We start from the raw sequence: 288,358 nt of genomic DNA, 5'->3' as shown, positions 1-288,358 counted from the left end.
TAAAAGCTAGTTTACACTAGCATTGCCTTCTGCGATCCAACGTATGGCATTTCCTCACCACCTGTTGAATTGGTTGCAGTTGCATGGGTCGCATTCCGCAGTGGTACTGCCCAACAAATGCAACCCAGGGTTTAATTCTTGCTGATGCATATTTACACCCTTCTCCCGCAGCTTAAGGGGGAGCAGTTTGGGGTGGGGGTAGTGGAAACGCAGTATATATGCGACTTAACAGCACGTGTAAACAAACTGTCATAAATCCCAACCTTTCCATAAAAAAAAGGACTTACTTTCTCTCATCTGATCCAAAGAGAAGAATCTGTTACCAGACAAAATACTTCCAGCTTTTCTCAACTATACAACCCATAGCACTCATTTATAATGTAGATTTTATCAGAAAGCCTACATTTAAAGCAGAGTGCACACTAAAATCAATGTGTTTTAGTTGATGCTGGAGAGGTAATTCAATTAAAATATTCCCATCGAGAATAAATACTATTTGGGTAGACTGTAGCACCTAGTCTTGTTTGCTTTATTATCTACATCAGAGATCCCCCCCCCCCCCCCAAAAAAAAAGGATCCTCCCTAATCTCCCAGCCACCCATGCAAAACCGGGTGTCAAACTCCCTCTGCTGGATTTTCCTGTAAGGTAAAATAAATAAATACCATGTGTGATTGTATGCTGTTAGAGATCCATATCAGTGTTTTCAACTGATTCCTGTAACCAGCCCTGCCTAAGGAAGATGTCCATGGTTACTAATTTCCATGTAACATAAGTATATACACAGGTCTCAGGTATGCAAATATACATATGGAAGATGCAATGTCTCTAGTCGCTCCTTTTTTTGTACATGTTTTTATGGAATCAATTTTAACCAATTTAGGTTGTTAATAAACTTTAGAATTTTTTATGAATTTATGAATTCCTTATTTCTTTGAATTTGGGGTTATTATGACTGGCAACCAGTGAAGTTCGATTCTTTATTTTTCCGTTTTTAAGATTGTATGCTGTTTAGTATATCTTTTTTCTATCTTTAAAAAAAGAATTTATTAAAAAAAAAAATATATATATATATATACTACAAAATTCAAAATCAAGAATGCAGAGCCCTTGCAAACTCAGAGGTGGGAATGTGGGATGGCGCTGGAATCTATAAAGAGAATATCTTGGAACAAAAGTGAAGAAGCCATCAGGTGAAGTTACTAATATCTATCCAACACGAGGGTATCAGTTTTGAGTAGGTCTGTACCTAAAGAATATCTGAACCCAACACAAAAATCTGAATGTTTTGCAGCTTACCAGTCTTTAGATGTGGTGACTGCATTAGGTTTCTTTTTTCTGCTATTCCACTTCAACAAGGACCAGCCAAATTTCAATCCATGTATGGGCACCCTGGTTGTAGACAAGTCAATCGATCGACTTCCATACAACCACCCAGTATGGTTTCTTCAGGACAATAAGTGCCACCGGCTACAGCTGGCAACACTGATCATTGTGTTCTGATGGAGGGGAAGGCTCCCCGCTGTCAGAACTCAATAGCATAGCGAGTGATTTTTTTTTTCTTTGTTCAACATGGCACTTTTGTGTTTAACCTATTGCTTGAACGAAAAAAAAAAAAAAAATAATAATAACAATGTATAAGTGTATGGCCGGCCTAAGAGAAATTTGTTGTTAAAGAGTTTACATACACTTTAACCACTTAAGCCCCGGAAGATTTTACCCCCTTCCTGACCAGGGCCTATTTTACGATTCGGCACTGCATGACTTTAACGGACAATTGCGCGGTCGTGCGACGCTGACCCTAAACAAAATTGATGTTCTTTTATTTCCCCACAAACAGAGCTTTCTTTTGGTGGTATTTGATCACCTGTGCGATTTTTTGATCATGCGATATAAACAAAAAAAAGAGCGTCAATTTTTCAAAAATAACAATATTTTTCACATTTTTTTATATGAAATTCCCAAAAAAATTTAAAAATCTAAATTTTTTAACATTTTGGGCCAATTTGTTTTCTGCTACATATGTTTGGTAAAAAAAAAAAATCGCAAAAAGCGTATTTTGATTGGTTTGCGCAAAAGTTATCGCGTTTACTAACAAAGGGAAAGATTTTTGTCATTTTTGGTGTTTTTTTTTTAACGAGTAATGGCGGTGATCTGCGATTTTTTTTTTTGCGGGACTGCAACATTGCGGCGGACAGATCGGACCCTTGACTGACATTTTTGGGGTTACCAGTGACATTACTACAGTAATCAGTGCTATACATATGCACTGTTACTGTAAAAATGACACTGGCAGGGAAGGGGTTAAATGTATTGGAGAGGGAGGGGTTAAGTGTGTCCTAGGGGCGTGTTTCTAACTGTGATTGGACATGGCTACTAGTGTAAAAACAGAGATCAACGGTCCTACATAGTAGAACTGTCTGATCTCCATTTTTACACAGGGGAGAATGACAGGCGGCTTGTTTACATTAGCCGCCTGCCTTTCTCCCTTCCCGGCGAACGATCGCGAGTGACCGGCGGACATCGGGTCCGCCGGTCACACGCACTGACTTGTTAGGGAACGAGCCGGGGCGGGCGCGCGCTCGCCCGCTATTGGCTCACGAGCCAGTGACAGGCTAGTGACGTACAGGTACGTCACTTTGCCTGGCCGGGGCTGACCGCCGCAGTATATGTAGCAAGTAGCAAGTCGGCAAGTGGTTAACCTATTGCTTGAACGAAAAAAAAAAATAATAATAATAATAATGTATAAGTGTATGGTCTGCCTAAGAGAAATTTGTTGTTAAAGAGTTTACATACACTTTAAAACACATCTAAACCTGAGAACAAATATGTAATATATCAGCTTGCTAACTGCCCCACATATGAGTATGGCGGGAGAGCAGCTCTCCTGTGCAGGATCACATACCTACTACATGATCTGCCAATTCCAAGTAGGGTGGCGCGTGCCGCGGCTGTGCTTAGACACAGCACAAGCCAATCAGCGTGTTCTGGCCAATGGATGTCCACCACCACCCACTGATCAGAGAAGACGTAAACAGGGTAGAGCTCTGTTGTGTCAGCAGCCATGTGGTGGATTTTGCTTCTCTGAAAAGCAAGGAATAAAATCCACCACATCCCTTAGTAAAAACAGCACACATAGTACAAACTAACACTGGTTAGGCACAGTTTATACCCTTAACACCCCAGATGTTTAACCTCTTCCCAGCCAGTGTCATTAGTACAATGACAGTGCATATTCTTAGCACTGATCACTGTATTAGTGTCACTGGTTCCCACAAAGTGTCACTTCGTGTCAAACTGTCCGCCGCAATATCACAATACCGCTCTAAAGGGTCGCTGATCGCTGCCATTACTAGTATGTAAAACATTTTCAGTATAAATATCATAGTTTGTAGAAGCTTTAACTTTTGCACAAACCAATCAATATACGCTTATTAGGAATTTTTTTTAACCAAAAATATATATCAGAATACAGATTGGCCTAAATTTCTGAAGAATTTCGATTTTTTAAATTGTTTTTTTTTTTTATTCAAATGTGTTTTATAGCAGAAAGTAAAAAATGTTTTTTTTTTTTTCAAAATTGTTCTTTATAGCGCAAAAAATAAAAGTACCCAGTGGTGATCAAATACCATTAAACTAAAGCTCTACTTTGAGGAAAAAAGTTACACTTTTTTTTTTTTTTTTTTTATGTATAGCATTGCAGGATCGTGCAATTGTCAGTTAAAGTAACACCGTGCTAAAAAGCATAAAATGGCCTGGTCATGAAGGGGGGTAAATCTTCCAGAGGGCAAGTGGATATTGCAGCTTGCCAATTCTTAGATGAGGTGGCTTCTCTTTTCAGACTTCTCCCCAGCTTATTTCATCCTGGTGATCCTGCCAATAACACACACCCCCCTGTTCCTAGGGTAACAATGCTCATTGTACTACATCTATAAATGGGAGTAGCGTTGTCACCCTAGGCTGCTCACAAATGATTTGGACTACAGAACACCTCCTGAAGGAATGTGGGGTTATGCAATCTACAAAGAGAACTAGGCATGGCTGACCCCACTGCTCGATAGCTCAGTGTGGCAGTGCATAGGGGTTTTCTGGCAGGTCAACAGATATTTTGCTGTATTTGGGAATTTAAAGAGCTAACACATGGGGGAGACGTAAACATTTTAGAGAAGCATTCTGCCTTTTTTTTAATGGCATACACTTTAAAACAGATTGTATTATAATGATATATATGGCACCATCATGTCTCGTGGCAACTCATAAAGTAAGATATACACTCATAGGTAACCCATTCACATAATAAATTAAGAGTTTCCAATATCATAACTATATGTACACCCTCACCTTGTAAAACAACCCATTCAGTTTAAAATAGAAATGAAAGACAAAACATGTGTACTGTAAGTTATTTATAGACATTAGATTTCCTTTTTTTCTACTTTTTTTTTTTAAAAGTGATCACATAACCTCTATTCTCAGCTGCATAAGGATTTTAGCAAGGTGGGGGAGGAGAAACAGCAGTACCCTAACCTTCCCAGAAAATACCTATGCGGCATAAGTCTAATCATTGGAGAAGAGCAGGCTGAGTTCTCAAAAAACTGGCCACAGTTGGTTCTCCTGCTTAGTGTGGTCAGTTTTTAATAGGAAAGCAGGACTGGCAGGAACACCAGGGATTTCACACAAAGGAAGCAATACAAAGAAGAACAGGATACATTTTCATACAAGTACATGCTACAACAACCCATATCAGGAATTTGAAATGTTGGATTTACATATTCTTTAAATAGCAATTATACAGAAGAAACATGACTCCACATGACAGAGCAATAACCGTGCTAGCTTACAATCTAGAGAAGAAAGGATGGAAACACAAGCCAGCCATACATATATCAGAATTTGGATGGATCTGCAGGGACTGGGTGGTTTTACAGATATTGATCAGCTGATCAACTTCTGTACAACTGCTCGATCGGATTTCTGCCGCTTGATCAGTGCTGCACAGGAGGATTCCCCTATCCACATCGAATGTCTGGATGGGGGTAAAATCAAGTCTTTTTTTTTGTTTTGTTCAACCCCCTGGTTAAACAAAAGAAAAGAAAAAAAACGAATTTATGAGTTGCATTAGTAAAGGAATGAGTAAGTTGTATAGAAGGTGAAAATATGAGCTTTGTCTGTCACTGAAGGAAGATGCGCTAACTAGGGATCGACAGATTATTAGCAAAGCCAATATATCGAGGGCCAATATGCACTTTTCCCAATATATCGGAATCGGCCCCTGAAGGTTACCGATATTTCCGGAAAGTGCTGTACCGGAGTGATGCCTGCAGCTAGAGGCATCACCCCGACGGGCGGCTGTCTTGTAATGACAACTGATGCGGCCGAGAAGCTGCTCGGCTGTCATTACAAGGAGCGGGAGGGGACGTCCCCCACCTCCCGCCGCCTTCTGCGGCTCGCCCGGGTCTCCCGTCCCACCGCATTCGGGTCGAATTGGGTCTCCATGCAAAACCTGGAAGTGATGGCATGACATCACTTCCTGGTACTGTCTACTATCTACATCTACAGTACCTGGTACTGATTTAAAAAAATGACAGCATTCAAAACAGCCAAACTTGGCGTTTTGAATGCTTTTAAGTGCAGAGGAGGGGTTTGGGGTCTTTTAAAAGGGGTACCTGTAAAAAAAAAAAATAAAACATTTTAAATGTAAAAAAATATCGGCCAATATGCTTTGGCCAAAATATCGGTATCGGCAACGAAAAACCGATATCGGTCGATTACTAGCGCTAACTATAGAGCATAAAGTAGCTTAAGTTAGAATATTTGCTTGCAGAGGCAAGTTGTAACTTGAGAGAGAGAGGAGTCTGGCTGTACTGGAGACTACAGGGTGGTTTAGCAGAGGGAAGGACTTAGAAGTAAAGAAAGAAAAAGAGATGCCCAGACTGCTGAGTGTCCCTTTACGTGGAACCCAGGGCATGTGCCATAGCTACCATACCCTGGATACGCCACTTGCAAAATGTCACAGATTCAGATATGTGAACAATACTTGGATCAAAATCAAAATATACTAATTTACAAGTCTTCACCAAAATCATCAACCTAACAGACGTAAAAGATTCAAAGCTCAAGCAAGGGTACTGCAATGTAATATATGCAGACCAAGGAAATAAAAAAGTGCACTGGCCTATGGATTATGGAGATAAAACCGCTAATTAAAGAGGGCCTTACGCCCCCCCCCCCCTCTTTTTTCTTTTTTTCACTGACATCCTTCTGACAACAGACACCGCTGGGTCCCATGCTGCAATGTTACTTGTGACGTCACTGCAAACCCCATTGACTCCTCTGGGTTAAGCCAGTGGGGTCACGAGATGACATGCCGCGCTAGGCCTGCCCCCCGCTTCCTAGTTCTGAACGAATGACTAAAGGATTCCTGGTGTGCAGTGCATTTCCCAGGAGGCCTAGCAAGCACTATGCACAACATTCTAGGCCAGTAAGGCAAACCTTGGCACCCCAGATGTTTTTGAACTACATTTCCCATGATGCTCATGCACTCTGCAGTGTAGTTGAGCATCATGGGAAATGTAGTTCCAAAACATCTGGGTTACCAAGGTTGGCCATCACTGATCTAGGCGAATGAAGTGTGTTAACGGGCGGGGCCAGGCTGTTTCCTTAAAAAACAAAAAAAAAAAACAAAACAAATGAGTCCAGCCAGATTCTTGTAGAAGGGGGAGGGTAAAACTGTAGCCACCTGTTTCTCTTACCCCCTGACCTCCTATCTGAAAGAGATTCATTCTCGATCGGAATGGATGCAGGTGCTGTTCAGCTGACAGTTTTCTGCTTGGCTCCTTCCATTTTCCAATCAAGGGACGTCTGGCGGGAGGCAGTTGACATGGCCGCTCACTGTGTGAATTTCGCCCAGTTTATCAGGATGCAGGAAATTCCCTCCATGTAGCTTTACAATTCTACCCTGACACCCTTATCCCAGTAGTTTCACAAATCCACTCATGTGGCTCCAGTAAAAACCTCAACAGGGTGCAAACAAAACACGCAATTCTACTAGATGTACACAGAAACAAGGCTTTTAAAACTGTTTACATAAAACTGCTGACAATTACATACACCGTAAATCTAGAAACAATAAAGTCCACACTTGTCTGTTTGTCCAGTAGAATGCATGTTACTACAGCAGCCATAAGATAGTGACAAAAAGTGGAGGACATAGGGATAGAGGAAGCGGAATGTAAAATGTCTGCATTTTTGCACACATCACACCAGCATTGTGGTGTAACCATATAACTATTGTTTTCTATGTGCCCTTACAGAAGAATGCCCCCACAGTGTGAATGTCTCTTAGTGGCAATGTGAAACCATGACAAGGGGTGCACTTGTGTATCCACATACAAGTAGCTTGGGGGGGAGTTGTACAATGTTGGTTTTTTCATTTTTTCTAAAAGGGCGAACTAACCCTTGAAATTTTTACACAAGTCTAAAAATGTACTGATATCCCTGGGTTTTTAGTGGCATAAGTCCCATAACACAAAAACCTAAATATCATGTGAAGCAGGGTTCGACAAATCCCAGGCACTGGGTCGCCATGGTAACTAGAAATTGCGTCCTGAAGCCTAGGCTTTTGTTTTTTTGCATAAGCTCTCTATCCAATAGCAGCCTGAGCCTCCCTGGCTGTCCAAGCTCGGTGATGGGCGCCCTGTGATTGGCCGAACTGGTCACATGCGGCAGCGAACATACCAGGATGATCCTGGTCAGCACAGACAGCCGCTTTGCTCTCGCCTCGCTGTCTGGGCATTCGCTCTGGATCTCCTCGCCCATCACAGCAGAGTATTGGAGGCAAAAAGAGCCCTACCAGGGGAGTGGTGCTGGGGTATATGGCTGCAATCCCTCCCCTCCTCTGCCCACTTGGCTGCATCCCCCCCTCCTCTGTGCATCTGGATCTGTCCTCCCCTCCACCTGGCTACAGCCCCCCTCTCCCTTGTGCATCCAGCTCCGTCTTCCCCTCCACCTGGCTGCATCTTCACCTCTTCTCTGTCCACCTGGATCTGTCCTCCTCTCCACCAGGCTGCATCCCTCCTTTCCTTTGCATAATGCTGCCCCCCCCACCCCACTGTATACTGCTCATTGCCCCGTTATGCACAGCTGGAGCCTGCAGCCTTTCAATGGTTGAATTGGAGATAGCTGCCTTCCGTAGTAAAAGAGCTTTCACTCAGACTCAACCAATAATAAGAGGCTGCGGGCAGCCAATAAGAGACTAAAGCCTCGTACACACGCACCGATTGTTGGCCGTGAATTTCCGGCAATGTCCGATCGGCCGATTTTCGGCTGGTTAGTATGATGCCTCCGACAACCGACTGCGACTTTTCGGCCGAACAAAATCTGGTGTGCAGGCTATAAAATTTTTGTTGGCCGTCACCAGAACGGCCGATTGTTCTTCAGTCAGTACAGATTTCGGCAGACAAAAATGTGATGAGCAAGACTGGGCATGCTCAGAGAAGAAAAAACACACGGAAAGTAAACCAGCACATGACATCACTTCTGCAGTTGGTTTTTGTTGGCCGACAAAATTCGTGTGCAGTCTAGAGCACATTTCAACCAACACAACAACACTGGACAAAAGACGGCCGATCGGTCGGCCAACAATCGGTGCGTGTGTACGAGACTTAAGGCTGTGAAAAACCAGGAGCCCATATTAATCTGTTGCAGCACAACTAGTGGAAAGGACTCATGGAGTGCTAAAAGTCCACGGGTTAGGGGGCGTAAATTACTTGCCTTGCCCTGGGTGCTGACAACCCACACTATGCCACTGCAGGTTTAAACAATTCCTACTGCCCAACACCCCAGACATGCAGTTCCAGGTGCCCGGCTCCTAACATTTTTTGCTGGCTCCTAGATACAAAGTAAATTTGTCAAGCCCTGATGGAAATCATATATGCTCACCTGATACACTGACAACAAGTTGGCATACTTTCAATTATCACACCCTCTGTGGGTTCCTCTAAATATGGGCACTCTAGTAAGCAAATTTTCATGTTGGCTTCTGTCCTGCCTATTGGTTGCTTTTTGGTTTATCAATAGAGGTAATGGCTTCATTAACCAGCATAGAGCCAAAGAGAGAGACAAAAATATAAGAGAACATTGAGTTTGAGGGCTCCCAGGGTGCCCAAGAAGACATAGTTTTGTTTTGGATAGAGTGGGGAAAAGTTGAAACTTCATTCAGTGAAGCTTGTATTACTATCTGTATACCCAGAGGAAAGATAACCCTAAAGGCTGCTATAGACTGCTCACATTTTGGTTGATTCCCTTTAATTTTCCAAACAACTTTTGCCAAAAGAGTCAAGTGGAAAATGGTTGGCATAACAGTGACTGCATTCAATCAGATGTAGTCACTGTTCAGGTATACTGACAGCCATGGGTGCTGGCTATCAGAATACAATAATGGACAGAGGGGGTTCCTTCATCCACACTGCTTAGCATGGATGGAGGAATCTATACATGTATAGTTTTACTTCCTGACCTGGTGGCAGTCAACAGGCAATAAAACAAGACCATCCCCATCAGATATGGTTTAAGTTTGTAGCAAGGGAAAACACATATTTAAGATGACCAGGAAGAACACACTGCATGAATTAGAGGGAGTGGTCACGTCACCCTCATCTGCCTTTCACGTGTCTTGAAAGCCGGAATGTACAACTTACTGGATTGAATGGTCCCATTCAACAAGCATAGAATAATGCAGCCCTAATTAATGCACTTAAACTCAATAGTTGGAAAATACGAAATACTGCTGCACAAAACATGGACAAACATACTGACAATCCTCAATACCCTTTACTGCACAAAGCACAGATTACAAACCAAATGTGTCTTAAAGCTAAACTGCAGGAAATGTAAAAGGAGCTCATTTATGGCTAGGGGGACTGGGTAATGAAGTTTTATGTACCGAATCCTCCCCCAGCAGGCTTACTAATGCCGCTAGACTGATCCCTGCAGCCACTTATCTCCTGCAATCCAGAATTCTAAGGGTCTCTGATGTCATCAAGACTAATGCAGGGTCCATAGCCCTACAATGGATGTGAGCATGCTGAGGGACAGTCTACTGTCGGAGCATGAGGGAGTGCCATTTTACAGGGGAGCAAAAAAGTACTTTTTCTAAACACGTTCCAAAATGCACTGCCTTTGTGATCTACTGGGTGTCAAAACATTGTTAAACAGCACCCCAAACACAGAGCATTTACGGTTACCAGACCGAACGGTAACGAAGAGTCATGTGATTTGGTGCAGCGCGTTTTTCAAAAGTAGTGCATTTGTGCCTTCCAGCATGTGTCAATAGACACACAGAGCCAATTAGGGAGCGAGCAAACACAAGTGCCCCCATAGCAAGGGGCTTGCTATTGAGGGCAGCATGGGGGGGAGCCAGGAGTGCTGGCGGTGGACCCCTGAGGATCGGGTTGCTCTGTGAAACCCTAAGGGTCCATTCACACTAGCGTGACTTGTCGCCTGACAAGTCGCCGTGGGTCGCCTGCCATAGATTAGCACAGGACCCGTTCTAATAGGAGTGACACAAGTCGCTCCGACTTAGAAAAAGGGTCCTGTACTACTTTGGGGCGTCCTGGACGCGACTTGCATTGACTTCAATTATATGAAGTCCCTGCAAGTCGTGCCGAGGTCACAGGTCGCCCCAGCAAGTCGGGTCGCGCCAGTCTGAATGGGCGCTAAGTATAACACTTTTTTAATTTAAAAAATAAACCGTGAAGCTTTTCAATCACTTTAATGGCAAACCTGCATGCCTGCTAAAGTGCAACACGTTTCTCTGCAGGTCAGAAACATGCAGGGTTTCACACGTCTGCAGAGATGTGAGCCTAGGCTAAGACAGTTGTCACCAGAACATGTGTCCCCTTTAAGAAATTTTCACTCACCTGCTGTTCCGATGGCAACTGTAAGGATTTTGCATTTGCCATCACTTTCTATTATTGGTCATCAGGACACAGAGAGGGAGAATCCCCAGAAGGGACACAGATGGCCATAAAACCTGGCAGATCTTCTAACCCTTCCTCACTCGATCCAAAACTAAAAATAATAAAGCTTTGTATATACATGCATTTTAAACCTCTAATAGCAAGCAAACAACCACAACTGCCCATGTGGGTTAGACCTCATGCCTCTAGCAATGCTGGAACAATAGATGTATAATTGGCCTCTAAGGGATGGTTGACATTTTTCACCAACGTGTTAGTAGGGGAAAAAAAAAAAAATCATGTAAATTTAGGTTGTAAATGGTGTTTACTATCAGATTATTTTTATAAGTCATCAGTATATCTATTGGCTATCTTTACCTATGAATATTGATCCCAGGTAGAGTTCAGCTGTGTTTAGTCTCACTGCCGGTGACAACATAAACTGAAAGGTGTTTTATAAACAGTGGAAACCAACATTTAGCACAACTCTTCTAATAACAGTTACAGTATGTTAGATTTCCTTTCACATAAAATGCTTTTCCTGGGCAGACAGCCTGCTACCTTCTTGTATGATGTCATCACTGTGCAGACACAATGCACCCAACAACTTTCAGATTGCAGATTATATACCACTGATGACCAGATCAAGAGAAGAAACAATCTATGGTACTCCTGGATTTCATCAATTTCTAATTCTCTGCAGATTGAACAAATCTGTTTACGTTCATTCAAAATGATTTAAAAGAAAAAGCGTGCAAGGCATTAAGGGAAAGAGGGTTATAACCCCTGTCTGTTTTTTTTTGCCATCTTTGTCTTATTGGGAAAAATGTTCCTTTTCTTCCCATCACAAAGCCAAAACTGGAAGCGAGAGAAAATCCCTCCAGATTTGAGGAATCTCTGGTTGACGCCAAAACTGGTTTCTTCATTGGAAGATGTCCCCTCTATTCCTGTTCTGGTGACAATCCAAAAATATGAATTTTCTTTTACTTTTGGTGATAACAGTAAACAGGACTAATAGAGAGGGTAAATTTCCATACCAGGGGCACAGACAGTAAACACTGACAGCTGTTCTAATCCCTCCCCACTCTATCCAAATGTAAAAAAAAAAAAAAGGTTTTGCCTTTCGTCATATCTTAACCACTTACCGCCCGCCCGCCGTCATATGACGGCGGGACGGTGCGGCTATTATCCTGGGCGGACGTCATATGACGTGACCCAGGAAATGCACGGCAGGCGCGCGATCGCGGGCGCGCCGCCGTGCACTGCCGGTGTCGGGGTGTCCTCGGGACACCCCCCGTCACCGGCAGGGGGGAAACAGCCACTGGGCGTGGCTGTTTCCCACGTGATCGGCTGTGTTCCAATGACACAGCCGATCACAATGGAGGCGGCCGGGAGATGACCGCGCATGCGCGATCGGGAGCGCGCAGCGCGGTCATGTCGGTGGCACTGTGTTCCGTAGGAACACAGCTGTCACCGGCGGTAGTAAACAGTCACTGACAGTGACTGTTTACTATGTGATTGGCTGTGAATCCATTCACAGCCGATCAGAAAATGTAAACAAAGAGCAGTAACTCACTGTTACTAGCTCTTCTCTCCTCATACAGCTTCCAGTATGAGGGGAGCAGAGCTAGAAACATTGAGTTACTGCTCTGTACACATGTAAAAGTAAAATCACACTAATAAAGGTCCCCCCACACAGTCCTCAGCCCCCCCCAATGTCACCTGTCACCCAACAGTCACCTCATCAGTGCCCAGAAATTGACACCCATAACGTTCACATGTGAGCGCAGCGATCGCAGGCAGAATCACCGTGATTCTACCCGCGATCCGGAAATCATTGCAAATTGCGGGACGCCTGTGCGTTGCCCGTTTTTTGCAATAGCACCCCAAACGCTGTGCGATGTTGCCACCATTTCCGCCTGCCGAATCGCGGTAACATCGCGCAAACAACGCATGACGCCCAAAAAAGGTACAAGAGCTTCTTTGGGGCGTCATGCGTTGTTTGCGTGATGTTACCTCAATTCGGCAGGCGGAAATCGCAGCAACATCGCACAGCGTTTGGGGTGCTATTGCAAATCACGGGCAACGCACAGGCGTCCCGCAATTTGCAATGATTTCTGGATCGCGGGCAGAATCGCAGTGATTCTGCCCGCGATCGCTATGCTCACATGTGAACGTAACCTAAAATTCACCGGTCACCAGAGACTGCCATCAGTACCGCCGTGCACCATCGCCCGTCACCTGTCACCCATCAGTGACCATCGCCCGTCACCTGTCACCCCATCAATCACCGTCACCTGTCACCCCATCAGTCATCGTCACCTGTCACCCCATCAGTCACCGTCATCTGTCACCCTATCAATCATCGTCACTTGACACCCCATCAGTGATCCTCACTTGTCACCCCATCAATCATCGTCACATGTCACCCCGTCAGTGATTGTCATCTGTCACCCCATCAATCATCGTCACTTGTCACCTCATCAATCATCGTCACCTGTCACCTCATCAGTCATCGTCACCTGTCACCCCATCAGTCATCGTCACCTGTCACCCCATCAGTCATTGTCACCTGTCACCCCATCAGTCATTGTCACCTGTCACCCCATCAGTCATCGTCACCTGTCACCCCATCAGTCATCGTCACCTGTTTGCCATATGCATGCAATCACTTACTGACCGCCTAACGACTATATGCGTCGGCCATTAAAAGCTAAATACTGGGGTTATGGCAGCAGATAGCCCCCATAACCCCGGTATTTTTTGAAACGGCGGGCGGTCGGCTTTCAGATAAGGGTGGTCCCAGTGGCGGATTCGCCGCGGAATTACCCTTACGGTGCAGGGGAAGAGGTGCCCCCCCCCCCTCCTGCCGCGTCCCAGACGTTTTCCCAGCTTACCGGACCAGCCGGCAGCGGGGAAAACTATCCGGTCCCGGATCCTCAGAGACAGGAAGTCGAGTGAGGGCAAGATGGCCCTCACTCAACTCTATGGTCTTGGAGGACCGGAGCTACGTCAAAAGACGTTGCCTAGCAACCGGTTTAAAGGGCCGCTTTTTTTTTTTCTTTTTTTTTTTTTCCTCTTTCAACAATTTTTTTTTTTCTTTTCTTTTTTAGTGTAGTTGTGAGGTGTGAGGTCTTTTTGACCCCAGATCTCACAATAAAGAGGACCTGTCATGCCTATTTCTATTACAAGGGATGTTTACATTCCTTGTAATAGGAATAAAAATGATCAAAACATTTTTTTTTTTTAAACTGTGTAAAAATAAAAAAATAATAAATAAAATAAATAGGAAAAAAAAAAAAAAAAAAAAATTAAAGCGCCCTGTCCCCGTTAGCTCGCGCGCAGAAGCAAACTCATACGCAATTCCCGCCCACATATGTAAACGATGTTCAAACCATACATGTGAGGTATCGCCGCGATCGTTAGAGCGAGAGCAATAATTTGAGCCCTAGACCTCCTCTGTAACTCTAAGCTAGTAACCTGCAGAAATTTTTAAAATGTTGCCTATGGGGATTTTTAAGTACCAATGTTTGGCGCCATTCTGTGAGCATGCGCAATTTTGAAGCATGACATGTTGGGTATCTAATTACTCGGCGTAATATTATCTTTCACATTATGGAAAAAAATTGTGCTAAATTTACTGTTTTCTTATTTTTTAGTTCAAAAAAGTGAATTTTTTTCAAAAAAATCGCATCTGGAAGACTGCTGCGCAAATATGGTGTGATAAAAAATATTGCAACGATCTCCATTTTATTCTCTAGGGTCTCTGCTAAAAAAAAATATATAATGTTTGGGGGTTCCAAGTAATTTTCTAGCAAAAAAAATGATTTTATCTTGTAAACACCAAGTGTCAAAAATAGGCCCAGTCTTAAAGTGGATAAATGGACAACTTTGTGTAAAGCGCTACTTGGATGTTAGGCCTATGTGTGTGGCCAGGCTGTGAAAAAGTGTTACACATGTGGTATCGCCATACTCAGGAGGAATAGCAGAATGTATTTTGGGGTGCAATTTTTGCTATGTACATGCGATGTGTTAGAAATATTGCATAAATGGACAGTTTTTTTTAAAAAAAAAATGTGTTTTCATTTTCTTTCCACATTTTCCAAAAACTTGTGGAAAAAAATGACATATTCAAAAGACTCATTATGCCTCAAAAATTATACGTTGGGCTGTTTGCTTTCCAAAATGGGGTCATTTTATGGGGGTTTCCATTGTCCTGGTGCTCCAGGGCCTTCAAAAGTGCGATAGGTTGTCAGGAAATTATATGTGTAATTTGTGCTCCTAGAATGCCGGACGGGGCTACTTGAATGTTAGGCCTCTGTATGTGGCCAGGCTGTGAAAAAGTCTCACACATGTGGTATCGCCATACTCAGGAGGAGTAGTAGAATGTGTTTTGGGGTGTAGTTGCAAGTATACATGTGCTGTGTGAGAGAAATAACCTGTTAATATGGCAATTTGTAAAAAAAAAAAAAAATAAAAAAAAAAATCTTCATTTTGCAAAGAGTTGTGGGAAAAAATGACAACTTCAAAAAACTCTCCATGCCCCTTATTAAATACCTTGGAATGTCTACTTTCCAAAAAGGGGTCATTTGGGGGGTATTTGTACTTTCCTGACTTTTTAGTGTCTCAAGAAATGAGATAGGCCTTCAGTACATCAGGTGTGAGCAAGTGTGATCAATTTTCAATGATTCGCACCATAGCTTGTGGACTCTATAACTTTCACAAAGACCAAATAATATACACTTACTTGGGTTATTTTTACCAAAGATAAGTAGCAGTATACATTTTTGCCAAAATTTGTGAAGAAAAATGACTAATTTGCAAAATTTTATGACAGAAACAAAGAAAAATTCGTTTTTTCACGATATTTTCAGTCTTTTTTTATTTATAGCACAAAAAATAAAAAACCCAGTATTGATCAAATACCATCAAAAGAAAGCTCTATTTGTGTGAAAAAAAGGACACAATTTTTGTATGGGTACAGTGTTGCATGACTGAGTAATTCTCAGTCAAAGTGTGAGAGCGCTGAAAGCTGAAAATCGGTCTGGGCAGGAAGGGGGTGAAAGTGCACTGTAGGCAAGTGGTTAAAGTGGAAGAAAAGCCTAACACAAACTATTTTCACTTCCAGGACTTCCCCAGAGCCTCTCCCATCCTCTGGAACTCCATGCCCCAGTATGTCCAGTCAGATCCTGTCCACCTTTAGATGATCCTTGAAAACTCACGTATTCAAGGAAGCCTACCCGACCTTCACCAGATCATTCCCAGCAGCTATTACCTTTTGTACCACCTCCCCCCTCCCTTTAGACTGTAAGCTCCATGAGCAGGGCCCTCCTATTCCTTCTGTATTGAAATAATACTGTCCCCTTTATATTGTAAAGCACTGTGTAAACTGTTGGCGCTGTATAAATCCTGTATAGTAATATTCTTACAAATGCCCCCCACCCTTTGTAAAAAAAGATCTGTATACTTACCTTTTTCAGTTCAGTCACATGATCCTGCAGATCCAGATCCCCTGTCATGGAGAGCGTGGCAAGGCCTAGGAATCCTGGAAGCCATGGTGACATCCCCATAGGCTCCCATTGCCCCTCTGTTGTCGGCACTCCCTCCTCTCCCCTGTAGCCAGTACTGACTGACACAATGGAGTGGGAGCTGCAAGATAACGTGATCAGACCAAAAAAAAAAGTACACACTTTTGGGTAGGTAAAATGGGGAGGGAACATGTTCGTTTAGGAATAGTTAGTGTTAAGCTAGGTACACACAGGCCGAAAATGGTCAGTTCAGCAGGAACCGGCTAACTTTTGGCCTGTGTGTACAGCTCCTCATCTGACAGAAGCGGATCTTACGACTTACGACGGCTTCTGTCGAACAAGCAATCTGGAAAACCAGCAACCGTTCAGCTGATCACTGTGTTCTGGTGGGGGGCAGTTCCTCTGTCAGAACACAATAGCTTAGTTGGGGGAGATCGCCACACTTACATCAGATGTGTTGGTACGGCGAAGAAGAAAACCTACCGTGTGTACCCAGCATTTGGCTTCATTTACACTGTAGGTGTCCAATCACACCTCTGCTTTCAAAGGATTCCTCCTAAAAGTCACTATATCATAATGGAAGAAACGTCTCTTAGAATGATAGTGCAGCTAAAGCCCAAGTCAGGTAGCACCGATGTCACATATGGCTAAGATTGGGAACCACAAAGGTTATAGAATAAAAAAAAACTAACAAGTGCTTGATACCACGTCTCCCCTTACTTCTGCCTATAGTGAGCATACTGTATACATAAGAGGAAAAGTTCCAAGGCCCACTTGCTGATGGAAGGTTAAACCATGTGTTGGCCAACTAATCTCATCTACACCAACAAGTCATGATGCTGCTGAGAGGACTGTAAACACAAAGGCCTGCCTAATTGAATACAAGTAAAAGTGTTGTTTAGCTTAGACCTCATATTATGTGGTTTGTGGATCTAACAGAAAATTGTACAACAAAAATTAAACATGTATGGCCAGCCTAGTCTCTAAAGATGGCCATATACCATAATATCTCTCGTTCAGCCCAGCAAGAGAAATCCCTGTACCCCCACCTATTCGAAACAGTGTGGATGGAGGAAATTGCACTGCCGACCATTGTATTCAGCAGTCAGCTGGACCTGGCAGGAGCAGGAAAGATGTTGGGCGGGAGGGTGCTGACAGCACCCAAGGAGCGAATTTCATCTGGTTCACGAGTAAATGCGTCATCTCAAGACCCAGAAGCAACTTGGAGGGAGTCTTTACTGCTGTGAGTACTGTGCGAGAAAGCAGGAGGAAAAGAGCAACAGAATGGGTACTATACTGTATGTCTTCAGAGTCCTGAGGGTTGGGTTAAGTAAGCTGGAGGGCTGTAAATCAAATGTTACAATATAACAACAGGTGGCAAAGGGGACGTGCAACATTGAATCTTGTATGTGGCAAAGGGGACTTGCAACATTGGATCTTGTATGCTGACATATCTCTTTAAGGTCCTTTACACAGTTCAGTTTTTTCTGGAGGACCTGATCAGAAGGTTCATGAAGCCCTATGGACAGGCAGATGTAAACAGACTTGTGTCCGTTTACACCCGCATTTATTTGGTTCTGATCAGGTTCGCTAAAAAACTGGCAAGGGCCTGTGTCCTTTTCCATTTTGGCAGATCGGATCAGAGGTAAGGAAGTTATCACTTCTTTCCTGCAGGTTAAATGCCCTTAATGCCCACCACAATGCAAGGAATTAGGTCTATAGCATGTGTGCAGCCCTGAGTGGCTTCATTGTTTGGGCAGGCAGTTGGATGTGGAAAAATTGCAGCTTAGCCACCTGATTCTACTGACACCCCACCGCCACGGCTATAACCAGCAAAACTGATGATTGTATTCTTCCAGTGGGGAAGGATGCCCACAGCAGAATGCATTAGCTCAGTGGGAATGATTCCCCAATCTACCTTAAATGTGTGGATGGGGGAAATCAGTTTATTGTTTTTCATTCAGCCCACTAGGAGGTGTGTTACTGGCTAGATCACCAGGGGAGAAGAGGGAAAAGCCCAAAAAAGGAAAAGGGATGCAGCCACCACATTGAACAGTTTGTGAGCTGCAATATATTACATTTTTGGTTTTGTGTTCTATACCGCCTAAAGTATTAAGGGAAAAGTGAACCGTTGATTGACACACTGGTTAAAACACAAAAAACACAGTATCTCCATCATCCAAGTATGGGCAGTGCAGTGGTTTAGTGATCAGCACTTTTGTCTTACAGCAATGGGGTCCAGTTTGTATCCCAGTCAGGGCACTATCTGCGTAGAGTTTGCATGTTCTCCCTATGCTTGTATGGGTTTGCCCTGGGTACGCTGGTTTCATCCCACACTCCAGACATACAGGTAGGTTACTTAGCTCCTTTCCAAATTGGACCAAGTGAGACTATGTATGGATACGAGTTCAGCAATCCTGCCTGCGTTATATCAAACCATGCAGGCTCATCCATACAGTTCTATTTCTTACACATAAGCCTTTATCTAATCTTTGTGTCAAAAACTTAAAAAAAAAAAAAAAAACCACTAACCCAATAAATTGGTGCCCTATTAAGGAGCCTAGGTGCCCTCACACTCCTGTAAAAGACATTCAACACAGGGAGAGGATTGACAATGCTACCCTGTCCATGTTATAGGAGCCGAGCAGTTGAGGGCCACATCTCTAACGCCTACATCTCCTATTGTACCGTTTCCTTTTTTTGGTTCTCATTTACTGGCAATCTGAAACCACAATACAAAATAGGACACATTGAATACAAGCTTGATGTTCCTACATGGCTGCAGCATGTGTGCGATTCCTAGGAGCCCCTCCAGTATTCACACTCACAAGCTAAGAAACTGAAATCTAGCCACTAATGAAAACTGGATTGAAATACTAGCTAAGGAAATGTCAGAGGGAAAATAACAAGCAATACTGGATCTGCATTTATCTACACAACATGGAAGTAGGATGGAATTTAAAAGGACCTAATTTCTCCTATGGGGAATGTCCAGCACTCACACCACCCATACAGAATGTCCAGCATCCTCATTTTCTATGGGGAATGTCCAGCATTCCCATCTCCTGTGGGGAATGTCCAGCACTGGTTTCTCCTATGGGGAATGTCCAGCCCCTGCTTCTCCTATGGGGAAAGTCCAGCACTGGCATCTCCTACAGGGAATGTCAAGCACTAATAGCACCTATACAGAATGTCCAGCATCCCCTATAGGAAATGTCCAGCACTGGTGTCTCCTATAGGAAATGTCCAGCATCCCATAAAGGGAATGTCCAGCACCGGCGTCTCCTACAGGGAATGTCCATAACTGGAGTCACCTATGGAGAATGTCCAGCACCAGCATCTGCTACGAGGAATGTCCAGCACCAGCATCTTCTATGGGGAATGTCCAGCACTGGCGTCTGCTATAGACAATGTCCAGCACTCATACCATTTATACAGAATGTTCAGCATCCCCTATAGGGAATGTCCAGCACTGGCGTCACCTATAGGGAATATCCAGCGTCTCCTATAGAGAATGTCCAGCACCAGTGTCTCCTACAGGGAATGTCCAGCACTGGCATCTCATATGGAGAATGTCCAGCACCGGTGTCTCCCATAGGGAACGTCCAGCACCGGTGTCTCCCATAGGGAACGTCCAGCACCGGAGTCTCACATAAGGAATGTCCAGCATCGGTGTCTCCCATAGGGAACGTCCAGCACCGGTGTCTCCCATAAGGAATGTCCAGCACTGGTGTCTCCCATAGGGAATGTCCAGCACCAGTGTCTTCCATAGGGAATGCCCAGCACTGATGTCTCCTATAGAGAATGTCCAGCACCGGCATCTCCTATACAGAATGTCCAGCACTGAGGTCTTCTATAAGGGGATGTCAAGCACCAGCATCTCCTATACAGAATGTCGAGCATTCCCTATAGGGAATATCCAGCACTGGGGTGTGCTATAAGGAATGTCCAGAACCAGTAGCTCCTATGGAGAATGTCCAGCAATCACACCACCTATACGGAACATCTAGCATCCCCTATAGGGAATGTCCAGCACTGGCGTCCCCCATAGGGAATGTCCAGCACCAGTATCTCGTCTACAGAATGTCCAACATCCCTTATAAGGAATTCCAGCACTGACATCTCCTCTACAGAATGCCCAGCATCTTCCATAGGGAATGTCCAGCACTGGCATCTCCTATACAGAATTTCCAACATCCTTTATAGGGAATGTCCAGCACTGACATCTCCTTCTACAGAATGTCCAGCATTCCCTATAGTGATTGCCCAGCACTGACATCTCCTACACAGAATTTCCAGAATCCCCTATAGGGAATGTCTAGCACTCACACCACCTATACAGAATGTTCAGCATCTCCTATAGGGAATGTCTAGCACTCACATCACCTATACAGAATGTTCAGCATCTCCTATAGGGAATATCTAGCACTCACATCACATATACAGAATGTTCAGCATCTCCTAAAGGGAATGTCTAGCAATGGCATCTCCTATACAGAATGCCCAGTATCTCCTAAAGGGAATGTCCAGAATCTCCTATAGGGAATGCCCAGCACTGGTGTCTCTTATAGAGAAAATCCAGCATCTCCTATACAGACTGTCCAGCATCTCCTATAGAGAATGTCCAGCATCACCTATATGTAATGTCCAGCACTGATGTCTCCTATACAGACTGTCCAGCATCTCCTATAGGGAATGTCCAGCACTGGCATCTCCTATACAGAATGTCCAGCATTACCTATATGGAATGTCCAGCGTTTCCTTAGGGGAATGTCCAGCACTGGAATCTCCCATACAGAATGTCCAGCGTCTCCGCAGGGGTGTCCAAACTTTTTCCAACGAGGGCCAGATTTGATGAAGTGAACATGAGTGAGGGCCGACCATTTTACCTGACATTCTTTGGACCATTCAAATTAAATAAAAACTAACTATTTTATGCAAAGTTTATTGTAAATGGCATACTTTTGCTTTCATCACATGGATGACAAATCTAAACGAATGTTAAATCACTCTGCCTTTCATATCTGAAGGCCAGATGAAAAAAAAATCCAGGAAGCAGAAATATATGTCAGGAACATTGTAAAGTACATTACATATTATTGGTAATAAAGGTTGTCTGTCAACTTTTAAGTAAAAAAAAATATGAACAGGAACATAACACATATAAGTACACATATAAGAATACATGTTGTGTTCAAATATATTGATAACTGATTTAGACCAACTGACGTTAACTGAGATTTTACAATGTATTCATCTCAATCCGGAGCATGCGTGCTCCCTAATCAGTCACACAAGGGTTAACCACATATAAGCGCTATATGAACCCACCGATGATGATTAATGATGGCAGCAAAAAGTCAGGAATGATGCCAATGTATTTTTCCAAATGACCTGTGGGGTCGTATTAAAGCAGCCCGGGGGCCGCATTTGGCCCGCGGGCCGGACTTTGGACATGCCTGCCTTAGGGGAATGTCCAGCACTGGCATCTCCCATACAGAATGTACAGCATCTCCTATAGGGAATGTCCAGCACTTCTTATGGGGAATGTCCAGCATCTCCTATGGGGAATGTCCAGCACTGACATCTCCTATACAGAATGTTCAGCACCTCCTATTGGGAATGTCCGGCACTGACATCTCCTATAGGGAATGTCCAGCACTTCCTATGGGGAATGTCCAGCATCATCTCCCATGGGGAATGTCCAGCATCATCTCCCATGGGGAATGTCCAGCATCATCTCCCATGGGGAATGTCCAGCATCATCTCCCAAGGGGAATGTCCAGCATCATCTCCCATGGGGAATGTCCAGCATCATCTCCCATGGGGAATGTCCAGCATCATCTCCCATGGGGAATGTCCAGCATCATCTCCCTGGGGAATGTCCAGCATCATCTCCTATGGGGAATGTCCAGCATCATCTCCTATAGGGAATGTCCAGCATCGTCTCCTATGGGGAATGTCCAGCATCGTCTCCTATGGGGAATGTCCAGCATCGTCTCCTATAGGGAATGTCCAGCATCATCTCCTATAGGGAATGTCCAGCATCATCTCCTATAGGGAATGTCCAGCATCATCTCCTATAGGGAATGTCCAGCATCATCTCCCATAGGGAATGTCCAGCATCATCTCCTATGGGGAATGTCCAGCATCATCTCCTATGGGGAATGTCCAGCATCATCTCCTATGGGGAATGTCCAGCATCATCTCCTATGGGGAATGTCCAGCATCATCTCCTATAGGGAATGTCCAGCATCATCTCCTATGGGGAATGTCTAGCATCATCTCCTATATGGAATGTCCAGGATCATCTCCTATAGGGAATGTCCAGCATCATCTCCTATAGGGAATGTCTAGCATCATCTCCTATATGGAATGTCCAGGATCATTTCCTATGGGGAATGTCCAGCATCATCTCCCATAGGGAATGTCCAGGATCATCTCCCATGGGGAATGTCCAGCATCATCTCCTATGGGGAATGTCCAGCATCATCTCCTATAGGGAATGTCCAGCATCATCTCCTATGGGGAATGTCCAGCATCATCTCCTATAGGGAATGTCCAGCATCATCTCCTATAGGGAATGTCCAGCATCATCTCCCATGGGGAATGTCCAGCATCATCTCCTCAGACACACATTCCTGTGAAGCAGCTCCTGCTCGGTGACAAGGATGGTGTGGGATGGAGAGGTGTCATGGATGAGAGGTGACAGTGATGTAGGTCCAGTGACATGGGTGCTGCACGGTGTAAACACAGATGATGATCCGGTGTTTACATATCAGAGGATGATGATGATGTAGAGGAGGGGGGGGGAGGGGTGCACTAGGTATAACCAGCAGTCAGTCAGTCAGTCTACGTGCCTTGTATATGAACAGTGAGGGATGCACCTACCTCTGTGGATGAATGGCCGGCCCCCGTGTCTCTCTCTCTCCGGGCCTAGACGGTAGAGATGTGTGAGCGGACACACGGCATGCAGAGCCCCGGGAGATCCCACATCCCCATCCCGCGGAGGCTGATTAGACGGAGCCGGCCTGGAGCAGCGCACACTCCTTCCTGCTGCCGGGGACTGGCATTGCAGAGCCTCGGCAGCGATCGGGCGAGCTGTCCCCGGGCACGGTATATCGGGTACGGTGAGGGAGAGGGGGGGGGACTGGTTTGACAGCTTCGGTATGAATAGGAAGCCTGGCCCACAGCGCTGACACCGAGTCTGCATCACATTCCCTCACTCAGCCCGGGGAGGGGTGCCCGCACATGGCTCACGGCGGGGGGACGCCGCCATCTGCTGGATGCACTCTGTTACTGCAAGGTGTAGGTGGCGCTGTCACCTCCCTGTCTCCTGGAGGCTGATCCAGCCTTACCTGAATGAGGTCATCTCCAGGATCTGTGCGATGAGGCGCATCTGTGACATACAAGTCACTAGAGCAGCTGTGCATGGCGACCAATCAGCTTCTAGCTTTCATTTTGGAAAGCCCAACTGAACATGCCAGAGCTAGAAGCTGATTGCTTACTATCCACAGCTGCGTTTGCTTGGGCACTGCAGCCCATTCATTTGAATGGGGTGCTGTGCCCACGTTTCTCACAGGAAAAGGTGCATGCACTATTTTAAAAAAACGTGGCCACAGGGAAACCGCAGCTTTTTGAATATGTGATTTCTCTGTGGGCTGAGATGCATGGGGGTGCCATTCAAAATGAATGTCAGCTCTGTGCGTCTCATAAGAGCAGTGCGATTTGGCTGCGGGTAGAAAGAGGTGCAGTTTCTGCACCAGCCTTCATACTGCGGGCAAGTGTGAATGAAGCCTTAGGCCCCTTTTACACAGGCTGTCTGATCAGGTCTGCCTGTCAGTTCTTCAGGTGGACCGGATCGGACTTTCCATTCATTCCAATAGAGCGGCGGATGTAAGCGGTGACATCTCTGCTATCCGATCAGATACTGTCTGCCAAATTCAGATGAATGGCGGTCCTATTTTCCAGCCCTCTGACAGATCGGATATGATTGGGTGAAAACAGACAGGCGGTCTGATTTCCCCATAGGGGAGAGCAGCACTGTGTCCATCTATGCTCTGCAAACTGAGCAAAAGACGGACCTGTCATCCACCTGCTCAGCAGAGAGATCCCCCCACTGAACAAGCAGAGTCCACCAAGCAGAGGCGCCCGTGTAAAAGGGGACTTAGGCTGCATTTGCACAAGCATTTAGCCACAGTGCAGCAAATGGCAGAGGCAGGAATCTGTTGAGTGGCTAGCTGCGCCCACCAAGCCCATACACTTCAATGACACGTTGTAGGAGGATGCAGTTATTCGTGGCTGTCCACACAGTCCGCAAGTACCTGCAGTGATCAATGGCTGTGCAGACAATATGCATCCAGCAGCAATCATTGTAGGTGATCGCTGGCTGTGCCTGCAACTGAAGTGTACAGACTCAGCGGCCACAGCTAGCCGCTCACCGCTGTCAAAAACAGCAACAAGAACCAGCAGATTCCTGCCGCTGCAATTTGCACCGTTGATAAACAGTCGTGTGAATACAAACTTAAGCCTGGTACCAACAGTTTTTTTTTTTTTCAAAAAAACGTTAGTCCTGGTCGCCAGCACAGCGATCTCCCCTGCTGAGCTGTTGTCTTCTGACAGGGAAACACCCCCCCCCCCCCCAAAAAAAAAAAAACAACCAGTTCCCAGTTAGACCATTCCCCCGCATCCAAGGCTTGTCGACTGAGGTAATCCGCCTGCCAATTTTCCACTCCTGGAATGTTAACAGCGGAGGGGGCTGGAACAAAGCGTTCCACGCAACAAAGGATGCCCGCCACTTCCAAGGCCGCAAGGGCACTTTTTGTGCCCCCTTGGTGATTGACATAAGCCATGGCCATGGCATTGTCCGAATTCGCACTGGACAACCCTGCAGGTACTCGGTCCAGTGGACTAGGCAAAGCCAGATCGCTCTCAGCTCCAGAACATTGATCGGTAACCTGGATTCTTCCAGACTCATTGATCAGACAACCAGCTGAGAACTCCCGCCCATCCGGACAGACTTGCATCCGTGGTGACAATTGTCCAATATATAGGGAGGAAGTATTTCCCTTGCTTGAGCATCAGGGACCGAAGCCACCAGATCATGGACTCTTTGTCAGTCTGGCTCAGCTGGATCTGAATGTCCAGGGAATTTGGTTTCTTGTTCCAATTGAGAAGGATTTCCTTCTGGAGGATCCTCGTGTGAAATTGAGCGAAGGGGACTGCCTGGAAGGATGACACCATCAGTCCCAGAACTCTCATGTAGGTCTGAAGGGACGACCATTTGCTGGTCAGCAACAGCTAAACCGCAGTCTGGAGTTCTTGGAGTTTTACCTGAGCAAGAAGCACCCTGGCTGAGGATGAGTCCAAAGTCAGGCCCAGGTAATCCAGTCTCATGGAAAGGACCAAAGATGACTTCTGAAGGTTCAGGTGGATTCCTGACTCCTTCAGAGTTCTCATGGTGATTACCAAATTTGCTTCCAGCACCGTAGGAGACTCTGCACGGAGAAGGAGATCATCCAGGTAACCCAGGACCGAAATCCCCCGATTCCGCAACAGCGCCAGGATCGGGGCCAACTACTTGTGAAGACCCAAGGAACAGAGGCGAGACCAAAGGGCAACACCAGAAACTGATAGTGATCCTCTCCCACGGCAAAACGGAGTAACCGTTGGTGTCCTGCACAGATTGGGATGTGAAGGTAGGCATCTTTGAAGTCTATGGAGGCTTTCAGGTCCAGGATTGGACACACCTTGTCTTCCTTCCTGGGAACCGTGAACAGGTTTGAATAAAAGCCCTGAAAACGTTTCACACATAACCGGAACTATTACCCCCTGTTGCACCAGGTCCTGAACTGCCCTAGAGAGCCCCAGCAAGCGATCTGGGGATAGTCGCACATCGGAAGGGTAAAACCTTACCAGAGGGACTGATCGAAACTCGATCTTGTAACAGGACCGTATGACCTCTTGAACCCATTTGTCTGGTATCCGGGATAGCCACAGGGCCGGGAACCGGCAAAGACGTCCCCCCATACCAGATACGGGTGAGGGCAGAACCTCAGGCCGAGGCGGTGTTGTCTGCAGGTCTGGAGAAAGTTTGACTTTTGATAGCCAGACCAGGGTTGCTTGGACCCGCCCGAGGGAGTCTTGAAGGGCTTCGCCTTATGGACTGACCCTGAGGAACTAAAAAAAACGTTGTGTGCGGAAAGGGGGGGGGGGCCCGTTTGTGACGTGGGTCCTTACCCTTGTTAGCCTGTGGAAGAAGGTTACTCTTCCCCCTGTGAGACTCTGATGATGTCATCCAGGGTAGCTCCAAACAGGCGATCTCCTTGAAAAGGTAGATCAGTCAAGGCCTTCTTTGAAGTCTGATCTGCAGACCAGCACTTCAGCCAAAGTATACACTGAAGGACCACTGCCGAAACTGACAGTCGGCCCAATATGGGAGCAGTGTCCGGCGCAGCATTGCAAACATATTGTAGTCCCTGCACCAGCTGGTCCAACAGCTCCTCAAAGTCAGAGGGAACCTGTTTCCCCTCCAGGTAACGGTGTAGTAACTTAGCCCATTCAATCAACGTTTGCGTGACAAGGGCAACCGTAAACAACGGTCTCAGTGCAGACCCCAAGGAGTACATATTGCGGGCCACAGCCTCCGCCTTCCTATCCACCGGATCCTTAAAGGACAGGGAATCCTCCACTGGGATAACGGTAGCCTTATTCAGTCTTGAGACCGGAGGGTCCACCATAGGTAGCACAGTCCACTTCTTTATAAAGGGACTCCTCAAAAGGATAGCATCTAGCAATCCGCTTAGGCATCCCAGGGGAACGCTTTGGGCAGTTCCATTCTTTTTTGAGCATGTTAAAATATGCATGAAAGGAAAAAACCTTTGCCGCTCTGGATGACTTGTAAGTGCCAAACTTAACCTGCGTCCTCCATTTTCAGGGTCTCACGCACAGAAAAAACCAGTGCGTCCACCAGCGCCTAATCTTGCGCGGCAGCGGAGGTAGAAACGTCATATTGATTTTTTTATTTTTTCAAATGTATTTATTTTTTGTTTAAACCACAAAAAAAAATAAAAAGGTGATCACGCAGAGGTGATCAAATACCACCAAAAGAAAGCTCTATTTGTGGGGGAAAAAATACATCAATTTTATTTGGGTACAGCGTTCCACGACCGCACAATTGTCATTTAAAGTAACGCAGTGCCGTATCGCAAAAAATGGCCTGGTCAGGAAGGGAGTAACACCCGGAGCTGAAGTGATCAATTATCTCCAGTTTCCTTGTCTATGAACTGGAGGTATTTAATTTTGAATTTGTAACAGTAATACCACCAAACTGACGATGTTAAGAACTACCTGAATCTGCTGCGTATGTCAGTAAAGCTACTGAAACAGACAGCAGACCATTTTAAAGGGCTGTACCACCAGAAAAGTGTCACTAAGACTTTTTTGAATTCTCTTATCTTTATAGTGAAGAATTACAACACATGCATTTTAGCGCATCGGAATGTACGTGTTAAAAAACAACAGTGTAAATGAGCCCTTAAGAATGCACTGAAAAATTTCAAACCTGTATGGGCAGCCAGTTGGAAAAAAAAACCTCAAACAAGTTTATTATCTCCAAGAAGACGGTTCTCACAAGACAAGGCTTCCTCCAATAGGTACACAACTCAAACCACAGAAATACAGAAAGTCTATGGTCAGAGAGGTTTATTTTTTGGACAGATTCTGTAGTGGTCCTCTGTATCTAAACAAGTTAAAGGATTGACATTTAAGGGTTACTCCACTTTCGTGGGAAAAAATAAATAAATAGGCATATACAATTGCGACGCAAGTCATATTGTAATTGAATGTTATTAAAAAATACCTTTCCTTTTGAAATTAGCAGCTCTGTAAATTTTCTGTAAAGTGCAATGCAATATGGTTACCCGGAGGTGCTCTGTACACAGAATGTGTACAGGACGCCCCGCCAGAAACATCATTTCCTGCTTGTGTGATTGGCTCACTGATTTTCCTAGAAGTCTACACTAAGATACAAGTCAGATACCAGGCATTCCCTGCAACAAAAATGTATTTTGGTGGGATACGCCCAATAGGAAATCACTCATTCAATTCCTCATTAGAGCCCTGCAGGTGCAGCAGCTGACTGATAATTATGAAACCACTGCCATTAGATTTACAGTGGATATAAAAAGTCTACGCACCCCTGTTAAAATTTCAGGTTTCTGTGATCTAAACAAACGAGATAAAGATAAATAATTTTAGAACTTGTATCTAGTTCTGAACTTTCTTAATGTGACCTATAAACTGTATAACTCAATTGAAAAACAAACTGACATCTTTTAAAAAGCTAAAATAATGTGGTTGCATAAGTGTGCACACCCTCTTATAGCTGGGGATGTTCCTGTGTTCAGAATTAAGCATTCACATTCAAACTCATGTTAAGTATCATGTCAGTACACCCCTGCCTTCATTTAAACTGCTTCTAATTAACCCCAAATAAAGTTCAGCTGTTCTAGTAGGTCTTTCCTGACATTTTCTTTTTTTAAATCAGAAAACATCTTTATTGAGAGAAAATCACAGCACCACATGAAAACTGCAATACACTGTACAGGCATAGCAACATGAAATCACCATCACCTCAGAAAGAATAGTGTGCATAACAAGTACATCACAACCCCCCCTGAAGCAGACAACCCCCAACAACAGCGCCTGAAACAATATCATCATCACAGCCCTCCATTCCACCCCCAACGTAACTAGCAATCATCCACCGGCAACCCCAACCCATATTTACACATTTAAGACAGTAAACGGTCCAGGATGAGGTCCGTAGGGGCCATTCCCGGACAATTCAACCAAGCACCCCATATTTTAGAGAATTTTTGTGAAGATCCCCTATGTTGGTAAATAACCTTTTCCATTCTAAGGGTGCTCCCAATTTGCTCTAGCCACATCCGAAAGGTCGGAGGCTCAGGTGCAGTCCATAGTCGCAATATAAGTAAGCGAGCCTGAAACAGGGCACGAGAGGCCGCCTCCCTCAGATGTCTGTCCTCCACTTGTTGGTCCAGAATACCCAGAATGCAGTGTTTAGGGTCCCCAGGCACATCTATCCCCAGGGCACTATTAATAGCAGAGCGCACCTCAGTCCAGTACCTGTGCAGCTTTGGACAACGCCACAACAGGTGAATTAAGTCACCCACCTCCCTTTGGCAACGGCCGCATATATCGTCGTCACGGACACCCATAGAGTACAGTTTCAGAGGAGTGTGGTGGACCCTAAGTAATATGTATAATTGAGACACCTGGTGCGAAACATTCAAAGAACACGTGCGGACTGATTCTAAGGCCTCCTCCCACTGCTCTCCCGGGATCTCCCCCACATCAGTGCTCCAGTGATCACAGGCCTTGCTAGGGTATTTTTCTAAGTATGCGCTCAGCAGGGCGGAATAGCAGCTAGATATGAACCCTTTGGTGTCAGTAAACTGTTGCATAAGATAGAATATAGGAGTAGGGGACAGGTGGAGCTGTCCCGTGGCAGCCTGAGCCCGCAGCGCATGTTGTAACTGGAAATAGTAGAATGTCATGTGGTCGGGTAAGGAAAAGCGCTCCTGCAATTGCGCAAATGGTAGCAGGACCCCTCCGCTGAGGATGTGCCGCAAATGAGTCACCCCAAAAGCCCGCCATCTGTCTGCCTGATCTAATTTGCACAGCTCTGGGTACACGCGGTTACCCCAGATCGGACTAAATTTGGTATACCCCGTCACTTGTTGCATTTGTTTCGTCTTATCCCATACCTTCTGTAAGAGGCGATACGTCGGGTATCGCCGGTTGGGTTTGGTAAACAGCTGTGCCTCCAGTCCCTCCGGTACCCCAGATGTCTCTGTAAATGCCTGCATAACTGCCAATGCCGCACCACCCGGAGCCCCTGACAGCACGCCCACCAGGTGCTGCAGCTGTGACGCCAGATAGTACAGCCAGGGGTTGGGCAGGGCAAGGCCCCCCCCATCCCTGGGCTTCTGCAGCTGTTCCAAGCGGATTCTAGCCGCCTTTCCCTTCCACAGCAAGGAGCGGAAGAGGGTATTTACAATACGAAAAGTTTTCAGGGTAATAACAATCGGGGAATTGTGCAGGAAGTATAGCAGTTGAGGCATCAGTATCATTTTGATAAGGTTTACTCGTCCCGCCAGGGAGAGCCAGAGCTTAGTCCAGATCCTAATTTTATCCCGGAAGCGCGTAAGAAGAGGGCTAATGTTGAGCACATTATATTGATTTGGGTCCGCCGACACCACCACCCCCAGATACTTAAACTTATCAACCACCGGGACCGGGCAGTGAGAGCCCACCGGCTGAGCAGCTTCCGCATCCAGGTGCAGCAACGCTGATTTGGACCAATTTATGGTGAGACCCGAAAACCTCCCGAACTCTGTGATCTCAGACATAACCGCCCGTAGGGATCCACCCGTGTCCCCCAAAGTCAGTAGCATGTCGTCCGCATATAAAAGTATTTTGTCCTGGAGAGGACCGTACTTAAAACCCACTATGGAGTCCCTGTGTCTGATACGCGTCGCAAGGGGCTCAATTGCAAGTGCAAATAACAAAGGGGAAAGCGGGCAGCCCTGCCTCGTTCCCCTACCGAGGCTGAAGCCCTCAGATGTCCTACCTCCCTCTCGTATCGATGCCCGGGGTTGATGGTATAGCAGTCGCACCCATGATAGAAACACTGGGCCAAACCCAAACGCCTCCATCACCGCCCACAGATATCCCCATTCCACGCTGTCAAACGCCTTGTTGGCGTCCAAAGACAACAGCGCTCTTTCTCCCATATTATCCGCCGGTGTTTGGATCGCAACGAACAGTCGTCTAAGATTAAGGGCCGTGGACCTATTGGGCATGAAGCCCGCCTGATCCTCATGAATAATATGAGTGATCACTGAATTCACCCGCCTTGCTAAAACCTTGGCCAACAATTTGATGTCTGCCTGGAGCAATGAAATGGGTCTGTATGATCCCGGGTCCGTGGGCGACTTCCCAGGCTTAAGCAGAAGCACAATGCTCGTTCTAGACATGGACTCCGGAAGCGCCCCAGCCTCTCTAGCCGTCTGGAACACCTCCAACAACTTCGGCATCAGCAGCCCCGAGAAGGCTTGATAAACCTCCACGGGGAGGCCATCATCCCCAGGCGCCTTGGCTCCCGGGAAGAGGGCCAATGCCTCCACCAACTCCTCCTCCGTAATGGGTGCCTCTAGCCCCTCCCGTTGTTCTGCAGCGAGTCTCGGAAGTGGCGTGGTGCCTAAGTACTCCCGCAACTCCTCCGAACTGTACGTTGCCCTTGTAGAATAAATGTCAGTGTAGAATCTAGTAAGTTCCGCCATAATTTCCCCCTGCCTATTCACCAGTCGTCCTGTTGGCAACCTAAGTGCTCCTATGGGGGGAACCGAGGGGCGCGCTCCCACCAAACGAGACAGCAAGCGGCCCGTCCGCTCCCCCTCTTCGTAAAACGTGGTCTTGGTGAAAAAACGCTTCTTATCAACCTTAGATCGGACTTCCCCCAACCATACCGATTGAGCCGAGAGCCAGGCTGCTCTCTTCTCCTCAGTAGGGTCAACAATATAATCGGCCTCCAACCTCTGCGTGGTACCAGCTAACTGTTCCTCAAAGAGCTTAGACCCTGTCTGAACCTTCCGGATATGGGTAATCAACACCCCTCGGAGGAAGCATTTGAAGGCATCCCATCTCGCCAGCACATCCCCGTGCTGACCATGGATCTCAAAAAACTCACCGATGGCAGCAGCAATGCCGTTATCCTGTGGGAACAGCTTCAGCCAAAACGCGTTGAACCTCCAGGGGGCCCTAGTTAAAGCCACCCGGGGGCGCACCGCCAGCCGAACCACCAGCGGAGAGTGATCGGAGATACCCCTAAGGGCATATTCCGCTTCCTCCACAACAGGGAGGGCGGTCCTATTACACACGCAAAGATCAATCCTAGACAGGGAGGAGTGCGTTTTAGAAAAACACGAAAATTGAACTACGCCAGGATGCTTCAAACGCCAGGCCTCCGACCATTCCACCTCCTCCAGGAAGCGCGAAAGGGCAGTGCCCCTGTCAACCACCGGAGAGGGGGATGGCGGATGCCTATCCCGGACGGGATCCAAGATACCGTTAAAATCCCCCACAACAATCAGCGGGGTGCCCATTTTGTCTAGCGTGAAGTTAAGCAATTCCCTAAGAACTAAAGATGAGAACGGGGGCGGAATGTAAACCACCGCCAACACACACGTAAACTGAAACAGCACACAATGCAAAAAAACAAACCTTCCCTCAGGGTCCACCTGCACTCCCAGTTCCCTGAAAGCCAGCGCCCTGTGAACCAGAACACTGACTCCCCTGGAATATGAGGAGTGGGTGGAGTGATACCCCCACCCCACCCAAGAATATCGCAAACAGTTCACAGTGTCCCCCTGCAGATGTGTCTCTTGGAGGCCTATGATGGCAGGGTGGTGTTTCTTCAACTGTGTAGCAATCCTAGCCCGTTTTACTGGGCACCCAAGGCCACGGACATTCCATGAGATCACAGGTACTCCAGCCATGGCAAAAGAGAAAGATGGGGTGGGGCCTCTGCCCCCCTGTACCTCCGTCGTGCAACAAAGTAGGGTGCGACATCCAGGGACAAAAGTAAAAGAGGCAAGGTGTGCAGAAACAGAGTCCAAAAAGTCCGGTATGGGTGAAGTTCTCTCAAAAACAAAAATGGAAAGCAAAATGAAAAGTCTCAGTCCAGCAAGGCACAACGGTGCCTCGTCATAAAACTGAAAACGGGCGGGTAGCCCATAAGCGGTGCACCCGACAGCGGACGGACAGTCCAGTGGAATCCACCCGCCCAAAAACGCACAACCGTGCGAAAAAATCACAACATGCCACACCAGCAGTGTGGGTAGATACAACAAAATCCAGATATTCATACCTTGCGTAGAGCTTCATCATCCAAACAGGTAACTGTAAACGTCCCCGGCCGGGTCAATTTGTAATCCAAACATGTAGTCACTTGTAGAGGGGAGCAACCCCCAGAACACATCAGGAACCCATCACGCCACCCCTTCAACTCAGTCTCCCGGATCTTCAGGGCGTCGACGGCGGAGAGCGGGCTCGTGCACGTCCAGCCAATTCACCGCGTCCGCGGCCGTATCAAAAAAATGTGCCCTTCCCTCAGCCGTGACACGGAGGCGAGCAGGGTACAGCATGGCATACACTAGGCCCAGGCGGCGAAGTCGCTGCTTCACTTCAATAAATTTTGCTCTCTGTTTCTGCACCTCGGCAGAAAAATCAGGATAGAATGACACTCTGACCCCATTGAAGCGTATTTCCGCCTTCTCCCTGGCCAGCCGTAGGATCTTCTCTCTGTCCCGGTAATGAAGTATTTTCGCAAGCATTGGCCTAGGGGCATTGCCAGGCAGGGCCCTAGTGGGGACCCGGTGCGCCCTCTCCACTGCGAACAGGGGAGAGAAGGAAGCCCGGTCAAAAGTATCGCACAGCCAGGTCTCAACAAAGTCAGTGGGGTCCCGTCCCTCCACCTTCTCCGGGAGCCCCACTATGCGGACATTATTCCTGCGCAGGCGGTTTTCAATATCGTCCGTCTTATTCCTATTAGCCTGAGCCAGCCTAGCCGTCTCCCTGGTGTCCGAGAGTAATGTGGGCATCTGATCCTCTAGGTCACAGACGCGACTTTCAACAGCAGTGGTGCGTTCCCGCATTTTTTGTAGATCTTGACGCAGAAGGGCCACCTCCTCCGTGAGACCCCCCAGCCTGTCCTTGACAACATTCACGGACGCCGTGCATTTCTGTACAGCCATCAAGATTTGACCCAGGGTGGGCTGAGTCCCCTCCAGCACATCTCCCTCTAGCTCAGTCCCAAAGTCAAGCTGCTCAGGTGGGTCCAGAGCCCCCGGTTCCTGATGCGCGTCCCCCAGTGCCTGTGCGCCCGGCAGGGGTGCAGCCTCCACAGCGCTGGTTCCCGGGAGGTCGCAAAGCTTCTTTGCGTACAGAAGAATATCGCCAGCACTGTCCTTTCCCCCCGGGCGCCCCGCCTTGGGCTTAGTGCCAGTGTCTCTTAGTTTGTCAGGGCCTTTTCCTGACATTTTCTTAATTGGCATCCTACAGCAAAAGCCATGGTCTGCAGAGAGCTTCCAAAGCATCAGAGGGATCTCATTGTTAAAAGGTAACAGTCAGGAGAAGGGTACAAGGGTGCATTAGATATACATGAAAAGAAAGATTTGGCCCAAGGGACTTTGAAGAGAGAAACCCAAATACAAAAGAAAAACAGGAAAAATATGTATATATTAAAATACAAAATTTTTTTTTGTATTTAATACACACATATTACAGCTAACAACATCAATATTGTTCTGCCAAGTCATGTATAACACAGAATTAAAATGGCATACAAAACAAGAAAGAAAGAGCATAACCATCTAACAAAGATATGCTGTGCTTGAGAGTCCTGTATGCGTTTCATGAGATCCCAGCTCGCTTCTTCAGGAGGTGCACAGAGGAAAATCTGTAAATAATCGGTACATTAGACAGATATACCATAGAACACAGTGAAGACAGTCATCATCAAGTGGAGAAAATATGGCACAATAGTGACATTACCAAGAACTGGACGTCACTCCAAAAATGATGAAAAGATGAGAAGAAAAAACTGGTCAGGGAGGTTGCAAAGAGGCCTACAGCTACATTAAAGGAGCTGCAGGAATATCTGGCAAGTACTGGCTGTGTGGTACATTTGACAGCAGTCATCCTTATTCTTTATATGTCTGGGCTATGGGGTAGAGTGGCAAGATGGAAGACTTTTCTCAAAGAAAAACATCTAAGCCCGGCTAAATTTTGCAAAAACACATCCGAATCTCCCAAAAGCATGTGGGAAAATGTGTTCTGGTCTGATGAAACCAAGGTTGATTTTTTTGGCCATAATTCCAAAAAACAACACTGCACATCACCAAAAGGGCACCATACCGACAGTGAAGCATGGTGGTGGCAGCATCATGCTTTGGGTCTGTTTTTCTTCAGCTGGAACAGGGCCGTACTCAAGGTAGAGGGAATTTTGAACAGTTCCAAATACCAGTCAATATTGGCACAAAACCTTCAGGCTTCTGCTAGAAAGCTGAACATGAAGACAACGACCCAAAGCATACATCCAAATCAACAAAGGAATGGCTTCACCAGAAGAAGATTAACGTTTTGGAATTGCCCAGCCAGAGCCCAGACCTGAATTTGATTGACAATCTGTGGGGTGATCGAGGGCTGTGCACAGGAGATGCCCTCGCAATCTGACAGATTTGTAGTGTTTATGCAAAGAAGAGTGGGCAAATATTGTCAAGTCAAGATGTGCCATGCTGATAGACTCATATCCAAAAAGATTGAGTGCTGTAATAAAACCAAAAGGTGCTTCAACAAAGTATTAGTTTAAGGGTGTGCACACTTATGCAACCATATTATTTTAGTCTTTGTTTACTTCCCTCCACCTAAAAGATTTTAGTTTGCTCTTCAACTTAATTGTACAGTTTATAGGTCACAATAAAGGTGGGAAAAGTTCTGAAATGATTTATCTTTGTCTCATTTTTTACATCACAGAAACCTGACATTTTATCAAGGCGTGTAGACCTTTTTATATCCACTGTACTTACCATATTTTCCGGCGTATAAGACGACTGGGCGTATAAGACGACCCCCCTAATTTTCAAGTTAAAACATAGGTTTTGGGCTATACTCGCTGTATAAGACTTACCCCCCTTCCGAAGTAAGGCAACCATCAGATTTCTCAGATCTCTCGTATATATCTCCAAGGTACTGTAAGAAAGTAAGATAACCAAACAGTACAATAGATGCTGCTTGGCTCTGTCACAGTGTGCCACATGGCTTTTGGGTACTGACTTTGTTATGGCTAAACTGTGTAAGGGCTCTTTCACACGGCCGCTCCGCTTGTCCGCAAATCATCCTATTTTTTTGCGGATGATTTGCGGACATAATGTAAGTCTATGGCATTGCGGATGTCAGCGGAATACCATCCGCTGACATCCGATTTTCCTTTCAGTTCTGTTCCGTTTTTTGGAACGGAACAGAACCCTATTTTTCCTCCGTTCAAAAAACGGAAAGGAAGGAAAATCGGATGTCAGCGGTGTCATCCGCTGACATCCGCAATGCCATAGACTTACATTATGTCCGCATATCATCCGCAAATGGATGGGATGATATGCGGACTTACTGAGCGGATGACACAAATGTCATCCGCTCCGTGAAAAAAAAAAAAAAAGTCCCGCAGCGGAGCTTTCACACGGAGCGGCCGTGTGAAAGAGCCCTTATAGTCTATTATTCAGTACAGCCATAAATTAACAAAGTTAGCACCCAAAAGCCATGTCGCACACTATGACAGAGTCATGCAGCAGCTAGTGTGCTGTGTGAATGAAAATCCTAATGCTAAACACCATAAGGCACTTTGAGGATTCTACGGTACTTAAGACATTACAATATGCAATTCTAGTCCCTACTCACTGTGTGCTGCCAGTGCCATGCTACCCGCCGCCATCGGGATTCATTTTAAATCTCCCGCTCTCTGCCAGTCACCTCACCTAGTCCCGTCGCCTGATTAATAGAGTGCATGACAGTCACTCAGATCACTCCGCCACCAGAGAGCAGCTACCCAGAACTTCCTGAACATGCGACGCGGCGCTGATAATGTACATGCGCCAGAAATAGAAGAAAAAGTCCCTGCATTGCTCCCAGCTCCTGGGCATCTCTCTTGAAGGTACCTTGAAGATATTATACTCAGCGTATAAGACGACCCCCCCCCCCCATTTTTGGGGGATTTTTTTGAGGTTCAAAAGTCATCTTATATGCCAGAAAATACGGTACATTGAAGCAGACAAACACACAGGGATTTCTTTAGAACAACAAGAGGAAGGAATCTGTAAGAACATTTGTTAAAATCCCTGGAATGTACATAAATCGCCCAGAGGGTAATGCTTTTTTCTCAACAAAAGTGGGAGGTACTCTTTAAGTACTATACAAAACAGACTATAATCACCATTGCTATTAAAGGTGGGAGCAAAGTAATCTGCTGTGTTCCCTCTTTAATCCCTAGTTTACCCTCCCCTGAATTTGTGACCCTTTTACAAGTTAATGGGGTTGATTTAAACCTGAAAACTGGAGTGCGCAAAATCTGGTGCAGCTGTGTATGGTAGCCAATCAGATTCTAACTTCAGCTTGTTCAATTAAACTTTGACAACAAAAACCTGGAAGCTGATTGGTTTCTTTGCAGAGCTATACCAGATTTTGCACTCTCCAGTTTTAGTAAATGCCCCCTCTGTGTCTGTATCTTGATTTTAGCTGGTGCTCCTGCATACTTTGTATGTCTATAAAGGTTTCAAATGCATACAATAAAAAATGAAATGATTAAAAAAAAAAAAAAAGAAATATGGAAATGAGCATCAGACCAAAAGAGAGATGAAAAATACAGTGTAAATATAATTGTTGAAAATAGGGCATATATAAACAGCTGGCACATTTTGGGGGCCAAACCACTCCATCAGGGCTCAGTACCGGATAAAACTTGAATGGACTATAATAGAAGAAGCTCCTCTATTGCTACTCAGCAACTATTATGATATTAACTGGAGATTTTATTTCCGATCCTGTTTTAGATTTGTGTGGTCCATTTCTTTTGACTGGGGGAGTCATTTGGACCCCAAAATGCGTTGACTGTTTACCTAAAACCTAACAATTACAATAACCATGAACATCCTTTTTTCTCTGGTGCTTCTTTCTATATTTGTAAGCTATTTATTGATGTTTAGGTCCCCACACTGCAGAGACTTTTGATTAATTCCTGCAAATTCCTATCTTTTGTTATTCTGAAGAAATTATTGTTTGTTCCTCTGTGCTGAGTGGGTCAATGGGAGTGGTTTTATAATCATCTGTCAGCTGTGGCAGCTGCAGGGCTCTAATGAGGAAATCTGCTGGGAGTATCTCACCAAAAATGACATTTTTGCTGCTGGGGATGCCAGAAATCAGACTTGTATCTTAGATAGACTTCTGGGAAAATTGGTGAGCCAATCACACAAGCAGGAAATGATGTTTCTGGGGTGTGGTCAGTACACATTCTGTGTATAGAACAGCTCCAGGTGGTCATATTGCATTTTCAGAAAATCACAACAGCTGCAGATTGAAAAGGAAAGGTCATTTTTAATAGCATTCAATTACAATATGATTTGTGTCACAATTGTATACGCTAGATTGTTTTTTCTTTATTTGCTATTTTTTTCCTCCACGAAAGTGGAGTTACCCTTTAATGACAACTGTCGTGAGGAAAGAAAATGAGGGGAAGTCTCCACAAAAAGGACACAGGAAAACACAATTACCCCTCCAAGCACTAAAAAAAATGTGTTTGTATCCCTAGGTCCCTGTTTGAGAGGATACCCCTCACCCACAAGTGAGAGGAAAAAGACAAAGACAAGATTTTAACAGTTTCACATTATTTAGAAATTGAAAACTAAAGTTCACACGGGGGGCAAAGATGTGGTTCAGGCAGGCACCGGCGACAGTCACTGTATTCTCAGCGGCAGTAGCAAATGTTGCCTGCATGTGCTGTATGTGACCAGCAGAAGCTGTCAGCAGTGGCTGTCAAGATCTGTACTCTGTACAAATAAATAGCCAGTGCCATTGATGTTTGCATGCAAACATTTATCTGAGTGGTTACATTCATAAAAAACCTCTGATTGACCCTGGACACAGCTAATGTGCATCCAGGGTCGGTGTTTCTGCAGAGTTTTGGCTGCACTCAAACTGGTCATAGATAATCTGCCAGTTTGTATGTGGTCAAAGCAGTGTGTTCCACAGAACAAATAGAATAATCTCAGCCACTGCACACCATACAAGCCCAGCGTGTAATAAGTGATCGCAGTCTCAGCCTAACTCATTTTTAACTAACATTTTTTGCCCCACCCACCTCCTTGACTAAGCCCCAAGGGTTGGGCAAAACGTCAGGGGGGCGTGGCCTGGATGGAGTTTGGCTGAGGCTACTATCACTTATTACATGCTGGGCTTGTATGGTGTGTGGTGGCTGAGATTTTTCTCTATTTTGTTCTGTGGATTACATGGAGTCAGGGCAGACTCCTATCCTGACCTGCACCCTCCATGGAACACACCAAATGGGGGACATAGATGCTGGAGCGGAGACCCTAAATTTGGTTTAGGTTCATAACAGTGTGTTGCTGTATTTAGCCGTCTCTAAATACAGCAAGAAATCCGCCCCTGGCCAACTGTGTGAAAATAGCTTAAAAGTGTTACTAAAGCCACAACAGTAAAATCAGCGTGTATATGCAGTAAAGCGTGCTTGTTATACTCACTGTGGAACCTAAGGGGTTAATCCTCTGCATTGTGTAAAAAAGGCTCTTTGATCCTGTCTTCTCTGATCCTCCCCTCCTTCCACTGACCCCTGAAAATTTCCTGATAACACAGTCTATGGAGTCAGGCTGCACATGCCCAGTTTGATGTGTATTGCTAAAGTTTTTTTTTTTTTTTCCTTTCTAGGAAGAGTGCATGTGATCAGCACAGGGCCAATCAGCACTGTCCAGACAGAGTCAGGAGTCTTGCAGTCTCATGGGACAGTCAGAAAACTCCTCCTACAAGCTTTACCAGTGCTCGGCTGGACACTGATTGAAGTCACAAGACTGCTCTAACTGCTGATGATAAAAGGTATTTAGCAGTTTATATTTACTAAAATAATAGCATTTCTATGTTCTGTGAACTGTGGGAGACCGGATATAGAAAATGCAGGGTCCTGGTTTAGTAATACTTTTTAAGGCTGTACACACAGGCCAAATAAAGAGCGGCATCGGCTGGTTCAAAAGAAAGTGGCCGAATATCTGTCTGTGTGTATGGCAGCAAAGTTGTCCCCCTGTCGGGACACAATAGGTCAGTGGGGGAGATCACTGTACTAATATCGGATAGTTTGTACAGCGGCTCCTCCTAAACTCTTATGTTTTTTTTGTTCAGCCCATTGAATGGAAAAAAAAAAAAAAAGTGTGTACCAGGCTTTAGAATCACTGCTTTTTTATGGACTGATTAGAGAGATTTCCCCTCAAATCCTGTTTTGTTGGCAATGGGTTAGAGAGCAGTGGTCTCCAAACTGTGACCCAGGGGACAGATGCGGCCCTTGGACACAAACAATGGGCACCATTTTTTCCACTGACGCCAAATATAGAGCACTATTTCTTCTCCTGATAAACGATTGGCATTATTCCACCTCCAAATACATTGGACCATTCTTCCCACTAACACCAATGATAGGGCACTATTTTTCCTTTGATACCAACAATCGGCACTATTCCTTCCACTAATACTGATGATGAAGCATTGAGTACTCCCATTGATGCTAAGGCATTTTTTACTCACAATGGCCACATTCTGGCCCCCAAAAGTCTGAAGGACAGGAAACTGGCCAGTTGTTTAAAAGTTTGGAGACCCCTGGGTTAGAGCATAAGGGAGTGATAGGAATACTAGATTTTTGCTAAATTATCAATGTTCATGGACTGATTAAATTTTAGAGGCAGCTGCACGTATATGAGGCTTAAGTAGTATTGGTGCAGGACTATTTGTGCAGAACAAGCTGTCAGCAGTTGCTGCTGGAACATTTTACAGTAAGAGCAATTAAACAAGTTGAAAGAAATGCAAACTTAGCTTTAAAGAGAAAGTATAGTTTATTTTTAGTAAGCAAATTTTTTTCACCTTATATTTATTTTTACATGACCTGTTGCCTGGATGTGACCCTCTGCAGCTTCAATACTGTAAGTTACCAACCCAGAACAAGTATTCATACTTATCTGCTTTGCATACTTGTTCCAGGTCAGTAAGTCAAAGTACAGAGGGTCAAAACAACAGCCAGGCAAGTAACATTTTTAAAAGTGTTCAGAAATGTGACAGTTTTTTTTTAAAAAAGCAAATGTATATCATTTTATTTATGGATATATTCACTCAGCAGTTTACCAGTGTCCAGGGGCAGTTGCCAGAAACAAATTAGTAGATTTTTATCGGCAGTTGTAAACACTGCCTGCACACATTGTATGTCAACAGCTGCTATCAGATTTGTACTCTGTACAAATAAATGGCTGGTGCTGCTGCTGTTCGTATACAACTGATCATCTGAGTGGTTACTGGCAAATCTAGCCCACAGTTGACCCTGGAAGCAGATAGTGCGCATCCAGGGTCAGTGTTTCTGCTGAGTTTAGGCCACACACAAACTGGCCGCAGCGAATTAGTCAGTTTGAATGCAGCCCTAGCACTGAGTGTTGCTGCATTCAGAGGTAATCATTAGCTGCCTACGAATGCAGCAAACTATCTATTGATAAACTGCTGTATAATTGTAGTTTTAAAGTCCAACTCTGGGTAACTTTTTTCCCCCATGCAGTGGGGCTGTGCCCACACTGCATGGGTTAACTGCCCTTTTTCTCTAGGGGTGAACACAGCGCCTATACTCACCCGATCCTTCAAAAAAACTACACTTCCCCACGACTAGCGAACTGTTCCTGATGTCTTCACGTCCAGTGCTGGTCTATGGGTGTGATGACGTCAGGGACAGTCCACTGCACAGTAACGCAGGGCAGGAGCCAAAGGGCTCGGTCTTGTACTGGGAAGATCGTAGGATTAGGCAAATATATCATAACTCTCCAAACCCCTAGACCAAAACGAGCAGTTAACCCATGCTGTGTGGGCACATCCCTACTGCATGGTAATATTAAACAAATCTAAAATTGCCCAGAGTTCAGCTTTAAGTTAAACTCCAGATAGAGCTTGCAGGAAAATACATATATGTTTACTGTTTTACCTGCTAAAGGATTTGCAATTTTTTACAGCCAGTCTTGTGGTTTACACACATTTTCCATTCTACGCAACCAGACAAATGACAAGCACAGATTCCAATTGAGCGATTTGTTTTCCTGCTCAAGATAAATATGAACCATAAGGAATATCTTTGTTTAGAACCCCTGACAATAAGAGCTTTATACGCTGATGCAAAAATGGGACTGCTCAGCCTTTTTTTGTGGTGTTATGTACTGTTCCTATGTTCCCACTCGTTCACATGAGGTGGGAAATTCCAATTTATTTATTTTTTTTACTGAAAGCAATAGACTCATAGCTTCATTTAAATGACCTTGCAGTAAAAACGTTAGGTCCACTTAATTTATCAGGGCCTCTCCCCATCAAAAATAGCGGTTTCAAGTTTTTTTTTTTTCTTAAACTGTAGGGAGAAAAGTAAATAAATATACTTTACTTCCCTTCAATCTGGCTTCCACTTACTGCACCAATGAAATTGTGACATTACACTCCTCCTGGCAAGATCCTGGGGGATGCTGAGTAACCCAGACTTTGTCCAAACACACTGTTGCACAGGTTCTCAGCATTACCCTGGATCTCGCCAGAGGGATGGTGACGTCACCCGCAGGAAGTAGAGGGAAGATATATGTAGTAACTTTTTTATTATTTATTTAGAGGAGCTAAAGGGGAGTGATCCTGATATATTAGGCGGATCAAGCATATTAATGCATGGTCCGTTTCAAGTGCACTGAGAAGGCCATGTAGACTAAACAGTATTTTTTTTTTTAAAAAAACCTTATTTCTTAGGCAAATGTTCACATTCAATGTGCACGTTTGAAATATGCCAAAAATGTCATTTTTAATATGGCATATGTCCACATTTAATATGAAAAACCTCAACATGTGCAATACATATCAAATGGAGAAACAATACACAGAAATTAACACTTCTAAATTATTTATTGCTGTACTGTGCTTTTAAGTAAGTGTCACATTACTGGATTTATATATATATATATATATATATATATATATATATATATATATATATATATATAAAAAATATATATATACACTTCATTTTACAAAGCACTTATCAAACTGAACAAAGGTTGCGCCTGCAATGCATTGCCCAGCAAAGCGTTGAAGGTCTTTACAACACAGACCAAACTGATACACATGGTACCTAAACACTTCATATGTAAAAACATGTTTCAAAAGCTGGCTGTTTAATGGAACTGTCCTCTGGAAGCCCTGTGACATTTTACACTTATGATAAAATCAGCCAGACAGTAAACTGGAATAATGCCAGGACAAAACAGGTTGTCCAATACATGTAAGCTTACACGGCAGCAAAATGCTGCTAAAATTTTGGCCTGATATTAAAATATAAAATATACAGCTCACGCTTCATCCAATGTAACAAAAATATGTATTTGAGGTAAAAAGTGCCAAGTATGATGTAAAAAAAAGTCAATAAAGCAGTTCCTCAGAAATTCCCATACTGATCTTCATGCACACGTATATCCTTTGTCATCACATCACTGAAGCACAGGTAGGTGAATCTACTTGGTTGCTTCCGTGACTATTCCCTTCAGTGAGGAAATAAAATAGCGTGCACTGCTGGGGTGTCCTTAGGACATGTTTTGGAACCTCTGCAATGTAGGATTTGGGAGGCTGAAGCCTTTATGCTTACAAGCTATACGTTTTAAAGCAAAACTCCACTTTTTAGTGTCCACATAGTTCCAACAATAGAGAGCAAATAGGAAGTTCTATTTTCTGCAGTGCAGCTACCCGATAATCAAAGTCACCACACTGGTGTTAGGTAAGCAATATAAAATCATTTGATCTATGTTAATCAGTTTGGAACACTGGACTTGACAAATGGGATCCTGAAGATGAAGGGAGTCATCTTCTGATATCCAAGCAAAGGTAGGTAAACAAATATGTGTTAAAGCTGTTATAGGTGTATTTATAGCAAAATTATATTGCTGTACAGTGACCAACCAATGCATGATTTCTTATTAGTTTCTATCCTGACCTAAAATTTGGGTGTCACGAGAATATGTAGTAAAGCAATATCTGTGTAAGGGTGACACAGGAGGCAATAAAAAAAATCTATTCACAATTAAAAAACGGCAGGAGTTGAGGTGTAAATTTAGTAAATGCTTAAAGATTGTTTGCAGGCTCCTGTGCAAAAAAAATAAATAAAATAAATATTAATAGATACACACTTTTTTTTTTTTATCTGCAAAGTATTACATCCGTGATCAGTGGATTGCGGGTGCAGTATCAGTCTCTCTCCAGCTTTCTGCCCAAATGGGCTTTCAGTTACAAAGACAGAGTAAGAATCAATGGACTACAAGTGCACTGTTCAGCGCACTTAGTCCATTGAGAACTGCAAGCCATCTCCTGTAGTGACAGATTTACCTTGTAGTTTATCCATTCACAGATCCCGGTGAATGAATGACAAAGATGTGCAGGTGAAATTAATCCTTAAAAAATTGCTAGCAGTAAGAGCTTCTTTGGTAAAGTATCTTCTCTGTCCAACCACTGCTTTTATTATCTGTTTTTTTTTTTTGTACACTACCTGGGGCACAAGCACATTGTACTGTACATTTTGTAGGATGCCGATAATGGAGCTGGGTGCGGGGACGATGTAACTTTAGCACACATGCGCTAGAGCTACACCATCATTGGTCCTTAATAGGCATAGAAAGAGGAGGCTGGATGTAGAAGGATAGGGCATAGGTGGCGGCAGCTGGGAACACAGTGACCGGGGCGGGCAAGGACCTCGCTACAGTGGAGGAGTGCACACAAGGAAGTATGTGTGCCATAACATGCAAGTATGCCATGCATGCTTTCAAACGATAAAAAATGCAGATGTCGTTTCGCTTTAGGGCTGGTTCACACCTTTGCGTTTTAAATGTGGTGCAATGTATGCATGCATTTCATTGTACAATATAATATGCTGGAAAACCTGAACAGCAAAAATGCAATCAGATAAAGATCTGGGAAAGCAGAAGCATTACTATAAGTGGAATGAAATATAATCTTTACCACTTCTGAACTGGAAGGTTTTACCCCCTTAATGACCAGGCCATTTTTTGTGATATGGCACTGCGTTACTGACAATTGCGCGGTTTTGCAACACTGTACCAAAATAACATTGATGTCCTTTTTTCCCCACAAATAGAGCTTTCTTTTGGTGGGATTTGCTCATCTCTGTGTTTTTTCTTTTTTGCGCTATAAACAAAAAAAGCAATTAAAAAAAAAAAAAAAAAACAATATTTTTTACTTTCTGCTATAAAACAGCCAATAAAAAAATTTAAAAATCTAATTTTCTCACCAATTTAGGGCAATATGTATTCTGTAGGGGATAAGATGGAACACAAGATCTCCATCTTATCCCCTTGGAGGATGGCGATCTGCCTTGGTCGCATAGGAAGATCGCCGTTCTGCCTCTCCCGGGGATGATCGCAGGTGGCTGACAGACATCGGGTCTGCTAGACCCGTAGAGTGACATCCCTGCTAGCCAATCTAGGCGTGATCGCGCTTCCGGCAGCGTGATGGTGGCATCTAGTGGCTATTGAACGAAACGACGTACAGGTACGTCATTTCGCACTATAGCGCCACTTTGCCACAGTATATATACGGTGGCCGGTTGGCAAGTGGTCAAGTAGTTTTTTAAAGCATTTCAATTGTACAAAAAAGCCAACGTTTCTATATTTAGGGCTCACCTAAGTAACAACTTTAAATTAGATTATAAAATGATTCTGCCCAAATACTCAGCCTCACAATACTCAAATGTGTTCAAAGACTAATTATTTTTGCTAAACTAATTTGAATCATGTTATCTAGGTTTTTACCATACTAGTAGTTACTTAGCTAGGCCTCAGTATAGAAACATTTTAGTTTTTTTGTAAAACAAATATTTTTAAATTACTTTTATTAAAAGTTTACATTTTTATTCTACTGATATTAATGCTTCTGTGTCCTCAGATAATAGAAGCATTGCATGCATTTTACTTTCAGTACCACTGGTAACAAATGTTTTGGTGAAACTGCACCAAAGATGCTACAAGCAAGATTTTTTAAATTTTTTAACTGCACCATACTTAAATCACACTTGTATGGCGGTCAGAATATTCAAACCAGCACTAACGAACAATAAGAATGCAGTTATCATTGAAAAAAAAACTTGAAATCAGTTTGGTCACTGTCCAGCAATAACGGGAAAAGAGAACCCTATTGGGGCATGTGCATACACGACACACAAACATTGTATGATGCCCGCTAGGTGGAGGGAAACCATACGTGACAAAATAATAGCTATATTTGCAGAAGCAAGCCTTGCAGATATAACCCTCCTATTAAAAGTAGAATTATGCTTGAAGTCAGTGCATAAGTTCACAGTAGTGCAAAAAAGACAGCCAGTTCACAGGATATACAAGTTTACTAAATATTTGCAGACGTTGGTAAAATATGGTATTTTTTCAGCGTCATTCGGATTGACCCCAGATCACGGTTAATTTTTTCCAGGCGATCTTCCAAGTTTTCCTGAAAAAGAAAACAAGAATATCAAATGTTCTCACTTAAAAAAAAATGTCCCTTCTCCATTCCTATACCCATCTCATGAGTGGAAGTCCATCCTACACCTATTGATGTGAACACATACAGCATGACAAAACAACATGTTATGAAACAAAACACCTATGTAAAAAAGCATTACCTGACTTCTCTTGTTCTACCATAAAAACCTCCGGATACTATCATATTTTCATTTATTTTTCTACTGTTCATGGAAAAAATGCAATGACCAAAAAGAAAAAAGCCACCTGTCTGTCTATGCACTCCAAAACACAAACCTATTAAAGTAAGGTTAAAGGTGGAATATATGATACAAATCATGTTTAATCAAGTGGACCTCTTGGTTGGAGGGTCTGAAAAAAATGCTAGTGGACTGGATATGCAAATGTAGATGTTTTACTAGGTCTTTGTAGCCATGCAAAACATACTTTTAGCTTATTTCTACTAGCGTAGTTCATTAAACATACAAACATTCGCTAGAAGGCTAGATTAAATGGCAGATGTGTTACTATTCCTTTTCCTTGGTTAGAAGTTCAATTTTTAGTTGGTTTTGGGGAACAAAATTGGGTACTGGTACCCATATGTACAGACCTTTGCAGTTTAACTTTATTTTTTGTATTATTTAGAAGGTTGCATTTCATTTGAATAAAAAAAAAATGCAAGAAAAAAACAAGATAAAATGCTACCTTCAGGACTCTCGTTTGCAGGTTCATTCTTCGACCAACACTTGGCATTCGGCTCAGAGCACCTTCTATCTGTGGATACAAACAGTGTGCAGTTTAGCGAAGAGATGGAATACATACTACAAAAGTAAATCAAGGACAAAGAACCAATATTTAAAATGATCAGAAATATTTTTGCTGGCTTTGCTGCTTCTGTTAAATGCTTTATCAGTCTTGAATGAGATAAATTTTAATGAAGTAGCAAAGGTTTTACCATTGTTACATTTAACCCGAGGAGCAGAGGTGAGACCAAAGGGTAACGGCATAAACTGATAATGCTCCGGCAAAGCGGAGAAATCGCTGGAGACCGACACGTATTGGAATGTGAACGTACGCGTCCTTGATGTCGAAGGGGAGCCACCACCGTGCGAATGGACTCCATTCTGAACTTCTGCACCCGCACAAAGCAGGTCAGGGGGAATCATACTGGGGGACAGATTGACCTGGGGGGCCGGAAATATATTGAGGAACAGATCGACGATGGGTGGGGGGGTATTATACTGGGGGACTGACATTATACACTGACACTGGTTATATTGAGCAAAGATTGATCTGAGGGGGAATTATGCTAGGGGACAGATCTGGGGGATATTATACTGGGGAACCAATTGACCTGAGGGAAACAGCTTAGCTTGATTAAAGCAACTTGTCCCTTTTTAATATTATTCAGGAACAAAATGGGACTTTGTAGGTGTCAAAAAAAAAAAACATTAAAATAGTATTAAACCTTCAGTGTTTTACTGTAGCTTAACACATTGGGCACAATTAAAACAAACATTTTCCAGTAAACTATTTGTTAAAATTCTTACCCCAGCACTTGCAATTTACAACAACGTTCAATACTGTTGGCTCCTGCTTTCTCAGTAGTGCTGTTTCCCTGAACTTTTGGTCTTCAAAGTAAAGCATTAACAGTGGACAGTGCAGTCTCCAGTCAGTTTATTACCTTTGGGAAGGGAAAGGGAAGAGAGGCAGGGCAGTGCCTTGGCATCCTAGGCTATGGGGCTGAGTGTTGATGCACACAGTGTAGGGAGACACAACTCTGTATGCAAGGGGTGGCTCTATAGGATGCCACAAGAGAGAGGAGCCACCCTGAAATGGGAAACCTGGTACAGTGGTCATGGCACCAGCTTAAACTGTAACAAAGGTAAGGATTAAAAATAAAGAAGCTGCATACTAAGTAAGAAGTAAAAACAGCTGCTGAAAATGCTTAACAACTGAGGGTTTAGTATTTTTCTTGCCACCCAAAAAGTCCTATTTAATGGACTATTCCTGAGCTATCAGTAAAAAAAAAAAAATGACATTTGTGAGATGGCATGACAGCTAACCAAGTAGCTTTTCAAAAGAAAAACATTAGCAGTCCACATATTTTTCTTCAACAGATTTCCTTAAAATGGGCAAGGAGTTGAGAGATAAAAGTAGCCTTACTGTATGTGCCTGCTCCTGGTGTGGCTCACATCATCCCACTCTAGTGCACCTTCTTTGGGACTGTTGCATAATCTACATAGTTGGAGTCACAACAGTGCAGTGCATGTTACTAAGGATCCCATGCTTTGCTTGTTTGGATATGCTGGACAGACTTATTCAGTTTCTACAATTCGTATCAAAAAAATTCTTCATTGGCTTCTACTCTGCCTATTAACAGCTAACAGAGCAATCCTCTAATCGTGGACTTCGCCCTCTGCCTGATCTGTGACGGCAGTACAAAAAAAAAAAAAAGAGAGAAAAGAGCTAAAATCTAAGTACAGTAAAACCTTGGATTGTGAGCATAATTTATAGAAAAACGATACACCATAGTGCAGAATTATTGACCTACGAAACTTTTTTTTTTTTTTTGCCAGATGGAAACTTTTTATGGAATATACATTATGTGACTTGGAAAAAACACTTTTCATGACACCATTCCAATCCACAGAATTTTACACAAAATCCAATCTTACCAACTCCTTGGGTAGGCTAAAGCCTGTATCCCTAGGTTTTATGTGAACTAGCTTTCTGAGAGCTAGTATTGGCACTGGATGGATAACCTGCCAATTTTGTATGTAAACTATGTTAACCACTTGCCGACTGCCGTCAGTAGATTTACTGCGGCAGTCAGCCCCTCACAGGCAAAGTGATGTATATTTACGTCACTAGCCTGTGAGGCTCTGGGGAGCGAGCACGCGCCGCGGACCCCCCCCGCGCGTGTGACCGGCGGACCCGATGTCCGCCGCTCACTCTGCGATCGTCGGGGGAGAGGGAGAAAGACAGGCAGCTTGTGCAAACAAGCTGCCTGTCATTCTCGCCTGTGTAGAAACCCTGATCATACGGTTCTACTATGTAGGACCGTTGATCAGTGTAACTACAGCTCAAGCCACAGCCAATCACAGTTAGAATCACACCCCTAGGGACACACACAGCCCCTCCCTCTCAAATAAAGTTAACCCCTTCACTGCCAGTGTATTTTTACAGTAACAGTGCATATATATAGCACTGATTACTGTAGAAATGTCACTGGTAACCCCAAAAGTGTCAAAAATGTCAGTCAAGGGTCCAAACTGTCCGCCCCAATGTCGCAGTACCGCAAAAAAAAAAATTGCAGATCGCCGCCATTACACGTTAAAAAAAAAAAACAACAAAAATGACAAAAATCTTTCCCTTTGTTAGTAAACGCAATAACTTTTGCGCAAACCAATCAAAATACACTTTTTGCGATTTTTTTTTAGCAAACATATGTAGCATAAAACAAATTGGCCGAAAATGTTAAAAAATTTTGATTTTTACTTTTTTTTGGGGGGAATTTCATATAAAAAAAATGTGAAAAATATTGTTATTTTTGCAAAATTGACGCTCTTTTTTTGTTTATAGTGCGTGATCAAAAAAATCGCACAGGTGATCAAATACCACCAAAAGAAAGCTCTGTTTGTGGGGAAAAAAAGGACGTCAAATTCGTTTAGGTACAGCGTCGCATGACCGCGCAATTGTCCGTTAAAGTCACGCAGTGCCGAATCGCAAAATACCCCCTGGTCTTTTAGCAGCCAAATCCTCCGGGGCTTAAGCGGTTAATTTAAAATAAAATAGGCACTTCCTGAACATGTCGGAAAAACTTCAGGATAAGGAAATAATTGCTGCTTTTAGAAATATGTACAGATTTTAAGTTTCCATTATTACTCTGTAGCCAAGGCAGGCACCTTATCTGTCTAATTCTTGATACAGTTCCTAAACAGTGTTCAAACAAAATGAGCAGGCTTAAAGTTGAGTATTGTACCTGTTTTTTCTCCTCTGTTAGCTCATCAAACAGCCTCTCTGTGTCAGCTATGGTTTTCATCCTCTCGTTATATGTGATTTCAGTCTCATATGGTGGTATAACTAGAGGGGGCTGTGATTGGGTGTTGCTCTCTGGATTAATGACAGTCTTTTGCATCTCTGAAAAAGCAGAAACAATGTTACATTTAAACTGGCACTTTAATACTGGCAGATTATCCAGTTTCTGGAAATCACTTTGGAACCATTTTCCTAAAAAAGGCCAGAAAAAAAAAAAAACTAGAAACATCTTCAAAAGATAAATGGTAGGAAAGATCTACTATGGTTGAAGTGTATGTTTGAGCAAAATAATAATTAAAAAAACAAAAAAAAAAAACACTTACAATACAGAAAAATACCCGTTGATACTCTGGGGAGGCTGCAATGCTGTTTCTGCTACACCAAAATCCCCGGGGAAATTAGGAGTTCACTGGGGTTTTGGCCAGATTAAAAAGGTAAAGACAAAACTTGGGGACATGTATGTATTTAGAGAAGTAATATATATTTTCTTCCCCCAGGAATAAACTTAGAATTTCACAGGCACCCAATAATATTAAAATGATTACATCAGATAATGCATATTACATGCTCTTCTAATAGCTGGCAAATGTAATAATAATTCAGAAAATGCAGTACTTTGCAACTAGCAAGCAATGGTATATACATTTCAGGACACACGTTTTTCTTTCTACAAGGGAAAAGGTACGATATTGGGAACAGGACTATGCAGAATGTAGAGACTGTGCAAGTATATACAGCACACAGAACATCCTGTATTGAAATCAGGGCTGCAGTAGGTTTTGATCAGGCAACAACCATACCACATGGGTGGTAACGGGGACATACATTGAAAAACATGCAACACTGAAAAGATAAATAAAATTGCATGCACCCTAAAAAAAAAAAAAAAAAAAGTCACAGCTAAATTGCAATTAGAGATAAACTTGGACTAAAAATGACCTCCCAGTTTAAGTAAATCGTTCGTGTCGTTACACTTAATTTCCTAACCTGCCCACCCAGATTTATACTCACTTGTCCCAATTTGGCTGTGATTTTGGCCATGTAGCCTTCAGTACACTGCACAGCCTGCTGTCAGAATTTTCTCCATCCTACATGCACGTTATCAGCAGTCTTTGTTGCTACCTCTGGAGAGGTTGTACTCTTGTTGATCATGCAATGTGACCTTTTCAAATGACTGTATGGAATCTGCAGCACACATGTGCCAGCCTGACAGAGAAGATTCTTACAGAAGGTTGTGTAGCACTGAGGAGGTTGTAAATCAGAAAGCTCAGCAGAACTGGGACAAGTTAGTATAATGTCCGCGGAGGGCGGGGGGAGGGCATTGGAGTAAGGCGCAAAATGTACAAAAATGTAAACAAAAATCTTTACTTTTTTCGATTTTAGATTTTTTGACTGCAACTGCATTTCACAATTACACTATTAAATAGGTGGCACTGCAGATAAACACTGTAAATACGTAAAGTGGGGACCTTACAATGAAGTTGGGTACTTTGCGTTCCACAGTCTGCACTAAAAGAAAAATTCAGCTATCCTTTACCTCCTGAATCTTCCAAAGACATAAACTGAAGCCTCTTTCTGGGACTTGGATCTTTATGTTTTGATGACTCTGCCCAAGCAACATCAAACCTACAAGCACAGGAAGCAATCAGTATATAAAAAGCAAATGTCTCTCCACTAATAGGTTTGAAAAATGAAAGAAATGTTAACCTAAAGAAAACCTAAACAATATCCAGACTTGTCCCTAATATGTTAATAGATAAAATGAACTGCTGTAATAAACCAATACCTTGTGATTGTGTTTTCTTCATCGCATAACAACCGACTCAACCCTGGAGAAAGATTCTCACTTGGAGAACGCTTTGGGCTGTACTTCACTTGTAAAGGAGTTAACATCAATTCACGCTTTGCTGCAATACAAAGTTAATAGAGAAGAGTCTGCATTATGCTGAAACACTTAAACCAAGCAATGGTCAGCTATAAAATATTCCCAATCAAAATATATAACATTAAAAGGTTTTTTTTTTCTGCGCAGATAGTATGTACCCAATGTTTTAGACCCCTTGGTGCAAAAATTCCAGAGTAGTACAAAGTTCAGCCACACAGGGCCTTACTGAAAAAACACATATGAAAAAAAACAACACCCTATCCCCCACCCCATTTTCTATCCCCCTGGCATCCTCAGGGTCAGTGAAATCACAAGGCACAGTCAGACACAAAAGAAGGAAATATCAGAGGTCAGGGTGGGTAATCCAGTGTTAATTTCGTCGACTAAAACGACTAAAATGTTTTCGTCGACTAAATTAACACAATTTTAGTCGACTAAAATATGACTAAAACTAAAACAATTCAGATGACTAAAATACGACTAAAACTAAAATGGCATTTTAGTCATGAGACTAAAATACGACTAAAACTAAAATGGCATTTTAGTCATAAGAATATAACTAAAACTAAATTGAAAATTGACATCATCAAAATTAACACTCCTCTGCTGGCCATTTCTAAATCGGCAACACAATTCCATCCAGAGCCTGTAAAATTAGCACATTAAATACCATAATAATAACATATTCGATTTTTCACTCCAGGACCAGCAGCAGTATATAATGAGTTTGTAAATTGTAGAGAAATGCTTAAATAATGCATTACAAATTACAATTGAACTACACCTATTCGATTATAGATGACTAAAATGTAGGACGTTTTAGTCGACTAAAATGTAGGACGTTTTAGTCGACTAAAATGTAGGACGTTTTAGTCGACTAAAATGTAGGACGTTTTAGTCGACTAAAATGTAGGACGTTTTAGTCGACTAAAATGTAGGACGTTTTAGTCGACTAAAATGTAGGACGTTTTAGTCGACTAAAATGTAGGACGTTTTAGTCGACTAAATACGACTAAAACTAAAATACTTGCAGAAGACTAAAATGGGACTAAAACTAAAATGCCATTTTAGTCCTAAGACTAAAACGAAATTGAAATGTGCTGCCAAAATTAACACTGGGGTAATCATACAGGATAAAAGCAGATTATATTATCAGTACCCAGCTTTCCCAAACTTTACCAAATTTTTTTGGACATCCTGTGTTCATATAAGTGGCACCATAGAGTTGACCAGTTCTGTCCAAAAGGCCGTATAGGTAGTGCAGTTGTTTATTTTGAATGTAAAATGATTGCCTTATGGGCATAAAAATATAGAACACTAAGCAGCATCATATGAGCTGTAGTAGAGGCAACCCCTTCCACCAGTCCAAACATGAATATAGCAATCATTTGCGGGATTGGGGGTCAGTAGGGTATTAACATAAAACATTTGATTACATCCAAATAAAACTTCTGAATTACTGGATAATGCCAGAAAATGTGGCTGAACGTTGTTGGGGAGTGAACACAATGCCAACATACAGCTGAGTAAAAAGGATATATACCAATCAGTCTCACAGTTGTCAATTAAATTCTATACAGAAATTTAAAATGTATAAGACAGTCCCCGGTAGAGATCAAGAGTTTAAACTGATAGTCCCACACATCATCCCAATCATCTCCCTGTAACTCTGGCACATCCTCCATCCAATGTACAATTCCCAAACTTTACTGTATTGTTTAAAAGTATCAAGTAATCATGTCATGAGGTTCTCCATCATTTTAACATCACTAATTCTAGCATGTAGCGCTGAAAGGCATAAAGGTTTTTTTTTTTTTTTTCCAGTTGAGTGCCACCAGACATCTAGCTGCAGTAAATATATGCAATAATAGTTTCATGGAATTTTTGGAGAAGGCCAGTGGATATAAACCCAAAAGGAAAGTTTTAAAAGTAAAGGGAATGCTTGAATTGAAGATGCGGTAAATAAGAATGTGGACCAATTCCCAGTAAGTAAACACTGCTAAAATATGTGGTCAAAAGACAGCTTTGTCTTTTACATCTCCAACAGTGGTTACTGATGGATGGAGTGAAGCTCTGGAGTTTGATATCAGTGGAAGAGTATCTTATATAGGTTTACTTTGTAGAGAGTGCAAATCAAACTCTTTACCATCTGGGAGCAAATAATTTCCCATGTCTCCAGAGACATCTCCTCCCCTAGAATTTACTCCAGTTAACATATTTAGGAATGTTTCTTTGCAATTTGAAAAGAGAGTGTGTAACGGAACGGGGCACCCCGGACTGGGTACCTCCGTTGACAGATGCTCCTAGTGCTTCCCAAGGGCTCCAAGCACTCCACCAGACACCGTAACCACTTCAGACCCCACGAACCGCCGCAGCTTGGTTAGGGTCTCCTACCCACCCTGGACCTACGACAAGGCTCCGGGTTCCTGTGGGTGAACCTCTCTTTCCCCAGAGAGTGCAGCAGAATAAGCTCTTACACAAGCTCTTACAAGAGCTCAGTGATTCTCTAAGGGAGTATGGAAGACCATAGCAATCCCTTGCAGCAGATTCCCCCAATAAGAGACAAGACTCTAGATTGAAGGTGAACTAACTGAAGAACAACTTTATTGAACAGACTTCTATACAGACTTCACCCACAAGGTACCACCCAGATGGACCTTGTTGAAGACTGTACTCAACATTCACCATCCAATCGGAACAGAGTTTTACACTCTCATACAGTGTACACAAAAATATACAATGTGGGACAATCCCCCCTCCCCCTTAGCATCCAATCCACATATCTTTATACATCCCATAATACGTTTCTCTTAAGGCAGACAGAAAGAACAATGGGAGGTCATTAGCACTTAACAATGAGACAGGGCAATCCACATTCCCTCCCAATACACAAACAAAAGGAAAACCTTTCTGACATTGAAAGATATGTAATATACACAGCATTTAGGAATTACAGATTTCATGGCAAATGGGAATAAATCTTTATATTCCTATATGGAGATTTTGCTGGCAAATATGACCGTCCCATCTGAAGCAATTTAAACCATTAATTATCTGTTTTTACTCATAGTGACGGTTAGTACCGTCACAGAGTGTATTCAAAATTTTGGAGATTTTGGATATAAATCCCTTTTGCAAAAGGCCAAAGGGGATGGTTCTTTCAGAAAATGATAGTTTGCAGAATTGCAAGAAGGGCATAATGAATTAGGTGATTTAAGAATACCTCTGAAATCAGAGAATATTGGCGACTTGTGGGTTTGCAGAGGCCTTGGAGGAAAGAGATAGTATGTGCGTGAGCCTATACGATTCTGCAGCAGCATCTGTATTCCACAGTAGGAACGTATGGACATAATCCAGAGTTTTTCTACTTCAATTTGTTACCCTTAGGGTCTTATTCTGAGATTTATGATACCTCAGACAATATTCGGGTTTAATGAGAGTTCTTTGACCATGAGTAAAAGCTTCAAAACAGCAGTATTAATTTATCGGTAAATAGCCTGGAAGCCTAAATTAATTTACAACAATCTATCTATAGTACATACAAAAATGGAAAATATTCATAGTTTAACTGAACAAATATAGAGTATGATACTCATAACACAATGATACAAACAGAGCAATACAGACAACAAATAGGACAAGCATCTATACATTTAAGTGCAGGAGATACATTCCATAGTTACCATTCTCACGAGAGTTTAATTCTAGTCTGCTGAAATAAAGACATTTTTCTCCTTCCCGGCCGCCTTAACTAATATGGACCTATCTCTCACAACCTTGCATTGGGCAATTCTGATTGGTGTAGCTGTCTTACCCTCTCCTCCCTTTGGGCGTATCTCATTCAGGATTGGACAATTTCCCCATCCCCTATATTTAGCATAACCCAGCCTCTCGATAGCCCTCCTCTCTGGGGAGGGGGGATTAATCATGCCAGGTCATCTCCTGAACAAATTGTCCATGAACAGATAGCCACCTTCATTGCATATCTAAAGAGAAAGTCTTTGAAGTGGGAACAGAGATGACAAGGGAAGTGACACGGCCTATTATCAATTATTACCTAGTAGGGCTGCAACTAACGATTAATTTGTCTGTCGACTAATCTATCGATTATTTTTACGATTAGTCGACTAATCTAACGATTATTTAAATTTTTTGTTTTTTTGCTTAATCTAGTGTTCTTTTGCTTAATCTAGTGTTCTTTCTTTGATTAGTTAAATAATCCTTTGAATAACTTTAAAAAAAATGACACGTACAACTTCTAATATAATATTTCAACTTTTATTAAAGTTTTTCCAAAAAATACTTCAATGTGGTTGAAGTTTCAGTGGCAAAAATAAAATGTAAACAATAATTTAACATCAGGCAGGAATAATGCCATTAATTCAAAACCAAAAGCATTCAAAATGCCATATAAATTATAAAGCACTGCAGTCAGTGCTCAACAACACTAACTTGTGCAACTGTGCAAAAATACAAGAGACACATAAAGTGCCAAACACTTTAGGGCATCAGGCATGAAAAATGCCATATCTGCCCAACAGTACTTTAACTTCTTTAAACTACAAGTCAGCTCTCTGCCTTCAGGTAATCTTTTGCTGTATTGGCCATAATTTTTGGCCATTACTTTTGCACAGTGTTGAGCAGTGCTTTTGTTGGACTAGTTGGCTCCTTTAAAACTTGGTTACTTTTTAGGTATGTTTTCCATATACAGTGTTTGACCAGTATTTTTTTGGTGTGTGTGTTACTTGTAAATGTAAAACATACCTAAAAACTAACATAGTTTTAAAGGAGCCAAGTCCAACAAAAAGAAAGCATCGCTCAACACTGTGCAAATTATAATGGCCAATACTGAGGAAAGATTACCTGAAGGCAGCCAACAGCCATCTTGTAGTTTAAAGAAGTCCAACAATACAACCCAAGAGAGTGCAACAGGTACAGGTTGGGGGCCTGTACCTATAATATAGCATTGCAATGGAGGAAGGTTAGCATATCGACATGCTCTGCAGTTAGGCTTGCTCTTTTTTTAGTCACAATGTTGCCAGCAACTGAGAAAAGCCTTTCACATAGGGTTGATGTTGCAGGCACACACAAGTAACTCTTTGCCAGCATGGCCAAGATGGGAAACCTCCCTTCATTTTCCTTCCACCATTTCAGTGGATTGTCTTCCTTTGGAATGGCCTGCTCACTAAAGTACATGTGTATCTCATTCCTCACAACTTCACTGTGAATTTCTGGAACTTGGATGTGAGTGTCATCCTCACCATTACTGTGGTGTTCATCTGAATCTGAACCGAGCAAAGAGTCCAACATAGACACTTGTCTCTTTTCTGAAAGTTTCATGTCTGGACTCATTGCACTGGCTGACTGAACCTGTTCCTCACATTGACGTTTATGCGTTTGCTCTTCCTCATATCTTCTTTTCTCTTCAAGAGCAAGAGCTTGGACCTTGAGGTGAACTTTTAAACTATCCTCTGCTGCCAGGAATTTTAGCTTGCGGAATCTGGGGTCCAGGGCTGCTGCAATAAGACATATATTTTCTCCTCCGTCATCTCTGAATTTAGTTTCCCTCTCCCATCTTGTGGTCATCTCCTGTGCAGCAACATTTTGGAAAGCCTTGACTGCCGCTATCTCGCAAATTGTGCTCTGTATGGATTTCTGGAGGCCTTTTACCAAAGGAGGTAGAGCGGAACCAGTCACATAGGACTCTCCACTCAAAAAAACAATAGCACACTCAAAAGGCTTCAAGACTTGTTCCACTTCCTCAAGTAAGCTCCACTGATCATGTTTTAAATCCAGGAAGCGCTTCCCTCGTGGTGTGACATCAGGATCGGAAAGTGTGGCAGTCACAGGCCACCTCTGGTCAAGCAGGCGACTGATCATGTGTAAAGTACTGTTCCATCTTACAGATACATAATTTATTAGTGCATGATCAGGGGTACCCATTTGTTGTTGCTTTGCTTTAAGCTTTGTAGTGGCCAGCTCACTTTTTTTAAAATGTTCCACAAGGCACTTCGCAGCCCTCAGTGTCTTGCTGATCTGGGGATCCCTCAGGGCATGGTTGACAACTAGCTGCAATGTATGACCAGCACACCTGAGAGAAGAGATGCCAGGATGCTTTTCTTCCAAAATACGCAGAGCAGCGACATTTGAAGCATTATCATGAACAACTGCAATTACATTGGCCATGGATATCTCAAACTTCTCAGCTGCTTTTTCCACCCAGTTAGCAATGTTTTCAGCTGTGTGGCGATCTTCAAGTGGCATAGTGGTCAGATTGTAGGATGTAAGCTTCCAGTCTTCATTAATGAAGTGGCATGTGACACCCAAGTATGCCTCTGTGGCAATACTGGTCCATGCGTCTGTGGTGAGAGCCATTTTGGATTTGACATCTTTGATTGACGCTTTCAATCTTTCAAAATTCTCCTCATATTTCCTCTCCATCAGCTTCCTGAAATGGGACCTGGAGGGAAGTGTGTATCCTGGGTAAAATGTGCTGATCATCTCACGAAATCCTTGACCGTCTACAATAGAAAGAGGTCTCATATCTTTTACAATCATGTTGAGTATGCTATTGGTAAGTGTAATGGCTACTTGGGGTGTGCAAGCAGTGACATCCTTTTTATGAAAGTAGAAATCTTGTACACAGCTTTGCCTCTTCCTGAGGAAAAACAACAATAATAATAATTAATAATAATAATAATTAATAACATTACCAATTTACACACATCTATGAATGCTCAGCCTCAACGCTAACAATATTAATTGTATTTTTTCTAGTAGAATTTTGAGATATCCATGGCCAATGTTGTAATTAATAATGCTGCAGACAGAGTGCAGTGATAGTCAAAATAGCTCTCAGGTGTGCTGGTGGTCAGATCATTGCACTCACTGCACTCACTTGTTGTCAATCATGACCTGAGGGATCCACAAGACAGACACTGAGGGCTGCAAATGCAAAATGCCTTGTATGTAGTCCACTCCATTTAAGAAAAGTGAGCTGGCCCGGCCTAAGCAATCATCAGCTAGCAATACAATGCATTCATTAATATTGTTGAAATTAGTAGTACTAGTACTTACAAAGATGGCTCGTCCTTTGTGGTCAGTGCGCCAGGATGTTTTCTTCTGAGGTGCTCATGCATAGCAGTTGTGCTGCCGTGGTATGCCATTTCACTTTTGCAAAGGGAACAGAGGACCATTTTATTTGGCCTCTGCTGAAAGTATTCCCATACCCTTGATGACCGTGATCGGGCTCTCGCTGTCTTTTGTACTGGTGGTGTGCTGCTGGAACTGCTGCTGGAAGCCTTTTGTACTCTGCTGCTGGACGTGGAACCGCTGCTGCTGCTGGCTTTTTCTCTCCCAGGATCAGATGTCACCATTACCGCTGCTGTTCCGCTATTTTAATGCAACTCGCGCGAGATGCGTGTGACGTCACGTGCTGACGCGTCGACGCTTTTTCCGCACGTCGGCGATTTTTTGTAGTCGACGTAGTCGACTACGTCGACGCAGCCCTATTACCTAGGTCCTGTAATGTCTATGAAAAGTATCCCAACCTAACCACATTCTTGCATTTCAAAAGGACTTGCTAGTCAAATTACTATTGCCTGCAGACTGGTTTTACACAACTTAACTTCATACAATTTATATCAACTATTAGTTGAAATCAAAATTCAATATCTCATCCATATATTGAAACACATCTATTTACAGTTACTAATGCAGATTACACATAAACTCCTCACAAGGCAACAAATTATAGGCATACAGGGTAGACCATAAACCTGTGGCTCAGAAGTGGGTTGCTTGGTAATCTTTTATAAAATTACACCAAGTCACCTGCATTCCATGAGGCAAACAGAACTGACTTAGAGACTTTATGTCTTTTGTAGTCCCAGTTGAAGTTCAGCAAGTCTGCTTGTAATCTCTTAAAATGTATAATGGGGATAGGGATTGGTAGAGTCCCTAAAAGGAGTTTTACGAGGATAAATGGATTTTTGTAAAATCTTACCGTAAAATCCTTTTCTCTTAGCTCATTGACAGACGTAGTCCTCGGTGATACACCACCTTCGGGTTATGTTGCCTCCACAGGAGCAGGACTAGACAGGAAATTAAAAAGCTCTGGCCACACCCTAGGGGCAGTCCCAGAGGGTATATCCTCTCTCTCTCTGCCTCAGCAAATCAGTTATGTGAAAAAGCAGTCTTTAGAGATTTTAACCCAACTCAAAAAAACAGAGGGGTGGGGACTACGTCTGTCAATGAGCTAAGAGAAAAGGATTTTACGGTAAGATTTTACAAAAATCCATTTTTCTCTAGCGCTCATTGACAGACGTAGTCCTCGGTGATACACCACCTTCGGGACGTCCCAGAGCAGTATCACAACTGAGGGGTGGGAAAATGAAATCAAATCCCAATCTAGAAGGCCCAACCGGTGCCAACTAGAAGTTTACAAAGCTCATCCTTAATGATGAGACTCAACAAAAGAGAAATATTTTTTTTTTTTTTTTTTTTTTTCCAAACAGAAAAAAACCCTCGAGGTAGACCACCGGTCTCCTCAAATTGCGGCCTGCAAAACCTTGCGGCCAAATGAGGCATCCGCCGATGCCGTCACATCAATTTTATAGAATTTTGTAAAAGGTATGTACCGACGACCAGGTGGCCGCCTTACATACCTGGACCACTGACGCCTGATGGCGAAAGGCCCAGGAAGTACTGAGCGCTCGAGTGGAGTGCGCCCTAACAGGGAACGGAGGACTCTGACCCTTAATAGAATAAGCCTGTACCACCGTTTGTCTAATCCATTTGGCAATGGTCGCGGCAGATGCAGGCAAACCCTTTCTGGGGCCATCCGTGATCACAAAAAGTGAATCCGTCTTACGGAATGATTCCGTAGCTTTCAGGTATACCCTGATTGCCCGAACCACATCTAAGGAATGCAACGCATGTTCCCGATGATGCTTGGGCTGAGGACACAAGGAAGGTAGTACAATATCTTCATTCAGATGAAAATCTGAAACCACCTTAGGAAGAAAAGATGGCTTAGGATGAAGTACTACCTTATCCCTATGAATCACTAGGTATGGGGACTGGCATGATAATGCAGCCAGTTCTGACACCCTGCGAGCAGAAGTAATAGCCACCAAGAAGGCCACCTTCTGGGATAAAGTGAGCAAGGGAATCTCCCTGATGTTTTCAAAGGGAGGTTTCTGTAGAACCGACAAAACCAAATTAAGATCCCAGGGCGGTAAGGGCGCGCGGACTGGAGGAGCCAGGTGCCGCACCCCCTGGATGAAATTCCGCACCAAGGATTTGGTAGCTAAAGGCTTCTGAAAGAAGATTGCTAATGCTGAAACTTGACCCTTGATGGTGCTCAAGGCTAGCTTCTGCTCAACCCCTTGTTGCAAAAAGGCCAATATTCGAGACACCGAATAGGTACGTGGAGGAAATCCTAAAGATTCGCACCACGCAATATAAGTCTTCCATGTGTGATAATAGACTTTGCTGGAAGTCGCTTTCCTTGCTTTAATAAGGGTAGGAATGACTGAAGTAGACAAACCTCTGTCCTTCAGTACTTGGGTCTCAATGGCCAGGCCATTAAAACCAGCGACTGTAAAGCACGAAGGTAAATTGGTCCTTGAGACCACAGACACTCCCTGAGACGAAGTTCCCACGGAACGTCTGCGACTAACATGTCCAAGTCGGCCAGGCCGGCTTGAGGAGGCCAGCCTAGAATTTCTAGGAGCACTGGCGCTGATTGGATCTGAACCAGGCGTCCCTAGAGGTATCTGGCCCCGACCATCCGAGAAAGTCTGGTCGTTTTCTGTTCCCACACATTTATCAGATACCTGATTGTTATCAGGAAAGGTGATCTTTTCTGGTTGAACCTCAGGGACCGAAGTCACCCGACTAGAGGCTACTTGGCCTATCTGGTCAACCAGATCCGATTCCTGTGAGGTATCGGGACTAATCTTAGGAAAAGGTAAAGGAAAAGATCTATTCAGGGAACGGTAACTACCGCTTCCTGTGGTACTTAAATGTTGGAAGGGAAGAATCGCACCGGTAGTAGTGGTTGATGCTCGATCTAATATCCTGAATACCGGTGAAAACGTCCCCCCACCCTGAAACCGGGTGGGGGCGCACCTTCAGGCTGTGTACTCCTTTACTTTGGGTTTGGCTGGGTTGGTCCTCTGCTTGTCCGACCAGCCCTTCTTGAACCCTCCTGGAGGAGTCTTGCCTTTCCCGCTAGTACCAGCCGGGCGCCCTTTATGGGCGGTAAAGAAAGGTCCTCGCTTGTTGCGAGGTCCCTTAGCTTTTGCGGCCTGTGGCAAAAAAGTGCTCTTGCCCCCAGTGGCATCCTTAATGATTTCATCTAGGTTGGCCCCAAATAGACGATTCCCCTGAAAAGGGAGATTGGTCAAGGTCTTTTTGGAACCTAGGTCAGCTGACCAGCATTTTAACCACAGCACACGTCTGAGGATCACTGCTAACTTAGATGCATGCCCTAATAAGGGAGTAGTGTCCAAGGCTGCGTCACAGATAAACCGTAGCCCTTGTATGATCTGTTCCATCAAATCAGATGTCTCCTGGGGAATATCTTTTCCCCTAGATCTTGGCGTACCATTCTCGCCCATTCCGTAAGTGTCTGGGAAACTAGACCAATAACAATTACTGGTCTAAATGCTGACCCTATCAGAGAGAAGATAGTGTGGGACTCTGCTTCTATCTTTCGATCCACCGGATCCTTAAAGGACGAAGTGTCCTCCACTGGAATAACCGTGGCTCTATTCAGCCTGGAAATAGGCGGATCCACGACTGGTGGTACCGTCCATTTCTTAATGATGGATTCCTCAAACGGATAGCGTCTAGCAATACGCTTGGAATTAGTAAAGGTACGTTTAGAATGCTCCCATTCTCCTTTAATCTGATTACCAAAACATTTAGGTACAGAAAAAGCCTTCGCCGTCTTGATGGGCTTATTAGTACCAAAAGGCATCTCTGTTTCAATTGCCTCTGCCGGTAAAGCCTCAAGTTTTAAGGTTTCCTGCACTGCCACAACTAGTGCGTCCACCAATGCTTCTTCCTGAAATATAGCAAGAGAAGAAGCGTCCTCCTCACTGTCTGAGGGGGTTTTACCTGGGATAACAGCCCTTGCAGAGGAACCTGCAACTGCCGTGACCATCTCTGAATCTGAGTCAGAGGTGTCAGATAGTATAGGGGTAGGCGGGGGTCGCTTCCTTGACCCCCGTCCCTGACAGGCCGCCTCCACCCGAGCCACCATAGACTCCAAAATTGCTGTAAATGACTCTATACTCTGTGCACCGGCGGGTCCCGAGGCCCCCTCGAGGGAAACAGGTGGGGGAATCTGTAAACTGCAACAGGTTACAGCGCTGTCTTGACAAACAGGAAGTCTTTTGGCTGGCTGCCCAGGAAGAAAGGAGGCGGCTCCGCCCCTCTGCACGCCTTCCGGCGCCTCCCCCAAGCTCCACGAGGTGTAGGATCACCTCAAACATGGCCGCCCCCATGCTGGAGACACGAGGCTACGCCAAAATGGCGGCTCGTGCGATCCAGCAAAAAAAATGGCGGCGGCCTGTACTGAATAGCGGTGTGCTGCAGGGCACACAACACTCTCTCTGCATGGGGATATGGCGTGGTTGGCGGTACCGGCCCTGGCGGACCGCATGGCCGTTCGGGAGGCCTGCTAATAGCTGGAGATCTGATTTGGAAGGCAGTCTACATGTCCGTGGCTTCTGACTGGTAGGTAGCTTATACTTAACCCATAAGATTCCCAGAATGCCACAGATTACATCTTTTAAACATGTATACAATAGATTGTTAGCTCCCAAACCAAGCCTCCTGGCTTTTGCACACATAAAATCACACTCAAAGTAGGAGGATCTGTGACATGTTATAGGATAGAAAGGACTCTTTCTTACCATACAGAGAGGGGCCCGCGTTCACCACAAAACCCGTCAGGGAAAAAGGGGGAACATACTACTCACCATACCGGAACCAGGCGGGCACCAACTCCTGACAGTACCCCTCTCCACCGGGGCGGGAGGGCTGTCGACCGATACGGACGCCGTGACTCATGGTCTTTGGCGTTTCAGCGAGACGTTTAACTCGCGGGTTCAGTCCTTTTAATGGGACTTTGTCGCGGCCGACCCAGCGCGGAGCTATGGCCTGCACGCGCTCGTAGGCTGAACTGGGGTGACCACCGGATCTCAACATCCAGCCCGTCGCCCAGTTCAGCTTTCTTGCTTGAAGATCTCACAGGAACACTGGAGAAAAAAAGCTGTCTAAAAAAATCCTTTAAGAAAAAATTCTTGCCAGGACCTAAGATCCCAGCAAGGTGTCTAGGTCCTTACTCCTAACTAGACAGAAAATAACTGATTTGCTGAGGCAGAGAGAGAGAGGATATACCCTCTGGGACTGCCCCTAGGGTGTGGCCAGAGCTTTTTAATTTCCTGTCTAGTCCTGCTCCTGTGGAGGCAACATAACCCGAAGGTGGTGTATCACCGAGGACTACGTCTGTCAATGAGCGCTAGAGAAATTCATTTTAATAGAAGTTATACAACAAAAAAGGGGAATTTAGTGCTTCTCCCACTGCGTTAGAGATGTTTGAATATCTTGAAAAAGAGGAATAAAGTTCCCCTTAAATCAAGTATTGTAAATGCTAATTTGTAGCATTTTTCATGATTGATTTTTTAGTTGCCTAAAACGTGCCTTTAAACTTGAAAAAAAAAATTTGACTACTCCAAGAGGAGTCAATACCCCATCACAGCCCCCTCCCACCTTACACATCATATTCCTCTCCTCTTCTGGGAGTGTCTGATTACTCTGTGCTGGTCTAGCTCCTTCACCCCCCCCCCTCCCATCCTACATAACCTTTAGCATAGCTTTCGGGGGGAGGAGCACAAGGGATTACTATAAAAGCGTCTCATACCTTTTGGGTGTCTATAGGTATAGAACGTATAAAATATGTTAAATAATGCACACATATTGAGAAGACTTGTTGAAATGAATGGTCTGGCAACAAGGTCACCTTAAAATACTTGATTTTTTTCTTTTGTTTTTGTAAGTACCTGTTATTTTTTAAGTTGGTGATAGGATCTGTTTGAGAAATAGAACCACCATTTTAAGGATCAAGGCATACACTTTTCACCAAGACTGAGTCACATAGGTGTTGATTGTTTTTTTTAATTCTAGTGGCTGTCCTTAAGGTATTATCCTTTAAAATGACCTCCTATTCACGCCAAAACCTTAAGATACCTTACCTGTGCTTGTGTTTACCAGATGCATTTTTTTTTTTTTTTTTTCCAGAAGACAAACAATTTGCGATTGTCCTGAACTCATTCTATTAGATTTTTGAAGACATCATGTTCTTGTCTAAGGACTTATTAACACACATTTGATATTCATCTATTTATACTAGAGTAAAGAACAAAAGATTCATACAACATTCTGCTTTCTACTGATTTAAATTAAAGACCCTTACTTGGGGTGGTAACCGTGGATGTCTTCCTGATTGAAGGTGGGAGTGAAGAGGATCGTGGACCAGCTGGGGAATTAAGGCGTTTTTGTCTATCTCTACTTTTATCTGGAGAAGCACGGGGAGTACAGCTGTCACTGAATCCCACAGTATGTTTAGAGGACAGTCCTGAAAGATTAATTACAGTGAACTTCTTGACCAAATACACAAACAGCTGTACACTTACTGACGGATCAAGCCTCTAAAAGCGCAATTCCAGGCATTAGGTAAAACCAGTCAGAAAACTACTGAAGCATTCCAGTACACTGCGGCTGTCCTACATTTAAAGGAGTAGTCTGAAGCAAAGTGTTTCTGGGGGAAATAGAGCATCACACAAAGTTATAACACATTCAAATATACTCACATTTTCCTTATGGTCTTCTTCCCGGTCTTCTCGTTTTTCTCTCCGGCCGGAAGCTGGGTCTTTTGATGACGCTCGACTTCTTTCTTCTTCATCCGCCGCCATCTTCGCCCGGTGACTCATCAATCCCAGGAGTCACTGCGGGCTGCGCCGGCCTCCACGCCCGGAGGAGAATACTCCCCCTGACCTAATTTATGCATATATGCACTGAGCTGAGCTGTCATTGGCTCAGCTCAAACGCCGATTGGAGCGATGTCCTCCAATCAGCGGTTACGTACCGCGCATGCGCACGTCCGACCGGAGCTCGGCAAGCCAATAGAAGAGGACGTATTTTACGAGGCGGGGATAGGGAAATAGGTGCGAGAGGAGGGGGCGTGTAATATTATAATTTAGGGAGGGGGCCGAGCGGAGGAGTCACAGGGGGAGGGCAGGAGATTACCGGAAGAGATGAGCGGGCATGCTGGGAGAGGTAGTTTTATCATGGCGGCCATAGAAGAAAACCCGGAAGTGCTGAAAACTTCGGGAGGGAATAAAAGAATAACCGCTGGGCCGATTTTCTTGAAAGTGGCGACATTCAAAAGGTATTTCAATTGGCTAAATTCTGGCATTTTGTGGAATGGGGCTTCAGACTACTCCTTTAAAGGTTTACTCGGTTTCTGTCTGGCCTCATGCACACTGGGCATTTAGCCACTGTGCTTGAGATTCCAGCGTTTTCGTCTGGTCAGAAGACACAGGCATAAAACAAAATAAGTGCGCAACCTGAAAAAGTTAAATGTATAAATGCTGAATGTTAACTAATTGAATATATATATATATATATATATATATATATATATATATATATATATATATATACACATATACACACACACACATACATACATACATATATATATATATATATTATATATACACACACACACACACACACACACACACACACACACACACACACACACACACACACAGATCCCAGTGAAAAAAGGAAGTCCAATTAAAGTGCTCTTATAAAAGTGAAGCGTGATTCACAACACTGGTGCTTCATATGGTGCTTTCTCCAACATAGACAACTGCATGCCTCTTACCAGAAAGGCTGGATCCCAAGTTATAAGGGTCTAATTTGCTTGTATCAATGTAAGCCAGCTGGAGTATTCCACTCCCAAAGCTCCATGAGAAACAATTCTTCCTGTTAAGGGGGCAGATTCACTCAAGTGAGTTGCATTTTCTCAAATATCCCCGTCTCCATGGATCATCCTGCCAGCCTCCGTTCCCCGTCGATGCCTCTTATGGGGAAACGTGTCGGGTGGAGTCCGAATTCTGTGACGTCACCATGTACCAGCCTGCAGACAAGTTCCGTGGCTGTATCTTTGCCTTCGTTTACCTTTGTGTAAGCGCAATAATCATTTTTAATAATTGGTAACTTTACAAACTGCACTATGAAGTTCCATCCATTCTAAACCCTGTATGCTGGAGAATATCTATGGCAGGATGATCAATGGATCCAGGGATATTTGAGACATACAACCCACTTGAGTGAAGCTGACCCCTTACCAGCAAGGATTGTTTCTCACAGAGCTTTGGGAGTGGATGGTCACCAAGCTGTGGGTTTTTAACCCCTTATTTTGGCTTCACCATTGCAGATCCAACGGTGGTCATTGTACAAGGTATACTGGAATTGATTTTGAATAAAACTTTTCAATGTTCTATTTACTACATTGGCATCATTCATAACTATTATTGCTGCCATTAATAATCATCATCGGTGGGTTCATATAGCGCTTATGTGGTTAACCCTTGTGTGACTGATTAGGGAGCACGTATGCTCTGAATTAAGATGAATACATTGTAAAATCTCAGTTAATGTCAGTTGGTCTAAATCAGTTATAAATATATTTGGACACAACATATATACTTGGTGTTATGTGCCTCTTCATATTTTTTTAACTTAAAAGTTGACAAACTTTATTACCAATAATATGTAATGTACTTTACAATGTTCCTGACATATATTTCTGCTTCATGGATTTTTTTTTTTCATCTGCCCTTCAGATATGAAAGGCAGAGTGATTTAACACCTGTTTAGATTTGTCATCCATGTGACGAAATGAAAAGATGCCGTTTGCAATAAACTTTGCATAAAATAGTTAATTTGCATTTAATTTTAATGGTCCAAAGAATGTCAGGCAAAATGGTCGGCCCTTACACATGTTCACTTCATCAAATCTGCCCCTCTTTAAAAAAAAGATTGGACACACCTGCCCTAGAGGCATCTTTTTGTTCTCTAAAAGATTTATTTCTAATTGGTCAGTGACTAACTTCTTGGGGAAATGTTTAACCTGGTTCAGGGTCTTTTTGCTTCCTACCAGAACCATTTCGCTCATTTATTTCTAGATAGTGTTACTTCATTAGAGGTCACTGAAAGCAAACAGAGGCTTAAAAGCAGGAAATATATAACTAAACTAACAATTTGTAGTTTTGTTATTTCCCTCACAAATGCATAGTTCTGATTTAATATACACTTAGGAAACAACACAAAAGCTTCAGACAAATATATAAAGGGCAGCATTGTCCAGTTTTCAGCCTGTGACAGAGTTATAAATGACCTCTGTTGTCTTCCATTAAAAGCACCGTATTGTTTATACACTGCTTAATGACTAGAAGTGTTGGAGCAGCACACAAGGAATGTGTTGGCATGATTAATGTGGATGATGTGCCAACTTACTATGAAATGAGCTTTCCTTATTCCATCCTTTTAGTTCCTTCTCTTCTTCAAAGTCTCTTAAGGCTTTTAGAATTGGACTCTCCTGAGTACTACTGTCTTCTGTCTTGGGTTTAACTGCCATGTAATCATGTAAAGCATCCTTTTCTGGTGGGGAATGGTACCTTAACAAGATTAATGACATTTTATTATTATTGGGTTAAGTATTATTCATAATAATCACTACATTATCAAAATAATGAAGCAGACTTATAGCGTAAATATTAAGATTAATAGGTACATATAATCCAAAAGATAAAGCAGCACTCATGGAGCTTGAAAGGCAATGAAGTTTTATTTTGAAGTTTCAATGAAGCACAAGCTCATCTTGCTCAGGACAACAGTAAAGTGAAGCAACACAACATATATACCCCTAAACCCCCCCTCCCAAATCATAGCCACCCACATGTAATAACATTATCTATCACATGCAGATGAAAGTTCCAGCTAAAAAATGGCAGGCAATTGTCCAAATCTAGTCACTAAAGGTTAAGTGTCAGAGACAAGAAAACTGCATGACAGAACATCTTTGCTGCCTAGGCAAGATGGCTGTCGGGCTGAAATAGGAGAAAATGGTGGAAAATTATGTGTACAGGTAAAAGTACTAAGGAGGCATGGCAAATACAATTGAACCCAATCACTTGCCTGCTTGGCGGCTTAATGGAAGAGTTCTATCCCCCTTCTACATGGCCATCAGGTTTGCACAAAGGCTGTTTTATTTAGCCAGAAAAATGACAGTACGATACTAGCTTTCTTCCCAAAGCCCCACATCTCACCAATGGGTACAACAATTTAATAACATACTTATCCAAGAAAAAAAATGCATATCAACACAGAAATGTGTCCAACAAATTTACCGAATTCCGTCAGGAGTGGCTAGAGTCCCCTGGGGTGGCCCCACCACAACTGGTTTTACCAGATTGATTCAAATGTAAAAGAAAAAGCAGCTGGAATTCATCTTAATAATTTTGAGGGTCTGAGTGGGAAGTAGGCTCTTAGTGTTAGCAGGATACTACATTGTCAAAGGCATCTCTACAACACGATAGAGGTGTCTGTTTGAAGAATAGCACACACTGCATAAGTTGGTTCTTTGTCTTTTCTCGTGTTTGTTTTATTAGCATATGTTATGCTGATTACTATACTAAATAAGTAAAATGTACATGATGTGCAATGTACAAACCCTAAAGACAGGTATATTTTTTGAGATGTAAATTCAATACTTATTTTTATTGGTTTTATATATCCGGAGTCTGTACTTTTTGATATTTTGCATAATAAAGCTTTTTCTGATTAAAAAAAAAAAAAGAAGAGGCACGGCAGAGTAATCTGCAGCACCAGAGATACAGTTCAAGAGACAAGCCCAAAAACAGACCAAAATCACCAATAAATATGCTAAAAGTAAAAATGAACAGAACTGTGATAGATTAAAAAGAACTGTGATCCATTAGGCCTTGTTTACAATCGTGTGACTTCATCTGAAATTGCATGATTTCAAAGCCGCATATCAATGTGACTTCCGGCGCGACTTTGAAGAAATCTGTGCGGCTTAATGCACAGATGTATATGCAAGTTGCACCCTAAAGCGGCAAAAGTAGTGCAGGAACTACTTTTTCAAATCAATGCGGCACCACAAAGTCAGCGTCCCACCGATTTGAACTTTGCGACTTTTCATGCAATTTAATCTGTCAAAACGCATGACAAGTCTCTCTAAAGGGAACAAGGGCTAAAAGCAGAAGAAAGTTTGAGCTTAGAACAGGGAGAGCACAGAAATTGGCAACATCCATAGCAGAGTAGTCCTACAGGTACAGTGAGGTGAGGGAAAAAAGTATTTGATCCCCTGCTGATTTTGCATGTTTGCCCACTTAGAAAGAAATGATCAGCCTATAATTTTAATGGTAGGTTTATTTCAACAGTCAGAGACAGAATAACTATAAAAAATATCCAGAAAAACGCATTGATTTGCATTTAAATGAGTGAAATAAACATTTGATCCCCTATCAATCAGCAAGATTTCTGGCTCCCAGGTGTCTAACATACAGGTAAGGAGCCGAGATTAGGAGCACTCCTAATCTCAGCTTGTTAGCTGTATAAAAGGCACCTGTCAAGCAATCAATCAGATTCCAATCTCTCCACCAAGACCAAAGAGCTGTCCAAGGATGTCAGGGGCAAGATTGTAGACCTACACAAGACTGGAATGGGCTACAAGACCATCGCCCAGCAGCTTAGTGAGAGTGTGACAACAGTTGATGCGTTTATTTGCAAATGGAAGAAGCACAAAAAAAAAACTGTCAATCTCCCTCGGTGTGGGGCTCAATGCAAGATCTCACCTCAATGATCATGAGAACGGTGAGGAATCAGCCCAGAACTACATGGGAGAATCTTGTCAATGACCCTAAGGCAGCTGGGACCATAGTCACCAAGAAAACAATTAGTAACACACTGAAGTCTGCTAATGAACATTTGAATGATTCAGTGGAGAACTGGGTGAAAGTGCTGTGGGCAGATGAGACCAAAATCTAGCCCTTTGGCATCACCTCAACTCACTGTGTTTGGAAGAAGAGGAATGCTGCCTATGACCCCAAGAACACCATCCCCACGGTCAAACATGGAGGTGGAAACATTATACTTTGGGGGTGTTATTCTGCTAAGGGGACAGGACAACTTCATTGCATCAAAAGAAAATGGACAGAGCCATGTACTGTCAAATCTTGGGTGAGAACCTCCTTCCCTCTGCCAGGGCATTGATAATGGGTCGTGGATGTGTATTCCAGCATAAAAATTACTCAAAACACACGGCCAAGGCAACAAAAGAGTGGCTCAAGAAGAAGCACATTAAGGTCCTGTAGTGGCCTAGCCAGTCTCCAGACCTTAATCCCATAGAAAATATGTGGTGGGAGCTGAAGGTTCTAGTTACCAAATGTAAGCCTCGAAACCCTAATGACTTGGAGAGGATCTGCAAAGAGGAGTAGGACAAAATCCCTCCTGAGATGTGTGCAAACCTGGTGGCCAACTACAAGAAACATCTGACCTCAGTGATTGCCAACAAGAGTTTTGCCACAAAGTACTAAGTCATGTTTTGCGAAGGGGTAAAATACTTCACTTAATAAAATGTAAATCAATTTATAACTTTTTTGAAATGCGTTTTTTCTGTCTCTCACTGGTAAAATAAAGCTACCATTAAAATTATAGACTGATCATTTAATTGTCAGTGGGCAAACATACAAAACATTTTTATCAGCAGCTTTTCAGCTGGCATGCAAACTTTGGTTCTGCAGCTAAACAGTCATCAGCATATTAAACTATCTAACAGGACTTTAAATGAAAGAAAATCCAAAATAATGATTTGTCACCTGAAAAGGAATAAGGGAGAAATCTTCCAATGTGGATACTTATCCTGGTAACAATATTATAAACATTGCTATCTCAATATACATTTTTTGTGTTCTATGACTTAAAGGATAAATAAATAAATAAATGCACATGCGCATTTGCACCCTCAAATTGTGGGCGCAATCTCAGGCTCCTGCAGACATGTCAGTGTAGCGGTCTGCCCGTACCTTGTACAGACAGGCAGTTACTAAAGGACATGAAGCATTAATAAACTACCAAGAGCACTCATCAACACACTGGTGGTTCACTGAGGACTACAAGCCGTCAGCCGCAATGGATGACGGTAGTTGTAGTTCTCTCATTCACAGAACTCTGTAAAGGAGTGATGCTCCTGGGTGGGTGGAGTCCCGCATGGCTGATTTGGTTTTAAAATTGTGACAGCGGTGCTAGAAGATCAGGGATTTCTCAGTTAGTAACATGTTACACCCTAAATATGGGTGTAATATCTAACATGTTACTAAAGGTGAACTTATCCTTTAAACACTCAGCTAGCACACCAGGGTGCCCCTGATGTACTTTTGTTTTCCTAAAAGTCACTACCAGGCATGTGTGAGGTATTCGTGCCATTTTTAGATGTCTCAAAGCTTTCAGATCTCATGCACTCTGAGATAAAAAAAATGCAGCCGCTTATTTTTTTTTAAGCCTGTAAAAGCACCCCTATGTTTGCCATGCACAATTTGAAGGGGAGTGTTTACAGGCAGAAAAAAATGCACCAAAAATGCATATGCATTCTGAGGAGCTTTTGAAAAATCATGTGTACATACATATATATGCATATGTTCATATTTATGTATTACAATTGCCAAAACAAATTAGTAACCTTTTACACTCAATGTCCTACACACGCATACATATTGTAACATAAGATGCGTTTTTCCTGCCAAATTCTGTCAGAAAAAAAATGCTACTTATTTTCATAAGCCCGTGTCCATGAGGTCTTACCGTGCATGTATGGCATTGATGCATTTTTCTATCACAATTCATTAATTGTTTCAAAGCCTGCCCTTTGAGTACATACAATTGTGGCCCCATACAGGCACCATTTTTTCTCCAAAAATCCTCTAAAAGGACCACGGTTACTACAGAAACCTTCAAAAGGTGCGTGCTCAATGACAGCACCATCATCTAGTAATCCAAATTTTACATGTACAGTAAACCCCCCTCCATTGCGGGGGTTACGTTCCGGACCCAGCCACGAAAAGTGAAATTCCGCGAAATAGAAAAACCCTATTAAAATGCATTGTAGGCATGTTTATTTTACTGTCACTGTACATGTAGAAGCATTTTAAGGTCTTTAACCACTTAAGCCCCGGAGGATTTGGCTGCTAAACGACCAGGGGGTATTTTGCGATTCGGCACTGTGTGACTTTAACGGACAATTGCGCGGTCGTGCGACGCTGTACCTAAACGAATTTGACGTCCTTTTTTCCCCACAAACAGAGCTTTTCTTTTGGTGGTATTTGATCACCTGTGCGCTTTTTACTTTTTGCGCTATAAACAAAAAAAGAGCGTAAATTTTGCAAAAATAACAATATTTTTCACATTTTTTCACATATGAAATTCCCCCCCAAAAAAATGTAAAAATCAAAATTTTTTAACATTTTCGGCCAATTTGTTTTATCCTACCTATGTTTGGTAAAATAAAAAAAAAAAAAAAAAATCGCAAAAAGCGTATTTTTATTGGTTTGCGCAAAAGTTATCGCGTTTACTAACAAAGGGAAAGATTTTTGTCATTTTTGTTGGTTTTTTTTTAACGCGTAATGGCGGCGATCTGCGATTTTTTTTGCGGTACTGCGACATTGCGGCGGACAGATCGGACACTTGACTGACATTTTTGGGGTTACCAGTGACATTTCTACAGTAATCAGTGCTATACATATGCACTGTTACTGTAAAAATACACTGGTAGTGAAGGGGTTAACTTTATTTGGGAGGGAGGGGCTGTGTGTGTCCCTAGGGGCGTGCTTTATACTGTGATTGGCTGTGGCTTGAGCTGTAAGGACACTGATCAACGGTTCTACATAGTAGATCTGTCTGATCAGTGTTTTTACACCGAGGAGAATGACAGGTGGCTTGTTTACACAAGCCGCCTGACTTTCTCCCTCTCCCCCGACGATCGCCGAGTGACCGGCGGACATCGGGTCCGCCAGTCACACGCGTGGGGGGGGGGGGGTCCGTGACCCTCCCAGGCTAGTGACGTTAATTAACGTCACTCTGCCTGGCCGGGGCTGACCGCCGCAGTAAATCTACTTGCGGCGGTCGGCAAGCGGTTAAACACACTTTTAAAACAATAGAAACTCATTTAAACACATAAAATTGGATTTTTGACTTACCGTAAAATCCTTTTCTCTTAAGCTCATTGACAGACGCAGTCCTCTTTGATTAATATCAGTAGGGTTATACTGCCCCCTACAGGAGGAGGACACTAGGCAGGAAAAACGTTCTGGCCACACCTTAGGGGCAGTCCCAGAGGGTATATCCTCTCTCTCCCTGCTACAGGATGTCAGTTATGTAACAAAGCAGTGTCAGAGAATTTAACCCAACCCAACTCAAAAATAGAGGGGCGGGTACTGCGTCTGTCAATGAGCTTAAGAGAAAAGGATTTTACTATAAGTCAAAAATCCAATTTTCTCTGTCGCTCAGTGACAGACGCAGTCCTCTTTGATTAATATCAGTAGGGACGTCCCAAAGCAGTGCCACAAATGAGGGGTGGGATAACGGAAATCAAAATCCAATCCAGAAGGCCCAACCGGAGCCAACCAGAAGTCTTAAAGGCTCATCGGAAAAAAGGATGAGACTCAACTGAAAATCCAACAAAAACCCCTCGAGGTAGACCAACGGTCCCCTCAAACAGCGGCCTGCAGAACCTTGCGGCCAAAAGAGGCATCCGCCGATGCCAGCGCATCAACTTTATAAAATTTTGTCAAGGTATGAACCGACGACCAGATAGCCGCCTTGCAAACCTGAACCACTGACGCCTGATGGCGAAAGGCCCAGGAAGCACTAAGCGCCCGAGTGGAGTGCGCCTTAACAGGGAACAGAGGAACCCGACCCTTAATAGAATAAGCCTGTACCACCGTCTGTCTGATCCATCTAGAGATAGTCGCGGCAGACGCAGGCAACCCCTTTCTAGGGCCATCCGTGATCACAAAAAGTGAATCCGTCTTACGGAAAGATTCCGTAGTAGTCAAGTACACCCTGATCGCCCGAACCACATCCAAGGAGTGTAACGCAAACTCCCGAGGATGACTGGGCTTAGGACACAGGGAAGGTAGCACAATATCCTCATTTACCTCATTTAGATGAAAATCTGAAACCACCTTAGGAAGGAAGGATGGATTCGGACGAAGAACCACCTTATCCCTATGAACCACCAGATATGGGGAACGACAGGACAATGTGGCCAGTTCTGACACCCTGCGTGCAGAAGTGATAGCCACCAAAAAGGCCACCTTCTGGGATAAAGTAAGCAAGGGAATCTCCCTAATATTTTCAAAGGGAGGTTTCTGAAGAACCGACAACACCAAATTAAGATCCCAGGGCGGCAAGGGCGCGCGCACCGGCGGAGCCAGGTGCCGCACCCCCTGGATCAAATTCCGCACCAAGGAATGAGAAGCCAGAGGCTTCTGAAAGAAGATTGCTAACGCTGAAACCTGACCCTTGATAGTGCTCAAGGCCAGTTTCTGCTCAACCCCCTGTTGCAGAAAAGCCAATATTCGGGCCACCGAGTAAGAACGTGGAGGAAACCCAAGGGATTCACACCACGCGATATAAGACTTCCATGTGCGATGATAGACTTTTCTGGAAGTCGCTTTCCTCGCTTTAATTAGAGTAGGAATAACTGAAGCTGACAACCCCTTGTCCTTCAGCACCTGGGTCTCAACAGCCAGGCCGTTAAAGCCAGCGATCATAAAGCAGGATGGAAGATCGGTCCCCGAGTCAGCAGATCCTCCCTGAGAGGAAGTCGCCAAGGAGCGTCCGCGACCAGCCTGACCAAGTCGGCGTACCAAGCCCGACGAGGCCAGTCCGGAGCCACAAGGATAACTGGAATTCCCTCCACCTCTATCCTGCGAAGAAGTTTCTGCAGCAACTTGAGAGGAGGAAAGGCATACAGTAGCTGATACTGCCCCCACGGGGCGACCAGAGCGTCTGCGGCGTCCGCTAGAGGATCGCGGGAGCGGGCTACAAACCTCCGCACCTTCCTGTTGAGCCGAGATGCCAACAGATCCACATCCGGGGTGCCCCAAGGAAGGCACACTTGGTGAAATACCTCTGGATGAAGAGACCATTCCCCTTGATCCAGAATCTGACGGCTGAGAAAATCTGCCTGCCAATTTTCCACCCCCGGAATGAATACCGCAGAGAGAGCTGGAACAAATCGTTCCGCCCAACGAAGGATGCCAGCCACTTCTACGGCCGCCGGGACACTCTTGGTGCCCCCCTGGTGATTGACGTAAGCCACTGCCGTGGCATTGTCCGACTGGATCCGCACCGGGCTGCCCCGGAGCTGTTCGGTCCAGTGAATCAGACAAAGTCTGATCGCTCTCAGTTCCAATACATCTATCGGAAACCTGGATTCTTCCAGGGACCAGAGCCCCTGAGCAGATCGTCTGCCGAGAACCCCACCCCACCCGGATAGACTGGCATCCGTGGTGACAATCGTCCAATAGATTGGAAGAAATGACTTCCCCTGACTGAGCATTGGTGACCGAAGCCACCAAACCAGAGATTCCCTGGTCCGTTCGCTCAGCCGGATCCGATTGTCCAGGGAATCGGGATTCCGGTTCCATTTGAGAAGAATCTCCTTTTGAAGAATCCGGGTATGAGACTGGGCAAACGGTACTGCCTCGAAGGAGGCCACCATCAGTCCCAGAACCCTCATGCAAGTCCGCAGGGAAGGCCAGTTGACGGTCAATAATAACTGAGTCGTCGACTGAATCTTCCGGAGTTTCTCCGCCGAGAGAAACACGTTTGCCAAGGATGTATCCAAAGTTAGGCCCAGATAGTTCAGTCTCCTGGTGGGGACCAGGGATGATTTCTGCCGGTTCACCAGCCACCCGAACTCTTCGAAAGAGATCATAGTGATCTCCAAGTTTAGCAACAGAGCCTGCGGAGACTCCGCACGGAGTAGAAGGTCGTCTAGGTAGCCTAGAACCGAAATGCCCCGCTGTCGCAACAGTGCCAAAACTGGGGCCAAGACCTTTGTGAAGACCCGGGGAGCAGAGGCGAGACCAAAGGGTAACGCCGCAAACTAATAATGGTTCTCTCCCACGGAAAAGCGAAGGAAACGCTGATGTCCTGCGTAAATGGGAATGTGAAGATAGGCATCCTTGATGTCTATGGACGCCAGAAAATCCCCCTGATGCAGGGAGGCCACTACTGTGCGAATGGACTCCATCTTGAATTTTTGCACCTGGACAAAATGATTGAGTGCTCTCAAGTCCAGAATTGGACGCACCTTGCCTTTTTTTCTGGGTATTGTGAATAGGTTCGAATAGAACCCCTGAAAACGTTCTGTCCAAGGAACGTGGACCACCACTCCTTGTTGCATCAAATCTGTCACTGCCCCCCACAAAGCTTCTAAGCGATCCGGGGATAGTCGGATATTGGAAGGGAAGAACCGCACCGGTGGAAGTGATCGAAACTCGATCTTGTATGCCGACCGTATGACCTCTTGAACCCATTTGTCTGGAATCCTGGAGAGCCATGGGTCCGGAAACCGGTGAAGACGTCCCCCCACCCCAGATATGGGTGGGGGCGCACCTTCAGGCTGTAGTGGTCTTATCTTCAGGTCTGGCAGAGCCGGACCTTTGTTTACCCGACCAGCGCCCTTTGAAACCCCCTGGGGGGGCTTTGGAGGACTTCGCCTTATCGCCCGCCCCAGAGGAGCGAAAAAACTTTTTATGAGCGGAAAAGGAACGTCCCCATCTGCGACGAGGTCCTTTCCCCTTAGTAGCCTGTGTAAAAAGGTGCTCTTGCCACCAGTGAGACCCTTGATGATCTCATCCAAGGTGGCACCAAACAGGCGATCCCCTTGAAAGGGGAGATTAGCCAAAGCTTTTTTGGAAGCTTGATCCACGACCAGCCTTTTAACCACAGCATACGCCGAAGGACCACCGCCGAGATAGATACGCGCCCCATTAATGGAGCGGCGTCCAGGGCGGCATCACAGACAAACTGTAGCGCTTGTACCATCTGCTCCAGCAAGTCCGATACTGCCGGGGGGAGACTTCTCCCCTCCAGATCTCGGCGTAACAACTTGGTCCACTCTGTCAATGTTTGTGCAACCAGAGCAATGGTGAACACTGGCCTAAAGGCTGACCCTATCAGGGAAAATATAGAGCGGGATATAGATTCCGCTTTACGGTCCCCCGGATCCTGAAAAGACGGAGCGTCCTCCACCGGGATAACAGTAGCTTTATTTAGTCTGGAAATCGGTGAATCCACCGACGGTGGTACCGTCCATTTATTAAGGAAGGATTCTTCAAACGGATAGTGTCTAGCAATCCGTTTGGAAATAACAGGGGCTCGTTTTGGACAGACCCATTCTTCCTTAATTATATCTTGAAAACATTTGGGCAAAGGAAACACCTTTGCCATCTTGGTAGGCTTGCGAGTTCCAAAAGCAATTTCAGTATCAACTGCTTCCGTAGGTATAACCTCAAGTCTTAAAGTTTCCCGCACAGACACAATCAGTGCATCTACCAGCGCTTCATCTTGTACTATAGCGGAGGCAGAAATGTCTTCCTCGCTATCCGAGTAGATGGGATACGAGACACTAGCCCCAGAAGAGGGACCTGCAGCTGCCGCGACAGGCTCAGAATCTGTATCTGAAGTGTCAGACGAAATAGGGGTAGGCAGGGGTCGCTTTCTCGCCCCCCGTCCCTGACAGGCCACCTCCACCCGGGATACAAAAGACTCCAAAACTGCTGACAATGCATCAATAGTAAGTGGAGAACTGGAGGGTCCTGCGGCCACCTCGAGGGGATCAGGTGGGGATACATGTGTGGCAGGGTCCATGATAAATCCAGGAACACCTGTCAGCAAACAAGGATTGCAAAAGAAAAAACTTTCCTTTTTTTTTTTTGTATGTAATCCCCCAGCGCAACAGCGCCCCTCAGTGCCACCTGCTTCGGAACCCCCACAGAGAGAGAGAGAGAGAGACCCCAAGGGCTCACCACCTGATGCACAGAAGCTTCTACCGAACTGCTCTCAGCGCTGTCCTTACAGAACAGGAAGTCTTATGGATCGATTTACCCGGGTAAAGGAGGCGGCTCCGCCCCTTTACACGTCTTCCGCCACCCCCTTACCGCTGCTCCTCGAGGCAGGCTGGGTGTATCCAAGATGGCCGCCGCCATACAGGAGACATTAGGCTACGCCAAAATGGCAGCCCCGCACGGCCCGCGGAAGGATGGCGGCTCCGTGCGGCTGCATCGCTAATAGAGGACTCCCGTGCAATAATATCACCCCTCTGCACGATTGTTTACACAGTAACGCTAGCGGCGCCCTGTCTCCATCCTTGACCAACATCAGTCATGGATTCCTCAGTCATTTTACAATGCAGGCTTTCCTTGCAGCGACAGACTCCTACAGATTGTCAGCTCCCAAACCAAGCCTCCTGGAGTGGTATACCTTACTCACCAACTCATACTAGTGAGGGGGGAGATATGTGGAGTGTGTCACAGGATAGAGGGGAACCCGGGATCATGAGGGTCCGACCATCCCACGGAGGGGCCTGGGTCTACTCCCAAAACCCGACAGGGGGAGAGGGGGAACATTCTATTCGTCATACCGGAACAGGCGGGCACCCACTCCTGACAGAACCCCTCTCCACCGAGGTGGGGGGGGGCTGTCGGCCAATACGAACGCCGCGACTCAGATTCCGACTGGTTGTAGGCGACCTGGCGAGACGTTTAACTCGCGGGGCCAGTCCCTGTCAGTGGGACTATGTCGCGGCCGACCCAGCGCGAAGCTAGGGCCTGCACGCGCTCGTAGGCCGGCTGGGGTGACCACTGGATCTCAACATCCAGCCCGTCGCGCAGATCCAGCATAATTGCTTGAAGATCTCACAGGAACAAAAAACTGGAGAGAAAAAGCTAACTAAAAAAAGATTTATCTAAAAAAGCTTGCCAGGACCAGAGATCCCAGCAAGGAACTTAGGTCCTTACTCCTGACTAGGCAGAAATAAACTGACATCCTGTAGCAGGGAGAGAGAGGATATGCCCTCTGGGACTGCCCCTAAGGTGTGGCCAGAACATTTTTCCTGCCTAGTGTCCTACTCCTGTAGGGGGCAGTATAACCCTACTGATATTAATCAAAGAGGACTGCGTCTGTCAATGAGCGACAGAGAAAAGATACTTAGAGACATAGCAAGAGCTATGGAAAACACAAAAATATTTCATTTTTAATGATTTATATAGTAAAATAACATTACAAAAAAAAACGCGAATTACCGGGACCGCAAAAACTGAACCGCGATGGAGCGGGGGATTACTGTATTCTTTACTTTATTTCAAGGTAAACCTTTTACTTCAAATGATCAATCACAAATGTATTGCTACCCACCTAAACTATTAAACCCTCTTTATTATTTAAACCCATTTTACTTTTCGCCACCGCATTCTCACGATCCCGGAAGGACGGGTGTTTAGCTGTAGCCGGCCGGCTATTTTACACACTCTTGATAGATTACCCATGTAAGTGCAATATTGTGTGGCGTTTTCTTAATAAATGATGGTTTTACACTATAGTGCTTTTCCCATTGTGTTTTATGGGTAACTTACAGTATCTCACAAAAGTGAGTACACCCCTCACATTTTGTAAATATTTTATTATATCTTTTCATGTGACAACAATGAAGATATGACATTTTGCTACAATGTAAAGTAGTGAGTGTACAGCTTGTATAGTGTAAATTTGCTGTCCCTTCAAAATAACTCAACACACAGTCATTAATGTCTAAACCGCTGGCAACAAAAGTGAGTACGTCCCTGTGAAAAGTGAAAATGGCCAAATTGGGCCTAGCTAGCAATTTTCCCTCCCTGGTGTCATGTGACTCATTAGTGTTACAAGGTCTCAGGTGTGAATGGGCAGCAGGTGTGTTAAATTTGGTGTTATCGCTCTCACTCTCTCAAACTGGTCACTGAAAGTTCAACATGGCACCTCATGGCAAAGAATTCTGAGGATCTGAAAAAAAGAATTTTTGCTCTACATAAAGATGGCCTAGGCTATAAGGAGATTGCCAAGATCCTGAAACCGAGCTGCAGCATGGTGGCCAAGACCATACAGCGGTTTAACAGGACAGATTCCACTCAGAACAGGCCTCGCCATGGTCAACCAAAGAAGTTGTGTGCACATGCTCAGCATCATATCCAGCGCTTTTCTTTGAGAAATAGACATATGGGTTCTGCCAGCATTGCTGCAGAGGTTGAAGGGGTGGGGGGTCAGCCTGTCAGTGACCAGACCATATGTTGCACACTGCATCAAATTGGTCTTCATGGCTGTCGCAAGAAGGAAGCCTCTTTTAAAGATGATGCACAAGAAAGACCACAAAAAGTTTGCTGAAGCCTAGCAGACTAAGGACATGGATTACTGGAACCAGGTCCTGTGGTCTGATGAGACCAAGATAAACTTATTTGGTTCAAATGGTGTCAAGCGTGTGTGGTGGCAATCAGGTGAGAAGTACAAAGACAAGTGTGTCTTGCCTACAGTCAAGCATGGTGGTAGGGGTGTCATGATCTGGGGCTGTATGAGTGCTGCCGACACTGGGGAGCTACAGTTTATTGAGGGAACCATGAATTGCCACATGCACTGTGACATACTGAACCAGAGCATGATCACCTCCCTTCCGAGACAAGGCCACAGAGCAGTATTTCAACATGATAACGACCCCAAACACACTTCCAAGACGACCACTGCCTTGCTAAAGAAGCAGAGAGTAAAGGTGATGAACTGGCTAAGCATGTCTCCAGACCTAAACCCTATTGCACATCTGTGGGGCATCCTCAAACGGAAGGTCGAGGAGCGCAAGGTCTCTAACATCCACCAGCTCTGTGATGCCTTCATGGAGGAGTGGAAGAGGACACCAGTGGCAACCTGTGAAGCTCTGGTGAACTCCATGCCCAAGAGGGTTAAGGCAGTGCTGGAAAAAAAAATGGTGGCCACACATAATATTAACACCTTGGGCCCAATTTGGACATTTTCACTTAGGGGTTTACTCACTTTTGTTGCCAGGGGTTTAGACATTAATGGCGGTGTGTTTAGTTATTTTGAGGGGACAGCAAATTTACTCTGTTATACAAGCTGTACACTCAATACTTTACATTGTAGCAAAGTGTCATTTCTTCAGTGTTGTCACATGAAAAGATTTCATAAAATATTTACAAAAATAAAAAGGGGTGTACTTAATTTTGTGAGATACTGTATGTCCTGTTGCTATGCGAGCTCTGATGGACGTTTTTGGATGAGTGCCCTGTGATCCCCTACCTGGAGTTGGTTGTCTGGTGGAGTGTTACAACGCCATCGACCCTTGAGGCCAGGTCGCTCTGGTAAGCAGACTAACCTACTGGTGGAGGATATTTTCATTTGGTGGTGGATTTATATACATTTACAGTTACCATATCTTGTTTACCTTAAAGATTCACACTTTAATTTATGTTGGACTATCACGAGTGTTTCTCACCGATTTTTTTTATTTCACTGCATTTTTTTGTTTTTTGCGATTGTCAATTGCACACAAATTTTTCTTTTTTAGCACAACTATTTTTGTTATTTCTGTTTGGCTGGATGGTATCTCACTGTATAGTTGCATTTTATATATATAATTTCCTTTAATATTGTTTAGCGCAGTTATTTTTTCCTTTTTTACAATTGTAGCCCCATACTGGCACCATTTTTTGCGCTATTCTGGTGCACCGTCATATGACGGTGTCCCAGGATAATAGCTACAACGCTCCGCCGTCATTTGATGTCGGGCGGGTAGTAAGTGGTTAAGGTAAACGTTTTACTTCAAATAATCCACCACAAATGTTTCTTCTACCCACCTAAACTATTAAACCCTCTTTATTATTATTAAAACCCATTTTAATAGATTTGAGGGAGTTATATAGTGTAGTGGTGGGTCTGTGTGACTGTGTATATGTGAAGAAAGTCCCGCGCTATGGAAAAAAGGAAAGAAAGGGCTGCAGCCTCCCTAAAATATAGCTAAGGGCTATATTAAAGGTATAGATCAAAATAGTGGTAGGGAAAATGGCGCTGACCGAAATAGGATAAAAAATTGATGGGCGAAGTGGTAAAACTAGCGTATCGAAGTGAACTGTACCCTAATAAGTAAATCACCATAGTGTTGTAATATTGCCTTGGTGTATAAACAATAAATAATATCAAAAGGTAAAGATGGTAAATATGTACACCGATGCAGTAAATAATATCAGATAAATAGTAAAAAAATATTAAAAATTATAAATATGTGCATCAAAAAATCACCAGTCTATGCATAAATATTTAAATCAACTGTAATAATGACATAAGCATAAATATAAAAAGTGCTTAGTGACATGACCTGGGCGAATTAGAAATCAACCCAGTAAAGTGACAAAGTGCAAAAATTGGGTGGTGCCAAATTGGCTTGAGGGAGGTGTATTACAATACTGGTTTATAAATTAGGTGTGTACTAAGATGTGCAAAAAACAAACAGGAGCGGAGAAAGACTATATATATATATATATATATATATATATATATATATATATATATCTATCCATCCTGTAATGGATAATAAAGTGACTAGTGCAACGGTGTGGTACCAATAATTGATGTATCATACAATACGTAGGGGGATAAGTGCAAAGATGAGAAGTATAGAGAAAAATGGCATGTGCTTAAAAACAGATGGCTAATAAATAACTCATAGAAGTGTGGGTAATTAAATGCACGGTGAAATATATCCCATGGATAGTGCATAAATCATGGGAATAAAGTCCATAAATGGGGTGTTTAATCTTCATGCGGCAATCCCAACAATCTTCGTGATATAAAGAAGGGTGCTCAGGTGGTTTAATTTAGCTTCAGCTACACTTTGTTCCGGAACGCAATGATGTGCTCCGCCTGCTCCGTAGTATATATATATATATATGTATATGTATAGTGTCTTTGCCGCTAGGCCACACCCCTGACGACGTCAGCGTATGACGAAACGCTTTATGAGGAGCCTGCGGCACGACACACGACTACAGACGGGGGACGTGGCGGCCATCTTTGTGGTTAGAAACCAAAGCACACGCTAGTGAATGGGACGAAACATGATTCGCTCTGTACTTTTTGGCTCAATGTAAGTTGCCATTCATTACTTTATATTGCAATAAACCGTGTATGATTGTGCTGCACCATGAGGAGTGTTTGATTATTTTCCACATATTCTGATGATCTGTGAGAGGGACGCCAGATATATGGATCGAGTGGAACGCTGAGAGGTCTGCCCTTGATGTCCACATTAGTCTGATTCCTGCTGTCTGATCCCTGTAATAAGGATCACAGGCTTCTGGTAAGAGGTTTTTTAACCCCTCATGGTGGTGGCTTTTCTCTGCACTGCTTTCAATACGAAGGAGATATTTGGTTTTTTGTTTGTGGACTGAGCACCATCCTTTTGGGATTTTTTCCTTTGGAGTGATCATTATTTTTCCCTTTGGTGTGATGTGGACTTTACAAATACTCCATAAGATATTAGCGCTACACAATTATTTCTATGTGCTTGAATTGATCTGTTTCTTTATTCAGGATCATGTGTTGGCTGCTTTTTTCATTTAGTATTATTCTATGTTATGATATCAATACCAATTAAGCGTCACAAACCCCTTACCACTACTTTTTGTGCATTTCCCTGCAATTTTTCAAAACTGGACCAAATGGTCATGCGTGTTCCAGTGTGAACAGGCCCTAAAAGTGTTTTTGAATTTTTTTTAAATCTCGCAATACAATATTGCTAAAAGGAAAGCCTTGCTTGTCTTGAAACCTTATACACGTATTACATATCTGTCATAAGAATTGACAACATAACTGCTGATTAAGCAGTCTCATAGCTAAAAATGTAAAAAAGAGGTACACAGGTGCAGGAAGTGGTTAAATATCCCAATACCATATCTTCCATGACCTACAAATTTAAGATTATACTACCCAACAATAAATAGTGCACACAAAGAAATTGAGTGGAAGGCACAATCAGAATGTAATGTATTTGGCGCATTTTATTGTGATGTTGCCTACACCTGGATTCTAGAGGCCCAGCATCCTTGCTCTATGTACACTCTTTTCCCAAGTAATACCTTTTTCTTTTCTTTACCTACCTGTTTGGAACATATGAAGTGTCATTTTTATTCTCCATCACTATGGCTTTGTTGTCAACTGATTTACCAGTACACAGTGTTTCAGATTTCACCGGCTTCCAGTGTGCAGTATCCACAGTATGCAAGCTACCAGCAGTGTGTGACGAATGCTTGCTAAAATGAAAACATAAAAACAAAAATGGTCAATGTATAGCTCTGTAATATATGCAATATTTATTAAATATTCTTTATATTTGAAACCCATTCTGCAGAGCCTGTCTAGCCAGACTCCTAGCTACTCGAGTCATGCAGTTTGTTTTTCTGTACAAAATACAGAATCAACCTGATGAGAAAAAACAAAACAAGGGCTGTAAAGACAATGCAGTTTAACCCCACCCTCTCCCAGCTTGCCTCAGATTTGTAGCAAAGCAATAGTAGGAGAGGAGGAAATTACATTGGAAAGAAATGAGGCATTAGTCTTCAAAACAACCTTATCCCTGTGTAACACAAGGAAGGGTTCTTTACAGAATAAGGTCACCAGCTCAGGGAAACTCACCTCACACAGGATATGGCATCTAGGAAGGCAACATAGTAAGAGTAGGCAGGAGAATATCTCTAAATTCATGCATTTCCAGACAAACATTGAGATCAGGGCTCTGTGAGGGCCAATCCATCACTTCCAGGACTCTTTGCTCTTCTTTATGCTGAAGATAGTTCTTAACCACTTGCCTCCCAGGCACTTTTACCCCTTCCTGACCAGGCCAATTTAAAGCTCAGTGCGGTCGCAATTTGAATGACAATTGGACGATCATGCAACACTGTACCCAAACAAAATTTTTATAATTTTTTTTCACACAAAAAGAGCTTTATTTTGGTGGTATTTATTCACCACTGGGGTTTTGTTTTTTGCTAAACAAATAAAGACAGAAAACGTAAGTAAAAAAAAAAAAAAAAACACACATTCTCCATAGCTTGGTATAAAACTTTGTAAACCGGTAATTTTTCTTCTTCACTGATGTTCACTGATGAGGCAGCACTGGTGGGCACTGATGAGGCAGCACTTATACTGTAGGTGGCAGTGGTGGGTGCTGGTAGGCAGCACTGATGGGCACTGGTAGGTGGCACTGATGGGTGACACTGATGAGAAGGCACTGATTCGCAGCACTGGTTGGCACACATTGGCAGCATTGTGGGCACTGTTTGGACTGTACTGATAATCCAAACACTGATAATCAGTGCCCTGATTATAAGTGTATGTGTCCCTTTTAGAGAAGCTGGTTATCGGTTCTCTTCTCTGATCCTCATGCTGTCAGCATGAGGAAAGGAGTGCCTACTATTTACATCCGTGATCAGCTGTGACTGTGATCACAGAGCGCGCCAGCCACGCCCCGCAGCGAGCGAGATCACGTGAGGCCATGATAGGACGGCCTCCCAGACCTAGCCATCTGTGCTGTAGCGGTCATTCAGTTATAACGCGGTCGGCAACTGGTTAATGACATTGGCTGTATGTTTGGAGTCGTCCTGTTGTAGAAAAGATTTGGGGACAAAAACAAACGTCTTTAATGGTACAGTATGGTGGGTAAATATCTGCCTGTATTCCTGAGCATTAAGAACATCATTAATCCTGAACAAATATCCAACGCCATTTGCAGAAATGCAGCCCCAAACTTGCAAGGAACCTCCACCATTCTTCGCTGTTGGCTGCAGAAACTCATTATTGTACCGCTCTCCAGCTCTTTGGAAAACAAACTGCCTCCTGCTACAGCCAATATTTCACATTCTGACTCATCAGCCTCATGCACCTGCTGCTATTTTTCTGCACCCAATTCCTATGTTTTCGTGCATAATTGAGTAGTTTAGCCTTGTTCCCATCTCCGAGGTATGGCTTTTTGGCCATAATTCTTCCACGAAGATCATTTCTGGACATTTCTCTGGACAGTAGATGGGTGTATCTGGGTCCCACTGGTTTCTGCCAGTTCTGTGCTGATGGCACTGCTGGACACTTCCAATGTTGAAGCGCTAAAAGCATGATGTGTCTTTCATCTGCTACATTAATATTCCTTGGCCAACCACTATCAACGGTCCTCAAGGTGGCCTGTTTTTTTATGCTTCTTTTATGCTTGAACAGCACATCTTGGAACCCCAGTCTACTTTTAAATCTTTGCCTGGGAAAGACCTTGCTAAGGCAGTATATCTACCTTGTGTCTTGTTGCTGTGCTCAGTCTTGCCATGGTGAATGACCTGTGACATCAAACGGTCTTCCACAAGCTCACCTTAGAAGCAGAGTTTGGCTGTTACTCACCCATTTTTACACCTCCTACACTGCTGTTTCCGTTTCAGTTAATGGCTGTGTTTAAACCTACATATGAAACTGATGATCATTAGCCCTTACTTGGTAGAATTGGTAAATCATACACCTGACTCAAATCCCTGATTCTGCGCAAGTCTACAAAGTGTGGAACTGTAAGAATTGATGCTGGTTTGAAGCCAAAGGGTAGTCACACCAACTATTGATTTGATTTAGATTTTTCTTCTGTTCGCACACTTTGCATTTTGTAAATTAATAAAAAAATAAATATAATTAAAATAATTATGGAAAGCCTTCTTACTTTACAGCATTTCTTCACTCTTGCCTAAAACTTTTGCTGACGGACTGGATTTTTTCTGGGGGGGGGGGGACAAAAACCTTGAACAGGACCGTATCCTGTTGGTACGGTGGACATTGGCTGACTAGAATCAAGCTGATTGTTCTCTCAGAGAGCAGAGCAGAAGAACGAGGAATAGCAGCTTGGTTAAAACCTGAGGTGCTGTGGAACAGGCCGAAGGAAAGGACAATAGATTGGTAATATTGCATGCCCACAGCAAAATGCAGGTAGCATTGATGCACCGGAAGGATGGGGGACATGCAAGTCCTTTATGTCCACAGATGCCAGAAAGTCCCCAGGACAGAGGGAAGCAGTGACTGACCTGGAAAATTCCTTACAAAACTTCTGTACCTGAAGGAATGTTATGTGAACTTTAAGATTCAGGATGCAGCTGATGCCCCATTGCTCTGGGGACAGTGAACAGGTTTGAATAAAAACTTTGGAACCTCTCTTTCTGGGACAACTGACCTTGTGAGAAGAGATGACCCAGAGCACTTAAGAGGTCCGCTAATCCTTGCTGAGATGTTGACAAGCAAGATACCATGAAGCAGGGTGGAGGCAGAGACAGAAATTCTAGTTTGTAGCTCCTGGATACAACATTCCAGATCCAAGTGTCTGAAATGTCAGACCAGACAAGCTGCGAAGTCAAGCAGAAGTCCCCCTACTCTGACAAGTGGAAGGAGAACTTGGTGGATTTTGGGGTTCCAGACTTACGACAGAACAGAGATCCAGGCTTGGCCTTGGACCTGAGGGAAATGAGAGGAACTTTTTCTTGTATCAGTGGAAAATTAGGAACATCCCCCCGCACGTACGCCTTCCTTGGCGGCGATTGCAGGCGGATGGCTAAAAGCAGAGGCAGACACATCACCTGGGGCAAGAGAACATTGGTGTCTTTTTCTACCTCTGGCTGAAGGTGCTGGGAAAGTGGTGCACTGAACCCCCTGTTGTGACCATGTGAATCCCCTCTAGTGGCAGGGAACTTCACTGATGAGAATGGTACCCTGACAACTGCCAGAGCAACGCAGTAACAGTGAGACTCTTCCCTTCTGCCCCAATGCTAACTTTTTATATGTGCTCAGTAGGCAGTATAGCACCATGATCCTGGCAGGATTGGTAAAGCCATAGTGGAAAAAATTTCACCCATCTTATGACACCAATTTTTGTAGTGTTTGTATGTGCTACTGCTGGTGCCAGGAGCCCAACCAGCCCATGTACCGGTGGGCTACTTCGCACACAATTGTGTGCCACCTAGCACATATCCCCCCAGGGACCTAGCATAAAAACAATAGGCTACCCAACACACATGAATAGCCCACCCATTACAGAATTGTGGCAAATCCAGCAAACACTTGTAGGGTACCCAGCCAACAGCCATGGGCATCCCAGTACACATGCAGGCAGTCAGGTTCACATAGGAAACCACCCAGTACACCTTTAGGCCACCAAGCACATAACTGTGGGCCACCCGGCACACACCCAAAGACCACCCATCACACATTATGGGAAATTTAGCACACACATGCAGGGTACCCACTACACATTTCAGGCAATCCAGTTCATTCTGAAATTACAAGTTAAAGAGGTTGTAAACTAGTTTAAATTTTTTTTTTTTTTTACAACCTGCAAGAGAAACACATAATGAGCTAGTATGCATCGCATACTAGCTCATTATGAAATACTTACCTTAGAACGAGCCCCTGCCGTGCCGCTCACTCACCTGTATGACGAGCGACATGTTCAGTCGCCCGTCTTCCGGGATCGCGGCATCCGGCCATCTGATTGGCCGGAGCCACGGTGACGTCACTCCCGCGCACGCGCGCGGGAGCCGACGGTCACGGCACGGGGCTCTGAAGGAACGGCACGATCAGCCGTTCCTTCAGAGCGCATGCGCCAGTGACGTCACTGGCTGCATTAAAGGTAAATATCTCCTAAACGGTACATGTTTAGGAGATATTTACAGTACCTATAGGTAAGCCTTATCATAGGCTTACCTATAAGTACAACTTCCCGAGGAGGGTTTACTTCCTCTTTAAAAATAGTAAATATATGCACACTTGCAAAATTGTGTGTCTTCTGGCTTACTCCAGAAGGTTTCCCAGCTGTGCAGGACCTGGATTTTCTACAATCTCATGTCTTTATTACTGTTATTATACTGGATTTATATAGCACCAACAGTTTGCGCAGCACTTTACAATATGAGGGAAGACAATACAGTTACAATACAATTAAATACAGGAAGAATTAGAGGGCCCTGCTCGTTAGAGCTTACAATATAGAAGGGAGGGTCATGTGAAACAAAAAGGCAATAACTATGGGGGGGTGAGCTGATGGAGAAAATGGAAGTACAGTTGTTAGGTGCGGGTAGGATAAGCTTCTCTGAAGAGGAGGGTTTTCGGGGATCCTCTAAAAGCTAATAGAGTAGGAGATAATCAGACAGATTGCGGTAAGGAGTTCCATAGGATTGGAGAGGCTCTGGAAAAGTCCTGGAGACAAGCATGGGAGGAGGTAACGAGGGAGCTAGAGAGCAGGAAGTTTTAAGAGGAACGAAGAGAGGGATTAGGTTGGTAGTTTTAGACTAGGCTAGTGATGTAGCTGGGGGTTAAGCTGAGTTATCTGAGAGGTGGATAAACAGATTTGGGTATCGTCAGCATAGAGATCGTATTGGAAGCGATAGGGAGGCTATCAGCTGACCCAGAGAGGGGGTGTAGATTAAACTTCGAGAGGCCCAAGAACAGAGCCCTTGGGGACCCCAACAGAGAAAGGAAGAGGAGAGGAGGATGTAGAATTGTAAGTAACCTTAAAGGTGCGGTTGGATAAGTAGGAAGAGAACCGGTGAAGAGTACATTCACGGAGACCAAAGGCGTGGAGTTTTTTGAGGGGGGGTGGGGGGGGGGTGGTCAACCGCATCAAAGGCAGCAGAAAGGTCGAGGAGTAGGAGTACAGAATAGTGTCCATTGGTTTTGGCCGTTAGTAGATCGTTGGTTAGTTTTAGGAGAGCAGTTCTGTGGGGTGTTGAGGCCGAAATCCAGACTGAAGGGGATCAAGAAGGCTATTCTCGGCAAGGTGGTCGCTCAGTCGGTTGTAGACCAGACGTTCAAGGAGTTTGGATAAAAAATAGAGCAAGGAAATAGGGCATAGGTTGTTAAGATCGGTTGAGTTCAGTGAGGGCTTTTTAAGTATGGCGCTGACTAATGCATGTTTTAGCGAGTTGGGGAAGATGCTAGAAGAGAGGGAAAGATTGAAGATGTGGGTTCGAGAATGAAGAATAGAACCAGAGGGTGTACGTAGGTTTGATAAAGCACGCTTGATCGTGTGAAACGCATCATCCTTTGATCCTCTGCATCATGCCTGTACATCTAGTGCTTTTATAATACATCAATAAACTACAATTGCATCTGATGGGTTGTGCTACCATTCCTTGACTTTTTTTCAATGCTGGATTCTGCAGCAGTGCCAGGGTGTGCACCTCAGCAGGAATTTGTTGATTTTAGCCTATGCGAATCAGCTGGAGCAGCGTCTTTCTGTCTTAGCATGTTTTAGAGAGTTGAGGAAGAGGACAGAAGAGAGGGAGAGATTGATGATGTGGGTTCGAGAATGAAGAAAAGAGCCAGAGGGTGAACGTAGCATTTGCGAGGGAACAGGATCCAGAGGGCAGGTGGTTAGCTGGACATTAGAAAGTAGTTTAGCAACCTCGTCTATAGTGGTGGGGTTGAATGAGGGATGTAGTGATTGTACCTGTAGACATTAAGTGCAAAGCATGGAAAGTATATGAACAGCAGAGATCTCCTCACGAATTGTATCAATGTCTTCAGCTCTGCCAATTGAACAGGTGCAATGGCATGGGTTTGCCACACCTCCCTCTTAATATGTTATTATTATGCCACTATATTCACTAACTGGGCAGACACCATCAATGCAGACATCAGAATGGCTCCTCGGAGACCCGTTCTCTCTTCTCTGACTGCTTGAATTTTTTAATGAAAACCATGGGCAGTAAATCATGATGCTTCTCGATGCATCGCGGAAAAGAATCTAATCGTGAGACCAGTGAAGATATGCACCTCTAACTACCATATGCACATTAGGTTGTTTGAATTCTTACTCCTGTGGCCACCCCAATTCCTCACCAAGTCCCGGGACAAATAGGTCATCATAAGGAAATACTGTAAAAATCAACTCATGATGTAATAATAGTTTCCCATATTCTGCTCTATGGAAAATATATACAGTTTGTCTATTCATATGTCTTTAACACGATGTTGTTGAACAGTATGAGCTTTAGGATTGCTGAAAAAAATAAATGTCATCATATAGAAAAACATAACTAACATATCTGCCCTGATACCCAGGGCCTCCCATATTTTCTCTTGGAAAGCTACATCAGCCAAAAAAATTTCAACATCTGATACATCAGCTTGTGTTGGCTGATCCTTTCCCTGCTGTAGTGCTGTGGTTCCGCCCAAAGGCTCAGCTATTTATGGACACAGTAAAGTAATGCCTGGCGAGTGGAAACACACAGCTGTAGCAAGGAGCCCAGGCATCCAAAGCACGTGGAAGTGTCAGATGCTAAAGATTTTTTGGTCAGTGTAGCTCTGCAAAAGTGTGAAAATCAGGGGCATGGGTGGCAGGACAGGTAATTATTATTACTGTTCTTTTAAAGGATGTGTTTTTTTAATGACATTGTCACTTTATAACAATATGCAGTTTTTTTCATTAGGCACAAGTTCTTTGAGCGATGTGCAGTTGCATACTGTGACAGAACCCACTGTCACTGTGCGTTTTGGAGGGGACTGTGCGCAAGCCTCCTACCGACAGACTATGGGCCAGAAGATACTGGAGTTTGGCGCTGCAGCCTTTTGACTTTATCATCCACTACTGCCCTGGGAAGCAAAACGGCAAAGCCGACGAATTATCCAGGCAAACAGACATTGACAAATGATCCGTGAGTACTCCCCGGACATCCCCAAGCCGATCCGTTAGGATCAGACTGTGTATGCCGGCTTGGTTCTGGGGGAGCAATGTGGCAAACACAGCCACTGTATATTGTCCTTCATGTATGCATTACGTTTATTACATGTGTATGCAGTTTAGAACCAAGTGTTTTGTAATGTAATGCTACAGCCCTTCCCCCCCCCCCCTCCTGTTTCTGTGTCTAAGGGTGTGGATTCATGACAGACAATGGTCGGGCTGGAGACATCTCTCCGCAGGGGGTGTGTATTAAGACTGCCTTTTTCATTGTACAAATGTTCAGTTCTCCTTGGTTGGTCCTTGTCTCATCCCCCCCCCCCCCCCCTTCCAAGGCTAAAGGGAGTTTCCCTAACTGTGTGTAAAACTGTGTTTTGGAATGTAATAAACAGTTTAAGCTTTGCATGGTTGGTTAACACTCAACACCTGTGTGGATTGTCTCGTGATTGAGGGGTTACGGGCTGGGTATGGCTTCTCCGCAGGCTGTGGGTGCGTTTGGAGGACAGGAGACACAGATCCGGCGGATGTGCCCACCTGGGGTACAAAGATCTGTTACATTGGTTGGCAGCGGGGGGATGTCTCCTGCAGTCCAGGACATCCAAACCACCACCAGGATTCAAGATCTGGGCAGCTGCCGAGGAGTGATACGGGGACCAGCCAGCATGAGAGCGGAGTTCGGGAGGAGGCTGCAAGGCATGCGGAAGCGCCATCGGGGACCAGCGACAGAGCACACCAGGCTCGGCTGGGAGGATGTGATCCGCCGGCAACTCTGGCATGAGGCGCTAAGCCACGAGCGGCACCATCAGGGGAAGATCCTTCCCTCCTCCACAGAGATGTACCGGAAGCAGTACCGTGCGCGAGAGGTGTTCCTGAGGGAACGACCGCGAGATGAGGGGAAGACGGAGCTCGGAAGATTGGTCCAGGAGGAAATGAGGCTGGATGCCAGCTACAGAGCCCTCCAGTGGTTCGCGACTCAACTGTGGCCAGGTACAGCAGATGGCAGCCCGACAGAAGGCGTTGGCTATGGCGGCGTGGGGCTGCTCCATCAAAAAATGTACGGAGACCCAGACTTTGGGAGCGATGAGGAGTGGCGGCTGGAACACATTCTGGATTTCCGAGATGAGGTGCTGGACCTCCCCGACGAGGCGTGTGACCTGGAGGAATTGGAGTTCCTGGTTGAGCAGGAATGGGAGCTCGAGATTGCCTACAAGCGGCTGTTTGACGGTGATCAGCAGCCTGGCATGGCTCCCATTGCCTGGGACTGTCCGAGAGAAATAGCAGACAGTCACGAAGATGAGAAGCAAATGGGGCCAGGGGTGACCCTGCGTTTTCCCGTACTAACTGCAATGGAAGAAGCAGCAATGATACAGAGGGCACTGCGAGCGCTAGAATGCCGGAACGCACCGGAGGTCCCCCAGGCAGCGAGACAAGCTGATAGCATGAAGGTCTCAGAAGGGGGAGTTGAGTCAGGCGCTGGAAGGCTGGGAAATGGTGATCAGCAGCAAGTCCAGAGTATCTCATCTGTTGCCCCAGCAGAAGCACTGGCTACAGGGCAGAGTGCCCCTGGCATCTGCCCAGCAGCAGGAAAAGTTTTGGATCCGGAGAGTCTGAGAGAGGATCTGCGTGAGCTGTTTTCCCAACAGCAGATATCCCCACCGGGAGTAGAGGAAGCAATTCTCCCTCCCCAACACCTGGACACTACCCCAGTGTTTATCCCCCCAGCAGAAGCGCTGGCTACGGGGCAGAGTGCCGCTGGCCTCTGCCCTCTGCCCACCCTCAGAGGTAGATCCAGGGAGTCCGAGGGATGACCTCAGTGAGCCGTTTCCCCAGCACTTGGACACTACCCCAATGTTTATTCCCCAGCAGAAGCGCTGGCTACGGGGCAGAGTGCCGCTGGCCTCTGCCCTCTGCCCACCCTCAGAGGTAGATCCAGGGAGTCCGAGGGATGACCTCAGTGACCCGTTTCCCCAGCACTTGGACACTACCCCAGTGTTTATCCCCCCGGCAGAAGCGCTGGCTACAGGAGAGAGCGCTGATGGTCTCTGCCCAGCATCAGAACCAGAGATGAAGAATCCGGGAGACAGTCCCTGCAAGATACCTTCTCAACGGCTGGTAACTACACCAGGAGAAAAGCAAGTATATTTTTCTCCCCAAATGCATAGCCCTACCAGCCTACATTCCCTACCAGCGGAAGCGCTGGCATCAGGGCAGAGGATTATTCAGCTCCCCCCAATATCTGCAACCCAGCCCCGGATCAGAGGAGTGCAGACAGCTGTTCCCACTCTGCAGCGGCTGTTTTTATTCATGGGAGACCCTATGTGCTGTTTTGCTCCCCAGCGCCAGAGTCCTACTTTTACTTTTCCTGGTTGCCTGGGGTGGAAGTTTGTGACTAACGCAGGTCCAGACCAGTTGAGGGTCAGGAACCTCGTTAGTCTGTTTTTAAAAGGGGAGAAATGTGACAGAACCCACTGTCACTGTGCGTTTTGGAGGGGACTGTGCGCAAGCCTCCTACCGACAGACTATGGGCCAGAAGATACTGGAGTTTGGCGCTGCAGCCTTTTGACTTTATCATCCACTACTGCCCTGGGAAGCAAAACGGCAAAGCCGACGAATTATCCAGGCAAACAGACATTGACAAATGATCCGTGAGTACTCCCCGGACATCCCCAAGCCGATCCGTTAGGATCAGACTGTGTATGCCGGCTTGGTTCTGGGGGAGCAATGTGGCAAACACAGCCACTGTATATTGTCCTTCATGTATGCATTACGTTTATTACATGTGTATGCAGTTTAGAACCAAGTGTTTTGTAATGTAATGCTACAGCCCTTCTCCCCCCCCCCCCCCCTCCTGTTTCTGTGTCTAAGGGTGTGGATTCATGACAGACAATGGTCGGGCTGGAGACATCTCTCCGCAGGGGGTGTGTATTAAGACTGCCTTTTTCATTGTACAAATGTTCAGTTCTCCTTGGTTGGTCCTTGTCTCATCCCCCCCCCCCCTGCAAGGCTAAAGGGAGTTTCCCTAACTGTGTGTAAAACTGTGTCTTGGAATGTAATAAACAGTTTAAGCTCTGCATGGTTAACACTCAACACCTGTGTGGATTGTCTCGTGATTGAGGGGTTACGGGCTGGGTATGGCTTCTCCGCAGGCTGTGGGTGCGTTTGGAGGACAGGAGACACAGATCCGGCGGATGTGCCCACCTGGGGTACAAAGATCCGTTACACATACAATTTTGTCAGTGTGGTTTGTTATCTTCTACCCACAACAAATTATTCCTTTGAACTCCTCCCCCCTTTAGTCACATCCTAAAAATATCCAAGAATGACAACTCTGGACAAGACACTGATGCAGAGAAGACAATATGCAACAACCAAATCAACCTACTTTGAACTGGATGACCATGACTGGCCTTCAGCAATGTGTCGAAGTTTCACCATGTTTTCATGCTCCAGTTGCTTAATCTGTGTTTCCAGCTTTAAAACTGTCCTGTTATAAACAGAATATACATATGTAGTCCATTCTGGTCATAACATTTTAATTTCAGAAAAAAACAGTATTGCAACTGACAAAAATCATGTACTCCCCATCGGTATTACCTGATTATCTAGGTTCTAGCTAAAGCTAAACATAATGCTAATTGTTTCAGGTTCACAAGATCCTGAAGCCTGAACAGATTATGTTAGGAATCCAACTGCAAGGGAGGAACCACAATAAGAACTCCTACTAAAACAAGTTTAGTTAAATACTGATAAACCCTTTTTTTACCAAAACACTTAGGGCTGGTTCACACCACAATTTCAACATTCTGGGTGTGTTTTTGCATGCACATTTAGATGTGTTTGGATGCATTTTCTGTGTGTTTTTCCTCTTCTTTTTATTTTGACCCTTGAAAATTTGTTTATGTGCTTTCCAATGCATTTACATGTACACTTTCTGGATGAAAAAAAAAATGCAGATTGTAATTTTGTCAAACGCACTGGAACTGACTGCACTGGCATGAACTAGGGCCATTGGAATACATGGCAATTACTGTACATGCATTCCGGACGCATTTTAAAAAACACACTGGAAGGCATTCCAGCCAATAAACGACTCTAAAGTAAACCTTTCACAAACTTCAAAATTCAATCTTATGAAAAAGAACACACAAGCACAATATACTTTCAGTAAAAAAACAGCATATCAAAATGGTGATTAGAATCAGAGATAAACTATAGTTGAAGTAATATATGCACAGTATCAAAATAGTGTTGCTCCGGGGGCGTGGCCGGGATGTGAGCCTGAGCGGACGTGTGGCTGCAGAGCTCCGTGGTTATCCGTGCTAATCCTCTCGTTTTAGGGCTATTTTACCCTCCTTACCTGGCTTGCCGGCTTGTCCTGTTCCCCTGGATTGCCCCGGTCCTGCCGTCATGTCAAACAAGCCGAAGGGTAAGCTACCCAAGGATCCGAAGCCTCAGCGCCCGGGAAAGTGCCGGGTCACGTGTCCTCCCGGCGCCATCTTGCCGGTCTCCACCAGCCCCCAGGCAAGCCGCTGCTCCGGGGCCTCGGCGGGGATGTCTTCCTCCCCTGGCCCGCAGCCGTCGGGCTCACAGACGCCGGAGCGGAGCTCTCCTGCGCCCGCGGAAGTGGCGGTGGAGGCGGCGGCGATCACTGCACCCATCCTCGCGGCCATTGAAGGCTGCAAAGCTTCCCTCATGCTCCGCATAGACAGCGTGGCCTCCGAATGTACCCTGATACGCCACGATCTGGACAAGATCAGGGGCAGGATGACGGAAGCTGAAGACCGGATTGGTGAGGTGGAGGACCGGCAGGGATCCCATTCGGCCCAGCTAGCGGACTTACAGGCGTTGGTCGCCGCCCTCACAAACAAGGTGGATGATGCTTAGAACAGGCAGTGCCGGAATAACGTCCGTGTGGTGGGCTTGCCGGAGGGTGATCGCCCTGAAGCCTTTGCTGAGGACTTCTTCAAATCCCTGCTGCACCTGCATAACCTTCCTGCTACGTATGTGGTCGAGCGGGCTCACCGGGTGCCCACGGGCAAGAGGCCCTCGGGGGCCCCCCCCAGACCGTTCCTGGTTCGGATGCTGAACTACCGGGATATGATCCTTGCTGCGGCTCGGAAGCGAGAGGAGTTGCCCTATGAGAACACCAGGGTGATGTTATTCCCGGACTTCTCGGCTGAGGTACAGAGACGCCGCAGATCCTTTAATGATGTGAGACGACGCCTGAGGGAGAGGAATATCAAATACAGTATGCTGTATCCCAGTCGGCTGCGAGTGGCCCATCAGGGCACGGTGCGATTCTTCGAGACCCCTCCAGATGCCAGTGATTGGATTGACACCTTGGGTGCTGCAGTCTGATTGTTGCTGACCCCCTGTGTTCCCCTCGGCTGTGTGATGTCCTGGATTTCGTGAGTGGTTTCCTGCAATGACTCCTGCCCTGTTTGCCCCCCTTTTATTCCCACTCCTGCTCTCCTTTAGGCCCCTACTCTGCCTCCCTTGGATGTGTTTCTCAGGACTCCTGGACCCTTGCACCTCCTTCCTTACGGCAGATGCTTGCCCTGCATCCTCCTTTGGCCCTTATGTCCCTTTTGTTCACCACGGAGCTCGGGTGAACTGCACTTTTTTTTTTCCCCTTTTTTTTCTCTCCCGCTGTTTGACTTTTGCCTCTTTTTGGTTTTTTGGAAGGCTCCCTGTACTGTGCTACCCGCTGGCCCTGTTGGCGGTGGGCGGACTACTTTTTGGACAGACTGTGGCGGTAGGCCCAGGCGGTCTGCTGGCCGGTGCCTAACCGTTCTTTTTTTTCTTCTCAGTTTTGGGTTTAAACTGTCCCTGGGCTCTCCCCCTTGTTTTTTGGGGGTAACGGGGTACAGTAGGGTAAACGCTATGTGTTTGGGGTGTTGTGCTCTCCCTCCAGGAGGGCTTATTTTGTCTGTTTGTGTTTTTGTTAGGTGCATGGGTTTACTCGGTCTTGCTGCTCCCTAGGAGGAAGTACCTATGGGAGACACTTCTGGGGTGTTCATTTTTATAACCTTCCAGGATGGCATCACGTAAACCATCTACCTTCTCTGTGCTATCCTGGAACGTACGGGGTCTTAATTCCAAGTTTAAGCGGGCATTGCTCTTTCAGTATGTGCAGCGTTACAACCCCTCCATACTGATTCTGCAAGAAACCCACCTGGTGGGCAGCAAGCTCCTCTCTCTAAAAAAACCATGGGTACAGAGGTCATTCCATGCCTCCTACTCTACGTATGCCAGGGGTGTTTCTGTACTGATTCACAAGTCTTTGCCCTGTGTGGTGGAGGCGGTGCACACCGACCCCTCAGGTAGATATGTGGTGCTGGTGCTCACTATGTGGCAACAGAGGTATGTGGTGGCGGGCATTTATGTGCCCCCGCCGTTTAAGGCCGAGGTCCTGTATACCGTTCTGGAGAGGATCTCCAGCTATTGTCCTGCCAAACTGCTTCTCCTGGGGGACTTCAACGCCATCCTCTCCCCGGACCTTGATAGGCCCTTGCCTTCCAGGGCCTTTTCCGGGGACCTTCTCCATTGGTCCTCGGCCGCCGGGTTACAGGAGGTTTGGCGCTGGAAAAACCCCCAGGAGAAGGTTTACTCCTGCTTTTCTGCTACTCACAAAACGTCCTCCAGGACTATGGCTTCGCCAACCCGCTCATGTTGTCTGATGTGGAGGAGGTCTCCTATCTCCCCAGTGGCTTGTCGGACCATAGTCCCTTGCAGGTCGTTATTCGCTCGGGCTGTGATCGCAGTAGTGCCATGTGGCGCCTAGGTGCCCAGTGGGTGGACCAGCCTGAGATTGTGGCTCAGACCCCGTCTATGATTAGGGACTATTGGAACACTAATGCAGGTACGTCCTCTCCCGGACTGGTATGGGACGCCTTTAAGGCGGTCACTAGGGGCCACTATATTTCGGCAATCAAAGCCGTTCGAGTTCAGCAGCTGGCTACGGTGTCCGACTTGGAGGAGGCAGCCGAGGCGGCTTCTGGCCGCTATGTCCGGGACCCCTCGGCCGCTAACTTTGAGGAGCTGCAGGCTAGTAAGAGAGACTTACATCTACACCTGACTGAGGTCACCCGGTTGTCTATGTATCAATCTAAACAGAGTTTTTTTGAACACGGAGATCGGAACGGGAAACTGTTGGCAGTTATGTCTCATCATGATGCCCCCCTCACCCTGGTTCCGGAGCTCACTTCTCCTGCTGGGGAGGCGATCACCTCGCCGGAGGGAATCTTGGAGCTCTTTGGGAACTTCTACTCCCGATTATACGCTACTACCTTGCCCGCTGACCTCCGGCCGGAGGATCTGCAGCAGCTCCTGGATCCGGTTGCCCTGGGTTGGTTGTCGGACGCTGAGCGCTCCGACTTGGTTCGGCCGGTCACGGCGGAGGAGGTGGAGATTGTGATACGCTCTATCCCTGGAGGCAAGGCCCCTGGCCCCGATGGGCTGCCTATTGAATTCTACAAAACCCATGCCGGAGTGCTGGCCCCCCTTCTGGCGGCACTTTATAATGACTGCCTGGAGATGGGCTCCTTGCCGCCCTCTATGGCAGAGGCCCACATTATCCTGATCCCTAAGCCCCCGAAGGACCCGAAACTGTGTGCCTCCTACTGCCCAATTGCCCTCCTTAATAATGACCTCAAGGTTCTTACCAAAATCCTTGCCTCCAGACTTCGCCCCATCCTCCCCTCCGTGATCGACCAGGATCAAACGGGGTTTATGGCCAACAGATCCACGGATGTCAATTTGCGTAGGCTTTATACTAATTTGCAAACTCAACATTTGAACTCCGGTGCAAGGGTGGTCGCCTCCTTAGATATAGAGAAGGCCTTTGATTCGGTGGAATGGCTGTTCCTGTGGGAAGTCCTCAGGAGAATGGGATTCCCCCTGTTGTTTATACGGTGGTTGCAAACAATCTACAAATCTCCAAGGGCGGCCATTCGGTTGGGGGGCAGGCTGTCCCCTTCGTTCCTGTTGTCCAGGGGTACGCGGCAGGGCTGTCCTCTTTCTCTGGCCCTTTTCGCCATTGCCATGGAGCCCTTGGCCGAGGCGCTCCGGACCTCGCTGGAGGTTCGGGGGCTTCGGGTGGCGTGGCTGGAGGAGAGGGTGGCGCTGTACGCAGACGACCTCCTGTTGTTTTTACAAGATGCGGGTCCCTCCCTTCGGGGGGCTCTGGACATCCTGGACGTCTTCTCCAGGGTGACGGGCCTGAAGGTGAATTGGTCGAAGTCCCAGTTGCTTGCGATCGACGGGGCGGCCAGGAGCGCTGCCCCGTCGGATCTCTCGCTACAGTGGGTTGACAGCTTCATGTATTTGGGGGTGAGGGTGTCTCGGGACCCCACGGAATTTATTTCCCTTAATCTAGACCCGGTGATGGCAGATGTTTGGGCCAGGCTGAAGGCATGGGAGAACCTTCCCCTCTCCTTGTTGGGCAGGGTGAATCTGATAAAAATGAAGATCCTTCCTAAATTGACCTACCTCTTTCGCCACTCGCCCCAATGGATCCCCAAAACCTTCTTCACCAATTTGAATAGGCTCTTCTCCTCCTTTTTGTGGGGCTCCCGCCCCCCTCGTTACAAGTTTTCAACATTGATGAGACCTCAGTCCCAGGGGGGTCTAGCCCTCCCGGACTGTCATAAATATTTTTTGGCCTCCCAGTTGGTTTCCGCGGTATGGTGGCTGTCTCCTGATGCCTCCAACTCCGCAGTGGTGCTGGAGGCGGCGGTGCTGGGGTCAATGGAGGCGCTGTCGCATCTGTTGTTCCTGGGCCCTAAGGCTCCGTATCCTTTGACTTCGTCCATGCACACGACGCTCAGGGCCTGGCGTCAAGGCCTGGCGCTGGAGGCTTACCCGAGCACCGCGGTCTCCCCCAAAGCGCCACTGTGGATCAACCCTACTCTGCCCCACTTGTACTCCCTCCCCGACCCGGCGGCCTGGACCAAATTTGGCATAAAGGTGATTTCAGATCTGTCCTCGGACCTCTCCCTCCCTTCGTTTGCTCAACTTTGTGACTCCCACGGGGTGCCCCCGTCCCACCTTTTCCGTTATCTCCAGTTGTCCCATGCCTTCAGGGCTCAGTTCCCACAGGGGGGGGTGGGGGTGGTGCGGTCGGACCTGGAGCGGGTTCTTCGGTTTGATTGCTCCGCCCGCGCCGCCTCGGTCTTGCACGCCCATCTCCTTCGTGTGTTCTCTCCGGAGCTCTCGGGTCTCCGAGATCGGTGGACTCGGGATGTCCCGGACATGGACGTGGAGGACTGGCGGCAGGTGTGGGACTCCCCCTTTAAGATCCTGGTCTCTCTAAGGGACCGCATGGTGCAGTATAAGATCGCCCACCGGGCGTACTTCACTCCTCATCGCTTACACAGAATGCATGAGTCCCACTCCCCGGAGTGTTGGCGGTGCGGCCACACGCCCGGGGACTTTATCCATATTTTTTGGACCTGCCCGGATCTGTCTGATTACTGGTCCCGGGTCTACGCGGCTGCAAACGGAGTGTTGCAGGTTTCGGTAGACCCCTCCCCAAAAACGGCCCTGTTGGGCCTCCTAGATGATCTGTTCCCTAGGGTGGCGGATCGCACCCTCATGGGTCTCCTCCTGTTTTTCGCCAGAAAGAACATAGTGCTTCATTGGAGGCAACGGTCCCCTCCCCCGCTCCGGCGGTGGAGGGCACTGGTGGACTCGGTGATACCGCTGTACAAGGACACGTATTCTCATAGGGGCTGCCCCAAAAAGCATGACAGGGTTTGGGCCAAGTGGTTGGCGGACTCCTCCGTGCCGCTGCTTGCCGCCTGTCTGGGCGGGGGTGGCTCGGGGGTTCCTTAGACCGCTTTCTGGGGACCGGCCGCGAGGCGGCCCGAACTGTGCTACTTGTCTTATGATGTACACTGCTTGATGCTGTATTTCTTGCTACCAGGATAATTGTGCCCCTGCGTGGGCTCACTTTTCCCCCTTTTTATATGTGCTTGCCTTGATGATGACCATGCGCTGCAAGACTGCTATGTGAACCTTTTTGCACCTATTGTTTGTGTGTTGTTATGTTTCTCTGTTTGAAACAATAAAAAGATTTTCAAAAAAAAAAATAGTGTTGCTCCAGGTTATATGAATAGCTAAATGGGTTTCTTTGGGTGTCAATAGTATATTGCATCCAATCACATCCACATCCCAATAGACATAGAGAAAGGATAAAATTACATGCGTAAATTGGTGCAGGTGAGTGATCCCAATTACGCCTAGTAAAACAAATGGACTTTAAAGGATGTGATGATGCAATATTTGTAACAAGGTAGTCAACACAAAATATGCATAAAAAATATAATATTTTATTAAATTGTTCAAATATTAAAACATTCTCTGATCAAATGATCAGGCCATACGGACATACATACAGACATTTTTATTACAAAATGAGAGAAACCTCTGTAAGTAGAGTCGATTAAGTTCAGTCGTATTGAAACAGGCTGACGCGTTTCGCTTGAACAGTTAAGTTCAGGGATTTGCTTCCTCAGAGACCCTTGTTTCAGAACTAGACGACTAAATGACACGAATGGATTGGCCCACTCACGCCAGTCAAACCAGCAGCTGCCCCACTGAAGCGCTGTAGACGGTCGATCGCCGATCCTTGAAGGGAGACGCTGTAACTTTGGCTTATCAGTGAAGTACGGGTGAAGATTCCATCGAGTAACCCCTTGACCACTATATATTATAGTGGCTTTAAATCAATTCCTTCCACATATCCTAGCTGTATGTGTTGACACAGTGGCTCTTAACCTATATTGAGGGGACTCAGCACTCCCCATGTGTGAGGTACCCTGGACTCCTGGGAATCCTCTACATTTGGTTGCTTGTGACTGTCTACAGCGCTCAGTCTCAGTGGGGCAGCTGCTGGTTTGACTGGCTTGAGTGGGCCAATCCATTTGTGTCATTTAGTCGTCTAGTTCTGAAACAAGGGTCTCTGAGGAAGCAAATCCCTGAACTTAACTGTTCAAGCGAAACGCGTCAGCCTGTTTCAATACGACTGAACTTAATCGACTCTACTTACAGAGGTTTCTCTCATTTTGTAATAAAAATGTCTGTATGTATGTCCGTATGGCCTGATCATTTGATCAGAGAATGTTTTAATATTTGAACAATTTAATAAAATATTATATTTTTTATGCATATTTTGTGTTGACTAACTTGTTACAAATATTGCATCATCACATCCTTTAAAGTCCATTCGTTTTACTAGGCGTAATTGGGATCACTCACCTGCACCAATTTACGCATGTAATTTTATCCTTTCTGTTGCTCCAGGTTAGTCCACATTTGTCTATCATTGTTCACTTCGTGCCTGTCCAGTTTTTCTCTGATAAATATCCGTAAGCAATATAAACCTTCAGTTTATTTACAAACTCAACATGGGGAAAAAAAAAAAAAAAAAGAAATACAGACTCATATAACACGTTTCGTGATAAAGAGCCAAAAAGAGTGCTAAAAGCTATTTGTGCTAGTTTATGGTCTAAAGAATCTATAGTTCTATATGCCAAGCTTGTGAAAAAATAAGGAAACAAAAAGGCAAATCATGTTTGCCGTCATTGTATTTAGTTTGTAAGTATTCATTAGTGAAGTTATTTATATTTTTCTTGTATCTTAACCACTTCTCAAGTCTTCATATTGTTCACCGAGACTACTCATTGGAAAGGTGAAAGAAAATAATTTTTTACTTACCGTAAAATCCTTTTCTCTGAAGTTCATTGACAGACGCAGCTCCATATTCTTCTTGACCACTGGGTTATGCTGCCCCCTACAGGAGTAGGACAATAGGCAGGAAAAAAAAAACGTTACCACGCCTATAGGGCAGTCCCTACAGGCATACACACACACTCTACTATAGCCTTCAGTTTTGTTGCAAGCAGGGTTTAGAAGCCAACACATCTACCTTGTAGAATTTTGTGTACATGTGCACCAACGACCAAGTTGCTGCCTTGCAAACTTGCATTACTGACGCCTGATGGCGAAAAGCCCAAGAGGCACTCCGCGCCCTAGTAGAATGCACCTTCACAGGGATTGGTGAACCTGACCCTTCAGTGAATAAGCCTGTACCACCGTCTGCCTAATCCATCTGGATATGGTCACAGCAGACGCAGCTAATCCCTTTTGCGTTCCTTCGGTGAGGACAAAGTCTGATTTCCTGAAGGATTCAGTAGCCGCCAGGTAAACTCTAATTGCCTGAACCACATCCCATGCTTGGGCTTAGGACAGAGTGAAGGCAGCACAATGTCTTCATTCAGATGGAAATCACCTTAGGGAGAAACGACTGATTAGGTCAAAGTACCACTTTTTTTCTGTGGACCACTAGATAAAGGTGAACGGCAGGACAGCGCCGCCAATTCAGATACTCTGCGAGCAGAATTAATAGCCACCAAAAAGGCAACCTTCTGAGACAGTGTAAGCAGAGGAATTTCCCTAATATTATCAAAAGGAGTTTTTTTTTTCGAAAGAACAGACAATACCAAATTAAGATCCCACGGAGGTAGCAGGGATCGTCTCGGAAGAGCCATATGGCGAACCTCATGTATAAAAGTGCGAATCAAGGGCATGCGTAGCTAAAGGGCGTTGGAAAAAACAGCTAAAGTTGACACTTTGCATTTGATAGTGCCCAAAGCCAACCGCTGTTCAACCTCTTTTTGAAGAAAGGTCAAAATCCTAGCCACCAAAAAAAGGCGAGGATACACCTTCAGCGATTCACACCATGAGATGTATGATTTTCACGTACGATGATAGGTCTTCCTAGAAGTAGACTTTCTGTCCTTCAACAGTGTAGGAATCACAGAATCAGAAATACCTCTATCCTTCAATACCTGACTTTCAACAGCCACTCTGTTCAAGCCAGTGATAGTAAAGCAGGATGGAAGATCGGCCCTTGAGACAGCAGATCTTCCCTGAGAGGAAGTCTCCGAGGAGCATCGGAGACCAACCTTACGGGATCTGCATACCAAGACCGGCGAGTCCAGTCTGGGGCCACCAGAATGACTGGAATCCCTACCACTGCGCAAAAGCCTCAGCAGGAGTTTCAGTGGAGGGAATGGATATATCAGCCGATACTGACCCCAAGGAGCCACCAGTGCGTCTGCGGCGTCGGCCAGAGGATCCCTCAACCTGGCTACAAACCTCTGAACCTTCTTGTTGAGTTGACAAGCAAACAGGTCCACATCCGGTGTCCCCCACACGACACACAGGAGGTGAAACCTCTCCGGGTGCAGGGACCACTCCTCCTGCTCCAACACCTGACAACTCAGGTAATCCGCCTGCCAGTTTTCCACACCCGGGATTTGCACTGCAGAAAGGGCTGGAACAAACTTTTTTGCCAATTCCAGGATCTCGGCCACCTCCTGGCCGCCAAGACACTCTTGGTGCCCCCTTGATTGATGTAAGCCACGGCTGTGGCATTGTCCGACTAAATCCGGACTGGACAATCCTGTAAACGATTTGTCCAGTGACTCAGGCAAAGCTTTTTCCTGGCACCTCCATGGCAGCATACCTGTGATAGAGCTCTGCCTCTACTCCGCCTACAGGACTAGTGAATAGCATAAAAGAAAGACGCCCCCTACTCCCAGCATTCTCCTTTTTTTCCTCATACCTCTGGACTTGAGAAGAGTAGCAGTATGTCCCTACCTCTGCTTCTGAGCAGCTTCTGCTGGGTTAAGCCTCTCCCAAGCGCAGTCCCTGTACTCGGGCCGCTATTAGCGCTAAAAGGTCTGGGAACCCCTTCTGCGGATCTTTTGGGGTATGCAGGGTTTCCTAATGAGGAACGTAGTCTGCCATAACTCTTTTGCATAAAGAGCTTTTTTGTGAATGGCATTGATGGCAGCAGCAGCAGGATCAGCATTATTTGACGTTTATTTTCCCTCCTCTCCAGGTGAGTTTGTTCCCTTTTGTTGTATCCCTGCTTCCCCTCCATCTGATTAATTTTCACCTTTCTCTTTACCAGCCAGCCAGGTGTTCCTTGGGGTGTAGGTTTTCCTTCCTCCATTCATTCAGACGATCATTTATTTAAAAAAAAAATAAAAAAATAAGTATATATATATATATATATATATATATATATATATATATATATATATATATATATATATATATATATATATATATGTGTGTGTGTGTGTGTGTATATGTATAATGAAACAAGCCTTCCCATTTTTAGTTTAAAAAAAAAAAAAAAACCAGCAAACAAATATTGCCTTTTTTCCAGGAAGAGCAGGTCCCAGGGATTTCACTCCCTCCCCTTCCCTATAAATTCTGATTAATTAGTCTGGGGCTCACTGGCAACCTATGTGCAGCCTCGTCAGGTCGTTTCGTTGACCAGGTATGTCTTTTTCTGGTATTTCCTTTAACCATTTAAGCCCCGGAGGATTTGGCTGCTCAAAGACCAGGCCCTATTTTGTGATTCGGCACTGCGTGAATTTAACGGACAATTGCGCGATCGTGTGACGCTCTACCCAAATGAAATGGACGTCCTTTTTTTCCCACAAACAGAGCTTTCTTTTGGTGGTATTTGATCACCTGTGCGATTTTTATTTTTTGCGCTATAAACAAAAAAAAAGCGACAATTTTGAAAAAATAACAATATCTTTCACATTTTTTATATGAAATTCTCCAAAAAAAATGTAAAAATCTAAATTTTCTACATTTTAGGCCAATTTGTTTTCTGCTACATATTTTTGGTAAAAAAGAAAATCGCAATAAGCATATTTTGATTGGTTTGCGCAAAAGTTATTGCGTTTACAAACTACGGGAAAGATTTATGTAATTTTTATTGTTTTGTTTTTTTTTTTTTAACTAGTAATGGCGGCGATCTGCGATTTTTTTTGCAGGACTGCGACATTGCGGCAGACAGATCGGACCCCTGACTGACATTTTTGACACTTTTGGGAGTACCAGTGACATTACTACAGTAATCAGAGCTATAAATATGCACTGTTACTGTCAAAATGACAATGGCAGGAAAGGGGTTAACTTTATTGGTGATCAAGGGGTTAAGTGTGTCCCTAGGGGCGTGATTCTAACTGTTAGGGGGCGTGGCTAGTGAAGTAATCACAGAGACATACGATCCTACATAGCAGGATCGCATAGCCTCTGTCATTACTTCAGGGAGAATGACAGACGGCTGTGTTTACATCAGCCGTCTGTCTTTCTCCCACTCTTGAGGGAGATCGCTAGTGGCCGGCGGACATCGGAGCCGCCGGTCACACGCACTGGCTAGGCAGGGAACGAGCGGGGGCGGGAGCATGCCGGCGGCGGCGAGCGCTCGCCCCCTACAGGCTCTTTGGCAAGCGACGTAGTACTACATCACTTTGCCTGTAAGCGGCTGCGTGCCGCAGTAAATGTACAGGAGGCAGTCGGCAAGTGGTTAAAAAAAAAAAAAAAACAAATATTAGAATATCCTTTCTTTTTTTTTTTGGCACGAGTTTGAAGCTTTCTTCCTACTCCCTATTTTCAGCTGATCCTCTTGCTATAGCCAACATGAGCCATTCACCTCATGATCAAGATCCGCAAAGGTATATTAGGTATGGGACCACCCTTGCGTGAGTATCAAAAGGAGCGTACTGACAAATGTGTTTTTTAAAAAAAAAAACTCTCTCTCTCGATATTTTTCAGCCCTGTTTGAGGTAGAGAAAGTCATCTGGACATCATGCTTATCCTCGTGAACGCAGTCCGGGCCACGGGTCACATTCATCTAGACATAGATCTTCCGGTCGATCTAGATCTCATAGGAGCTATCGCTCTTACTCTCCTCATACACGTTCGGTGAGGAAAAAATGCTGGGCCTGTGGCGCCACACCCCTACCTAACAAGCAGGTCTGTCAGAGCTGCTTTAAGGAATACGCAGGTGACCGAGACCAAGAAAGTCTACAAGTGGCCAAGCTTTTGAAAAAGACCATGAAAGATTCTCTTTCTGAACTGGCTGTCATGATGCCTGCTCAGGCAGTACCTCAGGACCCGCAGGCAATGGACGTTGATCCAGAGGTGCCAGGCCCCTCTATGGCCAGCATGCCAATACCCCCTTCAAGGCACAGGACCAGAACCCCTTCTCAGGAGGATCTTTCGGATACATCTTCTGAAGACTCAGAGATAGGAGGCTTCAGTTTTTCACTCATTCAGCCTTTTATGGAGGCAGTGAAATTGGCCATCGCATGGGAGGATCCTGGGGAGCCCCCCTCAAAGTCAAAAAGGTACTGCCCACACTTAAAAAGGAAACAAGCAGCCTTTCCTTTGATGCCTGAGATAAAGGAGGTGATTGAGGAGGAGTGGAAGAAGACGGAAAATAAGTTTTCACTCGCAAAGTTTGGGAAACGTTACCCTCTAGTTCCAGCTGATTCAGAGCCCCTGGATTTGATGCCAGTGGTGGATGCAGCAGTGACCCGACTAGCAAAGAATGTTACTCTTCCTTTGGAAGATTCAACATCCTTTAAATATCCTTTAGAGAGGCATATGGATCTGGATCTGAAAAGGAGCCATCTAGCTTCAGGTACAGCATGTAAGCCAGCAATCGCCCTTACATCAGTGTCCACAGCAATAAAAGCCTGGATAGAAAACAAAGAGTCGGCTATAAGACGAGATGTGCCAAAGCAAGACATCATAAAAGGCACTGAAGATGTCGGCCAATTTTGTCGGAGAAGCAGCTGCTCAGCCAATGTGGCATTCAGTCATGGCCAAAAGGGCCTTATGGCTAAAGCCGTGGGCAGCGTATATTGCTTCCAAACAGAACTGGTGCAGGATTCCCTTTTGTTAGGAAGGCTCTGTTTGGGGAGAAATTGGACAAAGCAATCTCCAGAGTGACTGGTGGCAAGTCAGGCTTACTTCCCCAAAACAGACAGACCGGGAGATCCAGAAACTTCACTTCTAGATTTCAGCAATCCAGGTCAAGAGATTTCAGACGGTCTCGCCAAAATTGAGATGGCCGGAAAACCTGGAGGGGTAACCAGTCTTCCTTTCTGGGGACAAGAAAAGGTAAACCTTTCTCCGCCCCCCAGAAAAAAACAAAATCCTTTTGACATAGGGCAGGCCCAAACACTCCCAGTGGGAGCCAGGCTCAAACATTTTGTGCCAGTTTGGGCAAACAGATGCCAGGACCCTTGGGTCCTAACTACAATAAAACCCGGCACTACTGGACTTTCTCTCCTCAGCCTCCTCAAGATTACTTCAAGAGGACAAAGATCCCAACATCGCCTCAAAAAAGCAGAAGCTCTTCTACAGTTTAGAACGTCACTTCAAGTACAGAGCGCAGTGGTTCCAGTGCCCCCTCGGAGCAGTATACAGGTTTCTACTTCACTCTATTCATCCTTTCAAAGAAAACCGGGGGGATGGAGGCCAGTAATAGACCTGAGAAAGCTCAATCGACATATCTGTCTAGAACGTTTCAAGATGGAATCTCTACAGACGATAATCCAGGCAGTACAACCAAAGGATTGGTTACTCTCAATAGATCTTCAGGATGCCCATCTTCACATTCCAATTCTTCCATCCTTTCAGAAATATCTGAGGTTTGCAGTGGGTCACCTACATCTTCCTTTTCAGTGGCTTCCATTCGGCCTATGCACTTCTCCTCTGGTCTTCACAAAGGTCCTGGTCTCTACCATAGCCCCCATCAGGGAAATGGGCCTATGGGTATATCATTACCTGGACAACATCCTCTTGCTCGCGGACAGTCAGAGTCACCTTCTTCCACAGAGGGACATCTTGTTACAGTCTTTGACACAGGCAGGGTGGTTGATAAACTATCAGAAGAGCCATCTCATGCCTACCAAGCAGATGATTTATCTTGGAACATTATTCAACACCAGTAAGGGTACAGTGTCATTACCCATACAGAAGGCGAAGACCATCATTCAAAGAGTTTCCAAGATCTTGCGCAACCCCCGCCTGACAATTTCTCTCTGTTTGAGCCCCATAGGTTCAATGACAGCATGAATCCCGATGGTGCCATGGTCACATTGGCATCTGAGGTACTTTCAGACCGGCTTCCTAAAACAGTGGAAGAAACAACGTCTCTCACAGTGCATCCTCAACATCATTATTAAAAAAGAATAGCGCGCAAATGCAAAAGAAATAACTACCAAATCTGAAGACAATCCATAAATAAAAATGGGGGTTTGGTCCCACCATATGGCCATATCGTGCTCAAGCCCACTACTGCGTCAAAGTACCCCATTATCAGTGGGTCCTACACTATCTATGAAAAAGAGATGAATCCAGCCTAACCCTTGGAGATAATACTCCTTGCTGGGAAGGATGTGCAAATGCACTACAGGGGACTCCTCCTATATCCACTTGATGGTGGACACTGATTGAGTACAGGTGTGTGGGGGGGTGGGGAGGGTTGCTCAACCTCGATAGTCTGGTCAGACCGAATACATAATAAACAGGCAAAACATTTGGGGGAGCATACCCATGTATTTCTAAAGCTGCTGCAGCTATGAACCAAAAGACATGTATATTAAAAAAGAATAGCGCGCAAATGCAAAAGAAATAACTACCAAATCTGAAGACAATCCATAAATAAAAATGGGGGTTTGGTCCCACCATATGGCCATATCGTGCTCAAGCCCACTACTGCGTCAAAGTACCCCATTATCAGTGGGTCCTACACTATCTATGAAAACATCATGCATGCGCAGAAGTCTTCATTGGTGGACAAAGCTTCAGAACCTCTCCAAATCTGGACAGTTCGGTTCCCTCTCCTGGACCACAGTTACTTCAGACGCCAGCGGAAAGGGGTGGGGAGCCCATTGCGAGGAAATTGAAGTCCAGGGAAGATGGGTCTTTCCAAGCCGAGGGCCTAGCCTCGAACGTCCTGGACTTGAAAGGAGCATTCCTAGCCCTAACCTCTCTAGCCCCCCCACATCAGTGGCAAGAGAGTCCTTCTACGACTGGACAACAAGGCAGCAGTCTCCTATATTCAAAAACAGGGCAGGAACTTTTGCAGCTTGTCCGGGGGAAGAAAAACCCTCGCCGAAGCGGATTCCAGGGTCAGGCCCAGACAATCCAGTTTTAAGGATGGTACCAGGGCAGATTTTTTTAAATTGATGTTCCAACCGAACTCTTGTAGAGTCCGTACAGTAATTGTCAAGTCGCCCAACAGGGCTGAATGGGAGTCTGCTCTTAAGATCCCTGTTGTCGCAGCAATGCCAACACCGGAGCTAGCACTTTGGTGAAGACCCTGGGAGCGGAGGCGAAACCAAAGGGTAACGCCACAAATTGATAAAGCTCTTCTCCTACAGAGAAGTGAAGAAAACGCTGGTGTCCAGCGAAAATAGGGATGTGTAGATATGGATCCTTGATATCTATGGAGGCCAAAAAGACTCCTTGGTGTAGAGACGCCACTATCATGCAAATGGACTCCATTCAAAACATCTGTACCCCCACAAAGCAGTTCAGAGCCTTGAGGTCCAGGATTGTACGTACTTTGCCTTTTTTCCTGGGCACAGTGAACAGGTTTGAATAGAACCCCTGAAAGCGTTCCCGAGAAGGAACTGGCACAATCACCCCTTGTGACAGCAGATCTTGTACCGCCTCTCGTAGATCCCTTAACCGGTCTGGAGATAGACATAAATTGGACGGGAAGAACTTGTCCGACGGTTGAGACCAGAATTCGATCTTGTAACCCAATCAGGTCAGTTCGTGGACCCATTTGTCCTGAATCAAGGAAGTCCATGGTTCAGGAAAGAAGTGAAGACGTCCCCCCACCCCAGTCCCAAAAAAATAGCTAAGATCAAAGTCCCAACAGGGAACTAGGTCCTACTCCTAAACTAGGCAGAAACAAACTGAAGGCTATAGCAGAGTGTGTGGGTGTATGCCTGCAGGGACTGCCCCATAGGCGTGGTACATTTTGTCCCTGCCCAGTGTCCTACTCCTGTAGGGGGCAGCATATCCCAATGGTCAAGAAGAATTTGGAGCAGCGTCAGTCAATGAATGATAGAGAAATAGGATCTAAAAAGGAAGAATCCAAGCAAGTTTACAGAAATAAATCTGAAATCCCTGGGCCTTCTAAATGCTTTGACAGGCAGTGTTTAATGTTACTACTGTTTTTTTTTATTATATATAGTAAAAGTAGAATACTCATTTTTCCTGCCCAGGGTTTGTGACTGGATTACTTACTACAAACTCCTACAAACGTCTGCTTAAGAAATACCAATATGCTGATTTCATATTACTTTTCAAATAATACATATCATTCTATATTTTTTTTTCTAACAATACATACCATTTATTTTAATGTGAACTTTCTATATTATTTTTTCAAACAAAACACTAACAGACACACTATTGCCAATTGACTTGTAAAGAAAACACCATTACCTTCTAAGCTCCTTCACGTCAGTTTGTGCATCACACAACTTATTTTCAGTCATGCCTAGTGTGTCCTGAAAAGATATAAGGTAAAAAGCCGTTCTGAGGTCCTGTACTTATTTGTGGAAACTTTTTTTTTGCTATTGGATATGGAGCTGCCTATAAATGGCACACAATACAGTGTCAAAACTCCCTCAAAGCATGTCAGTGTATAATACAAAAGTTTCTTACTTTAACCCTTTCATGTTCCTTTCCAAGCGATTCATATTCCAGCAGAAGCTGTAAAACAAAATTAATCATGTTAGATTTTAAGCAATATTCTTTTTTTCTAATAAAACCCGACACCTTTTCTACTGTATGTATCCCTGACTCCTATTTTCACCCAATGGAGGCTCACCCTCTGTTTTTCCACTTTCATGTCTCTTCCTCCAACCCCTTTTTACATTTCTCCCTCTCCCAACTTCCCCCATTAGGTCACTTATTCGCAAATGCTGACACCTTCAAAAGGCCCACTATATTTTTTGCATATTGCTCCTGTATATTTACCTATTGCTCTTGCCTGTTTCAGATCACCCTAACTTTGATTGTTACATCTATCAGAAGTTCTAGCCCTGCACAAACATCACTGTTTTTAATCTTTTATAACCAAAAAAAAAAAAAAAGGATTGCTACAGAAAAGATATAGACACAACATTTACTTTACAGACATTTACCAACTGCCGAATTCAAGGAAACAGAAAATATTCTAGGTCAATGAATGCCAACAAACAGCCCACACAACTCCTAGCATGAAACAAAATTATGCACTGTCAGCAGTCGTCAGCACACGTTTGGTTTTTTTCCTGTGTAGCTTGAGAGCGTTAAAATAGACAACATTTTGTTTGTTATATAATCTTCCAACAACTCGAAAAAAACTCCTTTAGAAGTGGGAGGTGTGTGGAAGATTTAGGTTTGTTGAGTATGTGGCCTGTGGGCTTAGGGGGCTGAGAGAGCCCCTAGCTAACCAGGATCAAATCATGGTTATCCTGCGCCTTATGTCTTCGCACACTGCCATGATGAGCTTGTTTAAGCTACATGGGTAATGAGTCGTTCCTAATATGCTTAGGTTGACCAGTCGGGAAGAATGTTTGACCAGTAATCTCAGTTAGCAGACTTTATACATAATGACAGCCTGGATTTCCCACTATTAATTTTATATACTGGGAAGGTTGTTATTGTTATTTTTTGTAATCTTTTATTTTGTTATGAAAAGGAGATGTTGTGTGTTGCTAAGTATAATGGCATTTGTAATCTTGGTCTACTTTTATAATCTTTGAATAAACATTATTGAAAGAAAAAAAAAAAATAGACCACATTTTCTGTCACTAAGTAAAAGGAGTTTAAAATTGAAAAATAGAAACCAAAACAGTGAAAAAACAGACTGGTAGACAGTACAGATACTTGGCAGTAGCCCAGTGCCCATTCATAAATTATATGTAATCAATTCTAAAAAAACAAATCATGCCTATGTACCAGCTTTTTGGCTTGTGAAATCCACCTCTTTATAGCTTGTGGCCCTAGTTCCTTTTGAAATATGGCAGTTTGGAAACTGGAAAAAAAACTCTTTCAAGAAGAGTAGTAGACAACTTGGCCCACCATATCATGTTCAACAAACATCATGCCTTCAGATTCAGCTTGGAAATGTGCCAGTATTCACAGCTCAAGCCATCCCCCTCCTCAAGAGGAACAGAACTCCAACCAGAGGGCAAATTACTAGTCACCAGTATTGCCTGCAGTCTGTCTGAAGTAGATCTGTACCCAGTCAACTACTTACCATGCCTTGTTCTGCACTGTGTCTCTGTCTGGAGGCAGCCATTTTGGTAGAGGTAGGGCTTCCTCATGTTAGAGCCTCCACCAAGGAGAACAGTGAGCAGCTTATCCGTGGCATTGTTGAATCTCACTCCAAAGCTGCCGAGACTAGAAGTCAGAGGCATTAGTGCCTTGGATCTCAAACTGCAGATATACAGCCACAAGGCTGTAGACACAGGAATGCTTAGGCACCTTGGTGTTAAGAAAGATAACTTTCTTTTGGTTTACAGTTCAAGGTTTTATATCATAACCTATTTCCTTAGATTTTGCATGCTGCGTGCCCCTGTGTGAAGCCCAACAACCTTCCAATCAAATGATATACTGTACCAAGGGGCAACAAGAATCAAAGTTCTATCTTATACCAGCTAAGCAGACAATAATAAATGCCTTGGAAAGTGTTGCATCCCTTTTTCAGAGGTGAGATCTAGATTAGATAAATGTGTGATTTATGAGAAATTTACTAGTAATCTAAAGCTTGGCCATACATGGATAGAAAATCATTTGAAGAAGTGTTTCTATAAGCCAGATTGTTTGACTTTAGAAATGTTAGTGAGCGCATTTTGTTTTAGGCCAACAGAAATCTCCATCATGTCAGAATTTTGTTGCGTAATCGAATGATTATCTAAACATTAGTAGATAAATCATTAGATAGTCGTTAGATAATCGTTAAATAGTTAGAAAAAACATACAGCGCATGTGCATTGATACACAAAAAATGTACCATTCATGTCGTTAACCTCCCTGGCGGTATGATTGTTTCCGATTTTAGGTGCTGAAAGCAGTACAATTATTTTGCTAGTAATTCTTCAGGACGTGCAGCCCAAACCAACTATTACATAGGATTTCTTTTTTACTGTGCGTTCTTCTTTATAACATCTCGGGTATGATAAAGTTTGAGCGTCACGTCGCAGGAGACGGAAGCCAGGGCTCACAGCATCGGGCGGAAGATCCGGCCGCCATATGCTGCAGGGACACATCGCGGGATCCCGGGGACAAGGTAAGTAACCCCTTCCAGAGTCCAGCGATGCTCGCCGGCGGTACCCTGAGTGTGGCTCGGGGTTACCGCTAATGGCACTAAAATTGAACCCCGAGCCACACTCGGGAATACCGCTAAGGAGGTTAATAAACGATAATATGTCGAGAAGTGTGGAAAACAATTTGATACAATGATGGCGTTAACACAGATCTTTACCAAAAACGAAAGTTTTTTCGAATGATTTTCTAACCATGTGTGGCTAGCATTATGGTCAATCACAAAATTCTTCCATACTTGCAAACCTGAATCAGTCACACCATCGAACGCTCCCATTTTAAAAAAACACAACTCCGGCCAGGTTTTCTTTTTTTTTTAAACCCCTTGTAATTTTTCTCCTTTTAGATTAGTTTCTTCCTTACTTGTCTAATAATCTAATTTATTGAGCCTAAACTCTTCTTTACTACAGGAGCTAACACTAAAGGCAGTCCTCTGCCCTTCAACAGGAACACAGATGATATTGTTCCCCTTCCATTCCTAAAGTCGAATTACATTTGTTCCTCTCTGTATACAAGGAACTTTGCCTCTAAGCACTCATGCAAATTATCAACAGTCAAATTATACAGCTTTTTACAAATGACCAGTTTGATATCTATAATCTAGTGTTGACCTTTTAAACGATGTTAATTTTTAACAGTTTCTTGGTAACACTGAGGGTTTATTTTTTTCCCCCTCCTAATTTTTCCTATTTGTTTGTATGTTATAGATTTACGGCACCATACTCTTGTCCACATATCACATGTGCATGTAGCACGTAGTTACAAGTTGTGAACTATACCCCCATCAATGATTTTGATCTCACATCTTACAGGATGGCAGTGAAAGACAATGATCCCCAATTCACACCATCATAGTCAGGTAATTTAGAGGCAATTTAATGATTTGTGGTACAGGAGAAGAATCATGAGATTTCAGGCCCATAGGCTTTTACATGGAAACGCCTAAAAAAAAGCACGTGAATGCATTTTTTTCAAAAGTTTTTTAGGCGCTCCTATAAAAGTCTCTGGTGACAAAAATTAGCAATTCTGCACCAAACAAGTTTATGTACTTTGAGACTCATGAGACAGGTGACCCAATGCTTAAGTAGGAACTGGTCTATTGAGAATAACGGGCTGCTTCATCTTGATCACTGTAACACTTGGGGAATACTGCTCAGACGTGAATAGAGGCTTAGGTGAGCCTTTTAACATTCCTTGATATGGAGGATGCACAGTCACTTATGGTAGAGGGGTGCATCTAGAAGAAAAGGAAAGTCCTACTTAAAGTCAGACTCATTACAGAGGTAAGGGACATCAACAAGGGGCTCAACTCAAAGGAGGTATCATTGTCCCTGTATTAGAAGCGCAATGGGGAAACGGCAGAAGGGTGGTCAATAGTGGCATGTAGCAAAAAAGGTATGATTATTTCAATGAAACCGAGTATTACTTACTAAAACAGCACACACCATTGCAGCAACAGTGCATGCTGAATACATCAATATGCTTTTTTGTTGGGCTTTAACCACTTGCCGACTGGGCCATAGCCAAATGACATTTACAGCACGGTCGGCTTATTCTGGCAGGGCGCACAACGTCCTCCCAGAATCGCGCTTCCCTGGGGCACGCACACTGAAGTGTCTGTGCTCTTGACCCAGCGCATCATGGATCGTGGTAAAGGGCCTATGACAGCAGTCCTTTACCACGTGTTCATTCTGATCGTTACCACGTTGATCAGTTGTCAACAAACCGGCGCATGTCTGGTTCAGTTCTCTTTAAAAACAAAGGATTCCTGCGAGCTACCTGTCCCTGTTAGATTCTTAAAATGCCGCAAACACTTCACTTCTCATAAAAAGTGTAAAAATCTAAAATCTATAAAATTGTGTTGCGCAGAATAAAATCTGTATAATAAATGCTCTTAATAAATAATTGCATAAGCTGGTACAACCAATGATGTCCTTCCTCAAATAAAAGTATAAGCCGAGTTTTTCAGCACATTTTTTTGTGCTGAAAACGTCCCCCTCAGTTTATACTCGAGTCAACAAAAAAAAAAAAAAAAAAAAAAAAAAGGTCCCCGGCTGGCCCGACGTGCTTTACATTTAAAAATGGCGCCGGCCGGCCCCAACGTGTCAACGCGCATGCACCGCCGCTCGGGACAGGCCGTACACGTTCTGCCATTTCCGGGAATAGCTGAACGTATATGAGCTTTCCCGAGCGGCGGCGGCGCATGCGACGCGTCGGCACCGGGCGGCGCCATTTTTAAATTTAAAGTGCTTCTAAAACAGGTAAGTGAAACATGGCCGCACTACCTGCCATTATGGGGGGCTGCGGGCATACTACAAGGGACGCAGTGCTGCGGGCATGGTACACCTGTACCATGCCCACAGCACTGCATCTCCTGTAGTATGCCCGCAGCCCCGCATTCTCTTGTACTATGCCCACAGCACTGCATTGTCCTGTACCATGCCCACAGCATTGTCCTGTACCATGCCCACAGCATTGCCCTGTACCATGCCCACAACTTTGCCCTGTATTGTCCTGTACCATGCCCGAAGCCCTGCATTGTCCTGTACCATGCACGCCGCCCTGCATTCTCCTGTACAATGCCCACAGCCCTGCATTCTCACCCTAGGCTTATACTCGAGTCAATCATTTTTCACATTTTTTGTGGTAAAATTAGGGGCCTCGGCTTATACTCGGGTCGGCTTATTTACTCGAGTATATATACGGTATTATATATATATTTTTTTTTCACCCTCCTCTCCATAAAAGGTGGTGTTTTTTTTGTAGTCCACGGAGATGGCAGGGAATAATGCTCATTGATACCAGTTTTTTTTTGGCACTTCTCATATATAATAAAATGCTTTCAAGTGTATATTTAACAGCCAAGAGAGCAAATAGGATACGTTTAGTGTAAAGAGTTTATATACACTTTAAATCACATACCTCCTCATTAAAACAATAAATCAAAAGTGCAATAATGCTGATTCATTGTCCAGTCAGCAGAAAGTTGTACTGTTGGGAAATATGGAGATTGCCATTTTAAAATTAAATTTAGGGGCCAAAAAACTGACTCAGCTGTTGGTGACAGGTCAAGATGTCTGCAGCAGAGAAGGTTGAACCACACATGGCATAGGCTGAAGTCAATTTGTGGAAAAAAAAGTTGAATTTTAAAGAAAATAGAAACTAGGTTTAATGCGGCAACCATAAATATACAGGTCATTGTGCCCTTCAAGTGCAACAAATAATTATGTGACATGACATGAAAGATTCAGCCTGCATAAAAAAAAGTGGGATATGAGAACCTTTCAGTGTTACTTATAATAGGGGAATTCAACTTTTTGTGGATATACTGTTTGCTAAAGTCGAGGATGCACTTTTATTACAACTTCTATGCAAAGAGTGTACCATTTTATTTACCATATCAGCAAAAAATAATCACCAGGGCAAAAAAAGAAAACGGAGGCCACTGTCTATATACATCTCTTTTCAACTTACATCTTGAAACATTTTGTGCTCTTGCTTTATTCGTTCATCTTTATCGTCAGACTGTTTGAAAGCTTTTTCAAATGACCCTTCAACTTCTTTGAGCCTGAACTGTAGTCGGCTAATTGCGTTTTCCTTTTCCTTGCTCCTTGTCCTCATTTCCTCAATGTGCTCTTGCAGATCTTTTGAAGTATTGCTGGCACTGTAATATCGTTCTTTCCACTCAGCCTAGAAAATGTTTGTAAAATTATGCAAATTGAATAGAAGCATGTTTCTTTAGTTTCATCTTTAGTCTGTTCTTAGAAGATATAGGATAGCCAACACAGTGATTGCCTATAAAAGATATTTTGCCACCCATTAGGTAGGAAAAATATACATATTTGCTTTATTATGAACTATAAATCTTGCTTGGTATAGGGACTCATCAATACTTTTCACACATACAGTTTCACAAAATAAATCTGCACCACCTGAGATCACACAGATTTTTGAATGAAAGGCTAAAAAAAAATGTAATATGTTGATCCAATGGATAATAAATATACTGTAGTCTATTTTCAACATACAAAATACACTGTTAGGTGTAAGCAACATAAGGACACTAGAAGGCAGAAGCCGCTTTTTCTATCAATAGTGTGTAATCAGTGACGCAGGCGCTGCTGACTACACACTGTCAGCCTTGAACAGCAGTAGCAGTCAACAGAAACAATTTATGCTGTGAGCATGTAAGCAGTGCCTAAAGCCAGCCATAGACTGTTCGAATATCAGCTGGTTGAGAAGGGATCGGCCAAGATTCGAACCATGTATGGGCAGGTGTTCTAAAATTTCGTCGGACCCATGAAAATCCCGGACCCTCGTCACTTCCGGTGACGCTACGTCATAACCCAGCTGATGCGAGCCCCGGTGCGCATGCGCACAAGGCATTTTCAAGGTCCGATGAAATTCTAAGACTATTTACTATTTAGTATGAGTATTCACTTCCTTCTCGCCTCCTCTAAGTCAGCTCTGCAACATGTTCCTTGCTCGATGACGCAGCGGTGTTGTAACATTATCCCGCAGCGGTGTGTGCGTCCCACCTCAGCCCCTCCTCCTCTCAGTCAGCTGTTCGTAAGTCTTAGAATTTCATCGGACCTTGAAAATGCCTTGTGCGCATGCGCACCAGGGCTCGCAGCAGCTGGGGGTGACGGAGCGTCCCCGGAAGTGACGAGGGTCCGGAATTTTCACGGGTCCGACTAAATTTTAGAACACAGGCTGAATGTACCCAAGTTGATCAATTGATCAACTCGGCTACAACCAGCCTGTCGAATTTTACATGCGATTATTGCTAGCGGCTATCATAGCCGCTAACAGTAATCACTGTGTTCTCTCGGGAGGGATTGCTCCCCCCACCGCGAGAACAGATTGGCTATGCAGGAGGAATTTCCCCATCAACACGGACTGTCTGGATGGGGAATCAAGCAATTTCCTTTCCTGCAATCCGTGGTTGCAGGAAAGAAAATAACTCCATATATAGTTGGCGCAAACATTGCATGCATACAGAGCCCTCTTTTGTAGGATCTTGCTTCCACTTTCTGTCAGAAAACTCCTGCACACTAGTTGCCATATTTTCATATGGACGGGTGCATATACCCTAAGAAAGGATTCGTAGTGTGGTTTGAAAGCTGTTCTGAAAATATAAGTAACTATAAGAGTCTGCAAGGTAATATAGAGAGTATTGGCGCCTCCCTTATAAATAACAATAAGAAATGTGAAGCTGCTCTCAATTTAAGTATAATTGACTTAAATGGAAATCAAGGAAATAATGAAGCGCTAAAACAGATGCAATAGATATTGTAATAAAAAATCACCAAAAAGTGCTTAATATCTGTGCAAAAATGGAAATGAATTACCTATAAATATAGGTGATAGTGCAAATATAAACTTCACCGGATGGTGAAAAAATAGAATTTTTGTAAGAACTTACCGTAAAATTCTTTTCTCTGAGTCCTCTGACAGTCGCCGACCACTCTTACAATCTGCACGTCTGGGTATTGGCCTTATCCACAGGAGTAAACTAGGCAGAAGATTTTGTTAGAATATACACAAAACTTTGCATAGACACACCTACAGGGGGCTGTCCCTCTGGTCCAATACCCCCGGCTAGCTGTATTCCCAATTCAGTTTGGTAGCAAGCAGTATAGAGATCCATGAACCCCAAAAGAGGGGCGGGGGGCGGCGACTGTCAGAGGACTCAGAGAAAAGAATTTTACGGTAAGTTCTTACAAAAAATCTATTTTCTCTTACGTCCTCTCATACAATCTGCACGTCTGGGACGTCCTAAAGCAGTGTAGATGTGAGGGGTGGGAAAAGTAACAGTCAAAAAGGCAACGCAGCACCCAGGTGAGAGAAAATATCCTTTTCCAAACCAGAAAGGTAAGCACTGGGCAACAAGAAAGCTCAACAGGAGCGAAAACCCAGGAAAACAAAACAAAAAAGGAGGAAACCCCCGACAGGAGGAGACAGGCCAAAAACTACCCTGTCTCCCCTAAGGCACTGCCGCACTCAAAAACTTTGCGGCCAAAAGAGGCATCTGCTGATGCCAGGATATCAGGTTTGTAAAATCATGTAAAAAGTATGCACAGACGACCAAGTCGCCGCTTTGCACCCAGAGTCACTGACGCCTGATGGCGCAAAACCCCAGTCGCACTAACCGCTCTGGTAGAGTGCGCAGTGACAGGGAAGGGTGAAACCTGATCCCTAATCGAAAAGGCCTGAATAATCGTCTGTCTGAGCCATATAGAAATGGTAGCCACAGACGCAGCCGTACCCTTCCGAGGTCCCTCAGGAAGGACAAAAAACAATCTGACGGTCTGAAGGATGCAGTAGACAATAGGGAAACCCTGATCGCCCAGACCACATCCAAGGAATGCAAGGCAAACCCCGTAGGATGCTAAGGCTTTGCACACAGCGAAGGTAAGACAATGTCCTCGTTGAGATGGAAGTCTGAAAACACCTTTGAAAGAAGGGCCCGATGAGGTCGCAAGACCACTTCATCCCTATGAACAACCAGAAAGGGGGAGCGGCAAGACAGGGCCGCCAACTCCAACACTCTGCGAGCAGATGTGATCGCCACCAGAAAGGCAACTTTCCGTGACAGCACCGGCAGAGGAATCTCCCGTATGTTTTTAAACGGAGGACGTTGCAAAACGGACAGAACCAAATTTAAGTCCCAAGGGGGCAAGGGTGCCCTCCTAGGGGGAGCCAGATGACGCAACCCTTGCATAAAGGTGCGGATCAAGGAATATGACGCCATGGGGCGTTGAAAACAGAAGGGCCAGCACAGAGAACTGGCCCTTATTAGTGGTCAGCGCGCACCAGTGTGCAGGAAAGCCAACACTCTCACCCCCGAAAAGGAGCGAGGATGGAAACCCTGCGACTCGCACCAGGCAAAATAAACCTTCCAGGTATGATAGTAAATCTTACCTGAGGAGGCCTTCCTGACCTCGAGCAAGGGAGGAAAGACCGCTGACGAGATACGTCTGTCTCTCAAGACCTGGCTTTCGACGGCCACGCCGTCAAGCCAGCGATTGTAAAGCAGGATGGAAGATCGGCCCTTGAGACAGAAGATCGTCTCTTAGCGGGAGCCGTCAGGGAGGCTCGGCGACCAGTTGCATGATGTCCGCGTACCAAGACCGACGCGGCCAGTCTGGGGCCACCAGAATCACCAACCTTGGTTCCGAGACCAACCTGCGAAGGAATCTGGACAACAACTGAATCGGGGGAAAGGCATAAATCAGCCGATACTGATGCCAAGGCACTACCAACGCATCCGAGGCGTCCGCCAGAGGGTCGCGCGTTCGTGCTACGAACCTTCCCACCTTGTTGTTGAGACAAGATGCGAACAGATTCACGTCCGTGGATTCCCAACGCGTATGCAGCATCCGAAACACCTCCAGGTGGAGGGACCATACCCCTTGGTCCAGGGTCTGGCGACTCAGATAGTCCGTCTGCCAGTTCTCTACACCTGGAATGTGAACTGCCGAAATCGCCGGGACCTGCGTCTTGGCCCAGGACAGGATCTCGGCCACTGCCATGGCCGCCCGGGCACCCCTGGTGCCCTCTCGGCGATCAATGTAAGTCACCGCAGTCGCGTCGTCCGTCTGGACACGCACTGGGCAGCCCTGAAGTCGATCCGACCAACGGAGCAAACAGAGCCTGATTGCCTGCAGTACCAAAACAGTTATCGGCAGGGAGGATTCCCCCTCCGACCAAGTGCCCTGGGCAGACAACTTGCCCAGAACTCCACCCCAGCCTAACCGGCTGGCGTCCGTGATGACCACAGGCCATAGCAACGGACGAAAGGACTTGTCTCCCTTCAGAGCCGGAGACTGGAGCCCCCACAGGAGATCCGATCTTACTTGGGGGCTCAAAGAAATCCTCAGTTCCAAAGACTGAGGATGTCTGTCCCACCTGACCAGCATCTCTGCTTGAAGAGATCTCGAGTGAAAACTGTGCAAATGGGATTGCCTCGAAAGCCGACTCCAGCAAGCCCAAAGGACCTCATGCAGGTCCGAGGGGAGGAGAACTCGTTGTCCCTGAGGGACCTGACCTCGCCCTGCAGGATCTGGAGCTTGTCCTCTGGAAGCAAGACCTTCTCCTGGACGGAGTCCAGAATTATCCCAAGGTAAGGGAGGCGAACAGAAGGGGACTAAGTCGACTTCTGAAAATTGATGGACCACCCAAACTCCCGGAGCGTCTGAACCCCGATCGACAGATCGCGCAACAGAGTGGCACTAGGGCTCGACCTGAAATAGGAGATCGTCCAGGAAATGGAGGATGGCAATTCCCTGTACCCGTAACAGGGCTAGAACAGGAGCCAACACTTTGGTAAAAAAACCCTGGGAGCCGAAGTGAGGCCGAAAGGCAACGCCACGAACGGATAACGCTCCTCCGCTATTACGAATCGGAGGTACCTCTGACGACCCCCGTAAATAGGGATGTGTAGATACGCATCCTTGAGATCGAAGGATGCCAGGAAATCCCCTGGACTCAGGGATGCCACCACTGACCGGAGGGACTCCATTCGGAACTTCTGAACCTGCCCAAGGCGGGTTAGAACTATAAGTCCAGAATCGGACACACCTTGCCCTCCCTTCTGCTGTGAACAGATTCGAGTAAAAACCCTGAAACCTGTCCTGCCGTGGAACCGGCACGACCACCCCTCGGGTGAGGGAAACCTGAACCGCCGAAGAGATCTCGGAAATGATCGGGGGTGGACTGAAGAATTAAGGGGAAGAGTCTGTCTGCGGGGCGAGATCGAAACTCGATCTTGCACTCCGAACGAATGAGTTCACGAGCCCACCTGAATCTTGGACAGCCAAGGCTCGGGAAAACAACTCAGACGTCCCCCCACCACAGAACGGGTGAGGGCGCCCCTTCAGGACAAGGCGGACTGAGCCGCCGTGCCAGTGTTAGTGGCTTTTGACTTGCCCGCCCAAGGCTTCTTCTGGCCACTAAAGGCCTTGAAGGACTTACCATTGTCATGTGCCTTGAAGGCACGAAAGGACCCCTGGTTAGGTTTAAAGGAGGGACCCCACTTGCCACGGGATGAATGTGAGCCCCTTTACCAGATTATCCAGAGAGTCCCCAAAAAGACGACCCCCCGCATAAGGGATGACAGACACTGTCTACTTGGAAGACTGGTCGCCGACCAGCTTTTGGAACAAACGATGTGACGAATCGCAATTGCGACTGCTGAAAGTCGTGCAACTAAAGGGGCCTCATTTGATCCACCATCTCCAGAGCAGCAGGAGAGGTGGAGTCAGCAATTAGGGCACGCTCAAGCACCTAGGCCCACTCCACAACAGCCTGAGAGACTATTACCGAAGCGAACACGGGTTTCAGCAAGGAACCCCCTACCAGATAGATGTGGCGGGAAAGAGTTATCACCCGCCTATCTGCGGGTTTTTTTTTTGTTTTTTTTTAAAAACACCGGAAAAACCTCCACGGGCATTAAAGTGCCTTAGTTAAACCTGGACACAGTGCGGTCCACCTTAGGAGCCGCAGTCCAGCGAGAATCCACCGGATCCGCAAAAGGATAACGGTACTGAAATCTCTTGGGCACCACACACAATTACATTTCAAATGACGCCATTGTTCATTCACGGTATCGTGAAACTCAGCGGGACAAGGAGAACCTGACCTAATTTTTGGGCTATGCGGGTCCCAAAGGAAGACCGCTTACCGCATCATCAAAATTTTAAAGTGTCTTTAACAGAGCTATTAGGCTCGGACACCACAGCGCGGTCCCGTGCTGATCCGGAGGAGGAATCCTCCCCTTCCACATACGAGAGGACTGAGACCCCCAGGGAGCACGCTGTCCGTGGCAACAAAATCTGCCTCTGAATCAGAAAACTGAGAGGGCATAGGCCTTTTCTTAAAAGCCCGGTCAGGCATCAACAATCCACTTATGACGCTAAAGTCGCAAGTGCAGCAGTAAAGGAGACTATAGCAGAGGATTCAGGAGTACCTGAACCCTCAACCAGATCTGGGGGGGAATTTGCTATTCTGGGACTCCATATAGCAATCACAATTTTAAAGGACGCTGGCCCTTTAAAATCGGCGGTATCCGCGGTCCCCACCACAAATGCACCATAAATGAAGAGCAAGTTCTATGTTGCAGGAAACTGCAAAAAAATGAATGCCAGCAGGAATGCAGGCCAGGAAACACAATAAAAATCCCCCCCCCCCCACAGTGTGTTATACATGCTGATCGATCTGCATGTGAATAAAGAGGAAGTGACCTCCCGCCTCTAGAGGCAGACACAGCCCTGAGCCACAAAAAACGGAATTTTTGTAAAATCTTACCTGTAAAATTCCTTTCTCTGAGTCCTCCGACAGTCGCCGCCATCTTCATATTCGTCACAATGGGGTATTAGACTTTGCTCCGAAGGAGTAGCTAGGCAACAGAATATGTTAACATTAAAGCTTTTAACACATCCCACCCCCAGGAGGTGGTCCCTTCAGTCAATACCCTCCTATTTCCTGCATCCATATCTCAGTTTCAGTGGAATAGCAGTAGAGTATATAACCAAACCCCAAAAGAGGGGCGGGGGCGGCGACTGTTGGAGGACTCAGAGAAAGGAATTTTACAGGTAAGATTTTACAAAAATTCCGTTTTCTCTTACGTCCTCCGACAGTCGCCGCCATCTTCATATTCGTCACAATGGGGACGTCCCAAAGCAGTGCAAACATGAGGGGTGGGAAACGCAGCCGCGCCGTAAGGCAACGCAGTCTCCACATCAAAGAAAGGAACCTTACCAAAGGAAGGAAACCAGCTGGGCAACATGAAAAAAACTTGCTCAACAGGAGCAACAACCCAGGAAAAGCAAATAACCCAGGGATAAAACACGTATCCCAAAACAGCCAGGGGTCCAAAACAAGGGACCCTAAGGAACTGCCGCACTAAGAACCTTGCGGCCAAAGGAAGCATCTGCCGGTGCCTGAACATCCACTTCATAGAATTTTGTGAAAGTGTGCACGGTCGACCAGGTCACCACCTTACACACCTGGGCCACAGAAGCCCCATGACGACAGGCCCAAGACGTACTCAGAGATCTAGTAGAGTGCGCCTTCACAGGCATAGGGGGAACTTTTCCCTGCAAAGCATATGCCTGTTCAATGGTCTGTCTGATCCATTTGGCGATGGTAGAAGCCGACGCCGCCATGCCCTTCCGAGGACCTTCCGGAAAAACAAACAAAGAGTCCGTCTTGCGAAAAGACTCAGTCGATTTAAGGTAAACCCTTATCGCCCGAACAACATCCAAGGAGTGCAACCTCACCTCCTTCGGATGCTTAGGCTTCGCGCAAAGCGAAGGCAAAACAATATCCTCATTGAGATGAAATTCCGAAACTCGCTTCGGAAAAAAAGAAGGGTTAGGTCGCAAGACCACCTTATCCAAGTGAATAACCAGATACGGAGACTTGCAGGACAAAGCCGCCAGCTCCGACACTCTACGAGCCGAAGTGATCGCCACCAAAAAGGCGACCTTTTTGGACAACATAGACAACGAGATCTCCCTGATCTGTTCAAAAGGAGCACGTTTTAACGCGGAGAGAACGAGATTCGAATCCCAAGGAGGCAGAGGTTCCCTCCTAGGAGGGACCAGATGTCGCACCCCCTGAACAAAAGTGCCAACCAAGGGGTTAGAAGCCACAGAACGTTGAAAAAGAACGGCCAGCGCAGACACCGGACCCTCGACCGTAGCCAGCGCCAAACGCTGGTCGACACCCGTTTGAAGGAAGGACAACACTCGAGAAACTGAGTACGTGCGAGGTGAAAACCCCCTGGACTCACACCAGGCAAAATAGGCCTTCCAAGTACGGTAATAGACCTTCCCCGAGGAAGGCTTCCTCGCGTTGATCAAAGTGTGAATGACCTCAGGAGAGAGACCCCTATCCTTCAGGACCTCGGTCTCAACAGCCAGGCCGTCAAAGCCAGCGACTGTAAAGCAGGATGGAATATCGGCCCTCGAGACAGGAGATCGTCTCAAAGTCTCCGAGTGCAACCTGCAAAGGAACCTGGACAGCAATTGAATCGGTGGAAACGCATACATCAGTCGGTACTGATGCCACGGGGCCACCAATGCGTCCGACGCGTCTGCCCGAGGGTCGCGCGTCCTTGCCACGAACTTTTTCACCTTGTTGTTCAGACGAGACGCGAACAGGTCCACATCTGGAAGACCCCACTTCGCGCACAACATCTGGAAGACAGCCGGATGGAGAGACCATTCCCCCTGATCCAGGGTCTGGCGACTAAGATAATCCGCCTGCCAGTTCTCTCCTGCCGTTATCGCCGGGACATGCGTCTCAGCCCAAGATAGAATGTCGGCTACTTCCCGAGCCGCTCGGGCACTCCTGGTGCCCCCTTGGTGGTTGATGTAGGCCACCGCCGTGGCATTGTCCGTCTGCACCCGAACCGGACAGCCCTGCAGTCGGTCTGTCCAACGACGAAGGCAGAGATTTATCGCACGCAATTCCAGAATGTTGATCGGAAGGGAGGACTCCCCCTCCGACCAAGTTCCCTGGGCGGACAGAACGCCCAGAACACCACCCCAGCCCGACAGGCTGGCATCCGTGGTGATCACTGTCCACGAGAGAGGACGAAAGGACTTGCCCCCTGACACCATCGGGGACTGGAGCCACCACAGAAGATCCCTTCTGGTGCGATGGCTCAACGAGATCTGAAGATCCAGAGATTGCGGTCGCCCGTCCCACCTGGACAGGATCTCCGCTTGGAGACCCCGCGTGTGGAACTGGGCAAAGGGGATCGCCTCGAAGGCCGAGACCATCAACCCCAGACATCTCATGCACGTCCGCAGTGACGAGTGTGGAACGTCCCTGAGGGACCTGACTTCCTCCTGAAGAGTCCCGAGTTTGTCGTCCGGCAGGAAGACCTTCGCCTGGACCGAGTCCAGGATCATTCCCAGGTAGGGAAGACGAACCGACGGACCCAGCGTCGATTTTGGAAAATTTATCGTCCAACCAAACTCCTGTAGAGTTTGCATCGTGACGGACAGGTCCTTTTCCAGACCCTGGCTGGTCGCAGACCGAACCAGAATATCGTCCAGATACCCCAGGACAGAGATGCCCTGGGCTCTCAACAAAGCCAGAACCGGTGCAAGCACCTTGGTGAAAACCCGTGGAGCCGAGGAGAGACCAAAAGGTAACGCCACGAATTGGTAATGATCCTCCGCAATGGCGAATCGCAGGTACCTCTGGTGACCCTCGAAAATCGGGATGTGAAGGTACGCATCCTTCAAATCGATGGAGGCCATGAATTCCCCCGGAACCAGGGCAGCCACCACCGACCGCAGGGATTCCATGCGGAACTTGCGAACCCGCACAAAGCGGTTCAGAGCCTTCAAGTCCAGAATTGGATGAACCTTGCCCTCCTTCCTGGGCACGGTGAACAGATTTGAATAAAACCCCCGAAATCTGTCCCGATGAGGCACCGGAACCACCACTCCCTGAGCCCTCAGGTCCCGCACCGCCAAGTGCAGATCCCGCAAACGCTCCGGAGACAGTTAAAGATTTGAGGGAAAAAATCTGCTCTCCGGCCGAGAGAGAAACTCGATCTTGTAGCCAGATTGAACGATCTCCTGAACCCACCGGTCCCGAACGCGGGCCAGCCAGGGTTGAAGAAAACCGAGCAAGTGTCCCCCCACCCCAGAACTGGGTGAGGGCGTCCCTTCAAGCCGCATTGTTATGGGCAGCGGGTCCGGACTGACCGGACTTCTGCTTACCAGACCACGGCTTCTTTTGGGAGCCGTGACCCTTGAACGGTTTGCCCTTGTAGTGCGACCGAAAGGCACGAAAGGACCCCTGAGAAGGCCGAAAATTAGCATGCTTCTTACCAGGAGCCCCCTTAGCCTTGGGGAAATGGGGCAAGAGCGTGCTCTTACCGCCCGTGATCCCCTTTATCAACGTATCCAAGGATTCCCCAAAAAGGCGAGATCCATCATAAGGCAGATTGGCTAGGGTCTTGCACGAAGACTGGTCCACAGACCAACACTTTAACCAAACCAGGTGGCGAGACAACACGGCCACGCTGTGTACACGTGCAGCCAACGGCACTAAATCCAAGTCCGCATCACACAAATACATGACACCTTGATGGATTTGATCCACCATATCCAATGTCGCCGGTGAGGCCGAATCAGCCACTAGGACGCGCCTAAGCACCTGCGTCCAACTCGCGACAGCCTGGGCTGCCATAAGAGAGGCAAACAGAGCTTTAAGCATCGAACCCGTAACAGAATAAGTATGACGGGCAAGAGACTCCAGTCTCCTATCCGTGGCATCTAGGAACACCGGAGTATCTTCTGCAGGAATCGCAGTGGATTTATTCAAAACCGCTATCGCGTGATCCACCGGGGGTGGCACACACCACCGTTCATCAGTGGTAGGCGTGAAAGGATAACGCAGCCTGAACCTACTTGGCACAGCAAAAGGTTTGCGTAAATTGCGCCATTGTTCCTTAACAGCGCGCTGAAAATCATCAGTGCAGGGAAAGACCTGCGATGTCTTGCGTCTTTTCTGAGTCCCATAAGCCACCAGGGCAGCAGGAGGACACGGTTCATCCTGCAAACGCAGCGTTTGTTTAATAGAAGCAACCAATTCATCCATGATTGCAAGCTCTTCAGGCGAGCCAGGGGGAGAAATATCAACCCCTTCAACCTCAGCCTCCCCCTCGGACCCCACGAGATCCAGGGAGGAACGGGACCCCGATAAGGAGATCCCAGCCATAGCAGCCCCATCACCATCACCCTCTGAATCAGAGGACATTGAAACTCTGGGTCTTTTAGTGGATTGAGCAGCCACAAGCATCTGCACCTGAGCAGCAAGGTTAGCCACCACCTCAGCCAAATCCCCCCCTGGGGGGGAAACAGCAGTCCCCTGGCTACCCACCAAGGTGGCAGGAAATTTGCCTTCCTGAGAATCCATTGCCCCAAAAAATATGCTAGAGAATAAAGGGTTAACTGCCCCTTTAACAACCGCGGCGAGCGCAGCCCACCGCACACACACACACTAGCACAAGCAGACCCCCACAGGGATAAAACTGAATACAGGCAATGGATATAGGAAGAAAATAGGATTCAACCTGAAGAGACCACTGCTGCTGCTGCCGCCTCGATCGGTGCACCCAGGAAAGAGGAAGAGATGAATCAGGGCGCTCTATTAAAGCCTATGGAAGGCTACAAGAAAATGGCCGCCCGCAGTGCAAACATGCGGCCGGGGCGAGCGCAGCCAAAATGGCGCCGTTTGGCGCCGAAACCGCCGCTCCCCCACTACTGTGAGGACCGCAGTATAACACTACAGCATGTAAAAAACATGGCGGACCGTCGCAGCGATCGCTGTATTGTGCCCAAACATGACAAAACATGCCCCACAGCACACAGCCTGTCACACATCCCACAGTCTGACACAGATAGTGCAGCACAGCCCCCCCCCCCCCTTGCAGCCCACAGCATGCAGCCAGAGCGATAGGGAGCCAAACAGTGTGAACAGAGGCAGGTTACACAGTCCCAGACTGACACCCCCCAACAGACAGGTCCCCACACAGATACACTTACCTAAATGGCGTGGGGAACCCGCACAGGCGAACAAGCCACTGCACATGTGGCAGGGAGAGTCGCATTCAGGACGCCGAAAAATCGGGGTTAAGAAACCGCACAGCGTCCAGCCACCTCACCAAGCATCCCTGCACCGAACAGGGATGGGTCGTTCACTGTGCCAGGAGCGTTACCTGGCTGAACGCTCGATGGCAGGCTGGGAAGCCACTGACCCACAACCTGAGACCAGGGGAATCAGCCCGAGACCCAGCCCGCACGAATCCTCTTCATCAGAAGAACTAACTAATGCTGACAAAAAGAACAGCTAAGTAAAGAGAGAGAAAAAACTCAAACAAAAAATCAAAAAAGAAGATAAAGGCTGAGGCAAAATGCCCCAGCATAGAGAGATCCAGCTACTCCTGACAAGCTAGACATTGAAACTGAGATATGGATGCAGGAAGTAGGAGGGTATTGACTGAGGGGACCACCCCCTGGGGGTGGGATGTGTTAAAAGCTTTAATGTTAACATATTCTGTTGCCTAGCTACTCCTTCGGAGCAAAGTCTAATACCCCATTGTGACGAATATGAAGATGGCGGCGACTGTCGGAGGACGTAAGAGAAAAATGGTTTCCAATGCAAGTCTATGGGGAAGCTCTGGGAAAATGGCCGCTGTCCACATAAGGACATTGTGCCCACACTAAAGATGGCGCCCGATCGGCGCCAACAGCATTGCAGAAAATGGCTGCTGCCCTCACAATGAGGCCAAACAGCCTGCCCACGCCTAAAATGGCGGCCGCTCGGTTTCGCGCCGATTGCAGCCCCCACACACCATGTACTATACCCCAAATAGTTGCACAAGCACCTCAGGGACATATGAGACCCCTGCAACCCCCATACAGCGGTGGAACCGCCGCAGCGCCCCCGCAGGGATCGGGAAGGGACACACAGGGACCGCACTTACAGACATGAGGGGGACATTACAGAACCCATACCGAACTGCCACCCCCATAAACAGAGAGCCCACATACACACCCCGACAGATAATGCCATAGACAGAGAGGTAACATGGTACTCACCGGTCCAGCGAAAACGTGGGTACCGCTCTGTGACAGGAAGCCTCCCACTCTGGGTGGTGGTGCCGTCAGCCGAAGGGGACGCGAGCAACACGCAGCGTAGCGCAGAAGATAGCAACTTCGCAGGCTCGTCCCTGAGGCCAGGGACATGGTTGTTTGCGAGGCCTGGGCGTACACATAACCTGCTAACGCTCGATGGCAGGCTGGGATTCCATAAGGCTCTAGAATAACCAGTGCGATTCCCAGCTCCGCAAACGCTGTAGTCTTCCGAAATCCGACTAATTAAGCTCAGGAACAAGTAAAAAGCTATCTTTTTTAAAGTAAAAAAATAATAAGAAGAAAAAAGGCTGAGACTGCAGCCCCAGCCAGGGAAGCCAGCCTACTCCTATGCTAGGTAGAAACAAACTGAATTGGGAATGCAGCTAGCCAGGGGTATTAGAAGAGGGACAGCCCCCTGTAGGTGTGTCTATGCAAAGTTTTGTGTATATTCTAACAAAATCTTCTGCCTAGTTTACTCCTGTGGATAAGGCCAATACCCAGACATGCAGATTGTATGAGTGGGTGGCGACTGTCAGAGGACATAAGAGAAAAATATATATACAAGTAAAGTGCTGGTGCTCTATCCTTCTCAAGTAAACAATCCATGTGTTGTGAATAAGTGCACTAATGTTTATAAATAAATAAATAAATATATGCTTCATGGAATCAAAAATATAAAGGAAAATTAACTCCAATACAAACAAAAAAGAAGGATGAAGGTGTGAATTTAATATGTGTTAAATACAAATATAAACATAAATATGGAAGTGACACACCATATAAAATTTACAAGACTGCAAAATTGCCAAAAAAGTCCATAGGAAATAAATTATAAACATTCCAAAGCAAGTGATTTCTTGTGCGTTTTCCTTAAAGTGCTTCTTCTCTTAGTGGGGTGCCAAAGTGACATAAGGGGTATCTGATCCTTCACCCAGTGAGCTGAGGTCACTTACCAGATGCACCCAGGCCTCAAAGGACCTATGGTGCAGGTAGAACTTTAAAAGATCTTTCAGCGACACCCTCCTCCTAGGTGAAGATTCAGGGTTTTTTGTAAATGGATGGCTCAAAGCTCCTGTGTGGATGGCTCAGATTCCAGGTGACTCAGAAAATACAGGTAGAAAAACTCATGGTGCAGTATGTTTTTATTAAAATAAAATAAATAGAAGAAAACAACTCACATTTTCTGGTGCCACACAGGCCCTTGACACAGGCAATGTAAATATGAGAGGGAAGGGAGCCGCTAGGAGGCCATTCCTTCCTTTCCGCGTTCCACACTGTAGTTTACCGCAAACCGGATGTGACGTCAGACATGCTGCACCTCAATGCATTTCACTACTCAAGTGTCATCATTTATATATATATATATATATATATATATATATATATATATATTTTTTCACCATCCAGTGAAGTTTATATTTGCACTATCACCTATATTTATAGGCAATTCATTTCCATTTTTGGACAGATATAAAGCACTTTTTGGTGATTTTTTTTACAATATCTATTGGGGTTGTGATTTTATATCTATTGCATCTATGTGTTAGCGCCTTATTATTTCCTTGATTTAACTATAAGAGTCTGTCTTTGATAAAAAAAAATTGTGTTTGTGTGATCCCTGCCCTATACAAAATAAACTTTAGAGAGGACCTTTCTAAAATTTAGAGATAAAAGAAAATTGCTACAAATGCCCTTTTAAAGGTGCAGGTATTCATCACTTTACAGTAAGGTAAATTATCTACCAATCTAGACAATATACTATTGGGTTGATTTACTAAAGGCAATAAGGCTTGTAAATGTGGTGAGAATTCCCTTTGCAAAGAATACCCAATTCTGTGCAAAAAAAAAAAAATATATATCTATATCTAAACACATATTTATCTCTCTCTCTATATTAGAATATATATATATATATATATATATATATATATATATATATATATATATATATATATATATATATATATATATATATATATACACACACATACATACAAACACACACACACATATATATACAAAAGTGGTCCCCGGGTTACAAACAAGATAGGGTCTGTAGGTTTGCTCTTAAGTCGAATTTGTTTGTAAGTTGGAATAGGTACATTTTTTGAGTGTAGCTCAAGCCAAAAGAAAGTTTTTTGAATAGCATAGGGAAGGTTTAATACACCTGTACCATTTGTTTTGCTGTCTGCACCCCTGTTCAGAAGATTTCACCTCACTTTCTGTCCCTATGACAACTGGATTTTGAAACTTTTGGGTTGTTGTGGAAACAAGGATTAGTGATAAAGCTTCACTGGAAACACCTTTTTCCGCATGATAACTGTTTCAAGAGTGAATTTCCTTTCCTAGGGCTAGAATTCCTCTCACCTCCTGTTGTCTCCCTCTGTTTGTAAGTAGGAGTCGTTTGTAAGTCGGGTGTTTGTAACCCGGGAACCACCTGTATATTTTTATTTATTTATATATATATATATATATATATATATATATATATATATATATATATATATACACATATACATACACACATGCATACACATTTATTTAATTATTATTTTTTTGCTTGCACATGATTGAACGATGAAAGTCAGCAGATCTTTCTAAAAAAAAAAAAAATCATGTAACGTAAACAATCTATTTGCCTTTGGTAAATCAACCTTGTTTTCTATTTTCCTGAAAAGGTTGGCATCCTGCATCAAATATCAGGCTTGAAGGAACAAAAAATGTGATTTCTGACTTACCGTAAAATCCATTTCTTTGATGTTCATTGACTGACACAGCTCCTGATCTTCTTAACTATTGGGTTATACTGCCGCCTACCAGAGTAGGACACTAGGCAGAAAAAACAAGGTCTGGTTATGCCTATGGGCAGTCCCAGGGGGTATACTCCCTTTCTCTGCTATAGGTTTTGTTACAAGCAGTGTCAGAAGAATTACAACTCTACAGAGGGGTGGGTGCTGTGTCCATCAATGAACTTTAGAGAAATCAATTTCACGGTAAAGTCAAAAATCCCATTTTCCCTTTCGTTCAATGACGGACACAGCTCCTGATCTTCTTAACCATTGGGACGTCCCAAAGTAGTGTTAAACATCAGAGGTGGGAACAGCGAAAAATAAATTCCCAAGGCTAAACTATAGCCAACCAGGTAAACAGGAGCTCAACCAACACAACTGGAGCCGACCTGAAAAAAAAATGGATTTTTGACTTATCGTAAAATCCTTTTCTCTGGAGTTCATTGACAGACACAGCTCCATGTTCTTAACCATTGGGGTATGCTGCCCCCTACAGGAGTAGGACACTAGGCAGGAAAACATGTTAACATGCCTATGGGGCAGTCCCTGGGGGTATATACCCACACACTCTGCTATAGGCATTCAGTTATGTTGCAAGCAGTGTCAAAAGAAAAAAAAAAAACCCAAACTAACCTCATATATAGAGGGGCGGGTGCTGCGTCTGTCAATAGACTACAGAGAAAAAGATTTTACGGTAAGTCAAAAATCCAGTTTTCTCTATCGTTCATTGACAGACGCAGCTCCATATTCTTCTTAACCATTGAGACATCCCAAAGCAGTTTTTGCATGAGGGGTGCGAAAACAACGCAGAGAAGGAACATAATTTCCCAAAGGCTAAACTTAGCCAACAACTGGAGCTCACCTAGAAACAACATACACCCTCAAAGAGAAAAAATGCTCTTTTAAACAGCAGCCTGCAAAACCTTGCAGCCAAAAGAAGCCTCTGAGGATGCCAACACATCTACTTTGTAGAATTTAGTGAATGTGTGCACAGACGTCCAAGTTGCCGCCTTGCAAACTGCACACTAGCAAAATGCGCCTTCACGGGGAAAGGTGGAACCTGACCCTTAAGTGAATACGCCTGTACCACCATCCACCAGATCCATGTGGATATAGTTGCAGCAGACGCAGCCAATCCCTTCCGAGGTCCTTCCGTGAGGACAAAAGGAGAGTCTGATTACCTGAAAGACTCTAATTGTCCAAACCACAGCCAAAGAATGCAAGGCAATTTCCTTGGGATGTTTGGGCATAAGACAGAGTGAAGGCAGCACAATGTCTTCATTCAATGGAAATCAGAAACCACGTTAGGAAGAAATGACCGATTAGGTCGAAGTACCACCTAATCTCTGTGGGCCACCAGAGAAGGAGAATGGCAGGACAGCGCCGCCGATTCAGACACTCTGTGGGCAGAAGTAATACCCACCAAAAAGGCTAACACCTGTCACAGTGTAAGCAGAGGAATCTCCCTAAGTTTTCAAAGGGAGGTTTTTGAAGAACAGACAGTACCAAGTTAAGATCCCACGTAGGTAACGGGGACCGTATCGGAGGAGCCACATGACGAACTTCCTGGATAAAAGCGCGAATCAAAGAATCCATAGCTAAAGGGCATTGAAAAAACACAGCCAAAGCCGATACCTGGCCTTTAATAGTACCCAAGGCCAACCGCTGCTCAACTCTTCTTTGGAGTAAAGCCAATATCCTAGCCACTGAAAAGGAGCGTGGATGCACCTCAGTCGATTCACACCATGAGATGTACGATTTCCACGTACGATGATGAATCTTCCCGGAGGTAGATTTTCTAGCCTTCAACAGTGTCGGAATCACTGAGTCAGAAAGACCCCTATATGCTTCAATACCTGGCTTTCAACAGCCACACCGTTAAAGCCAGCGACTGTTAATTCGGATGGAAGATCGGCCCTTGAGACAACCGATCTTCCCTGGGAGGAAGTCTCCAAGGAGCATTGGCGACCAACCTTACCAGATCTGCGTACCAAGACTGGCAAGGCCAGTCTGGGGCCACGAGGATGACCGAAATCCCTTCCACCTCTATTCTGCGCAGAAGCCTCGGCAGAAGTTTCAGCGAAGGAAACGCATAGATCAATCGATACTGACCCAAAGGAGCCACCAGTGTGTCTGTGGCGTCGGCCAGAGGATCCCGAGACCTGACTTCAAATCAACGTACCTTATCGTTTAGCCGAGAAACTAGAGGGACCATTCCCACTGATCTAACACCCAACGACTCAAGTAATCCGCCTGCCAGTTCTCCACTCCGGGAACATGCACGGCGGAGAGGCCTGTAACAAAATTTGCTGCCCAAATTAAGATCTCGGCCACCTCCCAGGCCGCCAGGACACTCTTGGTGCCCCCCTTGATGATTGACGAAAACCACGGCCGTGGCATTGTCCGATTGAATCCAGACTGGACAACCCTGCTGTCAGGAAGGTTCTGCCAAAAGACAAATTGATAACCGCAGTCCCTGCTCCTCTAACCTCCCAAAGAAAATGTGTGTTAGCGCGTGCTAATGTGCGTGCGCATCTGTATGCACACAGGTGAACCAATATGCGCCGGAATGCGAATGGATGTGCGCATGCACACACAATTGTGCGCAGCGCATCTTGTGACAGTTAAGGCACCAAATGGGCTATTTAAGTTGGATCTACACCTAGGATCAGTGCTGTCTCGTCTACAGCGTTCTGCGATTGTCCTGTTCCCTGTTACCTGCATGTGCTCCCGAAATACTGACCCGGGTTACCTCTGACTATTCCTGCTCTCAGCCTGCACCGACTCGGTCTCCTGTCTCCCAGTCTGCACCTGATCTGATCGTCCTGTGTATAACCCGGCTTGTCTGGCTCATCTTCCAGTTCCCTTTGGAACTACCAAGTTGCTGCATCGGTATATCTGCTACTGGGACATCTGCCTTCTTCTGGTGCTCTACATAGTCAGCAGTTCTGCAGCCTGCACGTCCACTGGCACTCGTGTGACTCTGCACTCTTGCGCCACATTTTTATTCTATCAGGGGATCTGAGTCAGAGGTGTAAGAGAGGCCTTCCTCTACATATTCAGGCTCTACCCACGTGACACCTTCAGATACTTTGTACAGTGACTAAAGCAAAGCTTTATCGCTCTGTGTTCCAGAATATTGATCGGACACACAGCTTTCCAAGTACTCCCCCACCCCAGCCGGACAGGCCTGTCATCCATGGATACCACGGTCCAATACAATGAAAGGCAGGACTGGCCCTGATGCAAGGCCAAGGAACAGAGCCACCACAGAGGAGCACTTTTTGTGTTTTGACTCAACCAAATTTTGGATCCTTGTTCCACATGACAAGAATACCCCTTTGCAGAGGTCTCGTGTGGAACTGAGCAAATGGAACCGCCCCAAAAGGTACACACCATCAGGCCTAGAGCTCGCATGCAAGTCCGCAATGAGGACAGAATGCTGGATAACAGCAACCGAACCGCCCTCTGCAACTTTGCAGCTTTTCCGGGGAAGAAACACAGTCCAGAGTCAGTACAAGATAAACCATTTTGGAGGCTGGGACTAGAGCAGCTTTTCTGAAATTGATGGTCCAACCGAACTCTTGCAGAGTCCATACAGTGATTGACAGATCACCCACCAGAACTGAGTGAGAATCTGCTCTTAAGAGGGGATCGTCCAGGTACCCCAGAACCGCAATCCCCCGCTGTTACAGTAATACCAATACCGGAGCCAACACGTTGGTGAAGACCCTGGGAGACGAAGGTGAGACCAAAATTGATAATGTTCCTCTCCTACAGCGAAGCGAAGAAAATGCTGGGGTTGCGTTTCCAGAGTAAATATGGATGTGCAGATATGCGTCCTTGATATCGATAGAGTCTAAAAATTCCCATTGGTGTACGAAACACCACTATCGTGCGAATGGACTCCATTCAAAACCTCTGTACCCACACAAAGCACTTCAGAGCCTTGAGGCCCAGAATTGGACGCACTTTCCCTTCTTTCCTAGGAACAGTAAACAGGTTTGAATAAAACCCTTGAAAGCGTTCCCGAGAGGGAACAGGCACAATCACCCTTTGTGACAGAAGATCTTGTACTGCCTCTTGTAGATCCCTTAACCGATCTGATGATAGGCGTAAATTGGATGGGAATAATCTGTCCGATGGTTGGGACCTGAATTCGATCTTGTAACCCGATCGGAGCAGCTCATGGGCCCATTTGTCCTAAATCAAGGAGGTCCCTGGTTCCGGACTGAAAACGAAGATATCCCCCACTCCAGATACAGATGAGGGCATCCCTTCATGCAGACAGAGATTTGTCCTCAGATCTGTAGGGGTCTGTTCTTGGCATACCCGACCATGTCTTCTTGGAACCCCCAGATGACCTAAATGGCTTAGGTCCTTTCTCCTGCATGCCGAAGGCACGAAGGGGCCGCCTGTGTGCTGAAAAATAAGGGCCCCGTCTACGCGGTGACTTGCCCTTAGCCGATAGAGGAAGAAGAGTACTCTTCCAACCTGCGAGTCCTTTGATCAGTTCATCCAATAAAGACCCAAATAGGCGGACCCCTCCCCGTAAAGGGGAGATCTGATAGAGCCTTTTTAGAAGCCTGGTCCGCACACCAGCTTTTCAGCCACACCATGCGTGGTTACCATTATTGCGTTTAAAACAACTCCACTGACTCGCAACAATTTTGTCACAGTAGACGGGAAAAGGGAGTACCTCTGCCGCTTTTAGGGGGATCTGCCGGCCCCGAGGGGACCAGCACCCCCCCATGTTAAAATTTTCTTCACCGATACAATCAGAGTATCCACCAGCGCCTTTGCATGCGCATGTCAGCCCGACCCAGACATGTGAGTCGCAGACCTGCGGATGAAGAATTCGCTCCCCCCAAGCCTATACCCACCGCAGGGAGCCCAAAGGACATCCCTACCCCAATCACTAACCCCCAGGGGGCCGGTAACTTGCTCAAAAACCCCTGTGTGCAATCCAGACAGCCCGGCCAGCAACAACCACATCCACCCCCCCCCCCCCTTACTGGAGCAAGTGGCAAAGCCAGCTCCCACCTAACCTGGGAGAGGGGGCATGGGCCTAAAGATCACCGTGACTGTTCGAGGGGCTGGGTAAAATGGAAGGGAACCCGGGGGTTCGACCATCCCACCCTGAGACCACAAGAGCAATGGGGGGGGGGGGACACTACTCACCATACCAAGGACAAACGGGTGGGCGCCACTCTGGACTACCTCTCCACTCAGGATGGGGTGCTGACGACCAAGGGGTACGCTACGACTAAGGCTGAACCAGGTTGTGTGCATCCCTGCGAGGTGTTTCATTCGCGGGCCAGCCCTCATCCATTGGGGATCTGCCGTGGCGAGGCCTAGCGCTGGGCTATAACCTGCACATGCTCACAGGCCAGACTGGGAGACATTAAGGATCTAGGAATTCCAGTCCGAAACCCCGTCCGGCTGTTGATTGCAGTTCTCTCAGGAACATAACTAGCTAAAAAATTAACATTTTAACAAAGGTTCCCTTTAAAATAAAAAAAAAAAAAACAAGCAAGACCGAAGTCCCAGCAGGGAACTAGGTCCTACTACTAAACTAGGCAGAAACAAACTAAATGCCTATAGCAGAGTGAGTGGGTGTATACCCCCAGGGACTGCCCTATAGGCGTGGTATAGTTTTTTCCTGCCTAGTGTCCTACTCCTTTAGGGGGCAGTATAACCCAAAGGTTAAGAAGAATATGGAGCTGCCTCTGTCAATGAACGATAGAGAAAAAAAAAAATACAATACACCCTCAAAAAGACCTCTAAACAGCAGCCTGCAAAACCTTGCGGCGAAAAGAAGCATCCGCAGATGCCAACAAATCCACTTTATAAAAAGTGAGCACAGAGGAGCAGGTGGCCGCCTTGCAAACCTGCGTCACTGATGCCTGATGACAGAAGGCCCAGGAGGCCCAGGAGGCACTTAGCGCCTGAGTAGAGTGGCCTTGACTGGGAATGGAGGAACCTGACCCTTGATGGAATAGGCCTGAATCACCGTCTGGCTGATCCATCTGGAAATGGTCGCAGAGGAGGCGGGCAACCCTTTCTGAGGCCCATTCACGAGCAAAAATAGTGAGTCTGACTTTCTAAAAGACACCATAGCTGTCAGGTGCACCCAAATTGCCCGGACAACATACAAGGCATGCAAAGCTATTTCCTTTGGATGTTTTGGCCTGGGGCACAGGGAAGGCAACACAATGTCTTCATTCAAATGAAAATCAGAGACAACATTTGGAAGGAACGACGGACAGGGGCGAAAAACCACCTTATCTCTGTGAACCACCAAGTAAGGTGAATGACAGGATAAGGCCGCCAATTTCCGACACCCTGCGCGCAAAAGTAATAGCCACCAAAAAAAGCCACCTTCTAAAACAGCGCAAGCAGGGGAATCTCCCAAAGATTCTCAAAAGGAGGCTTCTGTAGAACAGAGCACCAAATTGAGGTCCCAAGGCGGCAGCGGAGACCGCACTGGAGGAGCCAAGTGCTGAACTCCCTGAAGAAAAGTACGCACCAGGGACTGTGTGGCAAAGTACTGTTGAAAGAAGACCGCCAAGGCCGAGACCTGGTCCTTAATAGCATTTAAGGCCAGTTTTTGCTCAACCACGTCTACGACGAGGGTTCTTGCCCTTACTAGCCTGGGGAAGAAAGGCACTCTTTCCCCCCTGTGAGACCCTTAACGATATCATCCAGGGTAGCTCCAAACACGTGATCTTCTTGAAAAGGAAGATTAGTCAAGGCCTTTTACATTTGAGCAAAAAATACACAGAAGGACCACTGCCGAAACAGAGAGCCTAGAAACTAGGCGAGTCACATCCAAAAAGGCATCATAGATAAACTGCAGCCCCTGGACCAACTGGTCCACCTGCTCAGCAAAAGCACGGGGGAGCTGCTCCCCTCCAGGTCACGGCGTAAAAGCTTAGCCCACTCGGTCAGAGTTTGCAACACCAGGGCAATGGTGAATACCAGCCAAAGTGCCGAACCAGCCACACTTTACATAATGCGGGCCACAGCCTCTGCCTTCCTGTCTGTCGGGTCCTTAAAGGTCGGAAAATCTTCAACCGGAATCATGTTTACCTTGTTCAATTTAGAAACCTATAACCAATCGATCCTCGGCAGAGAGGGAGAGGACCCCACCAGACTCTCACCATCCCGGCAGAAAAAGGCACCTGCAGCCACCAGAATAATCTGCACTCCATGTGCAGCGATCAGGAAATGAAATTATTCAGGAGTAAGCAGCAGGGGATAGCTCCGACCACCAAAATCGCTGCCCAGAGAGCGCCACTGTCATGGCTGCCCCTATTTCCAATGGCAAACCACTGCAAAATGGCCGCTGGACTACACCAACATGGCCGTTGTGCATTAAGCACAGAGGCTTCAGCAAAATGGCCCAGGAGGGATCCCTAGGCCTCAGAAAATGGCACAGGCAGAAAGGGGGCCCTGGCAGGAGCCCCCCCACCAGGTACAGCCCTCCACTTAGTGGATCACCGGCAGTGCACCCCCCCCCCCCCGAGCATCGCCAGCACAGCACACTGCCCCCACCCCAGGACCAGACCACCTCACAGCCACAGCATAAGTGAAGGGAAGGGGGGCTGATAGGGGAGGAGATGGCCCACAGGGACCACCAGACTGATGGGGGGGGTGCCTAACAGGAAGGAGGGGAACCCGAGGATTCAACCATCCCATGGAGGGGCCTACGTCCACCCCAAAACCCTCCAGGGGAAGAGGGGGGACAATTACTTACCATACAAGGAACTAGGTGGGCACCGCTCTAAATGGAACCGCCTCTCCATTGAAATGGGGGGCTGTTGGGCAGGATGAACCGAGACCCCGGTCATATGCAACCTCACGAGGCGTTTAACTAGCAGGCCAGCCCTCGTCCAGGGGGGCTATGTCGTGGCTGACCTAGCGTGGAGCTGAGGCCTGCGCGCACTCGCTGCCCAGACTGGAGTGACCATTGGATCTAGATTATCCAGCCCGTCACCTAGTCCGGCAGTTAATTGTAGATCTCACAGTAAAAAAAAACAGGAGAAAAAAAATCTATTTAAAAAGAAAAAACTGCCAGGACCAGAGATCCCAGCAAGGAACTAGGTCCTTACTCCTGACTAGGCAGAAAAAAAACTGAGTACCTATAGCAGAGAGAGGGAGTATACCCCCTGGGACTGTCCATAGGTGTAGCCAGACGTTTTCTTTTCTGTCTAGTGTCCTACTCCTGTAAGGGGAAGTATTGGTTAAGAAGATCAGGAGCTGTATCCGTCCATGAAAGAAAGAGAAATAACAAATCGTCATCTTGACCGTGAAGCTTGGTGGAGGGAGCTTTATAATTTGGGGCTGCTTTGCTACCTCAAGACTTGAAAAATTTGCAGCAGCGGTAGGGGGGCAGCGTGGTGCACGATTCAGCATTATTACCTTTTTTTTGTATGAACATGCAATGGAATGGCATTATTTTCCTTCACACGGTTAATAATATTTATATGCCTATATTTTGATGTGAGCACTGATTGGTTTGGCACTGAGCAGAACAAGGTACCACAGTTTTTATTACTATTGCATTCATTTTTCAGTGCTGTAGTTTTTTATGTTTGTCACTTGGAGCTGCTGCGCTTTATTATATAATGTTTTATATTTTTAAATGCTACACTTATGTCAATTATTGTATTTAAGCTTGCTGGTAAGTAGGGCACAGAGGTTTTTTGCGCATTTTTTACCATTATTCAGCTATGATTAAGGCCTAGATTGGCCAAAACACACAAGCGTGGAGTGGAGTTGTTGTATTCGGCTAGGTAACTAATAAGTGGCTTCTGTGAACTCAAACGGTGTACATTTTTGACAATGTTTATAACACTGACATGGAATGTCCCCTGTGGATGAATCTGCCATTGTTAGCCCAAGTGTGAGGATCTTTGTATCTGTTGTTTCCATAAAGACAGTCTGGGTAAAAGGAAAATGGAACTATGGATGGAAACTGGGTTGTAAATAAAACTAACTTATTCAATACTTTAGAATGTTCCATGCAACGTGAAACAATATTGTTAATTTCTCCCTGTACTACTAGGTCAGAAAAACAGCAGCGTATGAATGAGATACTGTATATATATATACTTGTATATAAAATTCTTACCACTTGTTTTTCTAAATCATTATTTTTGTTCTCAAGCATACGGATTCGTTTGCTGGCTTCTGCCAAAGCTTCTTCCATATTAGCGCACCTAAAGAAAGAATTTTAGGAATTTTTTTTTCTATCCGTAACACTAGGTAAAAATGTTAAGAATTGTATTATTAAACTGGAAAATCATAATAAAGCTGCTCTTGCCCATAGTGACCAGATACAATTTACATTTTCCTAGCACAAACTGGAGAATGAAAGCCAACATGGATAACAGTCCTGATTTCTCACTTCATTCATTTTCATGAAATCAGTCCTACATTAAGATAAATAGGAACAATTACCAGTTCAAATAATATCATAGGTTTCTATAACACTTCCTTAACATAGTTACAAACATCTGATTTAGATGTTTACCAAAAATAAGTACAGCTGCCAAGAAATCAATCTCATTCTCATACAGTATATATTGTGCACACATTACGAGCCAGACACAGACATTAAACACTGTATTGATTTTAAGGCTGACCACATTAGAGGATGGTCAGAGATGCATGCAAAACCCAACCACCCTGAAAGCAATCAAATGGAGCATGCTCTAAACTTGTAAGCATAGTTTAGCAGAGTATGAAAGTATTTTCAGCAGAACAGAGCAAGGAGGTTTTTTAGTCTAAAAAAAGTGTTAAGGGAAAGTTTTCTTAAAACTCCTAATTCACAACTTTCCCAGCGATAGCACATGGCCACCAAGAAACTCACAGCACAAAATGGTTGGATCAGTCAGCTTTCTTCCCCTGTCTGTGTACTACTCTGCCATGGGTCTGCCACATGTACTTACAAGAAGGAATATGAAATGCCTGTCTAAGACAACTTTGAATTTTGGTAGAGTAAGGTATTACAATACCATCAAACAACTGGTGATAGAACAGGTACTAAAAGAAACACAACACATGAGAACACATATGCCTTTTGCAGCTGAAAGGTTGGTAAATACATATGCTTATTCATAAAAGAAAAAAAATATGAACAAAGTTAAGTATATTACTGCTCAGTCAAGCTGTTCATCTTCATCAGATCCTCCGAGGTAGTAGTAGATTTGTTATTGGCTACAAGCTGCTGCTTAAGATTACTGATCTCGGATTCATAGTAGTCTCGCAGGTCAGCCAAGTGGCGAGCATGTTTTTCTTTTAAACTCCGTCTGATACTGAAAACAAGTAATATGTAATCAAAGTTTTAGTAGCTAGCAATGGCAAGAGACAATTACTGGGCCTTAAAAAAAAAAAAAAAAGATAAAAATGCAAAAGCAATTTCAGGCAAACGATGAAAACTTCTAGACAGAAAATTCTAAAGGAACTGGATGGGCTTGTGCACAATAGCTATACTTTAACCACTTGCCCACCGCCAGCAATACATATATTGCGGCAAGTCGGCTCTGTCCCAAGAAACAACGTAACTGTAACTTGTTTCGGTAGACCGCTAGTGGGGGCGTGCGCACACACGCACGTGACGATTGGCTGCAGGGGGAGCCAATTAGCTGGACTGGTAGCTGCGATCCCTGCCCGTGGAGACAGAATGGCGGTCTGCTGCTGTAAACACGGGAGACCGCTGTTCTGTCAGTTATGAACACAGGGATCTCTTATTTAGGAACACACGTCTCTGTGTTAATGCAGCAAGCCCAACCCCCCCCCCCCCCACAGTTAGAAAGCACCCCCTAGGGACACATTTAACCCTTTGATCGCCCCTGGTGTTAACCCATTCCCTGTCAGTGTCATTAGTACAATAACTGCATATTGTTAGCACTGATTACTGTAGTAATATCACTGGTCCCCCCAAAAGTGTCAAAAATGTTAGTTCGGTGTCCAATCTGTCCGCAGCAATGTCGCAGTCCCATTTAAAATTGCTGATCACATGTAGCAGAATACAAATTGCGTACAAGGATGAAAAAAATTGATTTTTATTAATTTTGTTATTGGGAATGTTGTATAGCAGAAAGTAAAAAAATTGGATTTTTGTCTTACCGTAAAATCCTTTTCGCTGATGTTCTTTGAGGGACACAGCTCCAGAATCTTCTTGACCATTGGGTTATGCTGCCCCCTACAGGAGTAGGACACTAGGCAGGAAAAAGCTTTACCACGCCTATGGGGCAGCCCCAGAGGGTATACTCCCACTTCCTGCTATAGGCATTCAGTTTTGATGCAAGCACCCATCATACCACAGAACCCGATGGGCAAACCATCTTTCCATCAGAATGGGGGTGCTGCAGGCCAGGAGGCACGCTGCGACTCCAGCCTGGACCAGGTCGTATGCGCCCTCCCAAAGCATTTAACTCACAGGCCTGCCTCCGTCCAGTGGGGCTATGTCCCGGCCAGCCTAGCGCGGAGCTGAGGTCTGCACGCGCTCGCTGGCCGGATTGGGAAGACCGTAAGGATCTAGAATATCCAGTCTGTCGTCCAGTCCAGCAGTTGATTGTAGTTCTCACAGGAACAGGAATTAATAAAGGATGAAAAACTTGATTTTTGACTTACCGTAAAATCCTTTCCTCTGAAGTTCATTAACAGACGCAGCTCCATATTCTTCTTGACCATTGGGTCATGCTGCCCCCTTTAGGAGTGAGACACTAGGCAAGAAAAATCTTAATCACGCCTATGAGGCAGTCCCTGCAGGCATACACCCACACACTCTGCTAAAGGATTCACTTTTGTTGCAAGCAGTGATTAGAAGAAAAACCCCATCCCACTCACAAATAGAGGGGCGGGTGCTGCGTCTGTCAATTAACTTCAGAGAAAAGGATTTTACGGTAAGTCAAAAATCCAGTTTTCTTTATTGTTCATTGACAGACCCAGCTCCATATTCTTCTTGACCATTGGGACGTCCCAAAGCAGTAATTGCATGAGGGGTGGGAAGACAACGCAGGAAAGAATGTAATTCCCCAAAAGGCTAAACTTAGCCAATCAGTGAACAAAGAGCTCAACCAGGAACAACTGGAGCTCACCTGGAAACAACATACACCCTCAAAGAGAAATTTTCTCTTTTAAACAGCAGCCTGCAAAACCTTGAGGCTAAAGGAAGCATCCGAAGATGCCAACACATCTACTTTGTAGAATTTTGTGAACGCGTGCACAGACGACCAAGTTGCCGCCTTGCAAACTTGCATTACGGACGCCTGCAATTTCCTTGGGATGCTTGGGCTTAGGACAGAGTGAAGGCAGCACAATGTCTTCATTCAAATGGAAATAAGAAACCATCGTAGGAAGAAATGGCTGATTAGGTCGAAGTACCACTTTATCTCTGTGGACCACCAGATAAGGTGAACAGCAGGATGGCGCCGCCAATTCAGATACTCTGCGAGCAGAGGTAATAGCCACCAAAAAGGCTACCTTCTGTGACATGTAAGCAGAGGAATCTCCCTAATGTTCTCAAAGGGAGGTTTTTGAAGAACAAAAAATACCAAGTTAAGATCCCACGGACGTAATGGGGATCGTATCAGAGGAGCCATATGGAGAACCCCTTGAATAAAAGTATGAACCAAGGCATGCGTAGCTAAAGGGCGTTGAAAGAATACAGCCAAAGCTGACACTTGGCCTTTAAGAGTACTCAAGGCCAACTGCTGTTTAACCCCTCTTTGAAAAATGGTAAAAATCCTAGCCACCAAAAAAAAAGGCGAGGATGCACCTTCAATGATTCACACCATGAGATGTACGATTTCCATGTACAATGATAGATCTTCCTGGAGGTATATTTTCTAGCCTTCAATAGTGTAGGAATCACTGAGTCAGACCTGTATTTCAAGGGCCATGCCGTTAAAGCTAGCGACTGTAAAGCAGGATGGAAGATCGGCCCTTGAGACAGCAGATCTTACCTGAGAGGAAGTCTTACCAGATCTGCGTATCAAGACCGACGAGGACAGTCTGGGGCCTCCAGAATGACCGGAATTCCCTTCCGCCCCTATCCTGCGCAGGAGTTTAAGATGAGGGAAGGCATAGATCAGCCGATCTTGACCTCAATAAGCCACCAGTGCGTCTGTGGCGTCGGCCAGAGGATCCCGAGACCTGGCTACAAATCTCTGTACCTTCTTGTTGATTCGAGAGGCTAATAGGTCGATGTCGGGTGTCCCCCACCGGAGACACAGCCGGTGAAACACCTCCGGATGTAGGGACCATTTACCCTGATCCAACAGCTACCAACTCAGGTAATCCACCTGCCAGTTCTCCTCTCCTGGGATATGCACGGCGGAAAGGTCTGGAACAAAATGTTCTGCTCATTTCAGGATCTCAGTCACCTCCCGGGCCGCCAAGACACTCTTGGTGCCCCCTTGATGATTGACGTAAGCCACGGCCGTGGCATTGTCTGATTGAATCCGAACAGGACAATCCTGCAGACGAATAGTACAGTGACCTAGGCCAAGCTTTATCGCTCTGAGTTCCAGAATATTGATCGGTAGTCTGGACTCATCCACGGTCCAGAATCCCTGGACACCCAACTTCCCAAGCACGTACCCCCCAACCCCACATCCAGCTTGAATCGTGGTCCGAGCCCCCTGGGAGTAGGCCCAATAGCCCCCAGCAGTGAGGGGGGGGGGGGGCAGGTAGAAGGGGGGTGCATGACAAGACAGAGGGGAACCTGGGAATGTGAGGGTCCGATCGTCCCAGGGAGGGGCCCGGGTCCACCCCAAAATCCGCCAGGGGACAAGGGGGGAACATTTACTCACCATACCGGAACAGGCGGTGCCATCTCCTGACAGAACCCCTCTCCGCCGAAGTGGGGGGCTGTCGGTCAAATAGGAACGCTGCAACTTGGGCCTAGACCCGGTCGTGTGCGACCTGGTGAGACGTTTAACTCGCGGGGGCCAGTCCCCGTCCAGTGGTCTGTGCGCGCTCGTTGGCCTGCTGGGGTGACCACTGGATCTATACATCCAGACCGACGCCCAAATCCAGCATAGTTGCTTGAAGAAGATCTCTCGGGACAAAATCCGGAGAAAAAGCTAACTAAAAAAAAAACATCTAGAAAAAACTTTGCCAGGACCAGAGATCCCAGCAAGGAACTAGGTCCTTACTCCTGACTAGGCAGATTAAAACGGACATCCTATGCAGGAAGAGTATAGCCCCTATGACTGCCCATAGGCGTAGTCAGAACTTTTTTCTGCCTAGTGTCCTACTCCTGTAGGGAGCAGCATAACCCTACTGATATGCATCAGACTGTGTCCGTCAATGAACGATAGAGAAAGGTTATTTTTTCCTTCCATATAGATCTTCATATAAATTTTTGCACGATTGAACAAGGTTTAATATGGTATAGTAATCTAACCACATATTTGGGAATCTTCAGATGTAAGATGCCACAAACATAAATCTAATTTAACAATATACAGTAATGAACTTTAAACAAGCACCTACTTGGAAAGCATTACAGGGTGATCCATAAAGAGGACACCAGAAGGGTGGGATATGTTCTCTTCTGCAACTGGCAATGGTGACTGAGGTATAGAGGAAGGAGTTAGGCTATTGGCATCATCCTCAGTACAGTTCATCCTTTCATCAACACTTGCATCTCCTTGACAAGTCTGGTAGTTTATATTTCTACTTGTTCGATATCTACTAGATTTCCACTGTTCAGCATCTGCCACTGGGCTGTGGGGAGATCTGTTTGGTGAATCCAAAAGTGATGAGGCAGCAGACAAAGATTCTTGATCATATTGCTTGTATGGGGCACTTTCCAAAATAGAGTCTGGTGTTAAAGGAGCTGTGTAGCTATCATTACACAGATTAACACTGTGACAATGCTTTTTGTGTAGAGTTGGATCCAAAGTTAATATCTGAAAAAAAAAAAAAAACCTTTCAATATAGGTATTAGGAAAAATTGAGAAAACATAACATACAGAGCTTTAAATTACATGCAAATACATACCAAGCACCTAATCAGCTTCTTTGTGCATTTTTATAAATCGCCATAAATTCATTTTTCTGTTCAGCTAGCATAATTAGTTAAAAAAACGTAGGATTTGCTATATACCACCTGAAAGTAAAAATCATGCTTAGCATGTCTGTGAACTGTACTGAGAGAGGCAAAAGGGAATGACCTGGGCTCGCAGCATAGGAAGAATCCATGTTTATTGTTAAAAGTGAAGCGATTATTTTCATTTAGATGTATTTACAAGAAGAATCAAGCATTTTCTGCCCAAACTCTGCTGCTCCTAGGCTGGCAGAGGGGGTTTCTCCCCTGCCTCTAAATGCTGCTGAAAGTCTATGTGCGCAAGGACCCATAGACTCACAATCAGAGGGAGTTTAGAGGCAGGAAAAAAAAAATGCTAGATGCCCCTAGGAGCAGCTGCAAAAATGTCCTGTGTGCATGAGGCTTAAACAAACAATGCTAAATCCATTAGACCTCTTTTAGTACATCAGCAGCTTAGCCTAGTAGAATGATTACCTCTGGAGGGTGAGTGTGTTCAGAAGGAGAGAGTGGTTCCCAGGCAGGCTGCTGTGCGTATTCCCTCTGCTTCTGATGATATATATCTGTGAGAGAAGGAATTCTTGCCTCATCAGGCTTGGAAAAAAAGAAAAAAATATATTTTATTAAATTGTAAATAAACAGCAACAATGACAACAAAACTCTGCAACACAGTAATCCTGCTGTGGCCATTATAACAAGGCACTTCACCTGCTTATTGTATAATTATGATTTTACTTAAATGGGAGTGTAGCAGGGGGAATAAAACTCTGTTTTAAAGGGAAACACAAGTCAAAAAACTGGATTATTGTAAGAATTTATCCTAAAATCCTTTTCTCTGAAGTTCGTCGACAGACGCAGCTCCTTATCTTCAGGACTCATAGGGTTATGCTCCTCCTTCTAGGAATAGGCAGGAAAAAATGTAACCACGCCTATGGGGGCTGTCCCTGCAGGCATAACCCCTCAGACTGCTATCAAACAGTTTAGTTGCAAGCAGTGTTTAGAAGACGAAAAACCCCATACCTCAGAAGCAGAGGGGCGGGTGCGGTGTCTTTCGATGAACTCCAGAGAAAAGGATTTTACGGTAAGTTCTTACAAAAATCCAGTTTCCTCTATCGTTCATTGACAGATGCAGCTCCTTATCTTCACAAGTCATAGGAATGTCCCAAAGCAGTATAATCATGATGGGTGGGAAACAACGCAGAAAACAAAAACTTAAAGTGGAGTTCCACCCATTTTTAATAACTTGGATTACATAGATGTATGTAATCCCCTTTAAAACTACTTTTACCAATGGAAACTTTTTTTTTTTTTTTTTTTTGCGAGTATATACCTTATTTTCTTCTTTATTCATCCTCTCCTCACTTCCGGGTCCGGCCACAGATTGGCGATTACGTCATTCGGCGATTCGCAGGGGGTGCTGGGATGGCATGACATCTCGCATTATTACACAGGAGCTGAGCTGTTTTTATTGAGGCCGTGCTCTGCCCCGCCTCCTCTAAATGAGCTGTACTGTATGTTTTGTATTGAGGCCGTGCTCTGCCCCGCCTCCTCTCAGTGAGCTGTACTGTATGTATTGTATTGAGGCCGTGCTCTGCCCTGCCTCCTCTCAGTGAGCTCAGTGAGGATATAATGCTTTCAGTCCTCGCTCAATGAGAGGAGGCGGGGCAGAGCACGGCCTCAATACAATACATACAGTACAGCTCACTGAGAGGAGGCAGGGCGGAGGCGGGGCAGAGCACGGCCTCAATACAAACAGCTCAGCTCCTGTGTAATGCGAGATTTCATGCCATCCCAGCACCCCCTGCGAATCGCCGAATGACGTAATCGCCGATCGGCGGCCGGACCCGGAAGTGAAGAGAGGATGAATAAAGAAGAAAATAAGGTATTTACTAGCAAAAAAAAAAAAAGTTTCCATTGGTAAAGGTAGTTTTAAAAGGGGATTACATACATCTAAAGTTACTAAAATGGGTGGAACTCCACTTTAAGTCCCCAATGGCTAAACTTAGCCAACCAGGTAACATGGAGCTCAACCAGGAACAACTGGAGCTCACCCAGAATAAATTGAACCCTCAAAGAGAAACTAAACAGAGTTTTCTTTTAAACTGCTGCCTGCAAAACCTTGCAGCCAAAAGAAGCATCCACGGATGCCAACACATCAACCTTGTAGAATTTTGTGAACGTCTGCACAGACAACCAAGTTGCCGCCTTGCAAACTTGTAGCATCGACACCTGATGGCGAAAAGCCCAAGAGGCACTCAGCGCTTTCGTAGAATGAGCCTTCACTGGGAAAGGAGGAACCCGACCCCTCAGTGAATAGGCTTGTACCACAGTTTGCCTAAGCCATCTGGAAATGGTCGCAGCAGACGCAGCCAATCCCTTACAATGTCCATCAGTAAGGACAAAAAGAACGGCTGATTTTCTAAAGGACTCAGTGGTCTCTAAACAAACCCTGATCGCCCGAACCACATCCAAAGAATGTAAGGCATACGCCTCAGGATGCTGAGGTTTAGGGAAAAGTGAAGGCAACACAACGTCTTCATTCAGATGAAAATCAGAAACCACCTTAGGAATGAACGACTGATTAGGTCGAAGTACCACTTTATCCCTGTGTATCACCAGATAAGGTGAGCGGCAAGACAATGCCGCCAATTCAGATACCCTGCGGGCAGAAGTGATCGCTACCAAGAAGGCAACCTTCTGAGACAAAGAAAGCAGTGAAATATACCGAATTAGATAACACCAGATTTAGATCCCAGGTGGAGGTAACAGGGATCGCCTCGGAGGAGCCATATTGCGCACTCCCTGGATAAAAGTTCGGATTAGGACATGCATGGCTAACGGGCATTGAAAATACATAGCCAAAGCTGAAACTTGGCCTTTGATAGTACCTTAATGGTGCTTTTCCACTGCATGGAACCGAACGGTTCGGCTCACTTTTGTGCTTTTCCACTGCATGGTACCACATGGTACAGTGTTGGAACGGTTCGGTACGGTACGGTATGGCGGCGCTTTTCCACTACATGGAACTGAACGGTACGGCTCGCTTAAACAGTACCACCTTGGTTGTGGTTCCAAGAAGGCCGTACCAGTACCATATCCCACAATCCTTTGCATGCAGCCTTGACTTGACACTACTAGCCACTGATTGGTAAGAAAATCGCTGTTATATCACCCACTTACTATTAGTGGAAAAGCAAACTGTACCAAACCGTACCGAACCGTTCCAACACCGTACCATGCAGTGGAAAACCAAACCGAGCCAAGCAGGGCCAAGCGGGGCCGAGTGGAGCCGAGCCGGTACTTGCAGTGGAAAAGTGCCTAAGCCAACTGCTGTTCAACCCCTTTCTGCAAAAAGGCCAAAACCCTAGTGATCGAAAACAAGCGAGGGTGCACCTTCAGCGATTCACACCATGAAATGTACGACTTCCACGTACGATGGTAGATCTTCCTGGAAGTTGACTTCCTAGCCATCAAGAGTGTAGGAATCACAGAGTCAGAAAGACCCCTATATCTCTCAACACCTGACTTTTAACAGCCATGCCGTTAAAGTCAGTGACTGTAAAGAAGGATGGAAGATCGGACCTTGAGACGGCAGATCTTACCTGAGAGGAAGTCTCCAAGGGGTTTCGACAACCAGCCTTATCAGGTCTGCGTATTCAAAAACCAGCGAGGCTAGTCTGGAGCCACCAGAATGACCAGAATGTTTTCCACCTCTATCCTGCGCAGAAGCCTCGGCAGGAGTTTCAATAGGGGAAATGCATAAATCAGCCGATACCGATCCCAAGTAGCCACCAGTGCGACTGTGGCGTCGGCCAGAGGATCTCAAGACCTGGCTACGAAACTCTGCACCTTCTTTTTGAGGCGAGAGGCAAACAGATCAACCTCTGGGACCCAACCAAACACACAGGAGGCGGAACACCTCCAGGTGTAGGGACCACTCCCCTTGATCCAACGCCAGTTTTCCACACCTGGAATGTGTACAGCAGAGAGGGCTGGAACAAAACTTTCCGCCCAGGCTAGAATCTCGGCCACCAAGACACTCTTGGTGCCCCTCTGGTGATTGATGTATGCCACAGCCGTGGCGTTGTCTGATTGAATCCACCACAACAAAGCAGATTTTGTGTTGTAAAACTGAATCACGGAATCCAAGGACTTTGGATCCTTGTTCCATTTTACAAGAATCTCCCTTTGCAAAGGCCTTGTATGGAATTGAGCAAATGGAACCGCCTCTAAGGTCGATCCCATCAGACCCAAAACTTGCATGAAAACTCGTAGAGAGGACAGATTGTTTTCCAACAACAACTGAATTGCGCCCCGCAACTTTTGCAGCTTGTCCAGGGGGAAAAAAACCCTTGCCAAGGCTGAATCCAGAGTCACGCCCAGATAATCTAGTCTCAGAACCGGAGTCAGCGCGGATTTCTTGAAATTGATGTTCCAACCAAACTCCTGCAGAATTCTGACCGTGAGTGTCAGATCCCCCAAACAAGGCTGAATGTGAGTCCGCTCTCAAGAGGAGATCGTCCAGGTACCCCAGTACTGCAATCCCCTGCTGGCGCAGCAGTGCTAATACCGGTGCTAGTACCTTGGTAAACACTCTGGGAGTGGAGGCGAGACCAAAGAGTTACACCACAAATTGATAATGCTCCTCTGCTACTGCAAAGCGAAGAAACTGCTGGTTTCTAGCATAGATAGGGATGTGCAGAAATGCTTCCTTGATATCTATGGAGACTAAGAAATCTCTCTGATGCAGGGACGCTACAACCATGCAGATGGACTCCATCCAAAAACCCCTGTACCCACACAAAGCGATTCAGGGCCTTGGGATCCAGGATGGGACGCACCTTGCCTTCCTTTCTGGGCACGGTGAATAGGTTTGAATAAAACCCATGAAAAAACTTTCCTGAGCGGGAACCGGCACTATAACTCATCGCGACAGCAAGTCATGTACCACCCCTCGCAAGTCCCTTAACCGCACTGGGGATAATTGAAGATTGGACGGGAAGAACCTGTCCGTTGGATGAAACAGGAATTCGATCTTGTATCCTAATCTGATCAGTTTGTGAACCCATTTTTCCTGAATCAAGGAGGTCAAGGGTTCCTGAAAGAATCAAAGATGTCCCCCCATCCCAGAATCGGGTGAGGGCATCCCTTCATGCAGCCGAGGACTTGTCTGCAGGTCCAGATTGGCCGGACTTGGATTTTCCCGACCATGCCTTCTTGAAACCCCCAGAAGACCTAAACGGTTTACCTTTTTCTTGCGACCCGGAGGCACGAAAAAGAAGTTTGTGAGCAGTAAAGGAAGGCCCCTGCCTAGTGCGCAGTGCCTTGCCCTTAGGGGATTGGGGAGATTATTGCTCTTACCCCCCGTTAAACCTTTGATTAACTCGTCCAGGGAGGATCCAAACAGCCTCTCCCCTGTAAAAGGAAGATCAGTCACAGCCTTCTTAGAAGCCTGGTCAGATGACCAGCACTTTAGCCATACCATGCGCCTAATAGCAATCCCCGCTGCTAACCTCCTGGCCACCAACAAAGCCGAGTCCAAGGACATATCACAGAGAAAACACCAGGGTTTGGGTCAACTGGTCTATTAGTTCCAGTACCGCAGGGGGAAGCCGTACCGTTTCCAAGTTACTATTCAGTAACTTCACCCATTCAGTAGTAGTCTGCACTACTAAAACATTCACAAAGGTAGCCTTTAACATGTGACCTGCTACCACAGGTAAATGGCAGGAAAAGGATTCCACGGGATTCGGAAGGGTTGGAGACTCTTCCACCGGAACTAGAGTCACTTTATTCAATCTGGCCACCGGAGAATCCACTTTCGGTGGTACAGTCCACCTATTGGACACCACCTCCACAAAAAGATAACGGTGTGAAAAACGCTTAGGCACCACCAACATGTGCTTAATGCATCACCATTGTTCATCCACAATAGTATGAAACAATTCTGGACAAGGGAATACCTTGCCCGATTTACGGAATTAACGGAAGCCAAAAGACACCTGCGCATCTGACGCTGTAGGTTCATCAGCCAATTTTAGGGTTTCCCACACAGAAACTATAAGGGCTTCCACCAATATGCGTTCCCGCAGAGCGTCAGAATTTGAAGACACCGACCCCTCAAGGTGCGCTGCGTCCGCGGCGACCATATCTGTCTCAGAATCCGAAGACCCTGCCGATGGAGGTGAGGGCGGAGAGTGCTTGTGGCTGGCAGCACCAGAAATGACAAAATCCACTTTTGACGTCAGGCTTGCAAAAAAACTGCAATTTCTGGCTGCGACTGAACCGGAGGGTCCCACAGTCGCTTCCAGGGGGTCTGCAGGTGAATTTTTATCCTGGGACTCCATTGCTTAAATAAAATTTTTTTGTGTAATGTCCCTTTAAGACCGCGAAAAACGTGGTCACACCGCCATTACTGCGGGTTCACAATCCCTGATTATTATGTAATAGAATAGCAGAGCAGAAGAAAAAACCTACAGGGAAACCCAGGAACGTTACCAGACCACAGAGACGCATCCAGCCTGATCAGTGTAAAAACAAAACTAACACTGTCTGCACAGGAAGAGGAAGAAGCTCTGCCTTTATCATTACAAGCCATGCCGCATGCCAGTCCATCCCACGGACCTCAAGAAAATGAAACATAAACACCAAAACGTAATAATGGAGGACAAAAGGTAGTGCAACTAGTTGACAGTGAATATTTATGTAAAAAAGTATACGATATACTAGTGAAAAGATGTGATCAGTGTAACCATCCTCAACAGAACCACGCCCGGGTGCCTGGTAGGCTGTAAGAACTGTTATACATAAAAGGAGAGCTGGAGGGAAAGCTAGAAAGTAGGAGGAGGAGATAAAGAAAAAGTCAAGAGGAGAGGAGAGGAGAAAGAAAGGGGGAGTCCAACGGGGTATGCAGTGGAGGATCACTCAAATTGGGGGGAGCTTATTATCGAATCTGGATAGTTGGACATATGCTATCCACGGTTGCCAGACCCTGAGAAATCTGTCATGGGTATCTGAAGCAAAGGCCGTCAGTTTCTCATTATCATGAAATTGATCATATGGCTCTTAGCTGCTTCAAAGCTAAGCACTGGGGTTTTCCAAGCCTTCGCAATGGTCAACTTAGTTGCAGGAAAGAGATGCAAAGCCAATTGGCGCTCCGAGCGAAGCAGTTCTGAAATTGGTTTACAAAGAAGGGCCTCGTAAGGGTCCCTTTTGAGGTTGGTGTGGAATAAGTTACGAAGTAGGGTATAAACCCTGACCCATAGTCTACATACCTTAGGACATGCCCATCAAATATGAGCCATGGTTCCTTTCTGAGGGCATCCCCAGAAGCAATGAGGGGAATAAGATGGGATGAATCTAGCCAGTCTAGCTGCTGTATCGTACCATCTATATAACACTTTGTAGGCGTTCTCCAATATTAGGACAGTAGTGCAGGTACATTTTTAAAGTCACATATATGGGAACAAGTGCCATTAAAAACAATGGACTGTGACTTGTCAAGCAACTTTGTGTGTCCAAAGTCGCATGACAAGCCACACTAGTGGAAACTGAGCTTTAGTCTACGTTTCCATTACTGCGATTTAGAGTGTGACTTTGATTCAACTTTACTCTCTCTGGATCAAAGTTGCATCAAAGTAGTGCATGTACCTTTTCAAGGTCGCTGATTTTCAAAGTCGCATAGATGGGAAGGGTGCCATTGATTAATCGCACTAGTGGAAACGTAGACTTAGTGTGGTTGCCTGTACTAAGATCATTGTAGACTGTGAGCAGAGACCCAGAGCACTTCAAGCTAGACTGACACCCCCCCCCCCACCCCCGTGTCTTCCTTTTCATATGGTAGTCTTCATTCAAAGCCATGCACAGTTTTACTTTATATGTTCACTACCCCCCCCCCCCCCCTTACTGATGAGGGAACACAGAGAGGGAACCTATGATCAGCTCCTTCCATTCTGTATACGCCCACTGGCTACACAGGAGCAGTGTCTCTCCCTGGAAATGTCACTATCTTTCAGTAACCACACCCACTTGCTGCTCTTGGACTCAGAAGGAAGAGGAATTGAAGTCATGAAAAACTGGGATTTTTTTCATTTTGACACATAAGGCTGAATAAGGTATTAGGCTGTACTTTCGCTTTAATGGGTAAAGGTCAAAGCTTGGAACTATAAGTGTGGGATCTTACTGCAGAGTTGGCTTGCCCCTAGCAAGATCTTTTAAGACTTCAGCCCCGGAAGGTTTTATCCCCTTAATGACCAGGCCAATTGTTTGCAATGCGGCACTGTGTTGCTTTAACTGACAACTGCGTGGTCGTGCAATGTTGTACTCATATTGATGTCCTTTTTTTTCCCACAAATAGAGCTTTCTTTTGGTGGTATTTGATTACCTCTGCAATTTTTCTTTTTTGCGCTTTGAACAAAAAAAGGCTGACCATTTTGAAATAAAAACAATAATTTTTTACTTTCTGCTATAAACCACATCCAATAAAAAAAAAAAAATGTAAAAATATTACATTTCTTCAGTTTAGGCCAGGGGTGTCCAAAATTTTTTCAAATAGGGCCAGATTTGATGAAGTGAACATGTGTCAGGGCTGACCATTTTGCCTGACATTCTTTGGACCATTAAAATTAAATGCAAACTAACTATTTTATGCAAAGTTTATTGCAAACGGCATACTTTTCATTTCGTCACATGGATGACAAATCTAAACAGGTGTTAAATCACTCTGCCTTTCATATCTGATGGCCAGATGAAAAAAAAAATCCAGGAAGCAGAAATGTATGTCAGGAACATTGTAAAGTACATTACATATTATTGGTAATAAAGGTGGTCTGTCAACTTTTAAGTTAAAAAAAATATGAACAGGAACATAACGCCAAGTATACATGTGGTGTCCAAATATATTTTTAACTGATTTAGACCAACTGAGATTTTACAATGTATTCAGCTCAATTTGGAGCATGCGTGCTCCCTAATCAGTCACACAAGGGTTAACCACATATAAGCGCTATATGAATCCACTGATGATGATTAATCAGGGCAGCAATAATAGTCATGAATGATGCCAATGTAGCAAATAGAACATTGAAAAGTTTTATTCAAAATCAGTTCCATGTATGTATAAAACAGCAGTACACCTTGTACAATGACCCCAGCTGGATCTGCAATGGTGAAGCCAAAATAAGAGGTTAAAAACCCACAGATTGGTGACCATCCAGTGTGTGAAGGCATAAACCAAGCCAGGAACAATGCAGCAGTGTGGACAGTTGTGCCTTGCGAGATGATAACAGAATGCCTCAATCCTGGACAGGGAAGGGTAGAAAGGGGGTCACACGATGCCTGTTATAGGAGGCAAAGAGGATCACTGTCTGCGGCCGCTCTGATCGCCCACAATGAGTGCCGATCGGGAAGGGGACCCGGACGGGACGTCAGACTCTGGGGGAAGAAGGACCAAAAGGAGGCTTGAACTGCTATAGAGCCACTGGTGGTGAGCGGTATGTGCAGTGACCCAAGGCAGGGGAGCCAGGGGAGCGTGAGGAGTGCCTCCTCCTAGTATGGTTGTCCTGACAACTTTTAAATGTTCTATTTACTACATTGGTATCATTCCTGACTATTATTGCTGCCATCAGTAATCATCATTGGTGGGTTTATATAGTGCTTATATGTGTTTAACCCTTGTGTGACTGATACTTTTAAACATCCCTCCTGGTGTGTTTTGTTCCCACACAGCTGCTTCTTGACCTCCAGGTGTTAAGCCAATTATCATCGAGAGGGCGCTGGTCCGGTCATACTAGCGCTGAATTTGTGTTTTTTAGTGCTCCCTAATTAGCCCATATTAAGCAAGAGATATAAAGCTGGCGGGGGCGGGCGGTGGATGTTAACAATAGTGTATTCACAAGTAACAGGAAAAACTGGAATTGGATGCAGCAGGCCTGAATGGACCATCATTTTGAGTATAAGTCGTTCAAAACAGCAGCATATATAAGAGGATGTATCAGCAGCATATATAAGAGGATGTATAAAATTAATGGTAAAAGAACTAAAATGGCATATGTGCAGTTCTGCGGAGTTGAAATATCCAGAGATCCCAGGTGTCCCGAACAGCGCTCGGGGATTCACAGGGGCCACAACATTAGATTTTTCCAAATTACCTGTGGGGCTGTATTAAAGCGGCCCGTGGGTCGGACTTTGGACATGCCTGGTTTAGGCCAATTTGTACTGGTAAAAAATAAAAAAATCCCAAAAAGCATATATTGATTGGTTTGGGCAAAAGTTACAGTGTCTACAAACTATGGGAGAGATTTATGGACATTTTTTTATTGTTTTCTAGTAATGGTGGCGATCAGCAATTTTTAGCGGGACTGCGACATTGCAGCGGACAAATCAGACACTAAGTGACACTTTTTGGGGACCAGTGACACTAATACATTAATCAGTGTTATAAAAAAATGCAAGGTCACTGTATAAATGACACTGGCAGGGAAGGGGTTAACATCAGGGGCAATCAAAGGGTTATGTGTGCTCCTAGGAAGTGCTTTCTAACTGTGTGGGGGATGGACTGACTACAGGAAGAGAAAGATCTGTATTCCTGATTAGTTGGAACACAAGATCTTTCTCTTCCTGTCTGATAGAACAATTGTCTGCCATGTTTATATAGGCAGGCCGCCATTGTGTCATTCCTCTGGCGGCACGTGTGCTTCCCCTTGAGCAGTGGTTCTTAACTCCTGTCCTCAGGACCCATTAACAGGCCAGGTTTGCAAGATAACTAAATTACATCACAGGTGGTCTCATTTGCTGCTCAGTAATTGCAGTATTCTAGTCTGCATCTCCCCAAGGTAATACTTAAAATCTGGCCTGTTAGTGGGTCCTGAGGACCATAGTTGAGAACCACTGCCCTAGAGACAATGAAAACAATCACATACAAGTGCGTAATTTTTTGCTTAAGGACCGCCCTGCCACAGTTAATGTATGTGGGGCGGCCCTTAAGTGCAGGAACCCATCAAAGAGCAAAACAGCAGTGTTGTAAAGGTCAGAGGAAGAAACCGCAGCATAGCCGGGACACAGGCATCTGACATTTCTGTAAACATCAAATGTTCAAAAACTGATTGTGGCTACAGCTCTGGAACGCAGTGGAGAGAAGCGTCACAGGCCACCCAGAAGCTGAGTATAATTCTTCTTCTCTTGCAGAGAGTTTATGTTTGGATTTCTTTAGGGACCCAACAGGTTCCGTCTTCTCTCTCCCCCAAAATATAAGAACTACTAAAATTTGTGGGTGGGAACTGAAGGGCCTGGAAGACCCTCTTCCATGAGAAAATAGAATTGTAAAATCAAAGAAACATTATTTTTAACCTCCTTTATCTATACGCACCTCTTTAGTGTGAAAACATTTGGAAACTCCAGTTTCAAGGTTATCAGGCAAAGGATGATATAAGTCCTTCTCATCCAACATCCAGTATGTAAACCCTTCTCAAAACAAAGGGAAAACATTAAAGAAAAGTGAAATTGATCAATCAAAGCTATAATGTATCGAGAAAGACACTTTGTGGTTTTTAGGATACTTTTATATCCCAAACCGAATATATCCTATGGACTTAAGCTTCTCCTCTTGTCTCAAACGTAGACATCCAGAGGTAGATGCATTTTGGACCTGCCACAAGAACAAGCAATTCTGGATTGCAGTAGTATGCTATGCTAACTCGTATCTAGTAAACTATTTGCCATTATCTTTGCAATGGGCGCTTTTCGGCTTATTAGACAACCCTGGAATTAAAATTTTCTGCACACAAATTCCTATCTTGCCAACTACATATACCCTATAGTTAAAAAAACATTCTGCATAAAATTGATCTTTTTTGCCTCCCTGTATTTCATTATCCATAAAAAACTACCGTAACTTTTGCGTTTGGCATGAAGTGGGCGAAAGTTTCTTCACACAAAGAACCCCAGGTCCACAAGTTTTTCGACATGTGAGAGTAATTTATACAAACTTCTGATGCTTAATAATGCTTCAGATATACTTAATAGTATTTAAAGCGGACAGTCATTTTTCCATCTATTAATACCTCTGCCCTTGTTTTAACTTTGGATAGTAAAACATTTTTTTTTTCTGCCAGTAAATACCTTTATACAGCCCATTTCCTCGTTCTTGTCTGGTAAAAAGCCTAGGCTAATGACATAATTGTTAGACAGTTCAATTTGGTTGGTCGCTGGCTGGTTGGCAAGTTGTGACTGGAAATCTCTTCATTTCTTTTGATCTGCGTTCACCCTTCCAGTGCTCCTTACCATTAAAACCAGTTATAGGTGGAGGCGGTGTCCACTTTTTGCATTATCGTTGATATCTATATTGAGCCAGGCAACGCACTGACACCTTTGCCGCCATTGTGCGATGTGCTGGGTGTTCAGTGTGACCCTGTGCCTTTAAGGAGGGGTGGGCTCCCTCCAGTCACCTGTGCTCCATCTATCCCATTAGATGCATGTGCTTGCATTGTAGAGACTCTTTAAATTGTAGAGTTAGGGACTGCAGATTACAGGGTGCCTTGCCAGGGCCTGCAGCTTACACATGTATTTGCAAATGTGTGCAACCAAACCCCTGTTTTTAACGCATACTGTTAGACAGTTCAATTTGGTTGGTCGCTGGCTGGTTGGTAAGTTAGGACTGGAAATCTCTTCGTTTTTTTGATCTAATGACATCATGCACAGCTCTCTCTCTCTCACGGGAGTTTGCCAGCAAGGGAGGGTGGGATTAGTCATAAGAGAGCCAGTTAGAGCCGTAAAGCTGAAAGGGGCTGGATGAGGGTGGCGATAACAAGAGATCCCAGAGATCTGAAAGTATTCATCAAGAGAGCAGAAATGTACAGGCAAGCAGTGGTGTGAGTGTCTGTGTATATGTGTGCCTCTCTGTAAATCCAGGAAGTGAACAGACAGCAGCTTCAGCTGCCCACAGTTAAAAACTAGATTTTTGACTTACCGTAAAATCCTTATCTCTGAAGTTCATTGACAGACGCAGCTCCATATTCTCATTAACCATTGGGTTATGCTGCCCCCTACAGGAGTAGGACACAGGCAGAAAAATCTTTACCACGCCTATGGGCCAGTCCCTGGTGGTATATACCCACTCACTCGGCTATAGGCATTCAGTTTTGTTGCAAGAAGTGTCAGAAGAAAATAACCCCAACCCAACGCCTATATAGAGGGGCGGGTGCTATGTCTGTCAATGAACTTCAGAGAAAAGGATTTTACGGTAAGTCAAAAATCCAGTTTTCTCTATCGTTCATTGACAGACGCAGCTCCATATTCTCCTTAACCATTGGGACGTCCCAAAGCAGTAACACGAGGGGTGGGAAAACAACGCAGAAAAGAACGTAATTCCCAAAGGCTAAACTTAGCCAACCAGGTAACATGGAGCTCAACCAGGAACAACTGGAGCTCACCTAGAAACAACATACACCCTCAAAGGGAATAAATTCTCTTTTAAACAGCAGCCTGCAAAACCTTGCGGCCAAAAGAAGCATCCGAAGATGACAACACATCTACCTTGTAGAATTATGTGAATGTATGCACAGACGACCAAGTTGCCGCCTTGCAAACTTGTATCACTGACGCCCGATAGCAAAAAGCCCAAGAGGCACTCAGTGCCCCTAGTAGGATGCGCCTTCACAGGGAAAGGAGGAACCTGACCCTCAATTGAATAAGCCTGTACCGCCGTCTGCCTGATCCATCTGGATATGGTCGCAGTAAACGCAGCCAATCCTTTCCGAGGTCCGTCCATGAGGACAAAAGCGAGTCTGATTTTCCGAACGACTCAGTAGCCGCCAGGTAAACTCTGATTACCCTAACCACATCCAAGGAATGCAAGGAAAATTCTTTAGGATGCCTGGGCTTCGGACATAATAAAGGCAGCACAATGTCTTCATTTAAATGGAAATCCGAGACCACCTTATGGCTTATCCTTAAGCAGGATAGCGCCGCCAATTCCGACACTCTGGCCACAGAGGTAATAGCCACTAAAAAGGCAACCTCCTGTGACAGTGTAAGCAGAGGAATCTCCCTAATGTTTTAAGGAAGTTTCTGAAGAACTGACAGTACCAGGTTAAGATCCCATGGAGGTAACGGGGACCGTATCTGGGGAGCCATGTGGCGAACACCCCAAATAAAAGTGCAAATCAAAAAATACGTGGCTAAAGGGCGTTGAAAAAAAACAAACACAGATAGAGCCGACACCTGGCATTTGATAGTACCCAAGGCCAACCGCTGCTCAACCCCTCTTTGGAGGAAATTCAATATCCGAGCCACTGAAATTCAATATCCGAGCCACTGATCACGCATGCACCTTAAAGCAGTAGTATCCCCGTACAAAAAAGAAAAAAAAAACCTGCAAAACAATGGCATAATGTGCTAGTATGCATAGCATACTAGCACATTATGAAATACTTACCTTAGAACGAAGCCCCCACAAGGTCGCCCGGACACCAAGGGAGCTGTCATGTTCCCTCTGCGTCTCTTCCGGGTTCGGCGGCTCCGGCGCTGTGAGTGGCCGGAGCCGCGATGACGTCACTACCGCGCATGTGCGCAGGAGTTCACCTTCCAGCAAGCAGCCGGCAAGAAGCGGAACTTCAGAGCGCATGCGCCGCTGGTGTCAGCGGCTGCATGCATTGTGAATATCTCCTAAACCGTGCAGGTTTAAGATATTAAATTTACCTACATGTAAGCCTATAATAAAAAGGTAAGAAGCAGGGTATACTACCGCTAATGGATTGACACCATGCAATGTACAATTTACATGCATGATGATAAATCTTCAGAGAGGTAGATTTTCTGGCGTTCAACAGTGTAGGAATCACAGAGTCAGAAAGACCCCTATCCTTCAATACCTGGCTTTCAACAGCCACGCCATTAAGGCCAGCAACTGTAAGGCAGTATCTTAGATCAGCCCTTGAGATAGCAGATCTTCCCTGAGAGGAAGTCTCAAAGGAGCATCAGTGACCAATCTCACCAGATCGGCATACCAAGACCAGCGAGGCCAGTCTGTAGCCATCAAAATTACTGGAGTCCCTTCCACCTCTATTCTTCACAGAAGCCTCGGCAGCAGTTTTAGTGGGGGAAATGCATAGATCAGCTGATATTGTCCCCAAGGAGCCACTAGTGCGTCTGTGGCATCGGCCAGAGGATCCCGAGAACAGGCTACAAAGCTCTGTACCTCCTTTTGAGCCGAGAGGCCAACAGATTCACATCGGGAGTCCCCCACTGGACACCAGCGCCGCCCCCTTAAAAAAAAAAGGAATAAAAAAAAAAAAAAGACAAAAAAGTTATAAAAAAAAAAAAAAAATTGGTTCGCCGACCTATGTGGTGGCTAAAGGGGGGGTGGGGTTTACGACCCAGAAAGGCGCAGATTGGCTGCCTTCTGGGGGCGTAACCTGGGCGCAGGAAAGAGCGCTTGGCCACCCCCACCTTCGTGATGTCCTGGCTGTGATTGGTCCAGTCTCCAGCCTGGACCAATCATCATCCAGGACATCCGATCGCTGACGTCGCAATGGGGCGGTGCCGGTGCGTGCGTCAGTCACTCACCGTCACCGCCGCTCACCTTCCCGCCGCAGAGAAGAGGAGAGGCCGCCCGCCAGTTCCTGCCGCAGAAGAGGACGAGGGAGAAGCCGCTCACCTTCCCGCCGCCGCCGATAGCCGAGCCGCCGCCAGGTAAGTGCATTGGGTTGAAGGGAGAACGCACGCTGGTCTCTGCATTGATTGGGGGACAATGCTGTGGCACTCTGCAATCACTGGGGTACAATGCTGTGGGCACTCTGCAATCATTGGGGGACAATGCTGTGGGCACTCTGCAATCATTGGGGGACAATGCTGTGGGCACTCTGCAATCATTGGGGGACAATGCTGTGGGCACTCTGCAATCATTGGGGGACAATGCTGTGGGCACTCTGCAATCATTGGGGGACAATGCTGTGGGCACTCTGCAATCATTGGGGGACAATGCTGTGGCACTCTGCAATCATTGGGGGACAATGCTGTGGGCGCTCTGCAGTGATTGGGGACAATGCTGTGGCGCTCTGCAGTGATTGGGGACAATGCTGTGGTGCTCTGCAGTGATTAGGGACAATGCTGTGGCGCTCTGCATTGAAAGGGGCTCGTGCGCAGAACTCTGCATTGATGGGGGCACGGAGCAGTGTTCATTGCATTGAAGGGGGCACGCACGCTGAACTCTGCATTGTGGGGGCACAGCACAGTGTTCATTGCATTGAAGGGGGCACAGCACAGTGTTCATTGCATTGAAGGGGGCACAGAACAGTGTTTATTGCATTGAAGGGGGCACAGCACATTGTTCATTGCATTGAAGGGGGCACAGCACAGTTGCATTGAAGGGGGCATGCACGCTGAACTCTGCATTGTGGGGGCACAGCACAGTGTTCATTGCATTGAAGGTGGCACAGTGTTTATTGCATTGAAGGGGGCACAGCACAGTGTTTATTGCATTGAAGGGGGCACAGCACAATATTCATTGCATTGAAGGGGGCACGCACGCTGTTCTCTGCATTAAAAGGTGGCACGCACGCTGGTCTCTGCATTGAAAGGGGGCATGTACGCTGGTCTCTGCATTGAAAGGGGGCATGTATGCTGGTCTCTGCATTGAAAGGGGGCATGTATGCTGGTCTCTGCATTGAAAGGGGGCATGTATGCTGGTCTCTGCATTGAAAGGGGGCATGTGCGCTGGTCACTGCATTGAAAGGGGGCATGTACGCTGGTCACTGCATTGAAAGGGGGCATGTACGCTGGTCTCTGCATTGAAAGGGGGCATATACCATCTCCTGTACCATGACCTGTGACATGCCTATACCATATCTGTGCCATGCCTATACCATATCTGTGCCATGCCTATACCATCTCCTGTACCATCACCTGTGCCATGCCTGTACCATGACTTCAAAGTCACGCAATTTTTTACTGCGTTTTTTGACGCGAAGCAATACCTATTACATTTTTCTTTTTGCGCCCCCCCAAAAATTTTGAGCACCAGCCGTCACTGCTGGACACACAGCAGGTGAAACACCTCCGGGTGAAAGGAACATTGTCCCTGATCCAACACCTGACGACTCAGGTAATCTGCCTGCCAATTTTCCACTCCGGGGATATGCAGGGCGGATAGGGCTGGAACAAAGTTTTCTGCCCATATTAGGATCTTGGCCACCTCTCGAGCCGCCAGGACACTTTTGGTGCCCTCTTGTTGATTGACTTATGTCACGGCAGTGGCACTGTCCGATTGAATCCGAACCGGACACCCTCGAAGGTGATTAGTGAATCAAGCAATGCTTTATTGCTCGGAGTTCCAGAATATTGATCGGTAGTCTGGACTCCTTTAGTGTCCAGGTCCCTTGGACATACATCTTTCCAAGTACTCCTACCCAACTAGACAGGCTGGCATCCGTGGTAACCACAGTCCGATACAGGGGAAGGAATGACTTGCCTTGAGGTAGAGCCAGGGAGCGGAGCCACCACAGCAGAACACTTTGTGTGTTTTTGGCACAGCAGGATCAGATTGTCCAAAGATTTTGGATCCTTGTTCCACTTGACAAGAATTTCTCTTTGTAAAGGTCTTGTGTTGAACTGTGAGAACGGAATCACCTCGAAGGTAGAGACCATCAGGCCCAGCCCTCGCATGCAAGTCAGTAGAAAGGACAGTTTGCTGGATAACAGCAGGCGAATCCCCCTCTGCAATATTTGCAGTTGGTCCAGAGGAAGAAGTCAGTCCCAGATAATCCAGTTTGGAGGATGGAACTAGAACAGATTTCTGGAAATTGATGTACTAACCAAACTCTTGGTTAAGTAGGCCAGCAGGGATGAATGGGAGTCAGCTTTTAAGAGGAGATCGTCCAGGTACCCCAGTACCGCAATCCCCCGCTGTCACAGTAATGTCAATACCTGAGCCAATACTTAGGTGAAGACCCTGGGAGCGGAGGCAAGACAAAAGGGTGACGCCACAAATTGATAATGCTCCTCACCCACAGCGAAGCAAAGGAAACGCTGGTGTGCCTTACTCCTGACTAAGCAGAAAAAAAACTGAATGCCTATAGCAGAGCGAGTGGGTGTATACCCTCAGGGACTGACCCATAGCTGTGGTAAAGATTTTTTCTGCCTAGTGTCCTACTCCTGTAGGGGGTAACATAACCCAATGGTTAAGAAACATATGGAGCTGCGTCTGTCAATGAACGATAGAGAAAATGGGTTTTTTGACTTACCGTAAAATCCATTTCTCTGATGTTCATTGACAGACACAGCTCCTGATTCGTCTTTACCATTGGGTTATACTGCCACATACAGGAGTAGGAAAACTAGGCAGGAAAAAGCTTGACTACGCTTATAGGCAGTCCCAGGGGGTACACACCCACTCAGTGTCAGAAGAAAGCCAACTCCAAAGAGGGGTGGGTGCTGTGTCCGTCAATGAACATCAAAGAAATTGATTTTACGGGAAGTCAAAAATCCCATTTTCTCTTTCGCTCATTGACGGACACAGCTCCTGATTCCTCTTAACCATTGGGACATCCCAAAGCAGCGTTAAACATGAGGGGTGGGAAAAAAAAACAGAAAAAAATTTCCAGGGCTAACCATAGCCAACCAGGTAACATGGAGCTCAACCATAAACAACTGGAGCTCACCCGAAAAAAGCAATACACCCTCAAAGAGGACCAGGTCCTTTTAAGCAGCAGCCAGCAAAACCTTGCAGCCAAAAGAAGCATCTGCAGATGCCAACACATCAACTTTATAAAACTTTTTTTACAAAGTGTGCACGGACAACCAGGTGGTGGCCTTACAAACCTGTGTCACTGACGCTTGATGACGGAAGCCCAGGAGACACTACGCGCCCTAGTAGAGTGCTCCATGACAGGGAAAGGAGGAACCTGACCCCTGATTAAATATGCCTGAACCACTGTCTGTCTGATCCATCTGGAAATGGTCGCAGAAGAAGCGGACAACCCTTTGTGAGGTCCGCCTGTGAGCACAAATAGAGAGTCTTACTTCCTAAAAGACTCCGTAGCTGCCAGGTACACCCTAATTGCCCGGACCACATCTAAGATATGCAAGGCAATTTCCTTCGGACGTTTTGCCTAGGACACAGGGAAGGCAACATAATATCTTCATTCAAATGACTGTCAGAGACCACCTTAGGAAGGAATGAAGGAAAGGGGCAAAGCACCACCTTATCCTTGTGAATCACCAATAAGGTGAATGACAAGATAACGCCGCCAGTTCCGACACCCTGTGCGCAGAGGTGATAGCTACCAAAAAAGGCCACCTTCTGGGGCATTGCAAGCAGGGAAACCTCCCAAATATTTTCAAAGGGAGGCTTCTGTAGAGCTGGAAGCACCAAATTAAGATCCCAGAGCGTCAACGGAGCCCGAACTGAAGGAACCAAATGTCAGACACCCTGAAGAAAAAGGTACGCACCAGGGAGCGTGAGGCCAAAGGTCACTGGAAAAAGACAGCCAAAGCCAATACCTGGCCCTTGATGGTACTCAAGGCCAATTTCTGTTCAACCTCCCCCCGTTGAAGGAAGGTTAAGATCCAATCCACCGAGAAGGAGCGAGGATAAACCCAAAGAGACTCACACCATGCAATGTAAGTCTTCCACATACGATGGTAGATCTTCCTAGAAGTAGATTTCCTAGCTTTCAACAGCATAGGAATCACTGACTCATACAAACCTCCATCCTTCAGCACCTGGCATTCAACAGCCAAGCAGTCAAAGCCAGCGACTGTAAAGCAGGATGGAAGATCTGGCCTTGGGACAGCAGATCCTCCCTGAGAGGAAGTCCCTAAGGAGCATCAGCGACCAGCTGTACCCAATTGGCGTACCAAGACCGGCAAGGTCAGTCTGGATGGAATCCCTTCTGCTTTGATCCTGTACATGCGTAATGACAGGATCTTGAGAGGGCTGGAAAGAAATCCGTCAGCCCACCTTAGAATGCCGGCTACTAACAGACTTGCCAGCACACTACTTGTGCCCCCTTGGTGATTGACATAGACCACGGCCGTGGCATTGTCCAAATTAATTCGTACTGACACCCCTTTGTCCAATGAGTCAGACAAAGACTAATCGCTTGAATTTCCAGAACATTAATCAGCAGTCTAGACTAGGGCTGGGCGATATGGCTGAAAAATGTATCACGATATCAGTGTTTCATATCGGTCGATATCGATAATTATTGATATTTTTTATTACCCATTTAAAATAAGGACCCTAGGGTGAGAATGCAGGGCGGCGGGCATGGTACAGGAGAATGCAGAAGAATGCAGGGCACTGGCATGGTGCAGGAGAATGCAGGGCACTGGCATGGTGCAGGAGAATGCAGGGCACTGGCATGGTGCAGGAGAATGCAGGGTACTGGCATGGTGCAGGAGAATGCAGGGTACTGGCATGGTGCAGGAGAATGCAGAGCACTGGCATGGTGCAGGAGAATGCAGGGTACTGGCATGGTGCAGGAGAATGCAGGGTACTGGCATGGTGCAGGAGAATGCAGGGTACTGGCATGGATGGTGCAGGAGAATGCAGGGCACTGGCATGGTGCAGGAGAATGCAGGGTACTGGCATGGTGCAGGAGAATGCAGGGTACTGGCATGGATGGTGCAGGAGAATGCAGGGCACTGGCATGGTGCAGGAGAATGCAGGGTACTCGCATGGATGGTGCAGGAGAATGCAGGGCACTGGCATGGTGCAGGAGAATGCAGGGTACTGGCATGGATGGTGCAGGAGAATGCAGGGCACTGGCATGGTGCAGGAGAATGCAGGGCACTGGCATGGTGCAGGAGAATGCAGGGCACTGGCATGGTGCAGGAGAATGCAGGGTACTGGCATGGTACAAGAGGATCCGGGGTTGTGGGCATACTACAGGAGATGCAGTGCTGTGGGCATGGTACAGGTAGACCATGCCCGCAGCACTGCATCCCTTGTAGTGTGCCCGCAGCCCTGCATAATGGCAGGTAGTGAAGCTGTTTCACTTACCTGTTCCAGAGGCGCCTTCATTTTAAAAATGGTGCTGCCCGGCCCCGACACGTCATTGCGCACGCGCCGCCACCGCCGCTCGTATACTTACGGCTATTCTCGGCCTCTCCCGAGCGGCGGCGGCGTGTGCGCGGTGACATGTATGCGAAGGGCGGCGCCATTTTTAAAGCTTAAACCCGTATCGTTCAAAGCCTTGTATTGCTATCGATCCCCTGACTATCGCGATACATATCGGTATCGTTTTATCGCCCAGCCCTAGTCTAGACCCTCTGAGCACATCTGTGCTGAGGACGCCTCCCAATACGGACAGGCTGGCATTCGGGGTGACCACCGTCCAGTACAGGTGGTGAAAGGATTTTCCCTGTCGAAGTGCCAGACAACAAAGCCACCTCTAAAGACCATGGATCCTTGTCCCATTTCACCAGAACCAAACTTCCTCAGAGGTTTGCAGAGCAATCATCAGTTGTCCATCAGAGCAGTCGGAGACTCCGCCCGCAGAAGATCGTCCAGGTACCCCAGTACTGCGATCCGCCGCTGACTCAAACAATGCTAGCACCCGGGCCAACATTTTTGTGAAGACCCAAGGAGCGGAGGCGAGACCAAAAGGTCCACGCCACAAACCGATAATGCTCCACCCCACGGAAAAACGGAGGAAGCGTTGGTGACCAGCACATATTAGAATATGCAGGTAGGCGTCCTTGATGTCGATAGAAGCGAGAGGAAATCCCCCTGGTGTAGGGATGCCACTACCGTGTGAATGGTCTCCACGTGGAAATTCTGTACTCGCACAAGCAGTTTAGCGCCTTGAGGTCCAGAATTGGACATACCTTGCCTTCCTTCCTGGGAACTGTAAAGAGGTTTGAGTAAAAACCCCTGAAAACGTTCCAAAATCGGAACAATCACCCCTTGAAGGAACAAGTCTTGCACTACTCCAAAGAGACCCATAAGTGATCTGGGGACAAGTGCAGGTTGGAAGGGAAGAACCTTTACGGAGGATAAGCCCGAACTCGATTTCTTAGCCTGACCAAATAACTTTGTGGACTTACAAGTCCTAAACTAGGGAGGTCCAAGGATCCGGAAACCAGCGAAGACGTCCCCCCACCCCACATACAGGTGAGGGGGCCCCTTGATGCAGAGGCAACAGTGTTAGCAGGTTGGGTAGAGCTCGTTCGTGGCTTTCCAGACCAGGTCCTCTTGGAACCTCCAGTCGAGACCCTGACTTTTGATCCCTTGTCCTGAGACCCTGAGGGACAAAATAAACCTCTTATGAGTCGAGGAGAAATGTCCCACGTCTACGATGGGGCTCCTTGACCTTGGTAGCCTGCGAAAGAAGAGTATTCTTCCCCCATGAGACCCTATAACAATGTCATCCAAGGAAGCTCCAAACAAGCAATCCCATACAAGGGGGAGATCAGATAAGGCCTTCTTAGAAGTCTGGTTCCCAGACCAGTATTTCAGCCAGATAATACGCCGAAGGACCACTGCTGATACAGACAGACTAGAAATCAAAGGAGCCACATCCAAAGAGGCACATAACAGATAAACTGTAACCCCCGGACCAACTGATCTGCCAGCTTTGCAAGACAGGGGGAAGCCATTTTCCCCCTCCTGGCGTAAAAGTTAAGCCCTCTCGGTCAGAGCTTGCGACACCACAGCAAAGACCCACAGTGACCACCAAAATTTTAGAGGAGCTGAGGGGAAAGAGGGGAACCCAGGGGTCCCACCATCCCAGGGAGGGGCCCACGTCCACCCCAAAACCCTCCAGGTTTAGAGGGGGGACAGTTACTTACCATACCAGGAACAGAGTGAGCACCACCCTGGACAGACCACTGCTCCATCATAATGTGCGTGCTGTAAGCCAGGAGAAACGCTGCGAATCAGGCCAAGGCCAGGTCATATAGGTCCCTGCGAGACGTTTAACTCGCAGGCCAGCCCCTGTCCAGCTGGGCTATGCCGTGCTTGCTGGCCAGACTGGGGGACCCTCTGGTTCTAGATTATCCAGTCAATCGCCCAGTCCGTCAATTGATTGTAGATTCTCACGAGAACAAAATAAAGATAGGAGAAAATGTAATTTAAACTGAAAAAAAATCACCAGGACCAGAGATTCCAGCAAGGAACTAGGTCCCTTTCCTAACCAGGCAGAAAAAAACTGAGTGCCTATAGCTGAGAGTGAGTGTATAGCCCCTGGGACTGCCCATAGGCATAATCAAGCTTTTTCTTGCCTAAAAGTACTACTCCTGTAGGGGGCAGTATAACCCAATGGTTAAGAAGAATCAGGAGCTGTGTCCGTCAATGAACGAAAGAGAAATGGTTGCAGCCAGACTTAGTGGAGGGAGATTTCTGCAGCATATTTGGCAAGTGCGTATGTAAGCAGACTGCAATTCCTCTTAATTTTATTAGTATTTAATGACCACCCCCCTGATTTGACATCACTTAAACTATAAATAAATACATGAATGAAAAAAAAGGGACATTGTGAAACCTAATGTAAAGTACACAACACTTCATATCTATGGGCATAGTTACCTGATCCTGCAGAAAATAAGGAATTTACACTCTCTGCACGATTGTTGAGGGAAAACATGTTTGAAGAGATATCTGTGTTGTCAGCCTGAAAAAAAGTTTGTAGGGAGGACTATTGTAATGCAACACTTCTTTACATTAATATCAAAGACACAGAGTTTGTAGCACCTCAGTAATGCCAAAATTGTGAAATCTGTTTTATACGTTCTAGCAGCCCATTTTTACATTACTGATTTGATACAAGGCAGTTCCACATCTTTTCCATTATCTGTTCATAACCAGGTAAACTTTATTCATCCATATACAAAGTCAATTTGTCTTCTACATAATTGTTTTACAAGTAGGGTCCTGCGACACCCTGGGGTGTCATTTGCAATCCCGGGGATGGTGCGAGCATGAGACCCAGTTTTCCCTGCATCAGAGATGGATGAGATGATTTTGTAGGGATGAGGAAACTCTGATATGATGGGGGGACACTCATATAATAGGAGGGGTTCTCATGTATAGGGGGCACTCTGTCCGTGATGGGGAGATTCTGACTCTCCCACGTGATGGGCGCCTCTGACATGAAGGGGGTCTATAAGGGAACCTCTGACTGGAGGAGGTGCTTCTGATGCAAAGTTATTTGATCAATGTGGTTGTGTGCATCGTCCCAGGCTCAGGGTTGCTATTGATAATACTTATGTTTTTTACATTTTAAACTGGGGTCCCGTAAGATTCTGCATAGTGGTAAAGAGTGCCACAACTGAGAAAAGTTTGAGAAATGCTGTCCTACATTAAACAGTGTGGATAGAGCAAACTAAACAGAAAATGTTTTGGCTACTAGTGCTAAATGTTGGACATTTCTAAATAAACGTGCTTTCAGAACATCCTGCATTTCAGTTCTCCAACGACAGCCATAGGTATCTAATTTTTTGCCATGCAAACAATTTTGCATGTTGGACCTAAAAAAAGGTATAATTTTAACAATTACCCTCTTGCTGATAGGAAAGTACAGTGCCTTGCAAAAGTATTCACCCCCTTGACTTTTTACCTATTTTGTTACATTACAGCCTTAAGTACAATGTTTTGTTAATCTGAATTTTATGTGATGGATCAGAACACAATAGTCTAAGTTGGTGAAGTGAAATGAGAAAAATATATACATAAAACTATTTTTTAGAAATAGGAAACAGAAAATTGGCATGTGCGTATGTATTCACCCCCTTTGTTATGAAGCCCATAAAAAGCTCTGGTGCATCCAATTACCTTTAGAAGTCACATAATTTGTGAAATGATGTCCACCTGTGAGCAATCCAAGTGTCACATGATCTGTCATTATATATATATATATATATATATATACACACCTTTTTTGGTTTATCATTTTAATACAGGTTTATTTTTAGGATATCAATTTAACCACTTCAATACCAGGCACTTTCACTTTCAACCTTTCTTTGCCAGGCAAATTTTCAGTTTTCAGCTTTTTGTCGCACTTTGAATGACAATTGAGTGGTCATGCAACACTATACCCATATGACATTTGTATAATTTTTTTTTTCACACAAATAGATCTTTCTTTTGGTGGTATTTAATCACCACTGGATTTTTTTTGCTAAATAAAAGAAACAAGACTGAAAATTTTGCAAAACATCTTTCTTCACAAGTTTAGGCCAAAATGTATTCTGCTACATTTCTTTGGTGAAAATAACCTAAGACTCGGTTCACACTACTCTGACCTGGGACGCGACTTTTGCGACCTCAAGTCGCCCCAAGTCGCTTGTCATTACAAATTCAATGTAAATGAATGAGAGCCGTCTCAATATGCACTACTGAAGTCGCTCCGACTTCAGAAAAGGTTCCTGTACTACTTCAAGGCGATCTCTATCCGACTTGTGCACATAGACTTCCATGGGAGTCGCCTCTAAGTCGGATCCTTATCTATTTTCAAGCGACTATGATCAGACTTTCCAGGAAGGGGTTAAACAGAAGCTTCTCCTGAAAACAGGAGCAATGGCCTAAGAGAGAGCAATCCGCTCCCAATCGTCAAATATTAACGCCCCTGTGGCTAAGTGAGGTTACAAAGGCAACACAGGTCCCAGCAAGTCCGCGGCTACCGGCGTGCACTGCACCTTTAAGAGCGCTACTCAAGGGGATAATCCTAAGCCCCCTAAAGGCCTGAAACCCCTCTGAAGATGAAAAGGTGAAGGCCAGGGTAATTAAACTCCTCTAGAGTAGTTACCACATGGAGAACACAGCAAGGTCCATCAGCAGCATGGAGAAGAGAAGGTAGAAGGAAACACCCCCGCCCACAAGAGCCAGTAGCTCCTGTGCGGTTTTGTCTCCGGATCCAGCAAAATGGCCACCGGCATTACAGTGATAGGGATACCCAGGCAGGTTGCTGAGGCCGGTTAAGGCTGCCGGCCACGGCAAAATGGCTGCTTCACGCCGATGAGCGTGTGACCTCGGGCCTAGTGAGGCTTACCCTAGTAATAGGCCTGGGGGCCCTTGCAAAGATCATCCAGGCGGATGGAACCCCCCCAAGGTAGCGGTATGAGGCGCAACCATGTACCCCCCTCCGAAGCCTCCCCCACCGTCCACTACCCGGTATAGCACCTGAGGCGACTTACATAGGGGACCCCCCCCTAAAAGTGTCCCAGGGGGCCGGAGCCCAGGGTAAGGAGAGGACAGTGTAGGAGGGGAAGGTCCCATGTGACCCCTCATAGTGGAGGAGGGTGGTAGGAGGTATGGGTACCCTAGGGTCCTACTCCCCTATGGAGGAGCCCACATCCGCCCCAGGCCTGCTAACCAGATGGGGTGACTGTACTTACCGGACTATGCTGCTGAGGATGGGCGTCCATCCTGACAGACTGCCTCTGCACCGCAGTGAGGGCGCTGTTGGCCAAGGGGCACGCTGCGACGCTGGCATGTTTCACCCGCAGGCCAGTCCCTGTTCATGGGACTATAGTCGCTATGGAGACCCAGCGAGGAGCTACGGTCTGCAAGCTCTCGCTGGCACAAACTCGGAGACCGTAAGGCTCTCAAATAGCCAGTCCGAAACCCAGCCGGCATTCCACAGGAACTGGAGTCAGCAGCAACAAAAAAAAAAAAAAGGTTCCCTTTAAGACATTTCAAACAGAGCTAGGACAAAAAGGTCCCAGCAGGGAGCTGTTTGGTCACTCCTAAGACCAGGCAGCTAAAACTGAAGATGCAATGGTGAGGCCAGGGGTAATAACCCAGGGACCCCGCCCCCCTGGGCGTGTCAAAGCCTTTGGCTCTACCTGGTCACTCCTAGCGGGAGGGGCTTTTTACCCATCCGTCTAAGATTTAAAAGCAGCAGCTACGTTCATTGGTCAACGAAAGAGAAATATATTTTTTTTTTGGCTGGGGCTACACCTAATAAAATGTACCTGTTCCGACTTACAAACAAATTCAACTTGAGAAAAACCTACAGGCCCTATCTTGTTTGTAACCCGGGGGACCACTTGTAGTTGCCCAATGAAACCGTGCATTAAGGTCAGCTTGTAAGCTGGAGACATCCTGTAAAGAAGTTATTCCACTGCAAAGCTTGGTGTCATCTGCAAAGACTGAAATGGTGCTTTTAATCCCAGACCCTAGATCATTTATAAAAGGTATTAAAAAGTAAGGGTCCCAAAACTGAACCTTGGGGTACACCACTGATTACCTTAGATCATTCAGAGTAAGAATCATTAACCACTACTCTCTGAATTCTATCTTTTACCCAATTTTCTATCCATTTACAAACTGATCTTTCCAAGCCTGTAGACTTTTCCTTACATATTAGCCGTGTGTGGGAAACTTCCTTTTAAAAATAAATCAGGTTCGTTTGACAACTTATGTTTTTCACAAATCCATGCTATCTGTTGCTTAAAATATTTTTTTTTCCAGCAAGAATTCATCTATGTGGTCTTTTATTAAACTCCAATATCTTCCCGACTATAAAAGTTAAACTAACAGGTCTATAGGTACTTGGCAAAGACTTTGATCCCTTTTTAAATATAGGCACCACATTGGCCCTACACCAATCCAGCGGTACTATTCCAGTACTTAATGAGTCCCTAAAAATTAGAAACAAAGCCTTTGAAATTACAGCGCTCAATTCTTTTAGGATGCCATGGGTGGATTCCATCTGGTCCAGGCGCTTTATCCACCTTTATTCTGTCTAAATATTTCTGGACCATATCACTTTTGAGCCATTGTGGATCATTTGGGGCTGTGTCAATACCATCCTCATTATGGTCATGAGCTCCCCCATGCTCCTTTGTATACACAAAGCTGAAGAAAGTATTTAATAAATTTGCCTTCTCTTTGTCCCCCAGTCACCCACTCTAGATTAATTTTTAAAGGGCCTACATGCTCAGACCTAACCTTTTTACTATAAATCAATTTGAAGAATTTTTGGTGTTTGTCCTACTATCTTTTGCAAGCTGTTGTTCATTTTGAATTTTTGCATCCTTGATTTCCTTTTTACATATTCTGTTATATTCTTTATAACAATTAAACAATGATAGTGTTCCTTCATTTTTTTATTTTTAAAAGGCTTTCTTCTTTATAGTTTTTTTAACTTTGGCCGTGAGCCACATAGGTTTTATTTTTAGCCTTTTAAACTTATTGCTCATGGGAATATACTTTGTAGTGAGTTTGCATACAGTCTTTTTGAAAAATTCCCATTTCTGTTCTGTGTTCATCAATGCCAATATTCCCTCCCAGTCTAAGTCCTGGGCCATCATCCTTGGAAAATTTGCTCTCTTAAAGTTAGGTAGTTTTATATTTCCTGTATGCGTTTGTTGCTTACAGCTAACATTAAATTAAATCATATTATGGTCACCGCTACCCAGATGTTCTTTTATACGAACATTATTAATAAGCTCTGCATGGTTTGAGATTACCAGTTCCAACAGAGCATCATTTCTGGTCGGGGCCTTAATAAACTGTACCATAAAATTGTCTTGTAATAGGTTTATACATTTTTGCCCTTTAACTGCTCCAGTCAATGTCTGGGTAGTTAAAATCCCCCATTATTATCACTGCCCCAACCCTTGCAGCCCTTTCTATCTGTGCCAGGAGCGGAGTCTCCACCTCCTCATTAATACTGGGAAGTCTATAACAAATTCAAATGATAATCTTTGTACACCCATGTACATTTCCACCCATACTGCTTCAGACTCATCACAATCTCCAACTAGGTCCTCTTTCACACTCACTTTGAGATCACTACTCACAGAGAGACAGACACCACCACCCCTCCTTTTTACCCTGTCTTTCCAGAAATATTAATAGCCCAGTCATGCGAAGCATGAAGCCAAGATTCAGAAATACCAATTAAATCATAGTTCTCCTCGTGCACTAGAGCTTCCAAATCACCTATTTTGCTTGGCAGACTTCTGCAATTGGTGAACAAACACTTTAATTCATTGTCACATTCTGCACACTTATTTTGCATATTTTTTATTTTGGTACAAATAGTACCATTTCCGATGGTTGTTTGTTTAATGGGAACCTTCCTATCCTCTGCCATAACTCTCCCCCCATCTTTCCCCATTCCGCCCACCAATAGGGGCTGACCATTGTCTAAACCTATCTGCCCCATTATAATCTAATTCACCCTCCCCTCCTCAATCCTAGTTTAAAAACTCCTCCAGTCTTCCCATAAACCTCTCCCCTAGCGCAACAGACCTCTTCCATTTAGGTGCAAACCATCTTTAGCATATATGTTGCACCCCAATGAAAAGTGGGCCCAGTGCTCTAAAAACCCAAATCCCTCCTTCTTACACCAGGTCTTTAGCCATGCATTCAGCTTTCTAATCTCCCCCCTGTCTTTCCTGTGTTGCGCATGGCACAGGCCATATTTCAAAGAATATCACCTTGGAGGTCCTTCCCTTCAACCTGCAGCCTAGTTCATTAAATTGGTTCTTAAGGAGCTCCATATATTCTGTCATTGGTTCCATTGTGGACCAAGACAGCTGGGTCATGCCCAGTCCCTCCCAGTAATTTATCAACCTGGTCCACCACATGCCGAACCCTGGCACCAGGGAGACAGAAAACCATTTGGTTGAGGTGATCCTGACAACAAATTATTCCATCAGTCTTTCTGATTATAGAATCCCCAATTACCACCAACTGTCTAGGCCTACCTACAGTCCCCTCACCACCTCTACTAGAAGGACTGCTCTCCCGGCTGTTCGGGATATCAGTGACATCTAGAGCTGCCACCTCTGAGCTTGCCACCCCCACATCTTCACCCAATGTGGCAAATCTGTTAGGGTGCTCAAACCCAGGGCTGGCCTTCCTTTTCTGTGAGCCCATACCACTCCCTCTGACTGTATTAACCCATCTATCCACCTGATAATCCTGACTTAACCCTCCACCCTCCCCATTAACCCCACTAGCCACCTGCTCAGCGAGCAGAGGACCCCTTTCAAGGTGATCAGTTCTGCCTAGTGTTGCAATTTGTTCCTCCATATCTTTAATGTGAGCTTCCAGAAGGGCAACACGTTCACATCTGTCGCAGCTGTATCCATCCTGGAGCGACTGCTCCGTTATTGTATACATGCGGCTGTAGTGGGAGAGGACTCATCCTTACTATCAGAGCAATCAGGGTGCGGGGACGCAGACGCAGCAGGGTGACTCGCATCCACGGCTGCCAAATCAGACTAAGATCTGAGGAGAGAGGAGGCAGGTGAAGGCGAGGGCACTTTTTGCTTGCCCATTTGTGTAGGATGAAATCAACTTTGGACACCAAAGGACTCCAGGACCGCCGTTAGTGCAGACAGGGATGACTGGGGATCAGGTGGTAAATGTGCCTCAGAGGGGATCAGGTGGTAAAATGTGCTCCAGAGACTCCATGAGTTAATCAGGGGAACCACATAACTAAAATGAATAGCACTGCAAAACGTCACGTCACCGCCGCGCTAGCGACACTAAAAGTCCCAGCACAACCAGCCGCTACTACAGCAGAGAGAGGGAAAACCCTCAGGCACCTACAGGGACTCAACACCATCCGATACTGCACAGAGAGACCAGCAGATCCTGCACTCCATGCGGCGATCAGTGAGAAAAATTAAGTACTGGAGTCAGCCACTAGAGGCCAAGGAGGGCTCCCACCACCGAATCACCTCCCACAGGGCTCCAAGAACATGGCCACTGCTATTTCTAATGGGAAACTACAAGAAAATGGCCGCTGGGCTATGACAACATTGTCGTCGATCCCCATAGCCAGCCATCCACAAGAAAATGGCAGCTCCCCGCAATGCACACGCGGTCCCAGGGACCATAGGGGAACCCCAGAAAATGATTAGCAGGAAAGGGGGGCACTGGAAGAAGCCCCCACCAGGATGACCCCCCCGTATCTGCGATCGGCTGCAGGCGGCGCACGCCTCCCCCCCATTTGCCTGCTTAGCCCCTGAAAATGCACAGATCTGGCCAGGTATATGGTGGGGGGGGGCTCAGTATGGGCAGATGTGGGGGGGGTAACGCTGGCGGGAAGGAGGGGAACCCGGGGGTCCGAACGTCCCAGGGAGGGGCCCACGTGCATCCCAAAAGACCACCAGGGGAGAGGGGGGGACACTACTTACTATATCATTTGAACCAGATGGGCACCTCCAGGGGAGAGGGGAGACTCTACTCACTATACCATTGGAACCGGGTGGGCACTGCTCCGGACAGACCACCTATCCACCGTAATGGGGGTGCTGTCAGCCAGGAGGCACGCTGCGACTCAGGTCGCGACCCGGTTGTGTGTGTCCTCGCGAGTCGTTTAACTCGCAGGCCAGCCCCCGTCAATTTGGGCTATGTCGTGGCCGACCTAGCGCAGAGCTGAGGTCTGCGTGCACTTGCTGGCCAGACTGGGGGGACCCTCTGGATCTAGAATATCCTGTCCATCGCTCAGTCCGGCAGTTGATTATAGTTCTCACAGGAACATAAAAAAAATAAGAGGAAAAAATTATATTTAAAAAGAAAAAAATGCTAGGACCAGAGATCCCAGCAAGGAACTAGGTCTTTACTCCTGACTAGGCAGAAAAAAAAAAACTGAGTGCCTATAGCAGAGAGTGGGAGTATACCCCGTGGGACTGCCCCATAGGCGTGGTAAAGTTTTTTCCAGCTTAGTGTCCTATTCCTGTAGGGGGCAGTATAACCCAATGGTCAAGAAGATATGGAGCTGTGTTCGTCAATGAACGAAAGATATAAACATTTTTAAATATTCCTTTTGGTGTGTATAAAACATTGGTGAATTGTTTGATAGTACCTTCTCTTAACTACTTCCGGTCCGCGCTATAGCTGAAGTACGGCTGCAGCGCGGACTCGAATTTCCGGGAGGCCGTCTTTAAACGGCCTCCCAGAGACAGGCTCCCCGCGTGCTCCCGCGAGCGCGCATAGGGGAAAATCTGTGTCGGCCGTGTCCCTTTGGACACAGCCAATCACCGATCATGGTAAATGGCCAATCACAGCAGCCATTTACCACGTGATCGGACCATGCAATGAGAGATGATCTTATATGTAAACATATGAGATCATCTCTCATCGCCAGCTCTCTTCCTCACACAGAGACTGCGTGTGAGGAAGGAGCAGAGCCGATCACCGGTAAGGGGACAAAGAAAAATGTAATCAGGGCACTGATCACTAGTGCCCTGATTACACAAGGTAAATGACATAACACAAGTGCCCACCATCAGTGCCCACAGTGCCCGCCATCAGTGCCCACAACCAGTGCCCATAGTGCTGCCAGTCAGCGCCCATCAGTGCCTGCTCATCTAGGCACTGATGGGCACTGATTAGCAGCACTGTGGGCACTGAGTGTGGGCACTGATGGTACTGCCCATCAGTGCTCATCAGTGCCACCCGTCAGTGTCCGTCAGTGCCACCCATCAGTGTCCAGCAGTGCCGCCTCTCAGTGCCCGTCAGTGCCGCCTCTCAGTGCCCAGCAGTGCCACCTCTCAGTGCTCATCAGTGCCGCCTATCAGTGCTCATCGGTGCCGCCTATCAGTGCGGCATATTAGTACCTCCTCATCAGTGCCACCTCATCAGTACCCATAAGTGCCACCTCATCAGTGCCCATAAGTGCCACCTCATCAGTGCAGCCTATCAGTGCCCATCAGTGCCCCCTCATCAGCGCACATCAGTGAAGGAGAAACATTTATTTATTTTCAAAATTTACTCGCAGAAAATAAGAACAACTTTTATTTTTTCAAAATTTTCTGTCTTTTTTCTTTTTTTTTTGTAAGAAATAAAAACCCAGAGGTGATTAAATACCACCAAAAGAAAGCTCTATTTGTGTAAAAAAAAATGATAAAAAATTTCATATGGGTGCAGTGTAGCATGACCGCGCAATTGTCATTCAAAGCATGAGAGCGCTGAAAGCTGAAAATTGGCCTGGGCAGGAAGGGGGTGAAAGTGCCCGGTAGGCAAGTGGTTAATATAGGAGTGATTGCCTTTAGATCTCATTGATTATTTGAGTGACACAGCTGTTGACTGAACCATATCCATTCAACCATATATTGTATGAGTGGGATGTCTGCAGGGGCAGGCATGCACCATCCACAAAACAAAGGGAGCCCTAACCCAACAGTAAGAATTATACTATTGCCTGAGATCTCACAAGGGCAGAGGAGAACAGACCGGGGAATCAGCATGAATAACCCATCGAACTTGAAGTGTTTGTTATCCCAACATTTCAAATTCCTGATATATGCCTGATGAACTATGTACTTGTATGAGAAAGTATCCTTCATATTGATTCCTTTGTGTAAAATCCCTGGAGTTCTTGTCAGTCCCTCTGCTTTTCTATTAACAACTGACCACACTAAGCTGGGCAGCACACCATGGTCAGTTATCTAGCTGTGCTGGGAACTCAGTGTGCTCTCCTCCAATGATTAGACTTGTCCTGACATGCCCCCGCTTCACAGCTATTCACTGGCAAAGCTCAGTGTGCTGCTACATCTCCTCCCCCTAGCTCTTATGCAGCTGAGTGAATGTAATCACTTATAAAAAAGGGAAAAAAGGAATTTATAAAAAAAAAATGTATATCTTTACAAAAATGTTTTGCATTTCATTTCTATTTTGAACTAAATGGGTTGTTTTATAATCACTTTCTCTGAAACAAAAGATTGTTAGCTAATAGGTGCTGTAAAAAGACAGCTACAGGAAAAAAGGCCTTTCCTTTTAGGCCCCGTTCACACTGGGGCGATCCGACTTCCCGGGCGACCTAACAGGTCGCGGCGCGCTGCTCGCACCGCGACCTCGGAGCGGCCGGCACGGACTTCATAACATTGAAGTCAATGCAGGTCGCTCCAGGTCGCCCCAAAGAAGCACCGGACCCTTTTTCTAAGTCGGAGCGACTTGTGTCACTCCTATTAGAACGGGTCCACAGCTTCTCTATGCCAGGCGACCTACGGCGACCTGTCAGGCGACCAGGTCGCCTGACAGGTCGCCCCAGTGTGAACAGGGTCTTATGGTACTCAAACACCAAACATTGAGTCATGCCTTTTTTAAATAAAAGACATGGGGATGCACCCTTAAATACACCCACAACTTTAAATTTGGTTTTTTAAGTGCAATAGTAAATCATATTGGAGATAGACAGACAAGCCTTTACCATAGGCTTGCAAGGACACTCCCAGCATCGCAGGAACCAAGGCAGGGTTTAGGCGAATTCTAATCCCGTGCATTAGCAATGAAATCTCTCCCTACGTAGCACAAAGCGGAGCTCAGCTGCTGCTGCAAATGCGCAGAGTGCACTGTACGTGAGAAGGGTTTAAACAAGTCCTCTCCCTAGTTTCTACAGTGCTGGGAGTACACTTGCAACTGTCGCCTGTCTTGTCATCTAGACAGGATGGAGGGAGGGGGAAATAAAATCGCTTACCCGGGAGTATTTGGGATAGGCTTGAGATATGCTGCAAATTGCCTATAGGTATGCCATTGAAAATATATTAAAGTTATCAAACTTAAGTGCTGGAGTACTTGGGCAATTTTATTGTAAAGGTGATTTTAACCTTTAAGTCATATAAAAAAGGTAGCTATCCTCCTAGCTACCCGTTTAGTTTTTTTGTGCACATAACGTCCTATCTCTGTGGATGGCACTATAACCCACTTGTAAATGGTTGATCTTCAATTAACAGCTGTGTCTCTCAATAACAAAAGAGAGATTAGTATGTTTAGTTCCACTTTAATCAGTTCTGTGTCCCACTCTGGTAATATAGTGTAGTATTTTCCTTTCAAATTCCATGTGACACAGCTGAGAACACAAAGAGCCGTCAGTGCATAATTGGTGAGCAAAGCCCTCTGCACAACAGTTCAATAAGTTCAGAGTCAATTCAAATATTAAGGAAGGAAAAAACAGAACTTACATCTCTTTCTATGTGTGGATTTGACTGTGTGGAAGAACTTTGTTCCATTTGGACAGATCTTTTCTGATGAGTCTTTCTTAGCTTCTGGGCCCATGTTGTCAGTGGTTTACTAAAACAAAATCAATACAGCTATGTCAAAACATTTAAGCATTCTGCACATGGGTGCCTGAGTCCTTGCAATCTAAAATTCTGACATATTTCCCCCACTTGAAAGCCCAGATGTTGCGTAAAGCCTATAGACATGAATGACTGTGTGCAGCTGTACTTGGGTTACCTTTCTTTTGCAATAGATTTTTATTCAAAGGTTTAACGTAGTGTTTAGGATACAAACAGTATCTAACATATTGGTATAAAAAGTAATGAATGCACCCTCAAGGAAATCAAGGGTTAGATCATTAAAAACCTAATACAAAAGCCCAGTCTAAAGGTTGATTCTACTGAAATATGCTACTGCTTGCCCAGTGCATAAGCAAGATAGATACTATATAGTTTCTCTTATGTCAGAAACAATAATTTGAAAAAACAATACTGCAGCAGTTGGTCAAATGTTAATGCAAAAGCATGAGAACATAATGGGAGCAATGATTGCCAGTTAGGCTAGCACCTGAAATCACAATACTTTCCTCCCATATTGATCTGGAGATAGGAGGCCCAAAAAGCTCTCTATTTGTATCCACATATATAACAGCTAATCTTGAAAAGAGAAAAGAAAATGAAAGGAAAGGAGAAGAAGAAAGAAAGGGAGCAAGAGTAGGTTTCCATGATCCAGGTCCCAGCCTCGGACTTCTCCCAGAACTATGAGGCTTGAAGGTATTTAATCCAGGAGAGTTTATGTTTTACTAAAGCAACATTAACAACTTGGGATTTCCATGCTCGTGCTATAGTAGTTTTAGCTGCTAAAAAAAATTAAAAAAAATGAGGGTTCAAAGAGGTCTGGGGATCTTTTCCAGCAAGTCCGTAAACAGTGCCGTTTTAGGGTTTTTAAGGATATTTTGTCCTGTCACCGAGTAGACCAGGTTAAATATTCTGACCCAAAAATGCTGGACCTTTGGACAGGACCACCAGACATGGAACATTTCACCCTAGCCTCCACACCCTCTAAAGCAAAAGGGGTGAAGTGCCAGGGTACAGTCTAGCCAGCCTCGCTGGAACAAGGTGCCATCTAGACAGCACCTTGTAGCTTGCTTCCACTAGTGAAGTATTGAGTATGCCTTTGTGCACCATGGTCGACCACTGCTCCCATACTTCCTCCGCTACAGTCTCACCCAGGTCTGATTGCCATGCGTTTTGATGAGAAGGCTACTGAATAGAACATAAAGCTCAGAGATCCCCCCCGCATGACTTGGGGCCACGTAGGCAAATATTTTCAAATGGAGTCCTGGTGGTTATATCTGTCTGGTCCGTACTTAGGGGTTTTATAAAGTGGGTAATTTGGTACAGGCGAAATGTTTATCTGGGGGATCTGTAGCGTTTCCAGAAAATAAGATGGTCATCTAATCCCTTTATGGTCTCTAAAGTGCGCTGTCCTATAAAGACCTTTGTTAACCCACCATGTGAATTGTTGGTGTTCTGTCCCGGAATAAACTTCAGTTTATCCAATATAGGGGCCACTGGTAAGTAGATAGATTTCAATCGGTATAGTTTGCACACCGCTTCCCACAGCCGTAAGGAATGGGAAAAGGAAGGACTCAGGATAGCCCGTCGTTCCCTTGTAGGGAGCCACATTAAATACCATAGCCATACCAGTTGATCAACTCTATAGTATCTCAAGAAGTGGGGAACTCTCAGTCCACCCTTCCACTTAGAGATGTACAAAGTGGAGTGGGCAACCCTGCATCCTCCCCACCCCAATTTAATTTGTAAACCAGTGATTTAAGTTTTTTAAGGAATGCAGATGGTATATAAATCTGCAAGAGTCGGAAGTAGTATAAGATACAAAGGAGGATTGTCATCTTAATAGCGGCTAATCTACCCATCCAGAAAAGCGTGTGGACCTGCCAGTTCTTTAAATCTTGTTCAATTGAAGAATAAAGAGGGGGGTACTGGACTCAAAACAACGTAGAAATGTCTGGAGTAAGTTTCACTTCGAGATAAAGAAGTGCTTGAGTAAACCGTTTAAAGGAGAAGAACCTCTGTATAGTCTCCTGGACCGGGTTCAGAAGATTTATGTTCAATGCTTCTGATTTGGCTTGGTTTACTCGCAGTCCTGAGACTATCTCAAATTTAGAGAGAATGTGGCAAATAAGTTGGGCAAAGTACTGAAGGGGTCTGTGACGAATAACAAATCATCGGCAAAAAGAGCGCACTTATGAATTTTGCCCCCACTATAGATGCCGTGAATATTGGAATTGGCTCGAAAGGCTATCGCCAAAGCTTCAAATGCCATGACAAAAAGGAGAGGTGAGAGGGGACATCCCTGCCTAGTCCCCTTCCTTATCTGCAGATCTGATTTACACCCATATGCAAGGATGTTAGCCGAAGGGTTCAATTATAGCGCTCCTAGGAGATTTAAAAATTTTGGACCGCAGTTTCACTTTCTCTGTTTATGGAAAAAGAAGGGCCAGGATATGGAGTCAAAGGCCTTATGAAGGTCCAATGACAAAAACATACCCTGCTTGGTGCCCATCCTATCCCAACTAAAGCGTAAGACAGAAACCAGATCGATAGCTTGTCAGATCTAGTCCACAGCCTGTCTTTCCATGACAAATTCCACCTGATCTATGTGGGTATATTGTGCCAAGAAATTTTTAAAAAGATTTGCATATATTTTCATAAGAAATTTCAAGGTGTTATTAATCAACAATATCGGACGATAGTTAGCCACGTCACTATGATTCTTGTCCAGTTTAGGGATCAAGCATGTATAGGCTCTATTGGTGTCCACATCAAGCGCAGTACCAGCACATATAGCCATAAAACATTTTTTGCAGGTGGGTGCTAGCAGTGGTGCATTTCTTATAGCAGGAGGCAGAGAACCCATCCGGACCCAGAGTCTTAGAGGCATTAGCCTGTTTGATCACAGCCAGTATTTCCGCCATAGAAATGTCCTTCTCCAAGAATACATGGTGAAAATCCAAGAAAGATGGGAGGGTTATATCTTTAATGAAATCTCAAAGGCTGCAGGCAAAAGACCTCCATGTGCAGTGTATAAGGAGGTATAGTAAGAATGGAATGTAAGTTCACCTTTCTAATACAATGTACTATGAAGTCAAAGGACCTCAGTGTGTAGAAAAACACCCTGCAACTTAAAAAATTCAAGCTTATTTAAAAAGAGAAGTATGACCAAAGCTTTTTGGCCATACTTCTCTTCTGGGTCACAGGAGCTGGCCCAGGCTCTGCAGGTATCCCAACAATGTCAGAATCCACTCAGATGCCTGACCAGCAGTTGGCTCAGTCTCCCAGCACGTCGCTGAGAGCCTGAGCAAGCTGCTCCCACCCCCTCCACAGCCTGACACTCCAGTGAGTGCTGGAGAGGCAGAGCATAGAGACGCTGACTGGCAGTCACCGTTCTCTGCTCATTGAAGACTGACATCTGAGTGATCAGCGGCCATGTGATCACTGTTGGTCTTAGAGTCTGCTGGGGACAGCTGCAGCATCATATACTGTAGGTGAGTATGCATGTTTGTTATTTTGCCATCTCATACTTCTGCTTTAAATGTTATGCCTGTACACAAGGTGCTGATTCCTCACAGCCTGGCTGAAAAATGACTATTGTTAGTAATAAGCTCTGCCCTGCATAGGATCTATGCTTTTCTTTTTAGGACTTGCAAATGCATAGTGCACTTTTCCTGCCTCTACCACTGCAGTGAGTGAGTTCAGCACTTGTCCTAAAGGTATGGCTCCATTTTTCAAAGCTGCACAATGAACTTACACTTAAAAGGAGAAACAACATGGGAAAATGAACATGTATTGTAACGATTTACTGCATGTTTTTAAGTGGTTCTAAAGGTTGAAGGTTTCTTACCCTTGCCAAGCAGGAAGGGCCAGAAGCGCCAGTGGAGGACCCAAGAAGAAAAGGATTGGCCCCCACGGCATGCCATGCGGTCTCCTGGACCCCCAAAGGGGTCCCAGATAAGAGGCATCAGAGGGGCCCTAGGAAGGGACCCCACCAGGACAAAGCCACCCCCTTTTTCACCCCCCCCTACCCCCCCAGAGGTAGTACCTACTATGGGTAGGGGAAAGGTGGAGGGGGTAGGCTCAATATCCCAGAGGCCAGGGGAACCAAGGGAGCCCCGAAGGCCCGACTATTCCAAGGAGGGGGCCCGAGACCGCCAGAGGATTGGGGAGACAGCATTACTCACCATACCATGGAACAAAGTGGGCCCCACTCCACACAGACTACCTCCCAACCGGGGTGGGGGTGCGGTCAGTCAGGGGGAACGCTGCGACTCAGCGTTCCTGGTCAATTGCGTCCCAGCAAGACTTGTCCACTTGCAGGCTCGTGCCCATCCATTGGGGCTCTGTAGTGGCGAGGCCTAGTTCTGGAATATAACCTGCTCGCTGGCCAGGCTGGGAGACCATAAGGATCTAGAATATCCAGTCCGAAAACCACAGCCGGCTGTTGCTTGTAGTTCTCCAGGAACTCTAACTAGTGAAAATAAAAAAAAATAAAAAAAATCACAAAATCACAAAATTTCCCTATTATAGCCAAGAAGGGAACTAGGTCCTATTCCTAAACTATAAATATGGAAACAAAAATTACTGCGCTAACTGTTAAGTGAAAAAGCAGCTGACACCAATCACTAGACAATAAAGTGATAAACGATACAAAGAAGAAAAACAAATGTGCAGCGCTGATAATGATAATAGAGTCCAACAAGCATGAAAAGTCCAATGAGAAAATTTCATATAGATAATGGTGATGAAAGAAATCCAAACGAAAATAATATGAACTAGTTGTGCAGCAAATCCCAACACCAGTGAAGATAAAGTGAATTGCGCTCACCAGATGGATGGGACCCAGATACCGTATAGTATAGGGGTCAAACAAGCTTGAGAGAGTGATGGAGTGTCCCAGCAGGATTCACCGACCTCGATGGATAGCGTGTAGATCCTTGACAGGTATGATCAGTCAAAATCTCCACTCCCACACGATGGATGGTGTATGAAAAAGAAGGGGGACATACATAGCGTAATATTGCTAAAAACAGTTTATTAAAAAAGTAGCCGATACACTTACAAACATCCGTGAATGAAAAAGGCATGTATGCCGGAAACATGTTAAGAGGACCATAGTCAGCCCAGCTGTTTATACTTGACACGCTATTTATTCACGGATGTTTGTAAGTGTATCGGCTACTTTTTTAATAAACTGTTTTTAGCAATATTACGCTATGTATGTCCCCCTTCTTTTTGATACACCATCCATCGTGTGGGAGTGGAGATTTTGACTGATCATACCTGTCAAGGATCTACACGCTATCCATTGAGGTCGGTGAATCCTGCTGGGACACTCCATCACTCTTTCAAGCTTGTTTGACCCCTATACTATACGGTATCTGGGTCCCATCCATCTGGTGAGCGCAATTCACTTTATCTTCACTGGTGTTGGGATTTGCTGCACAACTAGTTCATATTATTTTCGTTTGGATTTCTTTCATCACCATTATCTACATGAAATTTTCTCATTGGACTTTTCATGCTTGTTGGACTCTATTATCATTATCAGCGCTGCACATTTGTTTTTCTTCTTTCTATTCCTAAACTAGGCAGAAACAAACTGGCTGCTGTAGCAGAGTGTGTGGGGTTATGCCTGCAGGGACAGCCCCCATAGGCGTGGTAAAGCTTTTCCGTGCCTAGTGCCTATTCCTGATTGGAGGAGCATAACTTAATAGTCTAAGAAGATATGGATCTGCGTCTGTCGATGAATGATAGAGAGATAAGGCACAACATTTCCTCAAGCTATAGTGAAACTCTAAAGGTTAATACCACATCAATGGTACTTACCTGTTTGGCTGGTTAGATTGGCTGACAGTCCTTTTCTCATAGTTCATATGGCTTCCTGACAGGTTTCCTTCAGAAGATTTCACAAGCTGTGTTAGACATTTTGTATCAGGTACCAGTATGAAAGGTTTTTCACTGTCTACAGATGTAGGAGCTAAATGAGGATGCCTAGTAAACTCAGTTCTGCATTCTACAGAAGTCTGTTTTGTAGAAAGACAGGCGTTCCTTGAGGTATTTTGACTACAGCTGCTTAAACAAGCATTTGGCTCAGAGGCAGAAAGTGTTTCGTAGCCACTGCTGATGGAAGTACTCTCCTGAAAGTGCTCCTGTGTAATGAAGGCTCTTTTCTGAATATCAAGTTCTCTGAGCAGATGGAATGCGTTGCTGGTGTTTTCTCCCCTCTCTTCATCTTGGGAATGCTGTCCAGCATCAGCACTTGGAGGATGGGCTCCACTTGCTTGAGTTAAGATGGCATTGCCTGTCCTACAGTTCCGAGGAGAGCCGCTTCCCTGTAACTGGGCTAAACGTTTAATTTCCTCGCGGATGAGCTGGAAGTAAAACAAAAGCACTGAAGCTATAATTATTAGAATTCACAAGTGGAATGACTATTCCAGGATACTACACTGAATTTCATAGGTGAGATAAGGACAAAACCCCTATCCCACAAACATTCACCACCAAAAATGAACAGCACTTTATAATTTGCTCGTTATATAATCAATCATGAGCAATACAGCTGTACAATATGGCTAGTCATCCATAAAAATTCATAACAAAACACTTTTCAAACAGATACAGTTATGCTCCTATTTTTTAGTATGGGAGGCTTAATGGAATATGAACATTTCCCAAGATCATGGTGACTAATTAAAGTAAAATTGCTGCAAGCAGCTGCCAAAACACGCAAGCTACTACTGAAGCATAAACATTAACCTTTTCACAATGAGACACTACAATGAAAATAGATACAGACATTTAACAAGAGGAGGAATTTTAACATAAACAAAAAAGCCAAAAATATTAGACAAACAATATGTTATTGTCATTGTTAATTATTAATATGCCAGAAAAGTCAAGCAAGCTAGTGGAAATTATTATTTTATTTAAACAACATAGGGGTGTATTTTTAAAAAATGTGCAGCGCCATTTTTCCTGTGTACCTGCATGTACAGCTTTTCTGTGCGAATGGGGGCAAAACCAAATATTACGAGATTATTTTCTCTGCAGGTTGAGTGTATCAGCAAAATACCCAATTATGGCCACTAGATTTGGCTGATGAGCATAGGAAATGAAAAACAAAATTTACTGTAATTGTCAGCTACAATTTAATGTAGTATTTTTTGGATTCTTTCTATGAAGAACATTCAGGCTAGAAAGAAAATAGACTAACATTTGATTTTGCTCCCATTTATAGCATTTAAAGCGGAATTCGGTTCTCCTGTGAAAAAAAATAAAAGTCAGCAGCTACAAAAATGGTAGCTTCTTACACACTTACCTGTCCCACGATCTAGCAGTGTGCTCACCCCAGTCGGTTTCACTCGCTGTCTTCTGTCTTCAATGCCGGCATCTTTATGGGCACCCAGCTGTCACATGTCCCAGAAGACTTTGGGGGGGGGGGGGGGGGGGTTAGTAGAAATTCCACTCCAATAGCCTAGGTGGTCGGAGCAGAAATGGAGCGGGTACCTGTCAAAATCAGGTACCCGTTCTGACCGCCCCCCCACTCCTCAAAAAGTACTAATTGTTCAAGAGGAGCAGGGTACAAGTCCTTCAAGCGGAACTTCCCCTTTTTGGGTGGAGCTCTGCTTTAAAACACTATTATTATTATTGTATGTACCCAACCCTGCATTTCACTATGAAGAGCTCCCTAGATGCTTTATTTGACTGTTATTCATGGTTTGTACTCATGGTTAATTATTGCCCAAATCAATGTTTTTCCCTCACTTTCTGTTCTGTTGACAAGGGTTTTAACAGTCAGGATGTAATGTAAAATCTGCAACAGGTGTACAGTATATAAAAACAGAGCAAAACAAGCCAGTGTTTTTATTTTATTGGCAGGGCTATTTTTAGCCTTGTTTTTCCCCGGGGGCTCTGACCCCACTGCCATTTTGCCCCTGGTCAAAAATGACATGTCCTTCTCTTGCAGCCCCCTTGAATATCCCTGTCACATATCCCAGGAGGCTGCAAAACCCATTCACAGAAAGTCCAGGGCAGCGCTAAATGCATCACTGGGGGCCTGGTTGTCTGAACCCAGACAAAAAGCAGCCAACTGAGGAGAACCAAGATGGAGGTGCGGGACACAGGCTTGTCACACCTGAACAGTGGATTCCTGCAGGAGAATGCTGGCAAGGAGAATATGTTTTTTGAAGAGAGCCCCACGAGAGAGTGTGTAAGCTTTAAGTCAGTGGCAATGAAAGGTTAAAAAACTGGATTTTTGACTTACCGTAAAATCCTTTTCTCTGGACTTCATTCAAAGACGCAGCTCCATATTCTTCTTTGCCATTGGTTTATGCTGCCCCCTACAGAAGTAGGACACTAGGCAGGAAAAATCTTTACTACGCCTATTAGGGAATTCCTGCAGGCATACACCCACTCACTCTGCTGTAGGATTCAGTTTTGTTGCAAGCACTGTTTAGAAGAAAAAAACTCCATCCCACTCAGAAATAGAGGGGCGGGTGCTGCGTCTGTCAATGAACTTCAGAGAAAAGGATTTTACGGTAAGTAAAATAAAAAGTTTTCCCTATCGTTCATTGACAGACGCAGCTCCACATTCCTCTTGACCATTGGGACATCCCAAAGCAGTATTTGCATGAGGTGTGGGAAAACAACGCAGAAAAGAAGTAATTCCCCAAAGGCTAATCTTAGCCAACCAGTGAACATAGAGCTCAACCAGAAAACATACATACAAAGAGAATATTTTATCTTTTAAACAACAGCCTGCAAAACCTTGTGGGCAAAAGAAGCATCCTAGGATGCCAAAACATCTACTTTGTAGAATTTTGTGAACGTGTGCACAGACGACCAAGTTGTCGCCTTGCAAACTTGCATTACTGACGCCTGATGGCGAAAAGACCAAGAGGCACTCCGCGCCCTAGTAGAATGCGCCTTCACAGGGAAAGGTGGAACCTGACCCTTCAGTGAACAAGCCTGTACCACAGTCTGCCTGATCCATCTGGATATGGTCACGGCAGACGCAGCCAGTCAATCCCTTTCTAGGTCCTTCTGTGGGGGCAAAAATAGTCTGATTTCATGAAAGATTCAGTAGCCGTCAGGTAAACCCTAATTGCCTGAACCACGTCCAAAGAATGCAAGGCAATTTCCCTAGGATGCTTGGGCTTAGGACAGAATGAAGGCAGAACAATGTCTCCATTCAAATGGAAATCAGAAACCACCTTAGGAAGAAACGACTGAGAATGCCAACACATCTACTTTGTAGAATTTAGTGAATGTCTGCACAGACGACCAAGTTGCCGCCTTGCAAACTGCACCCTAGCAAAATGCGCCTTCACGGGGAAAGGTGGAACCTGACCCTTAAGTGAATACGCCTGTACCACCATTCGCCTGATCCATGTGGATATAGTCGCAGCAGACGCAGCCAATCCCTTCCGAGGTCCTTCTGTGAGGACAAAAGGAGAGTCCGATTACCTGAAAGACTCTTATTGTCCAAGCCACAGCCAAAAGAATGCAAGGCAATTTCCTTGGGATGCTTGGGCTTAAGACAGAGTGAAGGCAGCACAATGTCTTCATTCAATGGAAATGAGAAACCACCTTAGAAAGAAATGACCGATTAGGTCGAAGTACCACCTTGTATCTGTGGACCACCAGATAAGGTGAACGGCAGGATAGCGTTGCCAATTCAGATACTCTGCGAACAGAGGTAATAGCCACCAAAAAGGCTACCTTCTGTGACAGTGTAAGAAGAGGAATCTCCCTAATGTTCTCAAAGGGAGGTTTTTGGAGAACAGACAGTAACAAGTTAAGATCCCACGGAGGTAACGGGGATAGTCTCGGAGGAGCCATATGGCAAACCCCTTGAATAAAAGTGAAATCAAAGCATGCGTAGCTAAAGGGCGTTGGAAAAATACAGCCAAAAGCAGACACTTGGCCTTCTATAGTACCCAAGGCCAACTGCTGTTCAACCCCTGTTTGGAGAAAGTTCAAAATCCTAGCCACCGAAAAAAGGCGAGGATGCACCTTTAGCGAGTCACACCATGAGATGTACGATTTCCAGGTACGATGATAGATCTTCCTGGAGGAAGATTTTCTAGCCTTCAACAGTGTAAGAATCGCTGAGTCAGAATGACCCCTGTCCTTCAATACCTGTATTTCAACAGCCACGCCATTAAAGCCAGCGACTGTAAAGCAGGATGGAAGATCGGCCCTTGAGACAGCAGATCTTCCCTGAAAGGAAGTCTCCAAGGAGCATCGGCGACCAACCTTACCAGATCTGCATACCAAGACCGGCAAGGTCAGCCTGGAGTCAACTGAATGACCAGTATCCCTTCCACCTCTATTCTGCGCAGAAATCTCGGCAGGAGTTTCAGCAAAGGGAATGCATAGATCAGCAGATACTTACCCCAAGGAGCCACCAGTGTGTCTGTGGCATCGGCCAGAGGATCCTAAGACCTGGCTACAAACCTCTGTACCTTCTTGTTGGTGTTGAGGGGCTAATAGGTCGACGTTGGGTGTCCCCCACTAGACACACAGTAGGTGAAACATGAGTCAGGTAATGCGCCTGCCAGTCCTCCACTCTTTTCTGCCCATTTCAGGATCTCGGCCACCTCCTGGGCTGCCAAGACACTCTTGTTGCCCCCTTGATGATTGACGTAAGCCACGGCCGTGGCACTGTCCGATTGAATCTGAACTGAACAACCCTGCAGACGATTTGTCCAGTGACTCAGGCAAAGCTTTATTGCTCTGAGTTCCAGAATATTGATCGGTAGTCTGGACTCCTCCACGGTCCAGGACCCCTGGACACACAGCTTTCCAAGCACTCCTCCCCAGCCGGACAGGCTGGCATTCGTGGTTACCACGGTCCAATACAATGGGAGGAAGGACTTGCCCTGGCATAGGGCCAACGAGCGAAGCCACCACAGAAGAGCACTCTGTGCCGTGACTCAACCGAATCGTAGTGTCCAAGGATTTTGGGTCTTTGTTCCACTTGACAAGACTTTCCCTTTGTAAGGGTCTCGTATGGAACTGAGCAAAGGGAACCGCCTCGAAGGTTGACACCATCAGGCCTAAGGCTCGCATGCAAGTCCGCAGAGGACAGGTTGCTTGATCACAGCAAACAAATCGCCCTCTGCAACTTTTGCATCTTTTCTGGGGGAAGAAACACCCTCGCCAAAGGGGAATCCAGAGTGAGGCCCAGATAATCCAGTTTTGATGATGGTACCAGAGCAGATTTTAACTTGATGTTCTAACCGAACTCTTTTAGTGTCCGTACAGTGATTGTCAAGTCACCCAACAGGACTGAATGTGAGTCTGCTCTTAAGAGGAGATCGTTCAGGTACCCCAGTACCGGAATCCCCCATTGTCGCAGTAATGCCAATACCAGAGCCAACATTTTGGTGAAGACCCTGGGAGCGGAGGCGAGACCAAAGGGTAATGCCACAAATTGATAATGCTCCTCTCCTACAGTGAAGCGAAGAAATCGCTGGTGTCCAGCGTAAATAGGGATGTGTAGATATGCGTCCTTGATATCAATGGAGGCAAAGAAGTCCCCTTGGTGTAGAGACACCACTAGCGTGAGAATGGACACCATTTAAACCTTCTGTACCCGCCCAAATCGGTTCAGAGCCTTGAGGTCCAGGATTGGACGCACTTTGCCTTCTTTCCTGGGAACAGTAAACATGTTTGAATAGAACCCCTGAAAGCGTTCCTGAGAGGGAACCGGCGTAATGACCCATTGCAACAGCTGATCTTGTACCACCTCTCGTAGATCCCTTAACCGATATGGAGATAGGTGTAGATTGGATGGGAAGAATCTGTCCGACGGTCAAAACCTGAAATCGATCTTGTAACCGGATCGGATCAGTTTAAGGACCCATTTGTCCTGAATCAAGGAGGTCCATGGTTCCGGAAAGAAGCGAAGACGTCCCCCCACCCAGGTTGCGGGTGAAGGCGTCCCTTCATGCAGACAGGGATTTGTCTATAGATCTGGATTGGCCTGCTCTCGGCTTACCCCACCATCTCTTCTTGGAACCCCCAGAAGACACAAATGGCTTAGATCTTTTCTCCTGCGTGCTGACCACCTCTGGGCTGTAAAATAAGGCCCCCGTCTATTACGTGGTGACTTGCCCTTGGAGGATTGAGGAAGAAGAGTAATCTTTCCACCTGTAAGATCCTTGATCAGTCCATCAAATGAGGATCCAAACAAATGGTCCCCCGTAAAGGGGAGCTCTGATAGAGCCTTCTTTGAAGCCTGATCCACAGACCAGCTTTTTAGGCACACCATGCGTCTAATAGTTACCCCCACAACGGATACTCTGGTTACAAGAGGGGCCGCATCTAGCGACACATCACATATAAATAGTAGGGCTTGGACCATTTGGTTCTGCCAGGCCTGGAGGGAGCTGTTCTGTTTCTAGGTCACTTTTTAGTAACTTTGCCCATTCCGTTATGGTCTGGGACACCAGAGTGATCAGGAAGATCAGTTTAAGTATTGAGCCCGCTACCACATGCAAGTGGCGGGACAGAGACTCAATCCGTCCATCCACAGGGTCTGTAAAGACTGGGGATTCCTCCACCAGGACCACAGTAGACTTGTTCAGTTTGGAGACTGGATGGTCCACTTTCGGTGGAACGGTCCATTTTGCGGATACCGCGTCCGCAAATGGATAGCGCCTCTTAAAACGCTTCGGCACCCCTAACATCTGTTTGAGGCACCCCCATGGGTCAGAGACAATTTTGTCAAAAAGTTTCGAACAAGGAAAACCCTTGCCCGACTTCTGGGATTTGCGAGTGCCAAATGACACCTGTGTCCCTGACGCTGCAAAATCATTCGCCATTTTTAGAGTTTCCCGCACTGACACTAAGCGCCTCCACCGGCGCACTTTCCCACGCGGCTGCAGATGAGGATAGGCTGTCTTCTTCATCCAAGTATGATGACGCAGAACCCTCAGGCTGACATACGTCCATGCCGGCCATATCTACCTCAGAATCTGAGGATACAGGAGAGGCAGGGGGGGGCATAGGGTGCTTTTTTACTAGTGGTATTTTTTAAGAAACCAAATCCACTTTTGACACCAGGTTTTCCAAACCCACCGTTAAGGCAGACAGGGGTTGCGACCCAGAGGTCCCGCAACTGCAAGGAGGGGATCTTTTGGTGAAATTTGTTCCTGGGACTCCATATGAACCCTGGAATAGCGCAGTGTAATTTTAAGAAAACTGCGTGCGAAAAACTGACCCACACCGCTGCACCAACAAGTTCCAGCCACTAGCACTGCAGATAGCAGGGTGAGAGAGAGAGAGAGAGGGAGAGAGAAAAAAAGAGACCTACAGGGACCCCAATAGACATACCACCATTCGATATGGAGGAGAACAGGATCGGTCTGCTGTGCAGAAAAAAACAATCTTCTCAGGAAGAGGAAGTACCTGGGTATCACTAGAGTAAAGCGCTAGCTGCTCCCTACTGTCCAGCGTTCGTGGACTCCGAGAAAATGGTGCCCAATGCATTCCTATGGGGAAACCACAAAAACATGGCCGCCCATGCATTTCAATGGGAACTTCTGCAAAATGAGGCTGAACGATTCTACAGTAAAATGGCGGCCCCTCAGGACGCCATGCGGTCTCCAGGACCCCCTAAGAGGTCAAAACGATTAGTGGCATTAGGGGGCCCCACCAGGACTAACCCCCCCCCCCCCCTCAGCGGATCCACTATAGCAGCATCGGTGCATGCATCCCCTGAGGACCCCCGTCGCTGACTGAGGTAGGGACCTCTATGATGTTGGGGAGGGAGGCCTTCAGGGAGCCTGGTACATATCGAGAGGCAAGGGGGAATTAGGGACCCTGAGGCTCCGACCTTCCCAGTGAGGGGCCCACGTCCACCCCGAGACTGCCAGAGCTATGGGGGGACACTACTCACCATACCAACGACATCGGGTGGGCGCCACTCTGGACAGACTACCTCTCCACTCAGGGTGCTGAAGGCCAAGGGGTACCTTGTGACTTAGGCAGAGGGGTTTCACTCGCGGGCCAGCCATTGTCCATTGGGGCTCTGTCATGGCGAGGCCTAGCACTGGGCTATAACCTGCACCAATCGCTGGCCGGGCTGGGAGACTTTAAGGATCTAGCATATCCAGTCCAAAACCCAGTCCAGCTGTTGACTGCAGTTTTCTCAGGAACATAACTAGCTAAAAAATTTAATTTTTTAACAAAAGGTTCCCTTTAAAATAAAAGGCAAGCTAAGACCGAAGTCCCAGCCAGGAACTAGTTCCTACTCCTAAACTAGGCAGAAACAAAACTGAATCCTATAGCAGAGTGAGTGGGTGTATGCCTGCAGGGACTGTCCCATAGGTGTGGTAAAGTTTTTTCCTGCCTAGTCCTCTAGGGGGCAGTATAACCCAATGGTCAAGAAGAATATGGAGCTGCGTCTGTCAATAAATGATAGAGAAATGTTGTCCTTTTTTTTTAATCACAATATTTTATATTTTCATGCGTTATTCAATCTTCATATGAATAGATCACTTCATTTTCTGCTCTCCCCATAACCATCTCACATATCCTCACAATTTAGGTCAATCGTAATCTATTATCTTACATTTAAACCCATTTTTTAGAACTGACTTTTGTGTAATGTATGGGAGACAGGATCAACAGTTAATGGCATTGGTACACCATGCATGAGACAGGAACACCCAGGAACAGTCCAAGCAAGTTTGCTCTTTTTTTTTTTTTTTTTTTAATATAAATGAAAGTTTATTACATTTTCAGAAATACAAAATGTAAGATCTGCAACAAAAATCACAAAGAAGCAGAAAAATAAATTCCACATCTGATGTAGATATTTAAAAATATTTCACCAAGTACAAGATGCACATTACACATGTACAGGTCGAGCGTGTATCAGACACCAAATGCACCCGGTTTCTCCACCCATCCCCACACCATCGTCAGCACGGGTGTGGGCAAACCAAGGCACGATAGGAGTCTCCATTATACAGACACACCTGATTTGGCCCATCACGTACAACATGCGTATAGTGGGCAGATGTGGCCTAAGTAGAGCATCAGTAAAGTGAGGGAAGGAAAGGGTAGTAGTGGAAGGAAAACTAACCTTCAGGAAAAAAAACAATACAGGGAAGATAGCAATCAATTTACCAACTAATGCTGATTTCGGCTATAGGGTAATCAGGTAGCAATCACTTACACAATTGAGGCAGAGTACAGGGTTGACAGTTCGTTAGTAGGTATCTCCAAGAAATAATACATCCAGCCTGACCAAATTTCTTGAAATCTTGTTGGTCTCTGACCATGTATATCCACCTCTCCACCTCCATGGTAGCATCAACCTCCCTTTCCAAGTCCAGCAACGTGGGACATACTGATTGTTTCCAGTATTTAGGGATCAGGGATTTGGCTGTGTTTAGCAACTGTGGAGTGACACTCCTCACAGTCGATGAGGGGCTTTGTGGAAAAGGAAATGTAAGGGAGAGAACTCTATGGGTCATTTTCTGGATCCATGGGGTGATTGGCTCCCAAAAGGGACATGTCCCATGAGCAAAAAGTGAATGAAATTGAAATGTGAATGAAAAAAAAAAAATGTGAAAAAGTATGCCCCGCTATTTGCACCCTCTCCAGCAGTCATGCCCACATATGTAAACAGTGTTCAAAACACATATGTGAGGTATCGCCACGATTGTTAGAGCGTAACTCTAAACTGGTAACCTGTAGAAATTTTAAAAGCGTGGCCTATGGAGATTTTTAGGTACCAATGTTTGTCACCATTCCACGAGTGTCCGCAATTTTGAAACATGACATGTTGGGTATCCATTTACTCTGCCTAACATTATTTTACACATTATAGAAAAAAATTGGGCCAACTAGTTTTTTTTAAATGCAGTGAAATGTATGTTTACCAAAAGAAATTTAAGGACAGTGATCATATGAAGCCATTTATGATCACATAGTGGTTTGGCTCCTTTTTAAATCATAACAGAAATCACCCAAATTAGGGCTGCAACTAACAATTATTTTCATAATCAATTAGTTGGCCGATTATTGTTTAGATTAACCAGATAAAAAAACTCAAAAAAAAAAAAAAAGTTTGGTGTACAATTTAGTTAATATGTACAGTTTTAAAAAACAAATTATTCTTGAATATCTACATGCAGTGATTAATATAAATAACTATTAGGAAAGACAGAAAAAAAAAAGAAAAAGGATCCAATACATGGTTTTGTACATTTTTAGACCGGAATATAATTTTTTATATTTATATATATATATATATATTTATATATATATATATATATATATATATATATATATTTATATATATATATATATATATATTTATATATATATATATTTATAACTAGAATAGCCTTTAGCTTCCTCCCTAAACAGAACCCTTAAAAAAGGGATTGTAAATGTTGAATTTTTTTTTTTTATAAAATAACAAACACATCATACTTGCCTGCTCAGGGCAATGGTTTTATGTTTTACAGTTGCTATGAGGGCACCCATGCAGGCTCATCTATTTTAGATCCAGGATCTAAAAATAGATTACACAGTCAAGACCAGGGTCTAAAAAATAGATCAAACAGTTGAGACCAAGATCTAAAAATAAATCCAGGATCTAAAAATAGATCCAGCATCTAAAAATAGATCAAACATTTGAGAACAAGATCTAAAAAAAGATCCAGGATCTAAAAAAAAGGATCAAACAGTTGAGACCAGGATCTAAAAATAGAGGGAACAGTTGAAACCAGGATCTAAAAATAGATCAAACTGTTGAAACCAGTATCTAAAAATGAATCCAGGATCTAAAAATAGATCCAGCATCTAAAAATAGATCAAACAATTGAGACCAAGATCTAAAAATAGATCGAACAGTTGAGACCAGGATCTAAAAATAGATCCAGGATCTAAAAATAGAACAGTTGAGACCAAGATCTAAAAAGAAATCCAGGATCTAAAGAAGGATCAAACAGCCAAAACCAGGATCTAAAAATAGATCAAGGATCTAAAAATAGAGGGAACAGTTGAAACCAGGATCTAAAAATAGATCCCGGATCTAAAAGTAGATTGAAATAGTTGAGACCAGGATCTAAAAATAGATCCAAGATCTAAAAATAGAGGGAACAGTTGAAGCCATGATCTAAAAATAGATCAAACTGTTTAGACCTTGATTTAATCATATATCCAGGATCTAAAAATAGATTCAACAGTTGAGACTAGGGCTGCAACCGATTATGGTTTTGATAAATTGGATGAAACCTCAAAAAAGTGTGGTGTGCAATTTAGTGAATATGTAGAGTTAAAAAACAAACCAAAAAAAAAAACTCTAATAAACGGTTTTGCAAATAGATTATATATTAAAATAAATATACCCAGAAGTAGGATTGACAGGGTATTAACTGGGAGTCGGGCATAAAGCTTCATGAAGGGTAGAGGGGGGATATAAATATTGTTATATTAAAGCATGACCGTAGCATTTTTAAATAAAATGCTTAATACTGGTAAACCTTTACTTTAAATTGTAATGCCTTATTCTTTTTTTAATTCTTTATTTATCGGATTTTACAGCATACAAGGATATATCAGGGCCTACAGGCTCCCACAAAACAACAAGCAGCTTTGGCAAGGAGCATAGTTCACATACAGGAATAAAGTCAACAGTAAAAACGCTGCAGATAGACCAGCCAATACAAGGTGCGACCAAACAGTAGCCGTAGTTCCTTTTTCCCCAAGGAACCATGAAGTATATATACTGCATAACTTAAAAAAAAAAAAAAAGAAATTCAAACAAAAAGAAAAACAAACAAATGGGGTGAGGAAAGGGGGTTAGGAACAAGAACCTGAGTGTGCTGCCCAAGTATAGCTGGCACAAGGAAGTCTGTCAGGGTCAAAGGCGTCACCTCAAAAAAAGGAGTCAAGAGAGTCCCGTTTGAGAGCCCAGAGAATCCCAGTAATCACATGTGAAAGTGACTTATGTCCAGTTAAACCATGTTTTATTAAGCCGTTCCTCTCTATGGTGTGCCGCAACCATCTTTCATTAGAGAGATCTTTCATTAGTTGAACTTCTTTGATCTCGGTAAACTGAGTCTTAATGGAAGGGGGTGTGGTTCGTTTCCAGAATAGTGGGATACCTGCCTTTGCAGCGTTCAACAAATGCAGTAAGAGAGAGCACTTGCAACGTTTCAAGGACATGGGGGTCAAGTTCAACAGAAAGGCGGCTGCATCATCCGGCATCTGGATATCAGTAAACCTCTGGATCCAGCGTTTTATTTGTGATCCCTTTGACATCACCAACATAACGAGGCACTCTGGGGGGAACAATTGATGCAGGGTTTTGGGGACCATATACCATCTAGTTAGGATTTTGTATCCAGTTTCTTGGATCTTACTAGAGATTGAGGCCTTATGAGTCATCTGTATAGTGCAGTTCCTCTGCTGATCTGTGAAAGTAACATCCAAATCATGTTCCCATTTGAGAAGGTACTCCGAAGGCAACAAGTGCTGCGGATGTGATAACATTCTATAGGACTGTGAAAGTCCATGTGGAACCACTTCTTATGATAAACAACGATTTTCAAACTCTGTGGATGGACGAGAGAGTACCTTTACCCAGTGGCGAGTTAGGAAATGACACAGTTGCAGGGCCTTTCACAGAGGGAGAGAAAACTCAAACATAGCTTGAATGACATGTAAGGAGTGCCAGTGACCTCCCGTGTGGAAATTTTGCACCCTGAATTGGTTATCTTTCAGGGAGGTAAGAAAATAACTATCTGTAGGGTAAAGCTTGGGTGAGAAATGATAGGGGTCAAGCTAGAGGGAGATAGGGCTGATATAATTTAGTTTTTGTCCTTCTGCATAAGCATAAGAGTAGCCCCTATGGTTGTGTGGGGGTAGAAGTGTCGGGGTACTTCATGAGCAAGCCAAAGGAGATCACCATTCTGAGAAAGACTGTTAAAAACATACCCACTGTTTCCCCACTTCCGGGAAGCACCAGCTCAGAATGCCAGCCATATATGCTGTTCTATAGTATTCATGGACATCTGGCAAGCTGATGTCTCTTAGAGACTTAGGTCGTGTGAACAGACGGTAATAAAGCATATGCGCCTTGCCAACCTATAAGAATCTCCCAAATTCACTTCTCAGGTGTTTGAGGAAGGCTCATGGTAAAGATATCGACAAGGTCTGGAAGAGATACAAGAGACAAACCAAGATAGAAGTTTGTTGTCCACTTAGCAAGGTCCCGTTTGACTTTGGCTAAGAATAGAGGAAAGTTTGCTGCGAAAATATACTCAACCTTGAGGGTAAGAAAAGCATTGAAGTATTTAAGGTGGGATGGTGTCCATTTAAAAGGAAAGTGGCCTTGATATAAATAAAATAAATTGCGGTTATCCATTTGAGGAAGTTGTCACCCACCCGGAGATGAGTAAGGACCATTGTCATGAAGCTCCAATCAACATGGTCAAACGCCTTTTTGGCATCTGTCAAAAGTAACATAGTCGGAACAGCCTTCTAATGTTCCCAACAGACCGCATTGGTGGCAGTGTGGTGTTCCCCTTTGCTTCCCTCTGTGGGACAAAACCCACTTAGTCCTGATGAACACATTTATGTACTAAGGGTAACAGACGTATCGCCAAGATTTTTGTGATCAACTTTAAGTCTACATTCAATAAAGAAATTGGATGTTAGTTTCAACAAGGGGTGGGGTCTTTTCCCTCCAGGATTACAGTAATATTAGTCCGAAGGGTGTGCGCTGGTAACGACCCTCCTAAGATAGAGTTAAAGCATTCTGTAAATAGTTTGGCAAGCAGTTGCGAAAATTCATAATGCCTTAAATTTTCTTCCCGTCTATAAGCCTTTAGCTTATCTGGGTTCAGATGCTGATCCTCCCTACACAGACCCTTAGGCCCCTTTCACACAGGCGGACTGTTCAGATCCGCCTGTCCGTTTTTTTGGCGGATCTGAACGGTCCCCCCATGCATTCCTATGGGGCATCGGATGGCAGCGGAGACATGTCCGCTGACATCCGACCCGATCCGATCTGTCAAATCTGGACGGATGATAACCCTATTTTCCATCCGTACAGCGAATTGGATCTGGTTTGGAATCGGATGAGAACGGACCGACGGTACGTTCCCATCCGATTTCCCCCATAGAGATGCATGGGGAGCTGACAGCTGTGTCTCCGCACACAGCGCGGAGACACAGCTGTCCTCCTGCTGCTCAGCAGGGGATCGGCAGCTCGATCCCCCGCTGAGAAAAACGGAATCCGTCCGACGGACGAATAGTGTGAAAGGAGCCTTAAAGTTATTTTAAATGTTGGATTTTCTTTTAAATAGAAAACATATACTTACCTGGTCTAAAAGAATTCATTATGATTAAAAAAAAAAAAAAAAACACTTCTGCCTTTAGAATCACTTTAAATCACTGCCTTCTCCCATCAATGGACCACCTGTCCCATGGGACATTGCTCCTCACACATTTCACAAGTCCTCAGGCACTTACTGACATTTATGGACGGTATACTGAGCTGTAGGTCTGCTGCACTGTGTATACTGAAAAACAGAGTGCAGCACACATACAGCTTAATACACCATTCATACATACAGAAGGCAGCACACATACAACTCAATACACCATTCATACATACAGAAGGCAGCACACATACAGCTCAATACACCATTCATACATACAGGAGGCAGCACAAATACAGCTCAGTACAGTGTTCATATTGACATGTAAACAAATTTAGCATTTTGTATGATGGCCAACTAATTGATAATGAAAATTGACAACTATTTTTATTATCGATTATGTTGACTAGTTCAGCCCTAACCCAAATGGCCCTGATCAAAAGTTAACATACCCTGGAATGTTTGTCTTTGGTACAGACACAAAAGGTGACACATGCAGGTTAAAAAGGCAATAAAAAAAAAAAAAAAAGTTAGATTCCCACATGGGTTTTTTTTTTTTTTTTTTTTTTTTTTACACATGTGGCTTTTTAAATTGCAATTAGTGTCTGTGTATAAATAGTCAATTAGCTTGTTGGCTCTTACCTGGATACACTGAGCAGGCTAGATACGAAGTCATGAGAAGCAGAAAAGAACAGCCAAAAGACCTGCATAACAAGGTAATGGAACTTTATAAGGATGGAAAAGAATATAAAAAAAAAAAAAGATATCCAAAACCTTGAATTTAACCAAGAGAGATTGCAGCCACAACTGCCAGAAGAATGGTTTAGGAAAGACAAACCCACAGGTAACCGTAGAAGAAATACAGGCTGCTCTGAGAAAAAGACGGTATGGTTGTTTCAAGGAGCACAATAACACGATATTTAAACAAAAATTAACATGGTCAAGTTGCCAGAAAGAAGCCTTTTCTGTGCCAATGCCACAAAAAAGCCCAGTTACAATATGCCCAACACCTTGACACGCCTCACAGCTTCGGTCCCACTAATTTGAAGTGACAAAACTGAAATAGAGCTTTATTGTCAAAACCATAAGTGCCATGTTTGGAGAGGGGTCAACAAGGCCTATAGCTACAAGAATACCATCCCCACTGCGAAGCATGGTGGTGGATCACTGTTTAGGGAATGTGTAAGTTCTAAAGGCACAGGCGATCTTTGAAAAATTGATGGCAAGATAAATGCAGCATGTCATCAGAAAATACTGGTGACAATTTGCATTTTTCTGCACGTAAGCTGTGCATGGGACGCTCTTGGACTTTCCAGCACAACAATGACCCTAAGCACAAGGCAAAGTTTACCCTCCAGTGGTTACAGCAGAAAAAGTGAAGGTTCAAGTGACCATTAAAGTCTCTTGACCTTAATATCATTAAGCCATTTTGGGGAGATCTCAAAATGTGCGGCTCATGCAAGACGACCAAAGACTTCGCATGGCCTGAAGGCATTCTGCCAAAATGAATGGGCAGCTATACCACCTGCAAGAATTTGAACAAAATACGTTTATCTTGGTCTCATCAGTAATCCATGTCCTTAGTTTGCTTATCTTCAGCAAACTGTTTGCAGCCTTTCTTGAGCATCATCTTTAGAAGAGGCCTCCTTCTGGGACGACAGCCATGCAGCCCAATTTGATGCAGTGTGCGGCGTATGGTCTGAGCACTGACTCCCCACCCTTTCAACCTCTGCAGCAATGCTGGCAGCACTCATACGTCTATTTCCCCAAAGACAACCTCTGGATAGGACGCTGAGCATGTGCACTCAACTTCTTTGGTCGACCATGGCGAGGCCTGTTCTGAGTGACAGCAGGGAGGGTAAATGGCTAATTGGGCCCAATTTGGACATTTTCACTTCGGGTGTACTCACTTTTGTTGCTGGCGGTTTAGACATTAATGGCTGTGTGTTGAGTTATTTTGAGGGGACAGTAAATTTACACTGTTATACAAGCTGTACACTCACTACTTTACATTGCAGCAAAGTGTAATTTCTTCAGTGTTGTCACATGAAAATATTTACATAAATGTGAGCTGTGTACTCACTTTCGTGAAATTATACACACACACACACACATCCTTACATAATTATATTATATATACATGCACACACACACACACATTATATATATATATATACACACACACACACATACACACACACAGTGCATTGCGAAAGTATTTCGGTCCCCTTGAACACTTTTCGACCTTTTGCCACATTTCAGGCTTCAAACATAAAGATAACCGGATCCGCAGGTCTGGGCGAGATATGGGGTGACGTCCCTGGGGGATGTCATGGCCTCGGATGGGGTCCTGTCATTTGCGCAGTGAGGGGCGGGTTTGGCCTGCCTTTGTGGATGAGGTTTAGATACTTCCAGCTCCGTCATGCCCTCCGATCACAATTCAGGGTGCCTCCTTCTCCTCCAGCCCGACCCCATCGAAAAGATCTTGGCCCCTGGGGACTTGTTAAAACCTTTGTCTACCCTCTATGCCTCTCTCCTGGGTTCTAAATCTCCCAAACTTGAACGCCTCTGGAGTCAGTGGCAGTCTGATCTCCCCTCGTTGGACAGGGAGGGTTGGGAAGAATGCCTAGAAGTGGGTCCTAAGTTGGTTATCCCCTGCCGTGACAAATTGATTCGGGTGAAATTTCTGCATAGAGTATATTACACTCCTGAGAGGTTGCATCGGATCTATCCTGACAGGGAGGCCACATGCCAGCGCTGTCGCTCCCACCCGGGGTCTTACCTTCATATGTTTTGGGACTGTCCTGTGATTGCTGGTTACTGGTCGGCAGTTTTCGGGGATATTAATGCTAAGCTGGGTTTGACTCTCCTGCCCTCCCCTGAACTCGCACTCCTGGGTATTCATGAGGATGACCAGCGCTCTCACCACTCCAAGCTCCTCATCTCATTTCTTCTTTTCTATGCAAAGAAGGGTATACTCCTCCGGTGGTCGACTCCGTCTCCTCCAGATGTGCCGTTTTGGCTTAAACTGGTGGATGCGGATTTGCCCTTGTACAAGCTAACATACATGAATAGGGGTTGCCCTTGGAAATATGATAAGGTCTGGGCACCCTTATCACCCCTTCTCCTCCCCCTCTTTTTTCTTATGTCCGTTCTTTCCCCCCCCCCCTTGTATTCTGTGACTCTTAGATCTGTGCCTCTTGACATTTTTCAGTTTAGTTACTGTATGATACTGTTGTCTTGTGGTGTTTCGAATCACACATGTATTATGTTGACTGTCTATTTCTGACCTGTTTTCTGTACACATGTTTTTTCAATAAAGCACTCCTTGTTTGTTAAAAAAAAAAAAACATAAAGATATAAAACTAATTTTTTTTGAAGATTCAACAAGTGGGACACAATCATGAAGTGGAACGAAATTTATTGGATATTTCAACTTTGTTAACAAATAAAAAAACTGAAAAATTGGGCGTGCAAAATTATTCAGCCCCTTTACTTTCAGTGCAGCAAACTCTCTCCAGAAGTTCAGTAAGGATCTCTGAATGATCCTATGTTGACCTAAATGACTAATGATGATAAATAGAATCCACCTGTGTGTAATCAAGTCTCCGTATAAATGCACCTGCACTGTGATTGTCTCAGAGGTCCGTTTAAAGCGCAGAGAGCATCATGAAGAACAAGGAACACACCAGGCAGGTCCGAGATACTGTTGTGGAGAAGTTTAGAGCCGGATTTGGATACAAAAAGATTTCCCAAGCTTTAAACATCCCAAGGAGCACTGTGCAAGCGATAATATTGAAATGGAAGGAGTATCAGACCACTGCAAATCTACAAAGACCTGGCCGTCCCTCTAAACTGTCAGCTCATACAAGGAGAAGACTGATCAGAGATGCAGCCAAGAGGCCCATGATCACTCTGGATGAACTGCAGAGATCTACAGCTGAGGTGGGAGACTCTGTCCATAGGACAACAATCAGTCCTATACTGCACAAATCTGGCCTTTATGGAAGAGTGGCAAGAAGAAAGACATTTCTTAAAGATATCCATAAAAAGTGTTGTTTAAAGTTTGCCACTAGCCACCTGGGAGAACATGTGGTAACATGTGGAAGAAGGTGCTCTGGTCAGATGAAACCAAAATCCAACTTTTTGGCAACAATGCAAAATGTTATGTTTGGCATAAATTTAAAAGCAACACAGCTCATCACCCTGAATACACCATCCCCACTGTCAAACATGGTGGTGGCAGCATCATGGTTTGGGCCTGCTTTTCTTCAGCAGGGACAGGGAAGATGGTTAAAATTGATGGGAAGATGGATGGAGCCAAATACAGGACCATTCTGGAAGAAAACCTGATGGAGCCTGCAGAAGACCTGAGACTGGGACGGAGATTTGTCTTCCAACAAGACAATGATCCAAAAAACAAAGCAAAATCTACAATGGAATGGTTCACAAATAAACATATCCAGGTGTTAGAATGGCCAAGTCAAAGTCCAGACCTGAATCCAATCGAGAATCTGTGGAAAGAACTGAAAACTGCTGTTCACAAACGCTCTCCATCCAACCTCACTGAGCTCGAGCTGTTTTGCAAGGAGGAATGGGCAAAAATTTCAGTCTCTCGATGTGCAAAACTTATAGAGACATACCCCAAGCGACTTACAGCTGTAATCGCAGCAAAAGGTGGTGCTACCAAGTATTAACTTAAGGGGGCTGAATAATTTTGCATGCCCAATTTTTCAGTTTTATTTGTTAAAAAATATCCAATACATTTCTTTCCACTTCATGATTGTGTCCCACTTGTTGATTCTTCACAAAAATTTACAGTTTTATATCTTTATGTTTGAAGCGTGAAATGTGGCAAAAGGTCAAAAAGTTCAAGGGGGCCGAATACTTTCGCAATGCACTGTGTATATATATATATATATATATATATATATATATATATATATATATATATATATATATATATATATATATATATATATATATATATATATATATATATATATATATATACATATATATATATACATATATATATACACACACACACACACACACACACACACTTAACAGAATTATAAAACGCAACACTTGTTTTTGCCCCCATTTTTCATGAGCTGAATTCAAAGATCTAAGAAAACCATGATTCATTCATGAAGAGAACACCTCTCCAAAGTGGCAGATGCCATTGAATGTGTGGCTATTTGCCCACTCAAGTCGGTTAGTGCTGCACCAGATATAACACTACACTCTACTCCGTGATTAAATAGCAAAAAAATCATATGAATAAATATTGGCAGTGCTTTGTGCCTCGACATAATGGGTATTGGGGGAGGAGCCTGTCGGTCACGAGTCATCACGTCTCTGCCTGCTCTTACTGAACCGCTGCAGCAGCTTGCACGGCTGAAGTGCCGTTTTTGTGAGTTTGCTTTCTTATTCTAATAAATGCAATTTTAAGCATACAAAAAATTTTTAAAACCTCTTTTTTCTCCCATGCTATTATGCTTGATGGTGTCGCTCCTAACATATACAAGTGATCTGGTCTGGTCCCTGTGGATTGCCTGTCAGCTGCAAATCCTCTATTTTGACTCATCCATCCATATCCCGAAGGGAACTGCTTTATCTGACCCATAGGTTACTCTTGGGTCAGATGGGAAGGTGAGAGGCTTGATTGGTGGTGGTTATAGAAGCACCTGATTGTTCATCATGGAGGTGTTTGAAACTGCAGGAAATCTTGTGGATCCTGTGGATTTATTTATCACTGGGACTTTTTGCACAGATGCAATTTATTTGCAATATCTAAACACTTTTTATTGAATACCTTTTCCACATGAATGTATGAACTGGTCTCATGAATTTATGACCTTTGTTCACTTTGGCATATTTCATTTATATTTATTCATATTACTTTTTTGCTATTTAATCATGGTGAGAGTGTAGTGTTATATCTGGTACAGCACTAATTTTTGATCATTGATTTGGGTTGTGGAGTGAAAACACAGTGAATGAGAGCTGCCTGAGGTTTTCCTATTTATTTCACTTTATTTATTTTGTATACATAAGTTGCGCTGATAGTTTTCCTTATATGCAGTCAGGTCGAGACCCCGATGAGGGTGACGTCCACAGAAAAAAAAAAAAAAATTGGGGTTAAATCAGTGAAAATTCGCAGTAAGATCCCACCAAAACCCCCCCGAATTCACGGTAAAAATCGTGAAAATCGCTGCAAATTTGCGACAAAATCACGTGCGTTTTTGGTGCCATTAATGGAACGTTTTTCTCTCATCGCCTGAATGCCGATAACACCATTTTTGGCTAAGTTTTAGCGGCATGTGCGTGCGCACACACACACAATTAACTATATTTAGAACTTCTGTGCAATACATGCATATTTTCTCCATGTATTGTATGTTTAAATAAAACCACAAGTATAGAAAAACACTAGGTGGTCCTGCCACACATCTAGTGTGCTAACTTTCTAAAGTTTGCCAACAACACATTGCTTCTGATGTATTAAAATCCCAAACAGCGTTCCCAGCCCTTCTGGTCGACTACAACATCCCTTCCCCTCAACATTTATCATACTATATGGGGGGAGAGAGTGTTCTGTGGTCAAATGGAGATTGGTTGAAGGATTAGAGGTCACAAAGACTGCAGAGCAATCAGATACAGAATTTGCCAGAGAAGGCGCGTGAGCACATTTGAGCAATAGTCACTGGATAGCATCAAAACGAAACATCCAAAAAAAAAAAATTTGCGATGTGGGAACCAGCGCGATTCCAATGCGGGTTCCAGCATTGCATCTCACTCACAGGCAGTTCACACTGCCCTATGCGAACCGCTGCCCGTGGCAAGGTAAAGTTAATGACACCCTCATATTGGTTCGCAGATTGCAGTACAAATTGTGAAATGGTAAGGAAATCGGATCACATAGGCGTGAAAACCCATGTGATCCGATTCCAGGGCAAACCAAAAAAAAAAAAAAAAAGGGTTCTGCAACCTTATTTGGTCCGAATGTGATGCAAATTCAGCCAAACTGTATGACTGAGTTTGCATCGCACAGACATCGCATGCGATATTGCACAGCAACGCGCTGTGAATCACATCCAATGTCTGTGATCGCACCAGTGTCAACCCAGCCTGAAAGCCAAGCTCGAGGAATTAGGCAAGATGTACCCTTTAGGTGGGCCACCCACAACTTCATTGCCAATATATCCAGAGACTGTAGCCATCCTAACTAAAAATCTGCTTCCATCTTGAGGATATTATACAACAATATTCTAAAACAAACACTTCAAAAACAGAAGAAATGTTAGACACATAAAAAAAAATTGATGTAAAGAAGCCGCTCTGTAGATAGAGGAAAAAAAATGTGTCAAACCTGTAATTGATGGTTAAATTGTTCTTGCTGGGCATCTATCTGCTCTTGACACTGCTTTTCTACCAGTTGAAATAACTGTAACCACCGGGCCTAAATAAAAAAGCAAGAGAGAATTACATACTAATCTAGCTGAAGAAAATAGATTTGAAAAGGCCAGAGGATTTCAAAAAATGGAGATTCACTATTTGATCAGATACCCCACCATATAGAGAGGTCTCCAAAATAATCTGCTTGGCTACAATCATTACATTTCAGTAGGTGTATGCTACCCTCTGGATAGCTGTCTGTCATTTACAATTTGCTCACATTAGTACCTTTGGCTATACTTCTAGCACTCCTACAGGAGACATGCGTTTCGCCTACACAGTGGCCATCGCTCCATTTCACCCCTCTTCTCCTCTTGTTGTCCCAGAATGCTTTGTATCATGTGAACCCATTCAAAAAATACAAAAGTATTTTGGTAATAAACAGGGGAGAATAGGGGCAGACAGGATGGTTTGAGTGTGGGAGAGCCACAAATTTACTTCCAGAGCATCGGAAGGATAGAGAAAGCTCTATCAATGGCGAACAATTAAACTGTATATTGTAAAATTACAGGCAGCGATTCAGGAGGTGGTATACGTTTTTTTTTCCTGTCCTGTTTTCCTTATTACAAAGAATAGCAGCACCCCTCCTATGGCTGCAGTGTGATCATTATATAGTTTATAAAGGTTAAAAAAAAAAAAAAAAAAAAAAAAGGGACAAAGATCTGGTGTGTGTATGTGCGCGCGAGCACGCACAAATTTTATTCTCCAAAAATTCCCAAAGCCCTGTATATTCTCTTTGAGGAAGATATCAAGTTTTTTGAAGCGGTTGACAATCTTAGCTAGTACTACTTTCTACAGGAGGGAATTCCACATTTTACCTGCTCCAACAATAGAGAGCCCTTTCCGCATTCTAAGGTTAAACCTCCTTTCTTCAAACTTTAAATGGTAGCCGCATGTCCTCTTCAGGGACCTAAACTGTTTTTTACAGTTACTGAAGTCACATTTATACACCTTTAATTGTACATTGTAATTATATTCCCACTTGAGCTCCTCCGGAGTGAATAACTAATCTTTGTAATCAATCCTCATAGCGGAGGTCCTCCACCCCTCCTAATAGTTTTTTGCTGCCATTCATTGAACTGGCCAAATCAGTGTTTTGGAAAGAGGTAGAATTATTGATTTATCTCCTAAATGTATGCCCTTTTTAATGCATGACAGTATTTTGTGAGCTTTGTTAGCCTTGGCTTGGTATTGCATGCTATTGTCAAATCTCTGATTTACGAGCATGATCTACAAGCACCCCCAGATCTTTTTCTATAATAGATTCTCCCAGGGAGTCCCTCCTAATGTGTAATTTCCATATGTATTTTTGGCACCAAAGAGCATGTAGCTGCCCAACCTCCCCTTAAATGGAGTTCTGGTTTCCAACCTCTAATCCGTAATAAACAAACTGAAAGTAATAGCCACAAGACAAAACCCTGAGGGGAGGGTGCAGGGACTTCTCCAAAGTAAAAGTTTACATATTACACCTTAAATATGGGTGTAACATGTAACAGGTTACAAAAAGTGAACCCATCCAGCCTATTTCTGACATTTGTTGTTTACAAGTTAAAATCAGTATTTTTTTTACTAAAAAAATATCTTAGAACCCCCAAACATTATATATATATTTTTTAGTAAAGACTCTGGAGAATAAAATGGTCGTTGCAATATTTTATGTCACACAGTATTTGCGCAGCAGTCTTTCAAACGCAATTTTTTGGGAAAAAATACACTTCACTGAATCTAAAAAAAGGAAAACTGAAAAGTTAGCCCAATTTGTTTGTATATTGTGAAAGATGATGTTACGCCAAGTAAATAGACACCTAACATGTTATGGTTTAAAATTGCACATCTGTGGAATGGCGACAAACTACGGTACTTAAAAATCTCCATAGACAAGGTTTTAACATTTTTTTAACAGTTACCAGTTTATAGTTATAGAGGAGGTTTTGTGCTAGAATTATTTCTCTCACTCTGACATCCGTGGCAAAACATCACATGTGTGATTTGAACACGGTTTACATTTGCGGGCCTGACTTACGTATGCGTTTTGTTTGGTGCACGAGCATGCAGGGACAGGGGAGCTTTACAAATGTTTTTTTCTCTGATTTTATTTCATCTTTTTTTTTTTACACTGTCCCTTGAAAAAAAAATAAAAAATCTGATCACTTTTTTGGATACTTTGGATTTTTTTTTTTAAATCAGCACCTTTGGCAGCTGAGTAAACCGGAAGTGATGTTGTGACGTCGCTTCCAGGTTACTACACTGGAGATCCGATCAAAGCAGATTACAGCTTTGTTCGGGACTCCGGCCAGCCGGGGGACATGCTTCATCCCGGTACAACCACTTCAGCAAAATGACTTACAAGTGCATTGTTTTGCAGGAAGTGGTTAATAAATTTGTCTTTTCCCTGTCATTTGTGCCCTTCTACAGATACAAGAGAAAGAAGCGCCTCTAAGTGTAGGAGTAATACCACTTTAATAGATTAAAAACAACAATTGGCAACTTACATAGTGAGTAAGGATATAGAAACGTGAGTAAGGATATAGAAATATCAGATGGGAGGATCCTTGCTTCAGGTTTCAAACCAGGAAACTGCCATTTGTGGATGGGCTATAGTATTACCACCATAAGACTTTGAGACAGCCAATGTCCAGATCCAGATTCCCTATATTTATAGTCTTCCCTGGTCACATCACTTTGGAATTTACAAGTTTTTCACCATCACTATTTCACAACCTTTTTACTGAGGATATTTCTTTAAAAAATAGGGGGGGAGGGGGGGTTTGTTTTACTTGCTGTAGCAATGTGTTTCTAATATTTTATTTTGCGCGGGAGTGACGTCATCCCGCCTCTGGCCACTCACAGCGCCGGAGCCCGCAAACCAACAAGAAAAGCCAGGGGACATGTCAGCCCTCTCAGTGGTGACCGGGGGCCACTGGGAGGGCTTCGTTCCAAGGTAAGTATTTCATATGAGCTAGTATGCAATGCATACTAGCACATTATGGCATTGTCTTGCAGGTTTTTATTTTTAACAACCGCTTATTTTCGTTCTTTCATGCTGCTTGCCCAGTGGAACACAATGACTAATGCACTTGTTTACTTCATCTTTGAAACATTCCTACAATCAATTTATTTTATGGCTATGCCACACAACCAAACATTGCCAGAAGGTAGAAATTAAATTTGACAGCTAATAACAAAAATGAAAAAAAAAAAAAAAAAAACATGTCATTGCTGACCCTTCCTTCCAAAAAATGGTTGTCACTGCTGATTCTATGGTTTAAATGCTACCAGAGCCACTGAACTACAATAAAAGTGCACATCAAAATTTCTGATTTTACATACTGCATACTTGTTCAGAGTCCATCACTTGGACTCTGAACGTGCAGACAATTAGCACATTTATACTGAACAAAATTATAAACGCAACACTTGTTTTTGTCCCCATATTTCATGAGCTGAACTCAAAGATCTAGGAAAACCATGATTCATCCATGAAGAGAACGCCTCTCCAAAGTGCTAGACGCCATCGAATGTGAGCATTTGCCCACTCAAGTCGATTACGACGACGAACTGCAGGCGGGTGGAGACCCCGATGAGGATGACGAGCATGCAGATGAGCTTCCCTGAGACGGTTTTTGACAGTTTGTGCAGAAATTCCTTGGTTATGCAAATCGATTGTTTGCAGCAGCTGTCCAGGTGGCTGGTCTCAGATTATCTTGGAGGTGAAGATGCTGGATGTGTATGTCCTGGGCTGGTGTGGTTACACGTGGTCTGCGGTTGTGAGGCCAGTTGATGTACTGCCAAATTCTCTGAAAACGCCTTTGGAGACGGCTTATGGTAGAGAAATGAACATTCAATTTACGGGTAACAGCTCTGATGGACATTCCTGCAGTCAGCATGCCAATTGCATGCTCCCTCAAAACTTGCGGCATCTGTGGCATTGTGCTATGTGAAAAAACTGCACATTTTAGAGTGGCCTTTATTGTGGCCAGCCTAAGGCACACCTGTGCAATAATCATGCTGTCTAATCAGCATCTTGATATGCCACACCTGTGAGGTGGATGGATTATCTCGGCAAAGGAGAAGTGCTCACTAAGGCCCCTTTCACACAGGCGGACCATTCAGATCCGCCTGTCCGTTTTTTTTTGGTGGATCTGAATGGTCCCCCCATGCATCCCTGTGGGGCATCGGATGTCATCGGAGACATGTCCACTGACATCCGATTAGTCAAATCTGGACGGATGGAAACCCTATTTCCCATCCGTCCAGCGGATCGGATCCGGACCGACGGAGACACAGCTATCATCCTCCTGCTCAGCGGGGATCGGCGGATCGATCCCCCGCTGAGATAAACGGAGTCTGTCCGGACGGACAATGTGAAAGAGCCCTAAGGGTCCTTTCACACAAACGATCCGATCAGATCCGCCTGATCGGATCCTCCATGCATCCCTGTGGGGCAGCGGATGTCAGTGGAGACATCTCCGCTGACACCCGCTGCTATTCGATTCCGATCCTGTCCGTGAAATGCAGATGGATGGAAACCCTATTTTCCATCCATCCAGCGGATCGGATGGGATCGGATGAGAACGGACATGTCCGTTCTCATCTAATTCCACCATAGAGGAGAGCGGATATCCGACAGCTCCATCTCTGCACAGAGCGGTCATCAATTTTATTTAGGTACAGCATTGCAGGACCGTGCAATTTTCCATTAAAGTAACGCTGTGCCGAATCGCAAAAAAAATGGCCTGGTCATTAAGGGGGCAAATCATTCCAGTCCAGAACTGGTTAAGTCACTGAGCCTTTAATTTTCACTTGGTTATCCTGTAAATGACACTTCCTGTCCCTTAGTGTGTACGCTACCTTCTCCATTAGATCTACTGAGGCAGCCATGGCTGTCAAACATGTCTGCGTTTGTTCATCTTCATTATATGGTTGATTGGTGTTATTTGTAGTTTACAAAATAAAGAAATAAAGAAATAGTGAAAAGGACACAGGCAGTTTTTTTTTTTTTTTTCTCAACCCAGTGGGGCGAGGAGCTTGCTGTGCTAACTATGCAATGTTAGTACAGCGATCTCCCCGCTGAGCTATTGTGTTCTGACAGGGGGACTGCCCCCGCCAGAACAAATTGGTCAGCACTCGCAGCCATTGGCTGCCAGAGCTGATGGGCTGCCAATCAGCTGCTGGTTTTTAAGGCACGTCGGTTCACAGGGTTCATACACATTTTCACCAATAAAATTCCATGACTTTTCCATGACTTCAAGTAAATATTCATGACCTAATGTTTCATGAAATGTCTATGTATACATGTTAAATAAGAAGAAAATCCATGTCACACGCAGCATACAGTGGATGAGATGGAAGCACCGCTGCCGCAGCTGTGAGCCGGTGTCACTTCAGGCGCACGGGTGAAAAAGCCAGCGATCGGATTGGAAGCGGTCGAGCACGCAGCTGCAGACTGGTGCTTTGCACCTTTAGCGTGGCTAGACAGCGCTGCCTCTCCCATGTTCGAAATGTCAAATGTTTTACGACACACTGTACATTTAGCACATCCCGGGTCCTGATCTTTCTCCAGCCACCTCTCATACTTTTCGTCATGAAGCCATACATTTTTAAAGCTGCATTTCCCTGGCATTGCTGTAACACTGTGAACACACTAACTTTAGCTGAAACGGTTACCCCTGTTGTAATTTGACCAATATACTGTAACTGGAGAAAGATTAATGGCCGCTCCTGCTTGGGGATAAAGCATCAGTTCAGGCAGTCATGATGGAGGTTCAGGCGGACTGGTATGGATGGCACAGACAGTCAGATGCACAATATGCAGCACTTACTCTTTTAGGCCGAAGCCACAGTCATGAGGTGCAGGCGGACTGGTATGGATGGCACAGATCTGATGCACAAATGCGGCACTTACTCTTGGAGAAAGAACAGTAAATGGGTGCTCCTGCTTGCCGGAATAAAGCAGTTCAGGCAGTCATGAAGGTGCAGCTAGACACTGTGATATGGATGGCACAGTTAAATGCACAAAATGCGGCGCTTACTACTCTTAGGCCGAACCTACAGTCCCACAAACAAGCAGAAAAGAGTTAACAGAAAGGTGCCACTCAGTGGATTGGATGCTTAATAATTTTATTGACATATATTTTACATTCAGCGTATAGGACTGGTAGGTGTCCTTCAGGGTCCGCAATTTTCCCTTACTGTCAGTCACTGGCCAGCAGCAGCAGCCGAGGAGATGAACCAATCAGGCAGCGAGGAGGGCCGGCCGCGGTTTGCCTGGAGACTGTGACTGGCCAGCAGCAGCAGCAACAGCCGGGAGATTACAAACCAATCAATGGTTACCGCCCCCTTCCACGTCATCACGTTCATGCAGCTGGCCCGCCCTCCAGTGACGCTTCCGCTGCCTGATTGGTTTGTAATCTCCCGGCTGTTGCTGCTGCTGGCCAGTCACAGTCTCCAGGCAAACCGCGGCCGGCCCTCCCCGCTGCCTGATTGGTTCATCTCCTCGGCTGCTGCTACTGGCCAGTGACCGTAAGCGCATACCGCGGACCCGGAAGGACGCTTGCACCGATGTAAACAGTATGTGGCAATAAAATCATTAAGGAATAAAATAATTAAACAAAAAATCATTAAGCATCCGCTCCCCGCTCCTCCACAGTAATTCCATGACTTTTCCAAAACCTAGTGGTGTTTACTAAGTTTCCATTACTTTCCCAGGCCTGGAAAGGGTCACCTAAAAATTCCATAACTTTTCCAGGATTTCCAGGACCGTACGAACCCTGGTTTCAACAGGAGCCGGACGTTAGGCTGGCTTCTGTCGGACAGGCTGTTATACACACTGGCTGAATGTTGGCTTGTTTCTGTTGAACCGGCCGATATTCGGAACGCGTGTACCAGTCTTTAGTAAACATATTAAGAGAAGACCAGGTACCAGCCTTACAACTTGAGTGTGATGTTGATTTGCCCAGGAAGCACTGATATTCCTGGTAAAATGGGCTTGGACTAGGAAAGGTGGAACCTTGCCTTTGATGCCACAGACCAGAAAAACAAGCCGACGAATCCACCTCGAAATAGTGGATAGGAAGGCAGCCTGACTCTTGCGAGGACCCTCAGATGGAACAAACAGGGACTCTTGAAACAAAGCTGCAGACTTCAAATAAGTTTGAACAGCTTCAACAAGAAAACAGAGAGGCCAATTTGCTGCTCCAGGTGAGGGGTGTAATCCTAAGGAGAGGTGGGACAGGATGCTAGCCCCAGCTTGCATCCGTGTATACAACTCGGGAAAGAAATTGGCTGCACACCTCTGCCGGTCCAATATATTTATTGAAACGTGTATAGAACTGCCACCAGGACAAGGACACAGACCATGGAAAGGTTGACGCGTTTCACACTGACATGGTGCTTCTTCAAAATATGGTCTGTGTCCTTGTCCTGGTGGCAGTTTTGTACATTTTAATAAATCTATTGAACCAGCAGAGGTGTGCAGCCAATTTCTTTCCCAGCTTGAACAAGAGCCAAGGAGTGAAGCATCCCTAGGATAGTTTGGATTATGATAAAAGAACAGCAAAACAATGTTCTGATTCAAGGAGGACAAAGAAACCACCTTAGGTGAGAAAGAGAAGCGGGGCCTCAACAACACCTGATCCTAGAGAAGAACCAAGAAAGGCTTGCAGGAGAGCACAGCCAACTCCAGGACCCTGCTAGTAATTGTAACCAAAACATCCACCTTGCCCATAGGGAGCATCAAGTGAATCTCTCAGGGAGGCTCAAAAGGTGAATTCTGCAAGACAGAGTAGACCAAATTAAAATGATTGTATAGTCCCATTTTTTTTGTAAATAACAAACATGTAATACTTACCTGCTCTCTGCAGTTGGTTTTGCACAGAGCAGTCTGGATCCTCCTTGGGTCCCTCTTCAGCTCTCCTGGCCCCTCCCCCCTGTCCAGTGCCTCCACAGCAAGTAGTTTGCTATGTGGCCACCCGACACGAGCTGCAGCTCTGTGTGTCCATTCAGACACAGAGCTGCCGTTCGGCCCCGCCCCCTCTCTCCTAATTGACAGCCGTGGCTGTGTCTCAGCCAATCAGGAGGAAGAGTCCTGGACATCGCTGGATAGAGAGGGGGTTAAAGTATTAGGGGGTGCCAGGGAAGCTGCTTCACACAGAAGGCTTTTTATCTTCATGCATAGAATGCATGAAGATAAAAAAACCTTCTGACTTTACAACTCCTTCAAGGTCTCTAAGGTGCAGCAATTTGGGTGACACTCAGTATAAAATCTTTTACCAAGAATTGAGATGCAATAGGTCTCAAACAGAAAAAGCAAGGCCAAAACATGTCCCTTGATGGCACTTAGAGCCAGAGACATCACCACACCAGATTGGGGTCTTCTCCAAGGCATCCAATGAGAAACTGATTATCTCAGAAAATCTTCAAGATGGCAGAGTCCCCTGGGTCATAATCTCTGGAATTAAGCATATATGTTTTGACAAAACTTTCAGGGTTGACACATTTCCACCACTGCCTCTACAGGCTACAGAGCAAAACCCAAAGTACAAACAAATGGCAAATGCCCCCACCTTTAATTGGCCTTTGAAGCAAGGAGCACATGGATGGGAGAAGCATGTCAAACAAAACCAAAGAAGATTCCCAGCTCCACTTACTGACCAGCCTACAGAGCGACATCCACCAGAGAGAAGAAGGACATCTTGAAGAGGGCCTCTAACATTTTATCAGTGGTGTCCTTAACTACCTCATTACCAGACACTTTCATCCCTTCCTGCCCAGGCCAATTTTTTTAGCTTTTCGCACTGTCACACATTTTTTGAGATGGATAGAGCTTTCTTTTGGTGCTATTTATTCACCACTGGGTTTGCTAGATAAACAAAACAAAAAAAAACACCACAACACTATTTTCTTCAATTCGGTTATAAAATTTTGCAAATAATTAATCATTCTTCAAAGATTTAGGCAAAATGTATTCTTCTACATTTGGTAAAATTAGCCCAAATCAAACATATGATTTAGTTTATGTTAAAGTCATAGATTCTACAAAATTATGATAGATTATATGATTATATATATATATATATATATATATATATTTATACACACATACATATTTTAGGTATTATAAAATTGTATTTTATGTGATAGACCAACACAAAGTGGCACATATTTGTGAAGTGGAAGGAAAATGATAAATGGTTTTCAACATTTTTTACAAATAAATATCTCAAGTGTGACGTGCATTTGAATGCAGCCCCCTTTACTCTGATACCCCCAAGGCCCCTTTCACACCTTTCCGTTCCGCCGACGGACTCAGTTTTGCTCAGCGGGGATCGATCCGCCAATTCTCGCTGAACAGACGGATGACAGCTCTGTCTCAGCTCTGTGTGCGGAAACGGAGGTGTCAGATTCCCGCTTTCCTCTATGGGGGAAATCAGATGAGAATGGACCGCCTGTCCGTTCTCATCTGATCCGATCCTCCAGACCAGTGTTTCTCAACTCCGGTCCTCAGGGCACACTACCAGGCCAGATTTAAGGTATTACCTTGGGGAGATGCAGACTAGAATACTGCAATCACTGAGTGGCAAATGATATCACCTGTGATGTATTTCAGTTTTTTTTCCAAACCTGGCCTGTTAATGTGCCCTGAGGACCGGAGTTGAGAAACACTGCTCCAGACAGATGGAAAATAGGGTTTCCATCCGTCCGGATTTGACGGACAGGATCGGATCGGATGGCAGCGGGTGTCAGCGGAGATGTCTCCACTGACATCCGCTGCCCCATAGGGATGCATGGGGCATCCGATCAGGTCTGCCTGCAAAACTGGCAGGCGGATCTGATCGGACCGTTCAGACCGTTCTGATGGAAAAAGAGTATGGCACAACTGCAAACCCACCAAAACATGGCTGCCCACCTAAAACGGACAGGCCGGGCAAGTAGAGCATTAATCAGAGAAGCAGCCAAGGGGCCCATGGTAACTCTGGAGGAGCTGCAGAGATCAACAGCTCAGGTGGGAGAATCTGTCTGACAGAACTATTAGTTGTGCACTCCACAAATCTAGCCTTAATGGAAGAGTGGCAAGAAGAACGCCATTGTTGAAAAAAAGTCCTGTTTGCAGTTTAGGAGAAGCTATGTGGGGGACACAGCAAACACATGGAAAAGGGTGCTCTGATCTGATGAGACCAAAATGCTATGTGTGGAACAAAACGAACACTGCACATCACCCTGAACACACCATCCGCACCGTAAAACATAGTGGTGGCAGTGTCATGTTGTGGGGATGCTTTTCTTCAGCAGGGACAGGGAAAGTGGTCAGAGTTGATGGGAAGATGAATGGGGCCAAATACAGGGGAATCCTAGAAGAAAACCTGTTCGAGTCTGCAAAAGACTTGTGGGGGGTGGAGGTTCACCTTCCAGCAGAACAACGACCCTAAAAACAGCCAGAGCTACAATGGAATCATTTAGATGAAAGTGTATTCATGTGTGAGAATGGCCCAGTCAAAGTCCAGACTTCAATCCAATTGAGAATCTGTGGCAAGACTTGAAAATTGCTGTTCACAAACGCTCTCCATCCAATGTGACAGAGCTTGAGCTATTTTACAATGGACAAAAATTTCACTCTCTACATGTGCAAAGCTCGTAGAGACATACCCAAAAAGACATGCAGCAAAAAAGTGGTTCTACAAAGAGTCTCAAGTCTCTCTCTCTCTCTCCACCTCACAGGTGTGGCATATCAACATGCTGATTAGACAGCATGATTATTGCACAGGTGTGCCTTAGGTTGGCCACAATAAAAGGCCACGCTAAAATGTGCAGTTTTATCACACAGCACAATGCCACAGATGTTGCAAGTTTTGAGGGAGCGTGCAATTGGCATACTGACTGCAGGAATATCCACCAGAGCTGTTGCCCGTGAATGGAATGTTCATTTCTCTACCATAAGCTGTCTCCAATGCCGTTTCAGAGAATTTGGCAGTACATCCAACCGGCCTCACAACTGCAAACCACGTCTAACCACACCAGCCCAGGACCTCCACATCCAGCATCTTCACCTCCAAGATAATCTGAGACCAGCCACCCGGACAGCTGCTGCAACAATCAGTTTGCATAACCAAAGAATTTCTGCACAAACTGTCAGAAACCATCTCGGGAAGCTCATCTGCATGCTCGTCGTCCTCATCAGGGTCTCGACCTGACTGCAGTTCCTTATCGTAACAGACTTGAGTGGGCAAATGCTCACATTCGATCATGTCTGGCACTTTGGAGAGGTGTTCTCTTCATGGATGAATCCCGGTTTTCACTGTACAGGACAGATGGTAGACAGCGTGTATGGGGTTGTGTGGGTGAGCGGTTTGCTGATGTCAACATTTTGGATCAAGTCGCCCATGGTGGCGGTGGGGTTATGGTATGGGCAGCCCTATGTTATGGACAATGTACAAGGGTGCATTTTATTGATGGCATTTAGAATGCACAGAGATACAGTGACAAGATCCTGGGGTCCGTTGTTGTGCCATTCATCCACCATCACCTCACGTTGCAGCATGATAATGCACGGCCCCATGTTGCAAGGATATGTACACAATTCCTGAAAGCTGAAAACATCCCAGTTCCTGCAAAGCAAGCATACTCACCGGAGAGGTCATCCATTGAGGTTTGGGATGCTCTGGAGCCATTGAAGAGGGGTGGACCAACATTCCAAAGGCCGCAATCAACAACCTGATCTATATGCGAAGGAGATGTGTTGCACTGCTAGAGGCAAATGGTGGTCACACCAGATACTGACTGGTTTTCGGGCCCCCCCCCCCCCTCGGGCCCCCCCAATACAGTAAAACTGCACATTTTAGAGTGGCCTTTATTGTCAGCCTAGGGCACACCTGTGCAATAATCATGCTGTCAATTTCGCATCTTGATATGCCACACCTGTGAGGTGAATGGATTATCTCGGCAAAGGACAAATGCTCACTAAGGCCCCATTCACACAGTCCGCTCCATCGGCAGACTTTTTTTCGGCAGACAGGTTTTTCTCAGCGGGGGATCGATCCGCCGATCCCCCGCTGAGAAGGCGGATGGCAGCTGTCATTGTCCCCGCTGTCCTCTATGGGGAGATCGGATGAAAATGGACCGCCTGTCCGTTCTCATCCGATCCGCCAGACGGATGGAAAATAGGGTTTCCATCCGTCCGGATTTGACGGACAGGATCGGATGTCAGCGGACATGTCTCCGCTGACATCTGCTGCCCCATAGAGATGCATCCGTTCAGATCCGCCTAAAAAACTGACAGGCGGATCTGAACGGTCCGCATGTGTGAAAGGGGCATAACACCGATTTAGCCAGATTTGTGAACAATATTTGAGAGAATAAAGCCCCGTACACACGTACCGAATGTCGGCCGAACGATCGGCCGTCTTTTGTCCGGTGCTGTCCTGTCAGTTGAAAAGTGCTAAAGACTGCACACAAATTTTGTCGGCCAACAACAGCCGACTGTAGAAGTGATATCATGTGATGGTTAACTTTCCGTGTGTTTTTTCTTCTCTGAGCATGCCCAGTCTTGCTCATCTGCTGTTTGTCGGCCGAATTCTGTACTGACTGAGGAACAATCGGCCGTTCTGGTGTTGGCCAACAAAAACCCATCCTTTTCTAATCTGCTTCCACAAAGACACAGTATCTAGAGATATATACATACACTATATATATATATATATATATATATATATATATATATATATATATATACATATATACACACACAAAATAGCAATTGTAGTAAGGAAATTGTGACAAATATAAACATATAAAAATACAAAGTATCACAGATTTATATAGATTTACATGGGTTTGCATAGCATAAACCTTTAACTGCTCAGCATCACAATCCATATCGATTTGGAAAAGCACTGCATTTTAGGACATTTCTTTGATTCTTCCTTTTCTACAAAAAAAATGAAAGAATTTAATTGTTTTATCCACCATACTTCTCTCTGCCTAAGTTTAAGGATTCCGTCTCCTCCCCTTTTGTCTTTCTTTATCTCTTCTAAGATCATAAATTGTAGATCTGTATCTTTATGGCCATATTGCATGCAGTGTTTTGGAACCGGTAAAACTGGTTGATCTTTCCTAATTGATGACCGATGTTGTGACATACGGTCCTTCATTTTTTGGGTTGTCCTTCCAACTTAATTAATCCACACGGACAGATCAGGATGTAAATTACATACGATGTCTGGCATGTGTGGAAACCCCGGATTCCGTGTTTCTTTCCACTACTGGAGTGTACAAAGCTATCACCTTTTCTCATTAATCCGCATTTCACACAGCTGAGACACGGATACGATCCGTTTCTCCTACTTTCTAGGAAAGTCCTTTTATCTGTATTTCCTGTTATTTGGTGTTCAGAATGTAAAAGCATCTCTCTTATTGTTCTATTTCTTTTATATGCTTTTAATTGTATTTGTTGGAAGTAATATATCTCAGGGTATGCACGTTGCAGGAGACCCCAACGTGTTTTAATCATTTTAAATATTTTCTCACTATAGCTATGGTACTGCATGGAGAAAGGTAGACGTTTCATATTCAATTTTTTTATTTCTTTTTGGAGTTCTCACCATATGTTTCAGTCTTCCCAACTACTGCTGCTCCATATTTATTAGATTACCGTGATTTTGAAATCTTTGACACATTTCCTCTATTCTTTGTTGCTTTCTGTTCTCACTGCTCCCAATTCTTTCTACTCTAATTGATTCCATATCGACCTAAACACATGCAAAGGATGGAAACTGTCAAAAAATAATAATGGATTCCTATAGATGTCAGATTCCACTCTCCCATTGTCAATGTAAATCATAGTGTCTAAAAACTACAGATTTACCACTGACACACATAGTAAATTTTATGTCGGTGCTAAATGAATTGAGCATCTCATTGAATATATGAAGGGTTCCCATGTTGCCCCGCCATATCACAAACACATCATCAATATAGCGCTACCATGTGATGCAATGCTTTTTAAAAATGTATTTGTGTATGTATGTATATATTATATATATTTTTTTTTTTATTTATTTAAATATCTCACAAATAGAATAAAAAGAGATATGCTCATACATTCTGAACACCAAATAAGAAATACTGATAAAAAGGACTTTCCTAGGAAGTTGTGTGATACTTTGCATTTTTATATGTTTATATTTGTTAGGAGTTCCTGATTACAATTGATATTTAGTGTATATATAATAGGATGGAAGGTAGTTCTATTATGCTTTTGATTTAATTAGAATAAGAGATGAAGTGAGATTGTGGTATATGAACACATAAATCTCTAGATACTGTGTCTTTGTGGAAGCAGATTAGATAAGGATGGGTTAATTCAGGTATTCACAGAAGTAGTGGTAAGGGGATACACCTGTGTTTATGCCTACACTCGTCGTGAGAGGGAAGATAAAGGCAACCTAAAACATTATACATGCAGCATGATGAAGGACATATGCATGTCCGAAACTGTGCAGTCGCTTGTTTGCAAATGCATACCTGCCTGTAAATGCATGAAGATATGAAGTAAAGAAAGAAACTTACAATTATTGAGATTGCATCTCCAATTTTTTTATATATAGATATATACACACACACACACACACAATATATTTTTTAAAATCGATCAGTCCTGATATACTGAACCTAAATCTAATTTCTTGAGCTCATAAAATGCAAGGACAGTGCAAATACCCCCCCCCCCCCCCCCCAAGTGACCCCTTTTTAGAAAGTAGACAGTCCAAGGTATCTAGTAAGAGGCATGGTAAGTTTTTTAAAATGTAATTTTTTGTCACGTATTTTTGGAAAAATGTAATAAAATTTGGGGTTTTTTTTCACATTTTTTTTTTTTTAACATACTGTTACCAGAGCAGTACAGCGTCATCATATGACTGGGTTAGTGGTGTTCAGAGACACTGACTGGTGACATTATTAAAAAAAAAATTTTATCATTATTATTTATATATTTTTTTAACAATTCAAAGATTTTTTTTTACATACTGTAAACAGCGCAGTACGGTGTCACATGCCTGGTGGGGATACCTAGCTTTTTTGGCCATTCACCTGAAGGCGGCAGTATAGCCCATGTAATCATAAATATGTATCGACTTGCAATGTATGATTAAGAAAAAGATTGTTATCTATACTTGCTGAAAATGTTCTTGGCCTAAAAAAAAAAAAAAAAAAAAAAACAAACAGCCATCACATTAAAAAAATAAATAAATAAATGAAAAAAAAGTCAGCATCTTCAAATACTGTAGCTGCTGACTTAATAAAAAGGACACCTACCTGTCCACGGATCCAGCGCTGTCCTCACCCAGACTAATTCTTCACTAGCCTTCGGGTTCCCGGCACTGGTATCCTAACTGTGGGCAGCCGGCTATGCTGCACTCGGGTTCACAGCCAGCTGACCAGTGCGCATGCCCGAGCTGCGCTGCACTTTGTGAATCTTCGGGAACCTATGACATGTCCCAGAAGACTTAGGGGGTGGGGGGGGGGGGGGGTGAGGAGAACTTCCGCTCAGATCATCTAGGAGAAACTAGGTACCCACTCCCTCCTCCAACTAAAGACATGTTGGGGGAGGGTAGGACTTAAAGCAGAACTACCTTTTTAGGAATATTTAGCGAATATGTTTTCCTGAGACAGCATTCCTGTTCATTACTTTCTTGTATCTCCTTCTCTTTTGGTTCTGATGTGACAATGCAGAGACCTGTGACAAGATACTTCTGTATCCAAGCCATTATGAACACAAAAATTTACAAGGTAAGCCCAAAGAAATTAATTACTTGCTACAAGCCTAATAACAACAATGAGAATATATAGTATTTATATAGCGTCAATAGTTTGCACAGAACTTTAAATTTTTCCACTCAGTATTGGGTGAAGTAAAAATCTAGATGTAATACAACATATTTTTCCAAATGTCAATGTAAAACACAAAGTCATTACCATTATGCTTATTACAAGTGTAATGCAGAAGATTTGCACTAAATATTACCTCACAACTTTTTTTATCTTCAGAATCAGTCTGTTCAATGCCACAAATTTCTCCAGCAGAAGTTGTCTGAGATTCAGGACACTGATGAGAGCTCTTAGAAAGGGGCAATCCTTTACTTGTTGTACTTCTAGACGTCAAGTATAGCACAGAAAGAAAAAAACAAAATAGAAGAGTGAGGAAAATATATTTCTAGCAATACCGACAGAAAAACTGAATGCATTTTTTCTTAGGGGTAATGGTCCGCCACCCCAAGAAGCCATACTTGCCTATCAACACTCCCTTGTTGCCTTCCTAGTACAGGTGTCCTGAGTAAGATACACTGTCAGAGCTTACCTGGGTGAATGACCTCACTTGCCCCATCCTCCAAGGGAGAGTGTTTGGCCTTGCAATTGGACATATTAGGTCATGGGGGGAGGTCACAAGCTCATATACAGTAATCCCCCGCTCCATCGCGGTTCAGTTTTTGTGGTCCCGGTAATTCGCGTTTTTTTTTGTAATGTTATTTTACTATGTAAATCATTAAAAATGAAATATTTTTGTGTTTTCCATAGCTCTTGCTATGTCTCTTAGTATCTTTTATGTGTTTAAATGAGTTTCTATTGTTTTAAAAGTGTGTTTAAAGACCTTAAAATGCTTCTACACTTACAGTGAAAGTAAAATAAACATGCCTACCATGCATTTTAATAGGGTTTTTCTATTTCGCGGAATTTCACTTTTCGCGGCTGGGTCCGGAACGTAACCCCCGCAATGGAGGGGGGTTTACTGTACCTGGAAGCCCAGCTCTGGCAAAACAATGAGAGCTCATACAGCAGGGGGCAGTGAAGGTGTGTGAGCTATAAGCAGACACGGTCACTTTGTCGTGAACTGGTAAAGTGACAGATTATCTTTAAAGAGTCAGTCCATCCAAAGTGAATTCTAAAACTACAGATGGAGCCTAGTTGGCTAGGGCACTCCAAAGCAGTGTTTCTCAACCTTTTTTTAGTCAAGGCACCCTTTAAAAATTATGGACAGTCTCAAGGGGCCCCATTCTAAAATGTAAAAACTATTCAAATAGTTATTCATATTAATTTATTAGTCATATTCATAATGCAGCAACATCCACAAGTCCAAGTAGGACACCCAACGTTAGCGATGATTTATTCTTCCAAAGCAAATACACTTTTGTAAACTGGTACTGACTAGTATTCCAATGTTTCTTATCTCCCTCAGTTTTTCTCTATCATTCAGCTAATGTGAGGGGCAGGGGAGGGTCAAACAAGGATGCTATGCAGGCACCTGACATCCTCCTTATCAACTGATTATGCCAATGGTTGTTAGGACGCCGGCAGTTAGAAGGTTGTAATTGTGCACAATGAAAACCTTTGTTGAAAACAACTTTTGGGCAATTTTTAGCCATTTTGCCAAGGCACCCCTGAAGAAACCTCAAGGCACCCCAGGGTGCCTGGGCACACTGGTTGAAAAAGGCTGCTCCAAAGAAATTATAGTTCCCAACACTGTACCTGTCAACATAAGGGTTTTCCATGATTCCATTCAGGTTTCTTTACTCCAACTTCTCTTGTTGCATCCTTCATATCCAAACAAGGAGATCCTGACACTTTCAAACATCACCCAAACACTAATTTAGGGTGGACTGATCCTTTAACATTCTGAAAATGAACCCGTGGGTAAACTAACATTACAAAACCAACAGCTATCTACTGTAGATCCCATGTGACTGAACCTCTTATTCCAGCACTGCTTGAAGTCTTCCGTATGCCAACAGTAAATTTATAAATGCTGCCATTTTCTTAAAGCCAAGAACCAAGATTGAAATAATTGCACCTTAAGAGTGCTTAGATGTGGTGGCTGCATTAATTTTGCTTCCCCGCCCCTTTATTTTAACCTGATAATTCTGCTATTAATACACTTTCTGTCCTAAGGCGACAACCATACCAAGCAGCATTGTCCCCCTAGGAAAGGGAGTGTGTTAGGGCTACGCAACACCTCCCTCCTTTCTTCATAACATAACAAGTTAAAAAGTTAACTGATAACAGTCTACAGGCAGACAGTACAGGAACTTATCAGCTCACAAGTTTTCTGGCTTTATAAATATTTTTTTTTTGACTTGTCAAACAGATAAATATAAAGTGTTTTATCCTAACACACCAAATAGGAGAAAATAAGAGAAATGGATTGTTAGAAGTTACATCAACCACTTTGAATGGTTTTACATACCCTGTAAAGTGCTGTGTAATTTGCTGGTGCTATATAAAGTCAATAATAAATAATCATTGTGTCAATCATATTATATAGCTTCTTAATTTACATACATGCCAAGCATAAAAAAGGGAAAGAAGCCTTCCTGGCTTCAAAGGGCTTTATTACTATTTGCCAATATTTTGGCTATTTGTATCTAAACCAGGGCTTTTTTTCTGCCGGAACGCACCGGAACGCAGTTCCGAAACCTATTTTTTTGTATCCGCCCTGCTGCTCTTGTCTTGTCAATGACAAGTTATAAGAAAAGCACTGAAGCGCTGCTATCCCGCTGCTGAGGGATCAAGTGTCTGCAGAAGCTTGTGAGAGAGGAAGACTGAGCCGCGGAGTGATCTGTACTCCACCCCCCGCCTCTCAGAAGAATTTTTCCGCTCTTCTACTCGGTCTCCAGTGAGTCACAGGCTGCAGGAAAGATCGTGGTGGATGGTGTCCAGCCACCAGCGCCGCCCAGAACAAGAAGGCATGCCTGCCTGGGCTGCGCGGCTGAAAGTAATCCTCCTCCAACCTGCTGCCCGTGCTTGCCATGCCCGCCGCCAGTCTCAGCAGCAGTGCACAGCATGCTCCAGGCCGCCCGGGCCCCATGAGAGAGTGAGAGATGTGAGTAAGTCAACTCTTCATTAGTTTTGCACTGTATGTGTCCTCCTATAAACAGCGAGTCCAGCATTTAAAATCAGATAATTAAAGGAGATCTATGAGTGACCTTGCCTTGTCTGCTCTAAAGGGGGATCTATGGAGGACTCTATGTGGCCTGCTCTAAAGGGGGGATCTATGGAGGACCCTATGTGGCCTGCTCTAAAGGGGGATCTATGTAGGACCCTATGTTGCCTGCTTTGAAGGGGGATCTATGGGGGGACCTGCTCTAGTAAAGGGGGATCTTTGGGGATGCTGGACTGCTTTAAAAGGGGGATCTATGGTGACCCTGCTCTAAAAGGGAATCTATGCCATAGATCCCCCTTTAGAGCAGGGTCCCCATAGATCCCCCTTTAGCACTCAGTTTCCCTAGATCCCCTTTAGTTCAGGCCCAGGGTCCCCATAGATCCCCCTTTAGAGCTGGGTCCCCATGGATCCCTTTTTAGAGACGGTCCCCATAGATCCCCCTTTAGAGAAGGGTCCCCATAGATCCCCTTTTAGAGAAGGGTCCCCTTAGATTCTATGGGGACCCTTCTCTAAATGAGGATCTATGGGGACCCTGCTCTAAAGAGGGATCTATGGGGACACTGGCCTGCTCTAAAGGGGATCTATGGGGAACCCTGCTCTAAAGGGGGATTTATGCAGACCCTGCTCTAAAGGGGGATTAATGGGGACCCTGCTCTAAAGGGGGATCTATGTGGACCCTGGCCTGCTCTAAAGGGAGATTTATGGGGATCCTGCTCTAAAGGGGGATATATGGGGACCCTGCTCTTAAGCGGGATCGATAGGGACCCTGGCCTGCTCTAACGGGGGATATATGGGAACCCTGCTCTAAAGTGGGATCAATAGGCACACTGGCCTGCTCTAAAGGGTATCTATGGGGGACCCTGCTCTAAAGGGAGATCTATGGAGATCCTTGCCTGCTCTAAAGGGGGATCTATGGGGACTCTAAAGGGGGCGGTCCTAGGGGCGGTCCTATGGGGCGGTAGGGGCGTGACCTAGGAGGGGGGGGTGAGTTCCTGCACATTTTCTCTGAGAAAAAAAGCCCTGATCTAAACCATTTCCTAAATGATGCAGCAAAACAGAATGGGTGGGATTAGGCGCTTTTCTACAGATAAATAATCTATATTACGCCTACTTTACAAAGGAGAGTGGGCAGTGTAGCTTACTTCGAAAATGTCATTTTGTCAAATTTAATGATTGCTATTTTAGAATTTTTCAGCAGACTGGTCTTCCTCGCATATTTGCATGAGTCATGTGTTGTTCTTGTAAAAACGTCAATAAAAAATTATTAAAAAAGTGAAAAATGTAATTTTGTTTTATTAAACAATACCTGGAATTACTGCTGCTGAAGTGGTTGTATTATAATAAAAATAAATATGCATGCACAAATTAGATGATGGCAGTGAACGTAGCATTTATTGAGAAAAAATTAACTTTAGTCTTTTAAATCAGGGCTCGACAAATCCCCCAGGTCGCCATTGCAACTAGAAAAGGCGTCCTGGCACCTGGGCATTTGTCAGCCTCAGTGGCATAGCACGGGGGCCGCCGGGCCCAACAGAAGTCACTGCACTGGCGTCCCGGACACTCTTGGGACCGCCGAGCGGCCAGCAGGCAGGTCTCACTATGCCTGGTATGTGTATGAGGCAGGTGTGGGAACGGGGCAGCAGGTTAAAGGAGGAGAGAAGTGGAGCTGTGAAAAGCGGGTCAAGGGAGATCCAGGACTGTAGGGAAGTAGGATGGGCGGGTCAGGGGAGGAGCGGAGCCCCCAGCAGGAAGTGTCTCGTGCAGCTTTTGGTGTCACCATGGCGTTGTGGACTCTAGTCTCCTGCTCCGGGGCTCCTCCTGCAGTGGCTCTGAGACAGGTATGGGCAGCCCTGTACCCCCTGGACAGTCCAGAGCTGGTGCAGCCAAAGGAGGTTGCACTGGTGGACACTCATGAGGCTGTATTGATGGGCACTGCACTGATGGGGGCTGCACTAATGGGCACTGATGAGGCTGCACTGATAGCTGATCACACTGTCCAGAGGTTAGCAGGCTCCCGGGCTGCCCAGACCTGACTCAGAGCCACTGTAGGAGCAGCTCCAGTAGCCCGGAATGGGAGGCTAGATTCAACACTGCCATAGGGACACAGAGAGCCGAACATGAGAGGCTGCACTGGTAGCTGGCCTCACCAGCTCCGGACTGTCCAGGGATAGCAGGCTCCCGGGCTGCCTTGTCAGTGCAGCTTCATCAGTGCTGCCTCATCAATGCAGCCTCATTAGGGCCCGTAAGTGCAGCTTTTCAAAACTTTTCGGTCTTTTTTTTCATGTATTTAACAAAAGAAAAAAACCTAGTGGTGAATAAATACCACCAAAAGAAAGCACTATTTGTACCCAAATAAAATTATAATTTTTTTTCACACAGAGGTGCATGATTGAGTAACTGTCATTTAAAGTGTGACAGCTCTGAAAGCTGAAAATTGGCCTGGCCAGGAAAGGGGTGAAAGTAACCAGTAGGCAATTGGTATAAAAAAAAAAAAAAAAAAAAAAAAATTTTAAGCTGGCGCCTAGATTCAGAGCAACTTTGTCAAGCCCTGTTTTAAATGTTTAAAAATTAGAAGTGAAAGCGTGTTAAGGTTTTAAAAAAAATCTGTTATATGTATGCTTACATATCATTTCTCTTTCGTTCATTGATGGACACAGCTCCCGATTCGTAACCATTGGGTTATACTGCCCCCTACAGGAGTAGGACACTAGGCAGGAAAAAGCTTGACTACACCTATGGGCAACCCCAGGGGTACGCCAACACTCAACTATAGGCACTCATTTTTGTTACAAGCAGTGTCAGCAGAAAGCCAACTCCTCAGAGGGGTGGGTGCTCCAAGTCAGGAGTAAGAACCTAGTTCCTTGTTGGGATCTCTGGTCCTGGCAATTTTTTTCCCCCCTTTAAATAGATTTTTTCCTATCTGTTATTTTATTCCTGTGAGAGAATCTACTACTATCAACTTCCAGACTGGGCGATGGACTTGATAATCTAGATCCAGGAGGGTCACCCCAGTCTGGCCAGCGAGCGTGCGCAGGCCTCAGCTTCGTGCTAGGTCGACCTCGACATCACCCCGCTGGACAGATGCTGGCCTGCGAGTTAAAGGTCTCGCGAGGGCGCATACAACCTGGCCTCGGCCTGAGTAGCAGCGTTCCTCCTGGCCGACAGCCACCCACATCCCGATGGAGCGGGGTTCTGTCAGGAGTTGTGCCCACCCTGTTCCTGATATGGTAAGTAGCTGTCCCTTCTCTACCCCTGGAGTGTTTTTGGGGTGGACGTGGGCCCCTACTTGGGACAGTGGGACTCCCGAGCTCCCCCCTCCCTCTAAAAATTTGGGGGTCACTGTAGGTCTTCAGGACCCCCCACCCCTCCCTGGGTGAGGTTATGAGCTGGCTTTGGCCACATGCTCTTAAGGGAAGCTTGTTGGAGTTGCTGCTGATCGGGTTTTTCCTGGTGCAAAACAGCGGGTTGAGCAGGGTTCCCCTGCTACCATGGGGGTTGGTGACTAGGGCAGGGATGTCCTCTGGGCTCCCTGCCGCAGTTGCTGGGCTGAGAGAGAGGATGGTTTGGTATCCGCGCCTAACGTGGCCGGATCTAGGCCCAAAATTTAGGCTACTGGTCGGGAGCTATATGAGGCAGCCTAAGTGAGGGTGGCTGAAGCCACTACCCTCCGTTTGGGCATCCGCCCTTCCCTCCGCTGCCCCTGGGTGGTCGACTCCTCTGAGGTTCGCGCCCAGATGGCTGGGCATCAACAAATTAAGTCCACGTCTTGCGGCCTACTAGCCCATGAGGCTGAATCGGCCTCCGTTGGGGGGGGCGACCCCAGTGAGCCTGGCTGGGATGAGTGCACTTGTGGCTGGGCCTCCACACAAATTGAGGCTGCGGCTTGTGCCCTAGAAGGTCATGAGCCAGTTTGGAAGGGGTGGTGCTGTGGGGGCGATTTCATTTTTTATGGCAACCATGTTGCCATTATTGTGGAGGGCACCTATCCCTTTTAGCGCTGCAGGACCATTAGGATAACCTGCCTGCGCGTCTACATCACGGCGGATGGCCCCTTTTTTAGGGGGCTATTTCCTATTGTGCAGGCCTCTGGAGGGGCTCGGAGTGTGACCCCCCTTGTTTTTTTGCGGGGTTCAGTAGGTGGCTCATTCGTGGACCCTGGGTCGGCATCCCCCTTGCGGGATCACAGTCAGTGGCCCTCCCTTGATTGTTATGTTTTTTCCAGGTGACCTTAGTATGTAGCATGCACCGCCCTCCCCTGCCTCATCTGTCCATCAGATCCTGAATTTGTTTCGGCCTCCAGGGATGCGAGTCACCCTACTCAGTCTGCGTCTACGCACCCTGAGTTCTCAGACAGTGAGAAGGTTTCCTCTGCTCCTCTAGCCGTGCATGAAAAGGTGGATGCACTGACTGTGTTAAAGCGTGAAATTTTAAACATGGCGGAGGTTCCGGTCCCTTTTGGCGCCACAGGTCCTCCACTGTGGCGGGGGTGTTTCCCCCTTTCCTGCTTACTTTGGCAACATTGTCACATAACAGTGGGGTTGTCCAAAACGCACTCTTATGGCCCCTAAGCGTTTTGCTATGCGGTATCCTTATAAGGATTCCCTGCCTAAAAAGTGGACGGTCCCACCTGTAGTGGACTCGCCGGTTTCCAGGGTAAATAAAGCTACCCTTATTCCGGTTGAGGAGTCCTACGCCTTTAAAGATCCGGTTGATAGGAGAGCGGAGGCTCTGGCCTGCCATATATTGCACTATGGCTGGTTCGGCTTAAGCCGGTATTTACTATTGCCCTGGTGTCGTAAACTGACGAGTGGGCTAAAAACTTTTACGCCGGGATATGGAGGGGGAAAAGCTTTCCCCTGCCTTTGCAGAGCTGGCGGATCAGTTGATGTGTTGTGCAAGTCTTTTGGGGTTCTCCTTCTCGGTGGCTCAGGTCTTGGCTTTCCTCCAACGGGGGGTTGAGCAGTGCCTGGCCTTGAGTACCATCAAGGGCGAGGTTTTGGCCTTGGCAATTTTCTTTCAACGTCCATTGGCCACACTTTCCTTGGTGCGTACCTTTATCCAGGGAATTCGACACTTCTTTCTTCCAGTGCGGTCTCCATTACTGCCATGGGTCCTTGAAATTGATGTTGTCGGTTATCCAGGAATCTCTCTTTGGAAATATCAGGAGGTTTCCCTGCTTACATTGTCCCATAAGGTGGCCATTTTGGTGGCTATTACTTCTGCGTGCAGTGTGTTGAGATGGCGGTGTTGTCTTGTCGTTCATCCTACCTGTTGGGTTACAGAGCTAAGATGGTTCTTCGTCCCTGTACGTTGTTCCTTCCAAAGGTCGTCTCGGATTTCCATTTGAATGAAGACACTGTGTTGCCTTCCCTATATCCCAGGCCAAAAGATCCTAAGAAAACTGCTCTGCTTTCCTTGGATGTAGTTCAGGCAATCAGGGTGTACCTGGCAGCTAATGAGTCTTTTAGCAAGTCAGACTCACTATTTGTACTCACGGTTGGACCTCGAAAAGGGTTATACATTTCTTCTTCGACCATTTCCAGATGGATCAGACAGACAGTGATTCAGGCATATTCAATTAGGGGTCAGGTTCCTCCTTTCCCTGTTAAGGCACACTCTACTTAGTACCTCCTGGATCTTCCGCCATCAAGCATCAGTGACGTAGGTTTGCAAGGTGGCCATTTGGTCATCTGTGCACACTTTTACATAGTTTAATAAAGTGGATGTGTTGGCATCTGCGGATGCTTCTTTTGGCCCCAAGGTTTTGCAGGCTGCTTTTTAGAGGACCTTGTCCTCTTTGAGGGTGTTTTTTTTTTCTGGTGAGCTCCAGTTGTTTTGGTTGACTTCCAGGTTAACTGGTTGGCTATGGTTAGCCTTGGAAATTTTTTTCTGCTATTTTTCCCCACTCCTCATGTTTAACATGTCCTAATGGTTAAGAAGAATCAGGAGCTGTGTCCATCAATGAACGAAAGAGAAAATGGGATTTTTAAACTTACCATCCATTTCTCTGATGTTCATTGACGGACACAGCACCCACCCCTCTAAGGAGTTGGCTTTCTGCTGACACTGCTTGTAACAAAACTGAGTGCCTATAGCTGAGTGTGGGTGTATACCCCCTGGGACTGCACATAGGCATAGTCAAGCTTTTTCCTGCCTAGTGTCCCACTCCTGTAGGGGGCAGTATAACCCAATGGTTAAGAAGAATCGGGAACTGTGTCCGTCAATGCACATCAGAGAAATGGATTTTACAGTAAGTCAAAAATTCCATTATTTGTTCATTACTTATGCAATCTAGGTTTTCTGCTTGCCAGTGCAATGACAGCTGTGCCTACAGCTGGCCAGAGACATGAGATTACAATAGCAGTAGAATTAGGGGAAAATCTGATATTCATAAATCAAGCAGATTCTTGTTGGCTGACTGCTCCAGGGGTCACAGGGACATCAATTGAACAGATGAGAAAACTTGTTCTAATTGTTATTGTTCTTCCCTATGATGAGCATCATCTGTCCACCTATTTTGCCCTTCCCCATAGAACTAAACACTTAGGGTCCATTTTCACTTGTACGTTTTTGTAACATGCATTGCAGCGTATAACCACAATGCATAGCCCTTTGTACATTGCTTTTCATTGTGAACAGTATATTATTATATTAATTAATATAAGTATATATATTATAGTATAATATTTATTAATAACAGTATATTATATACATTTTTATTAATATAAATTATTTATTTTAGAGTGTATTGTGTAGTGATTCAGTTGGGAGTAAGTGATATACAGTGCCTTGCGAAAGTATTCGCCTCCCTTGAACTTTGCAACTTTTGCCACATTTCAGGCTTCAAACAAAGATATAAAACTGTAATTTTTTGTGAAGAATCAACAACAAGTGGGACACAATCATGAAGTGGAACACAATTTATTGGATATTTCAAACTTTGTTAACAAATAAAAAACTGAAAAATTGAGCGTGCAAAATTATTCAGCCCCTTTACTTTCAGTGCAGCAAACTCTCTCCAGAAGTTCAGTGAGGATCTCTGAATGATCCAATGTGGACCTAAATGACTAATGATGATAAATAGAATCCACCTGTGTGTAATCAAGTCTCCGTATAAATGCACCTGCACTGTTATAGTCTCAAAGGTCCATTTAAAGTGCAGAGAGCATCATGAAGAACAAGGAACACACCAGGCAGGTCCGAGATACTGTTGTGGAGAAGTTTAAAGCCGGATTTGGATACAAAAAGATTTCCCAAGCTTTAAACATCCCAAGGAGCACTGTGCAAGCGATAATATTGAAATGGAAAGAGTATCAGACCACTGCAAATCTACGAAGACCTGGCCGTCCCTCTAAACTTTCAGCTCATACAAGGAGAAGACTGATCAGAGATGCAGCAAAGAGGCCCATGATCACTCTGGATGAACTGCAGAGATCTACAGCTGAGGTGGGAGACTCTGTCCATAGGACAACAATCAGTCGTATACTGCACAAATCTGGCCTTAATGGAAGAGTGGCAAGAAGAAAGCCATTTCTTAAAAATATCCATAAAAAAAGTGTAGTTTAAAGTTTGCCACAAGCCACCTGGGAGACACACCAAACATGTGGAAGAAGATGCTCTGGTCAGATGAAGTCAAAATAAAACTTTTTGGCAACAATGCAAAACGTTATGTTTGGTGTAAAAGCAACACAGCTCATCACCCTGAGCACACCATCCCCACTGTCAAACATGGTGGTGGCAGCATCATGGTTTGGGCCTGCTTTTCTTCAGCAGGGACAGGGAAGATGGTTAAAATTGATGAGAAGGTGGATGGAGCCAAATACAGGACCATTCTGGAAGAAAACCTGATGGAGTCTGCAAAAGACCTGAGACTGGGAAGGAGATGTGTCTTCCAACAAGACAATGATCCAAAACATAAAGCAAAATCTACAATGGAATGGTTCACAAATAAACATATCCAGGTGTTAGAATGGCCAAGTCAAAGTCCAGACCTGAATCCAATCGAGAATCTGTGGAAAGAACTGAAAACTGCTGTTCACAAATGCTCTCCATCCAACCTCACTGAGCTCGAGCTGTTTTGTAAGGAGGAATGGGCAAAGATTTCAGACTCTCGATGTGCAAAACTGATAGAGACATATCCCAAGCAACTTACAGCTGTAATCGCAGCAAAAGGTGGCGCTACAAAGTATTAACTTAAGGGAGCTAAATAATTTTGCACGCCCAAGTTTTCAGTTTTTTGTTTAAAAAGTTTGAAATATCCAATAAATTTTGTTCCACTTCATGATTGTATCCCACTTGTTGATTCTTCACAAAAAATTACAGTTTTATATCTTTATGTTTGAAGCCTGAAATGTGGCAAAAGGTCGCAAAGTTCAAGGGGGCCGAATACTTTTCGCAAAGCACTGTATATGGCCATTAATGAGAGGATAACCTGCCGACTGATTGCTTCCTTTATATGTCGAGAAGGAGCCGCATCCACAGGGGCGTACCAGCGGGGAGGGGCGCGCACCCCGTCCCCGCTGGTACGCCCCTGGGAGCGGGGACAGTAAGTGCACTATTTCTATTTTCTCTATTTCCGCCGCAGAGTTCCTAACCTGTCACGGTCTATTCATATTGAAGAGGCCAGTGACCAGGCTTCAGCTGTGCAGCGCGCTGCGGCTAATTAATCCGCCTAAACCCAAAACAGAGAAAATAGTCCACTTACTGTCCCCCGCTCCCACAGAATACAGGGGGCCCGGAGACATTTTCTAAATTAAATGGTTGCAAAAATTCCATAACTTTTCCAAAACTTAGTGGGGTTTACTCATTTTCCATAACTTTTCCAAGCCTGGAAAGTGTCATGTCAAAATCCCATGACTTTTCCAGGGTTTTCATGACCGTATGAACCCTGAATTAGTAAGAAGGTGATACATTGACATTATAAGCCGGGTCTGTGCGTGTTTCCCTTATCCCCGCTGACGAAGTCACGCCCATACAGGATGTAACGCGTACGGGGGGAAATCACGTGACACCCGCGGCCATCTTGGTACACCTGATGCGACAGCTGTACACCCTCTGTTTCACGCTCGAGTTTGACTTCGATATTGTAAGTGTTATTTTTTACACCATTAAAGCCATTAAAGCTTTTAACTACACAGAGAGCACTAGATGTTCCCTTCCTTTCTCCCTACATGTAATTGTGGATGTGGTCTGTGAATCAATCTCAGATAAAGCCATCCAAGAAGGATGTGATATGAGGATTGGAGTTGCTTTATTCCATAGCCTTATTTATGCTGTTTGACCCTGCAGGGTCTGGGTCTGGAGGTGAGAGACAGATAAAGCCTCGGTGATGGGAATGTAGCGGCACTTAGAGTCACCTTTACATGTACCTTTGTCAGCTGAGGAATCCCTTCACACTCTTATGCTTTGGGTTTTATTCATATTGGAACTGTTTCATTCAGAACTTCAGCTTCAAGTTATTAAGTGGACTTGATTCATTCATTTTAATTTATTGATTATTTTAAAGGATGTGTAAAGTGGCTTACAACCACGTTAAAGTGGTTGTAAACCTCATTCATAAAAAATCTGACCCGGGCATGTATATTTATAGTGTTTACTTATCTCGCTCCAAAGCTCTGAGTGCCGTGTCTTTCTGCTGCTCCGTTCCTCTTATCAGCAGAATCACTTCTGACAAGTTCTGACACACGAGATAACAGCAGCTGGAAATTTGTGTCGGGGAGGGTGTTTAAAGATAGATAAGCAGAGAGCTTGTCTATTCACAGTACAGCTCTGCATGTTCCTTCGTTCCACTGTCTATGTGGAGGGGCAGGTGTGCCCTTCCTCTAATCAGCTCTCACAGTGTATGCCAAGACTCCACACCCACTGCTAAATGAAGAAAACAAGATTTCTAACAGGATCTGCACTTTGCCACTCTAAAGAATGTACAGTCTATTGCAAAAGTATTCGCCCCCCTTGAACTTTTCGACCTTTTGCCCTTTTGCCACATTTCTGGCTTCAAACATAAAGATATAAAACTGTAATTTTTCGTGAAGAACCAACAACAAGCGGGACACAATCATGAAGTGGAACGAAATTTATTGGATATATCAAACTTTTTTAACAAATAAAAAACTGAAAAACTGGGCGTGCAAAATTATTCAGCCCCCTTAAGTTAATACTTTGTAGCGCCACCTGTTGCTGCGATTACAGCTGTAAGTCACTTGGGGTATGTCTCTATCAGTTTTGCACATCGAGAGACTGAAATTTTTGCCCATGCCTCCTTGCAAAACAACTCGAGCTCAGTGAGGTTGGATGGAGGGCGTTTGTGAACAGCAGTTTTCAGTTCTTTCCACAGATTCTCGATTGGATTCAGGTCTGGACTTTGACTTGGCCATTCTAACACCTGGATATGTTTATTAGTGAACCATTACATTGTAGATTTTGCTTTATGTTTTGGATCATTGTCTTGTTGGAAGACAAATCTCCGTCCCAATCTCAGGTCTTTTGCAGACTCCATCAGGTTTTCTTCCAGAATGGTCCTGTATTTGGCTCCATCCATCTTCCCCTCAATTTTAACCATCTTCCCTCCCCCTGCTGAAGAAAAGCAGGCCCAAACCATGATGCTGCCACCACCATGTTTGACAGTGGGGATGGTGTGTTCAGGGTGATGAGCTGTGTTGCTTTTACGCCAAACATAACTTTAGCATTGTTGCCAAAAAGTTCTATTTTGGTTTCATCTGACCAGAGCACCTTCTTCCACATGTTTGATGTGTCTCCCAGGTGGCTTGTGGCAAACTTTAAACGACACTTTTTATGGATATCTTTAAGAAATTAAAGGCCAGATTTGTGCAGCATATGACTGATTGTTGTCCTATGGACAGAGTCTCCCACCTCAGCTGTAGATCTCTGCAGTTCATCCAGAGTGAACATGGGCCTCTTGGCTGCATCTCTGATCAGTCTTCGTAGATTTGCAGTAGTCTGATACTCTTTCCATTTCAATATTATCGCTTGCACAGTGCTCCTTGAGATGTTTAAAGCTTGGGAAATCTTTTTGTATACAAATCCAGCTTTAAACGTCTCCATAACAGTTTCTCGGACCTGCCTGGTGTGTTCCTTGTTCTTCATGATGCTCTCTGCGCTTTAAACAGACCTCTGAGACTATCACATTGCAGGTGCATTTATACGGAGACTTGATTACACACAGGTGGATTCTATTTATCATCATTAGTCATTTAGGTCAACATTGGATCATTCAGAGATCCTCACTGAACTTCTGGAGAGAGTTTGCTGCACTGAAAGTAAAGGGGCTGAATAATTTTGCACGCCAAATTTTTAAGTCTTATTTGTTAACAAAGTTTGAAATATCCAATAAATTTAATTCCACTTCATGATTGTGTCCCACTTGTTGTTGATTCTTCACAAAAAATTACAGTCTTACATCTTTGTTTGAAGCCTGAAATGTGGCAAAAGGTCGAAAAGTTCAAGGGGGGCGAATACTTTCACAATGCACTGTAGAAAGGGAAAGACTGCAGATATACATGTAAAACCTATGAAGGGAAATGTATTTCATCTGTGTATCATCTGAGGCTATTCACTTCACTGGGTATAGGAGAGGGTTTATAACCACTTTAACTCATAGTAATCCAGCAGATTTTACAAAGTGTCTGAATTCCTGGAGTTCAGCTTTAAATATATAAATAAATGTATCAATAAGTCAAAGTATGTATTTAAAAACAGACTACAAAAACCACAAAAGGCTTATGTAAAATTCTGGGGACATATCAACCGCAAATGGTAGCCAATCCAGGCAATAAAGTGATAATCTAGTACTGGATTCTTTATCGAAACGCGAAATAATGAACAATTAAGTGCAAACATAGTATAGAAAGTCTTGCTTGAAAAATATTTTCTGAAAAATACAGGATTGCGCTCTTTCCTATGCAGTTGGGAATTACACTTTCATTGCATACACAACAAAAAAAAAGAAGGAAATAGCCAAAGTTGTGGTGGGTTCAAACTTCGAAGGCCTAGAAAAGGTTTAATGCTAAACAGTTTTCTCACTGAAAGTTGTGAGCATAAGCAAATGTTGGTGACTGGCCTCAACAAAGCGCATGTGAATCTTCCATTCTGACTTTGATTTTAAAATATCGTAAAAGGTTAGCCATTTGTCAACATACCCGCCTCCAATACTTTCAATACTGGCTTCTGGGGGTGATTTGATGTAATCTGAAGTGTCCATATCCAGGATTGCTTTACGGTCTTCTATTACGCACTATGAAAAGCAAAGGGAAACACATTTTCCTGGAATTAAATAGGTTCAAAGTTACAGACTCATCTAAAATAGCCTTTTTAAGTTTGAACTCCAGATAAAACATTTTTTTTCTTGTTTTGCAAAGAGCATGAGTTCTAAACTCAGTTAGGTTTCTATTGCTGTTTCAACGAAAAGAGAACTGGCCTCACTATTTTTCAAAATAGCTATGGTCAAAGAAACAAGAGAGTTAGGGCAAATTTAAAGGGACCCCACCAAAATACCTTTAAACCTCTTCTGGTTATAGTGGTCAAAAGGTGGGATCTTCTCTAAAATCAGGGGGAGAATTGCAGTTACAGGCAGTCCCCGAGTTATGAACATTTGAGTTATGAACGATTCATACATACGAACGAAGGGAGAAACAGGAAGTGAGAACAAATTTACCCTTAAGAAGGGAAATTCACTCCTATAAGGAGTTATGAGAAAAATTGGATTTTTGACTTACCATAAAATTAATTTCTCTGATGTTAATTGACAGACACAGCTCCTAATCTTCTTAACCATTGGGTTATACTGCCCCCCTACAGAAGGACACTAGGCAGGAAAAAAGTCTGGCTACACCTATAGGCACTCCCAGGGGATATACACCTCTCTGCTATAGGTACTCAGTTTTGTTACAAGCAGTGTCAAAAGAATTACAACTCCACAGAGGAGTGGGTGCTGTGTCTGTCAATGAGCATCAGAGTAAGTCAAAGATCCCATCATCTCTTTAGTTTATGGACGGACACAGCTCCTGATCTTCTTAACTATTGGGGCGTCCCAAAGCAGTTTTAAACATGAGGTGTGGAAATAGCGAAAAAAGAAATTCCCAAGGCTAACTATAGCCAACCAGGTAAACAGGAGCTCAAACAAAAAAAAAACCCAATACACCCTCAAAGAGGACCAGGTCCTCTAAACAACAGCCTGCAAAACCTTGCGGCCAAAAGAAGCATCCACAGATGCCATCACATCCACTTTATAGAACTTTGTGAAAGTGTGCCCCAACGACCAGGTGGCGACCTCGCAAACCTGCATCACTGACGCCTGATGACGGAAAGAGTAGAGTGCGCCTTGACAAGGAAAGGAGGAACCTGACCATTGATTAAATAAGCCTGAATCACCGTCTGTCCGATCCATATGGAAATGGTCGCACAGGAAGTGGACAACCCTTTTCTGAGGCCCATCTGTAAGCACAAATAGTGAGTCCGACTTCCTAAAAAGACTCTGCAGCTACCACCAGGTACACCCTAATTGCCCGGACCACATCCAAGGCATGCAAAGCAATTCCTTTCGGATGTTTTGGCCTGGGGCACAGGGAAGGCAACACAATGTCTTCATTCAAGAGAAAATCAGAGACAACCTTTGGAACGAACGGACAGGGGCAAAGAACCACCTTATCTCTGTGGACCACCAAGTAAGGTGAACGGCGTAAGCAGGGGAATCTCCCGGAGATTCTCAAAAGGAGGCTTCTGAAAGACGGAGCACAAAATTGAGGTCCCAAATGGAAACGAAGACCGCACTGGAGGGGCCAAGTGCCCTAACTCCCTGAAGAAAAGTACGCATCAGAGAGTGTGTGGTCAAAAACCATTAAAACAAGATCGCTAAGGCTGACACCTGACCCTTGATAGTACTCAAGGCCAGTTTCTGCTCAACCCCTCCGTTGAAAGGCAGCCATGATCTGAGCCACCAAGAAAGAGCGAGGATGAACCCCAAGAGATTCACACCACACAACATACGTCTTGCACATACGATGGTAGATCTTCCCAGAAATAGATTTCCTAGCTTTTAACATCATTGGAATCACCGACTCAGACAAACCTCTATCCATCAGCACCTGGCGTTCAACAGCCAAGCCGTCAAAGCCAGCGACTGTAAAGCAGGATGGAAGATTGGTCCTTGGGACAGCAGATCCTCCCCTGAGAGGAAGCCTCTAAGGAACATCGCAACTAACTGCACCAGATCGGCATACCAAGCCTAGAGCCACTGAGATGATCGGAATCCCTTCTGCCTCGATTCTGCGTGGAAGTCTTGGCAGAAGCTTGAGAGGAGGGAAGGCATAAATCAGATGATACTAACCCCCACAGGGCCACCAGTGCGCCTGTAGCGCCCGTTAGAGGATCCCATGAGCTACAAACCTCTGCACCGTTCTGTTGAGCGGAGACGCCAATAGGTTCACCTCGGGGATGCCCCAATGGAGACACAACTGATGAAACTCCTCCGGATGAAGGGACCACTCCCCTTGGTCCAGCGCCTGCCGACTGAGATAATCCACCTGCCAGTTTTCCACCCCGGGAATGTGTACGGCGAGGGGGCTGGAAAAAAAGTGTCCAGAGCCCCTGAGCAGATTTTTTGCCGAAGACACCTCCCAGTCAGACAGGCTGGCATCTGCGGTGACCACTGTTCAATACAAGGAGAGGAAGGATTTGCCCAGCCGAAACACCAGAGACTGAAGCCACCATATCAGGGACTCCTTCAATGCTCGGCTCAGCCGGATCGGATAGTGCAGAGACTCCGGAGTCTTGTCCCATTTGGACAGAATCTCCCTTTGCAGGGATCTTGTATGGCACTGTGCAAACGGAACCGCTTCAAAAAAGGTAGACACCATCAGGCCCAGCACCCTCATGATGAGAGATGACCATCTGCTGGACAGCAGGAGATGAATTGCAGCCCATAATTTCTAGAGTTTGTCCAGAGGAAGGAGAACTCTGGCTAAGGCCGAGTCCAGAGTCAGACCCAGATAGTCCAGCTTTGTGGACAGAACCCGAGCAGACTTCTGAAAATTCACAATCCAGCCGAACTCCTTCCAAGTTCGTATGGGGATTTCCAGGTCTTCCACCAGAGCAGTAGGAGACTCCGCTCGCAGAAGGAGGTCGTCCAAGTAGCTCTGTACCGCGATCCCCTGTTGGCATAACAACGCTAGCACCAGGGCTAACGCTTTTATGAAGACCCGAGGAGCAGAGGCGAGACCAAAGGGTAAACGCCACAAACTGATAATGCTCCTCTCCCATGACAAAGCAGAGGACACGATGGTGACCGACACATATTGGAATGTGAATGTAAGCATCCTTGATGTCAAAGGCAAGAAAATCCCCCTGATGCAGGGATGCCACGACCGTGCGAATAAACTCCATTCTGAACTTCTGCACCCGCACAAAGCAGTTCAGCGCCTTAAGGTCCAGGATGGGGACGCACCTTGCCTTCCTTCCTGGGAACTGTAAATAGGTTTGAGTAAAAACCCTAAAAACGTTCCGAAGTCTTGTAGCGCCCCAAACAGACCCTGTAAGAAAGAACCTTGCCGGGGGACAAGAGCGAAACCCGATCTTGTAAATGGACCAAATAACTTTGTGGACCCACTTGTCTTGCACCAGGGAAGCCAACGGGTTTGGAAACCAGCGAAGACATCCTCCCACCCCCTGATAGGGATGAGGGCTCACCTTCATTCTGAAGGTGCCTGGTCCGCGGGTCTGGAGAAGCCCGCTCTCAGCTTGCCAGACCAGGTTAATTTGGATCCTTCAGAGATGGCCCTGAAAGGCTTTGAGCCCTTGTCAGTTGACCCTGAGGGACGTAAAAACCTGCGGAAGAAAAGGTACTTTTTCCCCCCTGTGAAACCTTTAATGATGTAATCCAGGGTAGCTCCAAAACAAGCGATCTCCTTGAAAGGGAAGATCAGCCAAGGCCTTCTTCAAAGTCTGGTCCGCAGACCAGCATTTGAGCCAAAAGACACGCAGAAGGACCACTGCCGAAACAAAGAGCAGAGCCACTATGGGAGCCGCATCCAAAGAGGCATCACAGATAAACTGAACAAAGGAGTTTTAGCGCTCACCAACACAGATAAATACACCAAGGCTAAACATGTTGGAATACAATGTCACAGTTTAATGTGATAAAATGATTAAAAACTTGTCCACAGAAGCTCCGATGGGAAGATGGCAAAAAGAAATAACCCCATCCGCAGGTCACCATAAGAAACCTGGGCAATGGAACAATACCTGCAGGGGTGGCTGGTGCTGTTGCTGATGTATCCAGGAAAGCCGATAAAAAGGGGCTGTCTGTGATGTAGGTGAAGGATCACACCAGGGAGTGCATCACAGAGGAGAGGAGGAGGGTGCAGTCCACGGCATCCGCTCGAGCTGAATGTGGTGACACCACTGTGCGCACAGGAGGATCAGCCACACACACAGGGCTTGCCAGCTCCTCCAGCACTCCTGTGTCCTGAGCAGTGCCGACTGACGTCACCGGATGTAAGCGGCCAGACCAGGGACACAGCAACAGATTACAGATGGTATAAACAGCAAAGGGTCCACACACGGAGTATCAGTGAGACAATGGGGGAAAGATTATAAACGCCAAAATTTGAGATGACATGTTTCGGGGACTCTCCCCTTCCTCAGATCCAACATGTTTAGTCTTGGTGTATTTATCTGTGTTGGTGAGCACTAAAACTCCTTTGTTCAGTGCATCTATTATTTGGGATTGATTATGAGATAGCTGCACCCCCGACTCAGGACCCAAGGCTATTTCTTCCATACAGATTTTTTCTCAATGCTATTTTTTCACTTTGTTTTAACAAATTTTTGGCCATATGTCAACTTTTTGGGGTTTTTCTTTGGTAATTAGTTCTCAGCGCCAGGGTTTTCCTTTTGTATGATCACAGATAAACTGCAGCCCCTGGACCAGCTGGTCCGCCAGCTCAGCAAAGGCAGGGGGGAGCTGTTCTCCCTCCAGGTCACAGCATAAAAGCTTAGCCCACTCAGTCAGTTTACGACACCAGGGCAATGGTGAATACCGGCCTCAGTGCCAAACCAGCCAGAGTGTACATATTGCGGGCCACAGCCTCTGCCTTCTTGTCATCCAGATCCAGAATCATGGTTGCCTTGCTCAATCTGGAAACCTGGAGGGTCCACCACCGGTGGAAGAGTCCACGTCTTAAGACGGGACTCCTCATAGGGGTATCGCCTAGCAAATCACTTAGGGACTTCAAGGGGACGCTTTGGTCGTCCCCACTCTTTAGCGACAATTCTGTTAAAATAGGCGAGGAAAAGGGAACACCTTTGCCGCTCTGGATGGCTTGTGAGTGCCAAAGGGAACCTGCGCCCTCCATTTTTAAGGTCTCACGCACAGATACAATCAGTGCTTCCACCAGTGACTTTTCGTGCACAGTTGCAAATATGGAGGAATCATCCTTACCATCTGAGGATTCGGGGCGCGTGGTCGCAAATCCAGCAGGGAGACCCGTGTCCGCGGCAGCCGAATCAGATTCAGGATCTGATGAGACAGATGAGGCAGGGGAAGGCGGGGGGCACTTTTTGCTAGCCCGTTGCCCAAAAACCACCTCCACTCACGACAGAAAGGACTCTAGGACCGCAGTCAGAGCATCGATAGATGGTTGAGACCCGGAGGGCCCCACAGCCTCAGAGAGGGGATCAGGCGGGGAGATGTGCTCCAAAAACTCCAGAGGGACCCCACAAAAAGTGGAAAACACTGCAAAGGGACAACCCCCACCGCGTTGGCAGCGCCACCTGGTCGCCAGGCACAAAGCGATCCTCAGCAGAGAGGGAGAGGATCAGAAAGTGAAAACATCCAGGAGTCAGCACCAGGGGATGAGGATGGGTTCCCATCGCAAAAATCGCTGCCCACCGGGCTCAACAGTCATGGGCACCGATATTTTCAATGGCAAACCATCGCAAAATGGCCATCGGACTACACAAACATGGCTACTGTGCATTGAGCACCCAGGTTACAACAAAATGGCGGCACCACGATGCTCCCAGGGACAGGCCCAGGCAGGAGGGGGGCCCTGGCAGGAGCCCCCACCAAGTACAACCCCCCCTTGCACAGCTGATTGTCTGGTCGCCAGCGGCGCATCCGCCCCCCCATCGCCAGCACAGCACCCTGCCTCCGCCTCAAAGGGGTGAACCAGAACACCCACAAACTGCCCCAGCATTAAGTGGAGGGGGGTCAGGATTGGGGGGAAAGATGAAGGGGGTGCCAAATGAGAAGGAGGGGAACCCAGGGGTCCTTTCGTCCCAAGGAGGGGCCCATGTCCACTCCAAAACCCTCCAGGGGGAGAGGGGGACAGCTACTCACCATACCAGAAACCAGGCGGGCACCACTCCAGACAGAACCCCTAGCCATTGAAATGGGAGGGCTGTAGGCCAGGAGGAACGCTGTGACTCGGGATGAGACCCCGGTCGTATGCTACCTCGTGAGGCGTTTAACTCACAAGCCAGCCCCCGTCTGGTGGGGCTATGTCGCAGCTGAACTAGCGGGGAGCTGAGGTCTGCGCACGGTTACTGGCCAGACTGGGGTGAGTGACCACTGGATCTAAATTATCCAGCCAGTCGCCCAGTTCAGCATTTGATTGTAGATCCCACAGGAAAAAAAAAAAAAAAAAAAAACAGGAGAAAAAGGTCTATCTAAAAAGAAAAAATTGACAGATCCCAGCAAGGAACTAGGTCCTTACTCCCGACTAGGCAGTACCTATAGCAGAGAGAGGGAGTACATCCCCTGGGACTGCCCATAGGCGTAGCCAGACTTTTTTCTGCCTAGTGTCCTACTCCTGTAGGGGACAGTATAACCCAATGGTTAAGAAGATCAGGAGCTGTGTCTGTCAATGAACGAAAGAGAAAAAGTGTCTCCACTGAAGGTTTACATCACCAATCCTTGTTTCCCCGACAACCCAAAACTTTTAAAATTCATTTGTCACAGGGACAGAACGTGAATTGAAATCTTCTAAAAAGGGGCACAGACAGCAAAACAAACATTACAGGGCTGTGAACCCTTCCCTAGGCTATCTAAAAAAAACTTAAAAATTTACCTGTTCCAACTTACATACAAATTCAACTTAAGAACAAACCCTATCTTGTTCGTATCCTGAGGACTGCCTGTACTTCCGGTTATGTCTCTGAAATAGGGTGTGGGGGGGAATCCAGGTGACCCCACTGGAGTATCTTTTAATGGGGTCACTTGTTCCGGTGATAGCGGTCAAAGGTATAAAAGGACACAGGAATAAAACCAGAGTGTTTCCCCACTCTATGCAAAACACACATAAAAAATGTTTTGACTGGAGTTCTACTTTAAACTACCACCGAGATAAAAAAAAAAAACAGTCTTAGGAATGTTTATAATAAGAACTTACAGCATCTTACAGTACCTGTAAACAAAAGGTTTGGTCGTGAAATAATTTCCTGTGGAACCCCTTAAGGCTCGGTTCACACTGATGCGATGCGGGAAGGCTGCGAACTCGCAGCCTGTTCCCGCATCGCAAACGCACCCCTGGCAGTTCACACTGCCATATGCGATCCGCTGGGGGTGTCAATGTAATCTTAATGACACCCCCAGTTTGATCGCATATCGCAGTGCGATCGTGCAGTTCGCACAGGATCGGATCGCACAAGTGTGAACAGCTGTGCGATCCGATCCTGATGCGGCAGCAAAAATGCCTCCTGTGCGTGTTTGCTGCGGGTGAATTTAGCCATAGAAACTGTATGGCTAAACTCGCACCGCACAGCTGATCGCATGTCATGTCGGAGCAGTGCGCTCCGACATGACATGCGAACCCCGCACACGCAGTAGTGTGAACCGGGGCTTAATCCCTCTGGTCCCTGTCAGCTCCCAATTACCTCAAAGTGACCGACGGCACATCTGTGCACGTGCCTGTTTATTTTATTTTTTTATTAAATGCTGGCATGGAAGAGGGGCATTCAGTAAAGTTAAGTTCACCTTTACAATATAGTAAAAAGGTGTCGATCATGATAGAACTCTGGAATACATGCAAATAGTAAGTCAGATAAAGTAAACAAGATTAAACTTTATACTCTCTCAAGAAATGGGATTTGATTAGTGTGCACTATCAAAAGGAGCTGCACAGGGCATAAACAATTGTCTCCTTCCAGGTAAAACATTTTTTCCCTACTGTTGTATTATTTACAACCATTACTTGAGGCACAATAGTAGTAATTCTATCCCAACATCTGCTACAGGAACAAAACAAGATGACTTGCAATTAGAAATAGAAGAAAGATCACATTCTGCAAATTAGCAGAATATTCTTGCATATTTTACATATAAAATTACAATTTTATGGTAATAAATACTCTATAGCATTGGATAGAGCGAAGGCCCTGATGTTTCCAGCCAGGGTACTACCATGTGATGTGGAAATTTTTTATTAGGATTAGGGTGGACATTTTTCCAGGACGTGTTTTATTTAGATTGTCATTATGGCTCCTGTTGTCTGTTTGCTTGCAATACGCTCTTAAGGCTCCATTCACACCTGGGCGTTTTTGAGTGTTTATCAGCTCCAAAAACGCTCAAAAAAAACATTCCTAAACGCCCAATAAAACCCCATTCATTTAAATGGCCCCTGTTCACATCTGAGCGTTTTGCAAAACGCCTGTAGCTAAAAAAAGTACATGAGCTTCTTTTTGGGCTGATTACCAGCGTTTTTGATAATGTCAATGCCTGCCTCCAAAAACGCCTGAAAATCGCGGTAAAAATCGTGGTAAAAAAACGTGCGAAAACGCTACGCTCAAGTGTGAATGCAGCCTTAGAGCGTGTACGGGCGAACCGGCATTGAGGAAAGACTACCTATAGTGAAAACCTTCCCTTAGATGTGTAGACGCAGTCGCTCTAAATAGACATCTCCTTCGGCGAGCACTCCAGGCGCAGGTCTGTTTGCCATATAGATCTATGTGTAGTGTGGTGCAGAGTCAACATCGTTTTGATATCAGTCTGCCTCTATAAAGGGATACACGTTGATGTCTTTCTACTATGCCTGATCACCATAGCGGAAACCGCATGGCTCTTTCCCTGCAGATAGCCCCAAGTCTATAAGAACAGTAGTATAATCCTATTAGGCATTGTTCTCTGAAGCTTTGCTAAATGCGATTCACACCAATAGTAGTGGTGGGAATACATGCATGAGTTTGATCAGAGAAACGTTCACGGTTCTACATGCTAGTTTCATTGTGTTAAGCGTTAACCTATTTATAAACCAGACGCCTTCACTTAATTATCGATTCTCAAATTTGCTGGTTTCATTGTGTAGTTTTAGGCGTGAAGCTGTGCGATCTTTTCTGCTCATTCACGATCGTTTACTCCTCCTTTCTATTGTGCATTTGATCGTATACAAGCGTGTCATTGGCTGATACTATGTAAGTAACTTGTGTCGTGTGACTGTACATTTGGAACTGATTGGCTGATGTAGTATAGTCATTACTTAATTGTCCTTTTGTCTCAAATAAACGGAGCTCCCTGTCTTAGACAGGACATTCTTGTGAGCTTCTAAGGTGATAACAGCCTGCGTGTGTCTGTATTACTGGGAATTGCTGAACGCATTCAATTACCTTATACAAAAGAGCTGAGAACTGTGCTTTTTAGCACAATGGGATTGATTGCGCTTGGCGTATATTAATATCCAAAAGTGCACTTATTAGCGCAACAGAGTTATTTGAGCATCAAGCGTATATTCCTTTCCAAAACACATGGTAGTTCACTTGTTCTCCCTGGGTTTCTTAAAGTTTCCTCAAACTGATACATAAAGGAAACATTTGTCAAACAGGCCCTGAAGCACATGATTGAGAGCCGGTTCACATTGCCGCGACTTATCAGGCGACTTGTCAGCCTGACAAGTCGCGCTCCCTCGCGGTCCATTGACCGCTACAGGACCCATTCTAATAGGAGCGACACAAGTCGCTCCGACTTAGAAAAAGGGTCCGGTACTACTTCGGGGCGACCTCGGAGCGACTTGCATAGACTTCCATTATGTGAAGTCCCTGCAAGTCGCTCCGAAGTCGTGGTGCATGGTAATGCACAAGTCGCCCCCGAAGTAGTAAGGAGTCGTGTCGCCCCAGTGTGAACCGACTCTTAATTGTTTTACACAATGTAACAAAAATAGTGCCATGCATCTGTTATGATCTTGTAACATGTAAGAATCTAATTATATTACCCCAAGCTGAACAAGGAAACATATCAAGGATCGATCAACGGAATTGTTCAACGTGGCAAATAGGGCAAGATACAGAAGTACAGCTTTATAAACTGTAACTGCTTTCAGAATAGTGGGACCCAAACACCAGCCATTTTCTATTGGACAGATGTCCTTTTGTTAATCACGAACAGACTCAAATGTTGGAATTTGAATAAAAAACGCCCACATCCAGGAACCAGCAATGTAATAGTGTTGCATTTATAAGAAATGGTTTACCTCTGTGGTAGAGCGACACGATTACCTGTTAAAAAAAAATTGCGATCTCGATTCACCCCCCCCCCCCCCCCCTCACGCTCTTAAAACAGTATGTCTTCGATTTTTACAGAGCTATTCTCTGCTCATTTAGGCCTCTTTCACACGGAGCGGACCGTATTTCAATCCGCTCCGGCACATCAACAGACATCCGCAATCCCATTGACATGCATTATGTCCGTATATCACCCGCAAACGGATGGGGTGATATACGGACATACGGAACGCCCGTGTGAAAGAGGCCTTACAGCAAAAAAAGAAAAAAGAAGAAAAGAGCCTCTTGCAAATGTTTATCAACATTGTTAAGGCTGCTAGATAATTAGTCACAATGTTTTACAATGTATAATTTTCTTCTTTAAGATCAAAGGAATGAACTTCCGGCTGTGAGGCAGTTTAACCTCTCAAAGACCCAGCTTTTTTCTGACACTTGTTGCTTCCAAGTTTTTGTTTTAGCAGAGACCCTAGAGCAGTGATGGCGAACCTTGCCACCTGAGATGTTTTTGAACTACATTTCCCATTACGCTCATGCACTCTGCAGTGCAGTTGAGCATCATGTGAAAAGTAGTTCCAAAACATCTAGGGTGCCAAGGTTCGCCATCACTGCCCTATAAAATGGCGATCGTTGCAATCTTTTATGTCACACTGTATAAGCACAGAAGTCTTCAAACGCAGTTTTTTTGGAACAAATACACTTAAAAAAAAAAAAAACAAACAGTAAAGTTAGCCTAATTTTTTTTGTATAATGTAAAATATGTTATGCCGAGAATCACGAGAGAATCTTGATCTTTATTCTAAGCAAAAAAAACTGGATTCTCATTTTATCCAGAACCGTGCAGCTCTACTCTGCGGTATAATAGCTTTTACAATTTTTACCATCAGTCCAGATATTTCCCCCAAAGTACTTATTTTCTGGATATCCTCGAGTTCCGGGAACTGCCCCAGTCTGTGTTTGGACAGTGGAAGAAGCAGCGCACAGTGATAAGCCCATATTATCACTCTGCTCTCTCCTCCTATCAGCACATGAACTGACTGGTCTCTTGTGCAACCTACTCTCACACGCAGCTCAGCTGTACAGGGGCTGCAAAAGGTCGTCATTGTCACTAGCTGGCCTTACACTAGTAGAATTTTTTATTCTAAGAACATTTATTCAATTTTGGAATTGTTAGTCAATTCAATAAACTCTCAGCACAGAACTGCGGCGCACCCTTGACATATACTGTACTCTTCCCTCTGTAATTCATACCCACCCCTTAATAGGCACTACCTTGCAAAGTTTGTCACGTCTCAATCATCTGGTCCATTGGCGATGCCTCCAGTCATTGGAGCAATGGGTTTTTCGGGGAGTATCACGGATTACCGCTTCTTACCCTTCCTATCTACATATCAATATCAACTCAAGAAATTCCTCTTTGCCAGTAATTAGAAATCGATCCCGGAGATTCAACAGATGATTGACCCTCCCCTGCATTTTTGGCAGGCATTGCAACTTAGGCATTTTCTCTCTTCCATTAAACCCAGCTCTGCTAGTTCCAGATGGCTTTCTACTTTTGAGAATTATTGTTCTGATACGACACCTTTGCAATATGATTTTTGGTTCCCTATGCTATTCTAACAATGCCCAAGGATGGATATGTCCCGCCCTTTTTGAGAAACAGAGGGATCACGTTCTGTTTTCTGCCCATAAGTCTACAATCTCCAACAGGTTTCAGGAGACGGAGTACAAATTATTGACCAAATGGTACAGAGTACCTATGTTGTTGAATACAATCTTTCCTGCTGTATTGTCGCCATGTTAGCTAGCGGTGCGGTCAAGAGCATGGAACGCTATACCATATTTTCTGGCAGTGCCAGCTTATCTACCCTTTCTGGAAAAAAGTCCAGAAGGTGATCTATGAGCTCACAGATTTTCAGCTTGAGGACCACCCTAAGGCCTTCTTATTGCATCTGATTATGATGTCTAAACGCGGTCACAAGTCACCGTTGGTCCATTTGATTATTGTGGCTAGGGTCATCAAAAGTGGAAGTGTACTGATCCCCCTCATTTAGCCAATGGTCTGCTGTAACTGAGGGGACCTAATTGATGGAGGAACATACTGTGGCCTTACAGTGAATGTAGGAACAGTAGCACAGCAAAAGACTTGGTTTTATTGGACAGCGTTCTCCTATTCTCAAGTCTATCATACTTACCTCACTAATGATGGTTAGATCTGACGGGATCTCAGCGTCCAGGATCCTCGCAGGAGGAGAAACATCGGTGTGTCCTATTGTACTGAGATGGTTTTAATCCTCCCATGTTCTATCCAAAGCTACAAAAACATACACTTTCACTCATATGCGTCTGGAAATCTAAGGACAGAACACTATCCACTTCAGCTCTGGAAGATTTTACCCCCCTCATGACCAGGCCATTTTTTGCTACGTGGCACTGCGTTACTTTAACCACTTCCGGACCACCCGCCCTAGTTATACTTTGCTATTTTGACTTTAAATACCGGGGTTATGGCAGCAGATAGCTGCCATAACGCCGTTATGTTTTTACTGGGACGGCGGTCCTCTTTCTCATAAAAGTGGTCCCAGCGGCGGATTCGCCTCGGGATCACTTTTATGGGCACCGGGAGGGGTGCACCCCCTCCCACCGCTTCCTGGTTGTTTTCCCCGCTTACTGGAGCCATCGGTAGTGGGGAAAACAATCCGGTCCGATGGAGTCATAGGCAGGAAGTTGAGAGAGGGCAAACTGGCCCCCACTCGACTCTATGGCCTTGGAGGACCGGAGCTACGTCATACGTCGTTCCTCCCAACGGCCTTAGAGGGACAATTTTTTTTCATGATGAAAAAAAAAAAAAAAAAAAAAGACTTTTTATTAATTTATTTACTCTTTTTTTTTTGCTTTTGAGGGTAGATGCGAGATCTGAGGTCTTTTTGACCTCAGAGCTCACATTAAAGGGGACTTGTCTTGCCTATTTCTATTACTAGGGATGTTTAAATGCCTTGTAATAGGAATAAAAATGATAAAAAAATGTTTTTTAAAAGGGACAGGGTAAAAATAAAAAGGTAAAATAAGAAGAAAAAAATTTAAAGCGCCCCGTCCCTCCGAGCTCGCACGCAGAAGCGAATGCATACGCACATATGTAAACGGTGTTCAAACCACACACGTTAAAAGAGCGAGAGCAATAATTCTAGCCCCATATCTCCTCTGCAACTCTAAACTGGTAACCTGTAGAAATTTTAAAGCGTCGGCTATGGAGATTTTTAAGTACCAATGTTTTTGCCATTCCACAAGCGTGCGCAATTTTGAAGCATGACATGTTTGGTATCTATTTACTCGGCGTAACATTATCTTTCACATTATAGAAAAAAATGGGCTAACTTTACTGTTTAGTTTTTTTTTTGTTTTTTTTTTTAATGCAGTGAAATGTATTTTTTCCAAAAAAAAAGTGTGTTTGAAAATAGAACAAATGTTCTTAAAATGTTTTTTTTTTTTTTTTTTTTTTAAGGAAGACATTTTGTATGGCCAGCATGAGTGACAGCAGGTGCAGGTACCGTTTATCAAGCCACAGCCTATGACAAGGGAGTCTGTTCATAAATATTACATTACAGTTCTGTCTGAAAATTGGCAAAAAAAAATAAAAATTTGATCTGAGTCTTGATATTTACTAGATTCAACCTCTAATAGTATATACTGTATATATCTCTTCTGTCTATTATTCTCAGAGTGCCACGAGTTTGTTTACATGTATCTGCCCAAAGAGCCATCACAGGGCAACCCCTGTCAACTGTGTAAATGTGGACACAAACTGAACAAGTACGGATGTAAAAAAAAAACTGAAATCCGTCCTGCTCAACTCCAAATCAGCAGGGGATCTGCTCACAGATCTTTTGCAGAATAGAGTGGAGCGGCACCAAGTGAAAAGAATAAATCATAGTACAGTTCAATACATGAGATGCTACAGAAGAAGATCAGACACTATGGCTATGTTGTGGCTGAAGACTGGAGAAGGGACATATTACAAGAGACTGCTAGAGTTTAGGAATCACTGCTGGACCAATAAGCTACAGGCGGGAGATTTCCAGCAGCTGCACAAACAAAGGGGTGTGGATTCTCATGACATCATTTACCTAATATCGTCATGTGACACTGGTCAATGATATTAGGAGTATCTCTGCCCCTCTGTGTACGTCAGCTGTGGGTTGGTGAAACTCCCTGTGGGGCGCGCATCCAAAGTGCCCTGAGACTGCAGTAAAGGGCCAATCACAGCGGCCCTTTACCATGTGATCAGCTGTGTCCAATCACAGCTGATCACAATGTAAACAGACTTGCCAGTTATCGGCAGTACTTTCCTTATGCGTTGTCACAGCTTGAGGAAAAGAAAGCCGGTAACTGGCAAGTGCGACAGGGGACATCTACACAGATAATCATGGCACTGAACATCAATGCAGCCCCATCTGTGCCAATCCGTGCCCATCAGTGAACATCAGCAAAGGAGAAAATATGACTTATTTGCAAAATGTTATAACAGAAACTAAAAAAAACTTTTTTTTTTCAAAATGTTTGGTCTTTTTTCGTTTGTTCAGCAAAAAATAAAAAGACCCAGGGGTGATTACATACCACCAAAAGAAAGTGCTATCTGTAAAAAAAATTGCTAGAAATGTAATTTGAGTACAGTATTTCATGACCGCGCAACTGTCATTCAAAGTGTGACAACGCTGAAAGCTGAAAATTTACCTGCTAAGGAAGGGGGTGAAAGTGCCCAGTAGGCAAGTGGTTAAAGATCGGACCAAACCCGACCCCTTTACCAATAGAAATCAGTGCCTCCTCCACTCATTGCTGGGTTCCAGGGGCCATGAAAGAAGTACCAAAGGGCTGCATGTGGCCCTCAGGTTGCAGGTTGAAGACAAGGGCACTAAACTAAGCATTAACAAGAATTATAAGGAGGTGGCATTGTTATGGAGGGTACTTTGTGTGGCACTGTTGTGTGTAGAGTGACTCTCAGGCCTGGTTCACACTGGTGCGACATGGGATGCGACTTGTGCTTGTGAGAGCACAAGTCGCATGACACCTCAAATTCAATGTTTGCCTACGAGAGCCGTCTTATCGGATCTGACACAAGTCACTCCAACTTTATAAAAGGTTCCTGCACTACTCTGGTCCGACTTCAATGCCAAAAAGTGTAAAAAGTCACGTAAAGTCAGACTGAAGTTGCAGAGCAAAGTCGGATCAGAAGTCACATGACTTTCATGTCGGAGCAGTGAGGAGCTGGGCTAAGACTGCATTTACACGCGAGTGTTTTTTGTATGTGTAGCACCCTACAGGTAGGTGCTAGGTAAATGCATGGTGGGCCTTGTTTTCCTAACAGCAGGGCCATGATTTGGTAGGGTGTCATGGCTTTCAGGTGTGTCTGCTGAGGGGGGGGGGGGGGGGGGGGGGGTTGGGCGGGAGTCTCCCCACTGGCTCTGTGAGAGGCTTCTCATAGGGCAGTGAAGGAAACCCAATCAGGAACACATTCGGGCTTGTAACTACCCCAGAAGGCAGATTCTGTCGCAAAGGACTCTAGTAGTGGGTATAAGCTTGAGGGAAGTGCGTGATTCAGCGTCTTTGGCGGGAGCAGAGTCCCAGGAGGGAGAGAACGGCTGTCTCTCCTCCTGTCAGAGGAAGCGGATATCTCAGGGTGCTGCCTGAGAATCCAGCGAGTACTGATTTGAGCTGAGGGGATCTGGTATGCCGAGAACCAGCAGAGAGCGAGAGGGGGTTCAGTCCCAGGAAAGCCTACACAGGTCGTGAGTACTGAGGATTGCCCCTGGGGGTCTGCCTGAAGTGTTAGAGGGACCATTCCGAAGAAGGTTCTAGGATCCAGACATCAGCTAGCTGTAAAGGGGGTACGTACCTATGTTGAGGACCCTGAAGTGACAAAGGGGGGTACCTAGTCAGGGGACCCTGAAGAGTTAAAGGGGGCATCTGCAGTTTGGGCCCTGAAGAGTCAGTGTACAGAGGATCAGTTAAGAGTTGCAGCCATACAGGAATTTACAGCATTCTACCTCAAGCCAGTGCAAGGCTGGAGGGAGTAACCAGTGACTTTGCAGTGCAGATGTGCTAGCAGTTCAAACATTCTACAGTCCTGGGACTTCTGGACTTAACGTTGAGGTGCCAGCACTTTTCTCAAGCTACAGTGTGTTCTAAGCGTCAGTGAGCGTTGGCTGGCATCAAGACAGCGTTAACAGACATTTGTTCTGAGAAAGTCCCAAAGTTGTACCTAGTTGAGCCTAAAGGAGTATCCCACTCATTCCCTTCTCCCATCCCCTAAATCCAATAAAAAACAACAAAAAAAAAAAAAGATGCCGGATGTTGTCAATGTCTCAGTGCTCACACCCAGGGTCGCAGCACATGGGCTGGAGAGGTAACCGGTAAAAATGACAGACCATATCAGGCCCAATGCCTGGAAAACCTGCTACATATGCGTATTCATGAAACACATGGAAAACATGTGTCACACTTATTGTCATGATTTGCTAATGGTACATCAAACATGGAAAGCAGAGGGGCATCAAAATGCGTGGTTACAAAAATGCTTGAAGCATTACCAAACCAAGAACCCTGCATTCACTTTAATTGGTCATCCACAGTACACAGAACATGGAAATGCAATTATTTTAGTAAATATAAACTGCTTTTTCTCAGCAGCAGTATATAGCAGTCTTGTGACTTCTAGCCATGTCTGGTTAAAGCTTGAAGGAGGAGTTTTCATTCTCCCCGGACTGTGCTATGAGGCTCCATGACCCCTGACCCTCTGTCTGGTGCTGATTACATGCACCCTCCCAAGAAAAAGAAAAACTCTCTAGCAATACACACCAAACTGTGTGGACCTTCAGAGCTCCTTGCCAGATCTTGGCAGAAAGTGAAACTAGTGACATCATCGCAGCTCCGGCCACTCAGCGCCGGAGCCGTTGAACCAGGAAGAGACGCTGAGGGAGCATGTTAGCTCCCTCAGCGTTGTCCAGACGACCGTGCCTGGGCTTCATTCTAAGGCATGGGTGTCCAACCTTTTGGCTTCTCTGGGCCACATTGAGTGTAGAGAAATTTTCTCGGGCCGCATATAAAATATATACTATGGTTAAGGTATACAAGTAGTAAAATGCCGCCAGGCCCTTCCCATGCTGCTGTGCCCCCCCGCACTAATTTAGTACAACTAGAGGATGATCAAATTAAATGGAATCAGTACACAGAGGTTTACTTCTTCTGAGAGATAATAAAGGAAAACTCTAACCACCATGACCACTTCAGTGATTTGAAGTTGTCATGGTGGTAGGAGTCAGAAACACTGCACATTCATGCCTCCCCCCTCCGAGGCAGCCTCTGCCTACCGTTAGTTGGAAGCTGCTGTGGCCGTGCCCCTGACCAGACTTTCTTCCTCCCCAGCAAAGAAAAATTTGTCAGGTGGTAGTGGGCCGCATTGCCTGCGGTTCCGGGCCGCAGGTTGGACATGCCTGTTCTAAGGTAAGTATTTCATAATGAGCTAGTATGCAATGCATACTACCTCATTATGCCTTTGTTCTGCAGGGTTTGTTTTTTTTTAATGAGTATACAACCGCTTTCATTTTTTTGAGCAGTCTATGTATGTATGTATGTATGTATGTACACATATGTATCACCTCAGCCTCAGCTGCTCTCACTTTGCAGCCTACACTCTCATACAAGTGCCTGCCCCTTCGCATTCCCATTGGACAGATCTTCCTGTTGTTCTAGAAAACTTGCTGTAGATCTTTGTAATTGGACACATCCACCATCCATCAGCCAATACCTGCCCTGCTCACTCCAGCTGCTGGCGGGAAGGGGGAAGACGTGTCTGAGGAGGTGTAGACGTCACTCCCCGGCCTCGGTCTCTCTATTCTCCGTACACAGGAAATACATATGCCGTCACACATTGTTTACCAGTGCTGTATACATGGGGCGGACGGGGGTACGTATCCGGGTCCCGTGTGCTTCACTATAATAACAGGTCTGGCACTGCCTCTGATGAAAGCGCTGTAATTCAGTACCTCTGCAGACCGCACATCACTGACCCACACATACGAGCACACTATGAATCCAGCACAGACACCGCCATCCCCGGAGCTCCTTTCCCCATCCTCACTCACCTGCTTGTCCCATGCCATAGCTGAGAGCTCCCACACCGGCCATCCAGCCTTCCAGCGGTGTAAACATTGTGCTGGTGTCAATAAAGCTGGGCGGAGCGAATGGCGGGCGTGTACTCAGGAGGCCAGTCAGGAGGAAGCTGCCATTGGTTGTCTGCGGAATTCAAACACTGAAGAGGGAAAGGGGAGCGTACAGCAGTGATAGCTGATAGCAGGGCCTGTGTTCTAATGACAGCGCTCAGGGTTCCACACCGCCTTCTTTTCCTGTCTGCTCAATTAGCATCTGGCAATATGGTCAATTCACTATAAAACAGTGCACAGGCAGTAGTATTCATTAATATTATACAGGATATATATAGTTTGTGCAGCTCAGGGCTGTCTTTAACCAGTTTCTTTGCCCCCTTAATGACCAGGCCATTGTTTGCGATTCGGCACTGCGTCACTTTAACGGAAAATTGCGTGGTCGTGCAGCACTGTACCCAAATACAAATGATGTCCTTTTTTCCCACAAATAGAGCTTTCTTTTGGTGGTATTTGATCACCTCTACGGTTTTTAGATTTTGAGCTATTAACAAAAAAAAAAGCAACAATTTAAAAAAAAAAGGCCATATTTTTTACTTTCTGCTATAAAACATTCCCAATAAAAAATTTTTAAAAATTAAATTTTTTTATCAGTTTAGGCCAATTTGTATTCTGCTACATATTTTTGGTAAAAAAAATCCCGAAAAGCGTATTTTAATTGGTTTGCGCAAAAGTTATAGCGTTTACAAACTACGGGATAGATTTTTGGACTTTTTATTTTTTTTCATTAGTAATGGCGGTGATCTGCGATTTTTAGCGGGACTGCAATATTGCAGTGGACAGATCGGACCCCTAACTGACATTTTTGACACTTTTTTGGGGACCAGTGACACTAATACAGTAATCGGTGCTAAATAATATACACTGTAACTGTATACAGTAAATGACACTGGCAGGGAAGGGGTTAATGTATGCCTAATATGCTTACTCACTGTATGGAGGGGGGGGGGGGGTTCTGTGACAGCTTAGCTGAAACTGCTGATCTGTCCCTGCCTGTCTGAGAGAAGATCCGCCTGCTTTGTTTACATAAGCAGGCGGGTCTTCTCCGTTTCCCAGACGATCGCAGGAGAGGAGCGGCAATCGCCGCCTCTCCTCCCGCGGCCCGCCTCCCGCTGTGTCTAAACACATGCACTCCAGTCACGTAGTACTAGGTGACTGGACGCAGCCGAGCCGCCCTGCTGCAGTAAAAAGCCGGCGGGCGGTCGGCAAGTGGTTAAAGTGGAGTTCCACCCAAAAGTGGAAGCTCCACTTATCTGCTTCCGCTGCTACATTTGGCACAGTTCGGAGGGGGAGCAGATAGCTGCCAAAACCAGGTACCTGCTCCCATTTTGTGAAAGGGTGGCATGTTGACTTACATCATTTGCAGCCCCTCCTTCTTCCCCCCACTGCCTTCTGGGAGATGCACACAGGTCCCAGAAGACAGCGGGACCATTCAGAAAGCGCAGCATGACTTGCACATGCGCTGTAGGAAACAAGCTTTGAAGCTGCAAGGCTTCACTTTCTGTTTCCCTTAGTAAGGATGCCGACCCCTGCACCCGAAGCCAATGAACGGGTCAGCTTCGGGTGCCGACATTGATGGCTCCCAGGACAGGTAAGTGTCCTTATATTAAAAGTCAGCAGCTTTTTGTGAACGGGGACGAAGGGAGGGTCAAGTGATACAAAAGGTAATAGCTGTGTTGGATGAGCTCATGGAAAAAATCAAGGTACAGTTATGTGGGGAAAGAATAGGCTTCTCTGAAGAGGGGGGGTTTCAAAGATCATCTAAAAGCAAACAGTAGGAGATAGTCGGTCCGATTGGGGTAGGGAGCTCCATAGGATAGGAGATGTCCAGGAGAAGTCCTGGAGGCGAGCATGGGAGGAGGTGACAAGGAAAGTAGAGAGCAGAAGGTCTCAGGAGGAACAAAGAGAACGGGTGGTGGTATTCACAATGAATCCACAAGTGTTTGTTTCAAACTTACAAGATGGTCGCTACGTCCCCTGTCTGTATGTGCGTCATGCGCCATTGGCTTCTTCCTATGCGTTTCATCACAATATGACGTCGATATGATACTAGCTGTGTCTGACAGCAGCTGGAGCCAATGGCTCCTGCTGCTGCCAAAAGCTAATCAGGAGTGCGAGTCCCCGGAGAGGCAAGGCGATTGTGGACATCGCTGGATCGGGAGGGGGCTCGGGTAAGTATTATGGGGGTCTGGGGGGCTCCTGCACACAGAAGGTTTTTTACCTTCATGTAAAGAATGCATGAATGTAAAAAACGTGCCTTTACAACCACTTTAAGCCTGCTGTATGCATTCCTCCAGTAAAACTGTATACAGTTAAAGTGGTACTAAACCGACAACAGCAAAATCAGTCTGTATATGAGTAAAGCTTGCTTGTTATACTCACTGTGGAATCTAAGGGGTTAACCCTCCACATTGTGTAAAAAAGGCTGTTTGATCCTGTCTTCTCTGATCCTCCCCTTCTTCCACTGTCCCAAATCCATCTCCTGATAAGACAGAGCCTTTGAAATCGCTCTGCACATGCTCAGTTTAGTGTTTATTGCTAGAGAGTTTTCATTTTCATGGGAGGGTGCATGTGATCAGCACAGGGCCAATCAGCACTGTCCAGACAGAGGGTCATGGGTCCTGCAGCCTCATAGGACAGTCAGAGTAGAATGAAAACTCCCCCTACAAGCTTTACCCAGACACTGATAGAAGTCACAAGACTGCTATATCCAGTTCAGCTCTTTGGACATACTAACCCCCTTCCTGTGGTTCCCGGGCTCTGTCGCTATTACCGGTGCCCAGGAACACAGTCGTGGGCTAGGGGAGAGAGAGATTGCAGGGAGACCAAGGCAAATCCATGCCTCAATCCCACATGCAAACAATGAAACCAGAAGTGATGTCACTTCCGGTTTCAGATGCACTGGCCAGTACAGCCAGGAGACACATTTAACCAGTGGCGGCCTGTCCATTGGGGGCGCAGGGGCGCCGCCCCTCCCTATCCATTCGTCCGGCCCCCTTATCTACATGCAGTGCGCCAGACGCATGGATTCCAATGGTTTTTTAAGCACATGATTAGAGCAAGAGGCTCTAATAGGCTTCAAAAAAGGGTGGGCTCGGGGTGCAGAACACTGCGCCCTGAGCCCACCCAGTTGTGTGACAATAGCGAATGAATATTCGCTGTTGCCACACTGATTCTCCTCCCAGGCAATCAGGAAGCGGGTCTTGAGACCCGCTTCCCGATTGGACAAATGGAGAGGCCATGCTATTGGCCAAGGAGGAGGAAGAGGGAGGAGAGGAAGGGGAAGCCGCCGCTGCCAGGGGAAGCTGCCGCCGGAGATGAAGCTGATGGGAGGCTTCTAATGGAGCCAGGCAGGATTCCACCAATTCCTGAGAGTGTTCCAAAGCAGATACCCGGAAATCAATGCAAGTAAACGATTGTGTGACCTGTTCTATTTCTCATGTCAGTGCTCTTTAATGTGGGCCTCAAGAAAGTCTATATCTGCTTTGAAACTTGCAGAGTTCTCTGAGTTCACTGCCAGTCATCCCCACTTTAGTGGGTGGGAAAAGGAGGTTAGATGTGTCTGAGAGAGCTTGGGCAGCCAGCGGGCTAGGAGTCGAAATGGCACTGTAGGCAGGATGGGTGGAGGGAGAGAGCAGCACATCCCTACCTGCATTCCTCTCCTGTGGCTCCGGATCTTGTGCAGTATAGCCAAGTTCCCGGAGCCGCACCATAGTGGGAACAGATGTCGATCTTGTTTCCAAAGTAAGTGGGGGGGGGGGGGGGGTGGAAATACGTCCTCAATAAGTTCCCGCTGGGATTTAGAGACTTTCTTGGCCTTATGGGTGACTAGGTCAAAACTGTATATCACAGCTGAAGTAGATATCACGGAAAACCAAGCTGTCTAGTGCCGTGTCTTGGCCTTGCCCCCAAAGCTGCCATTTTTACTTATGTACTGTGTGAATATTATCTGATAAATGAAGGATCTCAGGCTTGTTTTGCATTTACATGTTTTTATTTTTATTTTCTGTTAACTTTCCCATTAGGATTTACTTGACCTGAATGTTGACATGGTTAATTAATTTTCCCACCTTGATGCCGAGGGGGGGGGGGGTGTGGTGTGCGAGCTGATGTGGTCCGGGGGGTGTATGGTGTGGTCCTTCTGCCGCATCCCCCCCCCCCCCGGGCCATGGAGCACCAGCCGCCACCGCCACTGTATTTAACCAAGCTGATCTGTGCTTGGTCGGATAGTGTGAAGGGCAGGGGAGGCATTGGGGTCTATTAGACCCCTACTATCTCCACAAAGAGTACCTGTCATCTGGCCAATGCTATCACATAGAGGTTTTTTAACCCCTTGTGATAGCAATCAAGTAAAAATAAATAAAAAAAGTTTTAAAAAATAAATAATATTAAAATAAAAATTTGCCGAAACCCCCGTTGCCCCACATGCTTGTGCAAAAGCCAAGTCCAGGGTGTGCACACGATTGTATACCCTGGTCACACCACACATGACATATTGCCGCAATCAGGGGGAGAACAATAATTCTAGCACAAGAACTGCAAGTTATCTCTAAACTGGTGATCTGTAAAGGCTTTTAAAGCGTCGCCTATAAAGATTTATGGGCACCATAGTTGTTGGCGATATCAGGAGCGCACACAATTTTAAGACATGGAATGTTTGGTATCTATTTACTAAATCTTTTATATTTCTATGTTTTTATTGTTTTCAAAAAGGTAGACAAGTGTACAAAACATTCAATGGCTGTTAATATATTAGATGTCTTTTAGAACATCTGGCATAGTACATACTGTCAAAACACAACAACATTTTTGTCTTTCGTTGCGAAGTCTATTCAAGATAGTCAGTAGCAGTACTGGTTAGACCAGGTCGTATGCCCCCCCCCCCCTTTCATTAATCTTGATCCAGGTCAGCTTAGCCCTCAGCAAATCAAACGGGACCACTGGCGATCAGCAGGAACGTGCTATACAAATCTTGGCTGCCGTAAAAATGAAAGTTATTAAGCTTTTCGTATGTCTCGGGATCCCCTCTACTGGCCTCCCCAATAGAACCTGTTGTGGAGACTTCAACAGGTTAATCTGGGTGAGGGAATAAATAAAATTATTTGTGCGAATCCAAAACCGCCTGAATTTTTTGCATGTCCACCAAATATGTAGGACTGTTCCCTCCTGTCCACACCCCCGAAAACACTTGGAGGAAGCCCCTTGAACAGCGGCCGCCAAGCTGACCGGGACCATATACCAGCTTAGAAATACTTTATAGTTAGCCTCTATTAGAGAAGTGATGTATGATCTGGAGTTGAGTTGGACTAGCTTACCCCACTCTCCCATGTCCAACTCCTCTCCCAAATCCTCCTCCCATCGTATCATATATGGTAATTTAGTTTTCTCTTCACATGCAATTCATCTTTTATATTTTAACCAAAAATATGGTTTGCTTTTTCACTAAAATTCTTTTTACTGAAAGTTTTCATTTAATAAACAGTTGCGCAAATATGTGACACAAAAACTTATGACAAACATACTGAAAAATAGATTTAGGGTATACATAAACTGTAATTTTCAATACACTTTTAATTTCATTAACGAACAGTATTATGTGTTTATCGTGTTTACCACCAGATGGTGCTGCTGCATTGCAAAGCATACTGCTATTGGTAGCTCAGAGTTACAAGAAGCAGTGCTGGATCAGTGACAACTTCTTAATGACAACCATTTATTAATAAAACAAAAGAGCTATCTAGAGCAATATGTTTGTTTAATGCCCATATCCAGGGAAAGGGAAAATCCTCTCTTGCAGTAGAGCTGCCCCAGCACTGCAAAGGTTAAATGCTCCTCTATGTCTAGGACACTACAAGAAGCAGTTTTACTTACCCAGTCCTCTGCTTCCCCTGGCTGCCGAGCTCTACATTTCTCCCCTATACTCTGGCTGTGGACTGACCTTTAGCACCTCATGCCCACTGCAGGGCTTTGGGACCTGCACTGTACTTGATGACATCAGAGGTCTTGGGACTCCCGATGCATAGGTGATAAGAGGCTGTAGGGACTGGTTTACATCACTTTACTAATAAAATGTACCAATAATTCTGAGCTCAGCCGCTGCTGCTTAAAGCGGAGTTCCACACATTTATTCAAGTTCCTTGAAACACAATGCCCATCCATAGAACAGTCTGTAATGGAAATTATTTCTTATATATTTTTTTCTAAATACCTTTTTTTTCTTGATGTACCACTTCCGGGCCCGGCCACGGCCACCTAGGCAGTTTTGTCATTAGGCGATTTGCTAGGACTCCTGGGATGTCTGCGTCATCTATCCCAAGAGTCTTTGAACAGCACTTGACTTCCTTCCAGGTTCTGTCTTGGTTACCAGGTTGCCACGTGCTACAAAAAAAAATTTTGAAAATAAACAATATTTTTTACTTTCTGCTATAAAACATCCCCAATACATTTTTTCATCAATTTAGGGCAATATGTGTTCTGCTAAAAAATTTTGGTAAAAAAAAATCCCAATAAGCGTATATTGATTGGTTTGCGCAAAAGTTATTGCGTCTACAAACTATGGGATATATTTATGGACTTTTTATTTTTTTTTTATTGTTTTTACTAGCAATTGTGGCACTCAGTGATTTTTAGTGGGACTGCGACATTGCGGCGGACAAATCTGACACTAAGTGACACTTTTTGGGGACCAGTGACACCAATACAGTGATCATTGCTTAAAAAAAAAAATGCAGTTACTGTATAAATGACACTGGCAGGGAAGGAGTTAACACTAGGGGCAATCAAGGGGTTTAGTGTGCTCCTAGGAAATGCTTTCTAACTGTAGGGGCAGTGGATGTACTAGCTTAGCTGAAACACAAGATCTCTCTTTTCCTCCCTGACAGAAAAGCAGTTCTGTCATTCTGCCGAAGGTTCGGCAGGTCCCGGGGGCCATCGCGGCCGCTGGACCGGCTGATTGGCTCCCGCTATGTCCAATCACAGGGGGAGCGGCGCTCCGGCGGCGCACGTGGCGTGAAGTCTCGTGCTCAATTTTTGGCAGCGCAACACAGGTTAGTGCATTGGTGTGAATGGGCCCTAAAGGATCAATAATAAGGTTCCCTTCATTAGTAATTTGTGATTACATTGATGGTATATTCAGGTCATTTGCGCTATTGTTGATAGCCTTGAATAATTTGTTGCAGTGTTTTTTATTTACTTCAGTATCACCATTGAGTTATCATAATAAGTTTGATAGGATACAGGTCATTCCTAACTGGTTGTTCTATTTAGAACACCGGTTAGCATGTTGTGGTCATGCATCAGTTGCATTTTAAAAATTACTGTGAATACATTTATGCAGATGAATTGGTGTATTTAACCATCTACTGATATTTGTGAAAGCTAAATTGTAACCATCATAGATGGCTTTGCAGTGATATTTTTGTTTTTTATTGGCCAGGTCTGTGCAATTTAGCATTACAGTAAACCCCCCTCCATTGCGGGGGTTACGTTCCGGACCCAGCCGCGAAAAGTGAAAATCCGCTAAATAGAAAAACCCTATTAAAATGCATTGTAGGCATGTTTTTTTTACTGTCACTGTACATGTAAATATATATTTTTAGCAGAAACCCTAAAGAATAAAATGCTGATCGTTGAAATCTTTTATGTCACACTGTATTTGCGCAGAAATCTTTCAAACATAGTTTTTTGGGAAGAAATACACTTTAATGAATTTTAAAAAAACTAAACAGTAAAGTTAGCCCAATTTTTTTGTATAATGTAAAAGATGATGTTACGCCAAGAATCGTGAGAGATGTGTTATCTTTATTCTAAGCAAAATAAAAGCATGATTCTCATTTTATCCAGAATCATGCAGCTCTAATGACTATGTTGATTTTCTTGTGTCAATGAACCTCACTGTATAAGAAGAAAACTGAAAATTTATATCAAATACTTACCGTAATTTTCCTTTCCTGGTGGACTCCATAGCAGCATACGTATCGGGTTTGGCCCCGCCTCCAAACCTACCCATAGGACATCACTCCCATAAATCTTTGCACCTGTTCAGCACACGTGTTCTGTAACTATCCTCCTCAGAATCCGGGAGGGAACTCCTGCTGCCATGGAGTCCATCAGGAAAGGAAAATTACGGTAAGTATTTGATATAAATTTTCCGTTTTCCTGACAAGACTCCATGGCAGCATATGTATCGGGAAATAACTCGCCGTACACAAAAGGGTGGGCAGGTGCTGAACAAAAAGTTTAATTTTACTCTGTCAAACAGACAGGACTTGTAAACCAAAGTTAACAGAAGAAAGAGCCGCCGGCTCAACACAATAGTGAGACAAAAAAGTATTTATAGAGGACCAGGATGCTGCTCTACAAATCACTTCAGGCGAGACGTGTCTGGACACTGCCCAGGACGTAGAGACACTCCGAGTTGAATGAGCCGTAATCGCCACTGGAGGGGTCAAGCCCTTAGCCCTATAAGCCCATTGGATAGTTTGGATGATCCAAGAAGTGATGGACCTTGAAGGAGCCCGAAGACCCTTGTTCTTTCCACCGAAAGTGACAAACAAATGATCTGACTGTCGAAAGGAGACCGTAGCTTCCAGATACTGCTTGAGGCAATTTCCAACATCCAGCGGATGGACAGAAGAACCTTCTTCTTGCCTAAAAGTAGGCAGAACTATTTCCGTGTTTTTATGAAAAACTGAAGTAACCTTCGGTCTAGCCTCCAGCATAGGGATTAAGACTACCCTGTCTGGAAAAAATGTTAGAAAGGGCTCCTGTGCCCCTAAAGCTCCGATTTCAGAGACTCTCTTCGCCGATGTAATGGCTACCAGGAACACGGTCATCAATGTCAACTCCTTGATGGTAAGAGTTTCATCTGTGTCACATAGTCGTTGTGATAGAATATCCAGAACTAAGGGGAGATCCCACTTAGGAAACCTTGGCTTTTTCTGGGGCCTGAGTCTCATTGCCCCTTTGAAGAATTGTCGGACTAGCGTATGGGTAGCCCAAGAAATGCCGGTAAAGGCTGAATTAGCCGACACCTGAACTCTCAGAGAACTCACTGATAGAGGAAGATCTAGACCAGACTGTAGAAAGCTTAGCACACCATGAATCCTGATGGATGAATGAGGGTTGGACCTAGTGGCCAGATGCGAGGAAAATCTTGACCAAATTCTCTCATACACTTTATTAGTTGAACTCCGTCTGGCACTCAAAAGTGTAGAGATGGCCTCTTCAGGGCACCCTAAGGCTGGTAGCCTTCCCCTCTCAACAGCCAAACCTTCAGATGCAGCCGGGCTGGACAAGGATGCAATATGGTGCCTTGAGATAGCAGATCTTGCCTGAGAGGTAGCGGGATCGGATCCTGAACACTGAGGAGTGTTAGAAGAGGGAACCAGGGCCTGTTGGGCCAGAATGGAATCACCGCCACTATTTCCATTGCTTCCGACCTGATTCTCCAGAGAAACTGAAGGATTATGGGAACTGGGGAAAGGCATATGCCCTGTTGAACCTCCAACAATCCGTGAGGGCGCCTATCCCTAGAGCTTGAGGATCCCTGAACCTTGCATAATATTTTTTCAACTTGCGGTTGCGAGGAGAGGCAAAAAGGTCTACCTCTGGGGAGAACCCCAGGCTCAGGATCCACTCGAAGACCTCTTCGTGGAGAGACCACTCGTTGTTGTCCAACTGCACATGAGATAGAAAGTCGGCTTGGACATTTTGGACTCCCGGAACGTATACAGCTGACAGGTCAGACAAGTTCTTTTGAGCCCAGACCATAATTGGTTCCAGCTCTCGCAGCAAGGACCAACTGCGTGTCCCTCCTTGCTTCCTTATGTATGCGACTGCTGAGGTGTTGTCCAGTCTTAGCATCACTGGAAGACCTTTTGTCAAGTGAGGAAACACTTTCAAAATTTGAAGGGCCGCCCGTAGCTCCAGAATGTTGGACACTATCCTCTGGGAGGGGAATTTCCATTTGCCCTGAGCCACTTCCGAGAGGCAATGAGCCCCCCAACCTATGCTGCTGGCATCCGATGTTACCACAGCCCATGAGGTTTGTACAAGAGAATGGCAGCATAGAAGATGCTCCTGCTGCAGCCACCATGGAAGACTTGCTCTCATGGCCGGGGTCAGGAAGATGGTCTGATCCAGATGCCAGGTGTCCCATTGACGAAGAAAGCCTTTTTGGAATGGCCTCATTCTCCTTAGGGCCCACTTTACCATGGGAGCTACAGCCATCATGGTCCCGATAATTCTCAGGCACTGACATGCTTGGAGGTGAGGTGATGAGAGGGCACGGAGAATTCTGTTCCTGACCACTGTGATTTTCTCCTCCGGAAGGGAGACTGTCGCTGTCAGTGTATTGAACAAGGCCCCGAGGCAGACGAGGGACTGGGTGGGAATAAGATGACTTTTCTCCAGATTTAGCAGCCACCCAAACGTCTGAAGGGTGGACACCACTTGGTCCAGGTGCATCAACAGCTGAGATTTGTCTTGGGACAGGAGGAGCAGATCGTCCAAGTAATGGTGCAGGCTAATGTCCTTTGTTCTTAATAGAGCTACCACAGCCAGCAAAACTTTCGAGAAGGTTCGTGGAGAAGTGGAGAGCCCGAAGGGGAGGCAAGTGAACTGAAGCTGTAATTGATTGACGGAAAACCGGAGGTATTTCTGGAAATCTTCTGCAACAGGGACATGGAAAAAGGCATCATTTAAATCTATAGACACCATCCAGTCTGCAGTTTGAACCGCCTGTTGGATTGAAAGAAGAGTTTCCATCTTGAACCTTTCCTTTCTGATAAATTGATTTAGAAAGGTCAGATCTATGACCGGCCTCAATATTCCGTTTTTCTTGCGGACCAAGAAAAGAGGGGAGTAGATTCCATGGCCGCACTCTGGTTCTGGTACGGAGACGACAGCCCCTTGAGAAACCAGTGACTCTATGTAGGAAAATAGTGCCTGGCGCTTCTCTCCTAAGGGTGGAAGGGAGGTAGAAAGAAACCTTGGTCTTGGTGTTTCTCTGAAAGTCCACTTGTGCCCGTACATGACTGTCCTGACAGTCCAGGAGTCTCGGATTGAGGCCGCTCAGACATGCCGGAAGTGTAGCAACCGAGCCCCCCACCCGACATGCCTGAGCGGGCCCAATCTCAAAAAGACTTGGTCGTATCACTTTCACCGGAGGGGACACTCTTAGAAGGTTTCTGCAAGGAGGTTTGTCTTGCTCTCCAGTTGCGACCAAATTCTCTGCCAGGCCTATAGGTGCGTGCTTCCCTGCAACGGTCAGGGACATACCTTTTGGGTTGTCCTTTCCTTGGATTGAGAGGGCGCCGATCCTGAGGAAGAAAGCCAGACTTGCCGCCCGTAGCCCTGGTTATTGTCTCATCCAGCTTATTCCCAAAGAGGGAAGAACCCCCAAAAGGAATACGACACCAGACTTGTTTGGAAGCTGGGTCAGCCATCCAAGGATGGAGCCACAGAGCCCTCTTGGCTGTTACTGAGGACAGAATAACCCTGGCCAACAGACGTATAAGGTCAATAGATGCCTCCCCCAGAAAAGACGAAGCCATCTTAAGTTCCTGAATCGGGGAACTTCTGGCAGCCTCCTCAGAAAAGCTCCGAAAGGACTCATCCACTGAGTCAGACCACAACTCCATTGCTTTGGATAATGAGGACAAGGCCAGTGCCGGCTTGCAGGCCATCCCCGCAGTCAGGTAGATTTGTTTGAGATCAGAATCCATCCTCCTATCCAAAGGATCTTTAAAGGAGGCTGTGTCCTCTAGTGGGAGGGTCACATGTTTGACCAGCCTCATGACTGCGGCGTCCACCAAGGGAGGAGATTCTAGATGTTTTACATCTTCTTCCTTGAAAGGATATAACCGGGACATTTTGGAAAGCATGGAATTTTTCCTTTCCACTTTATTCCATTCTTCAGTAATGATATCCCCTAATTCACCCAAAAAGGGGAAGTTGAGTCACTCTTTGCAGAGCTGCTTAAAGAATCTCTTCTGTTTTGGAGGAGAAACAGCCGAGTCTTCCCAATTTAGGGTCTCTCTTACCGCTCTGACTAAGGAGGGGACGAGAGCATACTCAAACCCCAAGCAGGGATCTTCAATCTCTGAATCACTTTCTGACAGGAAAGTTGACAGGTGACTAGGTTGAGAGGTTTCAGGATCTTCCCTAGGCTGTCTTCCAAGGGGAGGGCTTGGAGGAGTCACTTCTGGGCTCTGCGCCTGACCTACTCCCAAGTCTGCCAGGAAATCCTTGACGACCCTTTTGACTAGGGCCTCCAGTCGCTGGTCTGGATTGTCCCTCTCTCCCACAGCTTGAGAGAAGCATTTGTCGCACATTGACTTGCTTTCAGGGACACGTGCACCACGACCCCAACAGCCCACTCTATCTGGGCGTCGCAAGGGGCCCGCTGAGGCAGATGATTTCCCATGATGATGGGAGCCTGACTATGACCTCCGAGTAGATCTCGAGTTGGAGTGCCGGTGGTGAGGACTTGAACGATGTTCACTCTTGCATGAGGAATGCCGTTCCGACCTAGGAGGGCTGTAAGACAAAGGAAAAAAAGCAAGACAAACAGGGAGCCAGGACATAAATAATGCCCTAATCCCCCCCTCTCTACACACCCCAACCCCCAAGCCCGCATACCTATTAAGGGCGGGCTGACCACCGGAGGGCGAGGAGGCTTCCATCTGGCGCTGATCTGCAGGGATGAGCCGGACAACGGGATCAGAGAGGAAGAAAGAGGAGAGGGGGAACAACTCCCACAAACCTGGGGCCAGTACTCACCAGGAAGACCGTATGGGCAAATACAGAGCAGCAGCGGATGCAGCAGGTAGACACACCGAGAAACCGACAGCAAAATACTGACTTCCAGCAGCAGAGTGTGTGATCTACACACTCTGCTGACATCTGAAGGTTTTTAAAAATGGCGTCCACTGACATCATCAACATGTGCCGCATCGTCACTGAGCATGTGCGAGAACCAAGTCTTATTCCGAGGCGCCCGCACATGCTCAGTAGCTCGCAAACCGGAGGCCAGTCAGGAAGTACGCTCTGACCAGCCCCAGAGCCCTAGCCACCAGGGAATATCAGGAAATAAGGTAAGAACATACAAAACTGGCTGAAATAAAAACTTAAGCTGCCATGGAGTTACACAAATATAACAGGCAAGTGGTACTCACGACCACCAACGAACCGTTAGCCACCAGGGATGGATGAGCATACAGCACACACCGGACTTCATAATTCTTTAAGGGGATAGGCCACCCGCAGCAGCTGGGCTTTTTGGCCAAGGTGCAGGTCAGAAGAATCTTCACCCCTGCTCCATACCCCGCAACAGCTGGGGCTTATTGGAGAACTCAATACCCGAATGGTAGAGACATCCATCTCCTGGGATCCATCTTCAGGTAGGATACAGATAATCCATTAGGAGGACAAAAAAGGAACATGTGTGCTGAACAGGTGCAAAGATTTATGGGAGTGATGTCCTATGGGTAGGTTTGGAGGTGGGGCCAAACCCGATACATATGCTGCCATGAAGTCTGTCAGGAAAGAACATTTATCAAAACACACCTAAAAAATAAAGTGGAATTAAACTTCTTTATTACAGCAGACCCTATCAGGTCTCCAGGAGTTCTGCCATAATTTGCAAACATGCTCATCATATTTGCACATTATGGAATACTTGCACTGTAAAGTGCTCTTCCCTGGTGAAGCAATGTTTGTGCCTCCTCGCCACTCCCTTCTTTCAGGTCTGGAGTCTCTGGCCAGCTTTGTGCCCAGGCTGGGATGGCGCAACTTCCACATATGCACATAGGAGTTACTTTGTCCTAGCTCTCACACTCTGCCGAGATTGTACACTAAACTGCAAATGTGTGACCCTGTGTACAATTAGAAAAAAATGCTGGCAGGCAGAGATGAAGCTTTTATGGTGGAAGAGACATACAGAACCTCTTCTATTATTAAAAGCTACCTGTTAACATTTTCTTAAACTCATTAAAATCTCAATTTACTGTGAACTTACTGACAAATCCTGTGCCAACTTGACCTTTTTTCCTTTCTATTATATTTTCTCAAACATGCCTATTACCATGGCGGATGATTGGTTTCATTGCTGGGTCAGAGGCTAAAACACTTTTTCTTCAATTACTGTACCTAAAGCAATCTCGCAGCTCAGGAATTCTGACTGTTGAAACCATTTTAATGAGCTCTAAGACTACCAACAGTTGTGTTCACCTCTGTACCCCAAACGATGATGCAATTCTGACTTTTGAAGCCAAAGACACCCAGGAAACTAGATTATTTTGGGTCATAAAATGACAACTTACACGTTTCTCTCAAAAAAATATGCATATGAAATAAAACTATAAAAACTACAAAATGACGACCAACCGGAGTAGACCTTTATTTTGTGCATGTTAAAAAAAATAGAAATAGATCTGCTCATTTTATTTAGAACTGTTATATCAGAGTAAAAAAAAAACACAAAAATACTGATACAGTTTAAGGCAGTGTTTCTCAAACTTTTGTCAGTAAAGGCATCCTTTAGAACTGTGCAAAATCTTGGGCCACGCCAGTCTGAAAGCTTGTTCACACCAGGAGCTGTGTATGAGTGCTTGTGCTTTTTTGTGTGTTCCTGCACTACGTGTTTTCTTAATGGGCTGCTCTATGCACATGAAACATGCAAAAAAGGTGCCAGCGTGATTTTTAAAATCATGCCGTACCAAAAAGCATGGTACTACAGTACTATTCGTTTTAGCAATTGCGAAGGCACGCACATTTGCTAGATGCATGGGGGAGGGGGTGCCGTTAGGAAAATGCAGTTTGTGAGGCAGCGTTCAGTGGTCTGAAGGGTGTAAATCAACTCACTTCAAACTATACCCACTAGTATAAATCCCCTTTCTTAAACGGAGTTCCACCCAAAAGTGGAACTTCTGCTTTAAGTAGTCCTAACCCCCTGACATGCCCCATTGGGCATGTCATTTTTTTCGGGGGGGGGGGGGGAGCAGGTACCTAGTTTTGACAGGTACCCTCTCCCACTTCTGCTCGGAGCGCCTGCGGCGCCCCGAGTGAAAGTTCTCCTTTCCCCCTCCCACCCTGCAATCTTCTGGGACACGTCAGAGGTCCCAGATGATTTACGACCAATCAAGACACGCAGTGCGACTCGCGCATGCGCAGTGCGCACCCCGGCTGTGAAGCTGCAAGCTGTCACAGCCGGGTGCCCACACTAATGATGCCGGCATTGCCGAGACCAGAGGAAGAGGATTGAGGCTTCGGGCAGCCGCATCGCTGGATCATGGGACAGGTGAGTGTGTGTTTATTAAAAGTCAGTAGCTACACTTTTTGTAGCTGCTGACTTTTATTAAACACAGAAAAGGCTGGAATACCACTTAAAAAAATACCACCCCAGCCCCCCTCTCCATAACACAAACTCCCTCCTCCTAACGCAAATGCACAAATCCTCCCTAAAATCCCTGCTTCTAGCACAAACCCCCCTCCGGCACAATTTCCCCCCTCCTAACACAATTCAGCTCCCCTAAAATCCCAATTCTAGTCCAACCCCCCCCCCCCCCCAAAAAAAATGGTTTTCCTACAGCTTACCTGTAAAATCCTTTCCTTGGAGTACAGCACGGGACACAGAGCAGCCATATTCATTACTATCTGGTTTATACGCCACCATGGCCGCTGATAGGGCAGTACAGCCAGCCCTCGTGTACCGGGCCCGGCCCTTTCGGCTCAGCAGGGGGGCCCGGGCAGCTTTATCCTTAAACTATGGTCAAAGCATTTTGCCCAGACAAAAGCATTTGACAATGCTCCTAGGCTTCCTGTAACATTATATATATTTTACCTGTGCCCCATCAGTGCAGCAGAGGGGCCCAGGAGGCGATTAGCAGAAAGGGACTCTTTTTTACATTTCGGGGGCGTAAGTGTCAAAAGACAGTGCCGCATTTTTGTAAAGTTCCTGCTGGCCGCGGCTGATGACAGCCTATCTCTGGCGGAGTGATTCTCCCTTCCTCTCTCAGTAAGTAATAAGGAGGGGAAAGGACTGGATTGTAGTCGGGCAGCGGGAGATGATTAAATAGAGAAGTGGCCGAGAGCGCAGGCAATGCAGGGATTCCGATGTACAGGCAGACTCACAATTTTACAAAAGGTACAGAGACACATCCATACTGTATACAGACAGGCATACAACAGCTTCTGTACTGTGTGATCATCATCATAATAAGGATGGTGATCACATAAGCACAGTGAGATGCTAACTGTTAGGTCTTGTTTACTTTTGTGTTGAGGGGTGGGGGGCAGTAAAAAAAAACACAAAAGTGTAGCTGAGCCACAGTTTTACCATCCCCCAATCACTCCCCCCTCATGCTGCAAAGGCACTGCTACCATTGTGCGGCAGTAGTGGCGGGGTGTTGTGTAAAACACCCTGCAGCCGTACTAGGGAAGCAGTGCCTTTGCATCATAAAGGGGAATGATTGGGGGATGGTAAAACTGTCATAATGTCACTGTTCACAGAATGGCTAGGGAATAAGCCAGTGGAGGGTGATCTGTACTCCATTAGCTTTATTGGAAGGCAGGTGAGACATCAGGGTCAGGGATCTTTAGACCTCTGATGCCTCATAAAAGAGAACCTGTCACCAAAAATGCATCACATAGGGGACTTTTTGTCCCCTATGTGATGAAAAAAAAAAAAGTTTAGAAAAAATAAAATGTTAAAAACATAAAAAAAAATTAATAAATAAAGTTATACACAAGTACCTAAAATTCCCCAACAAAACTTCCCCCCTCACATACTAACATAAATGCATGCGTCAAGGGTGCCTATGCAAAAAATTTTCCATTGCACTAGACATGTTACATAACACTGCGCATGCCGAAGTGAGAGCAATAATTCTCAACAGAACAGAAGTGCTTTATTGGTATCGGGATAGCATTAATTATACATACTGACATGGTACATGCTTGGTGTATTATACAGTATTAGGAACAACAAAGAAACTGTATATACACAAGAGAAAGTTACATGTATACTCAAGGTATTTTAAGGCTTGACATTTTGGGTATCTATATACTCCGCACAACCTGATTTATTACATTTTACCAAAATAATTGGGTAATAAATTGCTTTTATACCATATATATATATATATATATATATATATATATATATATACATGCCATTTAATTAATTTTATTGTATTTTTTTTAAATAAATTTGTGTTTCATAAATGTTGCACTGATATTGGGTACAATCAAAAATAATTAAAACTACCACCATTTAATTCTCAAGGGTGTCTGTCTGCTTTCAGAAAATATGTGTTTTGGAGTTTTTACATAATCTCCAGACCTAAAATGACAATGAAGGGTCCGATTGGGTCTGCCTTAAAAACTGACAGGCAGCTGCAGCATTTTCATTAGGAGGGATGAGCTCAGGTGTGTTTGGATCCTAATCTGAACATGCCAGAGCTATTCTGTCAGGAAGCTGTCACTGCACACTGGCAATCATAAGTGATTGAGGCATTTTTCCCGCCCACAGCCGTACGTATACACTAATCATTTATACACGTGGCTGTGGAGCAGGGAATACCTCGACCACATATGATTGGCAGGGCACACTGGCAGGCGATGGGCAGGGGGGGGGGCCCTGTCAGGTAGGCTGTATGGGGCCCCATGATTTCTAACAGCAGCCCTGTACGCCACCTCTAGGTGAATGGACACTGGCAACCAACAAGACAGGAAGTCCCCCTCTATATAACCCCTCCCACACAGTAAGGACCTCAGTTTTGTAGCAAGCAATAAACATCCCAGACAAGAGCGGAAGGAACCTCTGTGTCCCGTAATGTACTCAAAGAAAAGGGTTTTAAAGGTAAGCTGTAGGAAAAATCTGTTTTTCCTTATCAGGGGACACAGAGCAGCCATATTAATTACTATCTGGGACGTCCCAAAGCAATGCACTTGAGGGGAGGGGGACACTATATGAAAAAACCACCATCAGACTGAAAAGATCTACATAGCTGCCTGCAGCACTCTGCAGCCAAATGCAGACTCCTCCTGGGTCCTCACACCCACTTGACAGAATCTAGTGAATGTATGTACTGAAGACCAAGTAGCGGCCCTGCAAATCTGAGCCTTAGAAGCTTCATGGCGAACTTCCTAAGAGGCACCTACCCTTCTGGTAGAGTGTGCCTTTACCAGAAAGGTGGAACCTTCCCTTTTAAACCATACGCCTGGATAATAACCTGGCAAATCCATTGAGAAATTGTAGACCTAGATGCTGCCTGCCCTTTCCTGGACCCTTCTGGCAGCATGAACAAAAGGTCGGTCTTACAAATCTGAGCTGACATCTTCAAATAGACCTTAAATGCATGTACTACATAGAGAGAATGTAACAACTTTTCCTCTGCTGTTTGGGAATTTGGAAAGAAGGAAGGCAGTATAATGTCCTGATTCAAATGAAAAGCGGACACCACTTTGAGCAAAAAAGCTGGGTGTGGACGTAGAATCACCCTATCTTGATGTAAAATCAAAAATGGCTCCTTACAAGAAAGAGCCATTAACTCTGATACTCTTCTAGCTGAAGTTACTGCAACCAAAAAGACTAACTTTCTGGTCAAAAGAATCAGAGAAATATGCCGAATGGACCCATAGAACTACCAGAACCAAATTTAAAGCCCAAGGACACAACGGTGGCCTCACTGGCGAAAGCATATGTAGCACCCCTTGAATAAAGGCTCGGACTAAGGATTGCAAAGCAAATCGGTCTTTGGAAAAATATTGATAAGGCTGAAATTTGACCTTTAGTGCCTAGGGCTAGTTTCATATCTACCCCTACTTGCAAGAAGGCTAGAATTCTCCCGATTATATATTTATGGGGAAGCCACTTCCTGGCCTCACACTAAGAAATTTAAGACTTCCAGACTCTGTAATAAATGCCCCTAGAAACTGGTTTCCTATCGTTTATCAGGGTAGAGACTGCTGGGCCAGATATACCCCACTCCCTCAAAATCCAGGCTTCAATAGCTCAGCTGTCAAATTTAGAGACTGTAAAGCAGGGTGGAATATCAGACCCTGACAGAGCAGGTCCAGACGCAGTGGGAGAACCCAAGGCCTTCCCACCGCCAACCTTAGAATTTGTGCGTACCAAATCCTTCTGGGCCAGGCTGGAGCCACCAGGATTACTGGTTTCCCCTCTTCCCGAATCCTGAGCAAAAGTCGTGGCAGCAGCTGAACCGGAGGAAAGGCATAGATCAGAGAGAATTGCACCCAGGGAGTCACCAAAGCATCCACTCAGACTGCGAGTGGATTCCTGGTCCTGGACACAAATTTTTTCAACTTGTTGTTGAACCTGGATGCCAACAGATCTACGTCCGGGACCCCCCAGCATTGACAAATTAATGCAAAGATCTCGGGATGTAAGGACCATTCCCCTGGAAACATCTGCTGGCGACTCAGAAAGTCTGCCTGCCAGTTCTCTATCCCCGGAATCAAAAGGCATGGAACAAATTTCTCCGCCCAGCATAGGATGTGACCCACCTCCTTCCGGGCTGACTGACTCTTGGTGTCCCCCTGATGGTTGATATAGGCCACAGCCGTGGCATTGTCAGATTGTACCCTGACGGTGTATCCCCAAAGTCTGGGCATCCAGTAATTAATGCCTGACAAACTGCTCGGATTTCCAGGATATTGATGGGGAAGCGCCTTTCTAAACAGGACCATTTCCCTGGACAGTGGCTTCCTCCAGAACTGCTCCCCAGCCAGGGAGACTGGAATCTCTAGTCACCACCTTCCAGACTACTGGAAGAAAAGTTTTCCCGCTCCCCAAATTCCTGGTTACCAACCATTATCTTAGACTCTGACGTACTCTAAGTACTAGAGACATGACAATCTAGGCCCTTGTTGCTCCAGGCTGACAGAATGTTGTTCTGTAAAGGTCTGGCATGAAATTGAGCATATGGAACTGCTTCGAATGAGGACACCATCTTCCCTAGTAACCTCATGCAAAGACGTACGATCCGAACCAGATTCTTCAGGGCTACGACCTTTTTTGGCGGCAAAAATACCTTTAACTGTACTGTGTCCACAAGGAAGCCCAGATACTCCATACTCTGAACCGGCTGCAATACTAACTTAGATGTTATAAGAACTGAACTGCCCGGCACACATTCTGGCTTAGAGTAGACGCCGAACGGTCTATAAGTAATAGATCATCCAGGTATACTACCACTGCTATCCCTTGAGACCTTAGAATAGCCAATACTGGAGCTAGGTTTTTTGTGAACACTCGTGGAGTCGTGCTTGTCCGAAGGGCAAAGCCATGAACTGAAAATGACGGTCTTCCACTGCAAAGCGCAAAAACATTTGATGGGCCTTTGATGGGCCTTGATGTCTATGGATGCTAGAAATTCTGCTGCTTGCAGAGAGGCCATGACTGAGCGAATGGACTCCATTCGGAAAGTGCACATTTTTTTAAACTGGTCAAGTGGTTTGAGATCCAGAATAGGTCTCATGTCTCCATTTTAACAAAAATAATAGAAGATTCAGCGCTGAATGAATATAAACTTAATAAAGTGCAGCGCTATAAAATTACAAATAGTGCATAAAATCATTCACATTAAAATGTATAAAATGCACAATAAAAAGCATGTGGATCATAAATCATAAAGTCCTTAAAAGCTGATTTCCAAAGTGAAAAACAGGAATATTTAAAACGACACTGCAAACGTGACTCCTCCACCACAGATAATACAGCCTCTCACCTCCTGTATTCGACCACTAGGGGTCACAACACTTTGTATCAGTAAGCCAGAGGCAGCCAGAAGATCTGTATATCCAGGATCCAACAGGTTCACAGAAACTCGTGTATGGCAATCCGGAAAAGATAAATGAAACGATCTAATGCTCTCCGCTTAATTAAGGACATTTATATAAATGTCCTTAATTAAGCGGAGAGCATTAGATCGTTTCATTTATCTTTTCCGGATTGCCATACACGAGTTTCTGTGAACCTGTTGGATCCTGGATATACAGATCTTCTGGCTGCCTCTGGCTTACTGATACAAAGTGTTGTGACCCCTAGTGGTCGAATACAGGAGGTGAGAGGCTGTATTATCTGTGGTGGAGGAGTCACGTTTGCAGTGTCGTTTTAAATATTCCTGTTTTTCACTTTGGAAATCAGCTTTTAAGGACTTTATGATTTATGATCCACATGCTTTTTATTGTGCATTTTATACATTTTAATGTGAATGATTTTATGCACTATTTGTAATTTTATAGCGCTGCACTTTATTTTCTTTTACTGCATATTATAGGTTTTGGTAGGTTTGACCTATCCTGGTGTACAGCTGCTTACCCATCCATTTGATTTTAAGCGCTGAATTTTTATTTTTATTTTTATTGAATATAAACTTAGACCAGCAGCTAACACTCAAGTGTAATCCAACACCCTCAGTACATATATAAATAATAGTGTAGCGCAGTCCAGTATTACAATAAATTATGACAAATTAAAGTAAATCCTTAAAAAGCCACAAAAATCATTAAAAATCATTAAAAACATATGGTAGTAAAAAAGTTCATAGGTGAAGATATAGATGGTAAGAAAAACACACAGTCCACTGGTGATCCGGTGAAATATAAAATATGTGTGACTTGAGTGCTCATAAAATCCCATCACCCGGCATTCTCTGCCTCTCACCTCCAGAACTTGACCCCACAGGGTCTAAAAAGCATGAATCAATCTCCACGATGATCAGCCAAAACGATATCAATAGGACCAGACAATTGCCTCCAGCATAACGATATCTCAAAATCACAGAGGATACTCTTTCCCAATAAGCTCCAAAACATATGGATAAAAGAGGAAACAATCTAGTGCTCTATCCATACATACTGCAAGCTCCATTTTTTATCACCTTGCCAAATCATGAACAGATCGTCAATGTAGCGACGATAGCAAATAAGCTGTGGGGACAAGTCTGCAAAAACAGCTTGTTCCTCCCAGTGGGCCATAAAGAGATTGGCCACACTGGGAGCAAACTTAGCCCCCATCGCAACACCTTTGACTTGTAAGTAAAAACTGTGGTCATACCAAAAGTAATTTTTATTCAGGCAGAACTTTAAACTTCTCTGAAGGAACCTAATTTGCTTCCTGGGTAATTGTGTTTGTGATAAACCCCACTTTACAGCACAAAGAGCATCGGAGTGGTCAATTATAGTGTATAAAGATCCAACATCCGCTGTAATCAATATACATTCAGATGAGCTGGGTAACACACTGAGTATTTGAATAATGTGTTTCGTGTCTTTAAGGAAGGATTTGGTTTTTCGTACAACAGGCTGAAGAAAATAATCTATATATTGTCCCAACCTGGCCGTAATGGAATCAATTCCATTAACTATAGGACGGCCAGGTGGGTTCTCCAATTGCTTGTGTATCTTGGGTAAGAAGTATATTATAGGCCTCCTACAAAATAAAGGATCCAAATATTGAGCTTCCTTATGAGTGAGGACTCCACTCAGTTCACCTCTTGTCGTTAAATTGTGCAGTTCCTCTTTATACTCGAGCATAGGGTCCTTTGATAAAATTTGATAGGTGGAGCGGTCACTCAGGAGTCTCAACATCTCATTTTTATAGTAGCTACCACTGAGTACCACTAATCCACCCCCTTTATCCGCCGGACGGATGACAATATCACTCCGGTTTTCTAGAGAGGCTATACCCCGTTTAACATATACTGGGTCATAGGCTTTTTTATATCTCAATTTTTCAAGGTCACTACACACCATGTGTTTGAACACCTCAAGGTGCTTAGTGTCCTGTCCAGGCGGATTAAAGGTAGATTTGTTGCGCAGAGAAGAATGTTGAAATGTAGAGGAGGATGAATTACGAATGACAGGATTAGATAAAAAATATTTCTTAATACTCAACTGTCTCGTGAATTTCTGTATATTTACATAGGTTTGGAATTTATTTAAATTCCTAATGGGTGCAAATTTTAACCCCTTATCTAGGACTTTTAATTCATCCTCTGTAAGGGGAACCCCACTGAGGTTGTAGATACCTGTACCTATCTGGGCCTCTGCCTTTTTGGTTCGTCTTCCTCCTCGGCATCCTCTCTGTCTTTTCTTTTTCCTAGGCTCTGGTTGACATTGTCTGATTGATAATGGTTCCCTCTCCAGTTGTGATTCTGGATTGGGGTTCCTGGAGCTGGGGATTGGAATTGGTTGTGAGGTCCCCTCCATGGGGACCTCCCTTCCTCTAAAAAATAATTGTGTTCCTCATTTTCTTCCATATGGCGGAGGGGGGTAAACCTATTATGTAATGGCGTATCAGAATAGGGTCTATATTGGACATAGTTATGTTGTTGGAATTTACCTTTTCCTCTACCTCTCCCTCTTCCTCTGCCTTTACCCCTACCCCTAACCACATGCCAACCATCCCCTCCATTATTATCGGCTCTCTGGTAATAATTGTGATTGGGGGGGGGAGGGTTAGAAGAAATCTGTCTACCCCTTCCCCCTCTACTCCGATCTCGATGTACCCCGTTATTTTGAGGGATGTGTTGTGCACGGGGAGTTGGCAAAGGGGCATAATATGTTTTCTTTTTGGGGACGGCTCCATTGTTACTATTACTTTGAGAGGGACCACTAACTTCCATTTCAGGAGTTTCCTGGTTGATCTGGAAGGATTGTTGCCATTTATAAATGTCATTTGTGTTAAAGTCCCCCAAGTCCCGCTGGAATTTGCCTTTCTTTTTTTCCTGTATTTCCTTATCCCATTTTTCCATTTTTAACTTAAGTTCATTAGTTAGTCTAGTTAAGTCTGGGTGGTCTTTAACCAATTCCACTTTGTCTTTAATATCTTTGATTTGAGTTTCTAATATGGTCATTTTTTTCTTTTTTCGATTTAATAAAAATACTAAAAGTTCTAAACCTTTGGCAGTAAAGAAATCTTCCCAATCTTTTATGGACTCACTGTCCAATAGCCCATCATTAGGGGGAATATCCCACCTCAAACGACGTGGGACTAATTTGGAAGAGATATAATGTTCAAAGGACACTATGTCCCACCACACTTTTATTTTCTTTTCAAACAAAAAACCTAACTTCTTAAATAAATATGTTAGATCTCCAGGATCTTTAGAAGTTGTTGGTCTGTTTGAGAAGATCTCGTTGACCTTAATTTCCCGTTTTTCGAGATATTGAAAAACCTCCATATTCTGCTGCTGAATCACTTGGATTAAGAAACCAGTATAACAAAAATAATAGAAGATTCAGCGCTGAATGAATATAAACTTAGACCAGCAGCTAACACTGAAG

At 45.1% G+C, this 288,358-nt stretch overlaps 1 protein-coding gene across 1 annotated transcript; it reads right to left on the bottom strand.

Moving 5' to 3' along the window:
- Positions 1-46,778: 46,778 nt before the first annotated feature.
- On the bottom strand, positions 46,779-264,067 carry MPHOSPH9 (M-phase phosphoprotein 9). The gene is made up of 24 exons (XM_082258440.1): positions 263,966-264,067; positions 245,483-245,577; positions 230,418-230,544; positions 214,317-214,406; positions 192,351-192,895; positions 186,405-186,513; positions 175,063-175,147; positions 162,904-162,998; positions 152,016-152,132; positions 150,986-151,404; positions 146,638-146,796; positions 145,611-145,698; positions 120,493-120,708; positions 114,370-114,417; positions 114,148-114,212; positions 97,181-97,282; positions 86,210-86,362; positions 69,444-69,604; positions 66,328-66,489; positions 52,740-52,860; positions 52,491-52,579; positions 50,898-51,055; positions 47,618-47,686; positions 46,779-46,901 (listed from the first exon to the last, which is right to left on the bottom strand). The coding sequence occupies exons 1-24, from the start codon at positions 263,981-263,983 to the stop codon at positions 46,800-46,802; spliced, it is 3,393 nt and encodes a 1,130-aa protein (XP_082114566.1). The 5' UTR covers positions 263,984-264,067; the 3' UTR covers positions 46,779-46,799.
- Between the last annotated feature and the right edge of the window lie 24,291 nt (positions 264,068-288,358).

The sequence above is a fragment of the Pelophylax lessonae genome, assembly GCF_965119305.1.
Source record: "Pelophylax lessonae genome assembly, chromosome: 1".
In the NCBI taxonomy this organism is placed as follows: domain Eukaryota; kingdom Metazoa; phylum Chordata; class Amphibia; order Anura; family Ranidae; genus Pelophylax; species Pelophylax lessonae.
This window is presented reverse-complemented; position numbering and strand designations above follow the sequence as displayed.

What these genes read in the sequence shown, in the direction of transcription:
- MPHOSPH9 (XM_082258440.1), bottom strand. An exon ending in AAGATAAAAAAAGTTGTGAG is followed by an intron (nt 214,407 to 230,417) that starts GTAATATTTAGT and finishes TTTTTTATTTAG; the next exon opens with GCCCGGTGGTTACAGTTATT. An exon ending in CTTATTTTCTGCAGGATCAG is followed by an intron (nt 162,999 to 175,062) that starts GTAACTATGCCC and finishes TGTTTTGAGAAG; the next exon opens with GGTTTACATACTGGATGTTG.